This window comes from Ochotona curzoniae, unplaced genomic scaffold (genome assembly GCF_017591425.1).
Source record: "Ochotona curzoniae isolate NIBS_2020 unplaced genomic scaffold, NIBS_Ocur_1.0 contig_3190, whole genome shotgun sequence".
NCBI classification, from domain to species: domain Eukaryota; kingdom Metazoa; phylum Chordata; class Mammalia; order Lagomorpha; family Ochotonidae; genus Ochotona; species Ochotona curzoniae.
In genome coordinates this window covers 11,741,565-12,003,113 of record NW_024465751.1, presented here as the reverse complement: position 1 = coordinate 12,003,113, position 261,549 = coordinate 11,741,565, and the positions used below count along the sequence as shown (strand labels likewise).

General features: G+C 40.1%; 1 protein-coding gene across 1 annotated transcript; it reads left to right on the top strand.

Annotated features, from left to right (window-relative positions):
* The first annotated feature begins 38,747 nt into the window (after positions 1 to 38,747).
* On the top strand, positions 38,748 to 236,171 carry COL14A1 (collagen type XIV alpha 1 chain). The gene is made up of 48 exons (XM_040979368.1): positions 38,748 to 38,833; positions 53,772 to 53,896; positions 62,186 to 62,302; positions 66,445 to 66,588; positions 71,341 to 71,427; positions 95,311 to 95,466; positions 96,382 to 96,501; positions 97,673 to 97,837; positions 102,916 to 103,077; positions 107,048 to 107,199; positions 108,290 to 108,419; positions 110,054 to 110,199; positions 114,078 to 114,207; positions 116,627 to 116,766; positions 121,825 to 121,951; positions 123,523 to 123,662; positions 124,129 to 124,261; positions 125,869 to 125,928; positions 127,319 to 127,470; positions 132,829 to 132,958; positions 136,454 to 136,576; positions 138,667 to 138,816; positions 142,087 to 142,203; positions 151,140 to 151,286; positions 155,969 to 156,025; positions 158,957 to 159,096; positions 159,665 to 159,788; positions 159,995 to 160,138; positions 161,803 to 161,967; positions 162,518 to 162,556; positions 162,720 to 162,858; positions 166,073 to 166,215; positions 168,735 to 168,844; positions 172,609 to 172,767; positions 179,626 to 179,703; positions 181,921 to 182,007; positions 186,818 to 186,871; positions 190,720 to 190,815; positions 191,951 to 192,004; positions 192,372 to 192,425; positions 200,999 to 201,052; positions 201,539 to 201,610; positions 209,212 to 209,247; positions 210,257 to 210,323; positions 214,071 to 214,259; positions 231,953 to 232,030; positions 233,607 to 233,762; positions 235,351 to 236,171. The coding sequence occupies exons 2-48, from the start codon at positions 53,809 to 53,811 to the stop codon at positions 235,428 to 235,430; spliced, it is 5,391 nt and encodes a 1,796-aa protein (XP_040835302.1). The 5' UTR covers positions 38,748 to 38,833; positions 53,772 to 53,808; the 3' UTR covers positions 235,431 to 236,171.
* Positions 236,172 to 261,549: the final 25,378 nt, after the last annotated feature.

Here is a 261,549-nt window from a genome sequence, read left to right as displayed (position 1 = left end):
CTTTCTGATGCCTCACTTAATTCCACCCTAACCTTTAATCTTCTACCTCTGCTTCGTCCAACATTCCAGACAACCAGGTCGGAAGGCCAGGGCTCCATAGTGCAGCTGGACTTGGCACTGACGTGAAAGTGCCCATGTGTACACAAACACACACACATGCACACAGCAAAGAAAAGGGGTTCATTTCAGTTCAGACTACTTTACCTAATGTTAGCTTTAACTCCTGATAAATTCTTCAATCTTGGAATTTTTTGTGCTTTTTTTTTTTTACATGAATCATAAGTTAAAAAGTGTCTTGAAGTTTTCAAGTAGAAAGGGAAAGATTTTTAATCTGCTCTTCAATCTCCATATTCTGAGTCACTGACTATTGCAGAATTTTATTGGAAAACAGAGTGGCTGTGAGCCGTGCCAGGAGCAATATAAACTCACTGGCTGTACACATTTAGGGTTGCACAATGCGCACACTGTTAGGGGCTTCCTAACTCCTATTTCTAGCTGTGTGTACGGGGAGCCCAGTATATGCGTCCTGCTGCCACAGGCGGCTGAAGTGCTGTCTTCCTACCCCTTGGTAAAGACTTCTGTCATGTCAGTTACCACATGACTCCAGATGATGTAAACCTCTTAGTATGGGCAAGGGTGAGTCCAGAAACAAAGCATGCATTGGTCTGTGCAGCGAGTCTGCTAAGGTCAGACAGTTGGAGGGTTGTGCTGGGATCTCCCCTTCTCTCGCCCCTACAGCATGAATAGACTGCCTCTGATGTGGCTGCTGGAGTCCTCCCCCACTCCTAACCCCTGCACCCCAAAGAGCGTACTACTGAAAAAGACGAAAATAGGGCTCACACAGTTGGCATTCAATACTCTTTCTGTGTTCCCAGAAACATTCCTTTATAGTTAGTGTCTGGACCAGTTTAAGTTCAGGGAAAGTGCCTTTTGGAAGAACTTCATGATGACTGGTGTATAAGGCTATTTCCTTTTGATCCTCCTTGATCACAAACTGCTGTTGCCTCGCCCTTACTCTTTTCCTTCCACATTTTGACTAAGATCTGTTACTTGTCCTTATAGGCTGCTAGCAGCCTTTTAAAGCTTTCGTTGAGTGCTGAACTCTACTTCTGGGATGCTGGCTACAAAGGAGCAAGCATAAATAGGACCATGAATATAATACTGTGCAGTAGAATAAGCACTGGAGCCTCCATGTGGAGAGGATGTATCTGTGGGTGGGTCCTTGTTGGATGATAAACAGGAAACACACGCAAAGGTCAGCACCTAGGCAATATGGAGATGTGCCCAAAGGCAAACTCAGTCATTGGGATCAGACATGAGCTGGAGGTGGCGGCAAAAACCATGATCTAGACAGATGAGGTATATACCGGAAAGCAAACGTTGAAATAAAGAAGAACGCACAAGATCTTTTGTCCTTGTGAATTAACCTCAGCTAAACTTGAAACACAAAATTTGAGCAGACGTATCTTTATGTCCTTAAAATTGTCAGCTGCATATTAGCTCTATCTGTATAGTTGTTTTGCCTTAAAATTGAAAACCCCAGGAGCTTCATCTTTGGGGATCTACCCCAAAATTATACTTCTGACACAAAATCCCTAAGAATTTTAAGCACATATGAATTAAAAGCAGTACCCAAGTGCCTTTTTAATGTCCTAACTTGAGCAGTTTCCCTGAGGAATATGTAATGTAAAAAAAAAATGAAATCAGTAATTATTGGCACTGTTCATTTCATATTTACCTTTTTAGGTTCTTACAACATCTCATAAAGTTGTTGCTTACATGAGACAACCCATAATATCACTGTATATATGACAACACACATAATGCCATTGTGCAATTTTATTTTTAGCACACATCAACTTTAAGGTGGATTGTGGTACTTTGACCAGGTGTTTACTCACTAAGTCATCTTTCCTTGGAGCTGGCATTTCTTCTAGAATTAAGACACTCGGAGCACCCCCAATTCATTCCTTCCAACTGTTATTGGATCCTAGGGGGTGGCAGTGATGGCTCAAGTAACTGGATTCTTGGCTCCCATGTCACAGATCCCCCTTTGAGTTCCCAGCTCTTGGTTTTGGACTCAATTCAGACCTGGCCTTTGCAAGCATTTAGGGAATGAGCCAGTACATTGGGGGTCACAGTCTCTCCAATCTCCTCTCTCCCTCTGTCTGCCTCACAAATGAAGAAAATAAAAAACTGTCTTTCTTCTTCCGCAGGCCTATAGCAATCCCCCGTTTCCAGTTCCTATGACAAATGTGATGCCATCTGGTGAGAAATATGGCACAGTTCTAGTCAACAGTATATGGGTAGAGGTTATGTACTCAATTCCAAGGCTGGCCGTGCAGAAACCTGTGATACCTCATACCCCCCCTCTCCTCATACATGGGCAAAGAAGGAAAGATTTTACAATAGAGGGGCAGGACTTGGGCCTCTGAGTCATCTGTGGAATGAAACATCCTGACTCATGTCAGGCCAATAAACTTTACTTACAGCAAGCCACTGAAATTTGAGAGATTTATTTGTTATTGTAGCATAGATAAGCCTTCCCTGACTAATGCAACATTGTTGCAGAAAATGAAATGAAATACATGTATTTGCTTTTAAAAGAACTGATTATTAAATGAAACAAAAGATTCACACATGAAACAAATCTGCAAAATAATGGAAATTTGGAAAAGCTATAGCACTTCTGCTAGCAGGATAACCCCTAGGTTTACACAATAGGGCTGTTTCGGGAGTCAGGCGTATCCGACTCCAGGACCAATATTTTTCATTACTTTGGAGTGCACCAGCAAAGGTACTTCTAACCAAGGGTAACTGCCAAAGTACAACGTGTCAGGGCCAAATGAGATCTTATTAAGTGCTAGCCCCAGGATCTTTGTAGCCAAAAGATGGTGGGAAAAGAGAACCAAAATGCAAAGCTACAGTGGGAGTGCTGGAGGTCCGAGTGGGGAGAGGTACCCTAGGTAGGAGAATGACAAGATGATGGGGAGCTGGGTTTTTCATATCTCTAAATCTGTTGAGTCCCAATCACATACACTTAATAATTCACACAGTACTTATTGACATAGACACAAAAATGCTATTGCCATGCTGTAGCCATGCTATAGGCTATTCCATTGAATTATTAAATTCATACAAATACATTTTTTTACCCCCTTGCAGTCCATGTATGGGTTGCAAGTAAATTACCTCTTCTTCATTCTGTGTAGTTACAATGATGTGTCGATCAGCCACCCTAATCTCTCCTTCTGAAAAAATAGGCCACAAATACAAATCAATGCCATCTCCCAGGACTTTGGAATTTGAGCAAAACAGCGCATAGACAGAAAACAAAGTCAAAGTTCATTCATAAGGCACCTGCCATGGCTCTGCTCCTCTCTGAGTATTATCCCCCAAAACTCCTAATTAAATTAAAATTTGCCCTTGGGGAAGTGTGGAGTAACAGCACCAATGATCAAGCCAAGGGGCTTGGGTTAGTTGGAAAAAGCCCAGGATGTCAACTCCATTCTGCAGAGCAATCTGAGACCAGTAGAGCAGGTACAGAGTCAGATATCTGCCAGAGTTCAGCAAAAGTGCAAGCGAGTTCAGAAGCTGTGTTCTGGACAGAGCTCTTAAATGAACCTAAGTCAGTGAGAGTTTTGCTGTTGCTGTTTCTGGGGCTGGTACTGTGACGGAAAACCAGCTGGAATGAACTTAACGGGAAAATGAACTTTGTGAGTTTAGTTAACAACATCATGAACGAGCAATGATTGAATAATTCACCATCCACCTGGGACACTTTTGAGAATGAGCGAACTGTTCATGATTAAGTTGGGACAACTGGATGTAAACTGAGAGATTTGTTCATCTTGGTGTTTGTAAATGAGGCTGAAATCCACATAAAAGGCTGCCAGGAAAATCAGTCTCTCTCTTATGTCTATTGCTGTTGCTTTTTATCTATTTGTAAGAGCTTTATTTCATGAGGCTTTATAGGAGAAGACACAGTTGAGAGAAACCCCATCCTGAAATTTTACAACTTACCAAATAGAACGGTTTTTCTGTTTGCTGCAGTGTCAACGTATGTTGCCTAAGCAATTCGCGTAGTCTGGCCTACATCGCATGACCGCCCCTGAACCAATCTGCAGCTGCAAAAATATATCTCTTCTTCCCATTGGTTCATCTTGGGTTGGTTGGATGCCATTACTGCATTCTTGACAAAGGAATATTATAAATCAGTTCTTTCAGTAGTTTGAAAAAACACTCCTCCAAAGACAGAGGCTATTTTGGGAGAAAAAAAAAAAACATAATATCTGTCATGACAGTTTTATAGTGGGTCTGATGCCAGGTCCACCTGCAGTATATGAACTGTGCAGTGTTACATAAAATGCAGGGGAGATACCAGGGAAAGGGGGTGAAACAGTGGATGCTACAGCCTTGGAAGCCCTTTGCAGTCTTTTGTAACACAGGCTGCAGCCATAGAGGTGCTCAGCACCTTCCTAGTGTGGCATATGATGATCTGGTAGAGACATGGAAGGCCCCAGGGCTCGTGTTCCTGAGTGCAACCGCTACCACTCTCAGATGAAATGGTGATAGTGCTATAGGGAAAAGGATAGATCTGGAGGTCCTTCTCATTGGGCCTCATCCTATAAACCCGTTAGCAGAGCTCCAGGGGCACTGGGAATACAAAGAAAGGAAGGATTCCATAGCAAAAGCCTAAGTGGATTGTGCACAGCAAACTAAATAAACTTCCATTCCATTGGGCCATGTTCCAGATATTCTCCACTGGTCCTCCTGCCTCAGCTCTGTTGTTGGAAAGCACCACCTAAGAACAGGAAGAGATACTGCTTTCTGTTGTTCTGTGTGAGCTGTTCCACCCTGCAGGGGATTTCTCAGTGGTTAGAACTCACCACCGCGATCTGCTGTCTCCAGCCCAACACTTTACTAGGAGAGACCAGAGTAGCTAAATCTGAGTGGCTGTATGTTCCCCTCCAAAGACACTGGAGAGAATCAGTATAACGTGATTTCCAAGTGGGCCCCTGGCCACTGCAGAGAAGAGTATGTGCTAGAGAGAGCACCTTAACCTCAAAGTCATCTGTGCCTTCCAGAATACTGGAGCATTAAGTCTAAGCAGCTGGCATAGCCCAAGCCCTGTTGGAGCACACAGAGGTATCCTTGCTACAGTATTGAGCAAGGAGCCACACCCTCTGGAACTAGTAACTACATCTGGGAAGTTTAACCATTTCTCAGAACTCCAACTAAAAAATGAGAGATTTGACACTGAGCTGCTATTCACTAAATTATCTCTTCTGGGGGTTTCAGTATCTGTGAAGGTCACAGAACTAAGCAGTGTGCAAAGCAAATACTTGTTAGTTCTCACAAGTAACTAATAAACTACATCACAGCCTACCTTGGCCCAAAGTTCAAGGTAATGAAACAAATTACTGACAGAATTAATGAACAGCATGCACATTACAGGGGCTCATCTTGTTCATTTGTTCTTTCCAGTGCTGCTTCTTTTTTCATAGTTGCAGATAGAATGTTTTGGGTTTCTGTGGCTCTCTAATGGCCCAAGACACTCCATCACCTGGCAGTGGCTCTCAGTGGAATCCGCATCCTGTACATGCCCTCTATTAAAGAGAGCTTGCCTTGTCCATGGTCATGGTCTTGTCTCATGGCAGCTCACATTTAAAAATAAAGGACCAGCTTGCTGAACAGAAATGTTAAAGACTTAAAGAGACTGCTTGGAAAATAATATGTGAGCTCTACCGGGATATAAAATGTTATTACCTTCCAAAATGTTAGCAGGTTCCTTATGCCCTATAAGTTAGCATCTACCTCCCATGTAACCTGTTCTCCTTCATCACTGAAATTTATTCTATCATGATCTTGATATAACAAAATTAGGGATGCTATTTTAGAACAGAGGGTCAAGCCACTGATTGTCGTGCCCACGTGTCCTAGTCGCGCCCACGTGTCCTATCGTCCAGCGATAAGAGGCAGACGCGAGTGAAGCCTTCTGCGGTAAACTTTATTGTGCACACCAAGATGAGGAAGAGGAAAGGGCCCCGACCCCGGCAGGCTGCCTGCTCTATGTGCTGACCGGCCCCGCCTCCGCCAGTGATAGGTCGGCATCATAATCACGCAGGGTCCTGGGCAACCAGATTCGTCAGTCCCCAGTGTTCATGCGCCGGCCATGCGCCTGCGCAGTTCCGCAAAAGCTACGTGACTCTCCACCAGGCACCAAGTGTGGCTTCTCCGGCCGGCACCATTTTGGGTACGGCATGTGGCCAGTGCATACAGATGCGGCTGGCAACAACTGATGGTGACAGTGATGTGCTTTGTCAGTGTGCTAGTCTAAGTCCCAGCTGCTGTGCTCCCAATTCATCTTCCTGCTCACGCGCCTGGGAAAGCAGTGAGGATAGTCCTAGTGCTTGGACCCCTACCACCCAAGTTGGAAACCAGGATAGGATTTTCAGGTCATGGTTTTGGCCTGGTCCATAGCAGGCCATTGCAGGCATTTGGTGCGTGACTCAGTGGGTGGAAGACCGCTCTCTCTCCCTCTCCGCACCGCCCCCCCCTTCTCTTTCTTTCCTTCATAATCATCACCTCTGACATTCTGCCTTTCAAATACAAAAATACCAAAAAGGGGATATGTGGTCAATGTGGGCACTTGTAAAAACTCAGCCCTCGAACCCTAATATGGAATTCCTATGAGGGCCAGAGCTCTTTCTGAGACTGATAGAGGCCCTTGCGGTGATTGTATCAGGTTTCCCCTGCTCGGAGCTCATTCATGCCTGCCTTCTCTCCCTGACACCTTTACCTGAAAGCACTGGCCTGATGAATTTCTTGGACACAAATACCTATCTGCACCCTGACAGCAAACAGCCTAAACACTAAGAAGTACATTGATGATAAATTGATACAAAATGAACACACCTACATGTATATAACCAACACTCAAATCAAGAAACATCCTACATGCCAGCAGTCCTCCTCTCATCACTAACCATGAAGCTAAGTATCGCTGCTAACAGCATGAGTTGGGTTTGCCTATTGTAGTGTCTTATTTAATTATCCTCATACAGTATACATTATGCATTCTACAGTATACAGTATACATTGTGTTTGGTTTCTGGTTTTCAACATAATTTGTGAGATACATTCCTCTTGTTGCATGAGGTTGTGCATAATACCATTCCATTTAATTGCTATATACTACTCTGTTTTGGGAATATACTGTTTATTTTCTGCTCATTGGTTGAAGAGTATTTAGGTAGTTCCAGTATGGGGTAATTATGAATGGGACCACAATTATCATCCTAAAATATGTATTTAGATGGGTGTAAATACTGCTGTAGGGAATCAGATATACTGAGCTTTAGCAAATAGTAGTAACTAATGTTCCAAAGCGTGCCTGATGGGTGTTCAGTCCATGAGCATTAAATAAACACTTGGTGCTTTCTGTCATCTCTAGTCCCAGTTACTGGGGTGAATGTGTGGCAGCATTACATCATGGTTTTAATTTGCATTTCCCTAATGACCACTGAAACTGAGTATATCTTGTTTATTAGCCATTAGGATAATTTCAGAATATCTGGTCATTTCTTTGCTCATTTTCTGATGTGTTGTCATGCCAGTCCTTGCCTTACTGCTGGCTGTTGGAGACCACTTCTGTTCAAGAGGGGCAGAGAAATGATCTTTTTGTTTAAGGACAAAAGTAATGAATAGACAAAACTTTCAGGGAAATATGTAGATGATAAACATATGCTCCAAAGCTACTGGAAGAAGGAAGCAGGAATGATATTCAGACACAAGAGGGAAGCATGGAGGGGCTGGGGAGTAGTGGCCTATTAAAGTAGAGTAAAGGAAACCAGGGGTACAGATGGGTCCAGCTGTCACTCTCAGGAGAGCTGCATGGTAGCTTTGGATGGGTGCACCAAAAATCACAAGAATCCACCCAACTAATGATACTGTGTGTAGGCGACACACTTTTTACCAAGCTGGAATAGTTAGAAATTTTTGTTTCCTGGTAGTCACCAAAAGAGAATGGAATGAAACGGGATATTTGTTCTTAGTGCTGGGCACACAGCAGAGATGTGAGATGAGTAGGTGAGCAGTGTGATTTTAGGACATCATGTAGTGTAAGCTTTTTCAGGCTCACTTAACCACCACATGTGAGAAATAACAAGGACAGAGTGACCTGGAACACAAATGCATCATTTCCCAAGCAGCTCTTTTCCTGAGGCACAGCCCATGACCCCAAATAGCAGGAGGGGCCCTGAGTCCCCTCTGAGTGATGTTGCAACTGCTTTGAGCCCGGCTAACAAGTTGGACCAGTCTTCACAGCCTTCTTCACAACTCAGCTTCTTTCTTGACCATGACAGGGAGTCATTGAGTAGTACCCTGGGCTTCTGTGTCTCTGTCATTTTGGTGGATTCCTTTTGCTGACTCATGGATCCTCAGGGCTGATGCTAAAATATGCAATTCTGTTTTGTCCTTCCCTGGCCTCCTCTTGAGGACTTGTCCTCTGAAGAAGACCTCGTTGCTTTATGATGGTAGGCTCTCATGAGAACACTTTTTTTATTTTAGGAATAGAGCAAGACGTGGAGGAACTTCCATGAAACTGCTGATCCTATAAGAATCTTAGGACTATTAATTAGCAAGTAGGAACTACTGGGAAAAATTGGTTTAATTTAAACCAATTTTAAATTTAGTGACATTTTCTTTGAGTATCTGCTGGATGTCTTGTGATTATTCACCTCAGAGATGTGGCGGGAAACAAGACAGACATACCTTTATAGGATTTTTAAATGATAATTTATCAGGTAGATATTCAAAAGAATTAGAAGGGTGAGAACTGTGGCATAGTACATCAAGCCTCTGCTTGTAGTGTTGGCATCCTACATGGGTACCCATGTTAGTTCCGGCTGTTCTGCTTCTGATCTGGCTTTCTGCTAATGTTCCTGGGAAAACAGCGAAGAATGGTACAAGTCCTGTACTCATGTGGGAAACCCAGCTGGAGCTCCTGGAACCTGTTTGTGCACCAGCCCAGCTCTGGCCGCTGCAGCCCTTTGGGGAATGAGCCAGCAAATGGAAAATCTTTCTCTCTGTGTGTCTCTCCTCATTCTGTGAATCTGCCTTTTAAAGAAAAATAAAGCTTTTTTTTTTTTTTTTTTTTTTAGAAGCAGTATAACAACAGGAAAGCTCAGAAAGCATTCTCTCAGAGCTTTGTGGCTTTCATTCTTTAATAGGAAGAAATCATTGAAAAACTCAAAGCATAGGTCCTATACTCATGGTTCTCAAAGCTATTGGTTTTGTTCCCGTCACCAACTCTTTGGAGTCGTTGGCTGGTGGAGGGAGTTACCCAGGGCCTTAGACCTGCAGGTGCTCCCACTCCCCTTGCCTGGAAGAGGGACATTCAGAGGCAGAGTTCATTGCAGTTCCTTAAACTCAGCTTCTTTTGGGCACATCATTAGCTTTGTTGAATTTCCTCAGGACATGGGCAAGAGTCCTTATAAAGGCCTTGCCACAAATGATGACCACTTGACTCCCCAGGCAAGTGGGGACAATGACCAAGTTTTGAATGGGCAAGGTACAATAGCTGAGGCAGGGCCAGGCCAAAGCCAGTAGCCAGGAACTCCATCAGGGTTACCCACGTGGGTGGAAGGGACTCAGTACTTGCGCTATCATTTGTTGTGTGCTGGGTATATTGACAGGGAGCTGAATCAGAGTAGAAAAACAGGGACTCAAACTGATGCTGTGAGATGTGGGGATCTCAAGGGGTGGTTTAACCCACTCTGCCACAAAGCCTTCCCAGAAAGTACATTTTCTAGTTAACACTCTTCAACTTGCTTCATGCTTCCCAATAGTGCTGTAGAATCAGGTCCTTGGGGAAATAGGGGATACAAGGGGACCATAGGGGAATCTAAGAAAAGAAGAGATGAGCTAACAGACAGCTTTTGGAAAGGGGGAAGCAATGTTGTACGAGGGAGGCCTTTTCTGTAGCTTCATCCTGTAGCAAGGAAAGCTATAGATTCTGTCGTTTGTAATCGTGCTTTCTCTCTGCCTGGCTGTGGCCTGGGTTCCTCCTTAGCTTGTTTCTCCCTGGCCTTATAGATGGCTGATTTCCATCACATCTTCAGCCTGGTCCTGTGGCTTTGATGTCCATACAGCTTTGTCCTTTGCCCCTGGGCCACGTGTTAGGTCTGCAGCTCCCAGTCTCTGTTCCACTGCTTTCCGAAGAGCAGGGATTCCTGAACTCTCTCTAGAGTACTTTCAGGAGAAGCTCCAAGCTGTTTCCTCTTGCTGGTAATCATGGGTTTATTTTCATGTTGCTGTGGACAAGATGGGCCACCTGAGAAGTGGCCATAACATTCAGACTCCTGACTGGGGAGGAGGGAAGAAATTCTTCCCATTGGCTTTGTTCTCCAGGTTTATCCCAGGAAGGAGAAAACAGGACCAACACACTGATCATATCACTCTCCTTCTTTCTACTCACCTGTCATCTATAATCTCTTCTGAAGTGCGAGTTGCCTTCCTGATGTTTAGGCACCTGTAAGCAAGGTGGAGTAAACCTTCTAGCCTGGTTGTTATGGGCATAAAGTGAAGCTACTCTGTTATATATATATACTCTATGTTATATATATATAAATGCTGCAAATTAGTCTGCTGGGCTTGACCTTGACATAGTAATGGATTCTGCAGATGACAAGCCACTAGCAATCCTTGTTCTTTCTCCCCGTAAAGACTGATTTATTGCTTTTCTAAAGAGGGCAAATGCACCATCTCGAACCCCCTTGGGTTCCCAGTGAGAGAATACAATCAGACATGATCCAAGGAAGAAATTAATTAATATGTATGGCTTTCACACTTGCCAGCGTTTTATAGAAACTTTCACAACCAGGCCATTCCCTTAAGACTGCCTTTATATTGAAGATTAATAGATAATTACCTTGCGATCATATTTCTGCTCTGGAAATTTGTTCATATTTTACTCAAAGCAAACAATACCTCTTTAGAAAGAAGCTGCTCCATGCCTGAACCCTAATCTGTGTCCGCAGAAAATGCAGACATTAGCCATGCGTCTTTCTGTGAGAAGTCCCTCATTTTCAAACTTGCACGTGGTGAGCTGTACTTGGGCCTGCCTGGGCTCTGGGGGCTGCTCCATTCCGGGTGAGTACACCGAGGGGGGAGGTCTCCATGACTGGGCAGGTCTGGGGCCCACCCACTGCCATCATTGGGTGGTGAATGGGATTGGGGTGGGGTATGACCTTGGGCCTAGGAGTTCAAACTTCCAGTAGCCTCCTGGCTGCTGGTGGGTTTCAGGAGCAGGACAGGGTGTCTCATGCCTGGATCCCAGATGCCAGCCACCACATGCATGTGGTGAGCTGTCCCCAGGCGGCCAGTGCACCATTTGGCGTAGGCTCCACCTGCCGGCTGCCCGGCTGGATCTCTGGGGTTTTGGTTCTTTGAATCACTGCTTAGGTAGCTCCAGGTTGAACCCACTGTGCTTCTAGGATGTGAATCAATCCTAAAGATTCCCAATGACAGTAACTCTTCCTTTAAAGAACTTGTAATCACTCAACATTGCTGAGGATCGAAAACCAGTTCATGCAAAAGCTATGGCTCGGGGCTTGTCCAGCAGAATCATATCCTATTACCTGACATGATGATGGATCAGCAGACGGGTCACATTACGCAGGGCCATGACATTAACTAGCACTCAAGAACCATATCCAGGGGTAGATTCTGTGGGGGATATGTGGGCCACACCCCACGGAGATTCTAGCCCCACTGGTTAGCTCAAGAGTTTGGGTGGTGATGGAATAAGCTCGGGGTGACTAAGGAGCTTGCCATCAATCACAGGTAAAGGAACCCATAACAGTCTGGACTGGTCAACGCAGCAGCACCTAAATGTGCATCCTGAATAGGGTGTGGGGTAGGCCGGGCTGCAACGTTCACCAGCTCATACAAGGCCAAATGGAAGGCCAGACTTCATCAGAACCTGGCCTAAAACCCAATGGCATGTATGAGAACTGGGTCTGGGAGTGGATTAAGTGGAAGAACTTGGGAAACGCCCCTGGCAAGTCATAGCTCCTGCGGGTGAACATGTGGTCCAGACATGGGGTCAGACAAGCTGGGCAAAGTAGCTCCAACAGCTGGCTAATGTGTGAATTGATAATGGAACACGGTGTACCGGGCAGGACTGAGCAAACCTTAGCCCACAAGTGAAACTAGAGACCAGCATGGAGCACAGGTCACGCTGAGCTAGGCTCTTGTACCTACCGGTATGCGTGAGCCAGGGATGTTAAGCCACAATTCTAAGGCAGAGGTTGGGACAGGTGAGGGGCTGAGGAAAGCTGAGCCAGAGCAACCACTGGCATGCGTGTGATCTATGGCTGGGAAAAGACCCAGTTGGGGAGCTAAGGGGACAGCCCTAGCTGACTTGAGGTTCCCACCAAGGGGCACATGGACTGGAATGAGGGCTGCATTCTGATCAGGGAATGGTTGTAATCTCCCTTGGCACAAGTGTGGACTGGGATTGGTTGCACCAGGCCAAGCCAGACTCTAACACCCTCTGGTATCCTGGAGGGCCAGGGTGGATGTGAGATGGACTAGGCAAGGTCTCAACCCCTACTGAGCCATGTGTGAGCCATATGTGGATATGGACGAGCTATGGCCGGGCTGAAACATCCAACAGTAAGGACCAGTTTGGGTCGAAGGCCAGTCAAGAAAAGCCACTGTTCCTGCTAGGACAGGAGGTGAACTGAGCAGGACTGGCTCATGGACCCACTGGTATTGGGAGAGGTTCTGACAGAGGAACCTTGGCAATTCCTCTGGCAGGACAGTCCCTGCAGGACAGGTAAGCGCAAAAAACATGATAGGAAACAGCCCAGCAATAGGCCATGGAAAGTTTCCCACTGGCATGCATTTGGCATGGGTCAGGGGCAGACCAGGCTGAATAAGTTCATATCATCCACTGGCAAATCTGAGCACCAGAATAGAGTGTGTGTCGAGCCAGGTTTGGTTGCAACAAAAACCAGTGCACCGTATGGAATGCCAAGGTGAGGTTGACTGTACCAGATGTGACCACAGTGCCCAACCAGTACACGTGTGAGAACCAGGAATGGAGGTGGCAGAGCCAGCACGGGGAATAAAGGGGGTTCCTTTGCTGGATAGCTACTCACACTGGAGAGTGTGAGCTGGGATGGGGCAGACCAGACTAGGCAGGGCTACAACACCTGTGTGCCTCTTGTGGACTAGATCAGGGAAAAGCCAGGCTGGGCTGATTATTCCTACTGGTGCAAACAAAATTAGAGTGAGTGAGGGTTGTTTGGGCTTAGCCACAGCATCAGCTGGCAGAAGGTGGCGGTGGGGGCTAATTCTGTCAAGTCAAACCACAGAACTACCTGTAGAGTGCATAATCCAGGAGTCAGAGAGGCCTGGGAGGGAAATAGTGGGCTCCTCCCTCTTGGGTTACCACTCCCATGGGAGGGCACGAAAACTAGGACAGGGGCTGGGGTGGCTAGACAGGAAGGCACCCAACAGCATCTGTGTGGGCTGCATAGTTGAGGTGGTTAGATAGAACTAAGCTTCAATACCCATTCACATGTATGAGAGCTGAATGAGATGTGGGACAGACTGGACTAGTCTGCTACACATACTGGCCAACCAGGGTAGGGGGCAGGCCTGGTGGGGATTATTGTGGATCGCTCTGACTGGGCTACAGCTTAAAATGGTTTATGTGAGAGCCGAGTATGTGCTGGGCAGAACCAGGCTGGATTGCAACACCCATTGGTTCCAGTGGAAGTCGGTGCTGAAAACAGAACCAACCCAGCAATTGCAATCACCAGCTGATTGAGGCAATGGACTGTTCTGGGCCCTGTGCTTGCTAGAACACACAAGAATCTGTTCTGGAAATACCTCAGACAAACTTTCTTTGGAGATCTCCCCAATCGAAATGCTGGACTCAGAACCCTAACCAAGAAAAGACAAATGGGGCAAATGGAGACTCTACAATGCACTATGTCAATCAGTGGAGTCTTTAGCGACCTCATTTGGAGTGGCAAGATTGGCAGTGATTCATAACTCTTGAAATATCAAAACCACTTGAGCAAGAACCTCAGAGCATGCCCTTCATTCAGGACCTGGGGAAGGTAGGAAGTTGGGTGGGCCTTTTCCCTTAATATCCCCCTTTAAACATGAAGGAAACAATATGGAAAAAATACTACTCTTACCCACTTTCCTTTTTTCCCCTAGTTAACTATGTAAGGATTGTAAAAATATAATTAAAAAAAAAAAAAGAAGTCCCTCATTTTCAGCCTGCAGCAAGTGATCTGTAATCCGGGAAGGCACATTTTCAGACGACAAATATGTTAGCATCCCTTTGACAGTTGAGAAGCTCTTGCTATGATCCTTGTTTTAGCACTTTTGGGGGTCTGTGATTAATCAATGATTCATTTAATGACCTCTTTGAGGATATAGTTCCCTTGTCAGATAAAACGATCTTTAAGATCCACATCTAATTCATTTAGGGTTTGGTTAAAATCACTTACACAGCATCCTTATTGATACTCTTAGGAAATGCTGCCCCCTTGTGTTTTTACATGGCTCCTTTATCTAGTTTTATTTGAGTTACATAGAGGGTGAGACAGAGAGGAATCCTCCACCTGCAGATTCATTCGCAAGATGGAAGCAATGCTGAGGGCTGGGACAGGTCAGAGGCAGAAGCCAGATGTCGGGTGTTTCATCCAGGATGGCCCCATAGGTGTCAGGGGATGGATGCCAATGTGGTAGCGATTTCATAGCTGGTATCTTTGCTATGGCACTAGGCTGGCCCCTACTTTCTATTTTTAATTTTACATACATTTTTAATTCAAATCTTTAAGTTATCACTCATTTGTTTGTTTATTTTAAGAGGGTGAGTTTCTGCTTTTACTCCTGTGGAGGTAGACCAGGATCTTGGAACACAATCTAGGTCCTCCATAGGGGTGGGGGAGCTCAGTTATCTGAAGGATCATTGTTGCTTCTGAGGGTGTGAATGAACAGGGAGCTGGAGTGACAATGTCTCGTGTCAAGTGCAAGCACTGTGTCGTGTGATGTCAGTGTCTAAACAAGTAGGTTAAATGCTCACACTCAGTTTCTCAGTTTTAAATTGTGGATCTGTTGTTTGGGTTTTCGGTTTTGATTCAGTCATCACCTCTGCTAAAATCAAGCAAGTAGCTATAACATTGTAGTTACAACAGCGTATGATTCAGTTTAAAACTTTTAATGTGTTCCTAGGAAAACACCACTAAAGAAAGGCAGTGACCAGTTTCCCAGCCCTGTGAGCGGTCACTCTTGGATCTATGACATGGGCTTCTTGAGCCTTCTTAACACCCATTGCAGAATACAGTTCCTAATATTTAATTCAGAGCAGAGCAAAGGCCCCTTCTGAATGCCAACCTGATTTGATTAAAGTGGTCAACCTTTCATTTGGAAAGTTCAAGCTATTCAGATGAACTGCAATTATAATCCGTACGTCACCTGAGGGACACTTTGTCCTATGGGAAATTGTGGAAAACAGGTCCCAGACAAAATTCCACAGATAAGAACACTTAAGGACTTAGAATGATACTCATCTTTCAGATTCCTGAGACAGACTTGGGTGTGTGAAGTTCACCGTTTTAACAGAAATAATAAATACATACAGAAAAATGGACAAACCATAAGCTTACAACTCAGCACATTTAAGAACAAATAAGGCCAATTTTATAGCCAACACCTGGCTCAGGAAAAACAACTTTGGCAAGGTTAGAGACGCTCCCTTAGTTGCTACTTCATTCTTTACCTATAAGGGAACCATTGGCTCGTCTTCTAACACCAAAGACAGTCTACAATATGACAATGTCTGAGTGTGTAGGCAGATGTCATGTGGCTATATTACATGCATAAAAACACGCTGAGCTCTCTAACAAAGCTTTGTGTATTTTGCTGCATGGGAGTCATACATTAATTTTTTATTCTATCTTTGAATTTATTCCCAGTGGTAGAACAGGTCGCAAACAATCTTACTCTTACATTAATCACATATATAACACAGCATATTTTCAAAACCAAGAAATGAAAATTCATGTTATAGAATTAGAAAGCAGACCCTATTTCAGTGTCATCAATTCTTTTAAAATTATTTTCCATTTTCTGTTCCAAGATCTATTCAGAATTCTACATGATACTTAGTTATTTCTGTTTCCTATAGTCCTAACAGTTCCAGTTAGACACAGAATTTTGTGTTGAGGATGTATATGTTTATTATTCGACAGAGTTACAAGAGATAGGAAGAGACAGAGTTCTTCCACCTGTTGGTTCACTCCCGAGCTGGGCCAGGCTGAAGCCAGGAACCAGGAGCTGGGAGCTTCATCCAGGTCTCCCGCATGGGAGCAGCCACTCATACAACACGGACCATTCGCCAATGTTTTTGTAGGCCACATTCACAGAGAGTTGGATTGGAGACACTGATGTCCATTCAGGATTCCAGCAGCACAGCATCACGGCTTACCTGGCTAAGCTGTAATGATGATTGAAGGCAGAACTTTCTACTCCTTCTCTTTTAGATGTGCAGATCCTGTCACACCTGGAATTTCATGTGCTTAACGGTTGCTCTGGAGATTATTCCTTGGGTTTCCACCATCTCTGTAGGTTTGCTCTTTAAGTTGCATTTTGTCCCGCTGAGTAAAGGCCCCTACTCCCAGGCCTCATTATCTCTCTCCAGGAAAGGCTGGTCAGACTGATTCTGCTCCCAACATTGAATACTAGTAAATTTCATTTTCTCCATCTCATAAGCTTGCAAATTTCAAGAGTCAGGTTTACTTTTCCTTTAAGGCTGGCTAAATAGTGGCCATGGTGTTCTGCCCTTATACCACATTTCACCTTTATCGATTCTTTTCACACGAGGTTGGGTGTGCTGAACTTGGAATGGCTTAGTCATCCTTTAAGTAGAAAGTGTCCACACGTTTATGTCCAGGCTTGGTGTAAGTGTGGGAGTGAAATGCATATTGCATGCACACACAAACACAGACACGTTCAGATGGGGGGGCAGGGGTTAAGGGAGAGTAGGGAGAAGAGTAAAAGAAGAAAAGTCAAAGGTTTGGCTACAAAATATTGAACACCTACTATGTGTCAGACATACCGCATGCACTAACTAACTCATCTAACCAACACAGCAACTCCATCTAGTTCAGTGCTCTACTACTCCTTTTGGAAATAAGTAACCTGTAAGAGATTATGTAATTTAAGAACAGACGGCTAACAAATGATAGGGATGTGTGTGCAGATTTCCCATTCTATGTGCGCCCTTGTGACTGATTCCATGGATATATTGAAACTAACACTCCGAAGCTTGGTGCGGTAGCCTAGTGGCTGAAGTCCTCACTGGGATCCTGTGTGGGCACCAGTTAGTGTCCTGGCAGCCCCACTTCCCATCCAGCTCCCTGCTTGTGGTCTGGGAAAGTAGTCGAGAACGACCCAAAGTCTTGGGACCCTGCTCCCATGTGGGAGACTCAGAAGAGGCTCCAGGCTCCTGGCTTCAGATTGGCGCACTTGGGGAGTGAATCAACAGACAGAAGACCTTCCTCTGTGTCTCTCCTCCTCTCTGTATATCTGACTGTCCAATAAAAATAGATAAATCTTTTTAACATTTTTTTATGAAGAAACTAACACTCTGAGGAAAAGAGATCTCTGATCTGAGAATACCTACTGTGTGTCAGTCCAAATACTTGATCTTACTTAGTCCCATAAAAGCCTTATAAACTAAGGACTGGTTTTCTTTCTATTTAATAGCCAATGAGAATGGAATAGCTTTTCTAAGCATTACACAGTACTAAGCAGCGGAGCAGGAATTCACACTGGACCAAGCCATGGATGCGTTTTTCTCTCCCTCCGGGGGAAGTTAGACGGAGTATCAGGAGCAGGACACCAAAGAGGTGGTGTCTGCATGTAATACAGAACTACCGCCCCACCATTGTCGTTGGAACCATGCTTGGTCCCAATACGTCTATTAAAGGTCTCATTAGTTCTGCATAAGTTAGGGCAGCCTATGCTACTGCAACAGTTCGTCACACAGAGAAAAATCTGAGTCTCCCTTTCTGGCAGGTGTAAAATCATCCGCCAGCTGGGAGAGAAAGGGAGCAGCCACTAGGTGGAGCAGCACTTGCTATCTCGAGACAGAAAACCCTAGAATTCAGGGAAACAGCCTCTAGTCCCTTGCGGCTAAGTGAAAATTGCTCTCTTCACATTCTAGTTGCTCAACAGTTACCTAAGCCAGTGCCTAGGGAGCTGCCGGGTTGCAGACAATGGAAGAATCACATGACTGCAGGTGCTCCTGTGGATGTCGGTGAGCTGTCATCTCACACATTGTTCTTGTTCTCATTGCAAAACAATACTTGTGTAATTCCATTTAGTATTCATCGATGAAATTTTGGGAGGGAAGGAAACCATATATGTTTTAAAGATTTTACTAAAAATTAGATAACAACATTTAGAGAGACAGAAAAAGCAGGAAATGTAAAAACATGTTAAGATCATCTTTTTGCTCCATGCTATGCAATTTACTCTTTTCTTATCTCCTTTCCTTAGACGGTGAATGCTACCAGTTTGGTAGAAATTTGTGACCATCACATTCAAATTACTAGGTTTTTGATGCTTAGGAAACCTTACTGACAAACTGTCGTACTTGCGTTGGGCACATTGACTAAGAATCAACCAAACTTAATATTGGATCCTAGCTCTTTTTAAAAGAGATCTATTTATTTTTATTTGAGTGGTAAATTTTGTATATATAGAGAGGTCTCCCATCCATTGGTTCACTCCACACATGGCCACAACCCCCAGAACTGACCTTATCTGAACCTGGGACCCAGGAATTTCTTCCTGGTCTCCCAAGTGGGTTTAAGGGCCAAAGGACATGGGCCATCCTATACTGTTACCCAAGCTGAAAGTAGAGAGCTGGATCATGAGTAGAATAGTTCAAACATGAACTGATGCCCATGTGCAATGCTGGCACTAGCAGAAGGAGGATCAATGTGCTACACCACCGTGCCAGCCCCTGAATCCTAGTTCTTAGCATGAGGTAGCTTTGAAACGTTGACCAAGCTATTTAACCCTCTGAATCTCAGTTTTCTACGAAGTGAGTCTGGTAAATTCTTCTTTGCATATTTGTGTTACATACAGTCTCGTCAACTGGCCATGTGATTGCCAGTAAACTCATCCTGAGTTGAAAATATCCCAAGTTGAAAGTGCATCTTAATGCACCGAATCTACACAACATTCATCAGGGTCTCGGCTGTTTCCCTGTGTGACCACAGGACACGCTGGGAGCCGAGGCTCAGCTGCCCATCCAGCCCTGTGCTAGGGCACTGTGCTGCCCATGGCTAACCCAGGGAAAGATCCAGAGTTGGAAGTTAAAGCACAGTTTCCACTGACACTGTATCTCTTTCATAATAAATCTACTGCTAAGATTGGGATCCTGTGTGTGTATATAAATATGCAGAGAAAATCTGTTAGCTATTGCTATTAAGATTGCCATCAAAAGGAAATGTGTTTCCTGATCACTTTATTTCAAGCGTAAGAACTGTACTTCTACAGGGCCATCAATGGCTATTTTACCATTCCTTAACTCATTCATTATATATTTGATTATATCTATTAGTATGGTTAATTTTTAATAGTGCTTAATATGCTATTGTGAAAATGAGATGCACTTATTTTATTTCGGTGATTTATAAATTAGAACTGGTAATTATTAAGAAGCCCACTACCAGGCTTTGGAAAGATGTGCTCATAAGAAACTGGTATAATTAGCTAGAGGCCTTCTAAGTGGGGACAGCACTTTGTAGCGTCTGATAAAGTTGTATATTCTTTTACCCTGTGATCGTTTAGATGCCTGTGTTGGCCTCATGAATCATAAGAGAAAGAAAAACTCACAGCAATGTGAACACCCATTGCTCAGAGAATAAATAAATAAATGCAGTTCAAAAACAGGTGTGTGGCGCAGCAGCTGAGGTGCTGATTGCCATGCCTGCATGCTAAATGAAAGTGCGTGGGGAGAAGTCCTGGCGCTTCTGCTTCTGGCTTCCTGCTAGAATGTACCTTGGGAAGCGGCAGGCAATGGCCTATGGACTGGGATCGCTGTTAACCTTGTGGGAGACTCAAACTTCAGGCTTCTGTCTTTGGCTATGCCATCCCTGGATGCTGCAGGCATTGGGGATGTGAAGGAAAGGGTGAAAAGTCTCGTTTTGTCACTTTGTCTTCCAAATAAAAAAAAAACACATTTCCCAAATTAAATACTACGTACCATCAGAAGTCCATTGTAATACTTAATTTTATCACTTTCTCTAGAATTTCAGTGAAAATCTTTTGAAAAAAGTTATAGACATTTTAATTTTTTAGAAGTTTTATGTGAAGATCTGACACTGTGGCACAGCAAGTTATGCCACAGCCTGTAACACAGACATCCCTTAAGCACTTCAGTTCTAGTCTCAGCTGCTCCCCTTTCAATCCAACTCCCTGCAGAAGTGCCCAGGAAAGAAATAAAATAGGATCCAAATACGAGAGACCTGGATGGAGTTTAGGTCCTTGGCTTCAGCCTGGCTTATGCCTGACCGATGTGGCCGTTTGGGAAGTGACCAAGATGATGGACAATGTCTCTGTTTCTCTATTTGTCGATTTCTGTCATTCAAACAAACAAGTTAGTATTTTTTTTTTTTTTGGAAAGTTTCCTGGGAATCTTTTCTAGGTTTGAAAATGTTGGACCATATCCTCTACGCTAGGAGTTGAATTTAAAATTCCAGGGAAGAAGAATCTGGTTACAGATGAAAGTGGAGAAACACTAAGCAGTGGAACTTCCTCCACATCCTTGCATTCTCTGTTTTGGTGTTTAGCCACGGCTCCTCCCATTGACTCCTATGAAATGACACCCACCATATCGCACAGACACCTGCAAGAGGAGGGTTAAATCTGTATTTGACAGTAAGCCCAGAAAAAAAAAAAAGAGAGATGTTTGCCAAAAGGGAGTTCAAATTCCTTCTGAGTTTAAGTCTTGTCCATTTCACCATAAATAGATGACCTTCTTGTCTTTTCCTTGCCAAAAAATCTCCCTAAAGCTTGGGCACTTAGTCAGATCTCAAGAATGAACCATCTGGACAAAATACTTCTGAGAATAAATATTTTCTCTACCAAAGATGTGTCAGACTCTATGTCAAATGATAGACCTGGTCCATTAATAGCCCTAAGATGCCTCATGTGTGGAAAGAATGAGAAAGATGCTGTGACAGCTAACAGGTGAGAACCAAGTGGGAAGGTCAGTGGAGTCAAGTCCACCATGGGTAGCAGCATCTTGGGAGAGAGCCTCCAGGAAATGCATGTCAGTGATGTTCTGGAAGTTTTCAGAGGCCTGGGTTTTTGTGATCAAAAGAAAACATCAGGAACTTTCTATGCCACTGAGAGCAAAAGGTAAGCAAGTCAACTTGACAAAGACTCTTAAAAAATGATTGAGCAATATTTGCCTGTAGAAGTTTCTCTGACACACAAAAATATATTTTGTTGGTTTTTGTAAAAAAAAAAAAAAAGTACCTATTTGAGAGGCTAGGTAGTGAGGGAGAAGAGAGGAAAAGAGAGAGCGACCCAGTGACCATGTTCTGGTTTTCTCCATGAACACCCTTAATAGCCAGGGCTGGACTACGTGAAGGTTAAGAATGCAATCCAGGTTTTCCATGTGGGTGAAGACTACAACGACCATGCTGGTCAGGGCTGAAGCCAGGAGTCGGAAATTTACTCCAGACCTTGAATGTGATCTCCAGGGACCCAGTTACATGAGCCATCATGTAACATCAGCACTGCCTCCCAGCGGCTGCATTAGCAGGAAGCCGTAATTGGAAGCCAGGACTGGGTACTGAACCTACACACTTTGGTGTGGAGCAGTCACACTTAACTGTTAGGTTAAAATACTGTCCCAGACTATAGCACTTTCTAGGATAAAACATGAGTAATACCAAGATAGTCGAGACGGTTGATCTACTTGTTGAAGCAAAGAACAAAGTAAGTATGTATATATAAATCACATGCATATCCATATATATACAATTTTACTTTAAAAAAATCCAACTGGTGAAACTTCACATATACCTCGATGTTTACTTCTTTAGTGCAGCCTACTTTGCCAGTTAGGATGCAGAAAAACAGAACTATTAAGACTATGGTGAGACATCTTGAATGTTTGTAATGCCACTGTCTTTTTTTTTTCTAAAGATTTCATTTTATTTTTACTGGAAAATCAGATTTACAAAGAAGAGAGACAGGAGGAAGATGTTCGGTCTGCTGATTCACTCCCCAAATGGCCGCAATGGCCAGAGCTGAGCCAATCTGAAGCCAGGAGCCAGGACCCTCTTGCAGGTCTCCCAAACACAGGTGCAGGATCCCGAGGCTTTGGGTTGTCTTTAATTGCTTTCCCAGGCCACAAACAGGAAGCTGGTTGGGAATCCGGGCCCCCTAGGATTAGAACCAGTGCCCATATGGGACCCAGGAATGTGCAAGGTGAGGACTTTAGCCGCTAGGCTACTGCACCAGGCCCAATACCATTGTCTTTCAGTTTGATGCTGGCACTTGAAGTTTGCAAGGCAGTTAAGAAAGAAAGGTCGATATAAAATGAGGTAGAGCAGGGGTCAGCCTGGTTGACACATACGTTCCCATGATCCAGGCTGTTCTGATATCCAAAGGTCCAGGGTGATCTTAGGTCAGTGTTTTGCAGGATATCTGGTACTCTTCACCATGTAGCTAACTATACACCTGCTCTGGGAATTCCCAGAAGCTGAAGAAAGATCCAGGGGAAAGAGGAACAGTTTCAGGTCTAACAGTTGCCTGATGCCGATGAAGTAAGCCACACAATAGCAGAAAAATCTTGACTTTCATGACAAGATATGAACATATCAGGATGCAGTGTTAAGGTCTGGGAGCTTTAGTATCAGGGCCTCGTGTGAGGTTGTTACTCTTCCCAGTCATTACACTACACTAATGTGAAATTGCAACAGAAACAAGTCCTATGGAGCAGCTGAAATCAGTACTCTAAATGGGGCGGGAGGGATTGGGCTTCATTCTAGAGGCTCAGACAGGTTTTCTTTGAGATTTGCTTGTGATATGAAGAAAAGCAGAGGCTAACTAGATTAGTGGGAAGGGAGAGACCCAGAAAATGAGAATAAGAGCCTTCAGGAAGAGGAAGTCTAAGTAGGGGACGGGAAGGGAAAGCCAAAGCTTGAGGACCAGAGCAGAGGTGGTGGGGGAGAGCATGGGGTGGGAGGAGCTTGTGGGAGGATGGGTGTGACGGCGCTACGCCTAACCTTCTAGACCACGAGAATGTCTGACTTTATTCTAAGAGTGAGAAAATAATGGAAGGATATTGAATTCACATTCTTTTTCATCTTTTTAATTTTTAAAATTATTTGTATTATTTTTCATGATACAGTTTTATAGGTGTAGGGATTCCTCCACCCACTCCACCTCTCCCTGGGATTAATATTTTACTTCCTCTTGACTTCATCTAGAAAACACGTTGGTGGGCATGTTGGAAGGTCTTGGTGATGAATACAACTATGGAAGGCAAGAGAGACTGGGGCTGCAAGAATTATTTGCAGCTCTCTGGTTGAACCTTATTGAATGGTTGTCCCATTTCCTGAGGCTAAACATTAATAAAAGAGGTCTAAAAATTTGGACTGGTTGAGCTTAAATGCCTCTTGTACTCTTAAATGTTAATGTGATTTGGTTTATGAATATTTTCCTTTACAGAGTGCTCTATTTGTACGTTTCTCCAGAACCTAAAACATCATGTAGTACCCCATAAGTAACTACACCTTCAAGTGTGTGTTAAATGTTATAAAGTTTTAAAATATTTTAGAAAGAAGTAAAATGTACACCCTCATAGCGTACTAAGCCTATAATTTTTCATTTCCATTTTTGTTCTACCAAAGATGCATTTTTGGTATGCTGTGAAATCAATGACTAAATTTTGTGGTTATTTTTCCAAATTTATTTTATATTTAGTGCTTTTAGCATGCTGAACTCTTCTCTAATGTTCTACAAATGGTAAGATATGATTTTCATAACTATATTATTAGAAAATAAGCATTATTATTCCTACTTTATAGACAGGGAAACAGAATCTTGTGAGATTAAGCAACTTGTGCAAGATTACAAGGAAAGCAAGCAGGACAGCTGAGTGTTCATGCCAGGTCCTTCAGCCTGGAGTCCATGCTCTTAGTTCCTGATGAGTAGCGGCTTTCCCCAGCCAAGTGTTTCCCAATTTCTCCCTGATTTGCAGTTTTCCAACACCACGATCTTTAACTATATAAATATCATGTTTCTCATGAAGTTTCACCCCCTGATAACTTCAGTTTCCAATGATGGTTCTTTCTAAGTCAGCTTTTACTGTTGGGTGCAAAATGGAACTTTTCAGAGTCCTACATTTATTTGTTGATATTCTACAGAAAAGAAAGAAAGCTTTTCATGTATCTCCCTGCCCCTGCCACTCCCCTTTCTTTTGTACTCAATGCATAATTGCAAATTGAGCCAGTGGAATTGTTTAAACTGACTCTATCCTTTTGGACATGACTTCATCATTTTTGAACAGTTTCTTTACTTTCTGGAACCAGATGTCCCAAGCTTATCTTGTATTTTCTTTTTCTCATTCCTGAAATGAGCTATTTCTCCAAACATTTTACTTTTACTGCACTTTCTTAATTATTTCTATATATTTATTTTCACTTACATTTTAATATTAACTCATTTTAAAATAAAAGCTTTAGTTTTTATCATTTATACTTTCTTTGTTTTCCTTAAGTTTTAATTAGTATGTAATACTTATACATTTTATTCAGTTCTGTGCAGTATTAAAAAATATATCAAATGTAAAGTGATTAAATCTGACAATTAGCCTTTCCATTTCTGTGTCTTTTCTCCGAGTGTAGAGTCTGTCAGCTCCTCTCCAGACTTTTAAAGTGAACAGGATGCATTATTGTGAATCATAATATGCAGTGGAACATTAGAGTTTGCTCTCACTTTCTACATCATTTGGATTATGGAAATTTCGTGTTAAAGTTGTTTGTAAGGATTTCATATTTTGTTGCTATTGTGAATGAATTTTCCTTTGCATTATATGTGTATATGGATGGTAATGATATTATGCTAGGTTTTTTTTTTTACTTTTATTTTATGACACAGCTTAATAAGCACTGGGATTTCCCATCCCCTCCCCATTGATTTCTCCTCTAGTTTTATAATGTGTATCTAATATGAACAGTCGTAAGTCTGTCATGCTCCTAACAAGGTAAGCATGGATAATGTCAGAGGGTTCAGCATCCTACAGTCAGCACATCTTCAGCCATTTCATGGGAGTCCATCCTTGCTCTGTGTGCATAGAGACACGCTGCTCTCTGTCTCCACATCTGAACATGCCCGTCTCCGCTGCACTTCCATCTGTTCCTGCATGAAGGTTTTTGATTCTTTTTCATCACTCTAGCGACACATTGGTGTTTTGTTGCATCTTTGTTAACTTCACGTTGATGAAAGTTTACTATTTTCTCCCTGTTGTGGACTGTGTTTTCTGGTTCCGTATTTAAGGGGATGCATAATGGAAGTGTAGTGGATATTATGTTAGTTTATCTCCTACTGTCTGATTTAAAAAATATATATATTTATCTTATTTTTATTTGAAAGGTAGAGTTACAGAGAGAGAGAGATCTTCCATCCTCTGGTTCATTCCTTAAATAGCCACAATGGCTAGAGATGGGCCATTCCAAAGCCAGGAGCTTCGTTTGAGTCTCCCAGGTGAGTACAGGGTGCTGGCACCCCAGGGAGAGACCTAGCCTATACAGCCCCTGTCTTCTTGATTCTAAAAATAATTATGTGCTTTTTATTGGTTTTCTAGATTAATAGAGCTTTTTATGAATCTAGAAAATCGACAATTATTTTATATTCTTTCTTACTCATATTTCTGATTATTTCCTTAAGTATGATTTTGTGCTTACTAACCACACTATGTAAAATCTTTGCTAATTAGGTCCTGTTTCCCACTTATTTCTGCTGGCTGTTACTTTTAGTCTCATTTCCTGATGTGTTCTTTTAGCTTTTTTTTTTTTAAATTCTGTGGAATTCTATCTATGGAACTGTTTGAGTCTTACATTTAAAGTGTATTCTTTTAGAAGGGTGTACACTGTCACTATCAACCTGATATGAACTAAAACAATTCTTAGCCTTGACTCATTTAAATTCATGCAGGTAATAGGAACGCAAGCCACATACTTGGGTGAAGGCTATATGCTTGTGGGGGAAATTTGTCACCACCCAGTCCCTCAGCTCTGAGACTGCCTTTAAACTACTGTCTGCTCTGAGAGCTGGTTCCTTTCACTGATAGTGTAACCAGGAGCCTGCAAGTATATACCAACACCAAGCAAAAAGGATGCTAATTCTTCTCAAGATGGAGTTTTCTATCATTTTCAATCTTACAGTTTTGCTTAAAGTTTTATTTTCTTTTTATATGTGAGGAACTTCAAAAAGCTCATACAAATGAATTTACTAATGCGAGTTTATTTTGTTGCAAAAAAACTTAAACCCGTGGTATGAAGGATCTTGAAAAAGTTCAGGAAAAATGCATGTTATGAAAAAGCTATGGATGAATTTCAAACATTTTCATATATATATATATACACACATACACACAGAAATGCATGTATGTTTGATAATCTGTGAAAATTCAGTTGGGTAAGACCTTGTACTTTGCATATTTTATTTCTCAAGATGCAAAGCGTTGCTAAGTAGAGTGTCAGCAGAGAGGGGTCACAGAGTGTGATCCCCTTGGATGGAAGCTTTCCAGAATCAGAGGATGCTCTCAGGAGTTGACATGGCTTAGCTGATGTCTTCCCTGGAAGCAGAAAATAAAGGAGATAATCTCCCAAATGCTTTCCAGCAGATGATTCTGTTATTTTGTGGGAGTGTCCCCTGGCTGAAATGATCTCTCATTTCTTTCCCCATTACCTCATCATAGGAAACATAACAAATTCCAGATGAAGAATTGTAGAGCTTTTGACTCTCTTAATCTTGTTAGCAAGTCTTTCTAGAACTGATCAAGAAAGCATATTGACAAAAAGTCAATGTAAAAACCAATAGCTCATGAGCAGTGAGGACATACAATAAATATGTCTCTTTTCTGCGCAAATGTGCAAGAAAATATTACTCCAATAAAATCAACTGTTTTACAGCTGTTGCTGCAAAATGAAAAAAATGGGAAAACAAAAAGAATACACTTGAGACTCCAGGAAAATTCCATTTGCATATGTCATAAAATTATATAAAAAAGGAAAAAAATGCATAAAGTCATTGAGGTCAGTTCTTTAATTTCAAGCTATCCCAGAAACTTGATGATGACTGGCAATCATTTTAATTGTCAAGTTCAGTTATGGAAATATGTAAATGATGTTTGTTATTTTTAGAGAACTTTCTCCTAAAATATGATTCAGCTTTATCATAATTTCACACCCACACTAACAGAATTATTCTCCAAAATGTTGTTGAGTTTAGGTTTTCAACAAAAGTGCCTACATTGCTTGCAGTGGTACATCTTCATATTAGTTGCAACGAGTAGTAAATCAAGCATACTATATGTATTCATTCCAAAGATCAGATGGAAATGATGATTTCATTTGAAATCTTTTCGTTAAAAATGCATTTTTTCCCTGTGTAGTAAGATTTTCAAGCCTTGTTCGCCTCTATCATCACCATAATAAATTACTTCATGATCACAGGTGGTGACATATCTGAGTTGGCAGGATCATTTCACAGCAGGTTTGGAATGAGCTGGAGGTTGGCCAACACTGCTCCCCTGTGGTGAAGGCCTGGTGCCCATGCTGAGCAAGAAACTACCTAACCCTTCAGGATCCTGAGTCCTCCTCGGGGGCTGTGACAGGAGGGTTCTGTGGTGCTTAAGAAATTAAACCAATGAAATACAGGCAAGTGGACCGCCCATCCTGATGTGGAGGGGCTTCCTGGGGATCTGCTAAACTGTCACAGAATCCCTTTTCTTGGGTAAGTTGTTCATGTCTTTAGTTTTCTCCCTTTAAAAATTAAAAAAATAATAATGTTTATGTAGTTGACAAGGATGCCCATGAGGATCCCTGATGAGGGTGGAGAGAGTCAAGACTTAGGAAAAGGTGGGTGGGACTAATGCTTCTGGTTTTCCTTTTCTTCCTTTTTCTCCTGTGTCTGGGGACAGGATGGGGAAGGGAGGGATGAGTGAAGAAGGGGAAACTCTGATGTGGAGAATAATGTTCTGAGGGTATTGCTCGGGTGGTTTTGATAGTTCCAAGATGCTGTTGGTTTTGTTGCTCCAAGGTTGAGAAAATGCTTCCAACGTCCGTTGGCTGACAGAGTTAACCCTGGTGCATCCACTTACCTGGCCCTTGCTGCCAAAGCTTGGGCAGGAAAGGTGTCCAACCTTTTTGGCTCCCTGTCTTCCTACATGGCACTCAACATCCTCTGCAGGCCTAAATGGGCTGCAAGTGCAGGGGCCAAAGCAATCCACATCCCCCAAGCCCTCAGCATGCAGATCTCCCAGCCCACTGTTCCAGTGGGGTGGCGAACTGGCTTGGGGTCCTGCATGCCTGCCTGGGCCCCCATAGATCAAGGCTGGGTCTGCTGGAGTGCAGGTACCTATCCCAGTTGTTTTCCTAAGTGGATGATGCTACATGCTCTTCCTGTACCTTGCAGCTTGTCCATCAGCAGATTTGGTGCTTGATGATCCATCTGCCCCTGCCATGCTTAGTTTCCTCACTGGCTCCCAAGCTTCACACAGTGTCTGCTCAAATGCCCTTCCTCAGAGTCACCTTGAACATTCCATAATTTTAGTTCATTTCTACCACCTGATCCTTTCCTTTGCAGTGTCCTGGTGATTATTATGGGCTATCTTTGTCTGCTACATGTTGCAGTCTGCTCTCCACCCCCTTGACTGTAAATAGGCTTCAAGACAACAGGAAAATCCTAGCATGTCCCCCTGATACCTAGAATCTCACTTGGCAGGCCAAAGGAATGAATGAGTACTTCCCATTCTAGTGAATGTGTAAATAAGCAGTTGACTCTGGCGTCTCCTGCCATCTGCTCTCTTGATCACACAGATGGCACTACATGTGCATTTTGATGGATGGCTTAAAACTGAGGGTGATCTGAGAAGATGCAAAGGGGAATGATTGGCTAATTTAATTCGATTTAATATGGCAATCATTCACCAGCCCTTATGATGGAGAAGATCCTAAGTTGGAGCTGATTTTAGCATTCTGCTTCTCTGAAGAAGGCTTACAACTGATGCAACCTGCACAAGGAAACACACAGCAGAAAGTTATAAACCACTTTGTTTCCTTTCTAAATCAACACAATTTGACAAGCGATGTGATGACCAAGGTTCTGGGCTGTTGCTGCTGTGGAAACACTTCACAAGGACCTCATGCTTTTCAGCTTTGATTTATAATAATCCTAACACTCTAACACTCAGGGAAAAGAACCTGGGCCAATGATATAGAATACTATCATATATTTTCACAGAGCTGCGTTAAACTGAATGCTGCTACGTGTACAAATATTAAAGCAATAAAGAAGTTCATTATAGCCATAACATCTGATGTTTAATGCACTTGCAATTGAGATTAGAAAGAATATATAGCAGAATTCAGTCAGAAAATCCCGTCTTCTCTATATTATTGTATGATCATTTGGGACTGTTATTTTTGCAGGTGGTGTTATAGTTAATTTATAGCAAACTTATCTACATCATTTAATAGCAGCAATCTGTTAAATGCATACATTCCTTAGGACACCAGTGTCCAAAAGACATGGGCTAAAGTAGTGGACGATGCAAAGTCATGTCTAACAGTTAATATTGGCTAACTTTGAGAACTTGCTGTGTGTCTGGCAGTTGTATAAGGACTTGAGTGGATTAATCAAATTGTGTGAATTGATGCACCTAACAGTCACAACGTGCTTGTGAGCTGGATGCCCTTACCAACTGTCGTCAACAAAATAGGAAACAGGAGCAAAGGCATTAAGTAGCTTGTCCAAGGTTAGTAGTGGTGCCAAAGTTCTACACAGAAATCCATGCTTAAAGTCAGTACCTCAGGTTCCCCCCAAGGCTGTACCTCTTCTACCTGGACACATTAAATATTAAAAAGTCCATTAAATATCCGTCATACTTGACATCCACAGAAGAGTGCTTTCAAATTAGTCTATGTGGTTTTCTTTTAAAAACACAATAGTTCCTGCTAGTGTGGAAAGGAGAGAAAGGGAAGTTGTGCCTGGGGTGGTGGTGAGCAGGGATTTGAAGATGGGGTCTATTTAAGTGGGTGATAATTGGGAAGTGTTCAAATGGGATAAAATTAAAAATGGGGAAAGTTAGGAAAAATGTAGATGCTACAACTGAGTTTCAGAAATTGCTTACTAAGTGCTAAGATTTGAGTATGTTGTCAAACTAAAGTCTGCTATACGTGTTGAAAGGCAACTGTCACCATCACTGCAGAATGTGAGAGAGTGACAGGTTCAGCTCGGACTGCCTACGATGTACAGTTTGTCTTAGGTTGAGTGAACGGACGGCAGGAAAGTCAGTCTGAATCAGACTTGCAGGAGCTTGATGACTACGATAACATATTTTCTGCTTTACCCTGTATCAGTAAGGCAGGGTGGGATGCTCAGAGCAGGCGAGGGATGGGAGGAGAGCAGGTTCACTCTGGGTAAGTACATAGAGTCTTGGTCTGCAAACTTGCCTCTGGTGGAATCATTGAAGGGTTTCTATGACTCACATCTTACATCCCCAGTGCTCCTTTCATTCGTTCACTCGAATTTTTTCAGACACAGAGATGAAATCAAGGCACTTGCCTAAATATACGAGGCTGTCAAAGATCTGATGCCCACTTGTCACTTGCCATGGATGTCATACCACTTACCTTACAGGAGCTTTCCCTGATGTCACTAAGCTCCAGGCATTTGGGATGACATGAATGTGTCTCAGCGCTTTGTCTTGGAAAAATAGGGAGCTTGATTGCACCACTCAGACCATCTGTCTTGCTTTACTTTTTAATTCATTTTTTCTTTATATATATATATATATATAATATATATGTATTTCATAGACACAGATTTAAAGCATACTGATACTTCCCGTGCTACCCTCCCACTCACCCATGCTCCACGCTGACTAGAGCGTGGTCCACAAGGTTCTCCCTGAGGTGATGTGAGCGGTGAGGCAGGCTGCCACAGACTCCTTGCATCTCTCTCTGAGCCCATGTCTCCTCCCTGGAGTGTGGGGTTCTGCAGGGGCTGGGGTGGGGAAGGAAACAGCAGCTTCCCCGATCCAAGCCAGGCAGTTACTGAGACCCCAGCCAGCTCAGTGGACAAGCTAACGCTCCGAAAGGCAGGACGTGCAGAGTGAACATATACCTCAGCAAAGAAGCATTTCAAAACAGAAAGTCTAGGCAAGGCTTCCAAGATGGCTGAATCGGGTGTGGCCATGCTAACTTCAATTGCTCCAAGATACGAAAAGAACGAAAGAAGGGCCACTTTTCCAGGGGTCTGACTGATAAAAATTTTCTGTGAAGAATGAAAAAAACAATGAAGACTTCACAGAACAAAAAGAGAAAAGACAGACTCACGGCTGTGCCTGGTAGTGTCAGGCTAGGAGCTGCCATCTTTCCACATGTAGGCAGAAATTGCTGCACGTCCTGCCATTTGGAGCATGCTAAGCTAGGCGACACTTTCTTAAACTTAATAATAATCAGATCGGCAAGCAATACAAGAAACAGAAATTTCTAATGTGGAGAATGGAATCTCAGAGACAAAAGCCCCTTGAAAATTATAAGATCTAAAAAAAAAACAACAACAAAAAAAGAAAATTGTAAGATCTAGGTAGGGATAAGATAGTGTAAGGAAAGAAACAGCCTTAATAGCTTCAGAGAGACTGTGTCCATGAAACAAAAAATACGATAATTTTAGAAAAACCATTAAGGAATATAAAATGGGAATCTTAAAGATTATGAAATGGAAGCAGAAATTAGAAAATAAAATAAAATTTAAGTGTAAATTTACAAAATTCAGAAGTGGAATAAAAAGATGGAGATGGCAAATAGGAAATAAAAACATCAAGAAAACTTAGCATTATTCTCTGTAGTCTATTATCTATAAGCAAACATTGAGAGAGTAGATAGAGCAGAGGATTTTGTTAATAAAGTTCTTCTGCCACATCAAAGTAAGTCGTGAAATTTCAAAGCATAAAAAATAACAGCAACTAAAAAAGGTTCTATAGGTTTCCAGATTGGTGGAGATGCAGCTCGATTAGGACCAAAAATTAGACAGGGTGCAATGACCTCAAAAGCTTAAAGGAAAATTATGTTTAAGCTATAAATTTATGCCAAGAAATACTAGTAATGAAAGGAAAGAAAAAACAATGTCTAAAAACACCAAAATCCAAAAAATACCTCCCTACAAAACACCAACCAACCAACCAAAAAAACCAACAAAAAATGATTTCCCCTGCCCCTCACAGGCATCTATCTTAAGATACCACTAGGCGGTGATCTCATTCAAAGTAGAGGGTAAAAATAATTTCTAGGGAGACATTAAAAACTGACAGCAGAGTGTCAGACACATGGAAGACATTGAATCTATGGAGCAATATTTGTGCTTCGGGTGTGGAGAGAAGTGGCTATGGACCAAATGCTTGTGTGCCCCCTCCATTTTATGTTTAAGCTAAAATCCCCAGTGGGATGTTTATTTGGAGGGAAGAATTTTGGGAGGTGATAAGGTTATGAAGATGGAGCTCTTGTGAATGGGATTAGAGATGAAAGAGAGATGATTCATCTTCTCACAGTCCAGCTGTCAGCAAACTAACAAGTGAACCCTCACCAGATACCCAGCATTGCACTTCCTAGTCTCTAGTACTGTGAACCATATTCTTGTGTTGTTTAAGCGACCTGGGCTGAGGTATGATTATGCAGCTGAACTAAGACAGCAGCCAATCAGGTTGCAGCAAGGTGACCCAAGCTGAACTCTCCAGAACTGCTTAAGGATGTACTGGACTCACCCGGACAAAGAGGAAGACAGGATAGCCAGGAAACAGGGAATCCAGTCTTGGAGAAAAGCACAGGAAATTCCCAGGACAACAGAAACAAAGGCAGGAAGACAACTGGGCAACAGTTTTAAGAGGAAAACTGCCCAGAGAAGGAGTATTCTCAGAAAGATTCACCCAGTTCAACAGAGCTATGGAGCAATGCCCTAATGAGAAATGATAGGAAGGGCTGGAAGAAAGCAATAGAAAATTAGACAAATGATAAAACAAGGTAATTATCAACTTAGGGAAGACAAAAAACAGAAAGGGGAAATAATTATCACACAACATGGTACTTTAACGTGAATGATGTTTTCATAGCATGTGAATGGAAACACACTTTGGATTTAATCTTATTGTGTTGGTGAGAGAGAGAAGTGCTGATACAGTAAGAGCCTGTCCTCTTCTACCTAATTGTGTGCGTGGTTTGTAGAATTAGTTAATGGGCACATGGCACAGAAATGTTATCTAGAAGATGAAAATTTAAAGATGTCAGAAAAAAAAACTATAGAAGTCAAAATGATTACTTCGAGGGAGAACGTAATACTTACGTTATATACATTCTCAGTCCTACTTGGCTGTAAAAATCACATATGTGCATTATCTTGGTAAAACAAAAAGTTATAGTGATTTATTTATTTTGATAGGCTTAGACACAGAGAGGAGTGACACAGAGAGAGAGGGAGAGAGAGATCTCTTCTATCCATTAATCCATTAATTCTATCCATTAATTAACTCATGGCGATAATGGCCAAGGTTGGACCAGGCTGAAGCCAGGAGCAGAGGAAGCAGGAGTGTCACCTGGATCTCCCACGTGAAAGCAGGGTTTAAGTACTTGAGTCATCTGCTGCTGCTTTCCTGAGCACATTAGCAAGGAATTGGAAGTGGAGTAACCACAACTCAGACTGGTACCCATAGGAGATGCTGGTATTGCAGGCAGCAGATTAACTGACTATGCCATAAAGTTAATCCCTAAAATAACGATTTAAAACAATAATGATCATGTGAGTTCTTCCAGCTGTTGTCTATCATCCAAAAGACCTTCAATAAAAGTTCATCTTGGGCCTGGCATAGTAGCCCAGTGGCTAAAGTCCTTGTCTTGCATGCACTGGGATCCCATATGGGCACCAGTTTGTGTCCCAGCTGCTCTGCTTCTCTTCCAGCTCCCTGCCTGTGGCCTGGGAAAGTAATCGAGGATAGCCCAAAGCCTTGAGGCCCTGCACCTGCATGTGAGACCTGGAAGAAGTTCCTGGCTCCTGGCTTCAGATTGGCCCAACTCTGGCCATTACAACCATTCGGGGAATAAACCAACAGATGGAGGATCTTTCTCTCTGAATCTCCTTCTCCTTGTATATATGCGCTTCCATTAAAAATAAATCTTTAAAAATAAAGGTTCATCTTTTTATTATGATGTTATTATTGTTGTTGGAAGACATCTTGGCTTTTATATCTAAAAATAGTTGCCATGTCCTTTTTGGTGGGATTAGCACAGGGTTTTTAATTCATTGACTTCAATTTCTGCATTTGTAGAATGAAGTGGGTTCGATACATCTCATAGACTGCTCTAGCACTGTTTTTCTGTGAATAGGACCTTTTATTAAGCATGCGTACACGGACAGGGTGTTGTCACACATGAAAAACTTGGCTGCAGTTAAAATCATGACTTTGATCTGGGCCATGGAGCTGAAAGTATGAGGAATGTCTTAATTACAGCTCCAGAATATGAAAGGCAATTGTGGGAGAAGGAGGGACTCCTGCCCCACAAACAAGGTAGGACAATGCATTTCCAGCCTCTGGAATTACTCATATCTGAAGAGCTAATGTATCAAAATAGGGTGGTGTGAATCAACACATTTAAGAAGCAAAGTCCAACGCATGCATGGAGCGTATCACTGATATTGTTTAGAAAGGGGTCAGCATGCTAGCATGGGAAAGTTTTGTTCTGGAATTTAAGACTTTTGAGTCCTAGTGTTGCCTTTTCTATTGATGGGTCAGCTTGGACAAATCCATTGCTGCTGCTTCTGGATTGGTGAATTAAAGCTCGGCTTGGTTGAAGTTCTTTTGTTAACAGGAAAGGAAATCAAGTCTGGCACAAATGGGATTTATCGTGAAACTGAGGCAGAGATAAAAGAACAGGGATGAGATATTTGGGGCTCTGGGCAGGGCTGGGGTACGAGAGCTTCTACAGCCAGGGTGGTACAAGGACAGCACAATCACAAAGGGTAGGAAGGATGCCAGGAGCCACACTTGAGCAGGGGCTTTGAGGCCATCAGCTGCTCATTGGTCAACTTTCAGTCACTGAATCAAAGGAACACTTGGAGTTGCAGGTCCAGGATGGCGATAGTGGATGGGCCATTCAGAGCTGTGGGATAACAGCAATGAATAACCAGTGGGGAGCAGTTAACAGGTCTGATGGTGCAAGCTGTCCCTCTGTGTTCCTGCTGGCTGTGAGCTATGTCTGGGGGATAAGGGATGGTTCCGATATCTTCATTAGGATGAATTTAGGTAAAAATGAGGTATTTTTGTGTGTCACAGCCCTTAATACATTTCAGAGAGAGTATTTGGTCTGCTTGGGTTAGAGTTTTTGGTTACATTTGAACAGGTAAAAACAGGGCACCTTGAATAATAACTTCCCTCTCCAACAACTGCATCCAATGAAGTGCAGTCAATTTCCTAAATGAATCCAGAGCTGTTATTTTGGGCTGAGTACTCAACGGCTGGTCTGACAGGGTCCCCGGTCAATCAGAAGGGACCATGGAGGCACGGGCAAGGGAACAGGGAGCAGGGGATTGGTCCATGGCATATTGTCAGCTAGTGTCTGCTTACTGATGCAGGTCCGCTTTTGTGGGGGGAGGGGGGTGGGCGCAGGGGCCACAGCTGATTATTATAGAGGGCTTGGAGTAGGACTATACATAACTCCCTCATTTGGAAACTGGTTTGCTATAGCATCCAAGAAATTGCTGTCATTCTAACTGTTCATAATGAACAGGAGGAGTGGTGTTATATGGATTTGGCTGATGGGGCCAGAGATACCAAATATTTTTATGAAATCTAGGTTAGTCATGCTGTCATGCCCCAAATGCCAATGGCACGTCATTGGTAGACGAAGAGGGAATCCTCCAGAAGGACTTCTTCGGAGAGTACTGCCATGGCCAAGGGGCTTGAGGGTGAGGTCCCCGAGTGTGTATGTGTGTACACAGAGGAAGGGGGCTATAAGCGCAGCACAAGCTCTGGATGGGACTCTAGGGTAGAGTTGTAGGACCCAACAATCAATTACTGTGGCATGCTGGAACCTCTGTTTATTTTTGGAAAGGGTCCTAGATAGTCCTCTCTCTCTCTCACCAGATTCAAGGAGGGGCCTCTTGGTGGATGGGGGTCTTCCGGTCTGTTGTATGACTCAGCTCTCCACACTGTACCAAGCACTAAGGGCTGACTTTAAACAGCAGCTGGAAGGAAAGCCCTATCAAAAGGGCTGGACATTCACACACAACTGAGACTAATGGGGAGCTGATTGCAAGCAGCTACTCTGCTTCAACAACAATTAAAGCCGATCCACACCTAAGGGGTACGGCAAGAAGTCCAAAGCTGAACACTGTGAAGGCAAGTTAGAATATCTGAAATTAATATTTCATGTGATAACCACATCAATGTACACTATCATTTGTCATTTTTGAAACAAACATGCCTATTTGTATCTGGATATTTTTGTACACCTTTTTACATTGAAAAATCTTCTGGAAATCTTTCATTCCCAGTTTTTTTGTAATCAAAAAAACCTTACATTTCTAGCAGTTTCATCTAGAAACTTACATAACTGCTTGCCCCAAGAGAATGAAAAGAAAGGCTTAATGTTGCTCAGTTACATGCTGGTCAAAATAAACATAAGTGAAAATTGTATTAGTGAAAATGGGGGGAGAGACTATGAGGATAAAAGGACTGGTTTGAGGGCAGAGGAAGGCGGATGGAAGCAAAATGGAAAGGTTGCTTTGAGGCATTCTTAGGTGTCAATTTACGATGACGGGCTCTTCGCAGTTTCCGCCCCATGTGGACACCAGATGGCGCTCCCTCCCTTGCCGCTCTGCGCCCAGAGCCGTAGCACTGGGAATCTGTGCTGACTGGCTGGAGCCAGACGAGCGCGTTCCGTGAAGTGCAGAGGCCGAGCGGCGCCAGGTTGCGGGCGCGCCCTGAAGCCAAGCCGAGGCCAACTCCCACCAAGACCACCCGGCCAGTGGTGAGGTCCGAAGCAGGCCTTGTAGACAACCGTAGGGCCGAGCTGCAAGTGCGGAGCGTCGGCTGCTGCGAACACCACGCACACCCCTGGCACGCAGAGGAGGCGGCGTGCAGCAGCCGGGATGTTGGCGGGGACCTCTCCCTCCCTGCCGGGCCACCCGCCCTAATGGTTTCCAACGTGGCTCTGAGGTCCCCTTCCTGGATTCTCAGCGGTGCAGGAGGAGGAAGGGCCCTGGCGCCCTCACCTTCGCTCTGGTCCCCATCGCCTGCTTTGGGCGGCGGTGGGACAGTCTGCTTTGAAGGCTAGAAACTTTCTCACAAAACGCGTGAGCTCGCCGAATTCTTACTGTCGATGCCGCACCCCCCAAACGGGCTAAATTGTGAAACTAGGGCGGCGGCGGCGGGGTGGTGGTGGAGTGGGGGTGTTCCTTTACAAGGTTCTAAAAGAGGTGGAAATATGATCCAGATCTAAGAGCTCAGGACCTTGGAGACCCCGCGCGGGGTCCTGACGGCTCCTCCCTCCCTCCTCCAGAGCAGAGTCCCCTCCAAAGGGGGGGCTTGCGTGGATCGGGGCCCCTGAGATGTTGGATAAGGGCAATCCCCGGCTTCCACCTAGCCCCGCACAGCCCGAATCTGCGGGCGGTGACTCCGCAGGTGCGAAGTCCAAATGCGGGAAGCCATCCAGCTTCGCGCTTCCACATCCCACCAAAGGGTCCACTTCAAACCGCAGGTGCTTCTCCTGTGCTCCAAAGTTTACACAGTGCTGCTGCGGGCGTTTATAGCCCCGGCCGTGGCGGGGAGGGGAGCTGGGGGGAGAGGGGGAGCCAAGAGGGTCCTTACAGCGGGTGCGGTCCAGCACAGGGCCAAACGTGGCGCGCAGGGCCTTCCACGGAGGGAAGGTTGCGTTGGTGTTTGAGGATGGATGGGGGTGGTGGGCATAAAGCAACTGAAAACAGGAGGGATGGAGATCCTCTCCCCCAGGTCACCAGGACCCTTGCTGCACCGGGCTGCAGCCAGGTGTCCGGTGGGAGTGCGCTCGGGGGAGGCGCGGACAGACTCCTAAGCATCGCCCTTTGGGCGGGGATGAGGGACCGGAGGAGGGGGAAAGTGGAGGGGGAGCCTTAGGGCCTTAGGCCTGCCTACCCCCTCTCCCTTCCCGCCCTCAGGCCACTTTCCGCCCTATAATTGGCCGCCCGCGGGCCTGCCTTCCTTCTTATCTGGTCCTGGGCGGTCGGGGTGAGCAGTCTTGGAGAGGCTGCCGCACGGCCGTGGGCAGCGGGCCGTGGGAGCAGGAGGAGGAGAGGGAGTGCGAGAGGGCGAAGGAGAAGCAGAGACTCCGCCCTTGGAGGAGTGAAGCCGGCGACGGCGGTAAGCCTCTGAGAACCGCTCGGGGCGAAGCTCGCATCTTCCCCAGGTGCGGAGAGACACCCAATCCGGACTGCACGGGGGCAACGCACTGCACAGGTAGGTGCGTCTGTCTTTTCCTGCACCGCTTTGGTTCAGCTTCGACAAGGCTGCTTCTGAGGAAGGAAAAGTGGAGAGCGAAACACCTGTAGACTCCTCGTAATCACTCGCACTTTATCTACAGGTGCGCTCCTGGGACGGACCCGGGACTTGGGGGTGAGACGGGCAGGTGCGCCCGGACGCCTCTGTGCGTGAAGGCGGTGACTGTGCAGATCCTAAGTGGTGCTCCCAAGGGCTTTACTGGCGCTTGGAAGCCGGGCTAAGGTGGGAAGAAGCTGGGTTTGGCTGGGGGTTGCAGGGGAGATTGGCGAGGGTTGAGAGGTTTAGGAATTTGTTTTAAGCGAACCGGTGTGGGTAGAGAGCGGAGTTTAGCTTGTATTTGAAGAGTTGGGGAGAGCAGTTCATTGAGATAACGAGGGAAGGATTGAGCTGATCGGCCTTGTATGTGGGCAGCCGAGGGTCCAGCGCTGGACGCTAAGGAGAGCAACCAGGCAGGGCGCACCGACGGGGAGTAGTAAAAGTCAGGGGTTCGCCTCCGTGCCTCCTCGCCTGGAAGCTTAGCAGCACGTTTCAGCTGTGAAGGTTTGGGATGATCTTCCCAGCTGGGGATGTTGGCCAATTCTCTCCACCTGAGCTTTTCTATCCCTAACCCTGCGGCATGTTCTCTCTGGAGTGCGGCTAGGGCGCTTCGCTGGGGCTGACCAGCAAATAACAAAACTGCGTTGGGCTCCGTAGCACAGGCACCCCGAGTTGAGGGTCTTGTCGGCACCCGCGGGCTTGTGCCAGGACCTGAGGCTGCCCACAGGTGCTGCAACGCAGACATTCGGATCCTGGAGCTGGGCTCAGACTTCTGTAGGCGGAGCGTCCTGTGAGCTCAGGTTTGCTGGTCTGGGGTTTTACACTGTCCCGAGGAAATGAAAGGGTCCAGGGAAGGGAGTGTGCAGCTTTCGTGTGTGTGTGTGTCTTGATTTCCCTTTTCCTTCTAGAAGTTTGCAAAGCCTTTAGCAATGTTTTGGAGAGTCCGTCGCTGGCACGGGCTAAAGGGGCTAGAATTAGGGGTAAAAGGGCAGGGTTAAGAAATTGTCGGAGTAAGACGCGAGTAGCTTTGTGGATAGCAGATTTCCTGTCTCGCGCTTGTTAAGATCTGGCAGCTCATCCACAGAGGGCTGGAGATTGCAGTAGCCGTTCCGTGCCAGGCGACCTGAGGCCCTTCCCAGTCTGGGTGCGGTCAGGAGGCCTGTGGTTCTGAGAAGATGGCCCGGTTTTGCATGCAGAGAACTCGCTGGGAAATTTGAAGTCTGTGTGTGTACGAATAGATGAATGAATTAATGAGTAACGTTTGGATATTTGTTCAAAAAGGTGACCAGGATCATCTCACCTGGAACCAATGACCTGTTCATCAGGAGTGATTGCAGCGTAGTTGTATTTATTCTTTTTTAAAAAAGATTTGTTGATGTAATTCACATATTTTATACCTGCAAGGTACAATTCAGTGCTTTGAGTAGACACACAGCAGTCTAGAATATTTTAGTACGCCCCTGCCCTGCAAAGAAATCTACTTAAGTAATGTCCCGTTTCCCCACCCCCAAAGTTGCCAGGCAGTCTCTCAGGGTCTGGCAGCTTGCAGTTTTTTGCAACAGGCTTTTTCTCCAAGAGAACCGCAGGCAAGGTTCGTCCCTAATGCACAGCACACCTGTTTGCTCTTAGAGTCAGCCCAGCATCTGCTGGAGGAACCCTGAGCCAGAGAAGACCTCCACCTCTACTGCAGCCCTGACCTCCCGCAGGCCCCTTCGTCAGCACACGAAACACGCTAGTGAGGCCTCCTGTGAACGTCCAGAGCCAGGACTCCTTGGAACCCTTCGGGATTCCTGGAGCAGCTTTGGAGGGGTTCCAGGCTTCAGGATTAAGGGTGGAGTTCTCTGGCCCTCTCCTCTGCTAACTGTCCAGCACAGGATATTGGACATCTCTAAGGGCGTTCCAAACATGGCTTGGTTTTTAAAACCAGCCAGGCTGCCATTGAGAATGCCTGAGAAAACTATGATTTCAGGGTCACTAAAGACACGCTCTAAGCCCCTTAAACGACCCCCCTTCTGGTGGGTTACTCTCCCTCTGGCCTGCGAGTATTTCCTGGGGTCGTGAAGTTCAAGCAGGAAGAACTTTTGTCTGTGTTCAGTTGGCAGTATCTACAGTGATGTCACTCTGGGTTCCATTTTCAGTCCCTTTTATCCAAGCCCAGTCAAATGAACGCTGTGTTCCTGGGTTTCACATGTAACTGATGATTCCTTCAAAGCACAGGGGCCTTCCTGAGTTGGTGCAGGCTGAGGATGGTGGAGTTCGGGCCCCACTGAGCTAACAAGTTATCTGGGATTGTGACATTAGCAGTCCCCTTGGGGAATTTGCTGCACAGGTTAGGGAGAAAGAAATTTTCAAAGAATGAGACAAGGGTATTTTTTTTCCCCTTGGCAGATTCACTGCCAGGCAATCATTCTCTATTTCTTCTATAAGTAAATAAAAGCATCAGAGATACAGCTATTCTTCAAGATACACAGAGCTGTCGATGTAGACTGAAATGTGGCATGTGTCAGTGGGGTTTGATGAGGAGGAGAGCGGGACAGAGCAGGGGGAGGGGACTTGGAGTATCGGAGTGTTTATTAACTATTATCAGGTATCTGTGCCTTTTGCCTTGAGAAACATGCGGAAACTTCCAATCACCCGGGGAAGTAAATATCATTCCTTCTTTAGTTAGGAAGGTCAGGGAATGTCAGGGAGGGCAGTGCACTTGTCCAAGCTGATAAAGGCAAGTGACAGATACATAATCAGAATCTTTATGGAATTTGGAATATCTTTTATAAAAGACTTATTGACTTAGTAATTGACTTGGGAGACCTCTTCTGTCTTCAGGTTCACTCCCAAGTGCTTGCTGTAGCCAGGGCTGGGCCAGGTGGAAGCTGGGAGCTTGGAATTCAACCTGTCTTCCACATGGAGACTTAGACCATGAACTCTGCTTTCCGATGTGCTCATTAGCAGAAAGTTGGAATCAGAAGCAGAATGGGACACAAATGCAGACACTGCAGGTATGGGATGCAGACCACCAGGTAGCTAGCATCTTAGCTACTACATCAAACATCTCTGTGCAGGGATTTTTTTTCCGATGCAGAATCTTATTATGCTTTTCTGCCCATGTGCCTTTGTTGAAGCTACGTTGGCAGGCTTTTCTAAGTTTGAATTTAATGAATAGTATTTAATGCCTTTTTCTCCCAGAAATTATCTTAGTTACATATAAAAATTTTGTCTAAAGATTGGATGGGACTTGCCAAGCCCATCAGAATGTCTTAGGGTGTGTTCACATCCAAGGATGCTTGTGATTTTTATTGGGTGAGGATTTATTCCTGGATGCTTTCTGTCTCTGCTTTGTCAAAGCACCTTGACTTATGTATGAATAACATGTTTTACCTTGAGTTTTTTTTTCTGTTCTCTTCTGCTTTCCAACTCTGTCACTTGCAATGTACTGGCCATGTGCAAGCATTCAAAATTTACGAGAATAACATTGGTGATTAGGAGTACAGATAGCAAGCCGCAGAGATGGCCAACGGAGATCACCTCTGTTGGAACCAGAGGAAGAGCACCTGCCTCTGGGGGGATTAGAGGAGCCTTCCTGAATGGCAGGAAATCCATGATAAGATGTGCATGCAGCCATTATTCTGATTACTGGAGTAATTTTGTTATAAATAAGCCTCAATTTCTTTGATAGAGGAACAGTGCCAACCCTTAAGGAATAAGAAAGGAGATAGGTGAGGGAACATTCCTGTGCCAAGGAACTGTCATTCCAGTTTACCCTACTTTTGGGGATCGATCTGTCTTTGTATCTGTAGAATTCCATAGAATTTATAGCTGTTGAAGCAGCTGCATTTCTGAGGCTAATTTGCAGTCAAGACTGTTACATGTGGATAATAATCAAACAGGGTCTTTATGTAAATCAGAGAAGGGTGGCTTTTCTGGGTAGCTGCATGCCATTGAGGGGGAATGGTTCCTTTCTTCTGAGCTTTGCACTAGAGTGCATAAATGACAGAATTTCTGCAAACTTGAAGCATCGTTTCAGTTTGCCAAATGCCAACAGTGTAGTTCGGTGGCAGAGACCTGTATAGGTAACTTTGATTATTACTGGCCATCCGATCAGTCAGCATTCATTGCTTTCCTATTATGTGAGTTGAACATTTTTTGCATGTGGGTTAGTGAGCTAGATTATAGTGCTCAGAATCCAGGAGGTCAAAACAGGGAAGGCCATAAAGTGAGCAGGAGGGCTGTGAAGGGATGAGGGATACGTGCAGCCTCTTGGAGATCTGCTGAATAAAGCTTGCAGCGTGCTGCTACTGCCAGCTTGTGCCCACCCACGGGCTGACACCTGTCCTTGAAGAGATGAAACTGTGCCAAGATGTAACTGAAATATGTCACTAGTGCGCACTGTGTATGCACACTGTTGGTTTAGCTGAGATGTTTTCCATAGCAAAGCATTCCTGATAAGGCAGTGTGTTGACTGACTGTGGCATAAACTCGTAATTTTACTGTATAGCAATGACAGTTCCCAGACCAGCTGCGCTGATCCAGATGACATTGTCTCACATCTGGAATGGGAGGGTATTGTGAATTATTTTGCATTTACAGTAATTTATTTCCTACTTTTTTTTTCTGTACCTCTTCATCCTCTTCGTTGTTTTCCCTCCAGCTTCTCATTCGCTTCTTATCCTGTCATGGTAGTTTTCCTTCTTGACTTTTCCCCTTAAGCAAAAATCTCTGAATTTGATTCTCAACTTTGCCTTGTTAAAAGCAGCGTGTAGATCCAGCGTTTTGGCACATTGGGCTAAAATGCCACTTACAAGCTGGCATTCCTCCTAGTTCTGCTTGCTAATATGGTATTCAGATTAGCGACTGTTCCAATAATAGTAAGCAAGATTATTGAGTGACATGAGTTTTGTTTTATTATGCTAAGGAAAATATTGATACCAGTATTATTTTGCTGGCTTTCTAAAAATAACGGAAAGTTTCTCTTTGTGTACTTGCTGCCCATTTTAAAAGCATTGACATTATTTATATTTTTTGTAGTATTCAATCACAAAGCCAAGAGGACTTGATACTTTTGGGGAGGCTACTTTTTTTTTTTGGTAAGGATTTTATTTTGTTATTTTTATTGAAAAGTCAGATACACAGAGAGGAGGAAAGGCAGAGAGAAAGATCTTCCATTCGCTGATTCACTCCCCAAGCAGCTGCCACAGGCAGAGCTGAGCCAGTTTGAAGCCAGGAGCCCGGAGCCTCTTCCTGGTCTCCCACGCGGGTGCAGGGCCCCAAGGTCTTGGGCTGTCCTCTAGTGCTTTCCCAGGCCACAAGCAGAGAGCTGGATGGGAAGTACAGCAGCTAGAATTAGAACTGGCACCCATATGGGATCCTGGAATGTGCAAGAGGTGGAAAAATTAGCTGATTGAACCATTATACTCAGACTGAAGCAGTCTTGTTTAAGTTTCTGAGATTATTTTTTTCACAAAAATTATAAAGCATTTGCACACTTTACTTGAGAGAAAGCAAGATAGCACACAGATCTTCCTTTCACGATTTTACTCCTCAAAGGTGCAGGATAGGCAGGGCTTAGCCAGTCAGAAGGCAGGAGGCTGAGGCTCGCTCCAGGTCTTCACTTGCACGACAGGATGCTAGCACTTGCATCATCGCCCCCAAGGTGTGCCCTTGCAGGAAACTAGATCAGAAGCGGCATAACTCAAACCAGGTACTCCAGAGTAACTCCACAAGCCGGTTGGAGGTTTCCCGAGCGGTGTCTCACCTTTTGTGCCAAATGCTTACCCCCATGTCTTCTTTCTTTTTTTTTTTTAATAACTATGAATGGATTTTGAATTTTCTCAAGTATTTCCTGCTTTTACTGAGGGGTTTTTTTTTGTCTATCAGTATGTTAAGTTTGATTATTGTAAAAATTAGTCTTTCATTTCTTTTTTTTTTTAAAGATTTATTTTTATTATTTTTTCATTGGAAAGGCGGATATACAGAGAGGAGAGACAGAGAGGAAGATCTTCCATCCGATAATTCACTCCCCAAGTGAGCACAACGGGCCGATACTATGCCGGTCCGAAGCCAGGAGCCTCTTCCGGGTCTCCCACGCGGGTGCAGGTTCCCGAAGCTTTGGGCCGTCCTCGACTGCTTTCCCAGGCCACAGGCAGGGAGCTGGAAGGGAAGTGGGGCTGCCGGGATTAGAACCGGCGCCCATATGGGATCCCGGGCGTGCAAGGCGAGGACCTTTAACCACTTGCGCCACCGCACCGGGCCCAGTCTTTCATTTCTGAGACAAAATGCACTTAAGATGTGAATGATCAGTAAATATCACTTCATAGAATTAGTTGTATCTTCTATATCCTTACTAAAAATTTTCTCAGTTGCTTTTTTTTAAGATTTATTTTATTTTCGTGGAAAGTCAGATATACAGAGAGGAGGAGAAACAGAGAGGAAGATCTTCTGTGCGCTGATTTACTCCCCAAGTGGGCACATTGGCCAGTGCTGCATTGATCCGAAGCCAGGAGGCAAGAGCTTCTTCCAGGTCTCCCACATGGGTGCAGGGAGCCAAGGCTTTGGGCCATCCTCAACTGCTTTCTCAGGTCACAAGCAGGGAGCTGCAATGGAAGCAGGGCCACCAGGATTAGAACCAGTGCCCATACGGTATCCTGGTGTGTTCAAACTGAGGACTTTTGCAGCTAGGCTGCTGTGCTGGGCCTTCCCAGTTGTTTTAATTTCTAAGAGAAGTCCTAGCAGTGTCTTACTGCTTTATTCTATCAGTTGTGTGTTAATATGTTGAAGAGCTAATATGTGCACACATTAATGGTTAAGTCTTGATTAACTACTCCTTTGCCATTTTGAAGCATCCAGACTTTAGACGTATATACAGATTTTACTCCACTCTCCACCCTCACCTCTTTTGGCTCACTCTTCTCTGTCATTTTCTTTCTCTGTTCTCAGCTTCGCATGCAAACCTAGACTCTACCTTTTGGCACTTTAGGTTAACATAACTTCTGTTGATTTACCTTTAATTCTGGTCACCAAGCTGCAGAGAGCGAGTTCTCAGAGGTGAAGGCTGCCTACCAAGCTAAGCATGACAAATCTAGGTCTTGTTCCTAGGCAGAGTTTTTCTCACACTGTCATGATGCTGCATCCACACAATACAGCTGCTCCCTGGTTTATAATGGTCTGTGTCACGAGACGCATCTGAAGATACTCTAAGGTGGAAGCTCAATAAACAGCCTACTCATCTTGGCTTGGCAGGCAGGACGCTGTGGGGAGTGCTCACGTGAATGCTCTCTTTAAGAGCTGTGACTTGCTGTGCTGCTCAGCATCAAGAGAGGATATTATTGCATATCTCAGGGAAAAACATTTAAAATTCAAGCTGAAAGTACAGTTTTTATCCGGTGCACATCACTTTCAAACTTTTGGAAGATCAAAAAGTCATTGCATTGACTATTCTACATTAGGAACACTTTGTCGTTGCTGTCTTTCTCTTCACAGGGAAGTGTTTACTTCTAAATCCACGTCCGTGTGGATTTGGATCAATCTGCTGCTTCCAGCTCTATTTTCAGAAGCTATGCAGGACAGTCCCCTTGTCTTGGATGCTTTTCAGATGCATAAAGATACCTGTTCTGTGTGGGTGATTCCTTCTTTTCCCCTGCATGGAAGAGGCACAAGGGGTCAGGTAGCTGAAGGGTCGTCAACTGTTTACCTTCTTAGGGAACTGGGTTCTCTGGCTGATTCTGACTTTCTGCCACAGTGGACCCTGGAAGGCCCTGCTCCTGTGCTTGGGTTCTTGTTGTTCATGTGGGAGACCTGAGTTGAATTCTTGGTTGCTGGCTTTGGTCTAAGCTCACTCCTGGCTGTTACGGTGTTATGGGGAGTGAATCAGTAGATGAAAATTTTATTCATCTTCCCCTCTCTACTCTCTCCACCTGCATCTCCAATGGAATAATAAGATTAAAAAATCAACACATGCTTAATAATTGCTCTTTTTCTAGCCCTATGATTTATTCTTCAAGTCTTTTACGTCTTTGCATGGTTAATGATGTTAAACTTGTATAGAGCTATTCTCAGGAGATTGCTAAAATGGATAGGAATGTATTTTGAAAAGTCTAAAGCAGTTCCCACATGTAAATAATTACTGCCTCTGTTACTAACTGGAGATTCCAGTTTTTGGCTAAATTCTTTTGGCAGGATTGTCACACAAACGTTGATGATTTTTCTCTTTCCTTCAGCATTTGTCTAAATAGCAAATCCATTGGTTATTTTCATCCCTCTTAAAGTTTTTCTAACTTGTTGCTAAGATGCTACTAATGAGAACTTTGTGAGAGTTATCTATGTTGCAAGCTTATTGTCTATTTTATCACAGTCAAAACATAGATGCTATCTTTTACAGTTCATTGATAAAGAGCATGGAGAGGTTAGTTAGTTAGGACTCTGCAAATCCTCATCAGATCTTCCTAATTCCTGCTAATTGACCTGACCATCTTCTGTTGACTCTTCACTCTATTTCATACTTATTTAACTTTGCAATGTGAGTGCTTCTATTTCTGCTTTGGAATTACATTGTGAGAGCTCACTGAGGGCTCTTCAGCCAGTATTTCTTTTCAGTTCATTGCAAGTAAACCCACCAACGGGGACATGTTGTAGAAGTTCTGTAGCTTCCTTACTACCAGATGCAGTGCTTTGGTTTTATGGTTGAACTCTCAATAGTGATTGCTGAAACGCACATTTCAATACATTATAAATAAGACTCTGTTTCAAAACATGGAGCTGCTGATGTATGGTGTGCCAGGTGGCTTCAACAATTTTGTTTAAGCTGTTTTTGGAGATCAGCAGTGACTAAATTGAATGTTATCCAGTTTGGATGTGTGTATGTATGTGTTTTGGCAAGAGTATATACACATGTGTGTGTGATAGAAAAACTCAAATATTTTAAAGACATTCTGATAAAACTAGCCATATGTTAGATTTGGAGTTGCATGCCTGTGTGCATATTTTAATGTTGCACTCAAGGTCTTTGCTCCTTATTAATCTCAGTAGAATAAGTGAGATTAAACTTTAAAAATATGCAAAATAGAACAAGGCAAATTAGCACGAATGGTGCTATTGTTAGGTTCCTGATCTTAGAGTGTTTTGAGAAAACTTGTACTAATCATTATCAGTTTCCAAAATGTGGTTTGTAATTTCTGAACTTACTATAAGGTAGCTTTTCTGCTATGTTTTAAGGCCCAATCCCCTCACCCTTCCCCACCCCCCAGTAAAACTCAAGAGTTATTTGTTTTGTGCAGATTTATGGGCAAACTTTCCAAAGATTCGTATTTGACATTTTAGTCAATGTTAAAATAGCTCATGATACTTGAATAAGAACTGATTTTTCCTTGCCCCTACTGTACCATCCAGGAATTTGGGGACTTGGCAAACAAGCTTGACAAAAGGAAAATCCTGCTTCTCCCAATATGGCATTGCTCATCTTAATTTAAAATAAACAATATCAGAAAAGGAACTTAAAAAATTGGTTCTGACTACATTTTCCCCCATGTAAATAATAGTCAGCTTCCAAGAAAAGTTGGCAAGACTCATGTACCATCTACTTATTTCTTTAGCTAAAGTATGTGAGGTGCATATTAACTTTAAAAAAATAATTTATTACTTTTTAATGATCCTACTTAATTGATTAGGGTACCAAGGGTCAAGGGCTACAGGAAAGTGGGTAATACCATTGTTTCTACACTAATATCATCTTCCCCCCCTGTATCTGGGGTCAGGGGAGAAACAAAGGGAAAAGCCCTACCCAGCCTCCTACCCAGCCCATATCCCCGATGTGAGGCACACTCTGAGGGTTCTGCTCAAGCAGTTTTGATAGTTCAACAGTTCTGAATTGCTATCAATATTGCCATTCCAGTCGCAATGAAACCTATTCAGAATCCACTGGCTGACATAGTCTCTTCAGGGTTGGGGTTCTGAGATCAGCAGTTCAGTTGGAGGGATCCCCAAAGAAACTTCATCTGAGATGATCCCAAACCTGATTATTGTGTGAATTTGCCAGTACAGGGTCTGGCACAGTCCGTTGCCCCAATCAGCTTATGCACATGCTGGTCGTTGCAATTGCTGGGTCAGTTCTGTTTCCAGCCCTGTCTTCCCCTTGAACCAATGGGTGTTATAGCCCAGCTTGATCCTACCCACTTCATACTCGGTCCTCACGCAAACCAGTGGAAGCTACAGCCTAGTTGGGGCGACTCCCCATAACCCCCACCAGGCCTGCTCCCTACCCTGGTTCCCATGCATGCCAGTATGTACCACAAGCTTGTTCAGTCTGTCCCACATCCCAGTTAGCTCTGGTACTTGTCAATGGGCATTGACGCCTAGTTCAACCCAACCAACCTACGATCCAACCCACACACATACTGGCAGGTGCCTTTCTGTCTAGCCACTCTTGCCCCTGTCCTGGTTTTCATGCTCTCCAGTGGGAGTGGTTACCCATGAGGGAGGTGCCCACTATTTCCCTTCTAGGCCACTCCAACTTCTGGATTGTGCACTCTCCAGGTAGTTTAGGCATTTAACTTAACAGAATTGGACCCCAGTGCCAGCCTCTGCAATTTGATGGTGTGGCAAAGCCCAATCAACCCTCACCCATTCTGATTTTTGTTTGCATCAGTCGGAAGAGTCAGCCCAATCTGGCCCTTCCCCATCTAGCTCTCATGAGGCCCACGGGTGTTGTAGCCCTTCCTGGTCTGGTCTGCCCCCATCCCAACTCACTCTCCAGTGGGAGTGGATGTCCAGCAGGGGAGCCCACATTCCCTTGTCAGCTTTGCCTCCTCCCCTCTGGTTCTCACGTGTGCTGTTTGGGCACTGCAAGCACATCTAGCACGGCTCACCTCACCTTGGCATTCCTTAATGTGTACTGGTATATGTTGCGAATGAGACTGGCCTGACTCATACTCTCTGCTGGTGCTTGGATTCACCAGTGGTTGATGTGAACAGGTTCAGCCTGGGCGGCCCCCCAACTATGCCATATGTATGATGGTGGGTATCTTCTTCTGGCCTGGTCTGATATAGTTGCTCCATTTTGTGGTTCTTGCGCTCACCTATAGGGGCTGTGTTCCGACAGAGGAGTTTCCCAAGCTCCTCCTTCAGAACCTCTCCTTAGGCCAGGTCTTGCGCATACTGGTGGTTCCATGGGCCAGCCCTCATTGCTGGCCTTCAATCCATTCCAGTTCTTGGTGTTGGCTATTTCAGCCCAGCCAAGGCTTGTCCATACCCAGACACTGCTCACACATGGCTCATTAGTGCCAGACACCCAGCCTAGTCTGTCCTACATCTACCCAGGTTCTCCAGAGCCCCAGATGGTGCAGGCGTCTAGCTCAGCTTGGTGTGCCCAGCCCCAGTCCACAGTTGTGCCTAGGGAGATTGCAGCCGTACCCAGACCAACACACAGCCCCCGCTCCAGCTCACACACCCTCCGATGGGAATCCCAACCCAACAAGGGTGTTCTCTCACAGCTCCCCAACCGAGTCTATTCCCAGCCCTAGATTGCGTGCGTGCCAGGAGGTATTCTAACCCAGTTGGTTTAGCCCCTCACCTGTCTCAAACTTTGCCTTTGATGCTGTGGCCTAGTATCCATGCCTCATGAAGACCAATTGGGGTAAGAGTCTAGGTCAGAATGACATGTGCTCCATCCTGATTTCTTTCCTTTTTTGTGAGTTGAAGTTTGCTTGGCCTTGCCCAGTCTGTCCCCTTCCAGTTGCAGCTTGGCCCACCCCATATCCGGTTTTAGGATGCACCTTTGGGTGGTGCTGTCTTGACCTACCCAGATTGCCATTGGTTCCTTTACCTGTACGTGATGGCAGGTGCCATGGTCATTCCTAGGTTTGCCCTTCACCACCCCAGCTCACAATCTAACTTGTGGGACTTGTATTTCCACAGTGTTGGGCCCACACTTGCCCCACAGAGTTTACCCCCCCAGACCAAGTTCTCTCATAAGCTGATTAGTGTCTTGACCATGCCAAATGTGACCAGTCCACTATTCCACCACTCAGTCAAGTAATGGTACCTAGCCCTGCCAGACAGGCCCCCATCCATAGCTTTGGCGTGGATTGTTGTGTGGCAGTCAGTGATGCTCTATGCTAATAGCCCTAATAGCCCTTCTCAGGATTCCTAATTTGGCTGGTGAATAAGTCTGGCCCAAACAGATCTTATGGTCACTCCCTTCCAAACCATCAGATCTCAATCCCCATGCTTGCCCGAAAGTTTCATGACCCTGTTACTGGGAATCATCCAGAATTCATCTCTCACTTACACTAAAACTGGCCTTATTCATGGGTGTCCCTAAGCAGCAATTTCATATTCTAAAAACCCCAGAGGTGGCTGCAGGGCAGCCAGCAGGCAGAGCCTGGCACCATTTGGTGCACTCTCCGCCCAAAACCAAGGACTCAGTCACTGCTTTTCGGCAGTGGCTTTGGTCTGAGTCCTCAGCATTGGATTCAGCCGGCAGAGGCACTCCCCACAACCGCCATACTACAGGGATCTGCAGTTGCCTGCAACCCCAAGGCCTGAACCCCCCACATTAACTTCTAATGTAGCACATTAATTACATTCTCAATGCAACTTCAGTGCTTCGATGAAAAAGTCTATTTATTAAACTGTGACTTGTAAAGGGCTCCCCAACCCGCATTTCCATCCCATCACTGTTAAAATAGCATATCATGTGGTATCTACCTTTAACCACAAGAGCTTTTTAAAAAGTTTTATTTTGGGCCCGGCGCGGTGGCGCAAATGGTTAAGGTCCTCGCCTTGAGCGCCCCACATCCCATATGGGCGCCAGTTCTATCCCGGCAGCTCCGCTTCCCTTCCAGCTCCCTGCCTGTGGCCTGGGAAAGCAGTCGAGGACGGCCCAAAGCTTTGGGATCCTGCACCTGCACAGGAGACCTGGAAGAGTCTCCTGGCTTCTGATCGGCATAGCATCGGCCCGTTGCGCTCACTTGGGGAGTGAATCATGGGATGGAAGATCTTCCTCTCTGTCTCTCCTCTCTGTATATCTGCCTTTCCAATAAAAACATAATAAAAATAAATCTTTAAAAAAAAGTTTTATTTTCTTTGGAAAGGCAGATACACAGAAGGAGAAAAATAGAGAAAGAAATTCCATCTGCTGGTCTATTCCCCAAGCAGCCACAATGGCCGGAGCGGAGCTGTTCTGCAGCCAGGAGCCTCTTCCAAGTGTCCCACGTGGGTGGAGGGTCCCAAGGTTTTGCGCCATGTTTGACTGCCTTCCCAGGCCACAGGCAGGGAACTGGATGGGAAGTGGAGCAGCTTGGATCAGAATCAGCACCCACATGAGATCCCAGCGTGTGCAAGCCACTAGGCTATCACACTGGTCCCTAACCCTAAGATCTTAAGTTGAATGTCAAACGGCAAACATGGTCAGATGTAGCTTTCCTCTCCTTGCTTTTGTTCTAATTGAAACCCTTAGTAATGATGTTCGGACATCGAATCTCAAAGATTTCCTTTAGTTAAGAGAATGATTCTGCTACTGTATTTTTCTTTGAGTGTCATAAATAGCTGAATATGTAATGGTAATTTGATTGATGTACTCATTGGATAGGATTGAAAATTAAAGTTCTACCTGTCAAATGCTTTGCATGCCTGTCTTCTGTCAAGGGTTACTTACATCTTTGAGCAACTCACTAATCTTATTTTAGTTGTCTCTGTGAAATTAGGATCCCAAGTATGTCCTGGATTATTTCTTCCTATATTCCATCAAATTTATTCACCTTTTACCTCATTTCCCATGTCTGTCTCATGCTACTTGGACTACTATACAACTATGAAAATAGAGAAAGATTTGTAATTTAATTTATGAAACTTATCTTTGACATCAAAACTCTTTATGAAGAGCAAACTGTAATGGTTATAGGTTAGTTATTAATATAACTTCAAAACTTAGCTATGCAAACAATGTTATATAAAATGCAAAGTTATATACTGTGCAGTTACCATCAGATAAGTGAGCTGGTGTGAGTCCCCTTGAGGAGCTGTTGGATTCTGGGAAGTTTCTGACTGGCAGTGGTGGAAAGGGATTCAATGAAGATCCGGTCAGCTGTACAAGTTCAGTCAAGAACTGCAAGGAGTCAGGCAGTAAACACCTTGCAAAGGCAGAACCAGGATGGACAGAGCCTTGGAGTCCCCGGGTCACTATCCAAGTCTTGCCTTCAGGAGATCCAGCTAGTTCAGTGTGTTAGTGTTCCAGGGATCGTGGGACAGCACACAGCAACAAAGGGCGGTGTTCCTAAGTGAGGCTCTCTGTGCGACAAACTGAAGCCCTGTCCTGAACCTCCCTTTGTGAGTCACGTGATCCTGTCAGGGGGTTGCTGTTTTGGCAACACTCAGTGATGATTAAGATAGGACGCGACAAAGTGGTCCTGGTCAGCTTTCCAGTGGGTTTCCCTCTTACAGGATTGTGGAGGAATTCATTACAGGAAATGTCCAGGAAATGCTTCAGATTTGCTGTTGAACCCAACACCAGTGCTGGAGTCCATGCCTTCATCAGGGTGGTCACATACGAGGAGACGTGTTTATTTGAAATGAGTAGGATACTCTTCATGTATAGCAAGGGTTCCATGCATTTTATGATGCATAAAGTGTAATGGCCTTTTACAAATGAAACCTGGGAAAAATGGTCTCAGCTTACTGTATCAGGAAGAACTATGCTTATTCAGAAAAGGAAACAGTTAAGTATATTCTAGTGATATAGTAAACCTCAAACTCTTGCATGGGAATTGATTACATCGTGACATGTTAACCCAGGATGGTGTATCTGCATGACCTAGGTAACTGTATAGATTTTATTTTCAGTGTTCTCAAACATGTCTTTGTATTCTGTTTCTAGGCAACTGCTACAATCCATGTAAAAATCAAGAAATAAAATGAAGATTTTTCAGTGTAAGAAGCGATACTGGCTGCTTCCAGCATTTTTGGCAATTGCTTGTTTTTGCGCTATCGTCCATGGTCAAGGTAACTGGAGACTTTAAAAGAATCAGTGGGGCCTGGGACTCCAGCCATCTTGGTTCTGATTGTTGTTTTTATTCTACTTATTCAAATAGTGCTTCTTTGGTTCAACTGTGTTTCTGGGCAGAGTCCTGTGTTGGCTTTTACTAAGCTTTACCAGTGGCTTGCACTGTAGAAACGTGTCCCAGCTTTAAGGATTGCCAAGGTGACTTTTGACTGAGCGTAGTCATCTTGTGGAAGTTGGTTAAATAGTTCTCTCAAAGCACTTCCGAAAAGGCTTTACAGATTTAATCAGCGAGTCAAATTTGTACACAGAAAACTAGTTCTAGTAATATCAAATAAAAATAAAGAGTGTGTACGTGGTTTCTACTCATGGCTTGTGTCTTACCTACTACTGTATTTGCAAAGTATTTCTACTACTTCATACCTGTTTCTTAATATTACTCCTTTCTTTAAAGACTTAGCTGCTAATCTAAAAATGATTCAGGGTTTGACACAGGTTACTGATTTGCCATCAACATTTTAATGATGGAGGCTTTTTTAAAAATTCAATTTAGTTTGAAAAAATTGCTGTTTGTGTTACTGGGATATACAGTTTTGTTTTAAATTTCTGTTTTTCTGAAGGAAATCCAAAGTTGACAAGTGACTATCTATGAGCCGACTTTGGCCTGTGGCCTGCTTTTTTATAGATTAAGTTTTGTTGGAATACAGCCGTGCACATGTTTACATATTGTCTGAGATTGCTTTCCTTGTATGATGGAGTTCAGAAGTTGTAAAGGAAACTATGTCCTGTAAAGTTGAAGTTATTTATTACATGATGTGCTATCCATCGAAGTCAGTGCATAGTACAGAGCAGTGCACAACATGATCCTACCAGAAAAGCATGCTACTCCTGCAGACTCAAGTGTTGGTATGTAATGCCGTTTGTCAGCCAAGCAAAATAAACGCAGCAAGGTGGTTTTAGGAATGTTAACATCTAACGTTTAAAATAGAGGCTGGTATAAAAGCAACGCATGCACCATCACACCCTTCTTTAGTGAGGCACACTTTTTGAAAAGAAGTCGATTTTGGCCTTACTCAAATAGCTCTTGTGCACCTGGGATAAGTGATGAGATTCCCAGTGAGTTCACTGAACACACAGAAGGCAGTGAGAGAGACAGTTTTTGCTTATTTTATTTACATTTATGAAGAATGCTCTCAATTATAACAGTGATACTAAAATCCTGGATAATTTGGTATCTACACCTGATAAAGGACAAAAATTGCTAAGCCCTTCAAGATTTCCATCTTAATTTATTTTAATGCAGGAATAGGTTATTCATCACAGGTTTTGAGTTCAAGATGCAAAGCTGAATAGGAATTTACTCTTTGCTTTCAAGGGAAAGAGAAACATAAACAGATAAGTTATAATATTAATTATATGAGCTATGGTAAACAAAGGCAGAAAGACATTGAAACCTTATTATAGATTGTCAACAACTGTATTTTTGAAAACATTTTCATAGCAGTATTGATACATATGTGAGTCAGGGGTTTAAGAGAATAAATAAAAATTATTTATGTCTATGAATGAATGTTGAGAGTTTGGAGTAGGGAATACTATTATAGAGAAATGAATGAACCCAATAAATAGCTTAAGAGGTAGAAGGGCAGAACTGGCTTGCTGATTCAGCATGGAGACAGATAGAAGAAAGAGGCATCTAAGATAATTCTGAAACTTGTCTGCTAGAAGCCAGGGTGGAAGGGACCATTAAGTTCAAGCCCTGTGTTACCATTTTTGATGTTTGACTCATCCTTGTTTGGTTACTTCAGTTCATAAAGGCAGAGATATTCTTTCTAATGTCTGTATTTCTAGAACAGAACAAGACTTTAGTCTTAGCAGGTGTTCTTTTTTTTTTTTGAAAGATTAATGAATGAATTAAGTATTTAATGAGTTCAGTCCTGGAAAAATATCTGAACCTTTAGGTTTTTATGCTGGACATAGCATTGGAGGAAGCTTCTAGAAATTGGAAAAGGCAAAAAAATGAAACCTCCACTAGAGCCTCCAAAAAGGAGTGCAGTCCTTCCAATTCTTTGATTTTAGCACAATGAGAACCATCAGATTTCTGATCCCACAGACTATAACACAGAAAATGTCACTGGTTTTGAGATGCAAAGATTGTCAAAATTATTGTACAGTGTTGGTTATCTAACATGAATAATATTAAACAGCACATGAGGACTGAATTATCTTTCCTTCCTGAATGGAATTGATATCTTATGAAAAACTTCCTCCCATTCAGATTCTGTGAACCCTCACCAAACCTGATGGTTGTACCTGGATTGTTCCACGATCTTTTTTTCAAAATAAGTTAAATGAACAATTCAGAAAATGTATTACTGTGTTGATTGCAGGAAAAAATATATATAACAATGACAAAATTACAGTATAAACACCTCCACAGAATTTCATAGTAAATATATGTGTTTTTTTTTTTGATAGTTACAAGAAGGAGCCACTGAAGGTAAAGTAGCTGTCACTTAAAAACCTCAAAGCAAATAAAACTGGAGACATTATGTGGGGCTTGATTTAATTTTAAAAGGCCCTTGTGTTAACACATGGACACATCTCTGCTATGAATAGAAGTCAAACAAATTTGGAAGTTCAGAATATTTTCCTTGCTGCTGTTTTGATAATGCATAATGTATTATGCATTCGGGCAATGCATTTAATAGAAACAATAAGATGTAAAGTGAAGGTTTTAAGTTTTTTTTTTTTTTAAAACAACCAAATACTTATCTGCTGTTTAAAGGTCCTTGTGAAATAAATATAACACGTTTTTCTACCCATTTATGTTACATTTTAAGGGGGAAAGCTGATCTCAGTGTGACCGTACTGTTTTCTCTCTCTGAGGGAGACCTTTTGATTGCCAATAAAAGAGGCTTCCCTAGCTAGCAAAGGAAAGTACAGTCACCCATTTAATCAAGGTAGAAGTTAACTGATAGAGCCTTACATTTTCCGTCAGGAAATCTCCTTGGAATATAGTGTTAGGGCCAGTGACCCCTTTCTTTCTGGCTGTTCTCCATCCTTTCATTGCTCGCCATGGATTCATTGGGTAGTCTCTCTGACCTGGGCTGCTTCTGCTCCTTGGCCAGGAAATGATGTCTGACTGAGAACAGTGGAAGGTCTCAGCAGTGATCGGGGAGAGATGATGACCTTGAAGAAAACCAGGGGTGGTGTCGGGCTAGAAGAGGACCTGATTGTGTGTAGTGAAGGTGTCCCCCGTGGCGTACCGTGAGTCATTTTACTAGAAGTAAATCTTCGCATAGTTTGTTACTTATCAAAATAACAAGCTCTCAAGATGTTGAGTTGAGAAGGAACAAATGGGGGAGGGGGGAGAAATAGAAAATTAGCTCTTTAATGTGTAGACAGTTTATAAAATTTTTCTAAATGATTGAATAGTGTTCAAGTGAGGGACAGTTTATTCTCATGGTCTTCTCTCAATCATTGCTGTACAATTCTTTGGGTTTAAAGAAAACATTTCTTAAACACGATACAGCATAATAGACAAAATATATTCCTATACATTCATTAACAAACGAAATACTGCAGTTACGTGGTGTTCTAGCTCAGTCCCCTTGTGGGATAGAGCTCTTGTATTCACAGCCGCAATGTTGAACTTAGTCTCACAGCAAATACAGGACTTTACCATACAAAGTTTGCATTCGTTGGCTTCCTCTGAGTTCTTGATGTGCGCCAGGGATCAAACTTTACCACTGATCTTTGTCTTTTTGAAAAGATCAGTATTTGAGCTGACACAACTTGGCTTGTGAATCAAGCTCATGCAAGCATTTATAATTATTCCTGCAAGTGAAGGACTAGCTATGTAGATAGAAAGTACTTCCTTTGTGTTTGCAAAAAAAAAAAAATCATGCGTCTGGTATTAGATACACACATATTTTTGTTCCATGAGATAAGAGCAGCTATTTCTCCATGCTCTTACAATGTTTCTGTCAGTCTTGCTGTCCTCGCTCTGGCTTACATCCCAGTGCCTCTCAAAAGGAAAAACATGATTGTCTGCCTATTTATTGCTTATCTAGCATTCTTCTCTTCCCTGTTTTCCCCCTAAAGGCAAATTTCTAAAGAAAATGGGAACTTTGTGTCTAAACAAGATTTTGTTTTAATGATTTATAAGAATCGATGCTTATAGCTTAGAGAACAAGACTATTGATAAAAGGTTATAGTGGTATTGATTTTTGTTAGCAGTTATAATGGGGCTGTCATCCTATGACTCACTGGTAGATTACCTTTCAAAGGTTGAATATTGATGGATTTGTTACATTTGGTTCACATTGTGTTGGCTTGAGTAATTCATTAGAAGCCAATGCTGGATTCAGTAGCACCATCAGTGTTTTTGGGCACAGCCCGTATATTTCTCATTATTTTCTGATGGAAGTTAAGTAGGTTAACTATTGATTACAGAGATGTTGAGAGCTGTAAAACTGAGATAACATTTAAACAAGTTTAGTATGTACGGAAAATGTTCTGAAGTTTTCTGTCTTTAGCCTGGGAATCCTGCATGTTGTTCATTTCTCTGTTCTCCTTGAATATCAACATACACAGTGCAGTGTTTGGATCTGCTTCCAGATCCAAGATGGACTTCCAATGAAACTGTTAACTATATCTTGACAATAGGATGCTGGACTTTCTGCCATTGTCCGTTTCTGCAGTGCTGGACTTATGACTATCCCATTGTGATGATAGAGAGGAATTGGTGGAGGGGAGGGATAATGGAAATCACAAAACCTATAGAATGGTATCGTAAAATGATAATAGTAATAAAACAGAAAAAAATGTCAATATATTTGGAGTGCTAACAGAATTGGTTGACCTTCTTGTAACTGGCTGGTCTGAAGCCTCCATCCTGTTGGTTGCATTTTTTTCCTCCTGATGATTTATGCAGGAATATGGCTTTCTTTCACCTGTGCATTCATGCAAATAGAAGATATCTACCAGTCCACTGATTTGATTTTACTCAGATACCTTTACACATTGCTTAACATTTTTAAATTCTTACTTTAAATTTTTCTTTCTTCCACAAGTGGTAAGAACCTATCTATACAAATGTTTTCTTTTTCTTTGTTTTTCCCCACTTTTTAAATTGATTTCTATGAAACAATTTTGTGGGTGAAGGGATTCATCTCTGTCCTCCTTCCTCCCTCCCCATGCTCACCCTTCTGTTCTTCCTCATATTATCATAATCATATAGTCCCTAAGTCTAAGTTACAGGTTTAAATTTTCTGATATTTAAATGTATCATGACATCATAAGTACAGGTAGAAGTAAAAAAATCTAGTGTCATAATGTAGTTTCATGGAGAGTTCTACATTTATTTGGAAGTAGTGATGCATACTGCATAATACTTATACTTCCTAGTATGCCAGTCTCCCTTGTGCAGTCCATGTATCATATGTGTATTTATATTTTCATATACATGTTTGCTCATATATGCATATTTTGTTCTTTACATATTGGTTGCCTTAGGGAAACCCTATGATATCCATTGTTTTGGGACTGGTTAACTTCACGAAACATAGTTTCTGTTCGGGGCCATTTTGTTGTAAGTGACAGGATTTCATTTCTCTTTATGCCTGAGTAGTAATCTGCGGAGTAGATATACCACAATTTCTTTATCCATTCCCCTGTTAGTGGGCGTCTGAGTTGGTTCCATGTCTTCACTATTGTGAATTGTGCTATTATAAATATAGGATTGCAGGTCTCATTCTTGTGGATTTCATTTACCTTGAATATATTCCCAGGAGTGGGATGGCGGGGTCAAATGGTAGAACAATTCTTAGTTGTCTGAGCACTCTCTATACTGACTTTCAAAGTGACTATATTCCTACCAACAGTGGATCAGGGTATCTTTTTTTCCCTACTTCCTTTCCAAAACTTGCTGTTTACTTATTTATGTATGTAAGTCATTCTCACTGGTTTACATGCAAGTTTACTGTGATTTTTGATTCTGTATAGGTTCCCCAGCTATAATGCAGATTTTTCTACCAATGTTGAATAAACAAAGTAGTGAGATGATCTGTTCATCCAAATGTCAGGCGTAGTTTTATTTTCTTTGAGATTTATTTTACTTGAAATTCAACTACATACAGAGAGAGGGAGAGACAGAGAGGGAGATAGAGACCTTCCATCCATTGGAATAATCCCTAGATGGCCACAACTGACAGCTGGGTTGGTCCAGACCTGGGAGACAGGGGGCTCCCCATGGGCCATTCTCTGCTGTTTTCTCAGGCCAAGAGCAGGAAGCTGGACTGGAAGTGGGGCAGCTGGAACATGGACTGGCACCCGTATGGGAGGCTGACAGTGCAGGAGGATTAGCTTGTTAAGCCACTGTGGCAACTAGAAAGTCATTTTCTTCTATGTAAAAAATATTTGTTTTGGATTTTTAAAAATACTTTTATAGCGAGTGCCAGAAAGAAAAACATGAGAAAGGAAGGAAAGAATGAAGGGAAGAATTGAGGGAGGGAGGGAGGGAGAGGAGAGAGAGAGAGCTCCACGTGATTCTAGTGGCCAAGGTTGATTCAGACTAAGGCCAGGAGCTGGAGCTTCACTGGTGCCCCCCACAGGAGTTTCAGGGGCTCACATAGTTGGCTCATATTCTGCTTTTTCCAGGCCAGTAGTAGATTGGCACTAGAACATCTGGCTGACCTAGGACCCATATGGCCTGGTGGTGCCTCACATGGTAGCTTTGTTTGTATACCATGGTGCTGGCCTCAAAAATAACCCTCAAGGAAAAAAAAAAGATCTTAAGATAGATTGATGTATTTCTCTGTTACTAGGAAAGTAAATGTTTTCTTCCATTCATGTCAAGTTGAGAATAAAACTATAATGCTTTGGCACTGCCTGGCTGCTTTCTCTGCTTAGAGAACGATGACTGGATATGAAGTATTACTCAAGATTCTCTCCTGCCATGCTTTCCAATTTCAGTTGAGTGGATAGTTTAGGGTCAGAAGTTCTTCCCTCACCTAGCTCAGTGGATGTTGACTTAATGTGGAACTTCTTTCAAAGATATAATGCTTTTTCACAGGGTTCCCAGGTTGCTCTTCAATAGTATGTATACTTAGGCAAGTCTCTTAGCTGCTCCTTGGTTCCTTGCTCTATAAAACTGGAATAACAAAGTATATTTGTGAGGATTAAATGGTATTTTAAGCTCAACACCTAGAAAAATGCAGAAGAGGAACAAATATTTATTGACCACTAACTAATGCATTATGTGTGTCATCCTATTTAAATTTGCCATCTCTCCTTTGCAGAAAATATTGCCATAATCTTTTCTAAAATGCTTTTGAGGAAATCACCTGCTCAAGATTATTTACCTAATCAGTGGCAGAAATGAGAAAATAATGTTGAAGCTACATATGATAATGCTATATGCCTAATTAGGATAATGTTTATTAATTTCCCCTATACTGTTTCCAAAAGTAAAAAGAAGAAAAAGGTTGATCATAAAAGTGAAAATTGAGTGCTGAGTTATTTGCCAGATGTTAGCTTTTCTGGTTTTTTTTTTCCCAAACAAATTTAGATACTACATTAAAAAAGTCTTCTTACTGGAGTAGTTTTGAAATTCTGGAATATTTGCATAGGATGCCAAAAAATGTGTTTTGAAATTTGAATGATTTACACAAAAAGTAAACAGACCTACTCATTTTTGTGAACTGTCAGGAAGGATTAAATATTGTGAGCTGAGTCATGCCCATGTGCTGTGTGGCTTTCTGACAGGTATAAATCCGCTACACTTGTCGAATGAATGGATCAACGGTTACAAAACACAGTTAACCTCTGTTTGTGTCTGAATGCCTTTGCCATCTCTTTCTCAAATAGTTTTAAATGAGTATTTTATTACCAGTTGTCTGTCCTGCATTGCCACAGGGAACAACGTAAAGGATACAGTAGACCTCAGTAGAACAGACTATGGACACTCCCATGTTCCTTTGGAAAATCCAACCTTGTAACATAATGGTTGGCTTCCGTGACTGAATGAGACTATAGTGTTGCATTCTAACGCTAAGTCCTGGTTCTTTGTACGATTTGACCAATGCTGTCCTTTTGAGGAAGAATTAGGAACTTTTAGGTCGATTTTTGAAAACTGACCAATCCATTCATGAAGATACAGAAAGAATATATTTATGGTTGAATTTAAAGTGTTAGGCATTTTTTGTTGCATTGCTTCAAATTTTTATTTTCATAAACGGAGCTTAAATATTTCAGTGTTTAAGTCGTTTTTGTTTTTTCTTTTTCAGTAGCTCCACCCACGAGGCTAAGATACAGTGTATTGTCTCAAGACAGCATACAAATTTCATGGAAGGCTCCAAAAGGAAAATTTGGTGGATACAAACTTCTTGTGACTCCGGCTTCAGGTAAAAATACTTGTGGAATTTTAGAATTTTGGCAACTTTTTGTAATCATTTGAAAATAAAAAAAAGTGTTGACTTTGGTGGATCATTTGCAAGCTTTTTATTTAACTTTTTGATATAAATATTATATATTATATGAAAAAATAGTTTCAAAAATGGTGGCTCTTGGATAACTTTAATTTTCTTCCAGCCAAATTGCTGGGCTGTCAAAAAATCTTGCTGTTTCATAACATTTGATCTGCTGGATTGGAAAACCACAAAACACTTGAGTGCCTAACAGTTGCAATCCCCATAAAGAAATGATGATTAACCTTTTAAACTATAAAGATTATTAGAAATTGTGAAAATAATTAATGAATTAAAACTGAAAAATCATAGGTTGAACAGATATATTGGTTGTAAATATAAAGTAGTAATGTGAAAGCATTTTAGGTTTTGGCTGAGGTTTTTATTTCTCACTTTGTTTCTATTACCCAAATACAATAAATGAAAAATAGTAAAGAACATACGTGGAGTTTCCACTGATGCATGGATTACAGAGAGAAATACAGTTTAACAACAGAATTTCTTGCATTTCAGTTCTGTTTTGGGTTTGTTAAGTGCTATATTTCAGCCACATCTTTTGATCTGTTGGGTTTTGCTTTTTGCAAAGTATGTGAACAATATTGATACCCACTTCATGGAGGTTTAATAATCTTGCAAATCTAGGTTGATCTAATGATAGCAGCCTTGATATTACACAGGATTTTCTTAGAAATGTGATATTGAGACCCATCCCCAGCCTCCAGAGCTGGCAGTGGAGTTTGAAAAGACTCCCAAGTGATTCTAATTCACATTTAAATCAGGCAGCACTGCGTGTAAGGATAAGCATTTTGAACAGTGACTTTATCATGGTAACTGTTCAGTAAATGGTACCTAAGAGTGTTACAAGGATGCTCTTTAGAATATTGGAGCTCACTTCAAGGTTCCATTGTTACAAATTACATAAGCACTTAATAACAACATATAACATTTATAAAAATATAATTACATTTCACCTTTGATGACAAAGATAATTGTAACAGGATCTCTTCATGTTGGAGATCTTTTCCAACCCATTTAACAAGGGAGGTAGACACTCTGTTATTCATAAATATGGACATCGAATCTAATAGTTGGCTTTAAGTCCCAAACAAAACAAGCATATCAAACACCTCCCTTACTTGGTCATGAAAATTGATATTTTTTGGTAAGAAATACTACACATAAGCTCATTAGAATGATGTCCAATCAAGTATACCAGATGCCAATTTTACCCATATTCATTTATCTGGAAAATATAATTAAATCTCAAGCTGTGTTCAAGAGCTTTCATTATGGAGTATGGGCCAAATTTAGGAAATTTAAACTCAACAACTTCAATATGATTCTAACGATCAAAATACAAATTGCTAATGTATGATATCTCAGAAAGTCTTACATTTGATTGAAGGTAACTTTTCTCTTGCCAGGAAATCGATAGTTTAACTATTTCTGATATGTTGCTAGTACAACTAGGTGCCGTAGAGGAATCCTTGAATGTTGCTAATGACTTCACAGTCCCTGAACCACGTGTCACTCTGATTGTTCAGTCCCTTTTCTAGTAATGTGTTCCCAAAGTAGAAATCAAGCACTTATTTAAGCACCTCCAGTGACAAAACTAATGATGGAAGGTAATTATTTTGTGGTGAAATTTTGTGATTGTTTTACTCAATATTCTTACTTTAGTTGCTCCAGCCAATTAAAGTCTTGACTTCTGGTATCTACTTGATTAAATATAGCGAATTAAAAGTAATAAACACATCTTGCCAAAAATAATTGTAGGTGTTTTATCACTGTGAAGTGTTCTCCAAGCGTTCCCAACATTTCACAAGGCATGTGTGATAATATTCCATGGAATATTCAATACTATTTTGTAATCAAATGTATTAATGAAAAAGAAACTTAGGCAGTGCTGATCTAAAATTACTTTATTGTGGGAACCAGCCTGCTTTCCTAGAGGTTAAAGTCTCACCTTGCGCCCACTGTGATTCCATATCGGTGCTGGTTTGTATCCCAGTCTGCTCCACCTCCCTTCCCGTTCTCTGCCCGTGGCCTGGGAAAGCAATAGAGGGCGACCCAAAGCCTTGGGTCTCTGCACCGGCATGGGAGATCTGGAAGAAGCTCCTGGCTCTTGGCTTCAGATTGGTTCAGCTCTGGCCACTGTGGCTATCTAGGGAGTAAACCAGTGGTTGGAAGATGTTTCTCTCTCCTTCTCTCCATACATCTACCGTTCCAATAAATAAATACATAAAATCTACTTTATTGCAGACTTTACAATGAGATTATGACAATGTTACTCCTCATGACTCTCAAAGAGGGACTTAAACAAAGTGGTCTACTTTTTAAATTTTAGCTTTTTTTTTTTTTTTTTTTAAAAGATTTATTTTTATTATTTTTTCATTGGAAAGGCGGATATACAGAGAGGAGAGACAGAGAGGAAGATCTTCCATCCGATGATTCACTCCCCAAGTGAGCGCAACGGGCCGATACTATGCCGATCCGAAGCCAGGAGCCTCTTCCGGGTCTCCCACGCGGGTGCAGGTTCCCAAAGCCCTGGGCCGTCCTCGACTGCTTTCCCAGGCCACAGGCAGGGAGCTGGAAGGGAAGCGGGGCTGCTGGGATTAGAACCGGCGCCCATATGGGATCCCGGGCGTGCAAGGCGAGGACCCTTAACCACTTGCGCCACCGCGCCGGGCCCTAAATTTTAGCTTTTAAGATTTATTTTTATTTGAAAGGCAGATTTTGTAGAGGAAGAAGGAAAGATAAAGAGAAGGTCTTCCATTCAGTGGTTCACTCTTCAAATGCTTGTGATGGCCAGAGCTGAGCTGATCCAAAGCTGTTAGCCAGTAGCTTGTGTTGAGTCTGCCATGTGAGTTCAGGGTTGCAAGGACTTGGGCCATCCTCCCCTGCTTTCCCAGGCCATAAGCAGAAAGCTGGATGGGAACCAGAGGAGCTGGGACATGAATTGCACCCCTATGGGACACTAGCTCCACAGGCCTGAGGATTAGCCTGTCACCCCTGTGCTAGCCCCTATATAGAGCTTTCCCAGCAACTTTTTAATTGATGCACACATTACAAAATATTTTTTTCAGTATATTTTATAGTAGATGAGCTTTAAATGGCAGAAATCTATGAAACCAAGTTTAATATCTTGGACACAAAAGTATTTGAGGAAATGGGCTTTTCCAAGGCAGATTTTGCCCTCTAGTAGCAAGTAGCATGTAGCATGCATGATAGCAGCATTATCAGCATTAATGTTGATTTCATTAGAATGTAGTTAAATGTAAATAATCAGTGTTATATTGGATTAATTCAGCGAATTTTGGAACCCCCTCGCACTGTTTCTGGTAGAAGGACAGAAATTTTAGGTTGATATTTTCTTCGTAGTCATTGCCAGAAATGGGAGAGTAATGGCGTACTATGGAATTTTGATTTCAAGTTGAGTGTTTCATCAATAGCATTTTCAGGAAACCTTTAGATGTGGGTTCAGTTTGATGGAGAGCTAATGAAATTTTCACGTCTTTCCATGATCCAAGTGAATTTTCAAGTAGCCAGGCAATGAATGGTTCCGTCAGCACCCTGGGCCACTGATGGTGAGATTTTAGGTGATTAAACGGCTAATATTTCAAGGGTCCTTTGACTCTCTTATAGAGGCTGTATGAAAGATTCCAGCATGGTTAATGACTTTCTGCCTTCCTGTGTCTCCCCTTTCATTTTTTAGATGGAATTCTGTCCTAACAGAGTATATCTGATGATGGGGGTTTGGTGTCTCATAAGCCTGCATTAGGGCTTTCCTGAATGTTCTAAAGCAATGGTGTGTTTATGTAGGATGGTTTTTGTGAATGTGTTTTTCCCACTTCAGACAGCTGATTCAGTTATCTAAAGAATACAAATGAAAATAAGACTGCTATGATAAATGACATTATCCACATTTTAATATCTTTATCTTTTGATGTATATAAAATATGTTGTACATTGAAAGTATAATTAAGTCTTCACCATTTAATATCTTGATTATTGGTTCGTAAAATTTCTGAATGCACACAGCTAACCTTTTAAAATTTTCTCTTTCTCTTTTGTTATAGGTGGAAAAACCAATCAGTTAAATCTCCAGAACACTGCAACAAAAGCAATTATTCAAGGTCTTATGCCAGAACAGAATTACACAGTTCAAATTATTGCATACAATAAAGACAAAGAAAGCAAGCCAGCTCAAGGCCAATTCAGAAGTATGTACCACTTAGGCCCTCTGTTCCAGCACTTGATTTGAGTCTGTGCTATATATTTGAATTTCCTAGATTTTTTTTGAGTTGTAAAGATCTTAAAAGACTCAATTCAGCTTTCTACAAATTCGTCTTATTCTCTGTTCTGTCTTTTGTCTCTTGCTGGATTACTTCCTATTAATTATATTTTAGTTTCTGAATGTACTTCTTGACATATTCTCCAAATCTTTAATCAGTCATATCTTTCATAGCATCTCCTCCACTTGTTCCTTAACACCACACTGCAGTGGTCCTTTTACTGCCTTTGTCCCTAAGGACCCTACCAGCTATGGGAAGGTAGGGATTTGGTTAATTTTATTTCTCATTTTACTGCAACTGCATGTTATGCATCTGGTATAGCAATTAGTAGGTATTACAATTATGATGGCCACATCTGTACAACTCAGCAGATGTAAATTCACCTTCTGCCAAAACAGTGTATACAACGGAGGGGTTAACTTTCCAATAGGTTATTGGTTATTTCTTAAGGAGTTTTTAAGTGACAATCTCCATGACAAATCAACATGTAAATAAACAAGTACAAGTGGTAATTATTAGAGAAAGGTACATATATGAGTGTGAGGGGAGTTGCTCCGTAGTGATTTTGTCATTTCCTTGCTGAAATAGGCTCTTTTGAAGACTTTTCTTAGGGACAATTTTAAGCAAAATAACAAAAAATAAGTCAAAGATGTGATGAATCTGGACCTGTTCACCACCTGGCTTTAGCAGTTAGTCCCCCATCGATAGAATTGTCTGATATACACGTGTTCTATACACCTCCACACACCTGCTGATTTTTGTCAAAAAAAATTGGGATTGGTTGGGAGAGTGGTAGTTATTAATATCATTTCAAAAGGGTTTTTCCCTTTTTTAAACTTTTTTTTTAATCTTGCCACAAGATGAATCCACCAGTTTGCAGCCATTTTTCCTTTCTTCCCCTCCCCTGACTCTGTGTGTGTGTGTGTGTGTATGTGTGTGTGTGTTTCTCCAAGGCAATAGTTTGTGGGGAATTTAGTTTGTGGGGAATTTCTTTCCTTTTTTTTTTTTTTTAAAGTTTTTTGCCTTACTAAAACGTTCAAGCAAAAGAAAACTGTTCAACTGCTGCCTCTTGAAACTTCTGAACAAAGGAATTTGGTGAATTTACCTGTTAGCAAGACTTAGAACAGTTATGTGTTATATTCTTTTGAGAGCATATGGCCTAGAAGAACATAGAAAATATTTTGATGTGATTTCCAGTAAAGTCACCCTTTTCTGTTATTGGCACTGCCCTTCACTTCTGGCCTCTAGCATTCCTACATGACCAAAATAACTCTCTTCAACTTTGGGAGAAGTAGTGAAAGGAGAAATAATTCCTTTTACTTGGGTATATGGGGTTTTCATAGTTATTCTGAACAGTCTACTGATTGAGCACAAAAGAAACAAAGGAACCTTTAAGAAACCTTTCCTGTACTTACTGATTCAAAGCATTTTGAAGGAAATTAGTTTGATTACAGCTTGCTGTGCGCCACGAGGTGGTCTTAGTAAAACAGTAACTGATCAGTTAGGTAAATGACGGTAGTGTATCTGTCCATCTCTATGCTATTTTTATTGACAGTCTAGAGAGATTAGTTCTGCCCAAGTAGCAGTTTGTAGAAGAGAGATTAACATACCTTCGTTTGGAAGGCCTCTTCTCCCTGTTGCACTGCAGGTATAATCCTGCTCCGTTGTGAGATGGCATTAAAGCCTGACTCCTCCTGCCTGGAAATCTTTCCTAGTTGAATCTAGGAAAATTGTGATCCAGACAAAATCTTGTGGATGTGAAGTTACGGTTAGTCCAGTGTTTGGATTCTTTATGAACCCATTTTTAAAAAATGTATAAAGGGAAGCATGCAAAAGAGTCATTGGATTTCAAGGACACACAGGCGTGCCTGGACTACTGGCTGTGCACATTCCAAATCTCCACAAGCGACTCAGCTACTTGTAATCTCAGCGTTCTCATCTGTAAATGCAGGTGATGACCTGAGCTTGTACAGATGAACTGACTTCAGTACATGGGAAGGCATGCTGCATAGTGGTGGTGATGGTCAGTCATGTCCATTGTAACACTCTGTTTTCTGATTTTTTCCTCCAGGAGGGCAATGGCTTGGTGTTACATTGATGTTAAACCTCTTAAATGTGATGCAGTGGCCCAACTTTAAGTGACTTACTTATCCTTGCTCATCTGTAGCCTGGTGTTGCGGCTCCACTTTTATAAACTTGGCTTTCAACCTTTATCTTTACTCTTTGAATTGGCGTTTTACCATCCTCTGCCTATAATGTCTAGCTTAACAATCAAAGTTTGGCTCAAATACTGCCTTTCCAGTGTCAAATCTTGGCATCTGGGATTCTTTATCTCTTTCAGATCTGTATCTTATTCCAACATCTCTCAGTACAATTTTTCTCATATTAAAGTTGTAGATCTACATGGACATTTAGAGAATGAAAGCCATTTGGGGTCATAACCCGTGTGTGGGTGGGCTTGAAGATGTAGACTTCGAAGTGAGCTCTCAGAGGATGAGAATTTCAATTGTGGGAAGATGAAATTACAAAAGGGGTGTCCAGAGGTGCAAGGCAACTTTAGCATGTGGTCTTGCCAGGAATGAAAGCAAAGGGTCTAAAGAAAAATGTGACTGTGGAGTTAGTGAATTCCAGTGAATCTGTTAATGTTAATGATTAAAACAAAATAAAGTGTGAAAAAAAAAAGAGCAGTCTTTTAAAAAGGGTGTGCGCCATGGTACCTGTACTTGCAAAGTTAGAGCATGAAGTCTAAGAAAAAGAATGTAAAAAGTTAGATCATTAGGTGTAGCAGGACAAAAAAATCTTGTGTTTTAGTGCTTTTTAAACCTCAGAATTTAGTCTCCAGTTACTGTCAAAACAAGATAGGTTCAAGGGAAAGCTATACTGGAATTGAAGTGAAATGACCTTTAAGGTGGCAGGCTTAAGCCTTTCGTTAAAGGCCTGCATCAAGGGGGAGACAAAGAACTTGTGATCAAGAAAGGGGATGGGATAATATGCCAAGACAGCAAAGATACTTCCGAGTAAATCCTTGCTTCCTCTGTACTGTCCTCCCTCTAATACATTTACTGATTTACAGGAAGTGAATGTAGCAATGGAATGATCCATCTTGACCTAGCTTGTTTGTGCATTGTCACAGGGCATTTTGCCTGTATCTGTGTAGAAACCGTGGACAGTGTTTGTGATTGTGGTCTTGGCTGTCTCAAGTAGCTTAAGATGCCAAGCAATATCATGAAAGTTGCAAAAGAGATAGATGTAAGCAGAAAACGCACTGGAAGATTAAGCTAATGTGTAGATCGTGGTGAATGTATGCAAAGAACAAGGGCTTATTTATTCCTGAATATTTACTAAATGAGGTGAAAAACATTACCATTTTAAAAATAAGCATTTTTTTTCAGTTTAAAACAAATTTTTATAGGATTGTGTACTTTCCCAAGCAAATAGAGAAATTCCAAATAAGGATGTTCATGGCTCAGATCTTTCTGGAATGCAGGCCAAACTCATACCTCAAACGCAGAGCCTTGAAGATATGGCTTGAATTCTTGCCCACTCTTGCTGGTTTTATGGGATAGATTTTAGTCCCCTGGCCTTTCGTTCTCTTGCATATGAGTTAGGATAAACAGTGGTTTTAGGGCAGTTATGTAGCTTAAGTTTATTTGATACATCTGCCCGAATTGACCACGTTGTTTATGTGCCTTTTACATAATCTTTGATAAAAAAAAGTTGCAGTTTTAATATTTTGGTCTAAGTTTGCACCATGGAACTCACTTCTATTAGTATGTGTGTAAGACATGCAAGGATATCAGTAACATTCATTGGGTTTTTTTCTAAAGATTTCTTTATTTTTATCAGAAAGATATACAGAGAGGAGGAGAAACAGAGAGGAAGATCGTCTGTCTGTTGATTCACTCCCCAAGTGCCCACAACGGCCAGTGTTGAGCCGATCCGAAGCCAGGAGCCTGGAGCCTCTTCTGGGTTTCCCACATGGGTTCAGGGCCCCAAGGCTTTGGGCCATCCTCAACTGCTTTCCTAGGTCACAAGCAGGCAGCTGGATGGGAAGCGGGGCTGCTGAGATATGAACCAGTGTCCATATGGGATCCCGGCCATGCAAGGCGAGGACTTTAGGCACTAGGCTACCCTGCCATGCCCACTGATTATTTTATTTCAGCTTGTACGTAGAGTATTTCTATGTTTTTATTGTGTTTTTCTTCAATTATTATTTTCCGCGATACAATTTTGAAGATGTAGGGATTCCACCCCTCACCTCCTTCTTTCTTTCCCATTTCCCGTCCCACCCGAATTACTTTCCCTATATTATTACAATAGTATATCCTTCAGCAACAGTCACAAGTCCAACATTCTGTGTAATAAACATTAAGTGTATCACATTGTAGGACAGGCAATGGTAGAAAATCTAGTATCATATTGGCAAGGTGTATTTATTTAACAATATCATCAGGTAGGTGTCTTATCATCTGGGGGTATAAATGCATACTGCAACATAAAATCACTTCGGGTATGCTAGTCTCCATTATACATTTGTGACAATATATGTATGGACATGTTTTCCTATGTGTCTATTTGTTTTCTATTTTGCTTGAATGTTGCCTTATATCAAAGAGAGCATATAATACTTGTCCTTTGGGGATTGGCTTGTTTCACTAAGTGTATTGTGTTTTCTTCCAGTTAAGGATTTGGAAAAAAGAAAGGATCCTAAACCCAGAGTCAAGGTTGTGGACAAAGGAAATGGAAGTAAGCCGTTTTCACCAGAAGGTGAGATATTGTTTGATTAGCCCACTTTAGTGTTCAATTGTGTTGTTGCAGAGGCAGAACACACAGCTATGGCTGTTGGTTTCATGAGAAGAGGAGTATGATCTGGCCTCTCTCCATGAGACATATGACTGTCAGCACTTAGTGTGTGACCTTGCCATCACTGTTCTGTGGATGTGCAAATGTGTGCACCGCCTGCCACGTTATACTCCCTGTTGTGTGGGTCACACTGCTAGGTTGGGGAGGAAAGACCATCAATGGAAAGGTGCACTGGCTGTCCCATTTGCTGGCTGGATTGAAAACCTGCTTTGCAGCTTTAAGCTTGAGTGATCTTCTGCTAGTTACCTGCGTTATTATATCTCTGTGTCCTCATTTTTAATAGGTGGAAAATAGGATTTACCTCCTAGAGTTGTTTGACGTGGAATGTGTTGACATATGAAGAATATTTGGAATCATGCCTATCATTTAGTAATGTTAAACATTATTGTCAATCTAACGCATTCCTTTACTGTCAGAATTCTCAGGGGTAGACTCATGCAGGTTATCCTCTGCTGATAGATGTGTCTTTAAATTTTTCACTGACACAGACATTGTGAATTTGTATATATATGTATATGTTTTAGTCTTCAGATATCCTGAAATAATTGAGTTACATTTCTCTTGGTAATTCATACATGTGCCAAAAATACATAGCAATACATGTTTCTATATATTCTTTCCAACATTTGCAAGCCTCAATATTTAAAGGCTTTCCCAATAGAATTTTATTTCTTAACTGTTCATTTCTTTCATTTCCAGTGAGAATGAGCACTTTAAAAAATCTTTAGTAGCTACTTTGTTTTATGTTCTTTTTCAATGAATGTGCAAAAAATCAAATTTTGATGAAATGTTTTCCTATTGTATTATGTTAGGTTTAATCCTGGAATATCATGTGTCTTTCAGTGTTATATTTTTGGAAAATATTTTGATAAAGTTTCAAAATACACATTTTCACAAATTTATAATGGCCATACTTTTTTGAGTTTGTAATTTCCTTAGTCTATGAGACATTTTCTTGTTTTTCTTCTAATGTATAGGTTTTTATGTTATGATTCATTATTAGTGTGCCACGTGTAGGAAAATGTAAAAAATAATAAACTTCTTTTCTCTTTTATAAACTAATATGTTACAGCATAATGGTAGCTCACTGCTTCTACCTCTGTCCATTTCCACTTCTTTCTCATGGGAGGCAGTAGTCCTACATTCCACAAGTTCAGTGGTTATCATTCTAGTATGTCTTCTTTTATTTTAATTAATTTATAAATGCGGCCCTGTGCCATATTTATTAATTCAAGGTTTAAATTATATATGAATCTTATCACAGTGAATATATACTTTTATAACTGATTCAGTATTTGAATTGCTAATGTTGATTTATATGGTGTCAGTATATTCATTTCCTTTTCTGTGCAGAATAGAATTCTACCAGAGATATTCCCCAATGTACTTATCCTTTCTATTCATGTTATTTGTATTTTGTGATATTAAGTTGCCATAAAATCCTTGTTTATAACTCTGTGTATAATAAAATTTCTTTTGCACATATACCACAGAATCAAATTATTCAGTGGTAGTGTTTGCATATTATTGTCATCCTCGCTATTGTGTATCCATTTTGTTTTCAAAGTCTAGCATTTCTTTCTTTCACTAGGTTCCTAAATCAGATGATTTTTTCATTGACTTTTAATGTTTCTTTTGTATTAGATCTCTGCTTTATTTGTTTGAAGGCAGAGTAACCTAAAGAGAGGGAGAGACAGAAAAAAGATCATCCATCTGCTGGTTCACGCTTCAAAAGCCCAGAACCAGGAGTAGGCCAGGCAAAGCCCGGAGCCAGGAACCCGAGTGCTTAGGAGTATCTGGGACCTAAACCACACATTCCAGTGGGATGTAGGCATCTCAAACGGCAGGTTAAGCAACTGCACCACTCTGCCCACCCCAAATGCATTTTTTTTTATTTTGTCACTTTTAAAATTGTATTTATTTATTTAAAACTTGTATTATTATTTATTCTTTTCAAAAGAGGGATGGGGGAGAAAGAGATTATTCCACCTGCTGACTCACTCCCCCTCTGGCCTCAGTGCACAGTGCTGGACCAGGCACAAGCAGAGGCCTGGAAATCCATCTGCATCTCGCATGTGGGGAGTGGGGTCGAGCACTGAGGCATCTGGCGCTGCTTTCTCAAGGGGATGAATGCATAGCAGGACAGCCAGGTCTCAGCCCAGCACCGGGGTCTTAGATGCCACATGAAGTTCAATGCTTGTGGCAACATGATGCCTGCTAAAAGATAAATTTTTGAAAAACACAAAATTACAAATAGCCAAGTATATTTGAGGGGCATCAGATAGATTTTTATAGCTCATTCAAGTTTCTGATTTCCATGATACTTTCTTTGGTGGTTGACAAGGTAGAATTATTAAACTCTAAACGTACGTAAAGGTTAATTTTTAAAAGGATCTTTATTTAATTTAGGTGTCTACATTCGTTATATTGTGGCCAGAGAATGTGGTGTGTAAGAATCTTCTTTGAAATTTGCTAAGATATTTCATTATTTCAGTGGTGTAAATTTTTTTTTTTTTTTTATTATTGTTGCTTACTTTGTATTATGTAGTACAGCTCCATAGGCGCTGGGGATCCCCCCCACCCCTCCCACACCCCTCCCCCCATGGTGGATTCCTCCACCTTGTTGCATAACCATTGGACTTTGAATCCAGTGGTGTAAATTTTTAAACCTGTTCACTGGGTCCTTGATAAAAACGTATTTTAATTTCCTCACCGAAATTCATTTAATTTTATTTTCAGCTGTTATCATTTTACTTTAACAACTTACACACAATATGCATACAGTGTAAGAATTTTATTTTCATAATGAGTATTGTTTTTTATTACTTTTTAATGATTTCTTTCATCTTCAATAATTCAGCATTTGCCTCACAGATTATAATGTCCAATGTCCTTAAAAAGTTAATGGATCTTTCTTTGTTTGAACTGCACAGATAAAACCTTATCAAGGTCTGACAACTAATTAAGTGGACATTATGGGTTGAAAAAAGTTAATGGAAAAATTTACATTATGAAAAATATGCATAAATTTCAAGATTTTGTTGTGAAACAAACTTAATTGTATTTTCTCAGGAAACTTTTCCCAAGAACTTTGGAAATAACTTGACTAGGTATCCTGTCTTTAAGTTGCTTTGCACACACATGTTGCATTGGTTCTCTGATTTTCAAGTTTCCTTTTGTTTGTGAAGCTTTGTTTGCCTTTTAACAGTTTCATCTTACTATCCCCGTGTTTCACTTGGTAACTTGAACTCACACTTACTGAAGGCACTGGTTACTCTGGACTAAACTCTGCTTTCTATACTGCAGGACTGAACGAGTTGAGGCAGGCTGTGCAATAGTGTTTGCAAGGTTTGCGTAGATATTAAGGCACGCGCATGACAGGGGAAGGGATATTCAGATCCAAGTCCCTGTGCCTCCTTGCTGAAGATGAGCTCATGTTGGGGTCTCTCCTGGACCCCCCTTCCAGGGTGCTATCTTACAAAAGGTTTCTTGTACTGGTGATGACCTGGCCTAGGCACCCCCCCTTCACCCACCCTTACTTTAACAGAAAGGCTTCCTCTTCCAGGTAGGGCCACCATAAGGTGTGTGTGGGAACATGGGGGACTGCAGAAGCAGTGATGACAATGCAGGGGTCCTAGTTATGTGATCACATTGTCTTGAGAAGTGAGTTACAAGTAATGCTGACATCCAGGCAAGAGCTAGGGCCTCTAGAAGTTTGCTGGGATTTTGTAGAGACAATCCCTTCCCACCCCGGTCTTTGCATAGCACCTAACATAAGCCCCTCTCCTGAGATGTGGGAGAGCCCACCGGTCACATCTATTGTGCTATTCTGCTTTTCCTGCGATTTTCTGGTTCAACAGACTACACTGATAGTATCATACATAGTTCAAATACTTCAGAATTTTAGTTTCAATGCAAAGAGCTAGGATTGTATCAGAGGTTGCTGTGCAGTTAAAGAGTTACTTGTTTTCAATCTACTGTACATGTTTCTTCAGTAATCCAAAACAGACATGGCATTTGCCTTTGAGCATAATATTGGCATATTTGCATAAATGACTATTCCTCTATTGTTGTTTAGACAGATTGTTCTAGTTATTTTTGGAGTTGTGCACAAGAACGCAAGACTCTGACAAAGAAAGATGAAGAGATATATGAGGAATGTAGTGTAGGATTTCTTTTTTCTCCCTTAATCATATTTTCCAATTAAGATGATCACCAATCCTCTTTTTATTTGTTAAAAGAAAAGTCCTTTTACTTTTTTATTTTAGTTTTCTAGTCTGAGAAAATCAAGGAAGGTTCTTAGTATTAAGCTATCCTTTCCAGAACTCAGAAGATTTTGGCTCATGAGTCAAGTCTGGTCCTCTGAATATTTCAAAATGAGATGTTACTGGAACACAGCTCTGCTCATTCTTTAGTTATTGACTATGGCAGCTTTCCTGGTGCATCAGGGCCCAGTAGCTACAGTGGAGATCATGTGGCCTGTTGTCTGTCTTGTCCTTTCCACTGAAGTTTGCGGATTTCTGTCTTAGGATGTTTAAAACTTTTGAATGCATTGAAACACAATCTCTCATTAAACTGAGTGGCTACTTGTTTTTCTCCTGGAAGCTGGTGTATTTGGCTTGTTGTAAAAGAATTACCTAGGATATGCTGTCCTATATATTTAATCACAAGATTCAACTTTTTACACTCTCACAGATGATTTTTTTCTTTTTCTTTTTTTTTTTACCAGAAACATGAGAACTTCAGAGAGTTCGTTGTAGAAATTGAATGTGTTGATAACTATAAAGTGCCTGGAGTACAGTCATTGCTGTGAAGTATTGACTGTTGACATAAGAGCAGATATTTGCACTAGGTAATATTGTGGATCAATCTTATGTATTCTTGACTGAAAAAGAAATGCCTGGGTAGGCTTGACAAATACCCCTGGTGCTGAGCACTGGCTGGGGATTAAGGATGAACACAGCATAAAGTCCCCATGGGCTTTAGCATATGTCTCAATGCCTTTTCTCCCATGAACATTCAGTCCTGAATTATGCATATCATAGTTGAGTGTAGCCAATTATTATTTCATTGTATTTTAGCATTTTAATGAGATCACTTGCCCCTGTGAATACTTTTATGGCTCTTGACTCGCAGTTAAGAGACTGATCTGAAATTTTGTCAGTTTTTCCACTAGTTGTTCTGGACCTTACATCTGCCAAACTTGCGACTGTGAGTTCTGTTTGGCAGGTTGGGACCAGCGGGGATTTTAGTTTCAGTTGGACATGGAGTTAGAAGGTCAGCAGAGGCACGAGGGCTTGGGTGGGTTTTGTAGGCTGGTACTGACTGGAGCCTGACTCCACTCTTGGAGGTGAGAGAGAAGGAAATGGGCCATGTATAAATGGGAATTTGAACTTGAGTTGTGTACTGGAAATCATGCATTAAAGATTTGGGCAGGATGCCTGGACCGTAATGCATGCTCTGTGTTCTTTTCGCCTGTTCCTGTCTCCTTTCCACCTCCTGGTGCTTCTCCTTCTTTCCTTTCCGCTTCTGTATCTCCAGCTTATTTTTCCTTCTCATTTTCATTGTTACTATACTTACTGCTTCTGGGCTGTTGACCTGGTGTTCTAGCTGCACTACCAGGGCAGACTAGAAAGCCACTGATCAGTGCTGGAGGGTATGCGGTTGTCTTTCTGTCTATGCTTGTGGCTTGCATAGCAGAGAAAGTCCTCTTGTGAGTGCATAACTGTGGACCTGTGCCACATGCATATTTCATTCATCATGTGCTTGGGGAACCTCCCATTCTAGAAATTACTGTAAAAATTGCTCAGAGTGGGATGCCTGGCATGAGCAAACATAAAGTTTGATTGGGGCTGGTGTGTTCATCCAAAATTTTATTTTATTATTATTTTTTCTACTGGAAAGGCGAATATACAGAGAGGAGGAGAGGCAGAGAGGAGGAAAGAGAGAGGAAGATCTTCCATCCAATGGTTAATTCCCCAAGTGGCCGCAATGGTTGGAGATGAGCCAGAAGCCAGAAGCCAGGAGCCAGGAGCTCTTCTGGGTCTCCCACGTGGGTGCAGGGTCCCAAAGCTTTGGGCTCTCCTTGACTGCCTTTCCAGGCTACAGGCGGGGAGCTGTATGGGAAGGATGCCTGGGATCCTAGGAAGGATCCCGGGATTAGAACTGGTGCCCATATGGGATCCTGGCACGTTCAAGGCAAGGACCTTAACCACTACACTATCGTGCCAGGCCCTGTTCATCCAAAATTTTAAATTGTCACCAGTAAAACAAGGCAAAATAGGGTTTATAATTCCAAATTTCGAAACATAAGAGTTAGCCATGCGCCATGACTAAGAGTCAGAGGGCAGAAAATGGTGGTCTCAGAATTGTATGACTTTATTTTGTTTATTTAAAAGTATGTATTTAGAAGGTGGAATGACTGAGGAAGAAGGCAAAGCAGAGGCAAATGGGGAGGAAGGGGAGGCAGAGTGGAAAAGAGAGAAGAAAGAGGGAGGGAGGAAGGAAGAAAAAAGGAAGAGGAGGAGGAAGAGATCCTCCTTGTTATAATGCTTTAAATTGCACCAAGTTTCAGGAAAAAAAGCAGTCTTCTAAAATAATGACTCTACATGTATATTTCTAATAAGGATAATATATCCTTTATGGTGACAAAAATGTGTTCTTGGGGCAGAGCATAAAAATCTTTTTTTCATATGTATACACACATATACACACAACATGCACACATACACAATATACAGTATATCTGCAATGTTAAAATTTCATGAGTACTTGTAAAAAGGCTCCATATAAAGATAATAGTTGTTATTAGTATCTGTGTGGCTTAACAGATAATATACAACTGTTTGTAACTCATAATGAGATATGTGATTATTATTGCACATCTTTGGTGTATGAGGCTCAAATCAGAGTGATTAGCATTGTCTGCTCCTGAAACATTTCCCATGTATTTGCGATGAGAATGCTTTAACTTCTCTATTCTAGATTGCTATCAAGTATATGATGTTATGATTTTATTATACATAATGTATGTGTATGTCATCATCCTATTGTGCTGTAGGAGCCTGGAATTCACTCCAGTGTTTCGGTATTCATTCTTTCCCCTGTGCTTGCTCTCACACTTCCTAGCTCCCAGGGACCATTGTTCCGCTCTCCACCTCCCTGAAACCAACTGTATTTTCCACATATGAGTGAGAATATGCAATATTTGTTCAGAACACTTTGTTAGGTCACACGTCCCTTGAAATAAGATTTCCATTTGCTTGCTATATAGTGGCATAGACGTTGCCATGTTAACTCTGGAGGATAAGTTTCTGTGTTTGAGAAATGAGCATGATGTTCATGAATGTGAGCAGTGTCTAGGTGAGGGTGTTTAGAACATGTGAAGTTTTTGGAGAATTCATTCTGTTACGTAACCTGCTATGTACATGGTATGAACTTCTGGAAAATCAGTTTCTACCCCTTTTTTTCTGCTCTTTATCTTTTTATTTTTAAACTTGTTTTGTTATTCTGTGATAGTTCTATAGGCTCTAGGTTTTCCCTTCCTGCTTCCACAACCCTCAGCCCCTAGTTTCCCAATGTCATAATAGGATAGTCCTTCATAATCAGTCATAATTCCATCATTCTGCTATTTAAGCATATCCTGACATTATAGGCATGGACATTGGCAAAGAGTTCAGCATCCAATTGTCAAGATACATTCAACAGTTTCACAGGGAGTCCATTTTTGATTTGTAACTAGAGATGCACACTGCGTTGTATCTTCACATCTGTATGTGATGATCTCTACCACAGTTATATACATTATACATCCCCTTTACTGAAAAGCTAAAAAAAAAATCAACAGAGAAAAATCAAAAGTTTACAACCACATGAAGTTAAATAACATGTTCCTGAATGACCAGTGTGTCACTGTAGAAAGAAAATCAAAGACGTTTCTGAAGCAAACAGTGCTATTGTGTGACTTATGAGTCAGTGAGGAAATGAATAAAAATACTTTTTTAAAAGATTGAAAATAAAAACAAAAATATAGGAAAATGGCATCCAAAGGGCTGTTGAGCTTTTGTTTTGCAAGAAGGTCACCTTACATCAGAGAGAACACCTATTATTTGTCCTTTGGGGATTAACTTACTTCACTGAACATAATAATCTTTAGTTGGGGGCCATGTGGTTGCAAGTGGTAAAATTTTATTCTTTTGAATGGCTGAGTAGTATTCCATGGAGTAGATATAGCACCGTTTCTTTATCCACTCCTCTTTGGATGGGCATGTGGATTGTTTCCATGCCACTGTTATTGTAGATTGTGCTGCTGTGAATATAGAATTACAGATCCCTTTCTCATATGCAGACTTGTTTCTATTGAAGAGGCAGATTTACAGACAGGAGGATAAAGATTTTTCAGTTTAATAGTTCACTCCCCAAATGGCAGCAACAGCCAGAGTTGAGTTGATCCACATTCAGGAACCAGGAGCTTTTTGCAGGTCTTGCAATGGGTGCAGTTTCCCAAGGACTTAGGACATTTTACATTGCTCTTTCAGACCGTTAGCAGGGTCGTGGAATGGAAATGGAGCAGCCAGGAAATGAACCGTATCTGTATGGGATAAAGGAACTTGGAGATGGAGAATTAGCAAGTTGAGCCGTTGTGCTGACCTCTTTTCTTTTTGGATGCCTTCTTCATCTTTATACCTTATTTGCATAATGTGAACAAATTTCTTACATTTCAACAATATAGATTTGGGAGCTTAGTGATACTTCTGGATGCCTTTTCTAAAGGGAAATATTAGCACACAGAACCCAATAGTGTCTTACATTGAAGTGACTTTAAATAATTAGAGGCAAATTGAAATTAAAACACAATGTGCTGTGATCATTTCAAAGATCATTTGTAGATGTTCAACAATTGTGGAATAATTTTTCCCTGTTTTAGATGCAAGGAAAGGGATTAAAGTTCCCAAGGAGAGTAAAATTCTGCCTTAATTAAAGTTGTTAGTAAAGCATAAAGATGCCCGTTTTTACTCGATAACAAGCGTCATGGTTTATGCATCCAGGAGTTTTACAAAAATGAATGGCAGAAGCAGTTATTCATAAAATGATTGTCGAGTACCTGGATAGTAGTCTGTACCTGTTGTTATTGCACCTGCACATTCCTGGTGTTATCTGCTACCAACAGACATCCACTTTCCCCCTACTTCTTTCAGTGCCATGCTAGGACAGTTTTAAGCAATGTTGACATATTTCCCCTTAATCTCAATTTCTAACAGTTTATCATTCTCATCCTGTACACTCTTGAGCAGTAAGAATTGTTTTATCTGGGCATGACTCAATGGCCCAGTGAGTAAGTTCTTTACCTTGCAAGCACTGGAATCCCATGTGGGCACCAGTTCATGTCCTGACTGCTCCACTTCTCATTCAGCTCCCTGCTTATGGCATGGGGAATCAGTAGAAGATGACCCAAAGCTTTGGGACCCTGTACCCACATGGGAGACCCAGAAGCAGCTCTGGCCATGGTGGTCAAATTGAAAGTGAAGCAGGGGACAGATCTCTCTGTCTCTCCTTTTCGCAGTAATTCTGCCTTCCCAAGAAAACCAAATCTTTAAAAACTTATTCTAATTGAAATAAATTTCCAAATATTATTAAGATATATTTTTAAATTTTGGTATAGAGATAGTATATTTTTGAAAATGGATTTGAAGGATCATTTTAAAAAATCAGCTCCTTATAGCAGTGAGGACTGTTCCTGAATTTGTCAGGGTCTGTCTCTCACAGGAGTGCTTGGATTTGTCTGATTGGTACAATTTTTCTTGTCTGAGAATATTTTGTTAAACATCTCGTTTCAATACATGCAGGACTGACTTTTGGCATCAAATGGAGCACATGTTTTGACTTTGAAAATGGCAGAGGGTCAGGATATCTTTGTTAATAAATTGCAGCAACAGGGATGATTGAGTTGTATTCTGAGGAGAATTATCTAAAACAGCCAAAGTAAACCTGTCACAGAATTCTGTATTTACTGCAACAGAGCTAAAGCTAAGTGGGCATATGATACATTTCTCCTTGGGTTTGTATCAGCTGATTCAAGAAAATCAGGTAACAACTTAGATAGCTGAACAAAAAAGTATTTAAAACAAGCTGTGTAAATCTTGCGCATTTTCAGAGTAAGTAACACTTGTAGAACTCCTGCATTGTGGCAGGTAGAATTTGCAAAATATGTGTAAGAAAAGATAGTGGTGGGAGTACAAGATTGAGTCAAAGGTCTGAGAGATGGCATTGTGGGGAGAGGAAAGTGAGGATACAGCAAGAAACAAGTATGGACAGCCCCCTGGAGTGGAATTATGGAGAACTTTGAAAAGAAGAGCCAGTAGTTTAGAGTGAGTCTGATAGATGTGTCAAGGAAAAACTTGACCATAGTGTTGGGAGTCCTTGCAAGAACCAGGTGGCTTCACCAGGAAAGGTGATGGCTGCAGAGTTTCCTTGGTCCTTGCATGAAGGGCTGTTTTGTATTTTCACTCACTAACAGAGATGTTACTATTGTCTGTGGACGCCTGTCTGCACTTGAATTAAAAATCTGTCACCTCGCACATGCCTTGTGGGCATACGGGCTTCTATTGGACAGCCCTTCAAACTTTTGCAGACAGCTGCCACGTTGAATTCCAGTCCTTGAAGAGCCAAAGAGGAGTGGGATAAATGTGTTTGCAGGATTGTGAGTTGCTGTGAAGGTTCACGGCTCTGAGGGACATCTGCAATGTTCTTGGGCTGTGGTACAAACTTTGGGCTTCACATTCCTGTGAGTTGTGTTATTCATCTCCAGTCAGATATAGGACAGATGAGTATGGCTTTGATTTCATGCTGTATTTAATCATAAATCTTGGTGATTTCTCCTCCCCTGAGAATATGATAAGAAATGAATTAATATGGACAGATCAACAAAGTTAAATAATGGTGAGTTTTGAGAAGTGCAGTTAATAATTTATGCTTAATTTGGCAGATAGGAAAAATCATCATAAAAAGTAATGTCCCTTTAAGCGCTATGTAGTTCAACCAATTAAGAGGATATTTGAGGTTCCTTTGCAATTAATTTTAGAAAGGGAAGCCCTTCCCTCCCTCCTTTGCTTCTTTTTTCCTTTCCCCTTCCTTCTCGCCGCCTCCTTCCCTCCCACCCGCCCTTGCTCATTCTCTCCTTCTCTGGCTTCCTCACAATATTTCTCTTCTGAGATAAGGATTTATGTAGCGTAACAGCTAAATAATTAAGATTTTGCTTACAGTCCTGGATTTCAATTCAGCTTTTCTAGTTCCTTTAAGTGTCAGTAGGAAAACTTCTTAGCCTCTCTGGTTAATGAATGGTTCTTTATGATGTGAGAATTCCTACCTTATGCAATTCATACAGGACTTAAATGGAAAGCTTACATGTAGAGGGAGATGTATTATTTAAAAAAATGGATCACATGATTATGCAGACTAAAGACTCAGGATTCTGAGAGAATTGGAGACCCAGGAGAACTAATAATGCAGTTTCAGTCCAAATCCTAAAGCTCAAAAAGCAGGAGAGTTGTGTAAGTTTCAGGTATAAAACTTGAAGACTTAAACCCTACACTGAGCTGATGCTCAGTTCCATTCTGGAGAGTGGATGAAGCTGCTGCTCCAGCTCAAGGCAGTCAGGCACACAGAATCTTTTCTTACTCATCTTTAAATTCCTTAAAATTTTACGTCTATGGAGTGAACAGATTTCATATATTTCATGAAACAGCTTGCACCCTAACCTGCCTTCATCTCCCACCCACCCTTCTCCTTCCTGACTTCTCCCCCCTGATTTTCATGATGGTGTATTTTCACCTCATTTCACAACCACAGGCTTAGCACCCTATGAGGCAAGAGACCAACATGTAGCAAGTAGAGGGAATAATGAGCCTACTATCTTATTATTGCTCAAGAGACTAGATAGAGGCTGTGAGCAGTAATCAAATCCCAAGATGCTGTCTCACCCATACAGATTGCCATTTCTGTACTCTGTGTATTAGTTTTCACAGATCAGGAAAAATGTGTATTTGTCTTGTGAGATTGGCCATTCCATTAAATGTGATGGTTTCCAGTTGGATTAATTTAGTTGTAAAAGACAAGTTTTCATTCTTTTTTTATGGATGAGTAGTATTTCATTGTGTATTTCAAGATCTTCTAGCCTCAACTCATCCTTTCTGTTCATTGTCTTTTTAAAAAAGGATGTATGTATTTTATTAGGAGGGAAGGTTTACAAAGAGAAGGAGGTACACACACACACACACACACACACACACACACACACACACACACGCATGCATGCACACATACGCAGAGAGGGAGAAAGGAGAGAGAGAGAATCTCCTTTGCCTTGGTTCACTTTCCAGGTAGCCTTATCAGCTGGGGCTGAACTGGCCTGAAACCAGGAACCTGGGGCTTCTTTTGAATTTCTCAAATGGGTGAAGGGCTATATTGCTGTTTTCTCAGGCAAATTAACAGAAAGCTGGATTAGTTGTGGAGCCCTTGGGACTCAAATCTGCACCCATATGAGATACCAGCATCACAGTTGAGGCTACCTACTAGGTGGTGCCAACCCCTCAGTTTGTCTTTAATTATTGTAGTGAACCCGTTGTGAAAAAGACATTTTGCCTTGTCCAGCCTGTTAAGACAAGTATCGTTCTTAAACTACCCAGACATATGTAGAATAATGTTTGGCCAGCTTTGTGAGCCATCATGACCCAATAAAGTTATTGTACAAACACACACACACACATGTACACAGAAATGAAAACCAGCCAACACATTATGTATTTGCTGAATAGGACATTCCATATGGAAAGATAAAAGGAGAGCCAGGAACAGAGAAGGTGGGAGTGTTATTTCTAGATATGGTGGTCACCTAGTTAGGTTGCTTGAAAAGGTATTTCTTGGCTAAAATGGGTTTGAATGAGGGTTAAACTCACTCTGATTAGTGTGAACTCTGAACACAAAAGCAAACAAAAACCACATCAGACATGAGCCCCTTATTCCAGTTCCACTAGATGAACTATGTTAGAGGTTTTATTACAGTGACTGACCTTGCTGCATTCATTAAAGACACCTGCACTAGCGTGTGATCGCCTGCTACGTGGGAAAAGGCATCTGGAGGCACACATATAGGCCAACCGACATAAGAGCCTGTGAGTCTGTTGCTGGTTCTCTGTGCAAATAGAGACAATAATGCTTTCTTATGGGAATACTGTGAGAATCAGAATGTGTCACTGTATTGAAAAGCCCTTTTAGAAAATATAAAATGATATTGGCTCTTAAAAAAAAACCCAAAACCCTCTAGGGACTATTAAACCTCGCAGATAGATGCCAGGATTCCATGGCAGGTTGTCAGGATTTGAGTCCTAGTTCCAACTAATGACTCCAGTTTCCTGCTAATGGTTTGGGAAGGTTGGTTCCTGCCACCCACACCACCAACCTGGATTGAGTTTCTGGTTCCTGGGTCTTACCCCAGCCATAATGGACGTTTGGGAAGTGAACCAATGGAGAAGAGCTCTGTCTCTCAAATAAGTCAGTGGTGTTGCTGGAGCCCATCTGTACTTAGTAACAGCAAGTTTCCAAAAATTTTACTGCTCTAGACTCCTAGGATTTTCTTTCACTCTTGGTTTGGAAACTTGAGTTTAACCTCACAGGCGACTTAAATGAAAAATCATTCTGTGACCACAGTTTTCCTTCAAATGTCTCGATGAATGAATGGCTTAGCTAGGTATTTTGCTACTGGCATAGAAGAAACTAATTCAAAGCCACCAAATGAATCCTAGAGCAGTTGTGGTGAAACCCTTGTGAGGTTTTCTGTCTGCGTGCTAAGACAGTGTGAGTAAAAGTAGTACACACCCCCTTGCATTCACGCTTGCCTCCAGCATTGAGCAAATATCAGGGAAGACAGGCATCGCTGATAGGATCTCCCTGGTTTTTAAATAACTGTTCTGTGCCTTCCCAGTGTGGAAGTGTGGTAGGGCAGGGGCAGAGACCACAGTTAATTGGGCCAGCATGGCTCCGTTCTGTAATATGCTGAGGGGGAGGTATCAGTTATTTGAGAAGGAATTCATTTTTCATAACACAATTCCACTACCTCACATTCATTGATATGAGAGGGTACTTAAAACGTTTCTAGAAAATGAAAAGAGAAATTTTAAAAAGATTTGAAAATCCATGCAGGCGAAGGATCTTCAAAAAGTGAATGTAAAAATGCATGTTATGAAAAAAAATCTATGAATGGGTTTTAAACTTGTTTTTCACCAGAGTGTACTTACATATTAATGCATTTTTTTCCCATGAGCTGTTTGAATGCCAAGAGGTAAGCAGGAACAAAGGGACTAAGATGTGAAAGCCTTCACATCTTATTCATGGTATAATGGTGGAGATATAAATGGAAGTGAATGTTTACACCCCAGATGATTAGGACAACAAATCATGTGCAAACGCAGAGGCAATGGAGTGGCAAGTAAGGAGTCCCATCTCAGTAACGGGGGAAGATTGACAAGGTCCGAGTAGTGTAACATGGTTTTGAAGAAGGCGTAGGAGTTTACCTGGCAGAAAATGCCTTCTGACAGTTCCTCTTTCGGCACATTCATTAACTATTGGTGAATGTCTTTCACCAAAGTACGTTGTGAACATCAGTGGATAAACCATAGTTTGACCTTTAATATTAATACCATTTGGACAAAAGCAATAATATGATTTCAAAGAAAAACTATCAATTTGGTAATATCTTATTAAAGTACCACACATCTCACACATGGTTACTTTTTGAAAAAAAAATTATGCCTTTATTGGAAGGGCAGGTTTACAGAGATAAGGAAAGATGGAAAAAATCCTCAAACCTCTGGTTCACTCCCCAAATGGCTGCAATGGCTGGAGCTAAGCCTATCTGAAGCCAGGAGTCAGGGGATTCCTTCAGGTTTCTCATGGGTACAGGAGCCCAAGGACTGGAGCCATATTCCTCCACTTTTCCAGGCCAGGAAGGAAGAGGAGCAGCTGGACTTGAACCAGTGCCCATGTGCGATACTGGCACTGCAAAGTAAGGGGTTAGCCTGTTGAGCCATTGTGCTGGCCCATTATATGATTGTTTTTATAAAGCACTTTTTAAAAATTGGAGTTTATTTTGTGACATCCTGCTTCTTACTGAGAATGTAGGCTGTCAGAAGGCAGGAACTTTATTCTGCTTCTGGGAGTGCTTGGTATACAGTAAGCACTAAATAGATGCATTTAGTAAGTGGATTCTGTTCATTCTGTTGCATACTGTCCAACTCATAAATACAAGTTTAGGGTTTTTTATGTTGTCAGTAACATTAAATGGATGTGAAATTGTCAGTAAAAGATTGCAGTTTACATGGAATGCTTCACTACCAAGTGCGTACTTTGGGCAGAAACAAAGTTCTCAATGAATAAAGGTATGTGTGTAGATAGCATACTGACTGTGGACACAGCAAGGACAAGCCCAGCGGAGATGTCACCTGGTAGTGGAGGCTTCTTTATCTGCCTTCTACGTCTCGAGTGTAAAGCGCTTCCCTTGAGTTAGTATAGGCGTGTGTTTAAGTGCCAAGACTATGGCAACTCCTAGGCTTCCCACTTCTTAGCTGTGTCACAATCTGGGCAAATCACAGAGCCCTTTCATGTCATCCTGTCTGCTAGCGGTGGGCCTGTCTCCCTGAATGAAGGCAGTAGAGAGGTGCGGAGGACAAACCTTTTAATACAGTGATGTTCTTAACTTCCAGATGGGCTGTGAAAAGGAATCTTTAGTTCTCGCAGGCTGCAGCCTCGTGTAGTTCACAAAGGTGTTGGACAGCATGTAATCTGTATCTCCTGGCATTGTGTAATCACTCCGTCTGATTTTGTTTAATGTCACAGTGTTATTGGCTGTGTGATACACATCACACACAATATACTTCTTCTGAATTGCATTCATTTGCTCGGAGTTGGATTTTAGAGAGGCCATGTGAAGTTGAGCAGAATTAAAATGCAGTTGAAGATGTCATTTTCTGCATCTCCTTGCTTGATTTATTTTTCAATGTATGTAAAAAGTTTTTCATTAGGATGTTGATTAAAGCACTGCTTACAGCAGTATAATCATCTGAAATATCCTAAATATCCAACATTTTCACATGCTTTAACCTTAAAAACAGTGTTGGAGACAAAAAGGGGACAAAATAAGCTTAATTAAGAAAATTAAAGAAAATTACAGATCCTATCCTTATTCTCATTTAATGCGGATTTAAATTATACTTGACGGATGGGCTTGGTACAGCATCCTCCTGAACTCAGGTGCATTTGAGTCGATTTTCTACCACTTAATCCTTTACCTCCCAGATTTGTTGCACACATACAACTGAAATACTGATTTTTTTTTCTTCTGGTTAGTGTTTCTTCATTTAAGAATAGTGGAGTAGATAATGTTGACTGCCAGTGGAAGTTATCTCTTAAAAGGCAGTAACAACTGTGATGATGCTTCATGCTGTGTATTTATTGCACTTACGCGTTGCAACTTCAAAGTGCTGCTTTGTCCAGGTAGTTGAACATCTCTGCTTCTGGCTCTGGTGATTCTGTTGACCAACATTACTCACTTTATAAATAGAAACTTCTGCTTACACCAAACCTTCTTGGGGCAGGACACACTGCCTTTGTGTATGCTACAATTGAAAACAGCCATGAGGGCTCAGTGCATTTGGGTGTATCTTTGAGCTAAAAATGAGGGCACTTGCAATAAAGACCATTTTCCTAGTTTTCAAGTGAACATATACTCCTCTTGAAAGAAAGCTCAGACTTTGAAATGCAAAACCAACGCAAGATTTAACTTCCTTTCGGAAGGGCATATTTCCTTCAACAGGGCATATTTCTGCTGACATATTTAATACATTAGAAAAAAGGATATGAATATTATTTTCAAATAAAACATGCTGAATGATAACTTGTATTTAAAGGGCTTGGTATTCACATTTATGGCAAAGCTGTTTTTCTAGATAATATTTTCTAAAGTTTTCATAGAATTTTTTCTTCCTTTAATTATCTATAAGGTATTCGTAAATATACAAACCTTTCTCCCTCTCCAAATTCAAGGGACATCTTGGCCATTTTGGTGTCTTTTGTTTCTTTCACCCCCCAGAATTACAACCTTCAATCCTAATTTCTGTATACTGCTTTGATTTTTTTTGTACATTGGTCATTTATAAAAAGTGTTTTTGTATTTTTGATTTTTACTTCTTGAAGATCTTGCTAAGTGTATGGGGCACTTTTGTTTTTTTGTTTTGTTTTATTTATTTATTTATTTTTATTGTTAATAACATTACATTATGTGATACAGTTTTATAGGTGCTTGGATTTCCCCTGCTCCTCCCACAACCCTTCCCCCATGTATGGGGCACTTTTGAATAAATGTGTTCATCAAATATTTCTACCCTTCAAATTTTACTATGTTGCTGATTCATTTGAATTCCTGTATTTCATTGCTGTACTTATTTTTACTCTTGTTTAGTATTTTGTTTTGTGTCAAAGCTACTCGTTCATTGTCATATGGACGGATGTTTGATTATTTCTGCCTTTTTGTTGTCATGAGTAGTGCTGTTTTTCAAGTTCTTTTATTGTCAACTTTTATATTTTATTTCTTTTTATTGTTTTATGATACAGTTCCATAGGCTCTGGGATTTCCCATTTCCCTCCCTAAGTTCTCTTCTCATAAATCACCAACTTTAATAAAAATTCCAACAATATGTTGCAAAGAATTTATAATAATTTGCATTTTGCCAGCAAGGTATGAGAAATCCTGAAAGTCTGTTTTCCCATGCTTGGTATTATTAGACTTTCTCCTTTTTATTATTTATAGTGTTTTGGTTGACTTTTGAGGGGACTGATGGATCACATGAAGTCATCAGGAATAACAGAAATCCTGCATGCTTTTTAACCAGTTTTCCTCAATGCTTACATTTTACAAAACTATTGATCAGTGTCTTCCTGGGATATTCATATTGATGTAATCTACTATTTTATTAATAATGCCAAACTTTTGCATGTACTTCTTTGAGTATTTGTGTCTAAATGTGTGAATACAGGGCATGCATCTGTCCAACTATGAACACAGCCGAGTCTTTACAGTTTGATCACATGTGTATGCTTGTGCGTTCAGAGTATCGGTGTATGCAGATTCCCCCCGATGATGCCCTGCTGTGGCTTTGAAGAACCGTGCTTCCTTTCTTCCTGCTTGCCCAGTTGGAATCCCCAGTCCTTGGCAGCCATAGTTCTCTCCTCAACCTCTTAAAAACAGTAAGAGAGGTATTAATTTTATTATTAAGTTACAATAGAGTAGATACACACTGTCTCAAAATACACGATACCTGTTGCAGATAATAAAAGACAAACTCACTGTTGGTTTGGCAGTGGGGAAATATGTGTGTGCCTGTTCTCTTTATAGGACTGCACATGAGTACATTTTTATGGAAATTATTTTTATGATATTAAAAAATTTGTAATGTTCATTGCAGAGGTGAGGAGATTGTGGGCCAATGCTTGAGATGGAGAGGGTCAGGGTAGATCGGGGCAGGGTCAGGAGAGTAATCACTCCCTGTTAGACTCTGTTAGTGCTGGGGAACAGAGGTTGGCTCTTTCTCTTAGGTTTGTTTATTATTATTGGAGAGTCAGATTTGCAGACAGATCTTCCATCTGCTGGTTCCATCTGCAATGGTCAGTGCTGAGTTAATCCGAATCCAGGAGCCAGGAGATTCTTCCTGATCCCCCATGAGGGTTCAGGGACCCAAGGCTTTGGGCTGTCCTCAACTGCTTTCTTAGGTCACAAGTAGAAATCTGGAAGGGAAATAAAGCAGCAGGGATATGAATTGGCACCCATATAGGATCCTGACACATGCAAGGTGAAGACTTTAGCCGCTAGTCTATTGTGCCGGGCTTCAGGGGTCATCACTTATGCCATCTCAGGGCATTTGTTGGAGTGCTATTACTTCAGTGGAAGATGGTTAAGATTGACATACTGATGGGGAGGTGCAGCCTACAGCTTTTAGGTTGCTACACAGTTGTTTAAATTCCTACCCTCAACCAGTGGATTCTTAAAGCTGGCTGGAATCTTCCCTTTCAGTGGGTGTGCTGGTGTCCCCAACATCATCATGATTTCTCTAGGATATTGTTGGCTTCCTTATCTACAGGCATAGGTGCTTTGTGTAGAACTTGGCCTGAAGTGTGGTGCCACTGCTGTGCTTTCCACCCTTGAAGAGGTGCTTGATGTCTTCTGTTGGATTGGGGAAGCCAATTGTCTTACGTTTCATGGGCTGGTTATGTCCTGCATCCTTTCTCTGAAGTCACCCCCAAAGTGGTCTTGCATCATGTTTTCTGTGGTCAGACCACATGCCTCTGACATATCCGTGAGCTCGAGGCTTCTGGTGGCACTCTTGCCATTCAGGATGTCCACTGCTGACCAGGTCACCCAGCTTGCCTGCCTTGCTACTACCAGCAATGTAAGAATGAATCAGTTTCTACTCATATTTACCAATTCTTGCTGTTTTAGTTTTTCTGATAACAGTATAGACCTGTCTCCTTGTGTTTAATTTTCATTTCCCTGGTGGCTCATGATGTTTGGATATGTTTTTGTGTTTTATTGGTCAGCTGTCTGTCTTCTTTGTTGAAAGATCTGTTTATATGTCTTGCTCATTTTCTAGTTTGATTTTTTTTATTACTATGAAGTTCTTTATATATTCTTTATATTAGCCTTTTGTTGGAGATACAGGTGATAAATATTTGTACTGGTTCATAGCTTGTCTTTTTATCTTCTTTATATGAGGTTTTGCACAGCAAAAATATTATTTTATGAGGTCCAGTTTATCAACTTTTCATTTTATGTTTAACATTTTCTTTTATGTCTTACTTTCTTTTTAAAAAATATAAATTTTTATTACAAAGTCAGATTTACAGAGTGGAGGAGAGACAGAGAGGAACATCTTCCATCTGATGATTCACTCCCCAAGTGAGTGCAACGGCTGGTGCTGTGCCGATCCAGAGCCAGGAGCCAGGAACTTCGTCCAGCTCTCCCACAAGGGTGCCCAAGGCTTTTGGGCTGTCCTTGACTGCTTTCCCAGGCCACTAGTAGGGAGCTGGATGGGAAGTGGAGCTGTCAGGATTAGAACCGATGTCCATATAGGATCCTGGCACGTTCAAGGTGAGGAATTTAGCCACGAGGCCATCGTGCCAGGCCCTGTTTTACTTTCAAAGATAGTTCTAGGAATGCTTTGTGCTAAATTTAAAAGATTTTATGCTGTTTTTCCTACATATTTGTTACTTCATGTTTTACATTAAGGTTCACTGTCCAGTTTTAATTTGCTTTGGTATGAAGTGTGAGGCTTCAGGGGAGGTGGTTTTGTTGTTCATGAATATCCAGTTTTCCCAGCATCATCTCTAACAATGCTTTTGTCTGAAATCAGTTGAGTATATTTTGTTTATCTTTGTGGTTTCTGTCATTTTTATTGATGTGTATCTGTTCAGCCCTCTAAAATGCCACACAATAGTACTACTAATGCTGTTTGGTATTCTAAATATTTGGTACAAAGATTCTGGTTTTAGTTATTTCAGAATTTGCATTTTTTCACTAGTTTTAGAATAAGCATATATCTGGGCCTGACACAAATGCGGAATTTGCTAACCCTCCCCTTGCAAGCACCAGGATCCCATATAGGCACCAGTTTACATTCTGGCTGCTTCACTTGCTATCCAGCTCTCTGCTTATGGCCTGGGCAAGTAGTGGAGGATGGTCCAAAGCCTTGATATCTTGCACCTGTGTGGAAGACCCGGCAAGGCACCTGGCTTCAGGTCAGCTTGGCTCCAGCCATTGTGGCCATTTGGAAAGTGAACCAGCGAATGGAAGATCTTTGTCTTTTCTTCTCTCTACAAATTCCTTTCCAATAAAATAAATCTTTTTTTAAAGATTTATTTATTTTTATTGAAAAGTCAGATATACGGAGAGGAGGATAGACAGGGAGGGAGATCTTCCATCCGATGATTCACTCCCCAAGTGAGCGCAACGGCCGGTGCTGTGCTGATCTAGAGCCAGGAGCAAGGATCAATTCTGGGTCTCCCATGTGGGTGTAGGGTCTCAAGGCTTTGGGCTGTCTTTGACTGCTTTCCAAGGCCACTAGCAGGGAGCTGGATGGGAAGCGGAGCTGCCCGGATTAGAACTGGCACCCATATGGGATCCTGGCGCATTTCAAGGTAAGAACTTTAGCCTCTAGGCCACCACGCCGGGCCCAACATAAATAAATCTTAAAGAAAGAATAAACATGTACCTAAGCAAAAAGCCTACTCAGGATTATATGGGGAAGATAACAAACCTATTGATCAAATTGGTAATAATTAACAATCTCATGTTGAGTCTTGCAGTCCATGATTAGAGCACACTTCTCTATTTAAATTCTTCATTGCTCTTATACAATTTGTGATTTTTAGTACAATGATCATGTATATGCATTTATATTTTAAGAATGCCTATGTATTTCATTGTGTTGAATAGCATTAGACTTATTAATTTTGGCCAGTTGAATGAATATAAATTCTGTGTTCTGTGACCTTGGTTTTTATTTCTGCATACACTAATTTAAATATTTCCTCATTAATTTATTAGCCATATGTATCATCTGTCCTCTAATGGGTTTACTCATGATATTTTATATATTCATTCAGCATTAATTGCTTCATTTTTTAAATATTATATATGTTTTCTCCCAGTTGTCACTTAATCTTGATTTTCTTTAAGGTATTTTTTAATGAGTTACTGTTCAAATTGTAGTTTTCAGCCTTTAAATTTAGTTAATTTATGTTATATTTACACATTAGAATTTATATCCCCAAGTCATTTATTATCTAAATGAACTTAATAAATACTATTTTTGCTAGAAATCATTTTTTTTAAAAAATGCTGGTTCCATTACCCCTTTAAAGTATTCCCTAAGATCCCTTCTTTGTTGTTTCCAAACTAAAAAGTAAAATAATATTTCCAGTAGCTTTGGCAGAGGGCAAAAGGAAAAAAAAACACCTAGTCTCCATCTGAGGGTCACTTTTCTCCATGAAAACCGAAGGAGAAAGTATAATCAGACTTTGATTTTCCTTGGTCATGTCCAAAAACCATAATAATTTCTTTACCATGACTCCTTGCACTGTTTTGTTTTGGAGTTTTCCTTAGTGTTACAGTAGGGCTGATTGCAAAATTCCAAGCTAATGGCTTGGTGTTTGGTTCTTAAAGAGGAATTTGGTGCCAAAAACGTAATGTGCAGATATATAATTAAGAGACATTGTTTAGCATTCCCAATGAGGACTGTACTATCTCATTGGCAAATGTGTTTTTCTCCATCTGGTGAAAGAATCTAGGTATAACCTCATATATTTTTGTCTGGAAAAATAAAACCAAGATTGTTTAAGCAAATCTGGTAAGTTATGTAGAGAGGCACATTATATTAAACGGCCTGTGTAAACCACAACAGTACAAACATCTTAAGTTCTAAACGTATTTGATTTATGAGCATGTCTGTATTTTGGTTTTCATTATATAAATAATACTCCCAATATTTTGTATTTTCCTATTAGTAGTAAAAATCAAGCTAGGGGTTTTTGGGTCTGCAAGAAATTAAAGTAGATGCCAGAAACATACACATGCCCCTATGGTCTCTAGTCGCAGGATCAAAATTCAACAAATTGACAGCCCTGTGCAAGTACAAGGTAGAATATAAAACAGTGTAACTGAAGACATTAGAAAACCTGTGGCACTTCGAAAGACTCTTTTACTTCTCTAAGAATATTCAATTTTCACACATTGATTTCTGCTATTCTGGTACTCATGAAGGGGTTCTATGTGACTAGAGCTGGTGGATCGGGCATGCTCCCCGCTTTGAGAGGAGAGGAGCTAACCACTTGCCCTCAGCATCCCCCAGCATCAGTGCATGTGGGTGCATCGTTGGTGAAGTTTATTTGACACAGCTGCAACCACTGAGGCCCTTCTCTCTTGAGTCTTAATTATAGGGAAAATCATCTGGGGGTGGTGGCGTGGGAACGTAGGCAGGGATCCCAGACCCTACATAATTGTACCATAAAATTAAAATTTCTTTTGAAAAAAGTCAGTTACTGAAATGACCCTTAGTGCAAATATCATACTATCACATGGACAGAAGACACAAATGGTTTTTGAACATGGGAAGACCCTTGAAGACTCTCCATGGTCTCCTTTCAAACACCTCTGCCACTTGAGCACAGGTCTGTGTAGTTCTGTTAGGTAAAACACGTGGCCCTGATTTGTCCTTGAATTTGAGAAGCCTGTTTCTCTTCTGCTATCAGTTCCTGTAGCGTGGGCTTATCACTGCAGGAGAGCCGCCTCTCTGCCTCCTTGGCCAGCTGCCCATCTAGGCTGCCTGACCCACACCGGCTTTGCTGAGACCTTTCCTGGAAAGAATCTGCAGGTTGCAGTCGCATGCGGATGCTTTTGGATAGACACTGCTTTGTAAAACACGCAGAGGGCTGATTTGCCAGGATGGTGTGAACCTGCCAGTATTTTTGCTAACTGTTTCCAGAGCTCTGACTTTGCTGCCAGCGATTACTACAGTTTTTTTTTCCTAGCGAAAATGCATTTAAGGGAAAGGTTAGAAAAAGTTGGATGTATTAATGGCAACTTTATTGTATTCTTAGCACTAAGTTTTCTGAAAGATGCAAAAATAGCTTCACTCTCTCAAACCTTCCAGCTGTAACACATGGGCTTTACTGGTTTGTGCTTCGCAGAAGTGAAATTTGTCTGTGAGTCTCCAGCTATTGCTGACATTGTAATCCTGGTTGATGGTTCGTGGAGTATTGGAAGATTCAACTTCAGACTGGTTCGGCTTTTCTTGGAAAACCTGGTGACAGCGTTCAATGTGGGCTCAGAGAAGACACGAGTCGGTACATCCTCTTTTACTAGCAGGGACAGTCAGCTGTGAATATAAACTAGCTGCAAAGCTTCTGAAGGCTTTTCCAAACTTTTACAAAGTGACTTTCAGAAGTATTAATCAATTATGCTGATGCTCTCCAAAGTCCATGTCTGAATTAAAAAAAAAAAAATCCCCATTGGCCTTTGTTATGACACTGGCATCCAATTAATTATTGAATACACTTAATTTTCTGAAAAGCAAAATATTCTTTGTTGATAAAAATAGTACAGTATTTAAAGTTATAAATTAAGGATTTGTCAGAGAGTACTTCTTAAAAAAAGGAACAACTGGGTCCAGGAAAATCTTGAACTACAGAAATCGAAAATTGGAAATAGTTTTATAGTTCAGGATACTCTTTGCCAAATTAATACAAGCCAAGTCAAAACGCAAAAAGAAGTTTTAAATCTTTGGCCAGTATTATGAAAAATAAATAATATGCTTTTATTATATAAAGTCTCTTAGTTTAGCTCTTAAATAACTGCCGAGGAAAAGAATTTCTGTGAAAATAAAAAAATAGCAAACAAACCTAGGCTTTTTATCTGCAGACATCATTAAGACTTTAATTTGATGCCAAGTACCCAATTGGGTGCTCACTTCTAGAACAGTTTAGGACATGTAAACAGGGTGAAGTCTCCTGGGCAATGTACATGACCTTCTAATTGCATTGTCATATGGTTTTTGAAGCCTTCCAATAATGCGTTCTCCTTACCCTCAGAGAGACACAATCTGACTTCGTTAATTGATGTCAGAAGATCTTTTTGTAAGAACATGGCTAGGTCACAAACAAATATTAGGGTCCCTTCATCATTCTTGTTTCTTTCCCAAGCCCATTAAGTCTTTGAGGAATTGCTCATTTGTGGTGAGATTTCTTATTGATCTTATCCAGGTCTTGCACAGTACAGCGGAGACCCTCGGATAGAATGGCACTTGAACGCCTTCAGTACAAAAGATGAGGTGATTGAAGCGGTCCGAAACCTGCCCTACAAGGGAGGAAACACCCTCACAGGTATATTTGCACAGTGTACATTTTTAGCAACACAAGCTTGTTCAACAATAGTTGTGTATTTCTTTCTTTCCCATTTTTAAAGAGTGATCATATTAATTTGTAACCAAACTAGTGTCTCAAATTCTTAGGGGGCACTTTTCCTAACTTGAGCATTGAGAGTTCAACAGCTGGTATCTCATTTCTTCTGTGGTATGAATCTAACACCCCTGGAAGACGCGGTTGGCCTAGGCCATGCAGGAGTCCGTGGGGCCAACCGCCTTAGTCACTGTCTAAACTTGGTCAGTGCGTTTACCTTCCTCGCTTTTCCTTTCCGGCCAATCTGCCATGGAAATGAAAATAATTTTTTGCCTTATTTTCATAAAAATATTTTCTTTGCCCTTTTTTGTAATTACTTATTATCATGAAAATATGGATGTTGGACTCACCATGATTTTTTTTTATGAAACTAAGGATATTTTTACATAGAATTATCCATGGCATAGTCCTAAGGAGCCTGTACAGATTTTAAACTTGACACAGATTGTTTATTGCCTTCTGTAGGTAACGATATAGATGCTCAGCTCAAACAATATAGTCTTACAGACTTCCGGTGAACCACTGAGATCTTGAAAAATGATTTGCCATGTTGATGTGATCTATTGAATTTTTGTTAACACAGAGAAAAGGTCGTTAAATGCAAATGCATATCTTCTAACAGTACTGCAACATTTCTTATGTTTTGTGGTGAAAAGCATCACAGTCAAAACGCAGGAATATAATTATAATTCTTCCACTATTAGGAGAGAAAGAGGTGGGGTTGGGGGAGAGAGGGAGAGAGAAGGAGAGAGATGAAAAATTTTGGGGACAGTAATTCCTTGGATGGGGAATTATTCTTGCTTGATTTGTAAGTAGAAAGATTTAGATTTTCATGTACGTAAAATCTATTATCATCTGTTGGACATGAATCCAGTGTTCATTATGAATGTTAGTTTCAGTAATGATGCATTAATTAGTTGTATTCTGATGGATTTTTATCAAACGCAAGGTCATTATAGAAATAAAGATTCTCATCTAATAAAAATTCTTGTAGTTCAGTAAGTTACCCATCTTGTGGTTTCATTTTACAGGGTTAGAAGGTTTTTTTTTATTAGAGATGGTTGGTTAATGTTTATTTTTCCTTGTTTTATCCTAGGACTTGCTTTGAACTACATTTTTGAAAATAGCTTCAAACCACAAGCAGGATCAAGGACTGGAGTCCCCAAAATTGGAATTTTAATCACAGATGGAAAATCCCAAGATGATATTATTCCACCATCCAGAAACCTTCGTGATTCTGGAGTAGAGCTGTTTGCTATAGGCACGTATTCTTTTTTTAAAAATTATTTATTTACTTATTTTTATTTCGCTTGCTCCCTCTCTATAATCCCTCCCCCCACTGAATTCCCCTGTGTTATTACCATGGCATAGCTCTTCATAAACAGTCACATGTTCATCATTGCGTGCATGGACAATGGTAGGGAGTCCAGCCTCCCATTGTCAAGATACAGCTAATAGTTTCACTGGGAGTCTGACTTGGATCTGGAAATAGAGATTAGACATGTATTCTTTATGACCCTATTTCAGTCGTGTAGAGCCACAGATAACACAGTTGCTAACAGTGTATCTCAGTGACTAGTTAGAACTGAGCATCCTCTGTGTCCCGACACTGCAGCCGGGGTTGTGATCGGAGCCTAGCTTCATCAGGTTAACATGTAAAAGGAGTGATGCTAACTGTGCGTTCACATGCGTAACTGTGTTTACATATGTAACTGCATTTACATGTATTACTGTGTGTAACATATATAACTGTTTACCATTTAATGAGTCATGGCGTTTTTTCCCTTAGCCTCACTATATAGCTACATATTTTCTGATCATACAGGAGTAAAGCAACTTAGTATTTTCAAGGAATTAGGGACTTGAAGGTGTTTAAAAAAATGACAGAATTCTAGATATGTATTTTATTTATTTGACACCAACTCTGTAAGCTATCATTCTTTTTGTTCCTTTGTTCTATTTTATTTGTGATTTTATGGTACACTTCCATAGGCTCTGGGATTTCCCCTACACACTCCTCATATTCCCTTTTCCCAACCTATTTAAACTATCATTCTTGTGGATAAAGATATATAAGTAGGTATATAACACACACTAGAATAAATGTAAAATATTGATATCATGCAACTTTGCTCTTAGGTAAATTTTTATATTTTCTTAAGGAATAGGAAAACCTTCTGCTTGGTGAGAGATAAACAGAATGTCAGGAAACAAATCTGATTCCCATAGAACACTAAAACATGGTCCGTTTTCATTGTTGTGTGTATTTCATTATTTTATTTGCTCTCAGTCTTTAGTCCCTTACATGCATTTCTTTCTGTAATTTATCGATAATGGTGTGCAGTCCTGTGCTTGTAAACTGCCGATGAGACACTTGATCCGTCAGGAGAATGCGCTGTCATTGTTGGAATCACATGCCACGTGGCAGGCACGTGCTGGGTACCTATAGGAAAAGCACAGATTCCGAGGTCCTGCTCCTGTCCTCTGAAATCGGAACATCCAAGGAGAAGGGCCCTGGGAATCTGGAATGCCCAGCTCTGTACTCAGGGCTGAGAGCTGCTGGTAAACCTACGGGAAGCCCTTACTGTGTGTTCTTCCATCTCTTTCTCCTTATTCTCACAGCTTCTCTGAGCAGTTCATGTTCATTACCTGCCAGGTTTCCAATGAGTATTCAACAATTCCAGTTGTTGAATAGAGAGTTTATGAGCCAATTATGAACTAAAGAATTCATGAACTAATATTGTCCTTAATATTAAATTTTAAAATGTTTCTAATTCAGACCTGCAAGTGGCATATATTGCTAGTCAAATTTATTATGTTATATAGTTATTACTGAGACATGTGTCATAGAGCAGAAAACAAAGAAATGCAGGGTGAAAAATGATGTTCTGTTCACACTTTGGTGAATTATCATCTTGTTAATTGTGTGTGTGTGTGTGGTGGGGAGGTCCATATGGCATCTTGCTGATGTGCAGGAGCCTGCTCGTAACAGATGGCCAGGGCCAAGTTTGCACATTTCTTCCCACGTCTGTGTCCTTGACCTCACATTGGTAGTTTAAAATGTCAGAGTGGGTTATATATACTAAAAATAAATTGGCAAACACTACAAATCAAAGCTGAAAGCTGACGGATAAATATTTGCCATGTTTACCAGAAGACCCCTGGAATCTAAATATACAGTAAACTAAATGATTTTAACCATATGCTCACTTCACTGTTGAATCAGCTCCTCCCGAGGAACTCATTCACGTTGGCTTGGTTTCAGCATTTGTTACCCTGCGGTTTAACAGCACATCTTTCAGAGCTACCAATGGGAGATTGCTCGGAACACTCCTCGTTTTGCTACTCTCTATGTGCTCTGCAGGAGGCATTGTCCAACTGTATGTTTATTTACTGTGTGCCAAGCATTGCGTTGGGCAGAAGGATGCAAAGATGAGTAAGGCAAAATCCTTCAAAGTGGTGGTGTTTGTTTCCATGCAGTTGCAACAGCTAAACCGTTTTTTTTTGGAAGGAAAAGAATAGGAGTAATGGGAGAAGAGGGAATGAGAGAAAGATGGGGAGAGGGAGGCAGGGAGAGATAGGCAGAGATGGAGGGAGGGAGGGAGAGAGAGAGAGAGAGATTGAGGTTGATTTGGGACTGTGTTTCCTAGAATACTGTCACAGGAGTGAGAGCCGTGAAGGAGCAGGGACATGGAGGTCTTTGCCACAGCATGCCCTCAGTGTTAACTTGCTTCAGATGTGCGCTTTAGATGCCAGTGTGTGTCCTTCAGGCAAGAAGCAACGGATTTTGTTATTTTTATTTTTAATTCAAAAAGGAAATCTCTGTAGAAAGCTTAAGTGACTGGAGAGATTAACTTGTATGTTTCCCCTCCTTTCTCTGCTCTTTTTAATAATGAATGGATTGAAACAAAAGTTTAAGTGAATCCTTTGAGAAATGGTTTGGCTTTTTCTCCGGAAGTAACCTGCCAAATTAGCCACGTTTATTATCTTATACCTTTCTAAAGCAAACATTTGAAAGACAACTGATGCTGTGTTACTCAGTAAGTTGAGGGCGGAAGTTAAGTTAATTGGCTTTTAAGAAGTGATTCCTATGGCCCCAGGCAATCTCTCTCCCGTCTATAATACCTCTTTTTTATACCCTCAGATGATTGAAATGAAACAATTTTTGTTAAATCCTCCTTGTTTGCTCGGGCTTGGAAAAGGGAAATCTACTTTGCCTTTGGCCTCCCTTTTGTAATCTGACTTCATTGGTAAATATTGACACGTTTTTAATGTACAGTGTTGGAAGAGGCAACCGGATGTAGGGTCATCACGGCTACACACCGAGTGACTGGCCATTCTTGAGCCAGTTTATTAACCTCTCTGCAAGTTTACTCCTCTGTAAAGTGGCAGAAACAATAGTGTCAGGCTCGTAGTGTTGGCCACGAGGATGAAATGTATGTAAAATGTATGTAGAATTCTTACTGCAGTGCTTGGAGCCTGCGAAGCTGTTGGCACCCGTGGTTGGCGGTTTGCTCTGCTTCTTGCTCTATTTCGGACACCCAGCACGACGCATGAGCTGTAGCAATGGAATTTCTTAGGTGCTGTGCAAGGGCAGGGCCTCCTTACATGCGTTGAAATTGAGGTGCTTGTTTGACAAAAACTGTATTTCAATATGTTAAATTTTTTTCCTAAACTTTCTTTGGATTAATGGTATAAGGTGTGTGTGTGTGTGTGTGTGTGTGTGTGTGTGTGTGTGAATGTCTTGCTTCTCTCAATTTAAGTAAGTTCATCTGATAGAAACGCAAAGCTGAGTTGTTGATAGAGCACTTATTATGATGGCTTCTGAGATGTTCATTGAAATACTTAGCTTTATCAAGTCATCCTCCTGTCAAGATGTACAGAGAAAAATGAGTGTTTAATTTTTACAGGTATGTTCATTTTTATTTGAATGGAAGATTTATGGAAAGAAAGATCCTCCATCCAGTGGCTCATTCCCCAAACACTTGCAAGGGCTGGAGCTGTGCCAGTCCGAAGCCGGTTACAGGGTCCCAAGGCTTTGGGCTGTCTTGTACTGCTTTCCCAGGCCACTGGCAGGGAGCTGGAAGGAAAGTGGAGCACTTGGAATATGAACCTGCATCCACATGGGATCCTGGCACATGCAAGGCAAGGACCCAGCCACTAGGCTACTGTGCCAGACCCAGTATTTAATCTTTTAAAGATGATTTCTGAAGCCAACTTAAAAAAAAAAAGATTTATTTATTTTTACTGCAGTCAGATACACAGAAAGGAGGAAAGACAGAAAGGAAGACCTTCTGTCCATTGATTCACAGCACAAGTGGTCACAACTTGCTGGAACTGAGCCAATCTGAAATCAGGAGCCAGGTGCCCTTCTGGGTCTCCCACATGAGATCAGGGTCCCAAGGCTTTGGACTGTCCTCAACTGCTTTCCCAGGCCACAAACAGGGAGTTCTGGGATTAGAACCGGTGCCCATATGGGATTCTGGCATGTGCAAGGCGAGGACTTTAGCTTGTAGGCTACTGCACCGGGCCCTGAAGCAGTTGGGGTATTTGGCAATTGCCTAAGACTGTTTGGAGACAGCTCTGTTCTGTATCAGATGACTTGGGTTTGAGCCCCAGCTTTGGTTCTGATCAAAGCTTCCTGCCTAATGCTCCCTCTGGGAGGCAGCAGTCAATGGCAAAGGGCTTGGATCCCTGCTGCCCACATGGCAGACATGGACGTGCTCCTAGTTCTTCGGGTTGGCGTGAGCCTGCTCCTGCTGTCGTGGGTAGTGAGGGGAGTAAATCAGCAGAGGGAAGGTCTCTGGTTGCTTGTTGCTGCCTCTCTTCCCTACAGTTCAATAAAAATGTGAACAACCTTGCTCCAAGCAATCTGATTTGAAACGCATCTCTTTCAATTAGCAGGTGCGTTTGACCAACTCCTAGACTGACGTGTCTGTCGGCGGGAGAGAGGGCAACTGAGCCAGCCTCAGAGCTGGGAGGCCCAAGTGCCAGTGATCCGGATGCTGGCCCACAGTGTCTTGGGCATTGTTCCTGCTGCATATTCTGGATGTTTTCTTTTTGGTCTATTTTATATTTATTTGCTTAATTTGTTAAAATCAGAACTGTTGTTATGTAATAGAAGACTTGACTGTAATGTTCATTTCATTGATGTATTTCATATATGTCTTTCTAAAATAAAATTTCATTGTGTATATTTGAAATCCGCATTGGAAGTCTAGGCAGGCAGCAGAAGCTTGGGGTGCAGCAGAAACCGGGTGGGTTGGGTCCAGCCCCCCGCAGCTGCTGTTCCTGGCGAGGTGTGAGTGTGACCATCCTGCTTGTGCTTTTCAACGCCAGGGGTGAAAAACGCGGATGTGAACGAACTGCAGGAGATCGCGTCTGAACCGGACAGCACGCACGTGTACAACGTGGCGGAATTCGACCTCATGCACACGGTGGTGGAGAGCCTCACGAGGACCGTGTGCTCCAGGGTGGAAGAACAGGACCGAGAAATCAAAGGTACACGTGTGGCAGGCAGCCCCCTGCTGGCTGTGGCTCCATCATGGGATGTTCTTACTGCTTTGCGCCATGCCTTTCTGAAGCTTCCTTTTTCTCTTAAGATCTGAGTCCTCCAAGTGGAAAAAGGAGTTCATTGGCAGACATTTTTTGGGGTGAGAGGTGGATTCTTGAAATGGTGTTACTTCAGTAGAATTACATGTAGGCCATTATTCTTAAAATTTTATTTAATTTTGTGATGTATTTATATGCAGTTGTAAGAAATAATTGAGAGCCAGTATGCTCTAACTAGATTTACTAGATGTTGCCTGTACAGTAATATCTTGCAAAACTGTGTCACAATACTGTGAGCAGGACTCTGAACTTGCCGAAGCCAAGATATGGAACACTTCCATCATACAAAAACCCCTCACCATTCCTGATATTCCTGCTTCACCTTCTCCCTAAAACTCGGAAGTCACTAATCTGCTTTCCATCTTGTTTAAAATATGAGAATGGAATTATATTACTTTTAGTGATTGGCTTTTTTATGCAAGATAAATTTCCTGGAGATGCGTTTGAAGTCTTCCATGTGTCATGTTCCATGGTGTGGGTGTGACACAACTTGTTCAACCACTCACTCATAGAAGTGCATCCCTGTTCTTTCGGATTTTGGGCAATTATACGTAAAGCTGCTGTGAGTTCTTACATGAACAAACATTCTTATTACCCTGGAATAATAATGCCCAGGATTACAGTGCTTGGATCATATCCTCGTCACGTGTTTAATTTGGTTTTCAGTAAGAAACTGCCAAATTATTTCCCAGCGAGGTTATGACATTATGTATTCCTACTAATAATGTTGTGAACAATTCTGTTTCCATCTGTTGCCGTCATTTGTTGGCATTCAGGTGTGTTGGTTTTTGTTTTAGTCGTTTTGATTGATATGGTTAGATATCATTTTGAGGTTTTTAACTTTTTTAACATTGTGTCTTCAATTTTTCACTTCATGCGTGATGGATTACGTTGATAGTTTTTCACATGCTGCTTTTATATCTGTAGATCCTGTTGCGTGAAATTTCCGCTCATGTCTTTTCTTCATATTTGTGTGTTTTCTTGTCAAGTATTAGGCATAATGTGTGAGTTTAGTTCTGGTTTTCTGTTTTGTTTTATCAGGCCTGTGTATCTGGTTTTCTTCTGGTATAATGCCACTTTGATTTATTGTGACTTCATAGGAAATCTTGAAATTGGGTAGACTTGAGTTCTCTCATTTGATTGTTGTTTTTAGATTGATTTTGCTCTTCTAGTTCCCTTCCTTTTTTGGTAAATGTTAGAAAAAAATCCTTATTTTCAGAAAATAAGAATTTGTTGGACTTTAGTAGGGATTGCATTAAATAGAGTGTGAAATATACAGTTGAAGAAAACTGAGTTTTACCATGCTGATTTGCCCAGTCCATGAACACAGTGGATCTCTCTGCTGATTTAGATCCTTATTTGATTTTTCATCAGCATTTTAAAGTTCTCATGATACAACTCTTATGCAAGTTTTATGAATTCATACTTACTTAATTTTATTTTGAAATATTTTCATTGTGTTATATTTTAATTGCAGTACATATATGTTCATTGCTTGTGTACTGTGATTTTACCTAAACTCACTGCTTAAACTAGCAATTTAAGATTTTGTTTGTAGAAAATCACATCATATGCGAATAGGATGGCTTTCTTCATTGCTGTTTAATCTCTGTGCCTTATATTCCTTGTTTTGCTGATCTCATAGTATAAGATTTCTAGCACATACTGAATAAAACTGCGTAAAATGAATATTGTTGCCTTACGCTCCATTGTGGGGAAAAACTTCTGCTTTACGATGATTTTTAAAGCATTTTTATTTTTCATGATACAGTTGCTTAGGCTCAGGGATTTCCTCTCCCACCTTCGCTATCCCCCACCGATTTTCCCTATCTTACAGCAATAGTTTAGTCCCTTAACAGTAACAAGTAAGTGTTCCAATAAAAATATGGGTATAGAAAATGACAGTCCAGCATCCTACTGTCAGGATACATTTACCAGTTTCATTGGGAGTCCCGTCTTTTATTCAGAAGTAGAGATGCACACTGCACTGTATCTCCCCTTGTCGATATGATAGTTTCTATTATACAGTTCCTCTGCTAGACTATATCTATCTGTATTTTTACCGCTATATCTTTGGATCTTGTATTTTGCATAAGGGTTGTATCATATCACAGAGAACATATGATACTTGTTCTTTTGAGATTGGCTTATTTCATTGAGTGTCACTGTCTCTGGTTGGGATCATTTGGTTGTACATGTAAATTTCATTCTTTTTAATGGCTGAGTAGTATATTCCATGGAGTAGATGTACCACAGTTTCTTTATCCGTTCCTCTTTTGACAGGTATGTGGGTTGTTTCCATGTCTTCGCTATTGTAGATTATACTGCTGTAAATATAGCATTACAAATCATTTTCCTATATGCAGGTTTTATTTCGTTTGAACATATTTGCGGGAATGGGATAGCTGGATTATGTGGCAGATAAATTTTCTTTGGTTTTCACACTCTCCCCGCTGATTTCTGCAGTGGCTGTACTAGCCTACACTGCCACCAACTACAGGAGGTCACCTTCCTTCCCACGTTCATGCCAGCAGGTGTTGTTAGTAGATTTCTGAAAGTAGGCCAATCTTACTGGAGTTAGATGGACCCTCAATGTGGTTTTTATTTGTATTGTACTAGTAACTACGGAGCCTGATAATTTTTAAAATATTTATTTTTATTGCAAAGTCAGATATTCAGGGAGGAAGATAGACAGAGAGGAAGATCTTCTGTGCAATGATTCACTCCTCAAGTGAGCACAACGGCCAGTGCTGTGCCGATCAGAAGCCAGGAGCCAGGAACTTTCTCCAGGTCCTCCCATGTGGGTGCAGGGTCCCAAGGCTTTGGGCCGTCCTCAACTGCTTTGCCATGCCACAAGCAGGGAGCTGGATGGGAAGTGGAGACACTGGGATTAAAACTGGCACCCAGAGGGGATCCTGGCACATTCAAGGCGAGGACTTTAGCCTCTAGGCCACGGCACCGGGCCCCTGATGATTTTTTTGTACATCTGTTAGTCTTTTGAATTTGTTCTTTTGAAAAGTGTTTGTTCATTTCCTTTGCCCACTCTTGACAGGGTTGTTTGCTTGTCCGTCCTTGAATTTCTCTTCAGGTCATATGAATCCGTTGTCTTTTACAATGAATTTACCCATTTCATTGAACTTGCAGAATGAGTGTGTGACTTCCTCCTATCATTGTTACTCTTCCTTTTATTAATATTCGTTCAGCGATACCTTCTCTTTCTTCATATGGGTAATTTTTGCATTTTCCATTGTTTTTTGTTTTATTTTTTCAGATTAGGGCTTTGCTCCTCCAACCTCTTCCTCTTTCTCCATTATTCTTCTGATTGTCCTCCTTTCTTCTTCGTCTCTAAGAAACAACTCAATTTCTCTTTTTTGGAGGTTTCTGTTTTATTTTTTATCTTTATTCTCTTTTACTTTTTATCGTCATTATTATTTTATACAATACAGTCTGTTTTAGGTTTTTTTCTACTCCTTTTGTTTCCTCTATAGAATATGAACAGTGATAGTAACCATTGAAATCATGTGAGACTTAAAAAATATCTCAGTAGATTACCATACACATATGCCAAATCAATGTTGCTTTAAATATTCACTAAAAATATCTTCAATTGAAGAAAGTGTCCTGGAGTTGATCTGTGTCCTACCTAAGTTTATAGCTTCAGAATCTGCCCGATACTTTAATATCCAAACAAGTATTTGTGTGAACAAAGGTGAGAATGAGTAAGTGAATGAACTTATCTAAATATAAAAATATTAAAGACAGCTAATAACCAGTAGTCCCTTTTGATAACTGGAATACCTTAGGTTCATAAGAAGCAACTTTAGGAAAGAGATTTATTTGATGTGTTTCCTTAATTTAGCCTCAGCGCTTACCACCATTGGGCCGCCTACAGAGTTGATTACTTCTGAAGTGACTGCCAGCAGCTTTATGGTTAACTGGACTCATGCCCCAGGAAAAGTGCAAAGATACAGGGTTGTGTATTATCCTACCAGGGGTGGAAAACCAGAGGAGGTAAGAAGGAGCCACAGTATTTCAAACCATTCTTTTCATTCTGTCACATCTTCCACAGTAGAGAGAACAAGACGGAAATGTATACATAAAGAGATTGTTCTGTCAGCAATATTTTACATGGTTTGACTGAAATACATTTCCACGTGTCCATATAGTTCTCTGAACTCTGCAGGTTGTGGTCATTACAGCTCCTCTCATGTCCACATCAAAAAAACCCTCAGAACTGCCCAGATAGACATTTCTAACATGCCCAATTTGCTCTTTATAATTAATGAGCTCTGAAGCCAAACGTCTCCTTAACGAGTTGCTGGCCAGGATCCCTTTTGCTATTTTTGCATTCTTTCTACTTGGGAGTGGTCTGAGCTTTCTGCTTAACTGACGTCTGTGTGTTCCAAATGGTGGGGTCCTATAAATGTACTAGAGTTCTCCAGGGCTTGGAGTTTCCTGGACATTTGGAGAGATTAATGCAATGGAAGAGACATAATCAGGCGATGATGTGGCCAACATTTTTCATGGTTTGGACAACACAGAAGAGAAAACCTATTGCCAGATGACTGGATTCCACCCAGTTCCTACCTTTGATACAGCTTTTCACAGAGAATGTATGAGAAACGATGGAATCCCCTTTATTTTGTTATTCTAACCTCTGATTGACCTTAGCCTGTTTCACAATTTTCTTCTCTATTATAGAAAGATTTATGGTTTATTTTTTAGTAAAGTGTTAGAGAAGTGGATCAGAGACTTTTAAATCTTTTTGGACCTAGACAAAGCAAGTGAGGGTGAATCCAATGCTTCTTTTTTTTCTGTGACTAACAGTCCTTTTTATAGTGCTTCTTAAACCTCCATGGAAAAATATTGCTTCTATTGTTATTAATGAGATAATAGTCAGGGACCAACAGATATAAATTAATAAGGATTTGTGAAAGTATCCCATGAAATGCAGACCACTTCATATTCAAGGAAAGGAGTGTGGGGCCCAAATAAGAAATATGTAATGAAATGTTTTTCCTGGAGATAACTTAGCTTTTTAGCTTCTTTTCCACCTATGAGATGTTCTCTAATCTCATTCTTCGAATTGTGCTTTAAATAGGTTGTGGTGGATGGGAGTGCGTCTTCCACAGTGTTGAAAAATTTGATGTCATTCACCGAATATCAGATTGCAGTCTTTGCAGTATATGCCCACACGGCTAGTGAAGGCCTCCGGGGAAGTGAAACTACACGTATGTATTGAATTTTACCATAGTTCTAGCAATGAGTAGCACTACTTACGTGGCCTTCTGCTAAGCTGGAATTCCGCTAGGTTTGCGTGGACAGACACCCTGAATCAACCTCATAGCAAGCTGCTGTTAAGCTACATGGGTTCTTGTCTGCTACAGCTTCAGTTTTTGCAGGTGCTGTGCGTTGAGAAGGATGTCCTAAATCTGATATATTTAGGAGAGACAAAATTTGGTGATAGTACAAAATACACTCATTAATAACTGTTGTGAATGAAGACCTATACTTGAATATATCGGTAGAATTGTGCAGGAGGTCTGTAGCCTTTTTGTTCAATAACACAGCAGTGGAATCAGGTTGCATTTCTGAGGGATCTTCAGTAATTCATGGAAAATATGTGTTAATCTGTGCATGGGCTTTAAATCGTTGCACCAGATAACCATCTTTCAGTTCCATTTTCCCCATTTTTGAAGTATCTTCATACATTCATTGTTAATACCATTTGCAACCCATTTTATAGTAATAATTCCCCCCAGACATTATCAGGAAAACACATAAACACATTCACACAATCACAAGAGATGATTTTTTAATTTTTTATTTATTTTGTAAGTCAGAGTAAGAGACAAACACACATACGTACGTAAACCCTTTGTATTTTCTTGTTTGCTCCCAAGAAGGCTGCAGTAGACAGCAGCTGGGCCAGGCAGAAGTCGATAGCCAGTAAATCTCCCATGCGGATGGGTGGAAACATTTGGGCCAACTTCTGCTTTTCCTAAGCCATAAGGAGAAAACTGGATTGGAAATGGGACAGCTAGACAGGAGTTGGCACCCATTAAGAGATAATAATTTTTTCTTAAGATTTATTTATTTTTATTGGAAAGGCGGATATACAGAGGGAAGCAGAGACAGAAAGATCTTCCATCCACTTTTTTACTCTCCACATGGGAGCTGGATGGGAAGCCAGGACATGAACCGGCACTGCACATACAGAATCCCAGAGTTTGCAAGGCAAAGATTTAGCTACTGAGCCATTGTGTCAGACCCAATAAAAATAGGCTTAAGAAAAGATGACCATTTTTTCAAACATTGAGTTTAATTCACTAGTATCAATGAAAAGTTGATGTTAAAAATGTGCCTCCTTTACTGCCAGCACCACCAGCAGAGCAACAGTGTACAGTACCCTGTCCCAGTCACTGCATGGTGGGTTTACCCTGGCAGGAATCTGGAAGCAGATGTCAATACTCTTACTTTGTAGATACACTTTTGTGACAATTTCCACTTTTAGTCTGGTTAGGGGTGGAGGATAGGAAGTGTACAAGTTAGGGCAGTGAAGTGCTACGGTACTTCTACAGAAATGTATACCAAGAGATACAAGTACTTAAGTTCTGAACTTGACATTTTGCTAAGGAAAGCAGGAAGGGCCACGCTGTGAAAAGCCACGCTTTGTGATTGAAAACAACAAAGGCTCTTTTGTTTTATTGGCAATAATTCACAACTGATCTCTAATCCCTTTAACTGGACACCTCAAAAATGGCCAATTTTACTTCTTGATTACTCCTTTTTTTTTTATCTCAATGGCGTTTACAAGTGTCTGAATATCTTTCTATCTTTCAAAAAAAATTTTTTTTTTTTGCAGTTGCTTTACCCATGGCTTCTGACCTTGAGCTGTATGATGTGACTGAGAACAGTCTACGGGTCAAATGGGCCGCGGTGCCTGGAGCTTCGGGCTACCTAATCCTCTATGCTGCTCTCACGGAAGGTCTGGCTGGAGATGAAAAGGAGGTAACCTGTGCTTCCTACGCAAGTCCTGCAGTCTCTGACTTTAAAATGTGTTACTCTAAAAAAGGAGTATAAGGGGCAGGCACGTTAATCCTCCACCTGCAATGCTGATGTCCCATATGGCACCGATTCCTGTCCCAATTGCTTCACTCCCATCCAGCTTTCTGCTAAGGCACCTGGGAAGCAGGAGAAAATGACACTTGAAATGTGGCCCTGCACACATGTGGAAGCCTTGGAAGAAACTCGGGGCTCCTAGTTTCGTTGTGGCACATTCTCGGCCATTGAGGCCATTCTGGGGACTGGAATTGGCAGATGAAAGATTCTCTCTCTCTCTCTGTCTCTCTCTTTGTAAATGTACCTTTCAAATAAAAGAAGAAAATAAGTTTTAAAAATATAATATATGTAATTTAGATAGCTTTGATCACAAAAAAAATCACCTTGAGATTATTAGTTTTTCTCAGTGTACTTTAACATTTACTTACTTATTTAAGAGAGAGAACTATCTTTACTGCTGATTCACTCCACAGATGTCCGCAAGATCCTGCCTGGGACCAAAGTCAGGAATGGGGAACTCAGTATGCAGGTCTCCCACAAGGGAGGTAGGAATCCAACTGCTGAACCCATTGCTGCTGCTTCTGGTAGTACACACCAGCAAGAAGCTTGGGCAAGGAAACTGGAGCTGGAACCAAATCTGGATGTTCTGATTTGGGCCTAGGATGCATTACCTAATTTTTTTTTTAAAAAAATCATTTCACTCGAATGACAGAATTACACAGAGAGGAAAGAGGGAGAGATCTTCTGTCTGATTCACTCCCCTAATGGCTACAGTTGCCGAATATGAACCAATCTAAAGCCAGTGGGTCTCCCACCAGGGCACAGGGTACCAAGGCTTTGGGCCATCCTCCACTGCTTTCCCAGGCCGTAAGCAGGGAGCTGGATGGGAAGCAGAGCAGCCAGAACCAGAACTGGCTGTCATATGGATATCAGTGCTGCAGGCATCGGCTTAGCCTCCTGTGCCATGGTACCAGCCCCATTACCTGATATCTTAAGTGCCAGGACCCAATACATATTTTCTCCTTGGTGTATTTTTGATGCAATAGATAGAAAGGTTTTGTGGCCCATTATTTTCATTTTTTTTTATGGCGAATAGTTTTTCTAGACGACTAAAGAATGTCTTGTATAATCACTGGTATCAACATATTAGTCCAGTGTTAGTTTATGCAAATCATGTTTATTAAATCGTCAAGGAATATTTGGATAGTTTGTTTTGTAAATACTTGTTTTGCGAATGTTCCTAACATGTATTTTTGCATAGGTGTCCTGTTATTTCTTAGGATTAATTTCTGTAAGTGAAGTTTCCTTTACAAGGGCATGCAAATTGGAGAATTTTGATAACAGTTTTATTTCTTTTTATTTTATTTGAAAGGTAGATGCAGGGAGAGAGAGAAAGAGATCTTCCATGAGCTGGTTCACCCTCGAAGGACCTGAAAGACGGGGTTGGGCCAGGCTAAGCTAAGGGCCAGGAATTCCACTAAGGTCTTCCCCATGAGTGACTTGGGTTTATACATGTAAGCCCTCAAGTGCTACCTCTCAGGCACATTAGCAGGGGGCTGACTCAGATTCTGACAGACACTGACTAGCTAAGATTCCAGTTGATGTGTCAATACAGGGATGCTGGCAACCCAAGTGGTGGCTTAGCCCTTTGGACTACAATGCCTGACCCTAGAGAAATTTTATGTAATGAATTTTGCTATATTCATTTTATAAACACCTGTTCCCCCATGTACATTGAATTAATTTTTATTACTCATTTCAGAGGTTAACAGATCTCAATGATGTGAATATTTGGCATTTATTCCATTATAATGGATGAATCCTTGATTTTCACATGATTTATTTCTTGCTTTTTTAAAACATTGTATCATTTATTTTTATTGGAAGAGCAGATATGCAGAGCGGAGGAGAGACAGAGAGGAAGATGTTCCATCTGCTGATTCACTCTCAAATGGCTGCAATGGCTGGAACTGAGCCAATCCAAAGCCAGGAGCTAGGAACTTCCTCTGAGTCTCCCATGCAGGTGCAGGATCCCAAGGCTTTGGGTTGTCCTCGACTGCTTTCCCAGGCCATAAGCAAGGAGCTGGATGTAAACTGGATATGAACCCAGTGCCCATATGGTATCCCAGCACATGCAAGGGATAAAGTCCTTGGACGTTAGTCACTAGGCTACCGTGCTGGGCCCATTATTTCTCACTTGTAATGGGAGGCTATTACTATAATACGCAGGCAGTTAAGGAATAAAAAAAGTACACTGGGCAGGTAAGATAGCTAGGAGAGGCTTCATGGTATTTCAGATGTCCAGTCTGCCTCCATGACCAAAAGTTTAAAGGAAGAAATGCAGTGAATCTGAAAGCCAAGGCCAGAGAACATGTGGCAGGCATCCTGCTTTCTCAGGTCTGGATTAACTTTACTAGTTCAGTTCTAAAATTTGCTTGCAAAGATTTAAAAATGGTATTAGAGACCAACTGCTAGGAAACAAGAGAATAAAAATTGGAGAGAATAATTAGTGCATAACCAACAGATTAACAAAAATTTAGTATTGTCTGATTAAGATCATACGTTAGTGAACCTGTGCAGAAACCTGCACTCCCACACCGCTGTTCATGCCATTCGGCACAGCAGCTTGAGAGAGTATTTCGAATTATTTCTTCATGTTGAAGAGACATGCTATTGTTTAGATATGCAAAACAGATCACAAGAAAACACCCATTCAGGTCTGTGGCCATAGTAAAATGTCAACAAATAGTATGTCGGAAGAATGAGAGAGAGAGGTATGCTTATACAAAAGGATACCATAATGGAATTAATCATATCAAATCTATCTCTGGGTAGCAAGTCTTGATACATACTACTGATAAAGGAAAAAGTAATAAATTGTAAATGATGTGTTCATATAGTCCCATTTATGTATGTTGTTAAACATACGCTACCATATGTTGTTAGGAGAGACACACGTGCAGTTACAGAAGATCAATGCACCAGTGAGATTTAAATCAATACCGGGGTAGGGATTGTAAACAGAAAGAAGGGCTTCACCTAACTATGTAAATCATTTCAAAAATAAGTCTGGAGTCGATATGACAGAGTTTTGATATTAACTAAAGTTGAATAGTGATTACATCTGCTTGGGGTGTATTATTTGATCTGCTGATCTTGTGTATGTTGATATAGTTATTAAATATTTCACATTGGCAATCAGGTGACTGAAGACTCTCCATGGAGAATTTATTCTGCCTGTACACAGTTGGCCTGTGGGTGCCACACAACTGAGAATTTTCATGGACTGATTAATTGCAAGGGTCAGAAAAGTTATCCCCAAATCAAAAAATCAAGTTGTGCCCTAGGTATAACTTACACCGTCAAGGATTTGTCTTCAAACTGAATAAGCCCCTTGTTGAATGGGCAGGAAACTGGCCCCACACAGCTGAGCTTGAGGCAGCACTGGGCACCCAGCCAAAGCGCTGGGTGTCATATACCTACTTGTCCTTGCCTGGAGCTCACACTCTAGGCAGATTTCTGATTCATTTCCATCCACACTTTTTTATTTTTTTGGTGACTGTATACTTGCCACCAATTCTGGCTGCAGCTTCTGTTTGTTCAGATGGTAAGAGTTATCCCAGTAAGGCATGCTCTGTTGTCTGTGGCTCGTCGTATTTTCTTAATAAACAACAGGAGACAATTAAAAATAAATCCCACCTGATGCTTGTTGATGAAGGGGTTGAAGGAGTTTTATGCCATGCAGGCTCACCTGTGATCACTTTTGTGCCCATACATGATGGATAACACACATTGACAAGTGAGCTAACGCTGTGTGTTCTTTTCAGATGAAAATTGGAGAGACGTACACAGATATTGAATTGAGTGGATTGTCGCCCAATACGGAGTACACAGTCACGGTGTATGCCATGTTTGGAGAAGAAGCCAGCGACCCTGTGACGGGACAGGAAACCACCTGTGAGCAGAGCAGTGACAGCTGAGACTCCACAGTGCAAATGCTAGTTCCCATTGGAATGTTAGGAGCTCAGTGTATCTTTATAAATCATGTTTCTTTAGTGCAGGAAGTATCTTTTTTTCTGTTCTGTCTTCTTAGGAGGGACATGATGCTGCAAATGAACCTTAGTACTCCACGGATGGCCCCAATGTGGTCTTTGTCTAAACCCAAATGTTAGAGCAGAATGTGCAGTGAGGAGCTTAGGACCTGGACTTGCAGCAGCTGAGAATCTCAGCTTAAGCTACACTGAACTAGGAGTAGGGATGCATCTCTGGGTTTGGACAAAGTGGGACAGTAATGTTATGGCATGCGCTTGATGTAAGATTAAATATAGCAGTACATGTGAAAGTACTTAGCACACATTACTCAGTATCTGTTTTCCATTTGGATCAAAATGAAAAACTTCTCATAAATATCTTGGCTGTCCTTATCTGAGTCTGTTACTATCCTTTTATTTTAAAACATTTATTTAAAGTAATTATAGGGAGAGAAGGAGCCTCAGAGATAGAGAAATGTTCTATGTGCTAGTTCATCCCAAAATGGCCGTAATGACCAGGGTTATGCCCGGGTAACCCCGGCCAGATCTCCCACTTGGTGACTTGGACTTTCATCTGCTGCTTTCTCAGGTAGATTCGAAGGAGACTGCATTGGATATGGAGCAGCTGAACCAGCATTCCAGTATGGTGGCTGGCATTGCAAGCAATGGCTCAACCTACTGGGTTGCCACACCAGTCATAGTTCTTTAAAGACTGAGTAATTTTTTATAGAGAAAGCTAATTTGGGAAGAATGTTAGAATTGTATAATATTATAAGTCATATATAATTGTATAATATTTTAAGTTTATATTATACAAATGTTATAATTGTATAATATTTCTTTTTAAAATGTGTACTATAAACGAAAAGCTACTCTGGCATACTAATGATACCTACCACACCCCATTAAAAGCTTTGAGACCAATGTTGTGGTGCAACGCTGGCATCCTGTGTCAGAAGGTGGATTCACATCCCACCTGCTCTGCTTCCTTTCAGCTTCCTGTCAGTGTTCTTGGGAAATATGTAGAAAAACTATCCATGTACTTGGGCCCCTGCCACTCATGTGAGAGGACCACGATGGAATTGCTGGTTCCCAGCTTTTGCCTGGCAGGGATCTGGCTGTTGTAGCCACTTAGGGAATGAACCAATGGATCAAAGAGCTCTCTCTCTCTCTCTCTCTCTCTCTCTCTCTCTCTCTCTTTCTTTCTTTATCTTGCTCGTTCAAATAAGTAAAGGAGTCTTTTTAAAAAATTGGTTCTGTCAGGGGTCTTTTTAGACATAACTCAATCCAGGTGGACAGTGGATGTTGCAACCAAGTGAAATGCTTACAATGCTTTTTTCTTAAAATTTCTACTTGGGAAATCATAATAGAAGTTTCATGATAATTGAAGTTTCCAGATACTTTTCTGTTATTGAAATTCCTGGATTAAATTCTTACCTATTCTCTGCTTTATTAACTTTGATGTTGGCCAAGTTACCTACATTTTGTCATTAATATAATGGGGATAATTGCAACTTCATCCTTCCTGCCAAATGCCAACCTCTAATGGGATCACATGTATCAGACTTATGGGATACATTCAGTATTAATCATTATTTTTGCTATAATCCATTATTTTTACCAGAAAGTTTTAGGAACCTTTTAGCAATTATGGAATCATAAGTGCATCATTGAAGAAGCTCAAAAGATAAAGAATTGACAGGAATCTGCAAAACCACCCATGCTTGTCTATGTAATTTTAAAGAAGCAGCCAATGGTTTATTTTTTAGTTTCACAAAGCCACCCACTGTTATTTATCCAGGAAAAGTATTTACTCATTCATTCAATAAATATTTATTACTTGCCAGATAAACATGGCAATCTAATCTAACCAAATTTCCTAGCCTTTTGAGATGGTGACCTATTAGGTGAAAGAAGCAGGAAACTTAAAATGTTCAGTGCAAAAGAAAGTAAGGCAGGGAGGGAGACAGGGAGTCAGAAGAACATGTGATGGGATGCCTAAGATTGGATTTCTGATGACCTTGCATCTTGCTCTGTTAGGTTAATTGCTTACCTCAGGCTGTAGTGACAGGATTAACCAGAGATGACAAGGCATAGAAAGTTTGCCTATTTATTTATTTCTAGGCATGTCTGATTTATCGCTACTATTCAATCTTATAAGAAAAATGTTTGTTAGTTTGAGCACAGTATTAATTTTTGTGACTATTCGCTATTCAATTTATTTCAGAATTATTATCTGGGTGAGATTTGTATCTGTAAATAGTTGAGCTAAAAATGTGTTTCTGATCATTTTTCTATGTGTCATTTAAACATTTATTTTTTTTTCTATTCCCTTCCTTGCAAAGTGCCATTAAGTCCACCAAGAAACCTGAGAATCTCCAATATTGGCTCAAACAGTGCCCGGTTAACCTGGGACCCAGCCTCAAGGAAGATCACTGGCTACAGAATCGTGTATAACAATGCAGATGGCACTGAAATCAATGAGGTAAGTGGTGGACGTGGGGTAAAGAATGTATTTTTTAGGTGTTTGTGTAACTATAGAAATACTCATTCCAAAACCTAGTGGCTTTAAGAACCTGGCTTATTTTCTTTCTCAGTTTCTGTGGGTCCAGAAATGAGTCCTGCGTTTTAGGCAGTGCCTTAGCTGGTGTGACGTCAGTGGTTTCTTTCTCATGTGTCTGGTGCTAATCTGGAGAGACTGGAGTAGCTGGGAGCTGCAGCAGAAGGCTGAACCTGCAACTAGGCACATCACACGAGCCTCCAGTATGTAGCTGCGGAGGAGTTGACTAGGAGTGCTCCCTCATGTGTCCCGAAAGAGGGGAGACAAGGGGAATGCTTTGCTGACTTGGCATCAGAGGTGTCTTGTCACTGTCACCTCCCACTGTAGCAGGAGAGTCGGCCTCTGCCCAGGGTCGTGCTGGGGGGTAGGTAAATCTTACCCATAGTAGATGGCACACTCGTGCCCTGCTAAGAGAATGATACAGAATGGGAGCTACACATTGGTGTGATCATCTTTGGAAAAAACTCATAGACTCTGCCACTCTGGAAGGGGGTTGGAGATTGTATGTTAATAGAAATATCAATTAAAAATAACATCTGTGTTGCCTGCTTTTCCGTTTTTGAGTAAACTGGCATTTGAAAAACCCTTGCTAAAAAAAAACCTAAATTAAAATATGGTTCAAGTTTTGAGTAGAAAATACTTTCAAATGATAAAGGTTATTAAAACTGTTGAAGATAGAGTATCATGTATGAAGTGACTAATACCTTCAGAAATTCTTGGAAATATGTTTTAGCAAGATAGCAAGGTTATTTTAGCACTTTCTTATCTCTATTTGGGAATCTATGAATAAGAAAGAAATATGTTGAATCACATCATTTCTGTTTTCTGAACAAATAACTTAGGTATTTTGAATGCTGAGGCGAACTTTTGTGCAATTAAAGCCAACCAATACTTTACAGAATGTCTCCCTATAATGAATGGATAATAGTGTACATTTGTCAATATGCAAAAACACTGCTTAATGTATTTTATTAGACTTTCCTAAATTCTCAGAGAAAACAGCTGTGAAAAACTCATTTTATTTGTTTCTGAAGAAGGGAGTTGGAACAGTAAAACAAGGAGAAAAAAAAGCCAAATTACAGGGCTCTCTTTGTTACCAGTCATAGAATAGTTTCCTATAGTTTCCTCGTGAAGCTGGGAAGGAGATGGGTAAATGAGGGAGGCACGCCATCAAATGCATAGCAAAGACACTATCCCCTCTTTTTCTCTTCTTAAGACAGGAGATTCACAAGAATATTCTCATCTTTGGGACTTTGTGCTGTACTAGTCCATTTTCTGCTGTCAGTATAACACTAGATATGACTAAATACAGTGAAGTTTATTTGGGCTCGTGTCTCTGAACATACAAGCTGGGCAACCACATCTGGGGATGGTCTTCTTGCCGGCCGACTTCAGGGCGGTACTGGGTATCAGGTGCTGAGGGACTGGGAGTAGATGTGTGTGTGCTTCTGGTTCTCCCCTCTTGGTAAGACATCGGAATTCAGCATGGTGCCTCCACCCTAATGGTCGTAACTAATACTCCCCACCCCCTTGGGCCCCATATCTAAATCCAACTTTTGCCTCTGTGTGTGTGTGTGTGTGTGTGTGTGTGTGTGTGTGTGTGTGTGTTTTATTTTAAGTTCTTGGTCATGAAGGAGTCTTGAGGTTGCTGGATAAGTGTTTTTATTTAACTGACCTAATTTCAGAGCATATGATTTTAAGTTTGGATATTCCTATCAGATGTTTAACTTTATGAATTTAATAAACCTCTATTTTTGAGTAATACATCTGTGTGATTCCTAGGAAATCTTCAAAATATGGAGTGAACATTTATCTAATTTATTTATTTAAGTTAACATTTAAGATTTGTCTCCTAATGAATGGCTAAACCATTGGCATTGCACACAATGGTTTTTTTGCTTTACTTCCCCTTTTTCTCACTTTCCTCCTTCGCTTTTACTGCTCTCACCAACTTTATGAAGACCAAAGAATAAACATAAAATCAAACACAGAAGTGTTGATGATGCAGGCGGTGGTGTGGTTATGATGAGGAAGGGGGTAATAATAATATTGGAAGCTAACACTTGTTGAGCACATAACATGAGCAAGAACTGATTCTACAGTGAGGGTTTTATGCAGTCCTTCTGAACCACGTGCTGGCAAAGCATGCCTTGTCAAGCTAAGCACAGAAGCCATCTTGCATAGCATGTAGGGAAAACGATTGGGGAGATGTGCAGACATCATGGAGTTAAGGGCTGTCATTTGAGTTTTACAGATGCTAAGACCACAGTGTTGGACTCAGAGGCTAGAGGCCAGTTCCCAGCAGTAATGACTCAGAAGCTGAGCCCGGGGTAAAGCTCAAATTCCTTAGCTCTCATCAAGGACCCTCTCTCGCTATTCCTCCCCAAATTAGGCTGAAGTTAAGCTGTTTGATTTTTTTTTTGAAAATTGATTCTCAAAATTGATTATGTAACAATGAAATCATGGTCATTTGTTACCCTTTCTTTGAATTCTATGTCTTAAAAAATACTTCCCAGAAAAAGAAGCTCATTTCCAGAACTAATAGTTTAAACTATAATAATAAAAACCAAAAGGTGCCTGCAGCTCTTTATTTGGTGAAATAAAACAATTGATGCTGAAATAATATAAAATGTGTTAAGTGTCAGATTAATGCTTTAATAAGTAAACTAGGTAAAACACACAGTCACTGTGTTCTTGGGCAGGTTACTTAAGTTCTTTTATCTGTAAGTTGGGGTAATATGGGGTATATAAAGGATTAAATCAGTTAATGCATACAAAGCATGCAGGCAGTGCTTAGACTAGGGTAATGGTAAGAGCTAAGGGTGTCTTAGAATGGTATCGATTCTTGATTCAGAGGAAGAGAGCATGATTTTCAGTTATTATTGCTGTGTAAACCCACACACAGCTTAAAATAGCAGCTCATCATTGTGCAATTTGAGCAGACCTTATCCATGTGGTGTCGGCTAGGGTGACTCTTGCATTCTTTTTGGAGCTTGGCTAGGCTGGAACTCCCAAGATGACATCACTTCCATGTCTGGACCTTAGCTGGGGTGAAAGGGTTTGGGCTGGGTTGGTCCTTTTTAGCCAAATGGCTCAGGGTTGCAATATGATAAAATTGAAGCTGTTCTCATTAGGGTTGTATTATTTTTTTTTCTCTTTAAAAAGTAAGGGCTTACTTTTGTTTTTATTTGAAAGGCAGGGTAACAGAAAGAAAAAGATATCTTTCATGCAGTGGTTCACTCCTGAATTCCTGCAACAGCTGGGACTGGGCCGGGCTCAAGCCTGGAACTCCACCTCGGTCCACCCAACTCTTTGAGCCATCATCCTGTGCCTTGCCAGGTGTGTTAGCAAGATGCTGGATTGGAGGCAGAGCGGCTAGGACTTGAACTTGTACTCCAGTGTGGATACAGGCATCCAAAGTATAAGGCCCTCTCCACATTGGTTTGTACTATTTTGATCAAATATCTTAAAGACATATGGTGCTTATGAAATGGCTGTCAGTTTAGAGTGTCTTTTTATTTTTTATTTTTTGAAATTCTTTCTGATGCCTGTATTTTTGTTATCATTAATTCTATTCATTAAAAAGCAGATGACAGCACATTTCAAGTAGGAAAATGACATTTATAGTTTGGTAAAGGTTTCTTTGCCATGAGCCAACGCAGCCAGTGAGTTAGTCATCATCTTCCTCACCTTGATAGCATCAAGATTAGTCACTGATAGTATTGTAAATAAGAGATCTCATTGATATTGCTCCAAAATGCCTCTTGGAAACATTTTAATTGGGACCTATTTGGGAAGAATCTTTTCTCAGGTAAGCATAATTATTTCAGTTTTCAAAGAGATCCCTAGACCCCATGTGTCTTACGGGAAATTATTAGAAGTTTCTGTGAGGAGTAATTAAGAAAGCATGTGAAGCATTCAGTGTGGGTGCCCTTTGTATGGTCCACAATATACTCTTTGTTTGCTGCAGCTCCTTCACCTGGCACCCCACCTCCCAATGAGAAAGCTGTGTCTGTTCTCCCTTTCCCTTGCGGGCGACTTTGATCGGTACACTGCCTTCTAGATTGTCTTCATTGCCTCTCAATTTATGGCTTTCTTCTTCAAAGTCTGTTCAATGTTGTTCCCTTTTCACCCCTTGTACTTCTGATCTTCACTCATAGGACTTCATCTCGTATGTGCATGAGAGAGATTGGTCCATATTATCCCCAGCACATCTCTCCTTAGAAGCTGCAAGCATGGGCCCAGAGTCGTAGTCTAGGGGTTAAAGTCCTGGCCTTGGATGTGCCAGGATCCCACCAGATCTAATCACGGCAGCCACACTTCACATCCAGCTCCCTGCCTGTGGCCTGGGAAAGCAGTTGAGGACAACCCAAAGCTTTAGGACACTGCACTTACATGGGAGACCTGGAACAAGCTCCTGGCTCCTGACTTCGGATTAGCACAGCTCTGGCCATTGTGGCCACGTGGGGAGTGAATCAATGAGCAGAAGATCTTTCTCTCTGTCTCTCCTCCTCTATGTATATCTGATTTTCCGACAAAAATAAATAAATCTTAAAAAAAGAAGTTGCAAGCATATTTCAAATGTGTACTATTTTCTTTAGCATTGCTACTCTCACATTCCTTCTGTGTTTCTACTCAACTTTCCAGCTCTTATAGGAACTTATGTATACTGCTTAGCTGAGACCAAGAACTGGCTTTCCTTAGCAGATCTAGCTGAAAACCATGAAGTTCTTTACATCTGCTAGTAACATTGCATATACTTTGGTCAAAGGAAATGATATTGGTGGCATAGTTACCCTGAGAGTTAAATGGGAGGTAATCTGTTAAGGGGGCAGGATTAGAAATGTGTAGAGATAGAAGCTGGCTGGTGTCATAACAGTTTGGTGGCAGTATTGATTTGCCAACTGTATAAATTGCAGACAATAAGGAAATGATGCGTCACTTATAAGCATCGGCTGTAACAGCTGTGTCTGCTCTCTGCAGGTGGAGGTGGATCCTGTTACTACTTTCCCTCTGAAAGGCCTGACACCCCTCACGGAGTATGCTATTGCCATTTTCTCCATGTACGAAGAAGGGCAGTCGGAACCCCTGACTGGAAGTTTTACCACCGGTGAGCCTCATAATCTGAAAGGGTTTCCAAAGCAACTATAGTGAAATCAGAACCTGAAACACTGTTGCTCACTGGGATTTTGAAAGCATTTCACTTTAATTTTAATTCTTGTTATCAACAAGTGGACAATTAGAAAATATGTGTGTTGGCTCATTTCCGATCACAGTAAGCAAGAGAGACAGCACATCCTACATTCAAAAGATCACAGGTTTTAAGATATGTCCATTGTTCTCCTAATCCAGTATCTTTTTTTTTATTAATGTGAGATGATCACATCTTCTATTCATATGAGTGTGCATATGAAGTTACAAGTTTCTTTTTAACCTAATGCATCAGTCTGCAGCCAATAATGCACTTTCCTTAAGCCTACAATCTCTACCACATCAGGCAAGAATACATTATCTTCATTTTCTATATGTACCCAGTCATCACTCAATAAATAGGAGCTGTTGTGGATGCTTAGAGGAAAAATACTTCTGTTTTCCAAACTTTTCACAGCCTACACGTATATACAAATTTACTCCTACATTGAGGAAATGAGATGGCAAATTGGAGAGAGAGTTAAAAAGCTGGATGGAGACAGTGTTTGCAGAAAAAACGTTGAGTGATTTTTACAAAATTTCCTGAGGGCTGACTCTCCTTGGAATTCTCAGTGTCCTAGGAAAATGTTAAAACCTCTGATCTTGAAAAATAAAAACGAGCGACTTGAACATTTACTTTGGGTGTATTAAGCTTTGTATTGTACATTCCAGAAGCGTGTAAGTTGTGACAGTGGAAGGCCTGATAAATTACATTTTACTTCTGATGACAGCTGTGTGAACAAGTTAAAAGGATAAAAGTTCTTCAGCAACAACTAATTTATTCCTAGGGAACATTTACTGCTAAAGCAAATAGAGCTATAAGGTAGCATTTTTCAAGCTTCCCAACACCATTTGTTAATTTCCTCAAGGTACTTGGAAAATAACTTCTTTGAAAAATAGTGTGAGATTCTTACTTTTTATGGTTAATGAAAAAAGCTGGAGAGAGAAGTTGAAACTTCTGGAAAGTAGGGTGGACATTTAGCCAGGCGGTTAAATTGCCAAGCAAGGAGCCAGTGCACCACCTCCGGTGTCTGAATTTGGTGTCTGCCTCTGGCTCCTGACTGCAGCTTCTTGCTAAGTCAGCAGGTGATGGCTCAGGTGACTGTCCAGACACTCATGACACCCAGACTGAGTTGCTAGCTCCTGACTTCAGCCCTGTCCTCTTCCTGTTGTTGTGAGCCGTTGGGAACTGAGCCAGCATATGAGAGTATGTTTGCTTGCTCTCTTTAACAAGTAAATAAGATTTTTTAAAAAGTTTAGAAACTCTTAAAAGAATTTGAATGTCTGTGATTCCATGGCTTTCATCATTTTTGTTGCTGGGGAGTGCTGGAAGCAAATGCGATGCTGCCCTGAGCCCATCTGTGCCTTCATCTATGTCCTTTCCTAAAGCAAGAAGTCCTGGAGTCCTCTCTTCCTTAGCCTCTCAGGGACCACTTGCGTCTTGGCTTTCTCACCTTGTCATTTCCCGAATTCTCCTTCCTTGGCTTACAGAGGAAGTTCCAGCCCAGCAATACTTGGAAATCGACGAGGTGACGACAGATAGTTTCAGAGTGACCTGGCATCCCCTCTCGGCTGATGAGGGGCAGCACAAATTAATGTGGATTCCAGTCTATGGTGGAAAGACCCAAGAGGTGAGTTCTCTGGAACATACTGACTGTAAATCCTGAGAAGGCTACCTGGAAATGGATGCCCACTGAGGCACTGAAGTAGCTTTGATTCTAAAGCAGATTAGTAATCCCAGAAGTAGATGATATGTTGCAAGATGTGAAGTTTTATAAATGTCAAATTTTTCTAAAGTTAAAGTTCAATGTTGTCAAAACGCAATCCTATATTATACATACTTTCAGAGTCTTTAACTTCCACAAATAACATCTGGCAAATTTTCACAGTGTTAGTTTTCAATATTAATAATTTTTCTTGCTGGAGGAATCAAAAGGAATAAAATGTTTTAAAAATTGACATCAACCACCCTGGAGTCCTTCATATTTGAAAACTTCTTACACTAAGGATTATAGTTTTTATTTCTGTATTTTTGGACATTGCTTTCATTCTTTTGATCCAAGTAAACCTAGTTACTAAGCACCAAACGTTTTGCAGGTCATCCTAAGGGAAGAACAGGACTCGCATGTTATTGAAGGCTTGGAGCCCGGCACTGAGTATGAAGTTTCACTGTTGGCTGTGCTTGATGATGGAAGTGAGAGCGAGGTGGTGACTGCTGTAGGGACCACCCGTAAGTTTCAGCCTGCCAATGACAGGCTTCAGAAATGTCTCCCATGCCTTCTGGCACCCTCAGCACCCCGCTGGGTCCTTCATCATCAGCCTGATCCCTGGCTACAGAAATGCGTCTCGCCCCTCCGGAATTGTTGCTATGTCTTCACATACCAGTTGGGATTTGAAGCATCTTAGTATCTACCCTAGCATTATTGTGAGGGATGGGACCATATCTTTTTAAAAATCATATTATGATTTTTTAAAAATCCTAATTGTCAGTACTGCATGTTCTGATTTTAAAAGTTTTTTTATAGGAAAGGAAGAGACAGACAGAGACAGACAGGCAGACATCGAGGAAGAAATTTTCCATTTACTGCCAAAGCCTGGATTGAGCCAAGCTGAAGCTAGGAGCCAGAAATTTCACCCAGGTCTCCTGCGTGAGTGGTAGAGCCAAGCACTTGAAACTTTCTCTGCTGCTTTCCCAGGCATGTGAGCAGGAGTTGGTCCAGAAGTGGAGCAGCCAGTAATTGACTTGTTGCTTCAGTATGGGTTGCCTGCATTGGAAGCAGTGGCTTAACTTCCGTACCACAAAACTGTCCCCTACTGGGCACATTTTTAACTATATAATACTCATTGGATAATGTACATGTGGATGCATGGGAAAACTTATAAATGTGTATATTGGCAAATCAACTTGAAGCTAACTTGTGCAAGAGTTTCTGGAATTTTCTAGATTGATCTTGCTTTTAAAAACCTTGTGTAGAATTTACTCACTAATTTGTTCATCCCTTCATTTTTAAAATAGATATTAATCACATATTAAATTGACATCCAACTGGTTCCCTGGAATCAGATTCTGAGACAGAATATTGCACTCGGAAGGTTTATTGAAGGGTGCAGTTGGGAGATACACAAGGAACTGAGGACAACAGGATGGGGCATAGGGAGAAGTGGAACCCGAGCCTTCAGCAAAGCTTCCTTGGAGCTGTAGAGCTGAGATACTCCTTATGAGTTGTCCCAAACTGAGGCAAAAGGATTGGGCCTTGGCACCTCTGGATCTCCAGTCACTGGATGTGAGCTCTGCTCTGACAGAAGTTGTGATCTCAAGTGACACAGTTTCCAGAGATGTGAGCCACTGGCAGTCAGTGTTGCCTCTGGACAGAACACCACAAATACTCTAATTCACTGTAGTCCTATCTGCTTAAGGAAAAAATAAAAGCACCTCTTGCCCAAGCACATGACTCCTTGGTGGTCTTGTTTAGCAGCCCTTTGACTGCTTGGTCCAAGGCACTATTTAATTTCCTTTAATTATTGTGGTTATACCTTGTTTCAAAGTAGTTGGGAGGTTTCACAATTTTGTAGGTGTAAATGCCCTTATGAAGTTTAGTATCTGAGATGAGGCACTTAAACACTGTTGACTTTCAGTTTGCTTCTCTTGGGAACAAATATGTCTGCTTTGCTTAGAGTACTGTTTTTCACGCTTCCATCCCCAGTCAAGCTTATTGTGGAAAGCAGGTGTCATAATAAAGGTGTGGTTTATCTTGAAAGTGTAAACATCTCTGCTCATATTTGTCATTATCTCTATCTTTACAGAATTTGAATGTAATGATTTTTTTTTTCTTATAGTTGACAGCTTTTGGACAGAACCAGCCACAACCATAATACCTACCAGTTCTGTGACTTCAGGTAAGTACACACGGGAGTGGATATTTCTAGCAAATACAAGATTTGATTTAAGCAGAGGTTGTGTTAGACCAGCTTAACACTCTTTATATTTTTTCATTTGAGCAGTGATCACCTCCTTTCCTTCTCTGGCAGACAGATTCATATGTAATTTTCTTGGATCCTCTCAGCATCTTTAAATTCCAATCCTTTAAGTCATGAATCTTGCTGTTACCTCTCTTGACCATTTCCCTTCTTGTCTTGCACTGGCATTCAGCTTTCAAAGGATGTTAATTCAGCAGTCACACCCACTTCCCCAGAGGTCTTAGGCCTCTGCTTTATCAGGTGACTTCTCTTGCTCTCTGTGGATGATTATTCATATCACAGTTTCTGTGCCTTTCCACGGTAATTGAAACGTGGCTGCTCTATTGTTCTTCCTTCATCAGCTATTTCCTCTGTGAGCCCAACTTTCCCCTCCATTGAGGTACACCTGCCAATTCTCAGATTTCATTAGTTGATTCCATCAGTTATTTCCTTACCTAACAAACTTCAGTGGCTCTCCATTCGTTCACTCATGTTTCAATTAATGTTTATTGAGGTTTGCTCTGTGCCCTAAAGGCTTCTTTTCATAACCTCCAGAAGCCTTCCTGTTTGATTCTGGACTTCCTTTCTAATCTCAGCGATATTTCTTATGCATTCCTCATCTCCTTAGGTTGCCCCAGAACTCCTTACCTTGAATGTGAAAAGTTCTCCCCCATTACCACTACCAGCAAGCCTCCCCCCAATCATTTTTCCAGGTGAATGGCAGTCTCTTATGTCCTCTGTGACACTTTTGCTGTTTTTGTCTAGAGAAAACCACTGGATATCTCCAAGACCTAATAGGGTTTGACATATAGGATAAGTTCAACGAATGTTTTCTGCGCAAACGAATGAAGAGATAGAAGTTTCAGTAAAGATAGTCAAAAAGAGAGGAAGTGAGGGAAGAGGGGAGAGGGAAAAAATGAAAAAATAGAGGGAGTAGTCATCCTAGAAGATGAGAATGAATGTACTACAGAACTCAAAGAAGTTTAGGCAAGCATCAGAGAAAGTAGCCACGTGGACCAAATGAATAAAGTTAGGTTGTGTGAGAGAGATTTGTGCTTGTGTGGCAATTATTAAGACGGAAATGGAGATCAGCGCTAGTGTGAGGTTCACAGGACCATCCTTCCTTTTGGACTTTCTGTGCTGGCTTGCTAGTCCAGTTACCTGCCCTCAGTGCTCCTTGCAAATGAGGGGGTCTGTAGTCTTGTACATATCTGTCATGACTCTCAGGAGTCATTAGAGTTGAGCTGTTCTTGCTGCTTGTGGGGCTGCCAGTCAATGCTTGGTAGATGATGAGCTAAAAGTTTTTAATCCTTGGTTGTGTTTATTTCAGTTTTCCAGACAGGAATCAGAAACCTGGTTGTAGATGAGGAGACTACTTCTAGCCTGCGGGTAAAATGGGACATTTCTGACAGCAATGTGGAACAGTTTAGGGTGACCTACCTGACCGCTCAAGGGGATCCTGCGGAAGAAGTGGTAGGAACGGTCTGTATGAGTTCCGCTATCTGGAAAATCACACACTTTCCTAACAGACCTAACAAGGCTATTGGCGAAGGTTTTTGCTGCTGTTTTCCGTTTTCTCTGCCATTTCCAGAAACTAATGCTCTTGTTAATCCAACTTTCACTGCTCATTTCTTGATGACCTTTCTGGAGTTAGAGCAAGACTCTGAGCTCCCCTCCACCATTGCTTCTGCTGCCTTCACCGCCTGTTAAATAATAAAGTTGGTTTATGAAAGGGTGCTAACACACTTGTATCTGTATGTGCATATATAAAATTATACCCGTAGTTAGCAACTATTTGGTTTGTGGGAACTTTATGAAAAGCTCTTAAGCAAAACACACAGAGAAAAGGTTTTTTTTTATGTAAAGTTCCTAATATAATGGCATCCATGAACAAACAAGACACTCCTTTAAAAAAAAAACTTCTTGGAAATGCATTAAATGTATGCAGTTAAATATATGGAGTGGGCATTTAGCAGAGAGACACCTCTTGGCATGCCCACTCATATTCAAGTCCCTGGGTTCAAGTGACAGCTACACTCCCAGTTCCAGCCACCCGCTAATGTGTACCTTGGGAGGCAAAAGATGGTGACTCAAGTCGTTGAGTCACTGCCATCCTTGAAGGACATCCAGATGGAGCTCACGGCTCCTGGCTTAGCCATGACCATTTCAGGCCTTTTCGGGGTAAGCTGGAAGAGAATCATTTTCAATTTCTCTCTACCTTTCAGCAAAGAGTTAAGTTTATTTTATGTAGAGAAAATTTGAAATCCATGCATATTTTTAAAAAATAGCATACATTTTTCATGAACATTTTTTTAAAGACTAGTCACATTTTTCACCAACATAAACTCATCTTGAGATCTGTAGTCATTTCTAACTTAATTATGGAGTCTGTCTTCAGGGATTTATATATCTACAGGTTGAGTTTTCTTTAGGTTCCATTTATATTTCCTCGTCTCTATAATAAATTGGGTATATTCTTAATTACAGCCTTTCCATAGTCTTTTTTCATGCTGTAGCAGTTCCTTTAGTCCAGAACCTGAGTGTTTTTCCCTAGATATGTTTTCATTCAAACTAGAGAACTCTAGTTTTCTTCCACAATATTTTTTTCCTTTTAGTATGGAATAAGTTTTTTTTTTAAACTGCATTATTTGCATTTCTTGTGCTCCACTGCATTTTTTTTTTTTTTTTGCCACACTAGAAAGGAAGTCTCAAATTCATCCTGAATCCAAAATATCCTTTTGTTCACTTCTTTATTTGTAAGGTTTTGGGTGGAAACTGCTATTGATGTGCTTATGTAAACAGTTACCCAAGCCCAGTCTTCTGAGAAACATCCTTTATTTCTGGCTGAGAGAAGAAATGGTGAAGAACAAGAGTTGACCCCAAATCTAGTAATATCCACTATGGACAGCATGAAGATCCAAGACAGTGGCCTGAGAGTGGTGGGGAAATGTACAGGGCAGGAGGACAGCATAGAGGGGACTCGAAAATCACTGACTACATTGTAAATAACTCATGATGCGCCACTTCAAAAAGGAATTCAAGCCATGCTTAGGGATGGTACTGAAGGACGTAGCTTGAAATATTTTATTTGCCCTGTTAATAGCCTCATATGGTAATTCTGTTCTTGAAAATAAGAACTGTGAAAACTTCCCAGAGTGAGAGTTTATTTTTGTTACTGCTTTTTCATTTTCACTCTTCCCAAGAAACACATTAAGCTTCTTGGTGAAGTATTTTTGTGAATTTGGAAAGAACAACAATTTAATCTCGTCTCACAAGCTCCACGGTAAAATAATAATAACATTTTCTTTGGGTTTTCTCTAGATAATTTGCCCTTTACTCATTTCTTTCCCTTCACACTGTTTGCTTTTAAAACACTTAGATACTCTGTGTTTGTGAAATACCTAGATGGAGGGGGAAGAAACATCAAAAGGCTTAACTGGTCTGCCTGAATTAAATAAACTTTAGTGAAAAATGAAAAATATTGATAAATTTAGTGGTGGTTGTTTACAGAAGTGAGCTTATCTTTTGTGATACGTAGAAAAATAGTGTAAAATTCCTTAAATACCAAGCTCATTAAATTGGATTTGTGCACACTTAGCTTACAAGCACTTGCTCAGGGACTCAGTTGAGCATTTGTATCTGTTTCACAAGGTATCAATACTATACAAATGAAATGTACTATATTATTAGAGCAAGAAAATGGAACACACCAAAACTTGGATAGTGCAACTAAGGTAGGGCAGGCAGCTGTAGTCCAGCCTACTGTAAGAGCCCAGTGTCCTTAAATCACATAGACCAAAGGTTTCTTTTTAAAGATTTATTTATTTTTTATTGGAAAGGCAGATGTACAGAGAGGAGAGACAGGAAGCTTTTCCGTCTGATGGTTCACTCCCCAAGTGGCCACACAACGACTGTACTGTGCCAATCCGAAGCCAGGAGCCTCCTCCAGGTTTCCCAAAGTCTTGGGCCATCCTCCACTGCTTTCCCAGGCCACAAGCAGGGAGCTGGATGGGAAGCTGGGCTGCTGGGATTAGAACCAGCGCCCATATGGGATCCTGGCACGTTCAAGGCGAGGACCTTAACCATTACACTATCGTGTTGGGCCCACAAAGGATGTTTTTGAATAATGGTGCCCAGCAGTAAAAAGCACCTGACTAAAAATGCAGGAGGGGATCTTTACAGAGCCCATGGAAAAGGCAAAGTATGAAGAACTTCTGTATAGATCTCAACCTTTTTTGTACTGAAGTAAGCATCATTTAACTCTTTTTTCTATGAACCTTTTGAAATACCCTTATATAAATAATTCGAAAGTGGAAATGTATTCAGATTAGAAAAATGACATTTTTTTTTTCCAAATTTTCTTTGAAAGGAAAGCTGATTAGATTTACATGAGCCAAGAACACATATATCGTTGTAGTTAAATAGCTTCATGAATTTATGGAAAATGTTATGAAGAAAATATACAAAAATTTAAAAATATTTTGTAATAAATTACCTTTTAAGTCCCTTTTGATGAACATTTTGCAGGCCAGAGTTCAGCTTTAACATATGAAATGAAAGCTGAATTAAAATTTACTTCTACAATTGGGATAAGTACAGTATTCATGTGTTTTCTGGATATAAATATGCCACATGTTTCCAAGAATGCTTTTTTGAAAGATTTGAAACAGACAACTTGCACAATATTTCAAAAGATGGACCCTGAATTCTGCTTAGATATGTGTAAAACTTGTTGCTTTTGGGAGGAATTGAATTGTATTTTCTGCAGAGTGTCAGTCTGGGATGGATTGGGCTTAACATGATAATACCAATGTAAACACAGCAGATAGTTTGAGAGTCTAGAAACAGAATTGTTCCAGCCAGGGATCCTCTTCCTGCTACAGGGAAGAGCTTATTGGATGTGGCTCAGGTGCCAGAGAGCTCTGGGTGATAATAGGGCCAGATGAGAAGATGCGTTTTTGAAAAAAAAAAAAAATGGAAAACATTGGGTATATTCGCATCCCATTTAATCATCAGCATCTTTTACAGACTTTTGTTTTTTTTTTTACATTAAACCACCATCTGCTTTGACCTGTAGCATTTGTTTTTAGTCCAAGCAGGCAGAGACCAAGCAACAAGAACTCTGCATACTCAAGAGGAGATTATTCTGGGGAATGAGTCTGCTTAGGGTCAAGGGCTTGTGCAGTGTAGTCCTACAGAGCACAAGTTAAAACAACGAACAATTACTGAGAAACTGAAACTCAGTTTCCCCATTTGTAAATCCAGCATAATGCTACCCCTTACCTGAAAACCTTGTTAGCAAAGATTAAATGAATTATTTTATTGGAATAGTTACAGCAGCATCTGGTGCATCATAATTGCTAGGTAAATGAGGGCTATTACTCTAAACCACAGCAACTACTTCTTGGCAAGCTGAATGACTGCTCTGAAATGATCACCCTGCCTTCCAGCATTGCTTAGACTAAATGTAGCTGTGAGTGGTTCCAAGACCCTGTGCTTCTCAATGTGAGATGACCTGGGTTACAGAACATTGACCTGGGTGGTTTCTAGACAGCTTGGAAAGCAACTGTGGGCCCTGTGCTGTCAGAGCAGTGATGCTCAGGAGAGGCGCTCCCAGGAAACACACTGCTGGGGAGGTGTAAGGCTGGGCAGCCACGATGCTCATGAGTCCTCAGGGCCTGGGATGTCAGACTCATCCTAGATACAGCAGAACTTCTTTGTGGAACTCCCACTCCCAAGACCTGGTAGAAAGATCAAGGTAATTAAACATAAAATCACCTAATTCAGATCACCAGCTTTCCTATGAAAATTGCTCTTTTGGGCTTAGGGATATCTTAGCAACAGCTGTTACTGGGTTCATCTGGAGGCTTTCTAGGGCTTATTCCATGATTTATTCTTTCCTTCCTTCATTTAGAAGTAGCACCGCCCTGAGCCTGCTGGCATTTTACCCAGCCTTTCAGGCTAAGCCTCTCCAGCTGTCCTCTTGTGGCTCCCTTAAACCCATTTGAGTTCTCATATCTTAGCATTTTTTTCCAAGCCATGACAAAGTTCATTAAATGACCCCAAGATGTGCCAGCATTGAACATGTGTGGTGTCAGCAAGGAGAGCATGTGGCTTCTTTGAGGGACATGAATTCTCTCTGCTGTGCCACATGGCCCCTCGCATCCAACATGTGCAGCATCCATCCTGCAGCCACATTGTGTTTTTGGCAGCCTTCTATTGACAGAGGGATGGAGGTGATTCCAGACTAAGGATGACATCTCCTTTCAGAAATAAAAGAGCTATGATCATTTTTAGCATTGCTGTTAAATGAGCTTCGGCTTAGATAGCTTGGCTTCAGTGTGTGGCTTTCTTGTTCTTGGCTGCCATCCATTTTTCTCAATGAAAAGAATAAGATGATGAGGGCAGGTTATCTGAGAAGAAGGAAAAGTTGCAAGGCTGACTTTGCCTTTGCAAAAAGATATTGAAGTTGAATGAAAACTGATAAGCAGTAGGCTGGATTATAGAGGGAACAATCCAAGCCTACAAATAGCCACTAGCCAAACAGGCAATTATTCCCTCTTTTGGCTCCTTTGCAAATGCTGCAAAGATGATGGGGCAAGAATATTCCTCAGAATCTTAAGAGCTTCAAATTCAAGTGCTCTGAATTAGTATTATAGACTAGGGTTAGGAAGAGGGGAGCTTGAATGAGGAACGCTTTTGCATGAATGGCCTCTCCTCTCTCATCACTCTCCAAGCACATCTCTGCATCTGATTATTTCCAGATGCCTCCAGTTGTGCTCCACCAATCAGTGGGAACAGAGTGTTTTACTAAGAGCATATCCTTCACTGTCCCATCAGGTCATGGTCCCTGGAAGGCAGAACAGTCTCCTTTTGAAGCCCCTGCTTCCGGATACGGAATACAAAGTCACTGTGACTCCCATCTACACGGATGGAGAAGGTGTCAGCGTCTCTGCTCCAGGGAAAACCTGTAAGTGAAGCCGCCTCCCATTGCATACTGGCCGATTAAAGCCTGAGGAAAGCGTGTGCTTTCAAATGTACACTGACACATGTAGATGAACAAAGAGATGTGGAAGGTGAAAATTTGAAAATCCTTTGACTTTAGGCAAGTGGCTTAACTGCTCTGGGCTTCTGGTTCCTTGTGTGTAAAAGTTAAGACTTGAAAAGCAGCTAGCTACATCTTTTTCCTCTGGCATCTAATCCATTACAAATCCTGTTGATTCACTAAAATAAGTTCTGCAAAGCTCTCCTCCTTTCCACATTAGGGAGTCCACCCCACTCCAGGCCACACTTTCTCACCAAGGTGGTACCTGGCCCTCCTGTCGGGTCTTGCTGTTTTTGTTCTTTCCTGCCTTCTGCAGCCCAAAGAGATTTTCAAATTACAGTCATCTCGCAGCACCCCTTCTGCTCAGGTTTTCCAATAGCTTCCTACGTACTCAAGTAACCTGAACTCCTTTCCATGGACCTACCCTATCTGTACAATGTGTATGATGCACAAAGATCTGCTGATCGCTTTGCTTTGACTTCCCTATAACCCCTGCGCTCTACCCCAACTCCACCACTGCTCCTGTCTGTCTGTTTTTCACTGGGGATTCTAAGGTTGTCACTGCCTTAGGCCTTGTGTACTCAGGGATAGTTGAAGATAGGTTCGAGATAGAATTTCCTGTTCCAGATGTTTGCATGACTGGCCTTTTCTTGTCATTCTTTTCTCAGTGTCACTTCCTCAACTTTTTCTGATGAGTTTATGCAAAGTAGCTCTTACTGTGTTACATGGCTCCGGTTTGATTAGTTGATTAGCTTTTGGTGTGTCAAGGCATGATTTACTGTCTAATATTTTCTTGTTATGTATCGTCTCTTCATGTTTTCCATTCCTGGATGGCAAACATCAGGAGAGCCTGGGAGCTTACCTAGGCTGTTCACCTCTATGTGCCAATCTTCTGCAACAGCCAATGTATACATGAGGCATCATAAAATGCTTGTTGATGATGAGTTGGCCTTGCTCATCAGATGAGGCGTATTCACAACTCCTTGTTAGATACAAGGTCTTAGTTGTCCATTAGTGATTGCCTGTCCTTACATAAAGACTGCTCAAAAATGTACCGGCTTAAAATCATTTGAACATTTTGTTGTATTTTCAAATTATGTGAAGCAGGAAAGTAGATCAGAATTGCTGGGTTACTATTCTCCACATGGCACAACCGGCATTGCTTGTCTGGGTCCTATATTGGTGAAATAGGCCCAAGTCAACTATTCCTTTGACTGGCATGTTGGAGGGATGGTAAAAGGCTGTACCCAGCTTATTCTGTGTCCATCAGCCTCAGAACATCTTTGTGTTTTTGCTGAGGCAGAATAGTCCTTACTGGAAACTCCAGCAGAAGTTGTAAGTATTTAAAATGGGGCTTTGCTGAAAATGAGTGGTGTCATTTCTACTACGATTTACTGGTCAAGTCACAGATTCAAATAGCCATAGAGTCTACCTCTCCATGAAAAGAGATTAAAAAAATCAATAATCCACTGTAATTACCAAAGAATTACATGGGACTAAGTATGGAATGGTGTCAAAGTCTGGATTATGTAACTGGACACCTGAGTGTGGGGTTCTCAACTAAGTCTGTGCATGTATTTAAGCTTCTGCTCAGCCGAGCCCACAGGTGTCGCCTCTTCATTTAACAATGCGGATGTCTCCTCTTTACCCTGCACATGCTTCGTGTGCCTCTGCCCAGGATCCCACCAAACTTGAACATTTTGTTCAAGGTCACCAAAGGCATTGTGATCTCTCAGAATTTCTTTAATCATTCCCTAGGGATCTTATGGGAAAGAGAGAGAAAGAGCAGAGCAGAGCTGCAGGAGACCGTCCTCTTGTTCTACCTTCCCCAGGATGCTCACTTGATCTCTGAATTGGTCACCCTGACTTGATCACCCTGACTTGATCACCCTGACTTGGTCACCCTGACTTGATCTCTGACTTGGTCACCCTGACTTGGTCACCCTGATTTGATCACCCTGACTTGATCTCTACTTTGGATTCTTGTACACTGCACAGTGTGACAATCAACATGGCAGTACATCAGCATCTTGATTCGATCCAAACATTGGAATGTCTAACTTGGAAGCCACAGATGTAAACACTGATCAAATAAGAAACTATAGCAGTATTTACCTCACATAAGCAAAGACTGCTACTATGGAAAAAGGGTTTAAATCACACTTAAGAAGCCAAAGTATGATTGGCCTACTTTCTATTTTTTTTTTCCTTTTCATTTACTTGCAAGGCATTGGAGAGGGAAGGAGAGAGAGAAAACTCCCCCATTTGCTAGTTCATTCCCCAATTACCCAAAAAAGCTGCATCTGGGATAAGCCAAAGAGGGGAATCTGGCCATTACTTCAGTTCTCCCACAAAGGTGATATGACCCCAGTCCCTTCAGCTACCACCTGCTGCCTCCCAGTGTGGTACTGGCAGGATACTAGAATCAATAGTGTAGCTTTGAATCGAATGCAGCCACTCTGGCATGGGACATGGGCATCCCAGAAAGTGTCTTAACTGCTGCACTAAATGACAGCCTGACATGCTGTACATTTTTTTTTATTATTATTTTTTCATTGGAAAGGCGGATATACAGAGAGGAGAGACAGAGAGGAAGATCTTCCGTCCCATGATTCACTCCCCAAGTGAGCGCAACGGTCGATGCTATGCCGATCCGAAGCCAGGAGCCTCTTCTGGGTCTCCCACACAGGTGCAGGGTCCCAAAGCTTTGGGCCGTCCTTGACTGCCTTCCTGGGCCACAGGCAGGGAGCTGGAAGGGAAGCGGGGCTGCCGGGATTAGAACCGGTGCCCATATGGGATCCTGGGCGTGCAAGGCAAGGACCTTAACCACCGTGCCACTGCGCCGGGCCCATGTTGTACATTTTTAAGCAGTGATGAACACAACTAAATTCTATTAACAAAGTGATACCTGGCAATACATGTGATAATTTAGAAACGTCCTCATGTAAGTGAATGTTCTGATAAAATGAACAAATAATAATATAATAATATTTCAAATAAAGTAGGTCATATGAAAATGAAAACCAAACAGATCAGGGCCTTGAGTGTGTTAATAATCATTAGTATTTGTGAGCACCAGTTGCAGTGCTACTCTACAGGAACACTTGGATAGTGGGAAAGAATGGCATGTTGGCAGGAAATTTTAATAAACTATTCAATTTAATTTTATTTAAAATGAACTGGAGAAGTGCAGGAAGTTCAATCAGCTTATGCATTTCAGATAAAAGTGTTTTGTTATGAGGAATTAGTTTCCATGTATTTAATATTTCAAACATCTCCAAGCTCTCTGAGGCTTACTTACTGTGTATTTTGGTGAATTTTAACTTTACCCCTGAGAAAAATTACATTGCTTTTGTTGGAAACTGTGTAGGCTATAAAAGGAGAAAACCACATGGACTCTTATTTTTCTTTCCTGCTCAGTGCCACCCTCTGGTCCTCAAAACCTAAGGGTCTCTGAGGAGTGGTATAATCGCTTGCGGATCACCTGGGACCCTCCACCCGCCCCTGTGAAGGGCTATCGGATCGTCTACAAACCTGTCAGTGGTAAGTGTTGCTTTCATGAATGACCGGTGCCTTGACTGTGGAGTTAAAATGCCATTTTAAATGAGCTGGCTTAGGAAGCAGTGGAGCAGAAAGCACTGTGAATGTGATGCTCATGGGACTCACAAACTTCCTGAGTGACCAGTGTATGGGGACCAAGACTCTGTAAGAACAGGTGTTACGGCTCAAGAGGTGTGTGATCGCTGATCATTTGTAATTTCTAATTTTGCATCTCTTGTCGGTCTCGTATTGATTGGGAAAATGCCATTATTCTCTGACTCCTTATGGGAACTATGTGGGTGGATAGTCAAGGTACTAAAAGTTTTCCTCCAGCCTTTTGGTCAAATTGAGAAGGAGATTCAGAACATCCTGAAGGTAGAAGGGGATGACAGTTGGGGGTGATTGTACTGCCGGTTGCTAGACCTGTGAGGAGGAACATTGTGTGTTAGTGCCTGCTACAGTATTATTTCCCAGTGTGTGGGCTTCTCATGAAACTTTAAAGAGGAGGCCAAAATGGCTGTTGCAAGGGCCTTCTCAGTTTTCTAGACCTGAGCCTGATTTAAAATGCTGGTTAGTGAGGACAAGAGGTGTTCTCAAGTTGTTTGATTTAGACAGGAAAATTTAAAACAAAAACAAAAACAGAATCTTTTTGGCCTTTCGAAGCTTCTTTGTGCCTTCTAGGACTCTGTTAGCCTTAATGTAGTATCTGAGAGATGCTCTCGCCCTGGTATCACTTTTCAGCCTTTTCTGTGTGTCCCCTTGTCCAAGTACTGTTGTCTTCGAGCCAACCCAGCTAAGGCAGCCCCACCGACAAATTCTCCAAACAGTCAGCTTATAGATCCTTCCAATGAAATAGCAAGAATGGACCATGGGTGTATTAGCCGATTCCAGCTTCATTTCCTGAGGCCCATTACCAATGGTTTTGATTCTTAGCTTTTAGGCTTGGAGCATAAAAGCTAATCGGCAAGATATCAGTATCATATTTTCTCCTTGGGTTGTTTTATGAATATTTATCAGGTTTGTTCATCACAAATAACTTTGCTGTAGGTTTCTGGTATTGCAATTAGTGTGGTTTGCTCCCTACTGGAGAGTGGTTTTTTGTTTGTTTGTTTGTTTCGATTACCACAACTGGATGGGAGAAACAGGTTCTTGCCCTTGGCCTCTACTGAGTATTGGTAAACAGCCTACACTTTAGTTTACAATACTCACCCACTCACGAGCAGTGCTGAGAATGACAAGTGCTGTTCTAGGCTGAGTAGGAAAAGCATTCATGGACCCTTGCACTTCGTGTTTGGGGAATGGGAATATTGCTACAGAGATAGTACAGCTATGATATACAGAAATAAAGACTGTCAAAAGAGGCTTCTGGAAGGAAATGATAAGGATTCTAGGAACTTATCACTAGGTGAAGGCTGTTGAAGAAGTGGCATATATGGGAACAGACAGAAGGTAAATAAATTTATATAGAACATAGCAATGTGTTTTTAAATGATTAATTTAGCAATGGATATTTTGATGTTTAATGATTCAATCTGCCTGGATCAAAACGGGAGAAAATGTAAAGGCCTAGAAAGGGATAACAAATAGCCTTAAAATACCAATCTCATCCACCTAAAGCAGTAGGCAAAACTATTGTGCTAATTCCAACTAGTTCCCTGTGTGGCAATCTGGTGTCTAGGATACAACTTGCTGGTACTGCCCATTGCATGCCTGTTGAGGACAAAGTTGGGTACCTGTAAAGGAACTATGCAGTTATTTCCTTGTTAGGCAAATGCTCTGTTGTCTTATAACACAGTAGCTCACAATATGATAGATAGTGGATTACAAGGTGGATTAGCTTCTTCCAATAAGCACGAGCGAGAAAACAGTATTTGGAAAAAAAGAGTAGGTTCCCAAACATAAGCTCTTGGCTGGGATCAAGTATGTTGCAGATTTAGCTTTGGGTAAGATTAGATTCCAACCTCAGTGCTGATATTGGCTTGCTCTACAAACCTGGGCAGCCACAAAGGAGCTGATTGAATGTCGTTCTCTCCAGGAGTGCTTCCTTTCCCCTGTGTGTATTGTACCTTTCACATGTACTCTTTCTTCTGCAGTCACTGGCCCAACCTTGGAAACATTTGTGGGAGCGGATATCAACACCATTCTTATCACCAACCTCCTTAGTGGAATGGACTACAACGTGAAGATATTTGCCTCCCAGGCTTCAGGCTTCAGTGATGCTCTGACAGGCGTGGTGAAAACATGTAAGTCATGCACCTGCATCAGCCCTGTGTGCGGCTTTGCTGCTTTATTTTCATTACCACACATTACTCAGCTGCTCCTTCAGTTTGGCCACTGTTTTTGTTGTTTTCTCAGTGGCACGTGTTATGGATACTGTTGCATGGAAAAAAGATGTACAATGTGCTTTTCGCTCAGGGTAGTTCAGAAGCTTGTTTGGCAGGCTGTAGGTTAGCACCTGGTTTCCAGATCGATTTGGTGATTGCAGATTTCCTCCTGGAAAAATCCTTGCTGGCATTTTCGAATTAGGTGAAATTTTCCAAACACCCTATAGTCTGACTTGGCATCAATACCAGCCAAAGTTTGGCTCCAGGGAAATTGACATTTTTCAAAGTCATTGCCCTACCATGGATACTCATGTGTGTGTGTGTGCACATGTGTGTGCATGCGCACACGCGCACACTCCATCCTTCCATGCATGCATGCATCCAAAGTCCATAGCACACCGCTCAGAGGATTCCCTTCCTTCAAGGCTTTCCTGCTGTCTGCACAGCATCTGGGAATTCTCTTTGACATAAAATGCTCTCTGTTACTGGAGGAATAATGCAATGCTTTCCAAATTTCAGAAGTGTGTGTTTCATATTCCTGAGGTTTATTATATCACCACACCATCTGTTTAATAAATTTCCTTTAACCATCTTACAGTTTTAAGTAGGTTTCAACCCATGTGTTTACCCTCAACATAAACCAAAATGTTTAGTACACATTAAAAATAATGCATAAATTACCAACATAAAAACGTTTGGACTTGATAGCTATCAAAAATGGCTGCTTCATGTTTAAGAATGATAGCGATGGTAAAATCAAAAGAGTAAACTTTAAATCTGCTGCTTATTAGCTATGGCCTTCGGCAAACTACTTAACTTTTCTAATCTCAAGCTTCCTTAACTCTCAATGAAGATACTGCTAATCATGTTCTAGGCTGATTCTGAAGATGAAAGGGATAAAGTATATCAAGTGTCTACTCTGCGGCAACCACTGTTATTATTGTAATAATTATGCCTAATGCCCTTGGCCTGTATCCCATCCTCCTCCTTAATCAAATAATTAAACTGATAAATGTTACCTGGCAAGAACAGGCATTCACTAAACAGACCCCAAGTCACCCTGGATTATGGTTCTTTCACTGGAGGAGTCTTCCCAAATCTCCTTTGAGGAGGGACCTTGAGCTCTCAGTACTGGATACTGAACACATTTAATCTGAAAAGAAGCTGTCTCTGCGTTCAAAAAACCGAGGAAGCCTTGGCATGTAGGTCTGAGCTTGAACTTGGCTGTTCATAAGACACTGCTCTGGCTACCACGTAACCTGCAAGTACTTCCCTCTGTTGTCCCATTACAGCTCCAGTCTTTCCGTCCTTATAATATCAAACTGCACATTTCTACCCCCTTTTCCCCTCTCTTCTCTGCTTTATCTTTATTCCTGGTGAAATTGTCTGTCCCTGCCACTTTTTATGTCTCTCCTTTTTTAAAAGTAATCTTTCTGTCTTATACTTTGTTATTTTGGTCTCTGCTTTTGTGTTTTTATTCCCTCCCTTTTCCTTAATACACATGTAGGGCATTGTACACCTGCTTTTAAAAGATATAGAATCTTGAATTATTTTGTATTTTTACCCTTAAAGTAAAAAACTCAGTGAATTTACTATTTTGTTTCTCCTAAATGCAATAATCTCACACAATGTTAAACGAATTAGTGTTTTCTAAATTTAACATAGCTATTACTTAGAGATCATTGTTGATTTTATTTTTTCTGTGGGGAGAGAAAGGCTGTTTGTCATTTGGCTCTTTAATTGTCATATTATGACTAGATAATGTAATTTCTACTGTGTTGAAATAATAATTATAAGGTGTTTTGTTTTATAAATTCACTATGAAATATTCTGATATGGATGGAAGTTCAAAGTAATACAGCAAACTAATTTTCTACTTTTTCACTGGGATCTAAGTAATGAACACCAGCTGGTTGCTTCTCCCTTGTCTTGGAGAAGTAATATTTTTTGTTTCATAAATAACTGTGCTTTTATATCATGGTAAGATTAATAACAATTTATCTAGTTTGAAATAATTTGTGTTGTCTGTATAAACAATTTAATTTTAATCTTTGAAAGTTTTCATTCAAAGTCAGTCATGTTTTGAACAGTTGGCCTTGGAAAATACAATAATTCCATCGCATTTGCTTTACTTTTCCTTTTAAGTCATGACTATGCAATGTGCTCATGAATACAGATTTTTAAAAATATTTATTTATTTTATTGGAAAGGCAGATGTATAGAGAGGAGGACAGACAGAGAGGAAGATCTTTCGTCTGATGGTTCATTCCCCAAGTGACCACAACGGCCGGTGCTGCGCCGACCTGAAGCCAGGAGCCAGGAGCAATTCCGGGTCTCCCACAAGGGAGCAGGGTCCCAAGGCTTTGGGCCATCCTCAACTGCTTTCCCAGGCTATAAACAGGGAGCTTGATGGAAAGTGAGCTGCTGGGATTAGATCCAGTGCCCATATGGGATCCCGGCGCATTCAAGGTGAGGACCTTAACCATTATGCTATCACGCTGGGCCCGATGAATACAGATTTTTATTGTGAACTTATATTTTGCCAAATGTTTAGAAAAGATAGTAAATATGGAGGATTAAAAATAACTCACACTTGGGCCCAGTGTGGAAGCCTAGCAGTTACAGTCCTCGCCTTGCACATGCTGGGGTTCTCTATGGGCACCAGTTATAATCCTAGTAGCCCCACTTCCCATCCAGGTCCCTGCTTGTGGAAGCCAGTGGAGGATGGCCCAAAGTTTTGGGACCCTGCACTCATGGGGGAGACCTAGAAGAATCCCTAGCTTCAGGTTGGTGCAGCTCCAGCTGTGCAGCCACTTGGGAAGTGAATCATTGGATGGAAGATCTTTCTCTCAGTCTCTTCCTCCTCTTTGTATATCTGATTTCCCAATTAAAAATAAAATTAAAAAAAAATAACTCACACTTGTACTGTCCCTTGCATCTGCTCTTTTTACTGGGGGTATTTGTATTCCCTTTTCATTTACGGGTATCAGACAGACAACACCATTTATGATGTTTTGCAATCCGTTTTCTCAGGTCATAGAATGGCTACCCTTTGTACACTAACTTTTGGGAGTGAATGAATTTCTCACTTGCTGTGGTATAAAGCTTTGAATGTAATTTTACTGTCAGAGAATCTAATTTGAGAACATTTGTGGCATTTTCTGCAGTTATGTTCATATTTCATTACAGTGTTCTTGGGTGTCACTGATCTCCAAGCCAGCCAAATTGAAATGACCAGCTTGTGTGCCCAGTGGCAGATGCAACGTCATGCCACAGCCTACCGGGTAGTTCTAGAATCTCTCCAGGGTAAGTACAGTATTTCACATGTGTTTCTGTCAAACACTAATGTGATTGGTTCTATGCAAATACTTTTGAATAACACATAGCTATCACTGGAGATGAAATTTTTCATTGAAGAGTTTTGTATAGTGGGAGCAAACTGTCTGAGTGATCAAATTGACTGGGTAGATGGATAACTTAACATTTCTGAAACTGTTTTCTCATATATGAGCTAGTGTTAACTATAGAGCTACAGTGTTTGTAAGGATTCAGGCAAGGTAGGTCTTGTGAAGAACTTGTAACAGTGTTTTGCACAGAAAGAGTACCTTAGAAATGGTAGCTACGGCTGGTGGTTGGATCCAAATAGCCAGAATTAACATACATTACATTGCCGCAATGCCATGATTTTGGTATTCACTTTCTTGGTATTAACTATATTTAATGTGTGTGTGTGTTTTTTGAGTGTAGCCATACCTTTTTATTTGAACAACATACTTTCCTTCTGGAGCAGGCGCAGTGTATCTCTGCCCTCACGAACAGATCATTGAACAACACAGTTCTCAAGCATGTCTACACTTTGTTCCAAGTTTCAAACATGAAAGATTCCTCCTTGTCATGATTAAAAATAGTAAGAACAACCACAAAAAGCTGATAACCCAAAAGTTTCTAGGGCTTGTTAGTCCTCGTGTTACATTGTCAGCCTAGAGAATACTCAAATGATGAAAAATACTTAGTCCAGATTTGTATGAACAGTAGAGAATATAAACTATTTGTTGTTTTGTGGAGATTGTAACAGACAGTAAATAACCTGGAAATATTTTTTAATCTTACAAACTTGGCAGTAAAATTGTTTAAAGCGTAGCCAATTTTTCTAGACAAATAATGTTAGTTTGCTCATTTAATGAAAAGAAGGAGAAGCTAATTTGGGGGGCCTGGATAGGACTGGGTTTAGTAGCCCATAATATATTAAAAATCTATAAATCTCACGTTTTGATCCAACTCTTAAAGTGTAAAGTACAGTTTAGGTGAATGCTGAGAGCATACCACTATAGAACATGAATGAGTTGACATAGGGTAATGCATTGGAAGAAATTCCTACCAATCCTGGACAAGATACTATCTTGATAGCCTTTCAATAGCATTACATCCTTGCTCCGCTAAGGTAAGAGTCCCTGAAACATGACGTAAACTAGATACATGAGAGTGGCTGTAACCCAGGAGAAAAACCAACGAAGAGAAGTTACAAAGGTCATATGGATTTTTATGATTGCATTATATATGATTTGTGGAATACTGAAGTAGAAGTAGAGGAAAAAATATGCAACTATTTGAGAAACAACTATAAAATCTTGATGATATGTTTCATGTTTTTTTTATAGCCACACTTGCATGTGGAAAATAGATATTTAGTGGTGTATGTTACCTTTTTAAAAAATGTGATAATCACACTCCCAAAGTAACCCATACTAATTTGATGTTTATTTGTCACTTAAAAACATGAAATAAGATACATGGGCCTCTTGATATAGACGCTTAATATTGTTAAATGTAGATTGACATAAAGATGTTTTAGAATATGGCTTTATCAGTGAAATTAGTTACAAGTGATAATTTTGATTCATGCATTTTATAGTTTAATATTTACAAAGCATAATTGATAGTTAACATTTTAACACTTGTTTTATATGAAAGGTGGTGGCAGAGAGAGAAGCAAGCGTTCCCATTTGGTAGTTTATTTCTCAAGTGCCCGATGCCCACACCAAGTGGGGTTTGACATTCAATCCAGTACTGTCAAAAGGGTGGCAGGGATCCACGTCCTTGAGTCATCAGCTGCTACCTCTCTCAGTGCCCAGACGTAGGAAAGAAGAAGTCAGGCAGAGGCCAGACTAGAGCACAGGCGTTCTGATAGAAGATGCCGCCATCTCAAGTGGCTGCTCTGCTGCTGTATCAGATATCCACCCCAGGATTGGGATTCTTACCACGGGATGTGATTATTATGTGTGATAAAATGGATCTCATAACCAAACACTGACGTAAGTTGTTTTTTGAAACCAAGATATTTAAATATCAAGAAAAAACCCATGAACCCATATTTGCTTTATACCCTCAAGTCCAGCAAACCTGTGTCCCCTCAGTATTGCTTCCAAGCTGTCAGAATATTTCAGCTGAACCTCTATGGTCTCAATTAAACATGAATGGACAAAAATGTTATTCAGTTTATTTGTCATCAAGATTTATAGCTAAAGATTAATGAGCAAAGTTAGCCCACATCTCAATCCCCTCTTGTTTGTTCAATATCACTTTTCAGCAACAGATTCTAATGAACAAAAAGGAATGTTTGGTGAGGGAATGCGGGGGAGCTGGTAGTAGCAAACATGATAAGGTATTTGAGCTCACACAATTTAGCTCAAGGCAAGATGTTTCTACTCATACTAGACAGGAGGTAGGCTGCTTTTCTTTATTGAGACATGAAGTTATCATTCCTGATTTACTGTCTTTGAAGGGCTTGTGGTAAAATGTGCATCCTTTCAGGCAGCCCCAGGTGGGTTGGCTCTGTCCTATCTTCCATTGATTGCACAAGTTGTCTCAGCAGAGGAGGCGCTAGGGAGAAATGGGACGCAGTGCCCATTTGTGCTAAAGAAATGCTTTATCCTAGGGTGACTAGTTTTTGAATATGCCTGCCAAGTTTCTACAGTTTGATGGGCAATTCTTTCCAGTGATTTGTTTCATATAGTTGTATTTCCCATGTCCTGATCATGTGTGTTTTATTCTAAGCTGGGACTAGTGGGGAAAATTCCATGTAACCACACTGCTGGTCAACTTTCGTCTCTGCTTCAGTTTCTCTGAAATTAATTCCTTTGAGATTAAGGCAATACTTACAGATGTCCAAGGTTTTGTGGACCAAGTGGCCAGTCTGTCACAGAAACCCAGATAAGAGGAACTTAATCAAAAAGGTCAATTTACTGGCCTCTGTGTTTAAAAAGTCCTAAAGTATCCAAATTCAGGCACCGGTGGACCAAAGTATTGAAACAGCATCCTAGAGGAAAAAGCTATGCTGCATCTTTTTCTGCTGTCTTGGGCTTTCATTCTCAAATAGACTCTGAGTGAACTCTAGTCAGGGCCAGAAGTATATCTTTCCAGTTTCCAGCTTAGCAGTTTTTATGGAAAAGTGAGTTTTCTCTTTCTCAATAGTTCCCAGAGAAATCCAGGACTTGAGTCATATTGGCTTGGTTCAGGTCACATGCCCTTACAGCTGTCATTGAGTTCATGGGCATGAAAGAAACGGACTGATCGGAGCTGATTGCCTTCCATCCATGTATCTGGTATTGGTGATGGTGATGGTGGTGAAATTCAATCTTCTCTAATGCCCAAGACCATGAGTGGGGAGGAAATGGATCCAAAGAAGAGGGATTAGATGCAAGACAGGCAAAAACAACAGATGTCCTCTACCCGTGCAAATATTATGACATTTTTATGGCTAAGAAGGAAAAAAATTAAGATTACCAGAAGGACTAACTCCTCTCAAGAGAAATTGAAACAAAATCTTCCTTTGAGTCAGCCGTCCACTTGCCAAATTAAATGAAAGACTTCTGGTTAATTTCAGGACAGAATACAGTGAAACAGTTTTGGTTTATCATGTCTAAGTGAAAACCCTGTTGGAGCCCCATTAGTTCTACAAAGGCTGTTGATTTCTGTCCCTTGCTTCAGCTGGTTTTTGCATTTTTAAAAAAGATTTATTTATTTTTATTGGAAAGGCAGATATACAGAGAGGAAGATCTTCTGTCCAATAGTTCACACCCCAGGTGGCTACAATGGCAGGAGCTGAGCCAATACAAAGCCAGAAGCCAGGAGCTTCTTCCAGGTTTCCCATGTGGGTGCAGAGTCCCAAAACTTTGGGCTGTCTTCAACTGCTTTCCCAGGGCACAAGGAGGGAGCTGGATGGGAAGCAGGGCTGACAGGATTAGAACTGGTGCCCATACGGGATCCTGTGCATGTTTAAGGTGAGAACGTTATCACACAGGCTATCACACCAGACCCTCTGCATTGTCTTGATACCTAGAGTTGGCTACAGCCTTCAAGTTCATGTGCTTGTATGTCAGAGAGGCCCAATATTTTATAATACTCTATTATTTTCTTGATGCCCATATTGATGAATTTCTAATAACATACATAGAAAAGACTCCAGAAGATGTTCCCCTGGTTTGTGAATAAGTATTGAAATGCCAATTTTGTAGTTTTATGTATTAATGGGTACAGAATATTGCAACAACATGGAAAATCTATTTTACCAATAACCAGATACAGAAAAAAAGTTAGCAAAATCTACCCTTAAAGTTCAACTTTTACTAAAGTGACATGATTGAGACACAGGATAGAGGTCAGGGCAGGGGAAGTCGGTTTCTATGAAACAGTTCTGTCGGGTTGTTTCCTGGCTGGACCCTGGCGGCCCACTGTGTGAGCAGCACAGTAACTATTGTAGGAAATGTTGATGGGTGAAGTTGGTAGAGTCATTATCTTCATCATCTGGATAACAATCTAGAAAACGTAATTAACCTTGCTTCATAAGAAGAAATACACAAAGACAAATCTCCCCCCCCCGCTCCAACCCCCATGTTTAATGAATTTCCTGCTTTGGGAATGAGGGGTTGAAGGTATTAGTCATCACTCGAGCAACTTTGATATTTTTCTTTAAGGCAGTGCCATTAGACCTGAAATGCACAAGCCAAAAGCAGCATGGATATACTCCATTCATGTGACCCTATTGGGAACCAAACTGATACTGCTTGCCATGAATTGCATCATGCCTTTTCCAGTTTTCCAATGGTTCGTAAGATTTATGTATTTATTTTTAGCAATAAAATACAGTATTTTCAAGCATTTCAGAAGGGATGGGTATCCATAGGAAATAGGAAATAACAGAAAAGCCCGTTTCTAGAATCAGTTCCTGGAGAGTGGCTAGAATCTGAAGCGATGGTCTGATGCATGTGCAGGATTTGGAGCATGCATGTCAGGGAGTGGCACACAGGCCCTTGGAGCTGCCTGTGGTTCTGGGGAAAGGTGAGAAAGCTACAGTCACTGCAGGACTGTGAGCCTGCGCACCGAGGCAGTGGGACAGCAGTAAAGCAGACACGAGGAGCACAGGGCTTGCTTGCTGTTGAACTTCTGCAAAGCATGAGCTCCCAAACACTCTAACCGCTACCTGGTATGACAAAGGTATGATGAAGGAAGACAGTGTTTCATTCCAAACAAATGTATTAATAAATATTACAAAGATCGCCTTGGAAACTGAAATGAATGAATGGCATTTAACAAGCATCTTGAATTTATTTGTATTTTAAAATATTCATCTATAGACAGAAGTGAGAAATATATTATGCATATTATAGAAATATATTGTTTTCATATATATGAAAATATAGATTAAAATCTAGATAGTTAAAAACTTGACATTTTTGCATTTAAAAAACAAATGTTATGTTTTTTTATATTATGATTTTTGTTTAACTTTTTAAATGGCACATAATGCTTATCCATATCTGCGATATAGTATGATAATTTGATACTTGTATGTGTAAAAAAAACCAGGATAATTAGCATTTCTATCTCCTTAAACATTTGTATTGGGTTATTTTATTTTAGTTTATTTTCATTGGAAAGGCAGATTTATGGACAGGAGAGAAAAATCTTCCATCCCACAAATGGTCTTATTAGCCAGAGCTGAGTCAACCCAAAGCCTGGAGCCAGGAGCTAGAAGCCTCTTTTAGATCCCCTGTGAGTGCAGGGCACAAAGGCTTTGAAATCTGCTCTGTTGCCTGCCCAGGTCACAAGCAAGGAGCTGGATGGGAAGTGGAACATCCAAGACACAAAGTTGCTCCCATATGGGATACCTGAGCTGGCAGGTAGAGGAATAGCCAAATGAGGCATCATGCCTGTGTTTGGTTATTTTAATAAACATTTTCACAAATATCATCTGTGAGTACAAGTATTTGAAGAATGTAATTTTTCACCAAGAATCTTGAAGCTTTCTCTTTTTTTCCCATTAGTTAGCATATTTCCCAGGCACATTAGAATATTAGAAATCTAAATTACTTTGTAGAAAAAATAATCACCACATCTTCTGTTTATATACAAGTATAACCAAAAACATGCACAAATCCATTTCCTTGTTGTGAATTTATTTGAAAATGTATTCAGGACAAGTCCACGTTGAGCCATGCAGTTTTTATAAACAAATTTTAAGTCTCCAAAAAACAAAACTCCATAGGCCTTTGCCTAGACAGATGTAACTGATGGACCGAAGGAAGAGAAGTCTGGGAAGAAATCTGAACTTTCATATTTTTCATGGTAGCAGTGATACTGCCTTTCAGCCACATTCATTCCTCCTTGGAAAAAAAACTTTAAAAATGTATGTGTATGACGAAGCCTCCCTGAGAATCACCTGTAATTAAAGCCTCCCAAGGTGGCCGTGTCCAACAGAGTGATGAAGTTGAGTCCTAGCACGTCCCATCCCTGGCTGTCATATTTGTGTATTTACTACACTCTTAGTAGCCCTCAAACAGTTGCATTTTAATATGTTAGTGGAATTTATAACACTTCCTCTGAGATTAGGAATTAGAATTTGACATTCAAATCTCAGTTCTGCCAAGTGGAAAGTTACTAATTTTTCTGACTTTCAGTCTGGGATTTGTATTGAGGATGATTTGCGAAGGTTGTAGGGACCAAATGAGCTATTACAGATAAAATCCTTAGACTTTCCTCTCATGTGATAAACACTCATTCAAGATTGGGCATTATCATCTTTGTTGATGCTAACATTAAAAAAACCAAACAGTGCCTGATGTCTAGTAAGCCTTCCACAAATGACTGTAATCAATCCTGCAACGGACCAGCTTGGCTGGGAGCAATCAGTTTGACAGGAACAGGACACTGGGAATGGTGGTCAAAATTCGGCAAGTGACACACATGATAACTCAAGCCAGTTGTATTTGAGTGCATTCTGCAAAAGCAAGGCATCAACTTTTAAACAATAGATTATTGCAAAGGGACATGTTTTTGCTTATTCATGTGGTTACATTTCTACAAATAATTATTCCAGGGAGGTAAGCAGGCCTGTTGAGAAAAGATTGTTTCTGGACGTGGTTTGGCACCAGCTGCAGTTTTAATCATTATGCAGTTAGCTCTCATTGTGCCTTGTGGCCTTGCATTGGTTTTAATATTAACCTGTCTATTTTTCTTAGTTTTTCTTCCTGTATGGTTTTTTATTTTCCATAGATCTCTACTATAATCTTCTTTTTAGGAATCCTCAAAAATAGTCCCAGGTAGGTTTATTAAAGCTAATGACCTGATAATTTTTATTCCATACTGCTGGGAATCTTTGTCCAATCTCCCATGAGAAGGCTTCGTAGAACTATAAAGGTATATTGAGCCTTTGCCGTGTAGAAATAGCATTATTCCAGCCATAAAGATAACAGCAAAGAGAGTACAGTGAGGAACACAAAGACCACTAGGGATGCAGCCAAATCCAGGAGGCATCCTTCCTTGAAGCTTCTGTCTCGGCCTGGTGATTTCTCACACAGGCTCCACTGGAGCCAACATCTCCAGGCTCAAAGGCTGGCACAAACTACCAGGAGAAGGACAGTAGCTTTGCTGTGGTTGTGAGAATGAAGAAGAGCTCAGAGTTAGACCACTAGAGTTCCTTGTGATTCTGCCATAATGCAGAACAGGACAGAGATGCTTCATGGGATTGGCTATCGCAGGTGTCGCTCCTTGGTAGAATAAAAAGAACCTTGGGACCAGTAACTGGGAGACAGTTCAAACCCTAAGCCACTTCACCATATCCTGTTTTCTCAATTATCATTTTAAAGGAATAGAAAAGAAATTTCAGAGTGGATTCAGGAAAATCGGTGAGCTTCTTCTGATATCACTAGGTATTTCCTGTGCAAATGGAAGAAGTCATAGGTGTGAGTTAAAACTCAGGGTTTCAACGTGGCCTAGCGACTAGAGTCCTTGCCTTGAATGCGCCGGGATCCCATATGGGCGCTGGTTCTAATCCCGGCAGCCCCCACTTCCCATCCAGCTCCCTGCTTGTGGCCTGGGAAAGCATTGGAGGGCGGCGCAAAGCCTTGGGACCATGCACCCACATGGGATACCCGGAAGAAGTTCCTGGATCCTGGCTTCGGATTGGTGTAGTATAGGCCATTGCGCTCACTTGGGGAGTGAATCATCGGATAGAAGTTCTTCCTCTCTGTCTCCCCTCCTCTCTGTATATCTGATTTTCCAATAAATGAATAAATCTTTTTAAAAAAAGTACTCTATTAAGGAAGACATTAGCATAGAGACTGCCTGATTGCCCCAGAGCTGCTCCAAGCTCTTGCCTGAACATGTGGCAGCTTGGAAAAATATCTGAGCCCATGGGTGAAGCTTCTGACATCCAAGAGCCCTAACTCCTAGACTGAATGCATGAGGCTTACCCGGATGCTGTGTTTTGCAGCTCTGTAGTCTTGTCCTGAGACTAGAAAGGCATCCCATTGGAAGATAGCAGGTCACATGATACCCAAAGGATGGATTCCTCCATGCCTTTTAGTCATTATTTTACTGTATTTCAGAGAATTGTGCTAAGGGCAATTCTGATTTTAAAATATTAATTCCACACTTGTCCAACACAGTGTTTAAAAATATGTATTCGTAGTTACGATCATTGATGGTTTTGCTTTGAGTAGAGTTGACAGCAGGAGTATTTTAATAGTAAGTTGTATTTTTATGCACATTAGACATGATTTTTATCTAAAAGTGGTTATATTAATTCTTCGGAAAAGACAGCATAATTCACAAAAGCATAATTTACTATGGAGTTACTTGATATACAGCACACATGCTAAGAATTTTAGAGGCAAATCAGCTACTGATGGCTGTTTTCAAAACTTTCCAAAGTGTCTGTGTTTTGTGTTTTGTTTCTATTATAGATACACAAAAGCAAGAATCCACTGTGGGTGGAGGGACAACCAGGCACTGTTTCTATGGACTTCAGCCTGATTCAGAATATAAAATCAGCATTTACACGAAGCTCCAAGAGCTTGAGGGACCTGGCGTGAGCGTAATGGAAAAAACACGTAAGTCAAGGGTATCCCTTCCTGATCAGCCTCTCCACAAGCAAACTGTTTCATCAGCCTCCTGTTTCAATTTAAATATATTATTCCATGCAGAAGAATATGACTTGTTTCTACACAGGAAGATATGTAATACACATTTTTCTTCCCTTATCCACCCCCCAGAGTTCATTGCATGTGGTTCACTGATGTCATCACGACTTACGGTTTCTACCACCCTCTGTGTATGTTTCACAAGGGGGTGTGTGAGCATATGATGGCAAAAGACTTGAAATAATGACTTCTATTGTGACTTCATATCCATAAGGAACGTTTGTGTCTTGTGGTGTGTGAAATGGAATGGAAGGACTGGGTCCTGCCATTAAAGCAATGGCATGTTACCCCAGCCACGAGGGTGGGAATGGAGCCAACGTGTTCCAACTGACCGACCCTAGAGTTACTGCCAGCTTCAGAGGCTTTTGTGTTTTTGTTCTGGCTTGGCTGCAGATCTGATGCACCCTAGGGAAAGGCAAAGTATAAAATGGAAACAAAGCACTTTTTACATGTTGTAAAGTGCAGGGAGGATGTTAACTTCTTGGAATGACTTTTAATTAAGGATTCCTGATCTAGAGGACACACATGCTGGAATGATTTGAATGGTGGTGAATCTTTGGGACCTAGTCCATTTTACTCAGTATCTGGGAACTTGTTATCTTTGAGGACTTGTGACTCAGGTGTAAATGGGTAATGGTCTCCTTTGGCTATCTCTTTCTCCATGTTTGTGGCTCTTAGAAACAGCTACCTGAGGGCCTTGCGGTGGTGTTCAGAGCAAATCCCTCTGCCTGTGGTGCTGACATCCTTATGGGCACTGGTTCCTGTCCCACCTGCTTCATTTCTGATCCAGATCCCTGCTTAGGACCTGACAAATTTTAGCCTCTTTGGTACATGCGGGGGAAAAAAATCAACATAGGGTTTTCAAAAATATGGTGAGATAATAGTAATCTTTTTTTGTAATATGAAGACTTTAAGAGCTTGAAAGTCAATACTTTATACTATATGTATACTTATGAAGTGTATTTTATATATTTTGAAATTTAAATGCCATCTCAGAAATACAATCCAATAATTTTTACACAATTTTAAATGTTTGTAACGATTACTACAATCCAATTTTCAAATGTTTCCATCATCTCAAAGATAACTTTAGCACTTCTTCAGTTATTTTTGTTTCCTCATTTTCTGCCCAAGACAATATACTTTAGTTTATCATATACTTGCATTTTCTGGGCATTGGATAAGCACGGAAATAAGTTGGGCTAACATTGTAGCATAGTTAAGCCTGCACCTGCCATGTCAGCATTCCATATGGGTACAGGTAGAGGATTGCCCTAGTGCTTGGGCCTGTGAACCCATGCAGGAGACCAAGAATAAGTTCCTGGTTATTGGCTTTGGCCTGGCTCAGCACTGTTATTGAAGCCATTTGGGGAATGTACAAGCAGGTGGAAGATATCCCTCTCTCCCTCTCTCTGCCTGTCTTTCTCACTTACCTGGTAGTCCTACAAACAAATAAAAATGTATTGCAAATATTAAAATGCAATATTCAATATATAATCTTTTATATTTGTTAGATGTCTATCCATACTATAGATAGTATCATTGATTTGCTTATTTTTATTGCTGATTAGAATTCCAATTTGTGGATATATATATATTCATTATTATATGAGATAGATATATAATAATGAATTGAAATAGGGGCCTGGTTATACAAGATCTGTTAGAATGAAACAGGTTTTATTGGAGCTCTTGTTCTTTTTATCAATGTAGTCCTAGGAAATTAAGCATCTCTGAGCATCTTTTTATTTCTAACTAATTGTAAATATCTGCCATTTTACCTCCAGTAATAACAGAAAAAGATCCAATGAAACAAAGTTGTTATTAAAGAGGTTTTCTTCAGGTTGAATTTTATTGACTAGATATTCTTGTCATCACCTTATTATCTTAGAAATCACAAGCTAATGGAGCTACGTCTCATGATTAGCCATGTTTGCTCTGATTCATACTTATTAATTTCAATTTTTAGTGCTTTTTTGAAAATTCAAACTATTTTGCAATACAGAGCCCACCTGTCTTCATAGTGCCAAACTGTTAGAGCAAATTAACTGTTGTGTACAAGCTTTCAGGTTTGCTATTTTGCTTAAGTCCTTTGATTATATGACCTGTAAAAACATTCAGGTTTACAATTCCTGGTATACTACAAATTCCCCTAATCTTAACCCCATAACTATCGATTGCAAACCTGGGTTAATTCCAATTTGGATAGCTCTGTTTGATGTAAAAGTTTCCCTTATGTTGGATACATCTGCCTTCCTCTGCCTGTTGACTCTATTCCAACCTTCTGAAGTAACGCAGAACAAGGATGTTTTTACTTGTGTGTGACAGCCCCTCACACAGCTGAAGATGGAGACCATCTGTATGCCATACAACAGATAAAAGCATGTGTCAACCATTCATGGTGATTCTTTGCACCCAAAAAATTGGACCAGAGGTTCTGCCCAAATTTCTTCATTTCTCTGACATAACAACACACTAAAGATTCATTGACCAAACTGTAGATATGCCTCAATTGTCCGCATTAAAAAACATGCATGTTTATAAAGAACTACTACTTGCACATATTTTAAGATGAATAAATCTCAGTTTAGAGGAAAGTTTTATTACTTGTATTTCTCAGGTTTTTACTTTTGAACCTTTTTAGCCTCAAAGGATTATCTGCATAGGGTATAGTGACATAGATATAAAACATAACTGCATTCAGTGCTGTTGTCTTTTTTCTCTTTATTCATTTTTCCTTTCTGAAAATATGTTTTAAATTTTTTATTATATTTTTGACAATCTTTACATAATTAATTAGGGTAAAGAGGTTCAAGGTCTATAGGAAAGTGGGTAAGACTATTATTTCCATAGTGTTTCCTTCATGTATCTGAGGTAAAGGGGGATATTGAGGGAGAAGCCCCACCCAGTTTCCCACCCACCCCAGGTCCCGGATATGGGGCATACTCTGAGATACTTGCTTAAATGGTTTTGATAGTTCACCAGTTATGAATCGCTGCCAAACTCGCCACTCCAAGCACGATGAGGTCGTTGAAGAATCCACTGATTGACATAGTCCATCATAGAGTCTCCATTTGTCCAGTATTTCGCTGCCAACATATGGCTGAGATGGTTGATTGACTTGTTCTGTCTTCTGACTTTTCTTGGTTAGGGTTCTGAGTCCAGCAGTTCGATTGGGTGGATCCCCAAAGAAACTTTGTCTGAGGTGTTCCCAGACTAGATTCTTGTATGTACTAGCAAGCACAGGGCCCAGAACAGTCCATCGCCCCAATCAGCTGGTGGTTGCAATTGCTGGGTTGGTTCTGTTTTCAGCCCCAACTTCTATTGGAACCAATGGGTGTTGCAATCCAGCCTGGTTCTGCTCAGCACATACTCAGCCCTCACATAAACCAGTGGGAGCTGCAGCCCAGTCAGAGCGACCAACTATAACCCCCACCAGGGTTTTGCCAGTGTGTGTAGCAGACTAGTCCAGTCTGTCCCACATCCCATTTGGCTCTCGTACATGTGGAAATATGTATTTCTACCACCCTTGTTTCCTTCAAGAAATTCTGATTGTGTGTGTGTTTGTATTCTATATTTTACAATTGAGCTCATGTCATGATATTCTCCTATTTTGAATAAGAATTAGTGCTTTTCCTAGCAGTGTTAATATTGTTATTGTACTTTTTAAAAGATAAATTATTTTATTTAAATCATTTTATTTTGGGTTTTAGAGTTGGAACAGATCTTAAAATTCCCTTCATCTAAACTTCTTACCAACAAGATTCCCTCAGTAATATTCGGGACACGCGATCAGTTTGACTAAGCAGTGCGTGCTGTCTGTTGAGGTTGGACACTCCTCTTGTGAATGGTTCTGATTAGCAGAAGGATTTCCAGTGTGTTAAACTTGGAGTATGAGTAGAAATTTCTCAGTTTTTAATTGAATCTTTAGTATTAAATAACAGCAATTAGTGAACACATAATATACATTTTTACCTAGTAACACCATGATTTCCAGCAGCCAAACTGTGCAGACACCTTTACACAATATGTAGACAGCTCAACTCTCATCACTCAGGTGGAAAATATTTAAGCAAATTTATCCTGACGATGTTTACATTTGGCTTTCAGTACTGCAAGACTTCTAAGACATCTTTCAGATATGGTTCAAGCAGACTAGGAAGTGAATCCAAGTCTACTGGTAGCCAACATTCCTTTGGGAGAAATGGTGGGAAGAGGGGAAATGCTATTGAGCAAGGATTGATGGTCAACCTTGATTAGGCAGAATGAGAATGAAGTCAATTGTATTTATAAAAGCAGCCAGACATTAAATTTGAAACGGGTTGACAGGATTCCTGCCTTAAATCAGTATCAAAACCACTTTGTACTTGACAGTTTGATTGCATTCACTCCTGCTGAGTAAACTGAATCGTGGCAAAATGGCATTTCAGCTCTTTAGCCTGAGGATGGATAGAGTTGGCTTCCATGGGCTGTGGTTGCTTTAAAGTCATCGTTAAAATCTCAATGCAGAACATTATCAAAATCATCGACTCCGCTGAAAGTTACTTCCTCAGAGATGAGGCGGTAATTGATGTCATTTCTTTTCTTTGCAGAATCCCTTCCAACTCAGCCACCAACATTTCCACCAACAATTCCACCAGCAAAAGAAGGTAAAAATAATAATATAGTAATAATGTGATTCCAGCTCTGTGGCTTCTGCTGCTTTCTCTGCTGACTTTTAGTTGAGTATTACTAATAGGTTGTTATTGTGCTAATTATAGTCTGGTATCACTGATGCATGCCAAGCCATAAAGTGATAATTTGAAAGAATTAACCACAGAATAATGAATTTTGTATGCACACAGTTGCTTTTTATAATGTAATGGATTGATATTGACCGTATCAGAGTACTAAGTTCACCAAGACATAATAGTTGCATAATTCGGTGAAAGTCCACTTTATAATTCAGCAGTCAAGAGTAATGGTTTTCCAGTTTCCCTTTGAAATGTCCCTTCCATTTGTTCTTTCTGTCATCACAATAGTTTCTTACAATTTTTTTTTTTAATCCAAGCTGTGAGGGTAACTTTTATAATGCCTCCCAACAAAGTGGTTTGTTCTGTCTTGTTCTGTGAATGGACATTTATTAATGCTACAATTCATTCTCAGCGTACGTCCATGAGTAACACATGGTTACTGCTCTCTGCTTATTTTCAGTTTTACAAGAGAATTGGGTACTTGCCTGTGTGATTACTAAGAAGAGTGAACTAGAGATTGTGCTGTGGTGGCAAAGAAATGAAAACAGTTAATGCTGTCAAAGGCAAATGGCTTATAAAGAGAAGGAGAAATTTAAGCTATATTTTGAGGAATGGGTTTTAGACATAAACACGGAGATGAAAAACACTCATAAAATCATCCAAGTGTATAATGTGTCTGGGAACTCTAGATATTTCAGTATGGCACATATCCTAATCTTCGTTAGGATGGAGTTATAAATTGATTTGTAATCCAGAATCAGGAGTTAGGACATGGCATGGGAAGAGGAAATTTGTATTATGGCAGTGAGATCTGGAATGGAAAGGCTGAACTGGAGGGAGCGTGTATGTATTGGCAGCCTATTTCCATTCACTATGCATTTGAAAGTGCGTATTACATCCATGGGTACAAGTGAATGTACGCTGTGCTGCTGTACAGGAGCTGTAGTCAGCAGAGTCAGAGTGGCCTGTTAAAGCGACAGTTTGACATTGACAAAGTGCAAAATCTCTGCTGCTGTGGTGTGCGAAGTCTTCTGTAATCAACTGATGTTGGCAGTATGCTCCAGACTGTGTTGTGTGACAGCAGAGTTGTACAACTAAAGACTCTCCAGGCACATTCTACGCTGCCCAGCATACTTTTAAATTATGTTCACACTACCTAGAATGCAAAACTCTACTTTCATATTAATATCCAGCCATCTGTATTCTAAGAATTTATGATTTTTCTCAATATTAACACTGAAAACATAACCTGAATTGATGAATTTATGAGAATGCTCAGTGGTTAGAATAGATTTATAGCTGAACTTGAATACCATTATCTAGACATTCATGAATTCTCTTGGGCCTCCTAGGTGATTTGGAAAGGCCTATGTGAATAAATATTAGCAAAGAAAAAAACGTAGATTCTGAAATTTTCAGAATAAAGTGGAGCCTTTGCAACTTGAACGCACTATTCATTTTGTACTTTCTTTTCCCTGAGTTTATTTAATTAAAAATCTTATGAATTTTATTATTACAGTAATGCTATATGTTTACTAAACGTTAAACTAAAAAGTAGGGAAAATTTAAAGAAGAAAATTAAAAACCATACTTTGTGTCCAAGAGGTAATTCTTTCATGCATATTGATGTATTTTCCTTCTTTTCTGCGGTCTACCCTGCAATGTTTTAATTTTGAGTGCATTGGTAAAGTATTTCATTCTCTTTATGAAGCTGAAGCCTAATTGTACTTAATCATTCCTTGGAAATAGAGGACTTCATTTTCTTTTATGAACTTCGAATTAGCAAATTCTGTGATTCCTGTTAGTTTTGAATTCAAAGTACAAATTTGTAAAATTTTGTAAATTGCAGAACTCATGAAAATAACCTCAACAGGTTCTTGCAACCCCTCAGTTTGCACTGTATTTTAGTTGGAGATGGTGTGTTTCGCATTATAAACAGCTATTACAAGAGCAAAATTGCATTTAATAAGATAAAAACCCGGTGTGTGTGAGTGTGTGTGTGTGTGTGTGTGGAAGAAAAGACAAAGGCATGTTATAGAATGTTTTTGTGCAACTAGCCTAAGATGGAACAATTCAGATTATTGAAGACTAAATTGTTTGTGTCTTCATAAAAATAGTGATTTGCACTAATGAGGGGAGAGAAAGGTACAGATAATCTGAGACAGCCCATGATAGTGAAAATGGACTTTTAAAAAAAATGCTTTCGATGGAGTAGGCCGATTGCATGTTTCTCTGTTAGCACCTGTGAAGAGCTTCCCTGGCCAGCACGAGTTTGCATTTACTGATGTACCTATAGGAGCAGCAGGAAGGAATGGGCAATGTTTGAGCAAGTGTAGAATTAAAATTTGCCTGAGGCCTCAACTGCATATCAAATTATAGATTAGTCTGTTTCTGTTGTTTTACTTATCTTCCTTCTCAGTGAAGGTCTGTGAAATTAACTTTCTGACTGAGAAGACAGAGGACAGGGTGTGCCATGTGGCGACTTTGCTGGTCTTCATTCAGTAGGCAGTAGACAGGCTTTGTTCTTGCTGTCGTCTCTAAATTCCTTTAGTTCCACTGTCTCCTATTCCCTCATTTTCATTCTTTGGGGCTGAAATTAATGCACTTTTGGCCCTATGCTTTCCCATGCCTGATAGAAACATTTTAGTCCTATACAGGAACTTGGAGTATGGAAGGGAAATGCTAGTGTAGAAGCATGGAGAGCAAGAGTTTGCAATAATCAGCTTCATGTCTTTCTTTTGAAAGATGGACTTAGTTACAGAGGAAAAACATGATCTGTTTTATTGATGCAGTAACTACTCTATTTCCCCCTTTTCTCCAATTTCAAATTTATTCTTGGTCTTCCAGTGTGCAAAGCTGCCAAGGCAGACCTGGTGTTTATGGTGGATGGGTCCTGGAGCATTGGAGACGATAATTTCAATAAGATCATCAACTTCCTCTATAGCACAGTAGGAGCACTGGACAAAATTGGGGCAGATGGAACTCAGGCAAGTCGAACAGAGCAACCGTTTATTCATTCTTATGCAGTTAAACCTTATTACTTCAGCTCTTATTATGACTCCTTCTTAGAGGTATGATAAAGAACAATAATGATTGGATTCAATTCTGAATGCAGGATAAAAGCTTGCCCGTGGAAGTACTGTACTGAGTACTGATTGAATAAAATTAGACTGCCGTTTATCATCTGTCAAATGAGGTGGTAGAAGTCCCATATGCCTAAAAAATTTAAATATATGTGTGTGTGTGCAAATATATATGTGTGTGTGTTTAAATATATTTAAGTATATTTGAATATATGCATTTATAGAGATCTAATATATATATGTTATATATGTAATATATTCATAATATATATGTATTAATATTAAGAAAGAGTTAATGGAAAAAATCCTAGTTGTTCTCAAATTTGATAAGTAACTTGTGAGGAAATTTAACCCAATGGGAATGCAGAATGTATCAAGGAAGAAATTAAATTGCAGGTGATTTTGTGGTATAGTTTTCCTCTGACCCAGCAGAAGTCTGCAAATGTAGAAATGATTCCATTTGTCTTTCTAGGTTGCAATGGTTCAGTTCACTGATGACCCCAGAACCGAATTTAAACTAAATGCTTATCAAACGAAAGAGACTCTTCTTGATGCAATCAAGCGTATCTCATATAAAGGGGGGAACACAAAAACAGGTGAGATTAAACAAACAAAAAAACAGCTCGAGTCCCAAGTCATGACTGCCATTAACTGCTAACATGATCTTTTCGATGCAGAAGTTTTTTTAAAGAAGATTCTTTAAGAATTGTTTCTGTATCCTTTCTTCCCCAGCAAGACAAAGACAGGTGGTAGGGAGGGTATGGTGGAAATGAAATTGGACTGTTGCCTTTCTTCATTTCAGGAAAAGCAATCAAGCATGTTCGAGATACCCTGTTTAGCACAGAATCTGGTACAAGAAGAGGAATCCCAAAGGTTATTGTGGTTATAACTGATGGAAGATCACAAGATGATGTGAACAAAATCTCCAAAGAGATGCAAGCAGATGGTAAGTTTTATGTTTAGAAAGAATAGTAATTACTAATAGCGCTGTTGTTTCCTGAACACCAACTTAGAGGCTGCATTGGCATTTCTTAATGTTTCTGAAATTTTAAATTTTAAATGGACAATGTCGTTTTCTCAAAACCCTCTTTATCAATGTGTAATCACTTTGCTTTATCAGAGAAAATTTATCATCCTTTCTCACACCTTTGTTGTATACAGGATGCCTGATGTTAAGGATCACCATCAATTAATTGCAAAACTTAATATAAGGGACCAGGGAAAGGAACTCACTGTAGAACCTGTAAAATAGGGATTCCCTCAGGCCTCTTGTGAAACTGTCATATGCCTGGGCCTGGCACGGTAGCCTAGTGGCCAATATCCTTGCCTTACATGCCTGGGATCCCAGATGGGTGCTGGTTCATATCCCGGCTGCTCCACTTCCCTTCCCGCTCTCTGCTTGTGACGTGGGAAAGCAGTGGAGAACAGCCCAAAGCCTTGGGACCCTGTACCCATACGAGAGACCCAGAGGAGGCTCGAGGCTCCTGGCTTTGGATTGGTTTGGCACTGACCGTTGCAGCTGCTTGGGGAGTGAACCAGCAGACAGATCTTCCTCTGTGTCTCTCCTTCAGTCTGTAAATCTGACTTTCCAATAAAAATAAATAAACCTTTAAAAATATATACCTGGAAAATAGTCATTTAATATTTATTTGCTGACCTAACTGAGGTTGCCAGGTCAATTAACATCTTCGTTTCTGTTTCTGAAAACTAAAAACAACTGCACAAACATGAAAACAGATGTGAAATACTGCTCAGCAATAAAAGTGATGAGATCTTTTGCAACAAAATGGCTGCAAATGGAAACCATTATGATTAGAAGAATAAGCCAATCTCAAAGAGACTTATGTTTTCTCTGACATGTGGCCACTAATATGGAACACACAAAAAAGTGCAGGAATAAGACAATTCTTTTTGGGATAGGATTGTAATGTTTAGCCTGTGTTTATACTACAGTGGATATGTGTTCTTTGTAGTCTTTTTACTTTTTGAACATTATGATTAATCCAAATTAAGTCTGTGACTATAATCAGAATTAAAATGATGACCCTGCAAACATTGTGAAGAGAGGAAAGGGAGAGAAAAGTATTGGGGCAGGGAGCAGGGGAAGGAGAGAAGAGCGATTGTCATCAACTGCACATATGGAATGCATAAAATCTGTTACTTTTATAATAATAAATTTTAAAATGTACGTAAAAAATATAATTTACTTAAAAAGAAGATAAAACTGCAAACTGCTTGAAATATGCATGGGTTTACAGTAAATCTTAGATAAAAACTGAGGTACACTTAGTTTCTCCATCTCAATGAAAATATGCAATCAGTAGAGATGCTATTTACAAAGGAGCTGCTTGGACTTGGGCAGTGTTTGGGTCATTGGCCTGTTTGAGTGTCTTTAAAATGGAAAATTTCTTTGAGGAATGATAGCATACGTAGTTATCACATAATGAACTGAGTGTGTATAGAATTTTAATGAACTGTAAAGGATGAATTATGCACCCCCACAAGCCTTCCTAAATAAACATTTTTAAGCACTTGGACCTGTCTGATAATGCATTATTTGTATTTTGTGTGATGTAAAGTAATCAGAAATGTCTTCCTCTTCTGCCACAGGCTACAACATTTTTGCCATCGGTGTGGCTGATGCAGATTACTCGGAGCTGGTTAGCATTGGCAGCAAGCCCAGTGCGCGCCATGTCTTCTTTGTGGACGACTTTGATGCCTTTAAGAAAATTGAAGACGAATTAATTACTTTTGTCTGCGAAACTGCATCAGCAAGTTAGTTCTTTGGAATTTGCGTTTAATCCTGTTGTGTGAAGCCATAAACTCACCAGTGAAGTGAGGCTCACGTTCATCTGAGAAAGGAATATTGACTTCCTGAGCTGTTTATGAAGCAGACATGAGGTTGTATAACGTTGAACACAGGGAGTAAACGTGCTGTCTGCCTCGCTTAGTTTTAAGTTGATAGAGACTTTCTCTAATCAGAGGAGAGGATACGTTTATAGGCAACTGGGCTTGAACATGGAGGCAAATGTTTCAGAACTGTATTGGGAAATGAATTAGGGTGTGTTGTCTTTTGGAAGGTGCTGTCAATGACAGCCACTGACTTTGACAGGCCGCAGAAGGGAGAACAAAGCTGTGGCATGTTGTCTTTAGCAGGGGACTACGTTAGAGTATTTCCATATTTATGAAACCACAGAAAGCCACATCAGATGTGCAGTCCCTCCACAAGACCTCCAGAAAGTCTGTTAGTTTCCTTCTCACAGGATTAGAATATGCTTGGAAAGTATTTGAATTAGCCATGTCCCTTGTTTGTTGTGTTTTCCAGCCTGCCCACTGTTGCACAAGGATGGCATTGATCTTGCAGGTATGCACCATCTCTGTGTTTCCAAGTAAAAGTATATTCTATAGCTCTAACACGAGGTCCATGTTTCTACTTTATTTTTGTTTTTAAATTCTCTCTAGAAAAAAGTCTTGGAATGTAAAATGCTGAAGTGTCAGTTCACTATTGTCTCCCTTTTTTCTTTCAGGATTTAAGATGATGGAAATGTTTGGTTTGGTTGAAAAGGATTTTTCATTGGTGGAAGGGGTTTCCATGGAGCCTGGTACCTTCAATGTGTATCCTTGTTACCATCTCCATAAAGATGCCCTGGTTTCCCAGCCAACCAAGTAGGTTCCTGTTGTAAGATGTTAAAGTTATCATTTGTTTATTGAAACTCAGTATGAAAATGGTCACAACTTAAAATACGCTGTAATGACTCCTGGTGGAATTTCCATGGCATTTAGTGCAGAGGTTTATGTAATTGTATTTTAAAATGCTAGATGTACATGTAGCGTTAGCAGAATTGTAACATCATTAATTGGAGAAAACATATAAATGCAATTTATATGTATACAACACTACAACACATTAGATGCTGTTCTAAATGGTTCTGTATGTCAGTCACTCAAACCTCAAACAACTGTGTGCATTGAACTCTGTTGTTATTTCAGTTTTAGGAAGGATTAAACTGTAGTACAAAGAACTAGGTTTGTATTAGATAGTCCAGTATGGCCAGGCCCTGGACCTTTTCACAATAGTGCCACAATTCAGGTGACTACCCAGAGAAGTCACAGCATCCCTAGAGAGTCAAAGTGCAGTGTCAAATTGATGTAAAGGTCACATTATCTAGCCACATTGCAGCTATCCACAGGACAGATGGGTTCCCATGGGGTGGTTTTGTGTGACTGAGTAGATTTGTATGGGGCTGGAGTTCCTGCTCTAGGGGTCATCCCCCGAACCTCAGGTATGCTAGCCTCCCAATCAACACTTGCTTTTGTCTACTATGTTTATACTTACTTGAAAGGTAGAGTACAGATGAATAGACACAGATTTTCTGTCTTTTGATTCACTCTCCCAATGGCTAGGATTGGTCCAGGATAAGACAGTAACCTAGAGTTCCATCCAGGTCTGCCATGTGGATGGCACAGCCCCAAGAACTTTACCCATCATCCATTCCTTTCACAAGTGTATTGGCAGGAAGCTAGAATGGAACCAGAGCTGTTGGCACTCAAATTGGCACTCCAAAATGGGATGATGGTATCATAAGCTGTGGTGGCTCAACACCACAATGCTATCTCCCCATATTCAAAAAAGCTTTTATATTAAAATGCCATTGGCATTTCATGGGTAGTGTTTTCAGGGTGTTTGTATTATGATGTATTGTGACACAGAAAAATGGGAGACACTGTTAGAAATTTAATTACAACTTTTTAATTTACCAAACAAAGTTTTTTCTGTATTCAGAAATTTTATTTATGGAAGATTAGCCTATTTTCAAAATTCTTCTGTGTGTATTATGAGGAATAAGTACAGCTTTTCTATTAATTTCTTTAGGTTTTGTTTTAATGTAGCAACTAGTATATATCAAATAATTTATGTAAGACTGTTTATATGACTGTTTTAGTAAAATAAAGGAGTTTAGTTTTTTGATCAATTGATAATGAAATGACTTATGCATATCACCCAGTTATAGTTAAAGATAATATGTGCCAGACCTTCATTTACACTACTCCTTTTATTTCATTAGATCTTTGTTTTTAATAAAAGTATTTATATAAAGAAAACATATTTCATGTATGTTATGCATATAGTTTTTAAAATGACATATAATGAAATTTCCCACCTCTCTCTCCTCTTATTGTTCACTTAAATTTAATGATGGTATACTTTCAATTTAATCACAGAAACCAATCCTCCACTAAATAAACAGTTCAGCAAGTGAATGTTAATGGATATCTAGGTTAATTTCATATTTTGGCTATTGTGAATTGAGCTGCTATATACATGGGGGGCATAGATAATACTTTAATATGCTGATTTCATATTCCAGTAATGGGATGGCTGTGTATCATAGGTTGATATTCAGATTTCTGAGGGATAGGCATACTGTCTTTCACAATGATTGCACTTGTTTATATTCCCATCAACATCATATTAAGATGCTTTTTTTTCTAATAATTAAAATATTTACTCTTGTAGCTATAGCTCCCTTTTTTTAAAAAAAACCTGTATTTATATCACAAAATGCATGTATATTTTCAGAATAACCCCCAGTCCAGTGCTCCCTTGTAGCAGGTCTTTTTCATACTATCTCGTGATGGCTATAAAATTGGGTGTCTTAAAATACCACCTGGAAGGAACCCTCGCCTGAAGTAAGGATTGCGAACATCTCATCTCCTGGTATCACTGAAACACTTATCCAGTTCGTCATACAGTTCACCTTGGTTAATGCGGCCATCAGATCCCAGGCCATATCTTTGACATGTCTTCATCACTTGGGATCGGTAGATCACTTCTCCTAGCTTCACTCCCTCACCAGGTCCTAGGACATGCTGTGTCTTGACTTTCCCTGTACTGTTCATTTTCAGGGTTGGTCTCTTGCTCTTTGCTTGTGTTCTCTGTATTCATATCATATTGATCTTTGTGGCATCATAATGTCAACCACTATCTGTTTTCCAAAGATTCCTAAATGTTTATTTCCAGCACAGGTTTATTTCTTGAAGTCTGGACCCACATATCTGGTTTCTTCCTAGGGTTTTCTACTTGGTATTCAGGGGGCATTTGAAAGTCTGAAGTATTCAACATTCAGTCTCTGCTCCTCTCTCTAGCTTTCTTTACAATCTTTTCTATCCTAATCAATGGCAGCACTTTTTACTTTCTCGGACAAACAGCCTGACTTCTCTTTCTGCCTTGTCCCATGTCCAGTCTACCAAGAAATTCTCTCCTCTGTACCTTCTCATGGCCTCCACTGCCATCACTACCATAGACCCTACCACCATTTCTTCCCTATCTTGTTGCAGCAGCTTCCTCATTAGCCATTCTGCTTCAGGCTTTACCCTCTTCTAGTCTATTCTACAAGTAGCAGCAGCAGCAGTCAGAATCGTTTTTACATCGGATCATGTCATTCCAGAATCTCTCAGTGATTCTCCATTTCCCTAACAGTCAAGACAAAGATCCTGAAAGGCCCATGGAGCTCTTTACAGAATGGTTATGGTTACACATTATTTATTACATTAAAACTATTGATAAATGTCCAACAAGAAGCATTGTATCCAACTGGAGAAGGCTGTGCAGCCATTAAATATCATGTTCTGCAAGTGCCTAAGGAAATAATTATCTATTAAATGATGCTAAGAAAATCAAGGACAAAGGCAAGCATTTTGTAAAGCTTGAAAGAAAATGTATACTACACTAGCAACGCCAATCTAATTGGGGTTAAGGTGGTTTTCTTTTCTAATTTCTTTTCCTGAATGTTGAATAACTAAAGTTTATTGTTTTATTATCAGAGAAATTACTTCTGAGCAAGGACTCAGTGAGACATGATTTTCTTCACATTTTCAGGTTTTTGCACCCAGAAGGCCTACCCTCTGACTACACAATCAGTTTTCTCTTCCGGATTCTTCCTGACACACCACAGGAACCCTTTGCTCTTTGGGAAATTTTAAATAAAAACTCTGACCCGTTAGTTGGGATCATTTTAGATAGTAAGTATATTTATTTATATAACGTTTGCACTGGGAAGTATGTGTAATATGTGTGATATGGCATCTCAAGTTTCATGTGTGTTGCAGAGGAACTCACTAAACTTGTACAGTGTGTAAGCACTACATTTCTTTCAAGACTGCAGAAGTACAGAGAGGGGGAGACCAACAGGGAGGTCTTCCATCTACAGGTTCATGCCTCAAATGGGCTGGAGGTGAGCCAGGTCTCCCACCTCGATAAAGAAGCCCATCCCCTTTAGCTGCCCTCTGATGCTTTCTTAAGCACGTTCGCAGAGCACCGAGTCAGAAAGAGAACTGTCGGGACTCAGACTGCCATCCATAGGTGATGCTGGTGTTAGCATTTTATCTGCTGTGCCACTAAACTGTCCCTATACAATTAAGTAGCTGATTCATCTGTTCACTAATCCATGGAACATTATTCCTTCAGTTCCTATTTTGTCCCAGCACTGGGCCGTGCAATACAGTGGTAAGGAACATGAAGAAAGAGAGAATGTTTGCAGAGGAAGAGCAAAGATGATTGGTACCAACGGTATGACATCTAGCAGATGCCTGTTTCGTATTCCAGAGATGTCCGATTGTTATCAGGATATCAGGAAGAATTCTGGGATACATATATACATTTGGAAATTGTAGTGTTTGTGTGTGTGTGATCTCGAAGCCATGATTCTGGGTAGAATCATCAAAAATGTGAGTCTAACACGAGATGAAACCCAAAAAACAGGGAAGCCTCAATCTTTGGAGTTTGGAATGTTGAGGAGGAACTTATGAAGGAAGCAGCTCAAGATTAGGCTCTTAGATATTGCACATGATGGTCTCCTAAGACCATCAAGTTTTCAGTTGCCACTATTCAGTTTTCTGAATTTATTTCAGTTTAGCATTCCAACAAAGCTGTATTTCAAAATTGAAAGACTATTGCTAGCTGCCTACTCCAAATATTTGAATAAGGCAAGTGCTTTAAACCTACTTCCAAAGGAGTATTTGCACAGGGACTTTTCAATATATGGGAATCAGTCATCAACTAAATAGGATATTGTAAACATGTTTAGTGTTTAACTCAAAACTAAGAGAAAACTGATGATTAAGAAGACATAAGTCGGGCCCGGCGCAGTGGCGCAAATGGTTAAGTCCTCGCCTTGCACGCCCGGGATCCCATATGGGCGCCGGTTCTAATCCCGGCAGCCCCACTTCCCTTCCAGCTCCCTGCCTGTGGCCCGGGAAAGCAGTCGAGGACGGCCCAAAGCTTTGGGACCCTGCACCCGCGTGGGAGACCCGGAAGAGGCTCCTGGCTCGTGATCGGCATAGTATCGGCCCGTTGCGGCTCACTTGGGGAGTGAATCATGGGACGGAAGATCTTCCTCTCTGTCTCTCCCCTCTGTATATCTGCCTTTCCAATGAAAAAAAAAAAAAAGACATAAGTCATTAACTCAATATATATGTGTATATTGAGTTATATATAATTATAATAATTATATATTATATAATGTATATGATTTATATAGATATACTCAATAATACACACACACACACATATATATGTGTGTGTATATATATATATATATATATACTCAATAATATATAAATGTTTTCACTTTTGGTTAATACTGACTTGTTCCTGGGACTGGTTTTGTGACATAGCAAGTGAACCTGCTGCGTGCAGCACCAGCAAGCATCTCTTATGGGTGCTAGTTTGTATCCCAGCTGCTCCACTTTTGATCCAGCTCCCTGAAAATAAGCTTGGCAAAAGAGTGGGAGATGACCCCTGCATCCATGCAGGAACTCAGATGAAGTTCTTGGTTCCTGGCTTTCATCAGCCCATCTTTGACCTTGGTAGCCATCTTTGATCTTTGGAACCATCAAATTGAAAGTTTTCTCTTTGTCTCTGCTTCTCTGCATCTCTGTCTCTGTCTCTGTCTTTCTTATCTCCTCTAGCTCTTTTAAATAAATCAATAGATCTTGAAGATTAACTTGTTCCTTTTGAATACAAAGCAAAGAATTATATCATAGGAATAAGGTACTGCGGAAAATATTTCTGTTTATTCAAAATAAAAAGTTCCTTTTAAGAAATTAGGGCCAGGAATGTTGTGTTCATCATAGATGACATATTTTGTGTAATTAAAATTGCCTGCCTTGGGACAGTTAAACATTGCAGTGAGTTAATAAGACAAACAGCCGATTTCAATTTCTTAAGGCTTGATCAACTTTATTTCCCCTTGTCTGAACTTCCAGTTTTTATGGGTCTTGCCAAGAGAGTAATGAAAATAAAGTATGTGTTGGGGTTCTTGTGTCACCATCACATCTGTTCAGTTAAATTAGATAATCTAGCCATTGAGAGGCCTGAAACAACTCTGGGATCAAGGATCACTTCATTACCCATCTCTTTGTTAAACCCAATCAACCAGTGGGTGCATTAGTTTAGTCTTGGGATAAAATTTAGGGGGACAACAACAATCACCCACCGATTTTCCATTCTTTCTAAAATGTTTTTACTTTTCTTTGACTAGATGGTGGGAAAACACTGACTTACTTCAACTATGACTACACTGGAGATTTTCAAACAGTTACTTTTGAAGGACCTGAAATTAAGAAAATTTTCTATGGAAGCTTTCACAAGGTTAGTAATATCTTGCATATGTATAGAATTTATTTGTTGCTGTGAAAAACCCAATAGAGTTTAAATTCAAATTTCAGTGGCAATAGGAATTGCTATTTGGAGGGCCCGGTGTGGTAATCTAGGGGCTAAAGTCTTCAACTTGCATGCACCAGAATCCCATATGGACGCTGGTTCTAATCCAAGCAGCCCCACTTCCCATCCAGCTCCCTCCTTGTGGCTTGGGAAAGCAGTTGAGTACGGCCCAAAGCCTTGGAACCCTGCACCTGCATGGGAGACCTGGAAGAGGCTCCAGGCTCCTGGCTTCAGATCGGCTCAGCTCCATCCATTGTGGCCACTTGGGGAGTGATTCATAGGATGGAAGATGCTCCTTTCTGTCTCTCCTCCACTCTGTATATCTGACTTTCTAATAAAAATAAATATAGATCTTTAAAAAGAAATCTTTCCCATTAAGAAAGAGTTACTATTTGGAGAAAAATATAAACAAGCTATGTAATTTTCAAAAGAAGAATTGCTATTTTTGGCACTTCTTAAAAATTCCCAGAGATTCTGATTGGGTAGTTCTGGGTCACACTTCTGAAATGTACCTTTGTGGCAGACACCCAAGGAGATATTGGTAGAGGTAGTTCAGGTACTCCTTTGGAGGAACAATGTAAGGGAAGATAGTGAGACTGTGTGTTCCCGCATGGATTGTTGCTCATTTATTCCATCATGTGTCTACCTAAAGATCTGAAATCAGCCAAATCATGTTCAAAGGTGAAGAGGCTCATAACTGATTTTATAGTTTCATGTTACAAATAGACAACCTATCAATGCCAACGTGTGAGTTATCCTGGGCAAAACGTCTAAGTCTAACCTGGCTTGTTTTAATTTCGGTACCTTAGCACTACAGCGGATCTCCATTCCAGAACACTGATATCTCAGGGAACACTTCGTGGGGTATATGTGTTTCCCTTGTTGGTAGTTACAAAATGCAGCACCCAGTCTCCAGGATGGGCAAAGTGTTGCCTGATGGTTCCGAAGGGACTTGCTCCCAAGTTAGGCTTTCCTTGTACTAGAGGAAAAAGGTGGCCTAATAGTCTTAGGACCTCCAATATGATCAAATCTATCTAAGTGATACACCTTAGCTACTCTCTGTTTGAATACTGTGACTGCAGGCCACATCAGTATTTAACAAAAATTCCATTAAAAAACTTTATTCCCCTATTTTTTTAGACTTTACTAGCAGAGGTAAAGATATCTGAAAAACAGTTCATGACTCAACATGGTCTTATTGGCAGCTATTGCACTTCACAGCTTTGACTCAACAAGTCTTTCTTGGCATGATTCTTTTCTTAGTTATGCAGAGTCTGTTGTAAAATAATCATGAAAAATTACAGGGGAGATGAAAAGTACTTGAAATTTCACAAGTGTTAAAAGAAGCACTGTCATCTTATTGTATGATTCAGACTTAAGCTTGTAATTCTCATTTTAGAGAATATCATGAGTGTTTGGTGAACATTAAACTTCCTAAAAAGAGAAGTGTATGTACGAGAAGAACTGAAAAAGTTAGCAAAGAAAAATAAGGACCATTCCCATGAGGAACTTGGGAGAAGCTCCTGGCTGCTGGTTTCCCCATGCCTCAGGTCCAGGCTCTGTGGTCATCTAAGGAATGAACCAGCAGATGAAAGACACACACACACACCTTTCTGTAACTGTCCTTTCAAACAAGTAACAAATATTCTTTTTAAAATGTAATACTGCCAAGGTGTTATGCTATATGAAGAGCTTTTCCTCTAAGTGTTAAAGCTAAAAAAAAATCAGAAGAGAAAAAAAATTCATAGCATGAAATAAACTCCTATAAGGTTGGTCTCCCAATGGAAGAACCAATGCAAATTTAATTTGAAAACACAAATTCATACACTTATCAAATCATTGAGTTTTAGTTGGCTGTGGCTTTTTGTGTGGGTGTGAAGTGTGGCTTAGTCTCTTCAAAAACAAAGATTAATTATGTGAAGGGGCCTTTAAGTACAACTGAACAAAGATCTTTGAAAACTATAATGTGTGTTTTTGTAAAGCACAACATATTTTGTTTTGCCTTACTGTGTTTAAAATGTGTGAATAAATTCCACATGGGGACAGTTCTTAAAGCATGATTTTGTAACAGGCAGCTTCCAAAGTCCTATGATTTATAATGAAAAAAAAAAAAAAAAACGTATTCCAAGACTCAAAAACACAAAAAAGTCAAATCTTACTCTTCATAATAAAGAAGTTAATCAGAAGCAAGGAATGTGGTAGAATTTTCTCCAGCACTACTTCTCTACTTGAGTAATAGTTAACTCTTCTGTGAGGGAGACCTGATTTGATTTATTTTATTGTAATATAACTTAAATTATTAAAAATTTTTAATATAAATCCATATGTTTCCATCTCGTGCAACAAGGAAACAAAAAATATTGAATAAAGCTAGCAAAAGTGAATTATAAAAAATTATTTCAATATGAATACCAGCCAGCCCATGCTTCTAATGTGAAAACAATGTTAGCTGCTGACTTAAAACCTTGATGTGTATTGCCCATTACTTTATGTGTGTGCGCGCGCACAGATTACCTAAGAAAGCATTTGTAACTTCGTCTACCTTTCACTTAAAGAGAAATCATTATACCTGTTACTTTTACTCCTTTTCGAATTCACTAGTCTGCCCCAAGGAAGCAGTTCTCATGAAGCAAATTCCATCAAAATTAAGATATACTTGTAATTGTTACATTGTTGTGGTACGACTTGGGTACAATGTATTTACTTAGTCCATTTATAATATTCTTTCCTCTGACTGTAACATAAATGTAACACTAATTTTATAAGTTCATAGAAGGAATGTAAAGACTCCCGATAATATGACCATGGCCTTCCAGATTCTTGAAATGTTAGTGGAAATTACATCATGCACTGATCCAAAGGACTTTGCTCCTTTGGTCTTAAATCACCAGACAGCATTCTTCCTTTACCCTGATTCCCAGTTATCTCTCTGCATCCTAAATTAAGGAAATCTCTTCAACTTGTGGTTTGACAACTAATCTGAGGCTGCCCCTTGCATGACTTTTGGTGTCAAGGCATTTTTAAATTTGAATAAATTTGCACTTACTTTAATGTATATTCAGAAAACCCATAACCGTCTTGGCAAGCCAATGATTAAAAAGCTGTTATTATTTTAGGGGATGGCTAGATTCGCATGAATCCCCACAAAGTAGTCTTAGAAAAGCATTGGAGCTGGCACTGTGGCATAGTGTGTTAAGCCATAGCATGTAGCACCAAGATCCCATATGTGTACCTCTTCAAGTCCTGGCTGCTCTGTTTCCAATCAAGATTCCTGTCAGTGTGCCAGGAAAGAAGCAGAAAAATGGGCCAAGTGTTTGGGCCCTGCAGGCATGTGGAAAACTGGATGAAGCTGTTGGCTTGAGAATGGCTAGCTCCAGCTGTTGCAGCCATTTTGGGAGCAACTCAGTATGTGGAAGATCTGTCTCTTTCTCCCACTGCTTCTTTCTGTCTCTCCCTCTGTAACTTTCAAGTACAATATTAAACACAAGGAAACTACTAAATGAAAATAGGGTGGTCCTTCAGTGAGGGACTATCATGCAGGTGGCACAAGTCAAAATTTTCCTCCCTAGCAAAATATATGGTGACAAACTATGCTTCTGCTTTGTATTTCTAGTGATAAGTTAGTTATATAAATTTAGTTGATGTTTCTTTCTGATTGTTACATCTTGAAACTTTTTATTGTTATTATTCAGCTTCATGTTGTTGTCAGCAAGACTTTGGCCAAAGTGGTTATTGACTGCAAAGAAGTGGGTGAAAAGGCCATAAACGCATCGGCCAACATCACAGCAGATGGTGTGGAGGTACTTGGGAGAATGGTTAGATCAAGAGGACCAAATGGAAACTCTGCACCAGTAAGTGGACAAACAAGCTCTGTGGTTTTGATTGAATGTATTTTAAGCTACTTTCCAGGGAAATATTTGTTAGAGGAATGGCTAACTGGCTGGTGCCCAGATTTATAAGCAGACAATTGATAATATCTAAAACATGTACCTGCTCTCAGCAGTAGGGTTCTACTGTATTAAAAAAGAGAATGCTCCAGCAATTACACTGTTTTATGTTCTAAATAGATTTTTATGTGTTGATATGAAGTGGACAAATTTCACATGTAGCACAATTATGATTTAAGAGCTTACTGATACTTCCACACCCATACTCTTCCTAGTTTTGATTTTTAGTAGTGAAATGTTCATTAGATGCTTTTGTTATTGGGAATTAGACTTTATTAATACAATTACTATTTTATACAGGCAAACACGAACCCACACAATACTTCTGACTATCTTATTTAGTAAGTTGACACACAACTATAGCTTGGATTAGACCTCAATATTTTCCTACTGGGTGTTTGCTATGTCTAAAATGGCATTCATCCCTTAAAAATGAACAATTATTTGACAAATCTTTGTATGGTACTCTTTTTTTTTTCATTTTAAAACATGGAATTTAAGCCTAGGAGACTTCCCATGGGCTAATAAATGAATTCTTTATGCACTAAAAATGAATAGTGTATATACAGTATTTTTAACACCATGCTTTCACAGCTAATTAATGGCATTTTCTAATTTGTCATTCTATAATTGTGTTCTTGTTAATAATTGTGATTATTCTCTACATTTTTATGGAACAAGCTCTGTTCCATAAATCAAATTAATTATGAATCAGTGTTTCTGTCTTCAGCTTTCAAAGATTTGTAGAACTAGCTAGCCGTATGGGACCTCAAAAAGATCCAGTGGTTTTCAAAATCCATTTATGCTGCAGATCACCTTGTGTAAATCTGATATTGTTTGAGGTGAATCAATAATGTTAAAATGAACCTATGCTGATTAAATGGAAAAAAGTATGGGAATGGTAGGTATTCCTACCTTCCAATAATCCCTTCAGGGAGCACAACTCTAATCCTGCTGCTCTAGGAGTGTCCACCCCCTTTATTCACTAATACAGTGACCTAGAGAGTTAGTGTGACTTTTTGTGGCATATGCTTTTGTGGCAGCAATAGAACTCATGTGTTTACTTGTTGATAACTCTTATTGTAGAATGCACCCAAAATGGAATCCAGGAAAAGGGACTGATCTATGCAGCAGTGGATTTTGAAATAAAATTTAAAAACCCAATAAAATAAAATATAAAAGCACCCAGGTATGTAGGAAATGACTGATGCATCTACACTTCGGTAGACAGATAAGTTACTTTGATGCTTAGCTTCGAAGTGGCTTTGAAAGTTCTTTTATTCCTAATTTGCCCAGAAGAACTATGTGTTAGATGTTTGAAAACAGAATGTTAAATACGTGTACATTTCTAGGTGCATTAGATTCTGGATGCAGATCACTTAGTACTCATGATATATACATTTTTTGAAATATACATATGAATCTCTGACACCTAGCAGGTTTTCAATTATGAACAGTTACTATTATAGGAAGTCAATAATACCTTCTACAAACTATTTAGCCTTTTATAGGCTTTCAACATTTGATTATAGCTAGTCACATGTTATTTTCTTATACTTTCATATATCCACATTTCACCCTTTTAGCTACAGAATAAATTATCCAGAAATACAAGCCATTGTCTTATTCTTCACTGGAATCCACTGCTACAATGCTATATAACAATGTTCAATAAACTCCTGTGTACAGAGTGAGTTATTACTGAGAATAAGAAAATCTTTTGTGGAAGAAACACTGGGCAGAAATTAAATAGAATACTGTCTATTTTAATTGTATCATGTCTTTTCTTAAAACTTTTATATTCAATGTGTAATACTGTCAATCTAGTAATGTGTATCATATATTCATTTAATCAGTTTACATTTTATAGCTAAAATTTTCATAATGATTATAATTATACTTAAAATTCTATATCATAGGGGATGGAAAAAAATTATATACCATAGTCACCAAATATATGACCAGTTAAGTGTCAAAGAATTATTTTCTGTAACCAAAGGTGCCTGTAGGTTTCAGGCATATTGACAGTCTTGCCTTTTTCTTGACCATGAAGGAAAAGCAGTCAAACAGAACAGCCACTGTGGTAACTTCCAACCAGTAGTTGACAAAGGGCAGTTTATAAAAGTTAGTTATTAAAGAAGTCTTTGTAAGATGGGAGGGGAAAAAGTCATAGCTTTTGTGAGAAATTGAAATGTCTACAAAGAATTACTGTATAGATTTTTCAGTCTACCCACTTACTGAAGAATTTGATTATGTTAAAATGGATGATGTTAAGTTAGATCTCAAGAATGTAATTGAAAATTCAGATGTGGGGTATTACCTGATTATTTCTTTAGTTTTTAGTTTGAAAATCACAGAATATATGTGTGTGTATATGATATGTGTGTATATATCATATGTGTGTATATATATTTATGTATATTGAATTATATGCCTATACCTGTACTCAAATGCCCAGCAATGGGGGATGTGTGATTTTCTATTATTCCAGAAGGAATAATTATCATCTGAGAGCGATTAGTAGCTTGTAGTTCAGCATTACCTGCCAAGTTCCACAGTGGTTTTATAAATACCAGATGGTGGAAGATTCTAAAGTTCCAGTAGGTAGAGAAAATATATACTTTTTAAGCAGTAGTTGAGTGGAAGAAAGATTAACGGATATAAGGACACAGTAACTACTGTATTGAAATTATTCACAATCTTAGTAAAAATAACTTGTGTTCAGCAGTGGAAGATTTTATAGGTAGTGACAGTTCTCTGTGAGATTAAACTCATAAGCAGATGTGACAGCCGTGACAACACATGTGGAAAGAAGCTTAACCTCTGTGCTCTGTCTTTCCAAACTTTTTCCTAGTATGAAGTTTCCTCATCTGTTTTGATGACTGAAAACTGATTGTAGAAAACTGTTCAACTTTTGACATAGGTTCATGTCTCACCATATTTCTTCTTCAAATCTAACCTCAAGTAGTTACATAATTGGCCTTTATGTAGCCCTCTGCTGCTCAAAAAGAAGAGAGTGCAAGTTTTGCTGTGGAGTTGCTTGTAATCTTAGTCATTTGAGTTAAAGCTTTTGCATGGAACTCAACAGCTAATCAATAATTCCACGAAATAAGTGAGTTATCAAAGCATCTGTGATAGTACATTTTCACAGGGACTGTATCTTTTAATCCTTAAAATTAAAATGGTAAATAACCTACTATTTTTATTTAATCCAGGGATATATCATACTCTCTGTGACTGCAGAAACTGAGGCATGAAGTTAGAGAGGATTCTGCTTTCAGAAAGTCAGGATAAGTGAGAGGAGAGACCAAACCTGACTTGCTAAGATCACCTGCCTCTAAATCGAGCACTTTGTTCCCTTGGGTCAGTTTCTGAATTTCATAGAATGCAATCTGTAAAGGCTACGTACTCTGTTCATTGCTCCTTGGATTACAGCCCCAAAGTGCAACAAGTAGACAGTGATAAATTTGTCTAACCTAATTACTATACTCATGGTTTCCTTTAAATTCGGCAAACTGACAAAGAACAAATGAAAATGCTCATGTTCAATAGCTATACATTGAAAAGTGCTTGGTTAATCTCAGTTCTGAGATGGAGTCCATAGAAAGTACACACCAAACTGAAAGAATAAGATGGCTTGGGTCTGCCTACTCTTTATATAGGATTCTTGTGCAATGGAGAAATTTTTAAATGTTTGTATGAATTCTAATAGAGCTTGACTTAAAATGATGATCTAAGTTACAATATCAGAAAAAAAAATCAGGGGAGAAAAAAATGGTATTATGTGGAAAATGAGCCAGGGAGACATTTTAATTTCCATTCACAGATCAAAATGACTCAACAACTGACAAATATTTTAATCTTATTTTCATGCTAACATTTGACCCCAAATGACTTGCCTTTTGTGGTACACCCAGGCAAAAATGTCCAAAAATGAAAAATGAGCACTTGTAATTGGCTGCATATTTACTTGGAGATCATTAAAACAGTAGGATTTTATACAACTTATCCTCACTGCTTCCTTTTATCGAAACAAAACTGTGCCTCCCCTCCCCCAATACATCTTTTATTTTTTTCAATTATTTGCAAAGGAAAAATATCGCAAAACTAAAAGGGGCCGCCTCTTACATTAGTTATTTGGAATCACATTGTTTTGTCTAAGAAATCTCAGATATGAGACATTTGGATATACCATCTCTGTACTGCCTCATCTATTTTGTATAAATATGTCATTGCTTTATAATAAAAGCTAGAGTCATTCTCCAGAAATATCTGGGGAAAGAAGCCTCTAAATAAAAACTGAGGAATCTAAAATATTAAAAATTTAAAACAATTCTGAATAAATTTTTTTGTATTTAAAGAGCAAGCTGCTGACTTCATAGCACTCACAAAAGAACGGCAACCCACGTCGCATTCCTTAGGTGTTAGTATTGGCTTCACTCTGTACTCAGTAGACATTTAGTCCCTTTAAACAAATGCACTGAGCTGATACTCCAGTAACTGGAGAGGGCAAGCATCTGGCTTAAGATCTGTATATAGACACTGTGCTGCTACAGGTGACTAGGAAGTGAATGTTTATTTAAAAACTTCCAGAAAGCCTAGTGCTTACTGAAGTAGGGAAAGACCTTTGCTTTAAGTAACTCTTTGCATTCATGAAAACATTTTTACACTGAGAGCTCTATTCATAAATGGAGACTTTCTTACTGGATGACTGATGGGCAGACTTAGCTGAATCTATCTAATGCTGTCATAATGGGATCATTTCATGAATGTCCCCCGATGAAATATTGAAAAGTTAGGGCTATTTAAACAGTAGACCAAGAATCTTTTTGTTGCCAAATAAACCACAGAAAATGAGATCTACTGTTCCAATCCCAACCATAACTAAACTTTCAACACATGATTAAATTATTTGAGTTTTGCCTCCCTCCTCTTCTATATAGAGAACACTATGATTTTCCAACCTCAGGTGGTGGTAAACTGAGGATTAAATGACATGTAAAATGCTTGAGATGCTTCCGGGCATGTACAGGTTTTTAACAGATTGCTTCCTGTTTATATTATTTGTTGAAATTATTTTCCATTATAACATTATATCTAAGATTATTCCTGTTGAAACAAATGCTATTCCATTTTTATGCTCAATACCACCACTTGCCTTTTGTTCCTTCTGCTTTGGTGTCTCTGCACACAGAACCCTTAGATGCCTAAAAAGCATCAAGAAGATGAGATACCTTGACTTATGGACTTGGAATCAGCTTTCAGTGCTCAAAGATTATTTTGTTTATTGGAGCTAATGCTGCAACAAGCTGAGAAAGTCTTGATTATCCTCACTGAAACATCTGTCAGAGCCTCTTGCAGTGCATATTTCAGCAGCTTCTTTCACTTGCACTGTTGTCTTTGGGCCTCTCACTGTGGTCAAGAGTGGGAGGCAAGTGAGGGAGGCCAGTGAGGGAGGCATTGGGGGACCAGCCTCTGCTGGAGGAAGGTTAAGAATTCAAAACAGCACAATTTGATTTTTATTTTGGCTCTGTAGCTGGTAAAATTTATTTTTTACTACTACAAAGATAACGGGTTTCACATATTGCAAAGCTACAATGCTAGGAAGATGATTATACTGCCCTCCTTCCATTTCTACTTCCCATGGTCCTCCTATTTCCTCCTTTTCCTTACTCTTTTCTTTAATTTTTGCAAACATATAATTTCTTTCTACTCTATAATCACAGGCTTGATGCACCATCAGCTATAATATTGAAAAAGTAAAGAGTAAAAAGATTAGAGTTCCACATGAGAATTAGCAACGGCTAAAGACAGAAATCAAATCACAAGGTTTCCACTTCATTCTTTAGATTTTTTTTATATATTCTAGATTATCTACTACATATAGAAGAAAACCTATGATAATTGTTTTTTAGGGACTAGCTTATTGCAATAAGAATAATTTTTTCAAGTGTTTGATGAAATTGTTAGTACTTGAAAATGATACAGGAAATAATATCTGGTTGGGCCATTAAACTAGTGTTGGCTTTTAATGTTTGTATGATATTTTAACACATTTCAAAACATACATTGAAATATCAGCCACATTCAGGAGTGGGACAAGTCTGTCCAAAAAATCATAGAATAAGCAGTACCCTAAATGAAAATGTCGTCCTCATTTTCTCACAATGCCAAATGTGAATCTGTTCCAACATGACATGCATTGTGTGCAATGGCTGTGGGCCTGCATACCTGTCTGTAACTTCTTCCAGGACTGTAACAGGATCTGGTTTACCCTGTGCATTAAAAATGTGCAAGTACGTACAGAAATGAATGGAATAAGAATTGATTCAACAAGGCTCCTTCCAATACTGTTATATGCCACATATGATGGCTGTCGAAAAGCATTCCCTGCGTGTTTCCCTGTCCTTAGACGAGTTTCAGTAGGAGACAGTACAAAAGAGAAGACGGGGTGTTGTGTGATTACAGGTGGTTTTGTGGGTAGCTGTGATGGCTTTCATGGAGGACCCAAGATCCTACTCTGTAGCACCAACAGACAAACATTGTGACGTGGATGGGGATGTGAATGAGAGATTATTTAGAGACAAAATTGTAGATCCATGTGTATTTGAAAAATGAAATTACTTTGATATTGCAGGAGACACTTAAAATTTATAACAAACATTAATGTATTAGTGTCCCATGTATTATATAATATTCATTACAAACAATAATTCACATGTCTCTCATGTAGTGGATGACAGTTTTCTTTTTTGATCTCAGTTCCAGCTGCAGATGTTTGATATTGTTTGTTCTACATCATGGGCCAATCAAGACAAATGCTGTGAACTTCCAGGCTTGGTAAGAATTCTTCCATCTTTATCAAAATTTATGATAAATCTCTCATTTATCTATGAAACAGAGATGCTATGTCTCAACATTCAGAAATCATTCATCTTGTGAATAATTAAAGCTAGGACAATGTTAAGAAGGTGGTATGTCTGAAACCAAAAGCCAGCCACACACACACAAGCACACACACTCCCATATGGTGTGAGCGGCTTGTCATAATTCACTAAGCCCTCAGGGTCTCAAAGATTTTATGCTATCTCTAAGGCAAAAGAAGCTCCATGTATGAAATCGTCTTGCTCGATAATTGGAATGAATATTTGTCTTAGCAACTTGATCTTTGTGTGAAAAAGTAAAACACGTGAATTTAAATTAAAATATGCTTTTTTTCTTAACCATAATTACTTACTAATGGGGTTGTGTGTGCAAATAAGATGCCACAGCATGTCTTATATTTTGAAATCAAATTGGATTCCTCTTCCCTTAATTTTCCACCTTGTTTTTCCCCATAGTACTTTATTTTTTTATCATAGCAATTCTTAAAAACAAAAAAGCAACACACAAAAACAAACCTAGGTTTGCAAATGTTGTGCATCATCACAACAAAGTGTTTTAAAATCTAATGTTAAAACTGAAAAATGCCTTGAGCTAGTCATTCGTGTGATATCTAATGGTGCCAAATACTGGTCACATTGTCCCTAGGAGTGCAATATAATTCCCTAGGGAATGATGGCATGAAATTTTGGAACTATAGTTATAATTTCTATAAGCTACGTGATGCTGCTAAAAATTACATCTCTTCTCATTATTAGCACAAAGTGTGAATCGTGGGCCCTCTCACTCTATAGAGTAACAGGAAAGCAGATTCAGACTATAGGATTCTTAGGGAAATTGAGCTGGTATGAGGATGCTGTCATGCCCGGGCTGAAGATCTGTCTTAGTAATTGAACCTGGAGCAGAAACCTTCGTGAAGTCTAAGACTATTACTCAGATCACAGCATCACAGGCAGTAAATTCTCGACAGCCAACATTCAGAGGGAAGCAATGTCTGAACTCTTCCTTCATTACCAAAAAATTCTCATGAGATTTGTCAAATTAGAGACACGTAGTGCTTATGTGTTAGCACAGATAAACTGAAAATCAGGAGGGAAAAAATGCTGAATTCTCTGTATCAAGCAACAATATGGTCACTTGTCTTCGAAAGGACACTGAGGACGCATGAATTCCATAGTAGGATGACACAGTTTGCAGGAATGGCAAAACCATTGAGTTCTCTAGTCAAGAGGGTAGACTTGGTTTGCTTTGAGGATCTTTCAGTCATGCCTAAGTGTTCATTTCATTTCAGTTGGTCAGATACATGAGCTGAGGGCCTGAACTGAAATCTTGGGCTATGGGCCAACATTTACAGACCAGCATTCGGATTCTTTTCAGTTTGGTCATTTCACTAGCATCTGTGTTCTCTTCAGCTCTAACCTTTAATTATGAAGCTCATTTTCTGTCTATCCAAGGACACTGATGGACTCTCAAATTTTTAAAGATTTTTTTTAAGCCTAAGGTGAGTTCATTTTCCTGATGTTCCAAATAGGATATTTATGAGTTGTTCAGCTCCTTTACATTGTAGTAACTCAGACAGATACGCTTATACTGGCATCAGTCATCTGTCTTGTAATGTCATGTGACAACCCAGTTCTCCCAGAAAGGAAAAACCAATATCCTTACCCCAAAGCTTTAGCTTGCCCATGGTGCTGGTCTTCTTTTCAGCCACAGGATGTAAGCAGTTGATAAAATTGTCACAGGAAATTGATGATTTATTTAAACACTCGTTTTGTTTCACCTCATTTCTTCTTTGAATATAGTTGATTTAGCAAACCAGTAGATTTTCTTTTATCCTTTGAAACAAACAAAATATTGTAGCATGAAGTTTGGAGGCTTTTATTTATAGATACTATTATTCCAACTGAATTGAATAGTAACCAGGAATACCTGGGGCCTACTGTTGATTTTTTTTTTCACTCACTTCGATCTCAAGCTGCTTTTGACAACATCCTTTGATAAACAGTGATTACAACGATCCAAAAAGAAAAAAAAAAAGATGTTTTGATCACAAATGACTATCATTACCTTTCTAGACTAAAACATTTTAAAATGTTTTAAATAAAAAGCTTGTGGAGTCCATAACAGCGTGTCTAAATTGCCTTGGCACTTTACACTTTATTTTTTTCCTTGCAGCGAGATGAAGAAGCCTGCCCAGATCTTCCTCATTCCTGCTCCTGTTCGGAAGCCAACGAAATGGCCTTGGGACCAGCAGGCCCACCAGTAAGTCTGCCGCCTGGCGGGGTGGGAAGGGGTGGCAGATGTAATTTAATCCCGTTAGTAGCTATCATTTCTTGCACTTAGCATCATCGCAGTGTGAGAGAGTACTTTGGAAAGTTGGTGGAGAAATGGAATTGAAGGATAGGACTGCACGTGTGGATTTCAATTTTTTTTTCTTCAAAATAAACCAATCTTTGAGTTGTGTTTCCATGTTTTTCTTAAATCCATTTTAAATGGCTATGACACACATCAAATCCTGTAAACTAAATGAGGTGAAGAGATGTTCAGTGAATTAGCTGAGGGCTCGGAGAGACTCCTAGGGACTACTACTCAGCAGGCAGCCCGTCTCTCCTGATGCTGTGCACTCGGATCCTTCCTTTAAGGTCCCGTGGTGTGCTGTTGCAATGCTTGTTGCAAACACTGGGCCTCTGCTTATGCCTATGTCCCATGCCCATTCTGTATCAGAATTTGTGCATATGGAAGGGGTTTTTCTGGTTCAGCAGGAATAATATCCACCTGAGCATGAACGGTCACTCTTGTACATTTTCTATCAATTTTATGTGAGAACAAAAAAAGTCAAGAAGGAGGGAGAATGAGAAGGAAGAAAGGAAAGAGAAAGAGAGAACACCTCTGTAAAATATTAACAGTGAACAATTACACTGTCTGGGTCTTTAATATGATACATTTTTTTTCATGTTTAAGTGTTTAATTTCTTTCTTGTTAATTTGCAATTACATTGTTTCTTTAAAATGTGGGTGTTAAGCCTTTTTTTTGGTCAGGGAAACATGGGAAGGCAGGAAGAACAAACAAGGAGAAGATAATGTGGGCAAATCAAGGAACCCAGACCATGCGGAGAAACATTCTCAGGCCTGGCCGTGGTGGTCCCTGGCAGCAGCAGCCACATGGCCAGCGCCCACACAGCTCACAACCTGTGATGACAGCTGGCTTGAAGGGTAAACAGTCACACCACGTTGACTCTTCCGACATAAGTTCTCTTCAGCTGTTAATACATTCTTCTGAGCTGAACAAAAATGAAGAGCACTTGCTGGGTGTATTTGAAATATGCTTCAAAACTTCTCTAGGTTTGACACATTGATCATTTTTGCAAGTATTGGATGTAATGCTTAATTTTAAAGAAAATAATAATAAGGCTGTATCCCACTGAAGCAGATCGGAGTAATGATAGAAGCATTAAATGTAAATCATAACACTAGGCAGGCTACTAAACGCCCATGAACTTTGTCATGTAAAAACATAGATAGTGCTAGGACCTACAGGTGTCAAGCGGGTGAAGGAAGATAATATGCACGTACATGCTCTGTGTGTTGCAAAAGTTTAATCAGACGCAGAGTGTCATGTGCAGTTTAGCCTAGAACTTGAAAATAGTCATTTTTAAATGGGTGCTAAATTTTCCTTCCAGCTTCAGAATAGTAACAAGCAGTATAACATGCTATAGCTTACAAAGGTATTGCTTGGTTTGATTACCTAAACTATTTGCTAAAATTAGAATCTCCACCATGGCAGTGTGGCAGTCAGCATTCATTAGGCATACTGATGCATGAAAAGTATTAGAGGGCTCTCTTGAAAGTTTGCTGATTTATAGCTGAAAATATTCTCTGTACATTTGGTCATCTGCCACATAGTGAGCCATTATTTTCTTCTATGTCCTTTAGAAGATGCTGTTTCAAGTTTCTTGTTTTCAAAGAATATTTCAGAGTCAGCCCTTTCCCTGCCTGTCGTGGGTGTAGGTGCACTTTGCAACGCTCTGCATGGGCTCGTGGGCATAAGCTTCGCAGCAAGCCTCAACCACCCTCCTCCTCGCACTCAAGGGCAACCTCCTTGTTCGTGCCTGCTTTGTGTTTTCTTTCTCCTTTATTCCTGGTACTTAAGAATTCAGCTCTTAATTACAATAATGTTTATTTTAAGTAGCACTCATAAGTGTTTGTAGCTGGAGGGTTTTGAAGTTTCTTTCATCTACAATGCTTCTAGAGCAACTCACACAATATTTATTTATTTATGACCTAAGAGTGAAACTCTAATGAGAAAATGGAAAAAGGTGTTCAATTCTAGGTTGGGGGGACAAGATGTAAAATAAGAGAATTACTGAAGTTTTCCAATATTTCTATATCAGATGTAACATATTTAAGATATGATATCACAAACAATATGCAGTAAGTCCTACCTGGTGTTGGAATATAATTTTTTGAATATATTCTCATTCAACCGTTCACAAAATATGACGAGCCAGTACAGCCATAGAAGTCCTTTAAAAAGGAAGACACGGGTAAAAGAACCAGATGTGTTTCCTTCGACTGACTTATTAAAAGTGTGGATGTTTTTAGCCCAGCAGTGTTTGTTGAATTCTCGTTGTGTACTCAGAGATGAGAGTCAAGGAGAAATAATAACATAAAATTCTCCCTGGCTTTGAAAATGGGTGCCTCGGGCATGCATACCTGGGAGACAGTCCCATTGTAGTACAACCTTCCATTCAGACAGACACAGGTCATTTAGGTTGCACATTTAAGATTTAAAAATTGTGAGAGACAGTTGAGTTGTGACAGATAAGTAGGTTAACTGGAAAGCACTAGGCTGTAAGGAACAGAAAAATTGAAACAGTAATGTACATTCTTAGGGCACTGATGGTTTGCTCAGTAAAATGTTTAGACATAAATGGTCTGAAGGGAGATGAGACTGGTGAACAACTTCCCCCAGGAGCTGAAGTCCTTCTGGCTTGCCATATTGCCTTCCTTAGGCTGGATACTTCTCGACCAAAGTGACCAAAACCGGATTAGCACAACCTCTCCTGGCTGTAAAGGGGAATCTGAAAAGTAACATCAGATATGAAACCAACACAGGGGTCAGAAAAGGCTCTATGGGGCCTCAGTATTTCACACAGTGGCAAAAAATACTTGCAGCATCTGTATTACATGAAACACACACACACAGAGCAAAATTACAGTATTCAAACATGAAAACTCTCTAGCCATTAAGGACAAAGACAACAAACCCCTGTAAAAAAATTGGACTAAGTACATAAACGATATTCACATGAAGGTTAAACATAAATGTACCAAAGTTATAACAAATAAGTTAGCAGTAATGTCCAGGGAAATTAAAATCAGAATAAGGAGGTTTTTCTGACCAACTGGTAAAAATGTAGGTTGACAGTATCTGATGTTGACCCTTTTTGTTTATTTGATTGATACAATTGATTTCCCCTTTCATCCCTCCCAATTTTCCTACCCGCCCCACTGATTTCCCGTCTTTTTGATTGCAGTAGCATGGTCCTTCAAAGAGAGTCCCAAGTCCATCATTCTGTTAGTTAAGTGCATCCTGACATTATAGGTGTGGACAATGGCCGAGAGTCTTATCAACACTGACTCTCAGATCATTGGCAGGTATATAACTTACATGGCAAGTTTGAGTATAATTAGTAATACACCTGCATACCCATCACATTTCACTTATAATTCTACTTCTTGGTGTTTTCTATTAAGAAACATTAAAACTTCAACTCTAAGGAATGTATGAAGATGAGATTTGTTTGAACACCAAAAAATGTGAAGGAAACCACTTGAATTACCAAAGACAGAACAGCTAAATAAATTGTTATATAGCTAAAATTTGGACAACTGCAACAGTTAAGTTTAAAAATTAGAATTATGTATGACACCATGTATGTAAACTATACATATCGAATAAAACCACAATAATAGTTTTTATACACTTACAATAAATAAACTGCAATTATACAGTTGTGTTTAATAAATATGGAAGAATGAGACGGGAGAAATGATAAGGAAACCTTGACCCAGTATTTTCCCAACTGACGTAAGTTTTCTACTGAAGATACACAAAATCATATTTGGTAACCCTGGATATAACACCAGATAAATTGAGATCATACAATGCAATGGTTACCCATTTTCAATCCTGCTCTTCAGGTGAAGGAGAAATTCTACCTGTTCTTTGGGAGGCCCTCCCAACACTTGTTCATCTCCTTCTATGAGCACACTACTGGCTCACAGACTCTAATAGCAGCAAAATGTAACTAAATTTGGTAAAATTATATATAGTGTATTGAAGGTTACCTTATTTCTTCAGTGAGTGATATTTTCATCCATTTGCTGTATTGCTCATTTTATTTTAAGAATTATTTAAGTGAAATAATCAAACTATTCAGAATGTGTGTGTATATATATATATGCTTATATATACACACACACACCTGCATGCTTTGACACAGTAAGCATATATGCAAATGGCTTAGGCATGTTTTATGTATATGTTAATAAGCCTATGGAAAGAAAACTGTTGAATACTAATGTAAGTGGTGAATTAAAATTTTGAGGAAATTTTGACTGAAATTTCAGAAATATTAGCCATTTCTGTGTAACAAAAATAACTTTTGCTACTTTAATATGCCTTTTAAAATGTAGTCGGAGAATTTAATTTCCAAGTTATGTGGAAAATCATAGCCAATGTTAGATCAACTGCATATTTTACTTTCTGCATCCGTTAATCATCAAAGTCTTATATAATTACTAAAATATATACATCCGTTAATTTCTCAAGCTTTGAAAGGATTTGGCAGGGAAAGCTTCTCCAACTATGAGCTCATCTACAGGCAGGAGTGAAGCTTGGTGGCAGATTTCCAGTTAAGGATCGTGCTGGTGTACATGCGCATATCATTACAGAATATGTGGGTTTCATAGAGAGTAATAATGACATAATCCATATGATTAAGGAAAATGAATGAAATACACTGTTTTGAGAGTTTCCTTTGAGCTAATCCCTAACATCTGTTTGCCAGGGTGGTCCGGGACTCCGGGGACCGAAGGGCCAGCAAGGTGAACAAGGCCCAAAGGTACTGCCGCCTCTTCCTTTCTCCCCCTCATGCCCCCTCTCCCGCCTTGCTCCCTCTCCATTCCTGCTTCCCCTCCTACCCTCCTGTTCCCCCTCCCTTGCTCCTTGCACCCTTACTCTTACCCTCTTAACACCCTCTCCCACTCCAAAATTCATCATCATTTGGAGCTAATTATGATTTATTCCACTGTTGCAACGTAAAGCTTCTTATAATCTAATGCAAGTCACGTGGCACCCTTTCTCCTTATATTTGAAGATGTCCTTTTAAATCAAAGGAGAATGTTTCAAAATAGAAACATTTTTTCTGGGTTCAAAAAGCATGTCCGTGTTCTAGGTTGCCTCTTTTCCAGGGTAATTCTTTCTCTGGTACATTTCCCCTCTTCCTCTGTCTGCAACAACAATGTGTCTTTAGTGGAATCCTACAGATTCACAGCTTGGTATCAGTCCCTGCCATGTAATTTCTCAGGTTTTGGATTCTTGCTTCTGCTTTGCAACTCTGTATAATCAAGGTTGAATCTTTGCTTCCCATTGTCACTGACCCAAACCATGCGATATAGGTTCCAGTTTGAACAAGGGCAGCATCCGAGAGGACCAGGTCATGCTAAGCCATGCCAAGACACGTTTTTCTGCTTTGCACAGGCATCGGAGGGCTGGCTGAATCCCAGCCACTAATTGAGTTCAGGCCTCAGCCTCTTCTATCTGACTTTTGGCAAATGTTTTAATGGTCTCCTGTCTCTAGTGGCGTGACTATCTGATTCTTCACATCTGTCCCCAGATTAATTCCTTTACAGTCTAGGTTGGGTCATTTCAAACTCTTCAGAGGATGTAGTTATCTGCTATCGTCAAAAGAACAAAGTTCATCCTCTGGCATGGTATTCAAAGTCTTCCACTCCCTGCCTCCCCGTCTCTCTTCATCAGGTTTTTCCACATGGTCTCTTCTCCAACCATCTTGTTGGACTTACTGCTTCAATGTGGCTACTTCTTAGATTTGCATAATATTTACTTATGGGAAAAAAGAACATTAAAAACTTGTTACTCTATACCTGAAGAGAGATGAAGCAAAGTAGGAACAAATAGGAGGGTAACAAAAGTACCTTAAAGAAGGTTGAAGATAGTTAATCAGGTATTAGTTCAACTCTCAGTTGATAAACTTTCTGCTGTTTTGTTCATTGTTTTCTGTGTTCTGAGACACAATTGTTGAACCTTACTTGGCTCCAGCACTCATGGTACTAAAGGTTCGTGGTTGGGGGCCTCTTGTCGGGCATGGCTGCCTGTGGTCTTTGGTTTCTGCCACGGGCAGTGCCCGCAAGCTCCTGTAGTTTCTGACTTCCTTATTTTAGCTGTCAGCATGATCGTATTGTTTTTCTAAATGATGACTCTAGTTATGCAGAAAATTTAGTTCCTAGTTTCCTGGTGTCCCCCAAATTCATCCATTTTTTCAATTATCCATTCCCACGAGATTACTGCACTTATTTCTATAATATTTTTGATTAACTAACCATAAAAGGTTATAATAGTTTTGAAAATTTTTGTTGGATGTTAATGTATGCACTGATATTAATAGTGTGTGAACTGATAAACTACATTATTGATATTGGAAGTGTCAAAATGTATTTTGAAAGTTTTGTTATAGCAAACAGAAAACAAGAAGTTGCATACACAAAGCAACTATGCAACTGGCTTCTACACATCATTTTTGTCTCATACTTTATGAAATAAAAAGACTACCTACTTTTTTTCCTGATACTCATCCCAATTCCTTAATCAGATATATTCTATATATTAAACCATTATAAATGTTAAATAATGTTAATAAATTGCCTTTGCATTTCCTCCTTCGTACTTAAAAAAAATCTAGCTACCTCCATCTCCTCTCCTCTGAAACCATGCTCCTAGGAATAGTTGCTATTTAGTGTTTCTGCTTCTTCATCTCGCAAATAATTCTCAGCCCACATGATTTATCTTCCCCAAGAATCCCTGAGAAATTCCTGTCATTACAATTACATATAAGTCAGCACAGTTCTGCTCGTTACCAATTCCATTGGCTGCAGTTTAATTCCTGTATTAACTTGTGACAGCTATAAAATCTGTCATGATTAGACACCTTGTTGTGTGAGTACACCTCCTCTTTTGGCCTATTCTACACTGCTACCCATTACACCTTATTATCTCTAATTCCTAGCCTTTCTCATTTTGGAGTATATCCAGTGCTTCTCTTTTTCTCCCTCTTATGTGATTTTTAAATATTTATCCTATTTCCCTTTCAGTCTATCAACAAATTTTCCTTAATAACGTGACCTAAGACCATGCCCTCAGCTATTGAAATTCAACCTAGATCTTAGCTGACTGCTAAACAATGCACATTTCCAGATAATTTCCCTCATTTATTTAAATTTTATGAGGTGTTCATCTTCTTTCTTAATTTATCCTTACTTATCTTGCTTTTTTTTCTGTATTCTTTGTCTGAAGTAGTGGATTCGCCAAGTTCATGCCAGTCATGATACTCACCTGATATATCTAAAGAGAATTAAATTAATATGTCAGTGACACATTTGCATGCCCTTAGTTTTTGCAGCACTATTCCCAATAGCCAAGAAATGAAAACAGCCTAAATGTCCATCAATTAATGAATGGATAAGGAGAATGTAATATCATGTGGAATAGTACACAGCCATGAAAGGAGGAAATAACAGTGTTTGAGTCACCTTGGACAGAGCTGGAGGTCATTAGGTTAAATTGAAAAAGTCAGACAAAAAAAAGTCATTCAAATGTGCAATCTAGAAATGTTGATCTGCTAAAAGTTGAGATTATTACAGTGTTTATCAGAGGTTAGGGAGTACAGGGCAAAGAGGGCAGAATAAGCTTGGAAAACAGACATCAAGTTGCAGTAAGATATAAGAAAGAAGTTGTGGTATTCTCTGCACAGTAGGGTGCCTGGAGTTTTATGTATTAAATGTTTCAAAAAAAAAAAATCCAGAAGAAAGTATCTTGGATGCTTACTGCAAAGAAATGGTAAATGCTTGATAATCTATATATTATTGGGTTAAAATTATTCAGTGTGTACATGTACCAAAACATCAAAGATACCATGTAACTATACATTTTTATGTCAGTTTAGTAAGATGATTTCCAAGTGTTGATTCTAATGCCAGAAAACATAGCTTTAATTTGATGCGCAGAATGAGATGCAAAGAGGAGGTTAAAGGTGAGTTAGATTGTGTACGATTATACCAGTGGCATTGTTTCAACAATAAAGTCCAAACCACAGAAAGGGTACAGAAGTGAAAGGGACACTTTGTCCTGAAAAAGAACAGAAAAGAAGTAATAGCGAGCCTGGAGCAGATCGATCAGCAAATGCTGAGGAGAGAAGGAGTGGAGGCCGTTTCGAGTGAGCTAGTGAATGGGGGCCGGGTACACAGTTCTCTCGGTAAATGCGGAGGAGTGCTCCTGAGGTTAGTAGTTGATCGCGGTGATGATGGATAGAACACACTCCATTTGGGGGGGTGGTTAAAACTGCACAGACCAGGAGGGTGGTCCTGAGGCACTTACACCTTTTAGATTTGTTATGAAATGTGGGGGATCTAATTACTCACATAGTTGGCACAGCCTTCTCATTTAGAGAAACAAGCAAAAAGCAGTGATTGGGAGTCGCTGTGTGTTTGCTCACTGATGACATCCTGCTGTAAGGGGAATCATTTGAGGCTTCGTATCTTGCTATCCTTTGCATGTTTTTTGTATTAGTAAAGACTGTATAAGGAAATAAACTCCAAGTGCCCTAAGCAGAAATACCTTCTTGGCATCCTAGAGTTTAGTTAATTTCTGGAATGACTTCTCTCTCTTGTGTGCCAGGGCCCAGATGGACCTCGAGGTGAAACAGGCCCTCCAGGCCCACAGGGTCCTCCTGGACCGCAAGGACCCAGCGGCTTATCCATCCAAGGAATGCCCGTGAGTTGCCTGTGAACATTCAGAAGTAATTTGTCTATTTTTCCATGAGTTTGCAAAAAAAGGAACTTTTGTCTTCTGTTCCATATCTGCCTCAGTACCTTTTAAAGTAATGATTGATTTGAGAGTTTCTTTAGTTATATTCCTTAGCTGCTTTTTCTTACTCATTGTTGGCGTTCTTTTAAAATAGGTACATGTGCAGGATGGAGGTGTCGCTCACAAGCTTTATGTCTGTAGAAGAAAAACAACACAGCTTGCTTTGTGTAGCTTGTTCTGTTTGCCTAATTCTGGATAGATGTGATAACAAGTGGACTCTAACAAATGCTACACCAAAAGTATTCATTATTTACTTTTAGTAATTTTGGATGTATTTTTAGAAAACCATTTATTTATAAGCCTTATTACAGCAGGCATCACAGTGCAGTGTATTTATAAAAGTTTAGATTTAGATGGTGTGTGTTAAATGGTTATATTTCTTTGAAGAGCTATTTTGTACCGTTGAAGACAGTGTAACTCAATTCACGGTCCTCCTTCATTTCACCTTAGGCATCTATATTTAAAGCATAAAACTTATGTTTTTGGTTAATATTTGAATAAGCCAGTTTCTTGTAAAAACATTTTTTTAGTATTCTTTCTACAGGTGGAGCTTTTGTCCTTAGCAGAAAAGTTTCTCTGTACAAAATTACTTTTGCACTTTAGAAAGCGTTATTGTATGAATTTCTATAATGATGAATATAAATAATACACATATGTTGAAGTTTTGTGCTTGTTTTTCTGTTGTTAAATCCTTTTCACATTTTCCCACCCCAAACAAAATCAAATCTATTTAGGTATGAGATTTTTAAATCCAAATTATAAGACATATGAAAAATTCAACTTTTCTCTCAATATATTTGAAGTATTTCCTTAGCAATATTGGACTGTATGTTCCATGTTGAAATTATTCTGGCTATAAATGTTCAGCTTCACAGGAATGTTTACATAAATGGCATAGTGTGTGTGAGGAGTGAAATATGCTCTATTTGGATGTCAGTGTGAAAGCAGCTTAATGTTGAAAATGTCCTAACAGTTAGAAGTGGGAAATAAATGACTAAGAGTTTCGTGATGTGAAATTAACTCTCTATTTTTGGATATTTAGGGAATGCCAGGTGAAAAAGGAGAGAAAGGAGATACTGGCTTTCCAGGCCCACAGGTAATATTTTTATTTTTCAGTCTGACAGTTTCAGCTCTAGTGTTAGCCAAGTGAAGGTGGGAGGTGGGGAGGCTGGAGCTTCTGAAGTTTCTATGATTTAGGTAACGAGGTGTTTGAGTGCTGAAGACTTGGCCTGAATTCAGTTACCCTTTAAGCTCTTCCTGAACCTCACACTGCTGCTCCCCGGGTGAGGTCTGGGAGATGATGCTAAGCTTCTCTTCCAGGAATGATTTCCAGGGCTGATTTCTAAATCACCTAGGGCCACCATTGTGCGCTAGGTTTGTTTGGATACCTTGGCCTTGTTCAGGGAAGTGAGTGGTAGTGACTTATTTCTGCAATTCTGATTCTTTCTTTCTCTTCTACCTAGGGTATGCCAGGAGGCATTGGCTCACCTGGGCGTGATGGCTCACCAGGCCCAAGGGTAAGGACTTGCCCAAGAGTTGTTCTCATTGGTTCTTAGCAAAGTAAATTTCTAACCAAGTCACTTTGCCGTTCGCAAATTCCCTGTGCAGAAGTCAGATTGGACATTGCATTAGATTCTTTCCCAACTCATATTCTTAAGGCACAGATTTAAAGGAAATCAAGAATTACTTGAATTACAATTTAAGTAAAATGAATATCTTTACACAGAAATTTCCATTTATGAGGCACATTTCAGTTATCGATTCTTTTCATCTGTTAAAGTCATTAGCAATAAAATAAATCATAAAGATAGTCAGGGATGGATAAGTTAGCATCCGGTGTTTAGTCAGCATAGTTGTAGGGAACCACATTGGAGATTTTTGTTTTCAAAGAATGTATAATTTACTGAGGGGAAATATGACTAAATGAGAAACTCCATTACGGCTAACCTTGGGGAGCAGAGCCCTGTGGGAACACAAAGGCTGGACAACAGAGCCAGTACTGGAAGATGCCAGAGGGCTTCCAAGTGAAAGGTAGAAGATAGCCAAGAACACAAGGGAAGGAAAGCTTTTCTAAGCAGAGTGTATGATGTACAATGAAGTAGAAGTGCATTTCTGGTGATGCACTTGATGGTTTAGTGTGGCTGAAGATGACAGTGTGTGTGTATGTGCTTCTTAAATGTGAGAAGACTCAAGAGATGAAATGGGAAAAGTGAACACAAATTCACCGAAAGCATCTGTTTATCTCCTGAGGATTTTGAGCTGTGTGCTGCAGGCAGCAGTGTATATCATTGTACTTTAAGAAAGGAAGACAAAAGCTGAACTTCGTTAAAGCATCACTGATTTAGAAAGACTGGGTTATACAGGGTGACAACCACTTAGGACGCATTCGAGTAAGGATACAAAGCTGGCATTGCCTGGTGTTCCTAGTGCAGCCTAGCCAGCAGGGCAGCAACAGTTGCCTGAAGGACTCATTTTTCTATTCAAACAAGGTTATCTTCAGCTCAGGGTGACTATACCACTTAGGAACATGAATTGTTTATCTATACAAGTGTAGATGTGGGATCTTTAATTCTTTTTTCTTTCTTTGCTTTCTTTTACACCAAACTTTAACTTGCTTAAAATCTCAGTGTGGTTTTTATCAAATGGAATTTGTCTGCAAAACATGGTTAGGTAAATGAATTTGAAGAGGGCCTTTTTTTTTCTTTCTATAAAAGTTAGGTCATTATAAAATTCTTGTACATATGGAAAGAGTATGCAGAGGTATTTATGTTTTTGGCCATGGGCTTCTTTCAAGATCCTGTGTGGTTACACACCTAGATTCTTTTGTGATTCCTGGCATTCTGGAAATGGCAATTCTGAAGATTGGTTTAGTGAGTTTGTTTGATTTATCTATGCGTGGAGCCCAGTCTTGGCAAAGAACTCCAAAATCAAACATGTTGAATTCATCTTTGGATCATTTGGTTTTAGAATACTTTCTCTTATACCCAATCTACCGGCAAGCTTTATGTAAATTTTTTTGTTATTCTTCTAAATGTGTTCTCTTCTCCTATATGAGTATAAGTGGTGGAGCTGTGATAAACTGACCAGCTATCTATTTCAGTCTGATATTTCCTTCTCTTTCAGTATGTAATAAATGGTCAGGGGTATCTGATTCTTTGAAAACTTCTGGGATGGAAAGTTACTTTCTTTTTAAAGCTGATTTTAGAGAATACCCATTCCTTATAAGACTGGTTTTTTTTAAGAATCCTGTGATGTTTGTTTTAGAAAAATATTTGAGAGCAATGCCATTCTATTGTACAACTCAATGGGAGTAAAACACATAGAGTAAAATACAATGATGTTCATTCCTGGAATGGTGCCACATGGCTGCCTCATTGGAAAAAAGAAATACATGTTTCAATCAGCCATATCCTAATAGATCACATCCGGTGTGCCATGATTTATGAAAGGGTGACCATTCCCTTGGGCAGGGAAAATAACAGGGTCTTCTCAGATACTCGGGAGCAAAGAAAATCAGGGTCTGGCTGATTTTCACCAGTTATTTCACCAGTTCTGATCTGTTGAGTCAAGTGATCTAGAAGCATTATGATAGTGCAAATCTAAATCAGCTAGATAGTTGCTTAGTGGGACTACATGGTTGGAAGGCCAGGATCTACTTAAGTGGTGGTAGAGAGGCAAGTGGGGGTATTGCACAAGACGACTCCACTGGAGGTCCAGGTCTCTTTACTTAGTGGGAGAGGCGTTGCTGCTGAAAGAGAACCAAGGGTACACATGATTATTCCAGTTTGGCTTCGGGCATTCTGAAAGGCAAACTACATTCAGAAAAACATAACAAAACCAGTATTACTATTGCCATGCCATAAATGAGCCTGGTAACAAACACTGGATAAAGAGACACTGCTAAAACACAGCCACTTCCAGAAAACTCCCAAATTAAGCTTAGCTTTCCAGGAAATTGGGAAAGCCAGGTTATCTATCCTTCACATTGAGCATGAAGTCTCTTGATGCTATGTCCACATTTCCCCTCATCTTGGATGAGTGAAGCCTATTCTAGGCAGGGGAAGATGCAGCATGTTTGTGTGAGGATGTCCAACCCATGCTTCTAGCATCTCAGAGTCCCAGGAACAGGTGAGGGGGGTTACCATTCCCTACTGGGGCTTCTTCCTTTTGCTGTTTGTCTTCTCTCATTGTGCACTGAGAGTTGATAGCCCAAACCCAGCAGCATCAGTGGGACAGGGGGAGAGTTAACACTTCTCTCCTGAAGACAGGGCCAATGCACGTAGACTGGAAGGGAGAGCTCAACAAACAGTAATAATAGTAATTATAATAATAAATAAAAGACAAATACCTCCTCTTCTGATGTCTCTAGCTTATTCTGGATTTTTCCAGGGGAACTTATGATTCTTAGAGGTAGCTCTTACTCAGTTCTGGGCCTGAGGCCATAAGCAAGTCCAGCAGAAGCTGCACTTATACTGAGCCAGTTTCAGTTCTTCCTGGGGAGCCAAGGAAGCACTGTGCAGGACCACACTTCTGTTTTGTTTTATATTTTTAAAATTATGTCTCCATTGTTTTATAATACAGTTTCATAAGCTGTGGGATTTCTTGTCCTCCTCCCCAGGTTCCTTCACCCCCATTGATTTCCCCTCCAATTTTTTTAAGATTTATTTTTATTAGAAAGTCAGATATACAGAGAGGAGGAGAGACAGAGGAAGATCTTCTGTCCTCTAGTAAACACCCCAAGTGCTCACAACAGCTGGAGCTGAGCTGATCCAAAGCCAGCAGCCCAGAGCTTCTTCTGGGTCTCCCATGTGGGTGCAGGGTTCCAAGGCTTTGGGCTATCCTTGACTGCCTTCCCAGGCCACAGGCAGGGAGCTGGATGGGAAGTGGGGATGCCGGGATTAGAGCCAACACCCATATGAAATCCCAGTACATACAAGTTGAGGTCTTTAGCCGCTAGGTTACCATACTGGGCCCTCACCTCTAGTTGTACAATGGGTGAGGACCATACTTTAAAACCCAACAGTGAACATGCAGATTTGACAATGAACGTGTGTCATCAAAACTTTTTATTCTGAGCTATTCCAACCGAAATCATTCTGGCCTAATCCTTCCTGCCCCAAGTGTCCCCACCCCAGCTGTAAACCTTACCCCTCCCGCTTGCCTCTTTTTCCTTCTGTACTTGGTATCTCTGAGCTCAGAGCCTAGGTGGTGATTTTTTAAACTCCTGTGATGGAAATTGAAGTTATTATCTTCAGTAGACATCCATGTCTTAGAGAAACTGTAGACAAATTATAAAGTGATAGTAAAAGTTGAAGGCAAAGAAAAAAGGAAAAACAGCTTTTTTTGTTTGTTTGTTTGGTTGAGGATCACTTATGTGCAAGACCACCAGTATTCTTCGACTGCTCCAGCTAGAAATCATTGAATTAATTGTTTTCAGATTGTGAATACAATTATATAAAAGGCCAAAGAGACAAGAAGTAAAAATGGAAAGGATGTATACTTCTATAACATCTGGAAGATAGTAATGGCTCATGATGCAGAATTTATTCACTTTTAAGGTTCAAGTAAATTTAATTTAGAGCGTTTCTTTCCCCCAAGGAACTGCCCTATGCCATAACCACAGCCTTCCTTTCTCAGCGGTAAAAGCTGAAGTACTATAAACACATTTCTGCATCTGAATTCTGCTGAACTTGGAAGGTTGTTAGATGCAAGTTGGCCTGTGGTGAATAACCTACACTTTGCTGCTAGGCAGACCTGTGCTTGAACTCTGGATGTGTGATATTGGGTCAATAAATATTTCTAAGCTCCACTTCCCTTAGCAGTAAAGTATGAAAAAAATTGATTTCGTAAGTTTGCTGTAAAGCTTAATCCTTTTAAAGTGTTCCTGCATAAAGTTCATTTTAAGGTAGCATTAATAGTATTCACTTTTTTTAGGGAGATCTTAGTGAGCCAGAATATTGTATAGCTTGTGATGGCTACACTTGATATCCTGAGAGATTGAAAAGAAATGAAGATTTCTCTAAAGAGAAAGCAAATGAGTTCTGCCTCCTACGGCACTTGAAACATGCTTGTTTATATCCAGATATACAGAGGCCAGGTGCACTTAAAAATATAGACTTGACAAATTGCACTTGACTCTGCTGTCTAGATTGAACTTACTAGATATTGATTAAAAATCCACCTAACCAATATTTTGTGAAATCTTAAGGTCCACGATATTTCTTCTTTTCAGCATCTTCTTCATTTAGAAAGAAGAGACGTAGTAAAATTTCTTCTTTGCGGATTTGCAAGGTTTTTCCTGAAACTCCAGGGAAACTTTCTCAGTCACCCACAGAGTGTGATACAGCACATGCCATTACTGCCATTGGCAGATGATCATAATGGAGCAGCAACCATTTATACTGAATCTGTGCTTTATGCATGTTCGCTTTTTAACATCAGACTTCCCAGGAATATGAAGTTCTGTTTCCTGGAATTTGAAATTGAAGGAGCTGAGCAAAACCACACAGAAGGTGGGGGAGCCAGAATCCTAATTCGTCTCCGTGACTCCAACACTGTACACTGTCTACAAAATCAGGTTAATAAAGATTGCTGTGGGATCTTGTGGCTATGAGAAAAGTCTTCCACAAAGGGGCTATTTATTAAAAAGTGGTCCTTGACACCCCAAGCGTTTCATGCATTATTTTGAGTAGAAGGATCTCCATTTCTTGATGAAGTAAATATGGACACTATCCCCATAGAATCTTTCCTTTGACTGCTTTACACCTTTACCTGCAACCTGGGAACATCTGCCCCCTTTTGGAAGAGGACAGTGACTTACATTTTGGTCCAGGTTATCCCTAGCTGTGGTTGTGTTGTTCTTAGGACACAGCTGTAACTTGGCTCCAATGCTGTACCCTTCAGAATTGGGTCTGGTGTAGCCAGCAATATCACAACTCGAATCAACAGCTTGTAGTTTGGTGTTTTCTCTTTTTGTATTAATACAAATGCCTGGAATCTATTCTTAGAAATATAGATACTACAGATTTTAAGCATAACTTGAAAATGTACATTTTAAGAAAAGTTGGAGTCTGATAACTAACTAGGTTGTGGAATTGTTACATAGCAAGAGAGAACTTCAGAATTTTCTGGAAAATGAGATTAAGTCTAAATTTTGTCTTTTGGTGAAAAAGGAAAAAAATGAAATTCATGCCTATTTTTTTCATGATATACATTTTCTATGAACTTCTAAAAGACCCTTCCTATGTTGTAGAAGGTCTATTATACGGCAGAGTAATATGACAGAATATTGCTAACTTAAGTTTAATTCTCTTATTGTAGATTAAAATTATAAACATCAATGTTATATGTCCATTTAAGTTGTATATAAAATCAATACCTCTTATAAATCATATATGTGTGTTGTAATATATATATTTAAATAGACATTTTTGGTTTTTGTGTCACTGAAAATTCTCTGGCAACCACACTTAGTGCTGTGTGTTGGTTTTAATCTTGGGTCTCCACTGGGAGCCGGTGTGCAAAGGCTGTGGTTTTTGCTGCTTGGCCTCTTAATCTGATAGTTGTTCTTCATTCTTTGCTCCAAGTGCAGCCTTATTTCTTGGGGCTGCGTGACACACTGTCCTGACCTCAACAGGTCCAGGCCATGCCAAATGGGCTGCATGGACTTCTTGAGGCATTTCTCTAGCCCTCTTGTTTGTGTCTGTCCCCTTCCAAATAACTCATTAGATGCCAGCTTCTTATGGATTCCATTGAAACCATGAGCGCATGCGCTAATTGAAGAACCTTCACAAGTGTCTGTGTTCTAGAATGTTAATGTTGTTATCCATGATTTACCGTTGTAAAGGTCAAAGAAGCCATGGGTGATGAACAGCTGGGTCCCTAGTCGTGCTTGTTGTTTCAGGCAGCTGCATAAACCTAGCAGTGTTAGCTCTGACTTTAGTTTCAGTTCAATACTAGTTGTGAGTAGGGGGATTTCATTCTTGGGTACAATAGGCAGTACCTAGAATATACATTTAAAAGCTTACACAAGACTCTTAAGACTTGGGAGCAAAAGCATCTATCATATATATTTACTGTAGCATTTGGAAAAGAAACTGAAAAACAGGGATGAATTAGTATTTATTAAATGTCTATAAAGCAATATGCTTTGCCAATTTCTGGTTACATTTAGTGTTCATTCAAATACCAGTGATTCTGCAGGAAAATTGTAGATTATATTTTGTTTTGTTTCTAAGCCATAGTAGCCATAACTCAATATTACTCATAGACAAATGTTTTCATAAGTAAATTATAAAAATCCTTTTAAGTTTTATAGTAATAAAATTATTTTTAATGTGGGCTGTGGATCCGTATTAATATTTTCATGTGGGAATAGTGAAAAGGAAACAAATGCCCACAGCTATTCATGTGATAAAGTCTCCCTGTTTGTGGGTGGCTTTTTTATGAGCTTTAAAAAAATGTGTTCATTTATCTTAAATGAATTTTTGTTATGCTGTTTTGAGTGTGTGCTATTTTAAATCTATTTCCTAATATTCATTCTGCATTCCTTAAAGTTTTTTTTTATTTTTATGAGGATGCTTAATCCACAAAGATACATTTTCTGAGATTAGCTGCTTGATATGCAAATTGTACATAGGACTTTTTGATAAATGCAAATGTATTTTTAATATATTGAAAATACTGTTTAAACATTACTTACAGTAAAATTGAGTCACAAAACTAGAATTCAGTACTAATGATTTTGCATAGCAAAATGGAGTCATAACAATTTTCACCACATCTGTTGCTGTTATGATAAAAAGCTTTCTCCATTGCTGCTTATCCTGAGATGAAGAGATGAGCTAAGGTGTGAATGCTGCCTTTGTAAGAGCTTACCTCCTTGCTCACAGAAGGCAGTCTCCTGCTATTGAGTGCTGTGTGCATGTGGAGACCACTGTGTTAGGCCTGCTAATCAAGCTCATGCTGCTATAAGAAAATGCCCGAGATTTGGTAATTCATCTACAAGACAAAATTATCACTGTGTGATTTTGGAAGTGGCGAAATCCAAGTCCGAGAGGTTGCATCTGTTGAGGACTTTCTTGCTGCAGTAACATGGCAGAAAATCTCACATGGCCAGAGACAGCAAGATACTTCCAATTTTCTTTTATAATAAGTCAGCTCCCATGATGACATGAATCCATCAGCTGGGAGAGGATGGTTTGAGTTGGTTCGAGCTGGGAAATGATTATTCCAGAAGGAGAAAACTCCTATGGTGAAAGATCTCTTTCTCTCTCTAGTAGAAGGTGATTGTTAAAACAGAATTTTTTTCAGTCTCTTACAAAAGTTATATTGAAAGACCTCTCATATATTAACTGCATTGAAAAAGCCGGTGTTCACAATTAACAATTATAGCCATTTAAAAGTGAGTTATTCTAGCTATTTCATATTTTAATGCTCACATTAAAATAACACACATATTTAACAATTTAGGAAGACTTTTTAAAGACAGCTTTTACTTTCTATCTGAAACAATTCCAACATGGAATGGGAAGCCAACATGTAGCTATTTGTAAGCCCAGGAACAGACATTCAACAAATCCATCCAAGTCCGGTCCCAGTCACTGTGGCAGGAAGCTCAGCGATTCTCCTGCAGCCTGTTCCTGAAGAGTTTCATGGTTTGAGATGCTGGACCACCCCTGATGTGGGATAGCTTTTGATAGTAAGGATTCCTTGCCCCAACCTCTCTCTCACACAGTTAAAGATACCAGTTCATCTTTCTGTCCAGTCATACATGACTAAGAATCAACTTCCTTCTCCTTTGCTATCCTAGATTCAATTAAAAAACACCTTTGGGAAACAAGTTCCTGTTCAAGTGTGTGAGTGGCATTTCTTACACCTAAAATTCTTACACTGGACAATTTCATGGAGCCAGCAGACACAAAAATCTTGCCAAGAACAATTATCACCAAGAGTTTAACAGCCTTGGATCCTTGGCCATGCAAACCAAGTGGCAGGACTTGTCCCCTCAAATACCAAAAGGAATTAGGAGAACCTGCTCAGAAGGCCAGGGAGGCCACTGCTTGGTTGACACACTGTTTCTTTTCCACAGGGCTTTCCTGGAAAGGATGGCTCATCTGGCCCTCCAGGACCACCAGGGCCAATTGTGAGTATTTCCAGAAATTGCTAGGTTGTACTTTGTTTTGAATCATTTCATTTCTTTGGGAAGATTGTTTTGGTTACAGGACTTTTCCTCAGCAGCCAAATTTGCTATAGTGCAATGATTCTTCACTTGCTGCAGAGCCTTCCCCAAAACTGCCAAGAAGAAATAATATGCTCAGTTTTTCTATCTCTGAGCCGCTTTTTTTCCCATAAGATCACCTGCATGGATCTGGATTCATCAGACACAGGAAGATCTTGAATTTGAAATAATTGTACCTAATAGGGTGCAGACTTAAAAAAACAAAAACAAACTTCCTTCCATGTTTGGTGGTTGGGAATAGGAAAGCTCCATCACTCCTGGAATCCTGGTGACAAAAGGGAAGAGTGTAGTGATGGTATTTGTTGTTGTTTTGTGAAAGCTGGGTGCCATTAACAAGAAGGAGAATGTGTGAGTCCTCAACTTTGTTCCACTTTCCTGCCTCTCTTGTAGGGCATTCCTGGAGCCCCCGGAGTCCCAGGAATCACTGGAAGTACAGGGCCACAAGGTGCCCTGGGGCCACCTGTAAGTATTGCAGCAGTAGCTGGTCAGAATGCATGTCAGTTACGGCTTTTCCTATGTGTTAAAGTTTATCAGCTTCTCTATTGGTGGCGTGTTTATTCAGTATTAAAGCATATGGGACTTCATGAAGGAAAGCAGAGAAGCTCTTGGGATGAAAATTAGCATAAGACTCTGTATACTGTGGCCTAACACAGTAATCAATCATGTGTTTGCTTATGCCGGTTTCATTGTTTGTGATGTTCTCTTTTTTAGCTGAGCAGATTCTAGAATTGGTTATACAAGCTGTGTCAATCAAGACTGACTGCCAAGAAAAGAACATACTGAGTGTGTGAAATTTATAATGGAAACGTTTTCTAAATTCTGCACCAAAAGACCAAATTATCCATTAAAATACACACTCACACATTAGTGACCCAAGGCATGAATGAAAACACAGCAAATGAGACCTGTCATCTATGTGTCTGAACTTTTAGTCCTGCAGGCTGCTGTTTAAATGTAGTCGTCAGGGGGGTCAGTGGTACAGGGCAGGGGGAAGATGAAAGAAAAACAAAGAATTTGTCTAGGCCTGTTGTACATCTGTACAATGGGGTGATCGTGTTACTTGAATTCAGAAGGCACAGTTAGCATCATTTGTCACTTGTGGGCTTCTTCTATATGTAAGTATTAATGGGCATTCTGATAGTACAGGTGATTCCTAAATTGATGCACGTAAAACTAAAAATAATTGAAAGAAGCAAAGGCATTACGACAGACATGCTGAGAATGTGTGGGAGAGTGAGATATGATGGATGAGCATAGAAGAGGGCAATTAATGACCTCTCCATTGCTGTTGAACCAATCAGTAAAATCTGAGTAGCTTATCACAGCATGAATTACTATCTGAAAGTTCTGTGGATCAGAAGGCTGGTTTGATCTCACTGTTTGGTGGCAGGGTGTGACTTGTTTTTTGTTTGGAGGCTTGAGAGAAGGGGGGTATTTACAATTACTGGTTTGTGCAAAGTCGGTGATGCTGTGTTTCTCTACCAGTTCTTCCACAGGCACACCCATCTCTGATTACAGCAATGGGTCGTGCTTTTAAAGACCTATGTGTTTATTTTCAGGCTTACCACATATTGGTGATAATCTCCTCCAAATCCTTCACATTTGCAAAAACCCTTTTGGGTGCAAGGAGAAAAACAACACGTCTACGGGTCCTGGGGATGGGGGCATTAATATTTGCAATGGGAAAGAACATTTTTTCTGCCTACCTCAGTAAAGATAAACACAGTATAAACATAGAAAATAGAAAGATTTCCTTGTTTTCTGTAGCTGCTGAGATAGGCTTGTTAATGTTTAACCTTGCAACTTTTTAAACTAAAACCAATACTTCCTTGGGGTGGGCTCTGTGACTTAGTGGGTTAAGCTTTGCCTGTGCTGCCAGCATCCTATATGCTGGCACTGGTTCAAGTTCTGGCTGCTTCAGTTCCCATCCAGCTCCCTGGGAGTGCATGGAAAATGAGCCAAGTCTTTGGGCCCCTGCACACACATGGGAGACCCAGAAGGAATTCCAGGCTTCTGGATTGGACCAATCCAGTGTTGGCCCTTGCGGCCGTTTGGGGAGTTAGCCAGTGGATGGAAGCTTCCTCTCTGTTTCTTCTCTCTCTTTACATCTGCCTTTCAAATAGATCTTAAAAACACAAACAAACAAAAATCTCTTCCATCCTTAGATTCTTCTCTAGGCTATTGTTCATAAGGCATGCACACATATACACAAAATATATGCAAAAAAATGCACCTTGATTCTATCAAATGTAGCCCAAATTGTGCATTTCAAACATATATTGTAATAAATAAGGCCATATAGTATTACTATATAACACTGTTTAATATTGCAATGCTATATAATGCCAGTCAGAACTTTACAAAACTGCATGCTCAATTCTAGCTACATTGTCACTGTTCAAAACACATTTACAGTTCCTCTTTTAAAATCAAATTAATATAGGGTTACCAAAAATAATATGATTGTTTCATTATTTGCTTCTAAGCTATTCTAAACTCTACTACTTCAGTCAGTTTTCCAGGATGTATTCTTGGAAGATAGAGCTCAAAAATGTCAATTTAGAGCAAAGGTTCTAAAAAGTATCAGTGGTTATGCAGGTTAACTTTGTGCAAGTCACAGGAGATTTAATATGCTAAAAGTCTTTGAGGTACCATAATGTAAAACAAGAAAATACAAAAAAACAAAACAATAAAAACCCCACCATGGTCTAAGTTCTTTGTATAATAAACATTTTTTTTTTTTTTTGGTGCAAGAAGTCACTTCGTTTTTTGGAATTTTACATGTATCACCTAGAATTAGATCTCATTAATTCAAAGTGAAGAAAGGGCAAGTCATGGGTTGAGCTTGATCTAAGACAGATGGAACGGGACGAGCTGAAGAAGGAACATGAGGCTACGGGAGAGTTCAAGGGGTCAAAATGCAGTACTTAGGGACTGAGGGAGACCAGGAGCACCTTGACTGAGTAACCACCTGCTTAGACACCTGGCTTTTTGTACCTCTGGATTATATTCTAAAAACAATACATACATGAATGGTAATACATTTCTTCACAAATAAAACATTTATTAATAACACTTTTGATTATAGATCAGCAGAAAAGGGCTCTTGAAGGTGTCCCAAGCTAGATAGCAGCCCTATCACAGACAAATATCATTGTGCTTTTGGCGCTGAGTGGGCACACCATGGTAGATTAGGGAATTTCCGAGCAGAAGCGACTCGTTCTCTGAGCTGTTCAGACATGACTTGTCCTTGTCTTTTGACTGACAGCTCTCAGATGCCTGCTGGCAGCCAGAACTGTGTGACTATTAGAGCACACTTGGTATCCTAGTATTCCTGCCTTGATTAATTTCCCATGAACGTCTGTCTAGGAAGGCAGGAGAAAAAGTGACCAAGAGGAACAGATTGCACCAGTGGAAACTGGCATGTGTTTGCTAAAGCCGGTGCCAACAATGCTTGTTTCATGCCCTCTCCCTTTGGCTGCTGACTCCTTGGGTAGAATCTGCCATGCTGTAGCTGATGTCCTAATTCCTGCCTGGGATTTAAGCACAGGCTTGAATGCAGTGCCATTTTCATTGCTGGGCAGATGCATAAAGAAGGCTGTGAAAGAAAAAGCCTCCTGCCGGCACACGGTGCCATCTTAATTTCCACTTGAGTAGATAGGAATGGTGTGATGTCACTTAAAGAGCGTTATGTTAGATGTCAGGATCCCTGGGTTCTACATGTGATAATCTAGACATGTTTCCACGATTGTGGAAAACTCTAGATGGAATGGGGTGCCATACCAGAAATTATAATAAAAGGCCGAAAGTATGAAATGCTTAAGGGAGAGACAAATTTGCCATGAAAGTGAGTATGGGTCAGAGAAGAGAAAAAGGGGCTGAAACAACCCTAAGTTGAAGGGGTGGAGTTGTGCAGTCACAGCTCGAGGAGGCCAGCTGTTCCGGGGATCTTGCAATAAGGTTTTTAAATTTTATTATTTTTTTTAAGTTTTGCTTTGTAAACATCAAGGGAGAGATGTCCAAGATATTGGAAGAAAAAAAAAAACCTTCCCCTGAGTTCTCCTGGTTGTGCCACTTAGCTGTTCGATAAAATCCACCACATGAGGAATCTCAGGCTCAGTTAGGCACATCGTCCCCAACTGCCAATGACTGCCACTGTCCTGTCACTTCATCTACCAGCTTTGCACTGTGTCTTCATGATCTAAATTTGAAAGATTTTCAAACAGGACAGTATAGCAAGTGCTAGATGGAAATATCAAAAGTGTATTGTTGGTACAGAAAGGAAAACATTTAGGATACAATGTCTTTTAAACTATGACTCAAGTTTAAAACCTAATTTTGAATTGCTAACACTAGTTTTGTGAGATGGTATGTTGCCTTGAACTTGTTCTGTTTCAATTAGGAAAAAAAAATCTTCATTGGAGTAGGAGACACTGGATGGCACATTTAACAGTCATCTCCCAGTAGAGTGGCATGGTCTCCAGGGTGTACAAGTTCTGAAGCCCACTCTTGGATTCAAATTCTACTGTTTTATTATGTGACTTTGGACAAGTGGTTTAACTTCTCTCTGCAACATTTTCTTAATCTGTAAAATATATTATCTCATTGTTGCAAGGAATATATGAGCCAATCTTGCAGGAGTTTTATGAAGTATCTTACAGGGCTGTTATAAAGGTTGATTTCGGTGTTACATCTGGCAGGTTGTTTAAGATACCATTTGGAAAACCTGTATTCCTTGTTAAAATACATGGTTCAAGTCCTGGCTACTCTGTTTCCAATTTAGTTTCATGCTAACACACACCCTGTGGATGGCTTAAGTACTTGAGAAGAAAGAACCAGATTGAGTTCCAGGCTCCTAGACTTACCCTGGCTCAGCCATTGCATTTTCAGAATATGGGCAGTGAATTAGCACATGAAACATGTCTCCTTGTCTCTCTTTTCTCTGAGCATGTAGGTAAAAATGAAAAATAATTTTTAAAAAGTTTTGATAAAAGGGAATCACTGGATTTAACAAGGCAGAAGCATCAAGGGCCATGCCTGATGTGTGGGGAAAGCAGCTTAATTAAATATTAACTTACTATTTTCAGGTTTTTTATTATATTAAAAATATGCAGTTTTTTTTTATTTCAGTGACTGATTTTTGGTTTTGTTTTGCATCCAGTACTTGAAAAGCAGTTCCTGTTAAGGACTGACTTAGTAGTATCAGGAGTAATGTTTATCTCTATTTGCACTCACCAGTGCACGTGACTGCCTCATTTGGTCCTTGTCCATTTATGGAGTCTAACAAATGAGGGAAGAGGGTGTGACCAGTACATTTAGTTCCAATGAGAATTTAGACTGGCAGAGGGAGAGTGCTATGTAAATCTTATTTTTGCAGAAATTTTTTTTGCAAGGTAAATTGTTTTGTTATTTTTTAAAAAATAGAATCAATAATTTTTCTAATGCTTTGGAGGCCCACTTCTTGAATATGTGTTAAATATTTTTTTTCTTTCTTTTCAATCAGTGTAGCTAAAAGAAGCACAAATTGGCTTGTTACCCAGAGTTGACCTGAAATCCATCTATCCATTCACACGTTTTTTGGAACGCCTGCCATGTCCCAGGCACAGCCTAGGGAGCTGGGCTACAGCAGCCCACAAATTTGATATAGACTTAGTCTAGTAGAACTTACTCTCTGTTCAAGTGAGAATCTTTCCCTTGTAAGACCAGCCTCTGCATTATTCATTATCTTGTTATCCCTGTTCCAACAGTGACCATATAATGGATGACGATGTGCTTTGGAAAGGACCCCCTAAGATTGTTTAATATATTGGCCTCATCTTAAAGCCATTTAAATGTGAACTTCCTTTTCAGATCACATTCCCTATATTTTTCCCTAAAATATTAGTATTAGGTTGAGTATTTCCAAATATACACAAATTGGAAAGAATTTTAAAGTTAGCACACATATACCTGACAACAAGATTCTGTCATCATGTGTATACACACGTGTGTGTTTTTAAACAAAAGTCTGGTTATGGTTTCATTTATAACCTGAAAAAATTACCATGAGTCACAAAAAGAATAGATTAGTGTGAGAAATCCTCCAAAAATTCATGCACAATATTATGAAGAAAATATGTACAAATGTCAAAGTTTCACTTCTGTATAAATATCTTTTAATTATGTATTCAACAAACGTTTTGAAGTATGTGTATACTTATAGTTGAAGACAGTTAATATTTTCATTTTATTAATGAAGCAAAAGGAAGCCTAAGGCTAAAGAAAGCAAATGGTAGTCTTAGTTTTATATTAAATATTTCAGTTCCATGTTGGAATTAATGTTTGGCTGTTTTAAGAAATTGGCTAGGTGGTTTGGAAAACATAAAATATAAGTTATGGTTCTCCATTTTAGGAACCTATTCCCCTATTAGAGAAAAAATCCACTCATTGATTTGAAGTTAAACATGTATAACAATAAAATTCAGCGTCAAATATTATATGCTCAAGGTACATACTTCATTACTGTTTCTCTGTTGGTATTTAATTAACAAAATATATCCTTAATACTGTAACATTTCCACATTTTTATATGCTGAGTAAACCAGTTCTGTAAGAATGAGAAATTATAATTTTGAAGGGTAGGTGAAGGGAAGTTCTAAGTTATAAAATAGTTTGAATGCCAGGAGTTTGACTCTGTCACATGAATGTCTGAGAACCACTGAGTGATCCTCAATAACGGAAAGGTTACCATCAGTGAGTAGTCATTGAGCTTTCTCGAGTGTATGGCAGTGGGATTGGAGGAAGAAGAGGGCAGTGGGTCTCAGAAGGGTAGACCGGCACGGGTACCTGAGATGTCAGTCACTGAGATGACAGTTGGAAGGTTGTTGCATGCAAGTGTCCTGATAGGAGATGGCAATGGTAGTACCTGGATTGGTGGAATAGAAGGGATGAATATGAAAGGAAATGAAAGGGAAATGAAAAAAAAACCAGAGAGATTGTGTGTATTAAGAACTTGAAGACTTGGAGGAGTAGCGAGGCAAAGGTGCTAGGAGTGTCTGCTTGTACCTATTCAAGAGAACTGTGTGCTTCTCTCCCCTTCCACCTCCATCATTGAAGACAAAGCAATCATAGATGCTCACCAGCAGTGGTAGCAATATTTATAAATCTGAAGTCAGAAAATGCTGGAAGTCATGATATTTTTTTTCCCTGGGTAGCCATTTTCTTACATTGTCATGGAATAAATCCAGAATTTTGAGTTTGGGTAACTGTTGACCGAATAGAAATTTGGGGGAACTCAGATTTTTGGTAGACATGTTGAGATTGTAGTAATTGATGACAGACTAGCAAATGGTATAACACATTCCATGTGCAAAGTTCATTCACTTTTTCTTGGAGTATTTACTATAAAGTTTTGTTTAATAATGAACTTTGTCCGAGTGGAAATAAAATATGAAATTCTTCTGAAGACGTTTTATGTCATGAATGTAATATTTATTAAACAGGCACTGCAAATGTCTTAAGTAAAATTTTTAAAGTAAGATTTGCCATGAAGCTAACAGTAGTGAACCCACATTATAAAATAATAATTCTGCTGAGTGTTCATGTAAGTATAAGTTCTTGAACTGAGAGAACTAGGGAGAGTGGTATGCTGTCATGCAGGATAGGCAGTTGAGTGAATTTTGGAATTTCAATGATTTCATCTCTTACTTGATTTCTTTGGGCTGTGAGAGCTTTTCTTTCTTTTACAAATATTCCTTTAAATTGAAATAATTTTTCAATGAGATATGTGAGATAAGGCACAAAGTAGTTGTAGAGCATGTTGAAGTGTGGCAAAAGATAAAGAACATATTCAGTAAAGAAATATGAGTTACACAACAATACAGCATGATTCTAATTTATCTGTATAAAAAGACTGTGAAGTGCTTAAAGGAGTTAATTTCTGTCTGGTTATGGGTGTTTTATGCCTGTTGTGGAGTAACTATTTCTGTTGCAGAATTGCTACAACTAAGAAAAAGGTCTTAGTAAAATAAGATGCATGATTCTCTCAGCTCTGTAAAGTAATGTGATGATTTTATCATTTCTAGGGTGTCCCTGGGCCAAAAGGAGAGCGAGGAGAGCGAGTAAGTGTCCTGCGGGTCTGGTCATTGACTGCAGTTGGTTGCACACAGTCCAATGCAAAGGCCAGCGAACGGCTAATCATTTACTGCCATAGTTATTCATTGACATTTTGCCGTTCCTCATCTTCCTCCTGCCTTATTGAATGTGAGCACATTTCTCAGTGCAAAATGCTGTATGGGCTTGAAGTCAGAAGAGCTGGTTTCTATTTTCTATTGCTTTTCTGCTACTGTCCACTCCATGGCGCTAGACTTGGCTTCTTAAGGACAAAGCGAGGAGAACTGAACCAATCCAATTCACAAAGTGAATTTGAGAAGGCGATTGTATGGAGGTGAGGGCAACAAAGTTCAAACTCTTACCAAATGCCAAACAGTAGGATGGGAGTCATGTTTTTCCTGGTGGCCCCCTCATGCCACCCAGGAAGTCCATGACAGGAACAGAATGACCGAATTGACCTCCAAATTACAGTTAGTTTATTTTGGAGCCTTTTGTATCCTTTAAGAAGTGGTACAGCTGCTAACAAAAGTGTGTTATTGGCTGTAATACAAGCAGCACGTTTTCTAGGCTCATTGGGTTACCTCTGTTAAACCTAGGGCAATGAATTGCACACTGTTCAGCTATAAAAAATGGATTTAACATCTTTCCTGAGTTGTGATTGCTATTAAGTGAGCCACTGCTTGAGAAAGTGTTAAATTTTATAAGCTCCAAAGAGTTATAAACGAAGTATAAAATATATATGAGTTGGTTTCAAAACTATTACTTTTTTCAGAATTTAGGACTAGAAATCCATACACTTTTTTTTTTCATCTGAATAAGACCCTTGAGAATCTCAAGCTATGACTGTTTAATTGCCTACTTTTCTGCATGCAACATGGTGGTCCCTTCTGTCTGCTGTGAGGATTTAAATAGCTCGGATGGGTTCCATGGGTCCAAGTCAGAGCCACACCCCAGAAGTCTGGCTATGTGGCCAGGCCTGTGGAGAATCAGGAATGTGTGTTCTATCTTCTCATCCAGGGTGACCTGCAGTCTCAAGCCATGGTGAGAGCAGTGGCACGTCAAGTATGTGAACAGCTCATCCAGAGTAAGTGCACTGTGGCTGTGCTGCTTGGTTCCCTTACTTGTCCCAATGGGAGTTTGCCTTTCCCATGAGTATAGAATTAAGGTCCCTTAAGCTTTGTCTTAATGTGAATGTGTAACCTTGATGATTACCCGTTGCTAACCCATCAAAGGACCGTTGCATTTTATTCTATAGCTTGCCACTAATGGTACAGAAACTAGATTCCTGTGTCACCTTAGAATTGTCAGTTTACCTATGTAGATTTAACCTGCCTGACCAGACCACACCTTCTCTTTTCCCCCCTCTCCAAATAATTTTCTCAAATGATGTGCACTTGGGTGTTTCTAGACTATGTCTTCAGAAAGTACCTTCAAAAACGACACATGACATTGATGTCTATCAACTTGCAAGATTTTCAATTTTTTCAAATAGTTGTAGATTTAAATATATATAGGATCTCTCTGTATATAAAATATATATATCCAATTCTCCAATGTATATATTGTATGTATGTTGCACAATATATATATATACATATATATATACACAATATATATACTGGAGAGAGAGGCAAAGAGACAGAATTACCATCTGCCAGCTCACCAAGAAATGACTAAAAGGACCAGAGGGCAGAAGCCAGAAGCTGGAAACCCAATGCAGGCTTTCCATATGGAAGTATCCAAGTCATTCCTGCTGCAATCTGGATATTAGTACAAAGCTGGAATGAAGCGCCAGAGCTAGGACACAAACCCAGGTACGCATATTGGGTTCAAGCATTCCTATCAGTGGCTTAACAGCTGGGCCTATCTTCTTTTAAAATCCATTTTACATCTATTTTGTTTTAGTCTATAGTCCTTTCATTTATTCTTTAGACTTTATGAGAAAATACATATATTCTCACATATGTTGGCACAGTCTTGATGTGAAGTCTGATAAAACACATGACACTTGGATTTTGTATCAAAAATGATATTGGAGCACACTAGATATGGTGACTGTCCCTTTTCTCCATTTTAATCTTGAACGTTTTAACACCATTGTGCTTAGATGACTGATTCCTGGTCATCTGCTTACATGCGCTCCATTTTGAATGTTTTCTGCCTGTGTTACTATGTGTTTGTTCTCAACAATCTAACCTGGAGTTTTCTCTCGTGAGTTTTCTTTTTTTCAAATAAAGTTCAGTTTGAAGATCTATAGCGAGGTAGAAATGAAATATTCCTCTCAAACCTATCCAGCCCTGGCCCAGCTCTGTTGTCCACTCCTCCAGCCCACGTGCCCTCTCCAAAGCTGATGAGGGCTGATTCTACCTGGATAGCCACCTTTTCAGCTTCAGGCTTGTATTTATTTCCACAAAGGAAGGAAGGGAATTAGTTCAGGGGATGGCACTGTGGATTGGACTCAAAATTCGAATCACTGATCTAAAGTTAAATCTGAATGTCACCCTTAAGATAGTCTCAGGGAAAACCAAATACAAACCTCCTGTCATCACACAACAGTGGTAATGTCCCCTGTCATTTTATTTTACATTATGTGTGTTGCCCAAATGAAATGTAAGTATTGGGGATAATTAGTCACTTAAAAGGTACTAATTAATTTCAAAATAGAATCTATAAATATAGAATGAGTTATAACAGGGAAATTGAACATTGGTCTTTTTGTAGTATAATTCATGCAAACCTGGCCCGTATCTTGGATTATTTTATAGGTTTCTCATTTCAAGTGCACTGTGCAAATAAATGGATTATTATTTTAAGAGAATATAAGGGTTAAATCTTCTGACACGTGGACATCAACAGCAGGAAGATTTAATATTTTCCTAGTGTACTATAGAATGTAAAACTTGAGTATAATTATTTAAAACATGCCTAAAAATCGATACTCACAGTTGAGTTTTTCCTCTTAAGAATTCTCAGGTTCCTGTAACTGACTTCTTGGAGGTAGAATGAGGAAGTAAGACAATAAATCTCAAATTTTTAGAATAGGGAAGAAAGTGGAAAAGACTGCATCCAATCCAGTAAGAGGTTGTATTCACACACCTCAACCATGTTTCCCATGCTTGCTTTGTGTTTCTCCATGCTTCTTACTTTGTTCTTTGGGCAGTCCCTCAGGACTTGATTAATTGGCTAGTCTATGACTTTCTTACAAGCTCAGTCATCTGGTTTTCAGAGAAATTAGAGGAAAAAGGGCTGATGGAAAACGGCAAGATCAAAGTGCTGACTGCTTGGAGAATGATAAAAGACAAAAGAGAAAGTGTAAAGCAGTTTCAGAAATGTTTTACCTGCCAAAGAAAGTCATGAACATGGCTGCTTATGGCTTCAAGACCTTAGGAGGGGATCCTACTTTATCATATTCTAATGTTTAAGAATGCAGTGAAAGGGCCCGGCGCGGTGGCACAAGTGGTTAAGGTCCTCGCCTTACACACCCGGGATCCCATATGGGCACCGGTTCTATCCCAGTAGCCCCGCTTCCCATCCAGCTCCCTGCCTGTGGCCCAGGACAGCAGTCGAGGACGGCCCAAAGCTTTGGGACCCTGCACCTGTGCGAGAGACCCGGAAGAGGCTCCTGGCTTCGGATTGGCATAGTATCGGCCCGTTGTGCTCACTTGGGGAGTGAATCATTGGACGGAAGATCTTCCTCTCTGTCTCTCCTCTCTGTATATCTGCCTTTCCAATAAAAAAAATGATAAAAATAAAAATCTTAAAAAAAAAAGAATGCAGTGAAAATATATTCTGGAAATGGTTTCTCAAAATATGGCTGCCATTTTGCTTTGATTTTTTTAAAATAAATTTAAAGCAAGAAAAAGTGTTCATCTGTCTATGGGTTCATTCCCCAAATGCCTACTGCAACCAGAACTGGGCCAAGTTCAAAGTGATGAGCCAGGAACTCAGTCTGCCATGTGAATGACATGAGCATAATCATGTAAGCCATTGGTGCTCCCTCCTCAGGCCTGTATTAGCAGGAAGCTGGAATGGGGGGCCAGAGGCAAGAATGAAACCCAAGCTTACTGATGATGTCAAATATGAGTATCTTAACTTGCAATTTAATTGCTAGGGAAAATGTCTGTACCTGTTTTTCATTTAAATATTTGCAAACATATAAATTAAATCATCTAGAAAATTCTATTGAGAAAAATATCCTGATGATGATGTTGGAAAAATGAGGCATCATAATATCAATTATTTTATAAATCTGTACTCCTAAATTATTAAAATACATTTTTTTCCAGGCATAATTGAGTTAATAGGTTATGGTATTGAGAACATTTTTTTTTCCAAAACTTTTGTGCAGCTGGGCCCCAAGTAAATGTTCCTAAAAGAAAAGCTTGGCAGCTGAGATGAGTTGAGATCGAGTACTTGTCTGGGGATTTGTGAGCAAGAGTGGGGAGCAGGCTCTATGACTTAGAGAAAAAAAAGAATTTGGGGAAAATTTCTAGAGAAGAGTGAAGTTGGGTCAAGGTTCAGTGGTCAGATAAATGTTAGGGGCAAAATAAAATATAGGACTTCTGCTGAATGGTGTTTATTGAGATGCTGACGTGGGTTGCAGAATTCCAAATACATGAGATGTGCTTTGAATACAATCCAGCAGCTAATGTTGTCCAAAGTAAAATGTAAAAAAAAAATGTGAAGTTGGAAATCAACATATTTCAGAGGGGCGTGTTTTTCCCTTGGTGGGTGACTGATGGAATTATCCAAAGCCTTAACAAATCATAACCCCCAGGGCTCCCATTTCATGACAGCTTTTTGAAGGCTATCTTTATGCTTCATGCCTCAGGTCACATGTCCAGGTACACAGCCATTCTCAACCAGATTCCCAGCCACTCCTCATCCATCCGGACCATCCAAGGACCTCCTGGGGAGCCTGGAAGACCAGGTTCACCTGGAACGCCTGGAGAACAGGGGCCACCGGGCTCACCAGGCTTTCCAGGAAGTGCAGGCATGCCGGGGACCCCAGGAGAGAGAGGTAAGCTGGGTCACTCCTCCAGCAGCGTTGCTCGAAAGGGGTGCTGTGAAACATTGCCTAGCCATAATGCTTTGTCTTCTCCACCAACAATTCTGTATCTAATCTACCCCCAAGGTAGAGAAAAGAACAGTGTTCAACATGTTTGACAAAATTGCATCTACTTACAGAACAGAGGGGAGTCAGAAACTTCCACACTCCGCACAAAGGCTTTTGGACTGATAGAAGAACATTCCCTCTAGACAGTCTAGTTCAGACAAAATTTTTCTTCCACATGGAAAAATTGGGCGATGAATTCCCACTCTGGGAAAACATGGCATCACATAGTGTGAGAGCTCATTTGGTATGTGGATTTGATATTTCTTTTGTGCAATGCTCATACTGAACAACAGTCCATGGCAGTTCTGAGAGGAGTCCTGAGTTTTATGGACATATGGTTCACATATCTGAGTGCAGAATATGTCAGCTCTAACCTTGGAATTCAAATACTGTTTGTGGTTCACTGTTCTATGATGCAGATGGATGGCTTGGAGTTTCCTGGGCTGGTGTTTTGTCTTCTCTGCTAGACTTTGACTGAAATAGAAATCCTATTTTCCCTTTTCTGTCACCATTCATGTGTCTTGGATAAGATGGTAAATCTTTGTTTTAAAATTTTCTTTTTAATAATGTTTACATAGTTGATTATGGTGGGAGGAGATGAGGATTTGGATTTTGCTGTCTGAATTTTGTCTGGTTTCTGTCATTAGCCTAAATCTCCAAATCTAGTGGATAAGAGATATGTGACGTTAGAGTTCCATATTAACCCTGAGGAAAGTGATGGGAAAAGGACAATTTTTTAAAAGTACTTTTAAAATCACAATTTCTAGAATACAGTTGTGGTCAAGTTAATTATTGCCTGTATACCTTTGGGTCATGTTACTTTTGTGAGATGGGTAGCATATAAAACCTGGGATACAAAGCATATATTATAAAAACAGTAATTTACGTTCATTCTTGATCCATATGCATTTCTGCCTCCATATTTGCATATGTATATTCTTTTCCCTGTTTGGAATTTTCCTTTTGTTGTTTGTCATACATGTTACTCTTAGTTCAAGTCTCAGATAACTCCTCTTTGAATTAATAGGAAGTCAGTAAATTATTTATGATCCAACTCTGCTTTTTTTCCTTTTGAATGATTTTTCCTATATTAGGGCACAGAGATTGACATCACTTTAAAGCAACATACCAAAGATCTAGCCAACCTGGAAGGTGGCCACTTATGTCAGCAGGGCACTCTGTGATCATGCTGGTGATGGAGAAATTGAGATTCAGGGGGGACAGAGCCAGCACCTGAGTCACTCCCAGCAAGTCATAAGTTGTCTTTGTTCTTTTTGGACGTGTCTGCCCTCTTTTTTGCCAGACCAAGTCTGTCTTGTTCTCAGAGACCGTTTGAATGATTAGTGCAGGGAAAATCACCTGGGAGTTCTCAAACAGTGGGCCAGAAAACCACTGCAAGCATGAATTTCCATGGTATAATTTTCTTAAATGCATAATGATGTGTATGTTCCTGGAGACTAGAGTAGACACATCTAAATCCTGTTTCATGAATATATAAGTAATTGAAAAAACTCTTGTGGAAACAGAATTAGAATGTGAGTTTGTTTTGCTGCAAAAACATTTAGAAAGCCATGCATAGTTTCATAATCATCATTTTCCACAAACTTTTTGAAGACCTTTCACACAGAAAGGATGAAACAAAGAAAGTCATAAGTGTCCTGGAAGCATGGGGACATGTGCTTTCAGTGACTAACAATTAGGGAATGTGGTGTCAAGACTGCTAAACTGGGGTTTATAGGCCACCATCCAATGAACTCTTTATTCCCAGGGAAATAGTTTAGTTACACCCAGGATTCATTACCAAAAGGTGGGTGGTGGTGTTTTGTTCTTAGCTTCATGAACCAAATTCTTTATCATAGGATAAAATAGGTAAATGTTTGTTACAAGCAAAAACAAAAAATTTAAAAGATATTTATTTGAAAGGCAGACAGAGTTAGAAAGGGAAACCAATAGGGAGAGGCAGAGTTAAAAAGGAAGAGAGAAGGAAAGAAAGGAGGAAGAGAGGGGGTGGAACAGACAGAGAGATTTTATCTGCTCATTAATTCCGTAGACAGCTTCAATGACCAGGCCAGACCCGGGAACCTGGACGGCCATCCAGTCTTCCATGTTAATTGGCAGGACCCAACTACTGGAGCCTACTTTTGATGCTTTTCCAGGTACATCAGCAGGGAGCTGAAGCAGAAGTGGAGAAGTCAGAACTTCAGCTGTGCTCATATGGGAAATTGTCATTGCAGACAGCAGGTTAGCTCACTGTATCCATATGCTAGCCCTCCAAACATTAGACTTTTAATCCAGAAGGTTCCTTAGTCATCCCTTACTTTTGTATAAAAGGATGTATAATGCTAATATCAAGATGAACAAGATGATCAAGGTTAGCCAATACCAGGATGAAATATAAAACCAGAGACAATGTTTGTACCCTCTGTATAGAATATGATCACTGGAATGTCATAAATAATCTTAAGAGGATTTTATTTATAATGAGTAAAATCAGGTATTACTCCTAGACAATGCAGAAAGTTAGGACAGAATGACAAAGAGAAATGTGGATGTTGAGGACCCTGGCAGCGGCCTTAGACAAACTTCAATTTTTCTGAGGCTTCCTATAAATCTCTCATGAATCTTTCTGAAAGAATGCATGACTCCATTTCATTTGGCTATTTTTCCATCAGCAGTACTGCCTTCTTTATTGAAAGCGGTTTTTTCCAGAACGTTTTTATAATGTGAACAAATTTTATTTATTTCACAAGATAGATTTTTCCACCCTTCCTTCTGTCTACATTCAGCACCTCTTCCTTATTTTCTTACTTTTACCTATTTTCACTTCACTTTGCACTCACAAACTACATTTAGTAAAGATATCAACGCATAGAAAGTATGAAAAAGTACTTTACTGGTCTCAGTAGGATAGACAGAGTCTGTAAACAGTAAAACCCAGGGTGTCCTTCTCAATTGTATAGATTACATCTTTTTTGTACTGTGTTATCATCAAAGATCAGTGAAAACATGTTTTTCTTTTGGAGACTGACTTATTTCACTAAGTGTAATGGTTTCAGATTGGATCTATTTAGTTGTAAAACATGAGATTTCCTTGTTTCTATGCCTGAAAAGTATTCTACAGTGTATAGATACCACATTTGATTTATTGAGTCATCAGTTGGTGGGTATCTGAGTTGATTCCATACCTTAGCTATTGATCATTGAGCTGTTATAAACATAGGAGTACAGATACTTCTGGCATGCTAATTTCATTTGTTTTGGATAAATTCCCAGATGTTGGATGGCTAGGCCATTTGGTAGACCTAGTTTCAGGTTTCTGAAGAATCTCGGTACATTCTTCCATAAAGGTTGCACTAGTTTACATTCCTACCAACAGTGGATTAGTGTGTATTCCTCCACACCCTCACCAATATTCACCACCGTCTGATATCTTGGTGAAGGCGAAACGTTCACCAAGGCTTTGTTTTTCTATAGCAACTGATCATTTTTTCATAGTCTGTTGGCCATTTGAATTTTCATTCTTTTAAAAGTATCTATGTCTTTTCTTCATTTCCTAACTGTATTTTTTTTTTTTTTGGTTGAGTCTATCCACTCTTTGTAGATTCTAACTATTAATCCTCTTTCAGCTGTGCAATTGGAACTTTTTCTCCCATTCTGTTGGCTGCCTCTTTACTTTGTTGACAGTTTTCTTGGCAGTGAAGAAGCTTCTTATAATCCCATTTATTTATTTTTGCTTAAATTGCCTACTTCTGGGAGTTTTTCCAAGAAGTCTTTGCCCATGCTTGTATTTGTGAAATGTCACTAGTCTCTTTCTCTAAGTATTTTTATGGTCATTGATTTAGATCCTTGATTGATTATAGATTTTTGTAAGAGTTATGTTTCGGATCATGATTGATACTTTTGCACATGTACATTGAATTCTCAGCACCATTCGTTGACCTTTTTGCTTTGGGTCGTTCTCCACTGCTTTCCCAGCCCACAACCAGGGAGCTGGATGGGAAGTGGGTTGGCTGGGGTTAGAACCGAGGCTCATGTGGGATCCCATTGTGTGCAAGGTGAGGACTCAAGCTGCTACGCTACCGTGCAGGGTCCTCAATTAAGTTTGTATGTGTTTTGCTGCCATCTTCATTTGTTTTCAAGAAGCTTCTGGTTTCCCTTTTGGTTACTTTGATGACCCACTGTTTGTGTGGTAGCGTGCTAGTCAGTCTTCACGTATTCACCTATTTTCTAATTTCTTGAGTTGCTGATTTCCAGCTGCTTTCCCTAATGGTCAGAAAAGAAATCTGGTGTGTTTTGGTTTTTGAATTTGCTTTATGCCTAGCCTGTTTTGTTTCCTAGAGTAGGTTCCGTGAACTAAAGAAAAGAGTGTGCCTTCTGTGTCTGTGGGATGAAGTGCTATATACTATGTATATATCCTGTGTGTCAGTTAAGACCATTTTGTCTCATGGATAGTTTAACGTGGTTTTCTTGGCTTTCTCTCTAGTCAATGTCTCCATTGATGATAGTGGAGTGTTGAAATCCTCTATTATTATTATATTGGAATTTATGTCTCCCTTTGTATTTTTTCACAGTTGTCTTCAATAGTCAGGTGCCCTGGCATTAGGTGCATATTTACTCAAATCTCTTCTTGTTGAATCAATTCCTTATTATATAATGCCATTGTTTATCTTCCAATGTTTTTTGCATTAAAATGTTTTGTCTGATTTTTTTCTTTCAGTTGATATGGAGTATCCTTCACATTTAGTTAGTATCTTTGTTGGTGAAGTGTCTCACTCAGCACATTTGTGTCTTTGTTGGTGAAGTGTGTCTCACTCAGCACATCTGTGTCTTTGTTGGGTGAGGTGTGTATCTTCTCATGTGCTCATATGGTGCTGACGCTCCCTTCAGCCCCACGAGTGTGTCTCAGTCATGAAGAGCAGAGATATCCCCAGGACCCACTACCCCTGAATGCCTTCCCAGCATACACTATCTCATCTCCCCTCAAGCCTCATGGGATATCAGGATATGTATGTGCTTCCAATTCCCAGATGCAGTTCATGTCCACTGCCAGGCCACTGTCCCAGAGTCAGTGGGGAACACAGAATTATCCTTTTGATAGAACCTGATAAGCTATACGCTTGTGAAGAAGCCAGGTGCATGCCAAGGCCACTGCAGCTGCTGAGCCTTCACTTGTCCCACACTGGCAGCTGTTCCCAGCAAGACCAGGTCTTCCCTTGCTCTGTATTCTGCCTGGATCCAGAATTAGTGTGGTCAGTGAAATTGTACACCAGGCAATGCAGCTGGTGACTCTGACCATGCAGTCTGCCCTCCCCTCTTTCTCGGTATCTGCTCTTTTTCCACAGTGTCTGTCACTTGAGTTTGGTGGTGAGCTCAGGCTTGCTGATGGCTACTGCTCTTGACAAGATCTGGCCTGGCATCCCATGGAGCATCCACTGCTTTTTTTTCACATCTTTGCCAAAAATGTGTCTAGCTTCTAGAAACCTAGTCCTTCATTCATTTCATATCCCAGAACAGCCTAGGTTAGTGTGGCTATCCCCTATTCAGTCATTTCTGGATTGTCCAGATATCTTAAACTTTTAAAAAGATGATAATACACAGTAAAGGTATATTTTAGATCATGACACAGTATATATGTAATATGTATTTTATAGTAAACATGTAATATGCATATGTAACTAAGGGAAAACAAGATACTGCCATTTCGTGCTGCTTTTCATTTTCCTGAAAGGGAGGATAAATAATTACTTCCATTTCAAAAACACTGTTCTGCCATTATACCTTTGATTAGTCATTTATGATAAAGGTGGAGTTAAAGTATATACATCTTAAGAAGCAGAAGAAAAAAATATTCTCTCTGTACTAGATATAGCATGATTTTCCACAACTTTCCTTCTTAGATATCAGAAGACTGTTACGTTCTCATTTAACCCATTTTACTTTAAAATTTCCACAATATGTTCTTTGCAAACTTATGTGGATGACAGGATTCTAATTAATTCTTGCAGAATACAATATAAAGAAAATTCTTAGAGATTCAGTGATTTCTTGTTGACCATAATGTTCAGGTTTTAGAAAAGTTTGCTATCTGAAGCTTTCTATCTAAAACTTGAACCCCAACTTATGCTCATCTCTATAATTACTGGTGTGTACATTTAAGAGATTTGACATGTGTAGCGTAACACTGAAATGCAGACCAATTTCTTACCTGCTTCCTATCACTGTTGGTTTATGTCACATGAATGTAGCCATGGGCTACTTCTTGGTCACCTCTTCCCATTAGACACTACCAAGTCTTCAGGTTAACTTCACATAATTTCAGAATTCAAGTCTAATGCTTAAGCATTGCTCAAGTTCTGTCTCTTCTGAGTTAAACTTGCTCTCAAACCATAGCATTCCAGCTTAGGTCCCCTTAGTAGTATTTCTAATTTTGGCCACTGCATATCATTCTTAGATGATTTGTTTCATCTTTACTCCATTTACAGTTCACACAATTAAGGTTCCTTATTTACAGGATAAGAACTAGAAATTATTTTGGTGTCATCATTGACTCCTTAAGCTTTCATGATTTTACTAAAATTATTGGATCAGACCCTGCCAATGTTTTTCATTTATATGTTGTGAATCCATAGCAGAGGGGATTCATGTCTAGTTGATCTTGTACATTAAGTGGGAAGTTATTTAATATTGAGTTTATATAAAGCCTTTGGCTTGGCAGTGTATTAGACAACACTGCTGTTTATGGATTTCACTTATTAAGCACCAAATGAATCTGCTAATTATTGTGTTTAGTCTTAACTTGCCTAATTAAAAGAGAAGACTTAATTAGAACAAAAAAGGAATACAAAACATTATTGTGTGTAAGACTTCAGAGATGGCAAGTGTGAAATGAATTAGGTACCAAGTAAGTTGTGTTGTCATGTGGACTTTGATAACATAGTGTGTTAGTGTTTCTTGGGCAGCTAGCACATGTCAGCTACCAAGTATGTCATGTAAATCTTTTAATAATGTGATGAGAGTAGGCTTCGTTCCCTTTTTCCTGTGTGGAAACTTGTTGCACTGAACATTAACTGTCCAAGGTCACATAATGGAACAAAAAGCAGTCTAGAATTCAAATCCAGATCTGTATAATTCCACAATATCTGTGCTTGCTCTAATCTGAATTGCTGCCCTCAGTCATTTGATGGGTGTGTCACAAAGGACAGACAAGGGCTGTGCACAAACTGAACTATTTTTTTTTTCTGGGTGATTCTTAACCAAATTTAAAGCATGTGGCTTGTTGAATTATCTAGAATGTTTGCAAGCTCCTTGTGTACTCCATCTTATTGTATTTTTGGATAGCCTTTGGATTTGGCAAGTGACCCAGTAAATCTGGGTGATCCACTGGATAAACATGAATGAGATAAAAACAGTTTCATTGGGTAAATTTGGTTGTATTAAAAATATTTTCCTTGTAATACATTTTGGCACTTGACCTTCTATGATTTTAACATGGATGCAGGCTGTATAAGGGGTCCAAGGACGGGGTTATCTACAGAGAAACTGCTCAAGACTCCAGCACTTTGGATGTACCTTTAAACATTATGCTTGTATTAGAGTATCACCCTGGTAGCAAAGAGGAGAGAAACCTGCAATGATGCAATTCAATGCTGTTTAACTTCTGGTGTTTTAGAATAGAAACCATTTTCACCTTACTTGTGTGTGATATTATTTTAGCTGGAAGTGACATGATGAGACATGAAATGAACAGAATGTGGTTTGGGGCCTCAGTCCTATGTAGTATCTTTGCCTTACTACTTATGAGGTATACAATCTTGACTACTTAGAACCAAAACATAATCTCTCCAAATCTTCATTCACTCACTGACTCACCAATATGTTAGGCATGGAGCTGAGTGTTGACAACAGAGTGAAAAGTAATATACCCTTTACCTGACTTTCATGGTACCTTTCAGTTTGGAGGGATAAGAGACTACACAACCAACACATGAATAGTTTCATTTTATTTGTGATAAGTCCTCTGAATAAGCGCAAGATGATGTTTGAGCACAGAAAACAAAATAGTCTATGAAGTCAGTCCTACTTTAGCTGATACCTTAATGGTTAGTGGAGTGAGAGAGTTAAGGGTGAACACTGTAGGCCAAGGAAGCAATAGCGCATGCAGATACTGAGTGAGAAAGGGCTTCAAGTCATGATTCTTAACTCTGAGACATCTGGTGACTTTTCACAACAATGCTATCACTGCTTTAAAATGAACTTCATAAGTAATAAGTAAAACCAATCTTCACACAAAAGTAGCAGATACAAAACGCTGACTTTCTAGTACAGCATAAAGGACAACCATTGCTCTGAATAACAGTAAAGGAATAATAAACCTGGAGCTGGTGAGTAAGGAGACTAAGAGCTTAGAACAAGGAAGACTAGACAGAGGCCAAAGGATTCAGTCAACACCCTGGGGGTCTGTGTAAGAGAAAGTGGAATAAACCAGACACAGAAATTCCGCATATTTCTCTCTAAAGTGGAAGTTAATATATAGAAAGAATATAAAAATCTGAAGATGTCATATTCAGATGTCATATTCTATAGTTACAAATATTGTATTCACTGAACTATACCATCTACAAAATATGCCCTTCTTTCTTTTACAACCATTATCATAAATCTTGCTACAAGATACTAATATTCTAATTTAAGGAAAAATGTGTGTGAAGTACATATGATATCTACACCCGCAATGAATACAATGTAAGGTTAAATTGTTAAATCTTTAAAAAGATACAATTTTAAAAGAATTTGAACTTTACTGGGAGAGTCCTGTAAAGTCTCCAATTCCTACCTTAGACTGCCATTAGAGAGATTTATGTTAATCTATATTTCTCTCTGTTGAATAAAGGTCTGAGCTAATAAATACACATTTGCATTATGTAAATAAATGGGAGTTATCTCATCCTTACTTCTTGGCCACAAAAAGGCTCACTGGCAAGCAGAATTCCATGAAACAAACAAAAGTAGAAAAAGAATGAATCTTGCTCAGTAAACACAGATAAATGACTGACCCTTTGGACACTCAGCCAAGGCAGGGTAGGGCAGAGCTACACCTGAGTGCCAGCCAAGCCTGTATGTCCAATACTGAGATTGTGCTGGGAGTCCAGGGTCTCAAATGTCTGGGGAAAACTAAGACCTGGGTGGGTTTAAAGCCTGGAAAGAGAAGCTGGGTTCTTGGGCTCCATATTTCTGTGGTTCAAAGGAGCTATGGGAACTGATGTGACACAAGATTGTAAAGGAATCAGAATAAAAACAGAGTGGCTCTGAGTCAGGAATGCCATAATGGTGAGGGTCAGTCCTGTGAAATGTCTTAATGATCCATGGAAAATAATGTGAACAGGACAGGTCAGCTGGATTAAAGCTGCAGTACTGGGGAGTTTTTATCATGATTTACTGCCGTGGCTTAAGTATTTGCAAGTCCTCCCAGTGATTTTGCATTGCGATTCATAGTTCTCTGTGACACACATGTTCTTTCTCTCCATTGCTTTTAAATTCTGCTGAGTTTTCCTTTCCTCTTTTTCCACTCCCCCTTTGCCTCTCATTTTCTGAGAGGAATCGTTTTCCTCCAAGTCTAATCTGAATGCCCACTGGAATAAGGCTTTTCCATGGAGATTTGATGGAAATATTCCTTAAAATCTGATGAGCTCAAGTAAGGCTTTGACAATTAATGAACTTTCTTCTTGTCATTACATTGCATGTTATCATCACCTTTTTCCTATCCCATAGTGACTCTTTATCTTGGAACATGTTTGCAGAGAAATTTTACCTGTGATCTGTTGCTATGTAACACGTTACCTTAAGCTTTAAGCTTTATTAGCTTAAACCAATAAGCATCTGTGGTCTCTGCCTTTGCAGGCCAGGGATTGAGAGTTCATTGGATGTCACTGGCTCAGTGGCCACTGTCATCTAAAGCTGTACAATCTGGAATGTTTGAGTAGGGATAGAGGGCAAACTTCCAAAAGTTGCCATTGCCAAAATGTGGCAGGAGTCATGGGACTTGTCTGGCCACTGACAGTGGACTCAGTTTTCTCAACAGGAGAGCGTGAGTGTTGTCAAAACATATCTACTTTCTTTAAAGGCAGAGATGAGATATTAAAAGAAGAGGGAGGAGGAGGAATTCACGACGTGTTATCTGACCTAGCCTAAGATGCAAACTTTTGCTTTCACCACTCTGGTAGTACTGTTCTGAGTCAAGTCCATGCTCAAGGACAGAGGAGCTGGGGGGTGTACAGTTTGCAGGCAGGTATATCAATTAATTTGTGAAGGTGTATTTACAGTCATCTACTCTCAGTTAAGCCAATGCCATTTGGACTTGGAATGCAACCACAGTGACAGTTTAATCCATTAGAGTGATTTCTAAGCAAGGTCACTTCTGGAGTGCTGAAAAATGAGGGGATTTGGGAAAGCTTGGCTCACTGTGTCTGCCTGTTTTCACCATTTACCTGTATTTTTTTGCTCTTGCATCCTTTAAACTCATTCAGCGTCATATATAGGCACTTTAGTGGGAAATATAAGAAAAAGCACCCACTGGAAAATATTTTTGTAGAATACTAAACATGATGATGGTATTCAGTATTATATGTACTTCTATTTCTTTTTAAAAAGCTATTTGAGTTATTGAGGGAGAGACGGATCTTCCATCTGTTGGCTCTCTCTCCAGATGATTGAACAGCCAGGCCTGGGCCAGGCTGATGCCAGGAGTCTGGAATTCTGTGTCTCTCATGTGGGTTGCAGGAGTGTGGGTACTTGGGCCACCTTTCATTGTTTCCCAAGAAAATTAACAGGGAGCTGAATTTGGAAGTAGAACAGCTGAGCCCATATGGGATTGCAGGCATTGGCTTATTATGCTGTGTCACATGCTGGCTCTATATGTATTTATCTTAATGTTGGATCCTTCATGCTTATCACTTAGGATGGCTTGTTAGACATTTCTCTTGGCAGTCTCTAGGTGTTGCCTACTCTAGGGTCCTCACAGAGCTCACTTCGGTTAAGGCTCAGGGACATCACATCATTTCAGTTCTGCAAGGAACCAATACCACGCTCCAGTTGAAATCCCATTGATTGAATATTGTGTAATCTGATATGTCTATATTTAAGTCAGAGAAATTTACGCATTTTTCACTAATTTTGAATAATTCACAAGTTTTAAAAATGGCACTAGAAACCATGATATTTGAGAAGGAACAATCACTGCTTTGCAGCTTGAAGGATTAGACTGACATTTGAACTGAAGTTTTTATGTACCTGAGACATTATGGCATCAGTGACAAAGCCACAGGAATGAAAGCTGGGATTCTGATGTCACCTCTATTCTCTTCTGTACCACACCTTCTTCTGGCAAGCTACAGTGGTTGGTGAGCAGTGACAACCATGCACCCCATTTCGTTTCCCTCTCTTTTGTTCCCCCCTCCATTGGCCCCTTTTACGTCTTCTCACACTAATGTACATCCTTTCTCCTTGTCACTGCCCAAGTTTAAATGTATGAAGTCAAATAGAGCCCTTTGCCCATAGTGTCTTGTCTCATGGAAACTGAGAAAAATCTGAGCCTGGTTTGGTTGATACACTCCAGTGACCACCTAATGATCCAGTAACTTTCCTTCTTGCTTTTATATGAGACCAGTACAGTATACTTTTGGAGTTGAGCTCTGCAGGACTCCACTCTGCCTTAATGCAATATATTGTGTTGTAGCACCTGGCAGGAGTGGACCCAGGTTTCATGAGGCCTGAAGCCTAAACAACTACAGTTTCTTTTAAGAAAGACAGTACCAACTTATGAAAGAAAAATAGGTAATATGCAGTGAAGATAGCCCATGCCACATCCACACTGTAACATAAAGCCTCTACTGAGCTGCTCAAGGCTATCCTTGTGTTTGTCTACTCCCAACATGAAGCTGCCAAAACATACCAAACTGTTTCTAGTTCCCCAGGTGGGCCCTGCTGGCTCTCATCCATAGGAGTTTTCACATGTGTGTCCAACTGCCACAGTGCGCATCTGCTGCTTCTCCACACAGTTAATGCCCACTCTTCATGACAGGGTCAGCTATAACAGAGCATCTTCTGATTCCTCCTGGAAGCCTGGGTGCTGTCTCTCACCTTGATAGAACTTTGCTTATGCTACTTCATAACTCCTTTTGGTCCATCTGCTTTCCCTTCGGCATGATGATCTAGTATAAGCAAGAAATGCACTTTTGGCTTTTGATTCTCAATGAGTTCTACTGGGACTAGGCCAGGCAGTGGTTGGTTTGCCCTTCTCCCTGTGTTTGCTTGTGTGTTGCTATGTATCCAAACTATCTGGCCTCTGCTCCTAGTCAGGATCAGCCAATGGAAGACATTAAGGCAGATTGGAGATTGCAAAGAAAAAAGAAGCTATTTCTGCCTTCAGCCCACCCATGCCATCTCTGCAGTTCCATTTATGGCTGCACCCCAACCCCTGCCTTGGCACCTGCTCCTATTAAACGATTTTTCCCTTCTCTCACTGTCACACTCTGAGCTCCAATCACACGGATTTTTGCTCTTACTCTCACCCTTCTTGGGATGAGAGCAGCTTCCTGCTATTAATTTGTGATTGAATCTTTATTTGGCTCCTAATAAGCCCTTCTGTCGCCAATGATATCCAGGTACTACGTTAAGTCCTCTAAGCCTGAAGGGACAAGGTCATTCATGTTTCCTGTTCTGAACCCTGAATTACAGAGGCATAGTAGGCATCCAGTTATCACATGAAGAAAGCAATAGAAAGACTTATAGTCATTAATTGCAAGGACTATTTACATTTAGAACAATACATCCTTCCCAGCCTAGGCACTTGAATACAAAACCTAGATCTTCACATGATGGACTAGTCCTATATACCAACTGTGCAGAAAGAACAAGGCATGGAAAAACTATGGAATACTTGTGTTGATTCCAGTTTGTCTACCTTTTTCTAGCTAGATAGAAAATTCAGTATTTTGCACCTAGTAGGCATTCAATCATGCAGTCAATTAAGAACAGACTATACCTGATTTTGTTGCCAGCATTTCCCAGGCAACAGACAATAACACAGCTGAAGCCTTGTTCCATGGGCTCTACAACTTCTTGGTACAATTACAATGAAAGCATTCCCCAGACCTTGCATATCTTCCTGGCTATAAATCCTGGGAGTTCCTCTCCATGTCTGAGATCAAAAAGGAATAGCATGAGCTTCCAGAATCTGGAGTGCTTGGTGTGGCCAGAGAACCATAGAAATGAGCAAAATCTTCCAACCTTAAGGCCAACAGGCCAAATAACAGGAAACAGACAACCAGGGATCAGTCCCTGGATATGTGCTGCCAGTGAGAGCAAGATTCATTCCCTTAAAATCAACCACCCCCAAGTGTTGCACAATAAAGGGCAAGTGTGCAATCAGGGGAAGTAGCTGAGGAAACCTGGTGCTAAACCCGGGGTTGAGCATGAAGCCAGGGACAACATGCAGTGCAGTCCGATTTGGCAGGCAGTTCTGGAACTGCAGCTACAGCAGAAAAGACAAGAGCGAGCCTGTTGTATGGCTTAGGATGAAGAAGCAGCAAGTGCAATGGTTAATTAATAGATACTTCCATGCCAATCAACCTGGGATGAAATTTTGACTGATCACTGTACTGGCTTTTGTATCCCAGTCCTCATCCAGGGTTAATAGTAGTGCTTACCCTCATAATTCTTGTGAAGACTAAATGAGCTTGTACTTCCAAAGCATTTGACATTAAAACTCTAGTGAGGTTTAATGTACAGGCATAGCTGCTATACTGTGAGTCACTTTCCTGCTTTGCCAAAGTTCACAATCAAACTTGATATCTGTCATTTGCACATTTGTTAGATACTTCTTAACTGTTTAATATAAGGCTGGCACTGTGAATTCAAAGGAAAACCATCAACAAGTCCCTGTTGATGGATCCAAAAAACCTGGAAGGTCTGCTAATCCATGGAAAGGGAATTAGGTGAGCTGAAAAGGTTTCCAATGAGACTCTCAAGGAATATACCACTGTGGTGGGAGATACTGATAGCAAAAAAAAAAAAAATTGTGGTAACTCCATAGAAAACTAAGTGCATTTTAATTTTCACTGAGTCTTATTTTGGGTAAGTTACATCTTTGTTTATATTATACTTGTGGAAAACAGTCACAGAACCTTTTATGTATCTCTGAAATGCACTAACACTTGGTACCTCCATGGAACTTGTTTAAAAAACAGTGTTCACATAACCCAGGAAGGGCAAGTGAAAACAAAGCTTAAGTCCATGATGATGTGTCTTTTGATCTTTTAAAGGTCATGCTTGCTCACAGCAGCTAAGGATTGGTCTAGGCATTTGTTCATTAGCTAGCCTTCATGTATTTGCTTGGCCACCTTTTAATTCTCAGACTTTCCTTGCATTTTATGCTAGAGTTATAAATACACTGATCTGCAGGCCATATCTTTATAACTTTGAGGCTGATGGGCATAAGAATTAGCAATGTTAAGAGATAGGTGGTACCTAAGTAGGTACAAATGGTATGATATCAAATACTATGAAATTAGACATCATTGGTTCAATCATCCGTTCATGCAAATATTTGTCTATTGGATGCTATGTGGAAGACACTATATAAATGTTGATACAATTAAGAGTGGGTGAATAATCTTTCATGAATCTACTGTGGCACTGATTATTTTAGCTCTAAAGAAGTTTTGAGTGTGTCCTGAATGGTGAGTAGTAGTTTAGGAATCAAACAAGGTTGAAAGGTGTTTCAGGAAGGAATACCCGTTCCCTGGGAGTCCCATGGGCCACTGAGACTTAATGCCTTTTTGGAAAGGCTGATAGCACCCATCTTTGGGGATTCCATCTGAGCAACAAGTGGTACCAGCTTAGGGCTTTGCAAGAAAAGTGTTAAGATAGATAAGAACTTTTTGTTTATCTGTGAAGAAGGACTTTCTGCCATGGCTTGGTTGCTCTTAAGAATCTAATGAACAATCATGGGCTGATGTTTTAACCTGATAGGGTTTCAAGAAAAATTCATTAAAAAATATCTGTTTGCTTTTCAGAGATTAAAGGGCTCTCAGTTTTTAATTTTCAGCTTAAACACTAATTTTCAACAAGGTTTTCATTTCAACTAAAGATCTACAGCCAAGTTGAGCTAACATAGACATGAATATTCCTTCAGTATTAGAACCATTTGTGAACATATGGGCAGCTGTTAGTACATTAGCCTACATGTAGTTTGCAACACGTTGGAATTTCAAGAACAAAATCTAAAATTATCTGCTAATATAGTCTTGTGTCTTTATACTTTGTTTCCTTTTTGATGCCTATGAAGGGCCTAGCAAAATCCTCTTAATTTCAAGTAGTAAAAAAAATAAGATTTCTGACTCCCCAGTCTCCATCCTCTGCTTTCTGAGGATTAATCAAAGAGTAAGTTGGTAAGCCTACAGAGTTATTCAAGGAGACTTTAGGCGGTTCAGGAGATCCATGAATCTGTCTCGCACTGGTGGGGGATCAGCTGGCAGGCTGTCCTGGTAGGGATAGCTGTGCAGCACGAGGCCGAGAGAGGCCTCTGTGTCACTGTGCGGTTAATTAGGAGCAGCACGCTCTTAGTCATCAGTGTATTTTGTTATGCTTTAATTTGTATTAGTGGTTCCCTGCAGGAATGTGGTACCAATTTCTAAATTTTGATTTGTTATTTTATTCGAAAGGCAAAGAGACAGGTCTCCTGTCCACTGGTTTCACTCCTTAAATGCATGCAGCTTCTCTGAGGCTAGGCCTGGCAGAAGTTAGAAACCCAGAAGGCTCTCCAACCGGGATTACAGGAACCTGAGTCCTCTCACAGGACCTTGAGTTGTCTATCTGTTGTTTCTCAGGACGCACATTAGCAGGGTTGGACTGCATTCACAATAGTCTGCACTCCAACCAGGCACTCCAATTTGGGATGCAGCTGTCCCAAACAGTAACTTAACTGTTGCTACATCACCCACCATGTGATGCCAGTTCTAATAGAAAAAGAGGTACATATTTGTAAAATCACTAGGACTCAAGTGTTGGCCAGGGCAGAAGCACCTGTGAGGCAAAATGTGCTATCTCTAATAGCTTCTGAACTAAAAGTTTTCTATCTAAACAGTTTGATTAGAAAGAGCATGAAATGTTTGGTCAGTTACCTGTGTGACTTAAACACTCATATGAGAATGTATTTTTAAGAACTTGCTGTCTTCCCCACTTGGGTCAAGCAAAAAGTCAGGTCTTAATAGGAAGTCACAGGAATAGTGATACCACCACCAGTGCACATGAACTAGGACTAGTTGTTTGGGAAATATTCCAGTGGCTGGAGCGGCCTAGACGGTGGCTATGAAGGAAAATCATGTGTTCTAGTGCTCAAAGATTTTGTTACATCTTGATCCCAGTAAGTGGCTACTAAAGTAGTGACAATAGCGGAGCTGTAGAAGGCACGTTTTATGTGAAGCATGTGAAAAACAACACAAAATCTGTGACCTGTTCATTTCCCAGAGTATTAACACTTTTTTTTTTCTGGAAGTTATAACCAAGGTGATAACTGTGGCTGTTTTTGAGGACTGGAATCTTGTTTCTTGTGTCTTCTAGTTTGTCCACAGTGAATATTATAAAGAGGGGGAGAAGTTCTTTGTAATTTATAATTTTTAATCCGTTGTATGCCTGAAATCCATCAACTGGGCTATTCTCACTTAGAATCACCTTAGGGAGAACATAATTTGTCCTCATTTCTCAGCATCTGTACTTAACAGATGCACCTCTGTATTCTGCTCTAAGCATTATGCATATTTAAAACAGCCGAGACTGTCTATGATATGAGGCAGGATAAGCTGGACCCTACTCTGATAAACCCTGTCTTGGGTTAAGAGTCAATTTAATACATGTTCCCATTTTGCAGGTGATCCTGTAAGAGGACCTGTCACATGATGAGATATTGGGATTTTGTCTTTTGCTTGTGAAGCTGCGTCATTTGTTAATACTACTGTAAATTATTTGGAAAGAAGGCTGCTCAATGGGAAAGAAACACAAGTAGGTTTAGATTTTTATGGAGCTGATTTAGCCAAATCAAACACAGGCTTTCCTGAAGCTTCCAAGTTTCTAATGGAAACTCGGGCTCTTCAAAACTGCTGCCTAATTATAATTCATACCTCTTGCAGATACATTACAGGGTGGACCAAAAGGAAAATGTGAGATGTGTACATTTGTGATTTCTGTTGTGTTACATGTGGAGTGCCAACTGCATATGCCGAATGGGCTGCCATGTGCAGACCCAGGTCAATTCCTGGTAGTCTAGGATACTTCAGTAGGAAAGACAAGGATAAACTGACAGCAAATACACACACACACACACACACACACACAGACTGTAGGCTCAAGGCAGAGTCTGTCTTCTGAATGTGATTTTGCAGAAGCTACCACAGTCAGAATTTAAAAGTCCCATGAAATTCATAACCCTGTTTAATCCATTTAATGGTTTTCAGAAAATAAGAACTTTTGAAACCTAGTAAACAAACATAATTAGCCAGCCTGATTTTATTTTATAAGCATATGTTCTTCTTTTTCTTGAACAGGTCTAACTGGTATTAAAGGAGAAAAAGGAAATCCAGGCATTGGAACTCAGGGTCCAAGAGGGCCGCCTGGACCAGCAGGTACGTCTTTCTACCTAACAAGAACCTGCAAGATACAGACCTTTGAATTCTGGATGTTGCAGATAAGAAGAATAGCCCTATTCTGTCCTTGAAATCTGTCTAGCTGTCTTTCCTTTCCTTGACAGGCCATTTTGTTAGTAACAATTCTCCCAACTTAAAATCCCCAAAAGTTATCAAATATTCTGGGTGTCTTATTGGTTGCAGGAGTTAAAATAGGATTGCTAATGTTGTATTAGCAAATCCCACACTCTTACTGGATTGGCACACTCAAGCTTCCTTGCACTCTTACATGTTGTGTAACACGTACTCCTTAATGGGTCATAGAGCCTCCCACAGAAAGGTAGGGGGAGCAAGCCAGTCTTAACTTTGTTTGCTAAGAGAGTTATAGGTCATTTCATTATTTCATGGGTTGTCGCCAGTCACACATCTCCATATGAATTGCATGGGATACATGAAACCTGGGGCCAACATGGTTATTTGGTGAGCACTAAGAACTTCTGTCACGATACTGTTACCGAGTGGACTCTGTGAAAGTTTGAAGTTTCCTGCACATTATTATGTGCTTTTCAAATGATCCCTAGATGATCAGTTTTGATGTTTGAGACTGTGAAATTTATAATCCTGTTGAATAGTACTAATCTTCATCACACAGAATCAAATACTTTATAGAATTTTCTTTCCAATTTAATTCTGATTTTAGAATACTTCTAAGAGATACTTGATGCAGGGGGTGTGTTTGAGTGTAACTATTTTCATAAGTATAGATTATTCTAATGCACGTGCTAGGTCAAGTCTCATAGAATGCATTTTTGGTGAGCGTTGGTTGAATGGAATTAGACATCACAGTATACAAATATAAGGGGGAACTCATTCTTTTCATTTCAGTTATCCATGAACAATTTCATTTCTAGTTGAAGAATGTCCGATTAGACTCTAGGCTGAAAACCAAACAAGCATATCCCAAATAACTTAAGATCTTTGTAAAATTAGGAAGTTTTTTAGGCTAACTTCGCAACTGATGGAACCTACCCTGAAGAAATTCTGGATTTGGTGTTGGATCTGCCTTCAGACTGTTGGTTTCCTCCAGGATAATTTCTTTCAGACTCAGATTAATTTATTCTAATTGTCTGGGATCCTAGGTCAATACTAATTTACATGGCTATTCTAACTGAAGTGTGCTTTGAGCATGTATGTGTGCATAAACTGCCCATACACTGAATTCGTAAGAAATTGTTTGAGAAAAACTCTACAAAGACAATTAGTTCAGAGAATCTTTTCACTGTAACACCTGAGAGATGACAGGAAAGAACACATCTGAACTTCCCAGTTTCCTTAGATGATCAGTAGCATTGACCTCCAGAAGAATGTGTGATTACGAAAATGATCCTCTCTGCCCACAGAATGGGTTTAGGGAAAATTTAAAGATTAAGAAAAGCAATTGAGAAAAGGCAGATTATCCTAGGAGACACAGTATGTACAGTTGCTTCCTGTTACTATTAGTTTACTTTTGTGTGGTTTCAAGACTAAACCTGCTGTGGTAAAAGGCCAACCATTCTCATTTGTATGTGCTTTGTAGGACCTTCAGGAGAGAGTCGGCCAGGTAGCCCAGGACCCCCTGGCTCTCCTGGACCAAGGGGTCCACCTGGTCATCTGGGAGTCCCTGGGCCTCAAGGTCCTTCTGGTCAGCCTGGATATTGTGACCCTTCTTCATGTTCTGCTTATGGTGTGGGAGGTAAGTCCCAGCTTTTGGAGGGCTGTGACAAGTATATTACTACGGTTAGTAGCAAAATGTGACAAGTGTGAGATGAAAAGAACAGAGGTAAATGGAGATTGAGCTATTTACTATCTTTAGAGTAACTTCAAGGAGAGGCCTCTGGTTAGAGATTACTCCTTTAAAACAATGTAGAGGAAATTTCAAAGTAACAGTAGAATTAGGGGTTCTTTGCTTTTAAAAGGTGATTCCAATAGACTTGGCTTGAGAGTTCATGTTTGATCATGTCCCATACAAACATGGTCATGTATGGGACATGATCAAATATTCTGTGGGTACCCCTATTCTATGTTACTATTAATGTGTTGCCATGAAGTATTGTAAAAGTTTACTGTTGTGGCAACCTTCCTCCATGACGGGCCAGCCCGCTACATGATTGTGGGTCACATTCTGCTACCTCTTAGGTGGTAAGGGAGAGTTTGAAAGAGAACCAAAGTGGCCATGAAAGTCCCTTGCCTTAGAGATTCTGAACAAATATGCTTCATAAGAATAACTACAATTTGCATGCTGGTGTGCTGTGCAGTGGGACCCTTCCTGATGTAGCCACTCTTAGAAGCATCCAGGGAGCTCTTCACAGACTGCTATGGGGAGCAATTAACTTATTAGTCATTGAGTTGACTTTTTTTTTTTTTTTTGCCTCAAGAGAAATTTTACCAGTGACGTTGGTCAAAGTTTTGCTGATGTGTTTTTCTGTGTTCATCTTCCCCCCTCTCTGCTTCCCTGCTTTCTCAAATCCTCCTGTCCTGTATTAAGACCTGATCCCTTACAATGATTACCAGCACTGAAGTGAAACTCCTGCACTTGGGTTATGTCAGCTTGGGCATTTGGCTGTGGATGCGGAATTGTCCCACTGAGCACCATTACCGTTGAGCCCCTACCCCTAACAATGGCCACTCTGCTTTTCTGCCTCCCCTGCTTTCCCATGACCAGGTCTCCTCCCTGCTCCAGACACAAGGCCGTAATCACGCTCAATCTTAACCAAGTCATGTATGTTCACTGAAACAGAAAAGTGCTCCATGTCAGCTAGAGAAAAGGAGCTTGATTGTGTTCCAGCAATTTGTCCCAAATTCCAGTTTCTGAAGGCTCTGTAAGAAGCTTAACTAAAATGTACCTTCTCATCTCTCCTGTTCTCACATAAGCTTGATAGGCACTGACATTCCTGCTCTCTGTTCCTCACCAGATACCTCTTCCTGATTTCCCCTGGTGATGGGCTTCTAATATGAGATTGTTTATAATTTTAGTTTTCTCTTAAAATTCTTCTGAGTGTCTAGAGTTTTTTGTAAGTAAGCAGTTGGCTTTGGTTCTGGTTTTCAAACAATTCCTCTAACATTTCTTTCTCCCTGTTACTAATCTTTGGAGAGCCCACAGGGAAGGTACAAGCTGTGTGGCGGGTTAAGGCAGCTACTGCTTTCTACTCAAGCAGCCAAGCAGGCGATTTCTGTACTTTACTGACCAAATCCACATTTCTAAGGACTCACAGGGGAGGAGGCTACCAATTCATGGTGTCTGGGTCCTATCACGTCCCCACCCCCCTGCTTTTCCTCCTTAGCTTCCCATCCGGATCAGCCAGAATTCACCCCTGTGCAAGATGAGGAAGAAGCCATGGGACTGTGGGCCCCAGGAATCTGACTGGCTCCAGGAGACCTTTGAAGTCCTACATCAGAAGCTCTCAAGGAACGTTTTTCAAAGAAACTGTTACTTGGTTTGTATGCAACTTGGGGAGGACTCATTTTAGCAGTCTTAATAGATGAGACTCACCAAAAAATAAAAAAAAAAAAATCACCTTAATCTATGGCACCACTGAGATGTTTGCCCTTTGTGATTTCAGTCACATCCCAGATCAAAACTGCTTTGCAGAGAAGACTGCTCAAAAAGGAATTGGGAAAAATAAAATTGAACCTTCAGTTCTTTCTCTCAAGTGATGAAATGAAGAAGACAAATAAGAATCTATTAGAGGAAAATAGAATTCAGTGAGATTCAGATTATATCCTCTACCCCACAACTTTTGGAAATGATCTGGATAAGGGGAAAAAAGGGGGGTATTATTGGAGAAACTACCTCTTGCTTAATTGATCTATCCTTCTCTGAGATTGCTTGGTAACTGGTTTCACGGGTATCCAAACCTAAGTGTCACAATGTAACCTTTATGAATTTGGCGATTTAAAATGTAGATAGCTTTCCAGTTTTTGTCTGATGCAAAACAATGACCTCCGCCAGCACTGATGAAGATGTGATCCACTTTTAATGATTTGTCCAATCTCATGTTCCAGGCCTTGCCTCTCCTTGTTTACAGGGATTACTTTGTACATCAAGATAACTGCAAACCAATTTTTATTCTTTTTTTGTAAGCAAATAAAATGTAAAACAATATTTGGTTTCTTTCTTATTGCATGTATAAAAGAATTTTTCTAGCCTTAATTTTCTAATCAAGGAAAAGCAACTTTTGCTTGTCTGGTTATGCACATTTTCAAACTTTCACTCTTTCACTCTAAGCGGAGTAGGAAACTTAAGTAATAATTTGGGACTAGGACTAGTAGAATATTTATTGTAACCTGCCACAGCGCAGTAGCAGGACAAAAATACAACTACTGCTAAATGCTTTCCCTGGGTTTCCAGAAGCGCTGGAAATCTCTAGAAAGCAAAAAGAAAATGAAGTCAAGGCTACTAGATAAATTATAGCCTAAGGGTTAGAGTCTGTTACTCACAAAAGAAATATCTGGATATTTTAGAGATACGTGGGTTCTATCATTTGCTAGATGAAAATAGAAATGAAAGAACCACAAATCCTTTTCTTCCTAATTTTAAAATGTAGGAATGGGGTTTATAGCCAGAAGGTAGATTCCTTCTGAAGTAGGAAAAAGCTTGTGAGCAGGGAATGTGTGATCACCAGGTTCTCGGACCTTCTTTCCTCTTAACTCTCCTTGTCTTCTCTCAGTGTTCTCCCCGGAAAGGTGGAAGAAGAGCTCTTCAACCACGGGGTTCAAACAAGAGCGTCTACTTGTATAACTTTGGGAATCCCAGGGATTTTTTTTTTTTGTGAAAAGAGATAATAGATAAATGATAGCCAATTTCCTTCAGTTATGGCTTATGATTCCCCTGGCAGGCAACAGTGCTGATGAAGAGGAAACCTTACATGAAACTGATCAAGCTGGCTTGACCCAGAATCACACTAGAGAATTCCTCTCACTTAAATGTCTGGAGTTTGCTTAGTCACTCGCTGATGCTGTGTTTCAAATTTTTCAGTCTGCGATATTTTACATCTAGAGAAGACATTCTATGTCTTAGATTTTCTATGTCTTAGATTTTTTTTCCCCCTAAAACCAAATACTAACAGTGTCCCACTCAAAACCCTCTAAGTCACTGAATTGTACAGATACACTTGGTTTTGATTTTACTTGATGACCTAAATTTGTTTACAGTACAGGAAAGTTTCATTAGTCTGGGATGTGTCATTAGTTGGATCAAATCTCAGATTTTTAGGGTGAAGTGTCCAAAGCAAAAAGTGTAAGTCAGTCTGGGTTGATGTGTTTGTGATGTGTTGCTGTAATAGAAGTTGAGTTTAATGTGAATTTTTACTGAGTTGCTTACTTGGCAGCAAGATGTTTATCTTAATTTATAGTGTTGACTATTTTTCAAAACTGATAAGGTTTTGTCTTAGAAATTCTTCATTTCTTTCATCATGATCATTTTGGGGATATTTTATCATTCAGACAATCCTGTCATCCTATTACTCTTTCCACACAGCCATCCCTCTGTATCTTACACAGCTATATCCCAGGGATTCTTATAGCTCTGAGACTAAAAGAGAAGTGGGCCTTCACTTTGCAGTTCCCTTCCTGGTACGGAGGAAAAAGAAATGACAGCACAATTACAAATAGTGATGAATAACATGAAATACCCAGGACAAGTCATGAGCAAGGAGTAAGATAAGCAAGGGATGCAAAGGAGCATCTACTTCACAATGGATGGACAAAATAAAGCCTCTCCAAAGATGCAACATTAATGCCAACATGTGCAAATGGCAAAAGGTATGGGAGGAGAATTCAAGCCAACAGATTATAAAGTGCAAAGGCTCTTTGTCAAGATAGCTGTTTATCAAGTTCAAGCAACTAAAAGGGCAGAAAAGTGAAAAAATGAGGCTGGAGAGCAAAGTCATTCAGGCTATATGTACTGCATTAATAAACTCCATTAGAAGCAATCAAAGGGCTCTTACCTCAGTGTCCTGAGCTGACGTGATTAAGTTAGTGAAGCAGAACTTTCTCCTCATCAAAACATGTTACAAGATTTGCTCTGATGTCATGAAGCAATCGCATCACGCCAGCTCTAAGAACTTTAAAATTGTGCTGGTTATGTTGGGCGAGGCTGTCATTGCTAACAATAACCCAACAATCTAACATTCCAGGAGATTGGAGCAATCTTAGTTATTTCTCTTACATAAGAGCAGGGTAGTTGTCCACTCTGTCTTGGCTCAGGGCTCTCTACCCTCTGCTTGGACAGTCCCGTATCTATATGCACTTAATTGGCAGGGCAGAGAGGGAACCTGGAGAATCACCTCCCTGAGATTTCTTCATAAGTGACTACATTACCTCCACTCTCATTTCTTTGGACTAAATATATCACATGGTCACATTTAGCTTTGTGAGAGCAGGGCCATATAACTTTCTCAGGTCCTAGGAAGCAAGAGAACCAGATATACTGGTGAGAATCAGTACGAGACCCAGATATATTGGTGAGAATCAGTATAAGCTACCATTATCAGTTTTATTCATTTGTTCCTCACAACACGCCAAAAGCTAACTCAATATTTCCTCAGCAAGGAGACAGAAGTGTAGAATAGTTATTTGTCCAACGTCCTAGCTAAAATTAAAAACTAGACAATCTGGCTCATGGTATCTACTCTTCACCTTTGAACTCACCTGCCTCCCATATGAGTGTTTGTCAAATTTTAATGGCAAATTCTTAGATTCTAATGCAAAAAGGGGGAGGAAATAAGCCCAGTAATGTGCAGATTCCGGAACTCAATCTTACGTCAAAGTTCCTATACTCCGAGAACTTATGGCATAATTTGTTTCACTTATCTGAGAACAGATACCTAGATTTTTGTCTCTGAGCAGCACAGGTAAGCAGTGGCTGCAGCTGGAGAAGCACTGCTTGTGGAGAATGCAGAGGAGAATGGGCAGATGGCAAAGCATTTGTTACGTTCATGTTAGTGGAAGACCACCTAAGCTACTGGAATGATTGATTTCAGTGCTTATTAATCAACTAAAAGTTCAGACAAGGAGAGTAGCAAGGATAACCAGGCTTCTGGCACAAGCAACTGAGTCAGTGGAGAGGAAGACATTCCTGTAGGAGTTAGAGATTTGCAGCAGGGAATTTGAAGCGTTCAGTCTGAGGATAAACTGATCATAAGGTGTCATATAGGCGAGTTGGAACAGTTTTAGTATGCAGGGAGAATTTCAAGACTAGAGAATATGGTTTGAGGGTAAGAACAACAGTTGGGGAATTCAGTTTCTTTTTTTTTTTTTTATCCTATTCCTCTTTCATCTTTTTGTTTCCAAAAGTTCTACTTGGTTATTCCTAATTTTTATTAATTATGATTAAATAGTTCCTCTCAATATTTCCCAAACTAAAATCACAATGAACTAGTTGTAACATGCATAATGAATGTTCTTTCTGGTTTGTGTAGCTTTAATATACTTCGACAACCATGACAACAGAGTTCCCTTTTGTAGCTGGGACTAACTTCTGGACTGTCACATTGTGTTCCGTTAATGATTGTAGAATACTGTTAAGTATTTCATCCTAACAATTCCATTTATAACTGGAGTCAAATCATGTATTCTGCTTATAGTAGGAAGAGTTCTATTTAGATAAAAGGCAGAACACTTGTGTTCTATAGAAACTTTCTAGCTCATACCTGTTGAATGTGGTAGAATGTGAAGGAAACATTTAAACTGTGTTTTCCTCCACAGTTGTCCGCATCTGAGGAATGTGTTCCAACATCTCCGCTAGATTCCTGAACTACACAAAGTATCAAACAATTTACAAAGCATTGCGCTACTACAAATCAACCTAAATGCGAGCTAGCTACAAATGATAATAGGGCAAGTACACCGTATTGCTAGACTACACACAAGCATGGGTAATGTCCCAGCCAGAAGAGAATGGAATGATGCAGAAGTGCATCATGCCATCAGATTGAACATACAACTTCTGAATTGTATATTATGAAAATCTGCATTTAAGATTGGACTGATTGACAACTGTAGCAAGCAAAACTTTTACATAGGAGCTAGTATGAAGGGATTCACTCCATACATCTACATACTTGTCCACCATTCCAGGCATGGATAGATATACCCATAAAAATTTAAATTACATTTGCCTTGAGTTTAGGCTTATGTTAGATTGCTAGAGAAGGAAAATGATCAGAATGTCACAGTCAGTCCCTAACTTTCTCCTATAAATTGGAGCAGGGAAAATAGTTTTTATAATGCTATAGAACTCCCCCAGGCTAAGATGCACACATTTTCTGCCACAGGAAAAGGAAATCCAGTGGCTATCTTCAGGCATTTGCATAGCTAGTTTGACACACAGAAGAGACAAAGCAGGGATTTCTGTTCATTGGTTCATTCCCCAAATTCTGACCCTTTTCTTGAATATACTGTGCTTTCTGTGTTGCAAATGATAAGTTCCTGGACTCCATCAGAGTAGCAGGCAAGGAGGAGGAAGAGTCAGTTTTGAGTATTTCCGAGAAAATATTGTGGCCAGAACTTAATGCAGATAGGGATATGAGGTAATGACATGAGGAAGGCAGAACAACTTCATGATTAAGTGTGGGGGGCAGGCATCTAATATGCTAATCCAGAGGCCTGTGTCCTGACCAAGATGACTGAACATTAAGTTAAGCTGCTCCGAGTTATGAAAAGGAAGGTCTGACTAAAAGAAAAAAACATTTGGCAAAGGATTGAAAAGAAAAAGACCTTTAAGGATACGCTTAGAGAAGAAAAACACCATTTCAGCCAGACACATAGCTGCCAGCTATGAGTTGCCATCTTAAAACATGAAGGCAGTAAGGAGTCACTGTGGACCCCATTGCTCACAGTTTTACACCCACTGATCTTTACTTCAGCCTGGAGCGTTGACTGGGCTGAAAGCGGCTGACAGGCTGGGAGCAGTGAAGACTTGTTGCTTTCCCCTACTTCCCCACCCACATAGAGCAGGCAGGGATGGTAACAATAAAGCCTACACAGTACGCTCTTCTATTCCTACCAGCATCATAGCCAGAATACAGGAAGCACATGGGATGAGATAGAGATCACCTGCATCTTGCAACTCTGGCAGTTTTGGAGAATTAGCCCGAGAGCTATGTTCATGCATTCTGCATAAGCCAGGGGATTCACTTCAGCTGCTGGGACCTCACCAGGAAAGCCCATAAAAACAAAACAAAACAACTGTTACCCTGGGAGTTCTTGGAATTGACCCCATTATACTCTGCAATACCAGTACTACCAATTCATTCAAAATCTCTTGGTGCCATTGGAATGTACCCAGAAGAAATAGGAAGGAATCTAAGGACATTCCACCTCTCTGGACTCATACCCTCCAGGGAAAAATCAAAACTTACCAATGTTCCTCAACAGCCAAAGGAGTGTTAAGAGGGAAGTTTGCATAGCAATGAGCGCCTACATTAAGGAATTAGAAAGGCATCTATCAATCTCAAAGACCTAGAAAAATAAATAAAACCTAAGATTACTGTAAGAAAGAAAATTAAAGGATACAAGAAAATTGAAACAAAATGAAGCAAAAGATTAGTGAAATGAGGAGCTGGCTTTTCAACAAAATAAGCAGGTTGATACACCATTGGCCCAACGAATGCAAAAAGATAACGCCAATCAACAAAAGATAAAAAGGATATTACAACAGATATCAGAAATAAGAGGAATCACCAGGGATGACTGCAAAAAGCTGTTTCCCAACTACAAAGACATGCAGGGAGAATCAAGAGCAATCCTGACAGCTTCTTAACAGGCGGTCATATGCACGGAGCAGGAGAGACCCCAGAGTGGAGCAGGTGGACAGAAGGAGGCTTATATCCCAACCCTGGAGACTCCCGGCTCCTCACCAAGGTCTATCAGTATGGGCACCAAGGATTACATCCCAAATGCCAAGGAGACCACGGGGAATTGTAGTGCCTTTGGAGGCCAAGAACTCTGGGGTCATCCACTCCTGTTTGGATCTACCACATGGGATGCAAGAAGCCCAAATCCTTCCTCGCAGGATCCAAGGTCATTGGAACAACAGCCAGGAGCCCTGAGCGGGTCCGCAGAAATAGAACAGTAAACTTCCTCTGGGACTAGTGAGAGGAGCTTTCTCTGGTCCTTACTTAGCTCCAACTTTGGATCCTCATGCTGCAATGACCATCAGGGTCGCTCCGGAGCCCCACCCCTAAAAAAAATTAGAATAGATAGAGAACAACAAGGAAAGCTTAGAACCAGATAGAAAACAATCAGCTTGGACTCATATATACCTTACTAGGTAGGACACAAAGATAAGTTACTCCCCACTAGGCACTGAAGGTTTCTCTGCACACCCCTCCTAAAACTGTTCTGCACCTCAACTGTTGACATATGCCTTGTTAGAGTTATAAACCAGTTTAAACTACCGTAAAATCTGCGAAGTTCAGTAAGAATTATGCTTCAACATTATAAACTGCTACATACTAAAATGAAAATAGACACAAGACAGCTGAATAGTACCTATTGCAATTCAAAGGTGTTTAGAAGCCGGTTGTATATAAACTAAAATTGAAATGTCAATGAAGTAGTCATAGGATGTGATTAAGAACCTGCATTTTTAAACATATTGGTTACTCAATACCATGTCAATTAACTCCATAATGTTGTAAATTGTTGTTGATGTCGGGGCTTTTAATTGATCGGGCTAATATTCTGCCAGCTCAGCCTTCAGACCAGAGATGGTCTCCCCCAAAATTCGTTGAATGTATTTGGACAATAAGATGCAGGAATCTATGCTTGGTATATGCCTGTAATGAAAGAATCTTGACTGGATTTGAACCATGATATTGCAACAAGGTGGAGGAGTCCATCATGGGGGGAGTGCCCGGGGAGGGGTTGGGGGAATCCCAGAGCCTATGAAACTGTGTCACAAAATGAAATGTAATCAATAAAAAAAATTGCCAACAAATACATATAGTTTTTTTTTGAACTAATAGTTAACAAAATTGAACCATGATCTAGAAAACCCAAATAGATAAAAAACCATGACCAAGATTGAATCAATCAGTAATAAGATTACTCTCCGCCAGAATCCAAGATTAGATGGCCTCACTGCTGAATTCTACCGGACCATTGTAGAATTAATCTCAATTCTTAAATTATTCAAAACAACTGAAAAGGAGGAAATGTTCTGAAACTTCTTCTAGGAGGCCAGCATCACCTTCATTCCAAAACCAGAAAAACAAATAATTGTAGGCCAACACTGCTGATGAACATAGATGCAAAAATCCTCACAAATACAAGCCAATCAAATCCAACAACACATCAGAAAGATCATCCACCTGCAACAGGTGGGAGTTATCCCTGATATGCAGGGATGAGTCAACATACCCGAATCAACATATAGCATATTAACAACTTGAATAAAAAACCATACTATTATCTCAATACAGAAAAAAGCAGTCAATATAATACAACATATTTTTTTTTATGATAAAACCTTAAGGAATGTTCCTTACAGCACCTATTTGCTTAACACAATCACGGCCACATTGGACATACCCACAACCAGCAACATCCTGAATGGGGGAAAAGTGGAAGCATTTCCACTAAGATCCAGAACCAGACAAGAATGTTCACTTTCACCATTGCTATTTTAGTTTGGGAACTATATTAAATATAATTCTTAGGCAAGAGAAAAATCAAAGGAACACAAATTAGCAAGACAGAAAGCAAGCTATCCCTGTGTGCAGATGTCATGATCTCATACATTGGGAAACAAAGACTCTACTCAGAGATTGTTGGCACACATGAGTTTGGTAAAGTTGCAACATATAAAATCAACATACAAAAATAAATACCTCTCATATGCTCAGAAAATGATGTGGCTGAGAAAGAACTAGCAAGATCAGTACCCTTCCCTGTAGGTCCAAAAAAATTAAATACCTTAGAGTAATTCTACCCTAGGATGTAGAATGTCTTTATAATGAACATTGGGAAAAACAAAATGAAGAATTTTCCAGGTGCAAGTATTGGAAACTTACCATAATGAAAGGTCCATAGTACCCTGGGGCTAACTCAGAGGCTTAGCACACTAATCCTTTGCCTGCAGTGCTGGCATGCCATTTGCATATGGGTGCTGGTTTAAGACCCGGATGCTCCACTTTTGATCCAGTTCCCTGCTTATGGAGGATATGTAGGCAGCAGACGATAACCTAAGGGCTTGGTTGCTACTCCACATGGGATATTCTAGAAGCTCCTGGTTCCCAGTTTTAAATTGGCTTAGCTCTGGGCAATGTAGCCTTTTGGAGAGTGAACCAGCAGATGGAAGATCTATTAACTCTTTCAATTAAAAATAAGTAAATCTTAACAAATATCCATACTACTGAATGCAATATACAGAAAGAATAGGATCTTTATAAAAATGCTGCTGGGAAAATTGGTTCAGTACATGCGAAAATATAATTAAGACCACTACCTTATTCCTGATAGAAAAACTCAAAATGCATTAAGAATGTAAAATCCATGACTGGATACTCCTCTCTAACCTTGTGAATTGCCCAGACTCGCTGACCATCTTGGCAGGCACCCATATCAGCCAGCGCAGTTCTTCCTACTGAGATCACAAGAATACACAGCAAAAGTGGCAACCTCAGCACCCCTGCAATTATGTGTGTGCAAGCCTACTTCTCCAGAGGCTTACTTCCAAAGAGAGCATAACTTGCTGGTTTCATCAAGAAAATAGATCAGTGTCCCCCACTGATTTAGAGACTGGATCAGCCACTGGGCAAAGAGCCATACACTTATTAGAGACTGAGAAACTTTACCTAGGGACTGTGGAGCGAGCATGCAAAGCAGGTAGCTTAGCCAAACAGGTAACTTTCCCGAAGCAGCCTGCTTGCCAGGGCTGAGGCAGACTCATGGAGTGGTCACTCAGCACCCTGTGACTGTCAGCATCTGACATGCAAAAACTGGACAAATTCTCTTGCTGAGTGGTAGAGTGTAATTTGTTTGCTGGATCCCAGGTAGCAGAGAGCACTGCACAGATCTCTTACGCTGACATGGGTGGGGGACCCAGCTACTACAGCATAACTTCAAACGCAAATTGTCTTGAAAGAGTAGAGGGGAGGTGGTGTTCACAGCAACAATCCTGATCTTTGCCTCCCCTGTGCAGATGAAAGAGGCCATCTGCCATGGCCAGCCCAGGTGTCACCCTCTCAGCCCACACGGGAGCACAGAGTAGTAACTGCTGCCCACAGTCAACATGCATCCTTAGATATACACTAAAGGAAGAGTTACGCCATTAGCCACAGTTAAAAGACAAAAGCCATCAGAGAAGAAAGCCCACAAGACCTTACTAAAATGCTTAGGATTAAACAGACACATCAGCAAGACGAATTAGAAGAAAATAAGACTTCTCCCAAGAACACAATACCACCACATTTTTAGAACACAAAGATTAAAAGATTGAGTAAGTGCCTGAAAAAAGGATTCTTTTTAAATGACCATAATATTACTCAAGCACATTGAGAAGCAAATGTAGGGATTATGAAAATCCACATATGACATGAATGAACACTTTTCTTGTGAGATAGGAACTTAAGAAAAATCAAACAAAAATATTAGAAATTAAGAATTCATAAAGAGACTTAAAGGATAGAAAAAGATATTCGTGGCTATCAGAAAAAAAATTAGAGGTGTAACCATCCTCGTATCAGAATAAACAGACTTTCTTAAAATTCGTATTTTTAACAACAATCATAGAGTTGAGAGGAATGCATACCATGTGGGCCTGATTAGCAATGTGAGGTTTGAGGTGTAGATGCACAAGATAAATGATTTTGATACAAAATCTGTATTATATAATCATTATGGACATTATGTATTAAGTAATCATTAAGGACATTATATAATCATTAAGGATCAATTCAACAGAAAGATATGATTGCAGCATATTTATCTGTACTCCATGTCAGGGCGCCTGGCTTTTTCAAGAATCATTAAGGGAGCTAAAAGAACAGATTCCAATACAATACTGCTAATGGGGGACTTCAACCCACTTTCATCACTGCACAGATCAACAAGACAGAAATCAGAAAACAGAGCTCATCTCAATGATGGGCCTCATGGACCTAACTATTATCTACAGAGAATTCCATTCCACAGTTGATATATATGTTAGCATTACAAGTTACTTTCTCTAGAACAGACCATCCTCTAGTCCATAAGGCAAGTGTCAGCAAATTAAAAAGAGATTAAAATCATACCATGCATCTGTTTTGAGCAAAAATGGAATGAAACTGGAAATATACAATCTTTAGAAATGGCACAGTATGTAGAATAACAAAATCCTGAATAACCAGTTGGTTATATCAAAATTAAAAAAGGAATAAACAATTTCTGGAAATGAATATCAAATGAATATCCAAAGCAATTAGTGCTTACATTCAAGAAATTAGAAAGACACCAAGTAAATGATGTATCAATATATCACAAGGATTTATAGAACCAACAAGTCACACCCCAAGTCAGCAGGAAAAATAGAGAATAAACAAATTTAAGAGGAAAAGGCAATAAAGATCAGTAAAGTGAAGAATGGGCTTTAAAAATAAATAAATAAAATTGATGCTCCAGTGGCCAAAATCAACCAGAAATCATGGAGAATATTAAATCAATAAAATCTGAGAACAAATTAGATTTTACAATGGTTAACACATTAAAAAAAAGAATAATTGGGAATTACAAAAACAGATAGATGCCAAATTAGAGCTTCTAGGAGAAATGGATTTCTGGACACATACAAATACCAACAGAAAAACCTAAACAGATCAATACTCATGACAGGCTGAATCAACAATTAAAACCACACCAACAAAGAAAAGCTCAAGACTGGATGCATTCATTGCAGACTTTTAGAACTAATTCCAATTCTTCAAGCTGTGCAAAACAATTGGAAGGGAGGCAATCTTTCCAAAGTCCTATGAGGCCAGCATCACCTTAATTATATAACCAGAAAAGACAGAGTGAAGAAAGAATTACAGACCAGTATTCCCAAAGAACAGATACAAAACCATCAACAAAATAGCTAATTAAATCCAACAACACTTCAGAAAGATTATTCACCTAGACCAAGTATGATTTATTCCTGGTATATAGGACACCACTCATTCAACATACATGAAGCCATAAATGTCATATACCACATTAACAAATTAAAGATAAAAACCATATGATGGGCCTGGCACAGTAGCCTAGCAGCTAAAGTCCTTGCTTTGCATGTGCTGGCATCTCATATGGACTCTAATTCTAATCTGGGTAGCTCTGTTTCCCATTCAGCTCCCTGCCTGTGGTTTGGAAAGCAGTTGAGGACAGTCCAAAGCTTTGGGACTCTGCACCCTTGTGGGAGACACAGAGGAGGCTCCTGGATCCTGGCTTTGGATTGGCACAGCTCCAGCTATTGTGGCCACCTGTGGAGTGAATCAATGGACAGAAGATCTTCCTCTCTGTATATCTGACTTTCCAATAAAAATGAAATAAATCTTTAACAAAGCAAAACAAACCATATGATTACTTTAATAGATTCAGAGAAACCACTTATAAAATACAACACCCTTTCAGGATGAAATCCACAATTTGATATAGAAGTAATATTGCTCAACATAATCAAGGCCATAGAGAGCAAAACCACAGCCAGCATTATACTGCAAATGGGAAATGTGGAACGATCTCTGCTAAGATCCAGAACTAGAAAGGATAACCACGTTCACCATTACATTCAATCTAGTCCTGGAGATCTGGTCAGAGCAATCAGACAAGAAAAGGAAATAAAAGGGAAACAAATTGGAAGGGAAGAAGTCAAATTATCTCTGTTTGCAAATGATACGATCCTATGTTTAGGAGATCCAAAAGCCTTTACTGAACTCTTATTGGAACTAATACGGGAATTTGGTAAACTTACAAGATATAAATCATCACACACAAAGTATCAGTAGCCTTCTTCTACACAGAGAAGCCCATAGGTGAGATACAATTTATTTATTTATTTATTTATTTTAAAGATTTATTTTATTTTTATTGGAAAGGCGGATATACAGAGAGGAGGAGAGACAGAGAGGAAGATCTTCCTTCCTATGATTCACTCCCCAAGTGAGCGCAACTATGCTGATCTGAAGCCAGGAGCTTCTTCCAGGTCTCCCACACAGGTTCAGGGTCCCAAGGCTTTGGGCCATCCTCGACTGCTTTCCCAGGCCACAGGCAGGGAGCTGGATGAGATGCGGGGCTGCTGGGATTAGAACCGGCGCCCATATGGGATCCCGGGCATGCAAGGCAAGGACCTTAACCATTGTGCCATCGCGCCGGGCTCGAGATACAATTTGTAAGAGTGGCCTTGTTCACCATAGCTGCCAATTAAAAAAAAAAAACTGGAATAAATTTAAACAAGGAGGTGAAAGATCTCTACAATTAAAATAACAAAACATTACAGAAACAGAAGATACACAAAAGGAATGGATAAATCTATTTCTGTGGATTGGAAGAACAGAATCAAAATGTCCAGACAATGTAAGAAATGTTTAGATTCAATGCAATCCCAATACATACAGTATTCTTCTTAGATCTAAGGGCAAAAAACTATTGTAAAATTCATGTGAAAACACAAAAAGACCTTAGTTAACTAAAACAATCCTAACTAAACAAAACAGAGCCATTACAATACCAGTAGATAAGACATACTACAATGCAGATATAATTAAAACAGCCTGGCATTGGCACAAAAATAGATATGTAGATCAATGGAACAGAAGAAAACTCAAGACATTAATGAACACATCTGTAGCCAATTAACCCTCGACAAATGATCTGAAAACAATCTTTGGAGAAAGGGCAGTTTCTTAAAAATAAAGGTTCTGGGAAAATTGGTTTTGGGTGTTCAGAGGTATCATGAGGAACTCTATACCTCATGCAGAAATCTCTATCAAAATCAACAAAGTGTCAACAGTTATGACCTTTAGAGGAAAATGTTAGGGAAACTCTGCAAGATGTTAGTATGGGCAAAGACTTTTTGGAATGTTCCCAGAAGCACAACCACTAAAGGTGAACGTAGACAAATGGGATTACATGAAGCTAAGAAGGCTGTGCACTGTAAAGAAAACATTCAACCAAGTGAAGAGGCAGCTGGCAGAATGGGAGAAAATACTTGCAAATTATGCAACTCATAAAGGGTTAATATCCAGAATCGATTCACGCTCAGGGATCTCAACAACAACTAAACAATTAGTTAGGAACAGGTAAAGGACATAAACAGGCAGTGTTGAAAAGATGAAATAAAAATGGCCAACAGATATATGGAAAAATGCCTGCAATCACTAGCTGTCAGGGAAATGCAAATAAAAACCACAATGAGGTTTCACCTCTCCTTTTAAAAATAATGTCTGTTATGAAAAGATCAAAAAACAATAAATGCTAGTGAAGATACAGGGGAAAATGGACCCTAACCACTCTTAGTAGGAATGTAAACTTATATAACCATTATGGAGACAGCATGGAGATTCACCAGATACCTGAAAATAAATCTTCCATATAACCCAGTTAGCCCCCTCCTGGGAATTTACCCAAATGAAATGAAGTCAGCATATGAAACAGTCATTGGTAACCCCATATTACAGCTGAATTCACAATAGCTTAAATATTGAATGAACCCAGGTATCTACCAACTGATTTCTGGATAGAAAAAATGTGTTATACATACACCATAGAATACTCATCCCTAGAAAATAATGAACTCCTGTCTTTTGCCACAAAATTGATGAAACTGGAAACCATTATGTTTAGTGAAATAAACCAGTCTAAAACCCACAGGATCATGTTTGCTCTCAAATAATGCAACCAATATGGAATACAAATGTATAGGAATGAAATGGTTTCTGGGATTTGGTTGCCATTTTTAGCCCATGTTTATATTCCAGGGGCTTGGTTTCCCTACTTTTTACTTGCTGAATATCAGGATTAGTGGCAATTGAAGCCTATCACTACAAGATTATCTTTGTGAGAATCGAGGGGAGGGTGAAGTGAGAGGTATTAGTGTGGAACACGGGAATGAGCAAAGTGTGGTTGTCATTTTTCAATCTGTTCTTTAGCCTAATAAAAATGTTAAATATCATATATACACAATGGAATGTTATTCAGTTATAAAAATAATGGAATTATAAAAATTTCAGCAAAATGGACACAATTGGAGGACAATCCTATTGAGTAAAATAAATCAAATCCAAAAAGATAAATACCACATGTTGTTTCTATGTGAGCTAATATTTAAACAAAGAAATATCTGTAAGAGCTGAATGGGATGGTGTACAGACTGGACCAGTCTATTATACATCCTGGCAACCATGGGAAACACGGCAGGGGCATGCCTAGTGGGTGGGGGTTATTGCGGTCACTCTGACTAGGCTGCAGCTCCCACTGGTTTGCAGTAGGGCCCAGTGTGTGGTAGGCAGGATCGGGATGAACTCCTACAGTCATTGATTTGCATAGAAGACAGGGCTGGAGATAGAAGTGACACAGCAATTACAACTACCAGTGTGTGCAGCAGACTGTGCCAAACCCTGTATTGTCAAGCACACACAAGATATATCCATGTTTCAGTATTGCTGCAAATAGTTTTGTAAAACATTATTTAAATGTCAATGGAATCAATGGTAAAGAGTTGTTCTGATGGATTGGTGTGGTGCCTGAATTGACTAATCCTCTGTCTGCAAGTGCTGGAATCCTACATGAGTGCCAGTTCATTTCCAGCTTCTCTGCTTTTGATCCAGCTCCCTACAAATGGTCTGAGAAAGCAATAGAGGCGGGCCCAAAGCCTTGGGACCCTGCACCCACATGGAAGATTTTGAAGAGGTACTTGCTCCTCGATTTGGATCAAATCAGCTTGGCTCTTTGGGGAGTGAACAAGTGGATGGAAGGTCTTTTTCTAAATTTTCTTTTCTAATAAAAATAAATCAATATTAAAAGAATTATTTTAAATTTCACTTAATGGGCAAAATGGTCATTTCTTCCATTCAATTATTATTCTTAGCCATTGCCTATATTCCTACTAATTTCGGTTCCTTTTGATTTGACTTGGTAAATTTCCTATATATTGAAGTATAGGCCTTTTTACTGTAATACAAATTTAAAACATGTTATCTCAATTTAGAAAAAGGAAAGAGTGACAGGAAGGGATGAAAGGAATATTATGTTCTTAAAATTGTATTTACATCTCACATTGAAATCGTTAATGAATTAAAAATTACATTAAAAAATGGCCACTCTTGGGGGAAAAAATAAAAACCAAAGAAGCCTGTGTCCGGAGCCCAGTGCCAGTGTCTGATTGCAATTCCTGCTAATGCGCAGCCTGGGGGACATACGTGATGGACCAAGAGTAGGGTGCTGTCACACATTAGAAACCTAGACTGAGTTCTTAGCTCCAACCCAGGCACAGCCTCTGCTCTCGGAGGTATTCCACAGTGAACCAGAGACTAGAGCTCACTTTATCACTTTCCCTCACAAATACAAAATTAAAAACAAAAGTTTGGGAGAATGGAATGAGTGACATTTTTATTGATATAAACCTTGAGGAAGGAGAGAAATCAATTTTCATATGTTTGAGATTTCTCTGCCTTTTCCAGAATAAGATTATTAGCAGAAGATACGGTTTTAAGGAGGATGAGAACAGGGCACAGGACTTTATATGGTTAACTTAGGCTGTGACAAATCAGAATAAGGGTTTCCAAGGTATGAACCAAAATATTTGGTCAAAAATGTTTAAATTCTCATTTTAATTTGACATGATATTGGAAACTTTGGTGGAAAAAGTTCATATTTGTTAGATAAGCTATTAAGTATAAAGAACTTCTGCCACAAAGTTCTAGCTATTCTATACACCGTAGAATAGCTATCATTAGCAAAGTGAGCAAATGAGTACATTTATAAAACTATCTAATTTACCGAGAAATTCAAGGGGCTAGATATTCAAATATAAAATATTAAATGAGAAAATTAATCTGCAGCAATCTGTGTAATTTTTACCTATTCCTCTATTTCTATTGAAACATTAAAATGAATTCCAGATGCTAACTGTGATTATATCCTGGATTTGGGATTATAGATACCTTTGGCTACAATATGGTCATTTCACTTCAATTTCAATGTTTACTCTTTTGTTATTGTTTAAAAAATATTTCCAATAAAATATTTTGCCATCAGGAAGCTTTGTTCGTAAAATAACAGATCTTACGATAAACTTTAGCTTTACAAAATAATACATTGCTTTTGTAACAGCATACTAATGAGTGCCATGGAATGAGTGTGAAGAAAAATGGGCTACTGACATTTTGAAATACAGTAAGCAATGACAACTCTAACATCAGAGTAAGAGCAAAACACTACCAGAATTTGCTTACTTTGGGTAGAACTTTAAATGAAGCCTACCGCTATATATATATATATATATATATATATATATATGTTATCTTACTATGTAATAAAAATGTTATCAATAGCCATATATTTTTAATTTCATTTATCTTTCTGCTTAAAAAAAATAAAGGTGGTAAAATCCACAATTAATTAAATTCAGAGCAGTAAAAAAAATTGCAAATAAAATAAACTGGGAACAAAGCAAAAAGAAGGAGTAAGACACAAAGAAAAACAAAATTACTAAAGGCATTTATTTCCAGTTTTCAGTGTATTATTATGGTGCACAAATTCAGTGAGTCCTCATAAATCTGTCCCGGTTGCTAAAAGTCATGTCACAAAATCAATAATGATTCATGGTGAAAAGTCATTATCACTTCAATGTGCTGAAATCCTGAATGAATGCATTTGAAGAAAGGAAATTGGTTTTGTAGAAATTCATGTTTTTACTTTACCTGTCTTTTTTCATACACATAGTCACATCTGGCCTTGAACTGTAAGGATTTAACTTCACAAGTTCATTTTCCTAACAATCAAGCTATCAGATTTGGATACCACAGTAAAAATTCCTGCAACCTATATCTCCATTCTCTGCTGATATTCTTGCAGTGGGCACATAGGTTTTCACTTTCCTGACATTCTCTTGTGTGAACCTGTTTTATTAAACCATTAAAGTCTTAACCTGAGACTGAGCAAAGCCACAACTTTCTGTTCATGTAATGATACCACTTTGTTGGCATTCTCTGGCTTTAAGGAAGTCTACTTGCCTTCTCCTGAAATATCTACCTGGCAGCCATAACTATGGCTGCATTCTGAAGCAACTGGATCTATACCTATGTGGGTAAAAACAGCTTTCAAGGATGGAGTGCTGCAGTGATCAACAACTCAGCACCCATCAACCCAACAGCTTTGTAGCAGAATTGCTAATGATTTCTGTCACTATGCCTGTAGGCACATTTACATGTTTTTATTAAAACATGTACTGACTGCAGCAAAACCAGATGTGTGTCGACTCTAAACACCAGGTTTGTTGCTCACCAAGTAGCAATATCGGGTCGTAGCTGCGGCCCCCACAGTTTTCCTTAACACAAGGGTTAGTGTTCTCATCTCTTTAACACTGGTATTAATACAGATGTGGTCATATCCATGTCATAGAAAATTTCATATTGGCCGCTACGTCTGAACTCTACTTGCTGTTGTACTGTAGTTGGAAATCTATTGCCAAATATAGTCTCTCCTCTCTGTGGGTATAGATTAGATTCACAATTTTGGGACTCCCCTGTATGGCAACAAGACATGTTCTCATCAATGAGATATGCTACCTGGCAGTCAGGGAGTTAAGTGTCATTTTCTCCTCCACTTGTTGCTTTTTTTCATTTGCCATCTGAATAAACAGAATTTCAAGGTCCTTTAGGAGGCTGAACCTTAAGGATGGAAGGTATTTGGGGTCTTAAATGACTCGGGGAAAGCTGGAAGACGTATCCTGAATACCTTGATTATAACAGCTGAGAAATGTGTTTTTCTTACATTAGCTATCATTAACAAACAAAGGTATTATCATGGATGCACCTTTTATTGTGAACCTACTTGGTCCTAAGCACTCTTTCAGATGTTTCTAAGATCCAGGCACTGTGCTAAGTATTGGAGAGGTGGAAAAGATAGGACGCAGCCTCTGCTCTCTACCATCACAGCTTGCCAATGAAACAATACATAATTATAACACAACAAGGAAATAGTAATGAAGCACATACAAACACGAAACAGAAACATGGAGGAAAATATCTAAGGATGCCTGGGGAGAACTGAGATATATGAGACATGGTAGAAGAAGGCTCAATAGAAGAGAGCTGCAAAGTTTTCAAGCATTAATAAAAAGAATGCTGAATATTTTTTTTGCAAATATTAAAAATTAAGAATGACCAGTAGAATGGGCAGTGTAAAAATAGGAGTGCATGTTCAACAAGAAGAAATGAGTATAATAAATGTTTATGTACACCATGCCAGGGCACCTGGCTATGTAAAAATTTGTTAGTGGATCTAAAGGAAGACTCCAGTACAATAATAGTGGGGATGTCAACACTCCAGTGTCATCAATGGACAGATTGACTAGGAAGAAACTCAAAGAGTTAATGTATGCCACACATCAAATGGACTTCATTGATTCCTAAGGAGCTTCTTGTTCCAGACACAGTTTTTAATCAGTACACGGAACCTTCTCCAGAATAGACAGCATCATAGGCTTCGACAAATCAGAAAGAATTAAAATGATAGTAGGTATCTATTTAGACCACCAGGCAATGAAGCTGGAAATCAATTCCCAATGTTGCCTTGTACCTAGTTGAGTATTAAACTGCTAGAGAAAGGTAGCCAACAGCTGATGGGCACTCTGGGCCTGGTTAATGCCAAATTTGTGTTAACCATACCAGTATGCCAGAACAGTTGTCTATTTTTTTTTTCAGATATGTGGGGAAGGTAGGGAATGGTTGGCTGTAACACCCACCAGAATGTGATAGAACCAGATCTGGTCTGGAGACAGTGTTTGTAAGGGACTAGTGTACCCACCTTTATGTGATTGCAGCATCCAACAGTTTGCATGGAGAGCTGAGGGTGGTGATGGACTGAGCCAGACTAAACCAAGGAATCTACCTGAAAGGAATCTACCTGATACTTGCAGCAACTGAGGCTGGAAGGAGGCGGGGCTTGGTCAAGCTGCAGCACCCATTGGCACATGCAAAGGCTAATACTGGGGGTTGGAGGGAACATGCTAAGTAGAACTGTGGCACCCACTGGCACAAGTGAGATTCAGGGCCGGGGATGGGCCTAGTAGGAGAACTGGGAGAGCTCCCATGCTAGGTCACAGCAACTACAGGGAAGCACAGTAGCAAGGGCTGAGGGTGGGCCTGGTTAAGATGCCGCTTAGGACACCTACATCCCTTATCGGAGTACCTGGTTTCAAGTTCCAGGCTCTGCTTTCAATTCCAGCTCCCTCCTGCTAGTGCACAGCCTGGGAGCTAGCCAGTGATGGCTCAAGTCCTTGGGTTGCTGTTGCCCACATGGGAGGTCTGGATTGAATCCCCAATTCCTGACTTCAGCCAGTCTCTGCCCTGGGTGTTTCCAACATTTCAGGAGTGAATCATGGGAAATCTGTTTCTCTCTCTGGCTTTCAAGTAAATAAAAATCAAAACTTTAAAACAACAATGTGCTCTTTCAATGTGCCATGTTTATTAGCAGTGATGGATATTGACTCATACAGATTTAAAGGAAGAACTTAAAATGTATCTCAAATTTATGACTTGTGCAAGCAACAAAGATAGACAGAAGTGGTTGCTTTTCCTGCAATATTTGATGAGCTTAGGAGCTGTCCAATTGTAGAAATTGACAAATAAGCCTACACTTCAGCAAGTCCATTTGCATGGAAATATCTGCAGAAATCATTTATAATGCCAAGAACTGGTGGCACATATGTACAGATCATTAAGAAGAATCATATGGTGTTTAGGGCAAAACTCCCAGGTCCATAATATTTAATGCAAAGGGAAAAGTCTGTGTAGGAGAGTAAGTCAAAGAATTAGACTAACTACAAGAAGGGTGTTAGCAGCTGTCATGTGGTTTTCCAGTTAAGATACAACAGATCAGTAGTCCTAAGATACGCTTTTTCTGAGTCTGGTTCCAGAAGTATAAATGTCCAAATACTTCTGAAAAGAGCACTGATTTATTACCACATGCCCATATTTATTTCAAAGCTTTTAAAGACTTGAGGGAAGAATTTTAGTTGCCCAGCATTCAAAAATAGAATCGACTTTAGAACAAGACTGGTGTTTGGGATGCTGACCCATCTGCACCCTGAAGTGGCAAGTGCAAACATTACTTTTGATTCCCTCCAAATTCAGCCCCTACCAGTCTGCTGCTAAGTGGAAGCCTCGGTAACAATTACTACATCTTTTGCATCTAGTATGTACTAGATACAATGAAAAATACATAAGAAATGGGAAAGATATATATATATTTTTTTATTTTACTGTGATAGGTAGCTTACTGCAGGGTTAGATGTCACCATGGAGATGTTAGTGACTCATGGCATTTTAAGTGGGTGCTCATTATATTTGAACTTACAGTAATCGCTATAGGAAGTCTAGGAATTTACTACCATAGCATAATAGATGTACTATTAATTTTATGCAGTTATGACTAAATACTGCATATTTACATTTATTTGCATCTCCTTCATGTGCAGTGGTTTTATGTATGCTGTATGTGCTTCAAAATTTTGGGAAAAAAAACTAATAATATATTTGTGTCTACTTTATGGTGGTAATTTGTGGACCTTAGGTAATTATGGACATTACCTAATTTTTGGTTAACTTTTCAATACTTCCAAGCCAAACTATTAATCTGATTTTTTCTCAAATTGTTCCTCCAATTTTCCATTAAAAAATACACACATGAGTGCATCCACATAGTTCACAACTCCTGGTAAGGGTCAACTCTAGTGAAAAATACTTGTTTTCCCAAGACCTGGAAGAATCACCTACCTCCTGGATGGCTCAGCTCCAATCCCAACAGCCACTGGAGGAGTGAACCAGCAAACGAAGACCTCTCCTTCCTCTCTGTAACTCTTTCAAATACATTTTTCTTTTCATATTTTGAGATTTTTTGTTGTTTGTTTGAAAGACAGAGTTACAGAAAAAGGGAAAAACCGAGAGGTTCCATTTATCAGTTCACTCCGTGAATGATCTAATCAAGCCAAGGTTGGGCCGAAGTAGGAGCCTGCAAAGTTCTGCAGGTCTCATGTAGGTACAGGGATCCAAGCATCTGGGTTACCTTCTACTCCTTCCCCATGTGCCTTAGCAGAGAACTGGGAGTAATTTAACTGGTGCTCATGTAGCAGGATGTTGGCATTGCAGGAGGCAGCTCAAGGTGCTATGCCACGACACTCAAGCTTTTCTTCAATGTCATCTTATATTGTAACCTGCCTCACTTACAAACTTTCAGCCCTCTAAATGCCCTGTAACCTTCTTCTCTTCGTGTTTTGGATAAACTATTTTGTTTTTAAATATTCACCCCTGCCGCTTTTCTGACCTCCATGACAGAGTACCTCGCAAGGCCTTGGTTTGGACTTCTCTTGGCCTATGAGATGTTCATGTGTATACACAGCAGATTTGGACGGCGCCTGCACTTAGCCTGTTCTCTTATATATTTCTTCTGTAGGTCCCTAGCCTGAAGATGACCAGAGACATAGGTGCTCTACACCTAGACATGGAAGTGAGTTCAGCCTTAATCAGCCAAGCTTCAGCCATGTCACACCTGGAAGCAATTAAAACAAAACTGTTGTTTGGAGGTAGCTGGGCAGCACTGTTATGCTAATACTTCCGAGATCTCACATCTAACACTATTAAATGTTGTATATAATGTTACATGTAATATGCATTTTATCTGCACACACGTGTCTTCCTCTGTCCCTTTCCACTGAAATGTAGCTCCAGTTCAGCAGGAACCATTCACAGACATAAGTAGGTATCTTTAGCACCTAGAATCATTTCTAAGATCTAAGAATTGGTTGACTGGATGAAAGGCAGCAGACAACCCTTCATGGCTTCCAACTCTGAGATTTCCAGATCAAACTGCTTGGGGAATAGAGATCGACATTTCTCCATGAGTTACTGACTGTATACGCACCACACTGGTAACAGTAGGCTGGTGGTAAAATAACTGGTAATATTATTCTATCAAATTATATAAATACTTTATTTGGGACAGGTGAACTCACTAAAAAAACTAGACAGATGCTTTATTCAGGAGCTCCTATAAGTTTCCAGACCTATGTTGGTTTTGTGATTGCTAAAGAAGATGCCAAATGGCACCGTAATTTCAAAGTGATTCTGAACAATTTAATGTAGGCTTATGAGCCGGAGTGCTAACAACCCCAGACAACAAAGCACAGGTGTCGCAGCACAAAGAAAATGCTCTTGCAGCAGCCACTGCTTGAGAGGTTTGACTTGGCAAAACTGTGAGATGGAAGACCGGGTGTGGTAGAAGCAGAGGTCTCAGTCTTAAAATACAGATTTGTTTGAAATTAGAGTTTCTCATGAACCAGTAAGTGGCATGGATACAAACTTGTGTCTCCTTTAGAGATCTTATTTATGCCGTCTGTGGAAACTAGATCTTAAGGCTTCCTGGCAGGTAGCCGAATCCAAGCTGGCCCTCAGGTGAAGCTGACCATCTGTTTTACAGGGAGCTGATCTTAGATTCACATTCTTCCAGGGTGAAGCCCCAAGCACGAGCAATGCTGCGAAAATACTCAACTCTATTTTGGGTTTCTGGGCATAGTCGAAGAAATACTGTTTCTCTGCAAAAGCGAGTATTTAAGTTAAATGGAAGCCTTAAGGGCTGCCTTGGAAAGATCAGACGTTTAAACAGGGCTCTGTCCAACTCAAACTCTGCACTGTAGAACCTGGCAGCCAAATCCCTCCTGGGGTTTGCAGGCTTCTCGGACTCAGACCTCGCTACCTGTTCCAGGGGGGCAATTTTCAGCCAGGAGAGACCTCGACATTTAATTGTTCTTGGCTCAATGTGTGGCGCTAACCCCCCTTTTCCAGGAAAAATAAGGGGAAAAAATCAGTTGACTACAGCACACAAAAAAGACATGCACAGTGACAGTGTCTCGATTGAGCTTTGATGGAGTTCATAATAAAGGAGAGGAGCTTTAGTGGGAATTTGATAAACATTGCAGTTTACATGTCTACTAAGCCTCTTCCATCCACAGTAACCTTCTAAGTCAACAAAATTCTGCTTTTTAACTACTTTTAAAGACTACATTATTCATCCTTTACCACTCTCCCCAAGTCTATTTCAGCACATGAACCAGTCTGTACAAACCAAGAGATTATTCATCAAACTCACCGACCACAGCTCCTGCAGCTATCTTGGTTGAGTAGCTCTAGGAAAGGATGGCAAGCTGGGGAAGGGCTGGTTTTAAAGACTCACTTTAATTAGGAGCTTTATCCTGCCCATCTGTTAGGTTCTGACTGAGCTGCTAACAAAAGCGTGTGGAGATTAGGTTCTGGCAGCTGTTTCCATGCCCGTTCAAAATGCCTTACAGTGAGGTGCCCCCAGCCTAACCCAACCAAGGCAAGACAAGAGAATTCCACCACTTACTGTACATGTGGCCACGTCTGCTGGGGCTGATCCAATGTGTCAGGCCTCTGGAACAGGAGGCTGGTTGGCAGGAGAATGCATTCATTAGTAATTACAATGAATTCAGTGTGTCCTCCAGGGTAGTATTCTTATAAGTCATATAAGAAAACTCTACCATAATTGTAAACATCATACATTTCTAGCAAAGGAATACCATATTAAATACTGTTATTTTAACAATATGTGATTTGCTTGGCAGATATCTTTATAGAAAGGGGATGACTCTGGAGTTGGAAGACTAATCTTGCATGAGCTTTGAAGGATTTCCAGTTATATGTAAAGAAGATCATAAGTTTGTGATTGAAATGGGAATACACGAGGGGACAGTGATCTGCTGAGCTGGCTTCAAGCAGAACTGCAACCCTGTTTGTTTAATGGTGCTCCGAGATGAAGTTGTCTGTGTGGCTCCGCTAAAAATGGTTGCCACAAAGTGCTCTCCTGCTGCAAGGGGCTTCTAGCTATCACCAGCGCACCACACACACCCTTCAGGTTTCAGTTCTCTGGAAAGCAGTCATAGCTCACATACAGCTCTTGTTCCTCTTGATTTTAGTGTTGTCTCCTATGTTCATTAATTTGATTGCATTGGGCCCACTGGCTGTGGTAATATCACATTATATCATTTTAAAACTTCAGAATATGAGAAGTGTTTTAAAGTTGCTAGTTATAGGAAGATAGTTACTCATGTTTCACTGAGAAAGTTGGAATCAGCAAGATAAAGCACATATGGCAATGAGGTGAGAAGGTGTGCTCTGTATTGTTTCGGGTCTCTGTTCAGCTGGGTGAGTCTCACAGCTGTTATTACTTAGCAGTGCAATACATTTTCAGTCAAAGCTGCTTGCAAACAAATTTGATTTTGGTGATTTGATTACATATTTACCTGCACTAATTTGAACATTAAAGACAAACACAGTTAACAGAAAACATGTAATAACTCTCCTATCCTTTCTGCACATGGCCACCTGATGAGCGGCGTACTTTCTGCCCCTGAGCTGCTGCAGTGTCTTGGTGTGGCATCTTCCCTGCTCACTCCCTCTGAACACAAACTATCTCCCACAGGCAGGGGAGGCAGTGTTGGGGAATTCCTTTTCCCCCATAGCCACCAGGGAGGTGGAAGCTCTTTCTGGTCATATACAGCAAAAGACAGGAAAGTTTACAACAATCAGTCTTAATATTCTTATTGAATATTTGATACTATGATTTCACCTCAAAACATCAGACTTAAGGGTTCAATACCATTTCAACATGCAGCAAATATGTGCTAGGTACTGTTCCTGGTGCTTAGGATACATCAGTCAAAAGAACTACTGGAGGCTGGCGCCATGGCTCAACAGGCTAATCTTCCATGTTGTGCCAGCCTCCCAAATGAGTGCTGGTTCATGCCCCAGCTGCAGCTGATAGTTAATTAGAGCATGACATATAGTAATGAACTTGGTAATAATATTTAAGTTTTTGAGAGGCAGATACAGAAAAAAAAGGGGGATGAACACAATCCTATTCACTGGTACGCTCCCTAAAGCCCTCAAGTGTTAGGGCTGGGCCCTGCCAAACCTGGGAACGTGGAGTTCAACGCAGGTCTCCCACGTATGTGGTGGCAGGGACCCCAGGATTTCAGCCAACACTTACTGCCTCTCAGGGTGTGCATTAGCAGGAAACTGGATCAGAGACTTGAACTCAAGTACCACAACGTGAAGTCTCAAGTGGCTGCTTACCTGGTAGGCCAAACATCTGTCCAGCTTGTCAAACACAATGGAGTTGTTACTCCTTTCTAAAGATGTGTACATCACAATGCAAAAATACTTATATTAGTATCTCTGGCATTTACATGCAATTACGTATAGCTTTCTCAAACCCCACAAGACTGCAAT

What these genes read in the sequence shown, in the direction of transcription:
- COL14A1 (XM_040979368.1), top strand. Translation starts at nt 53,809, where the DNA reads ATGAAGATTTTTCAGTGTAAGAAGCGATACTGGCTGCTTCCAGCATTT. An exon ending in GACGGGACAGGAAACCACCT is followed by an intron (nt 114,208 to 116,626) that starts GTGAGCAGAGCA and finishes TTCCTTGCAAAG; the next exon opens with TGCCATTAAGTCCACCAAGA. An exon ending in ATGTGAACAGCTCATCCAGA is followed by an intron (nt 210,324 to 214,070) that starts GTAAGTGCACTG and finishes TTCATGCCTCAG; the next exon opens with GTCACATGTCCAGGTACACA.